This window comes from Nomascus leucogenys, chromosome 19, assembly GCF_006542625.1.
Source record: "Nomascus leucogenys isolate Asia chromosome 19, Asia_NLE_v1, whole genome shotgun sequence".
NCBI classification, from domain to species: domain Eukaryota; kingdom Metazoa; phylum Chordata; class Mammalia; order Primates; family Hylobatidae; genus Nomascus; species Nomascus leucogenys.
In genome coordinates, this window is record NC_044399.1 from 8,722,910 (window position 1) to 8,940,366 (window position 217,457).

At 46.5% G+C, this 217,457-nt stretch overlaps 1 protein-coding gene and 1 pseudogene across 2 annotated transcripts; one reads left to right on the forward strand and one right to left on the reverse strand.

Annotated features, from left to right (window-relative positions):
* Nucleotides 1-16,091: 16,091 nt before the first annotated feature.
* Nucleotides 16,092-215,816, forward strand: ASAP2 (ArfGAP with SH3 domain, ankyrin repeat and PH domain 2). Of its 2 annotated transcripts, XM_030799578.1 has the most exons (29): nt 16,118-16,557; nt 88,439-88,511; nt 106,435-106,580; nt 126,716-126,790; nt 128,601-128,650; nt 131,442-131,571; nt 136,424-136,509; nt 143,366-143,441; nt 143,721-143,807; nt 144,666-144,674; nt 153,422-153,525; nt 153,623-153,692; nt 159,687-159,774; nt 164,713-164,761; nt 164,845-165,011; nt 167,409-167,542; nt 177,030-177,124; nt 183,360-183,549; nt 185,483-185,568; nt 187,516-187,631; nt 189,389-189,456; nt 194,291-194,404; nt 197,380-197,632; nt 200,166-200,300; nt 202,587-202,752; nt 209,345-209,394; nt 210,884-210,972; nt 211,416-211,538; nt 213,377-215,816. In XM_030799578.1, exons 1-29 carry the CDS (start codon nt 16,432-16,434, stop codon nt 213,449-213,451), a joined length of 3,030 nt encoding a protein of 1,009 aa, XP_030655438.1. In that variant the 5' UTR covers nt 16,118-16,431; the 3' UTR covers nt 213,452-215,816. The 2 variants fall into 2 exon arrangements, with proteins under 2 accessions (XP_030655439.1, XP_030655438.1); XM_030799579.1 differs by lacking the exon at nt 144,666-144,674 and having other exon boundaries at nt 16,092-16,557.
* Nucleotides 80,469-80,818, reverse strand: LOC115831465 (annotated as a pseudogene).
* Nucleotides 215,817-217,457: the final 1,641 nt, after the last annotated feature.

Consider the following 217,457-nt stretch of genomic DNA (forward strand, 5'->3'; position numbering starts at 1 on the left):
AGAATGCACAAAATATGGGAAGCTACACGTGGTTCGACCTGTTCCCCAAACTGCAGCCAGAGAGATTTTGAGAAGGCGAATCTGCCTGAAATGGTTCTGTGGCTCTCCACTAGCTTGGGTAAAGTCTAGCTTAGGTGAAGCTCTCTCTCCCCTTTGACTCTGCACCACCAACTTCCAGCTCATAGTCATCAGGGCTCCCTTGTTCATCTGGATCAGAGACCTCCCTGGACTCAGGCAAGGCAATAGCCCCGGCATGTTCACCCACTGAACTTGAACTTAATTGTACCTTCTTGGTAGAGTCTGCTCTCACTCTGGATTGCTGGCTCTAGGGGCTCAGGGACTGTGGCTCTCTTGCTCATCCCTGGATTCTCAGAGCTAGCACAGGATTTGATGCATAACAGGAATTGAGAATGAATGAATGAGTTAGGCATGACTGTGTCTGTGGATATATTCGACATTTGTTGAGAAATTAGGCTGAACCATTAAGCAGTCTAGACTGCAAAGCACCTTATATAGCACACTGAGGAATTGGGATTTTATTCACAGACTGTGGGGAGCCATTGAAAGATTTTTAAGCGAGTGCCATACTAAATTTGCATTTTTGAATAATCACTTTTTGAAAGATAATTATGGCACCCACGTAAACAGGATGGATTGGAGAGTTGTCTAGGCTGGAGATAAGACTTGTTATGCCGCTGTATTCACAAAAAAAAGAGTGAGGGCCTGAATTGATGAGGGATGAGGGGAGAATCAAGGGTAGGGAGCAACTCTGTAGGTACTACGTAAGTAGAATCATCAGGACCTGGTGACTGACTAGATTTGCAGGATGAGGGAGGAGAAGGACTTTAGGATGTTGCCAAGGTTTCTGGTTGGACAACTAGATGAGGAAGAAGGGCAAATTAAATCACAGACGCATGCAGCAAATGATCAGTTGACTTTGGGTTGGCATTCACTGGGGTCTCAATCAAAGAAAACCATGTTTTCTACTTCTGGTTAGCCTTTTTGAGCAAAGAAGCTGGAGTATCTGTGGGGTCTTGTGCCCTGCGGAGGGAGTCTTAGACTCAGGAAGTATAGAACCCCTGGTAGTCCAGCTTGCGAGTCAGGTGGGCTGAGACCCACTCAGCCAAGGGCCCAATCCCACCCTATTAGGGTATCAGCAGCTTTCTATCTGATGCGCAGTGGTGGGGATGCATGTGGAAGGCATGCTGTTTGCTTCTGCCAGCCCCAGGCTGGATTGCTGTGTCATATTATGGAGTGGGGCACAAAGGGGGCACTGATTTGCTGGCAATCCTGCCATGGAATCCCTTGGTCATGGTTTTTCCATGCCCTGTCTTCAGCATACTCAGACTGATCCAGTGTGCCCAACCGGCCGTTTCCACAGGTCTGGCCCGGCCAGGGACCTTCTTGCCACATTCTGGGCTTTGCCCACTGGAGGGTTCAGGACAGGACCCGGGTGCAGACCGGAGGCCCAGGCACAGAGTTGTTGTGCTCAGAACCATATGGAAAATGTGAACAGGGCCTGAACAAACTGCACAGCTCACTTCTTGGCATTTGCAAGTGGGACTCACCAAGATGCAATGCAGAGGCGGCCAGTGAGGTCAACTTTGGCTGAGAACCCCGAACAGACTGGGAGAGTCCAGGAGAGAAAGGAAGGGACACTGGAGCAAACATAACGGGGTGTAGCCCTGTTTTAAAAACACCAACAGAGAAAGAAACCTCTGGAGGAAAAGTGCATGGCTCCAAATCCCAGGGGGTCCCACTCTTGTCGGGGGTCTGATATCTGACCCCTGGGCTGCCTGGAAGCATTCACTAAATGCTGCTCTCCAACCAAGTTACAAGAAAACAACTCCCAAACTCTTTGCAAAGAGAGTCACACACATGGCCTTGCAGACTTTGGGAATTCCACAGAACTGAGAAAATGAAGTCTCTGTTTCGAGCCATGACTAGGTCTCTTATATGACTAAGGGTTATTACTTCTGCATAGACGCAGGAAACATCCACAGCTCCAAATCCTACAGGCCAACCAACCACTCCCTGTGTGGCGGTTAGGCAAGCACTTTCAGAGTGAATGTTGGGCATTTTCAGATCCCTTGGGAAATTTTCGCTCTCTTATTGCGACTCTGCAAGTGGTTCCCCAGAGGCATGAAAGACCAAGTGCTCTAAGGAAGGGGGCTGCTCGATTCAAAGTCCTTTTTGTTTTTTGAGACAGGGTCTCACTCTGTCACCCAAGCTGGAGTGCAGTGGTGCCATCACAGCTCACTGTAGTCTCCACCTCCCAGGCTCAAGTGATCCTCCCACTTCTTAGCCTCCCAAGTAGCTGGGACCACAGGTGGGCACCACCATGCCTGGCTAATTTTTGTATTCTTTGTAGGAATGGGGTTTCACCATGTTGCCCAGGCTGGTCTTGAACTCCTGGGTTCAAGCGATTTGCCCACCTCCCAAAGTGCTAGGATTACAGGTGTGAGCCACTGTGCCTGGCCTAATCGTTGGTTTTGAGTTTCTCCTCTAAAATGCTAGATAAAGCTGTGTAAAGTTGCTTTCTCAAATCTCCCAAGCACATATTAAAAATACAGATTTCCAATCCCCTCCCCTAAAGACAGCTCTGTGCCGGGGCCTTCTGGAACCTGGACTTTACCAGGGGTCCCGGAGATCCTTACAATTGGGCGAGTGTCAGCAATGCTTTTGAGCCTAGGAATGATGGTAGAGGGGTTGGGCCTAACCCATGGTCATTCTCACCATACCCCCAACAGGTGAGCAAACACCACAGTGGGGAGGAGATGATGCTGACCTGTGTGACTGCAGGGACCTGGAACTAGGAGAGACCTGTGTTCAGCATGAGGACAGCAGCGAGGAGGGCTCTAGGGAAAGAAAGCAGCTCCCAGAACAGGCTTGGGAGGTGGGGGATTCAAACTTCAGGAGATCATCCCTCAGTGATATGTTCTAAGTCAGGCTGTAGCTGCTCAGATTATGTCATCACGAGAGGTCTGTTGGGATAGATCCATTTGGGGACTTAGTGACCAGATGAAATAAATTAGACAGTCTAGAGAGTTGGGAGAAAAGCTAACCTGGAGGAAGCTTTAACAGCCCTGGATACCCAGATCACTATGGCACCAAGTGGCAGATAGTCCAGTTGGCTCAGGGCATCTGTCTCTGGGTTATGTTGGGCCCCTGTTCTATGGGATAGAGAAATGCCTCTCTGAAGGTCATTTATTTCTGTGTTCCCCTCTCTGTGAGGCGGCATGAAGGCCCAGCACCTCTGCAGACACCATTACACCCTCAGCCCCATGTTCCCAGAGTCTACTACAGTGCCTGGCATGTGCACACGGCATCGTCTCTGAATGACAGCTTTGAATTGGGTTCCTGTATATTATTCGACTGTAGGGCTCCAGGCTTTGTGATGGGGATGTCCAAATGGACCCTCCTAAGAGACCTGCGACCAGCACAATACTTCTTTCTAATTTCCTCCTTAAAGCACCAGAATATGCTTAGCCCCGTGGCAGGAATCTCCGTGTATCCTAACCTCATTTCAGCTATGTATTCTCCAGGCGGCCTTCTGTATTCACTCCACTCTTGAGGCACATGCTGACTCAGGCCAGCACCTCAAATGGATGGGCAGGAAAACCTTGCTGGACACAGAGTTAATCACCGAATGGGCTGGATACTCACATCCCACTGCCTCAGAGCGTGGGCTCGTTCCCAAAGGGCCTTCTCTCTCTCTCCAACTCAACAGCCCTCTTTAGTCCCAGCTGGAATTCATCAATGAAATACTGACCATCATGAGCCTTCTCTGACAGCTTCAATTACCAGCTCAAGGAATAAAAACAAAAGTCGGGAGAAGAGACGTCAGAGGCGAAAAAGCAGCAGAGCTGGGTCCTCCTGCGGCATGAATAATGCCAGGGAATATGTTTTTCCTCTATGGTTTAGCTCTATTTTGGGAGTTTGCTTTCTGAGAGGTATTAAAAGAGCCTTATTTTTTTTTTTAATTTAAGTTCTGGGATGCATATACAGGACATGCAGGTTTGTTACATAGGTAAATGTGTGTCATGGTGGTCTGCTGCACCTATCAACCCATCACCTAGGAATTAAGCCCCACATTCATTAGCTACTTATCCTGATGCTCTCCCTCCTCCCACGCCCACCCCACCCGACAGGCTCAAGTGTGTGTTGTTCCCCTCCCCGTGTCCATGTATTCTCATTGTTCAGCTCCCACTAGTAAGTGAGAACACACAGTATTTGGTTTTCTGTTCCTGCGTTAGTTTGCTAAGAATAATGGCTTCAAGCTCCATCCATGTCCCTGCAAAGGACATGATCTTGTTCCTTTTTATGGCTGCATAGTATTCTGTGGTGTATCTATACCACATTTTCTTTATCCAGTGGATCATTCATGGGCATTTGGGGTGATTCTATGTCTTTGCTGCTGTGAACAGTGCTGCAATGAACATACACATGCATCTTTATAACAGAATAATTTATATTTCTTTGGGTATATACCCAGTAATAGGATTGCTGGGTCAAATGATATTTCTGGTTCTAGGTCTATGAGGAATTGCCACACCGTCTTCCACAATGGTTGAGCTAATTTACATTCCCACCAGCAGTGTGAAAGTGTTCTTATTTCTCCACAGCCTCACCAGCATCTGCTATTTCTTGACTTTTTTTTTTTTTTTTGAGATGGAGTTTTGCTCTTGCTGCCCAGGCTGGAGTGCATTGGTGCAATCTCGGCTCACTGCAACCTCTGCCTCCCAGGTTCAAATGATTCTCCTGCCCTAGCCTCCCTAGCAGCTGGGGTTACAGACATGCACCATCATGCCCTGGTAATTTTGTATTTTTAGTAGAGACGGGGCTTCTCCATGTTGGTCAGACTGGTCTCCAACTCCTGACCTCAGGTGATCCGCCCGCCTTGGCCTCCCAAAGTGCTGGGATTACAGGTATGAGCCACCATGTCCAGCAGATCTTTTTTTTATGACCAAATAAAGATTTATCAGTTATAGAATCACACTATGTGTTGTGTTGTGTTGTTTTGTTTTGTTTTGTTTTGTTTGAGATGGAATTTCGCTCTCATTGCCCAGGCTGGAGTACAATGGCATGATCTCGGCTCACTACAACCTCCGCCTCCTGGGTTCAAGCAATTCTCCTGCCTCAGCCTCCCAAGTAGCTGGGATTACAGGCATGTGCCACCAAGCCAGGCTAATTTTGTGGTTTTTTTTAGTAGAGATGGAGTTTCACCATGTTGGTCAGGCTGGTCTCGAACTCCTGACCTCAAGTGATCCACCCGCCTCGGCCTCCCAAAGTGCCAAAGTGCTGAGATTACAGGTGTGAGCCACTGTGCCCAGCGAATCACACTATGTTTTCAAGAGTGGGATATAAAATGTATGATAATATTTTTTTGAGCAACAATTATGTGTCAGGTATTTTTACTTAGATAATCTCTAATTCTAAAATAAGTAACTCTTATCTTACTTAGATAATCTCTAATTCCTGTATGAACCCTGCTAGATATGTGATAGTACCTTTCTTCTCTCATTCCATCTTTCCAATGAAGAAGTAAAGCTTCCCAGAGCAACTCACTCAAGGTCAGAGAAGGTGGCAGGGCCATGATTTGAACTCAAGCTCCAAACTCTGAGTCCACACATTTGTTTTTTACTTTTTTAGTCCTTAACATTTTTTTAAACACTAATTTGTAGAGTTTTTTTTTCGTAACAGCTTTATTGAGATATAATTCATATACCATATAATTCCACCATTTAAAGTGCACAATTTGGCCGGGCACGGTGGCTCATGCCTGTAATCTCAGCACTCTGGGATGCTGAGGTGGGAGGATCTCTTGAGCCCAGGAGTTCAAGACTAGCCTGAGCGACACAGTGAGACCCTATCTCTACGAAAAGTTTTAAAAATTGTCCAAGTGTGGTGGCGTGCCCTTGTAGTCCAGCACTTTGGGAGACTCGGGGGGAAGGATCCCTTGTGCCCATGGGGGTGGAGGCTGCAGTGAGCCATGACTGTGCCACTGCACTCCTGCCTCAGTGAAGAGCAAGACCCTGTCTCAAAATAACATAAAATAAAAAAGTGTGCAACTTAAGGGATTTTAAAAATTCACAGAATTGTAAAACCATTACCACAATCAATTTTAGAAGATTTTCGTCACCCAAAAAACCCTTTATCTCTTACCCTGTTACTCCTCCATCCCCTTCCCTGCCCTAAGCAACCACTAATCTACTTTCTGTCTCTACAGATTTGCTTATTCTAGACACTTAATATAAATGGAGTCATATAATATGTGATCTTCTGTGACTGGCTTCTTTCACTGAATACAATGTTTTCAAAGTTCATCCTTGTATCAGTACTTCATTCCTTTTAATAGCCAGATAATATTCCATTATTTCATGGGTTGAATTATGCCCCCCAACTCATATGTTGAAATTCTAACGCCTAATGCCTCAGACTGTGACTTTATTTGGAAATAGTTGCAGATGTAATTAGTTAAGATGATGTCATACTGGAATAGAGTGAGTCCCTAATCCAACATGACTGGTGTCCTTATAAAAAGGGGAAATTTGGACACAGACATGCACACAGGGAGCATGCCAAGTGCAGATGAAGGCAGGACTCTGGGTGATAAGTCTACAAGCTGAAGAATGATAAAGATGGCCAGGAAAACACCAGAAGCTGGGACAGGGGCCTGGAACAGAGCCTCCTTCACAGCCTCTGGAGGAATCGACCCTGCCTACACCTTGGTCTCTCACTCTCAGCCTCCAGAACGGAGACAATAAATGCATGCCGTTTAAGCCCCCAGTTTCCAGTGGTTTGTTATGGTCCCCAGAAAACTATCCTACATTTTGTTCACCCATTCATCAGTTCGTGATCATTTGGGTTGTTTCCACTGTTGGGCTATTATGAATAATGCTGCTGTTGATATTCGTGAACAAGTTCATTTCTCTTGGTATATACCCAGCAGTGAAACTGCTAAGTCATACGATAACTCTATGTTTAAACGTTTGAGCAAGTCCCAGACTGTTTTCCAAAGTGGCTGCACCACTGTGCACTCCCACTGGCAGCGTGTGAGGACTCCAGTTTCTCTGCATCTTCACCAACACTTGTTACTGTCTGTTTTATTCTAGTCATCTGTATTAGTCTGTTTTCACGGTGCTGATAAAGACATACCCGAGACAGGGTAATTTATAAAGAAAAAGAGGTTTAATGGACTCACAGTTCCACGTAGCTGGGGAGGCCTCGCAATCATGGTGGAAGGCAAAAAAGCATGCCTTACATGGCAGCAGGCAAGAGAGAATGAGAGCCAAGCCAAGGCAGTTTCCCCATATAAAACCATCAGATCTCAGCCAGGGGCAGTGGCTCATGCCTATAATCCCAGCACTTTGGGAGGGTGAGGCAGGCCAGTCACCAGGTCAGGAGATCAAGACCATCCTGGCCAATGTGGTGAAACCTTGTCTCTACTAAAAATAGAAAAATTAGCTGGGCATGGTGGTGGGTGCCTGTAATCCCAGCTCCTCAGGAGGCTGAGGCAGGAGAATCGCTTGAACCAGAGAGTCAGAGGTTGCAGTGAACCAAGATCACGCCACTGCACTCCAAACTAGCAACAGAGTGAGACTCCATCCCAAAAACAAAAACAAAAACACAAAAAACCAAAAAAACCATTATTCACTACCATGAGAACAGTATGGGGGAACCTCCTCCCTGATTAAATTATCTCCCACTGGGCCCTCCCACAACACATGGGAATTATGGGAGCTACAATTCAAGATGAGATTTGGGTGGGGACACAGCCAAACCATATCACCATCCTAGTGGGTGTGACATGGTATCACACTGTGGTTTGGATTTGCCTTTCCCTGCTGACTAATGATGTTGGGCATCTTTTCGTGTGCCTAGCGATTTGTATATCGTCTTTGGATAAATGTCTATTCGAATTCTTTGCCCATTTTAAAATTGAGTAGCCTTTTATTATTGAGTTGTAAGAGTTCTTTATTCTAGATACAAGTACCTTATCAGATATCTTATTTACAAATATTTCATCATGGCCCGGCACAGTGGCTCATGCCTGTAATCCCAACACTTTGGGAGGTCGAGGCAGGAGGATCGCTTGAGCCCAGGAGTTTGAGACCAGCCTGGACAACATGGTATAACTCCTGTCTCTCTAAAAAGTACAAAACAAATTAGCCAGGCATGGTGGCGTATGCCTGTAGTCCCAGCTACTTGGGAGGCTGAGGTGGGAGGATCACCTGAGCCCAGGGAAGCCAAGGCAGCAGTGAGCCATGATTGCACCACTGCACTCCAGCCTGGGCATCAGGGCGAGACCCTGTCTCAAAAAAACAAAACAAACAAACAAAAAGAACCCAAAAACAAAAAAATTCAAAAAACATTTCCTTAAAATCCATGAGTTTTTTTTGTTTTTCCCACTTCCTTGTTGTGTCCTTTGTAGGACAAAAGTTTTATTTTTGAAGTCCAATTTATCTGTTGTGAATTAGTATTTTATTTTACTGCTTTGCCTTTACACTTGCCCCTCTATAATCATTTCTCCAGGCGCAGCCAACATGACCTTTTATAAAGTGTGAAACAAATCATGCCGGCCCTCTGCTTGTAAAAAACACATCCAAGGAGGAGATCGAGAAGGAGGTCGAGGCGGCAGTGAGCCGTGATCGCACCACTGCACTCCAGCCTGGGAGACAGAGCGAGACCCTGTCTTTAAAAACAGACAAACAAACCAACCAAACAACACACCCAAGAAGATTTTGAGATTCTGCCCCCTCTGGGTCCTGTCCACCTCTTCAGCATCAGCTCCTGGCCACAGCTATTGCTCCCTTGCTCCCAGAGCTCCAGCTGCTCTGACCTTCTTCTCACAAGGTCTGCTTAACTCCAGCTTCAGAGACTTTGCATTTGCTGTTGCTTTGTAACACTCTCCTCTCTGATTTGCACTTAGCTGCTTCTCCTCATTCTGGACTCAGCTCAAATGTCACTTCCTCCCAGAAGCCTTTTCTGATTGTCCTCTTGGATGTAGCTACTTTACCCTACCAGGATATTCTTTATTCCATCCCTCTGCTTCGTTTCCTTCAATAAGACTTATGTGACATTATTTTAGTTGTGTATTTACTTACTATCTGCCTTCCCCTGCTAGATCTAAGTTCTAAAGCACCTACCACCTTCTCTGGCTTGTTCATTACTACATCCTAGTTTTGAGGACAGTGCTTGGCATATACTAGGTATTTAGTAAATATTAGTTGAAATAATGAGAAATGCAGTACAGCAGCAGCTAGACAGAGTATATTACAGCATGGCACTTCAGAAATGAAAGGAACTTTCCTAAATCTTAGGACCGGAAAAAACCTTAACCCTTCAGGTTTTATTGAGTCCTATCAGTATAGTTTACCTAACTTGGAATACTGCTTCTGACAAGTGGGAATATCAACTCCTCGCTTATGCTGTATCCATACGTATGCTAGAACAATGCTTCTCAAATTATAAAGTGCAAACACATTGCCTGAGGATCTTGCTGAAGAGCAGGCTCTGATTCAGCAGGTCCAAGGTTCTGCACTTCTACCAGGCTCCCAGGTGATGCCAGGGCAGCTGATCTGGGGACCACACTTTGAGTAGCAAGGGTTGAGGCGACAGGAGTCCTTAGCTCATATGTGACGGTGTCACGCCACCACCATACTGAAACTGGAACCGAAATGAGGCTCCTGATGTAGAGGGAAAAAGACATTTCAGTCTGTAGTAGGGCAAGGGACCCAATCCAATCACCACTGCCCTCCCAACCACTGCTTGCATTCTGTCTATAAACATATTTTTACCAGAATACTTGAGTGGAGAGAAGACCCCCATCATGGGGGGAAAAGAAACCACTGTGCCTTCACATATCTCAAACCAATGGCTTTTCCTTATGCTGAATTAACATGCCTTCTCTCATTTAGTATGCTGAAGGATTAGCACCTCCGTGCAATTCAATTATATGAACGTTTATGGAGCACCTACTGTGTGCCTGCCTGCTCTGTTTTGGAGCTAGAGATACAAAGATAAATAAAACACCTCCCCTTCTCCCAGGAGCCGAGTGACTGCAGTGAGCTGAGAAAACAGATGTTCTAGTCATGATCTAATGTGAACATTTGTATAATGCAAGCATCCAGTGCTTTGGGGCAAGAGAAGCATTGTATTTCCAGAGTGAAGTTGAGACTTATCAGTTCAATGAAATGAGTGCTCCCATCTCTTCTGAATCATTAATTGGCTACAACAATTACTTCACATGCCAATGAGAATAGAGAGGACGCTGATGTGCACGGGCAGGGAGGAAGGGCAGCGGCGGCACTTCACAGGGTGCTCCTCACTCTATCCCCTCACAACAGCGCTAGGCTACGTGTACGGCACTGTGGAAGCAGGGGGAACTCAGATGGTTTTACCCAGAGACTTAAAAAATGATGTCTGGAGGGGAGATTTGGGTTTGATCCTGAAAGAGGACCAGAAGTTTGCCAGATGGACATGACGAAGAGTGCTCCAGGCAGAGGAGTCCCCACGCGGGGTCACGGACGAGGAAATCCATAATGTGCTCAGCGAATGGTGAGTTAACTTGCCCTCTGGGAAACGGATGAAAGGCAGGGAGACTGCATTCAACTTAATGTCACGCAAGGGCACTGTGAGCTGGGAAACATGGCAAGCTTGGTGTGGTGAAAGTGGGGCTGGCAAACTTTTTCTATGAAGAGCGAGACAGTATTGCAAATATTTTAGGTGTGGGGGCCATTTGATGTCAGTCGAAACTACTCAGCTCTGCCGCCGTGGGTAAGAAGTAAAAGAATGGTGTGGTGCTGCGGATAAAACTTTATAATCACTCAAATTTGAGTTCCATGTAATTTTCACACGTCATGAAATATTATTCTTCATTTTCTTCAACCATTAAACAGTGTCAAAACCATTCTCAGCTCACAAACACTACAAAAACAGGTTGTGAACTGTATTTGGCCCCTGGGCCACAGTTTGCAGATCCCTGGGTCAAAATATGGTGTGGGGAGGGCCAGAGTCAAGGAAGTTGGGGAAAAGCCTGGAACAAACTGTGACGAAGGAGTTTAAACCTTATCTAGGGGCCAAACGGAAACCACTGGACATTCTTTAGCCCAGGGAGAACATATTCAGATAAGACACAAGTGGACTTCTGTACCACCTAAGAGGGGGCCCTGCAAAATTAAGAATGGGTCTCCATGGAGGCAGAAGAGACTGAGTTGACTCAAGAAGATAAATTATTGCAAGCACACTTTAAAAGCTTTAGAGAAACTTACTTACATACAGAGTGCTTATTAAACTCTTTTTTGCTCTTTCATTAAAACAAACCACACCCTCTGTTGGTACTGGGTTGTGTTGTTCTGAGTACTTTGAAAACAACACATGGCATTTTCTTAATAACTCAAAGACAAATACTTTTTATTAACACAAGTTCCTTTGCTCATATAGTCCAATTTACTGAGATTTTATCCTGTATGTGTTTTAATTCCATAAGAGTGACTCAGAGCTGGAAGTTCCGATGCCCTGACTCTGAACAGGGATGATACAATTATACTCAGAAGTGGGCTGGTCAATGTTTAACAATCTACTCTCTGAAAAGTGTATGTGTGAACATAAGTAAATACGTTTAACTTTTACTGATTTAAAAGATGTGTAGCACACAATTTATGAGTAATTACAAATTACACACTACTCTTTACTGTAAATTCCATATAGCTAATTGATTCTCACAGAATGCTTTCATTGACTTTGGCCAAATGCTTTAATCCATAGCCAATCTGTGTCTGCAATTCAACCACAATTTGACAAAATAAGACTATAAATAAATGCTTGATTATTGTCCAGCTCAACAAAGAAGTTGCTCATGTCATTGACAAATGAGTGTAGTGCCAACCTGAGTATTAGTTGACTTTTTTGTTTATGTTAATAAGACAAAACTGAAACAGTGAAGATGCATGCTATAACTATTCATGTCAATGACATGAGTGACCTTTTTACTCAATCATGTACTAGTTTGCAAATATTAGAAGGGTATTTCCTCAAAAATTTCATTATTTACAATGTGATGGCTGTAGACCTGACACACCTTTAAGTCTAATCTGCATGAATGATACTTTCTCTATAACTGCATTAAGTTAGACAATCAACAAAACAATAAATCAGGCCTTGATTTTTATCATTTGCCAATTTTCCTGGTGTAAATACTCTACCATGGACAGTCTCAAACTACCAGAACATGGAGTTGGGAAGAGACGTTCGCTAGCACACCATGATATAATATTTCTACCATAGAGAAGAGATACAACCAACAACTTGCAAAATTCCTGACAATTGAAGAATCAGGTCTCTGGAGCCAGCACAAGTGACTACAGTATATGACTGATCATATTTAATTTACCTATTACTATCTTTCCAGTTCAGCAATGAGTGTGTCAGCTATTGAAACTGCTTTGTTGGCCAGGCGTGGTGGCTCATGCCTGTAATCTCAGCACTTTGGGAGGCCGAGGCGGGCGGATCACTAGGTCAGGAGATCGAGACCATCCTGGCTAACATGGTGAAACCCCGTCTCTACTAAAAATACAAAAAATTAGCCGGGCGAGGTGGCGGGCGCCTGTAGTCCCAGCTACGCAGGAGGCTGAGGCAGGAGAATGGCATGAACCCCGGGGGGCGGAGCCTGCAGTGAGCCAAGATCACGCCACTGCACTCCAGCCTGGGCGACAGCGAGACTCCATTTCAAAAAAAAAAAAAAAAAAGAAAAAAAGAAACTGCTTTGATAAAATAAAAAAATGAACAGGTCTCAATTTATCTGTAAAGTTAGCAATGAATAAATCTGCTTGTTATCTAAATCTACCATCTTAACAAAATGACCACGTTCTCAGAAATTTAGCTCCCAATGGCATCTAAAACATACCTCATTCTCAAAAGTCTAGGACAATAATTAGAGTCTCAGTACTAATGTTTAGCAATGCTTTGTGGCATTTTTCTCTCTTGTGTCTAAACTAACATAAAACACAGAAAATGGCAGCACGAACACTAGGGCGGGGAGGCACCTTAGAAATTAGCTAGTCTAAGCTACACTCTTTAGGGAGGCTAGCTTACTTATCACAGAGAAGCAATTTATTACCAAAACCCAAGTTTTCATTTGTAAAATAGTTTCTGGGTGCTAAAGTGAGATAACTGTGGTAAATGTATTCAATTTTCTCTCACTTTGGGGATAAATGGCAACACAATTTTGGGGAGAGTATTATTAAGTTACAAAAATAAACTTTCAGTTATACTTCCATGTTCACATCACCAGGGTTTTTAGGTTGTTGTTTCTATTTCTTACCATCGTTCTTTCAAAGCACATATTTGCCCATTCCAAGAGTAATCATTTACAAGTTAGCAGCAAGTGAACTGGACAAGTCTTGTGTAAACCAGCCAACCCTCAAGCAAATTTCAGAGTCAAGAACATATTTTACACCTTGATCTGAGTGTGATAAATCCCAGGTTCTTGTGAACTACTAGAGGCAGAAGATTCCTTTGGGAAATGGGCTGTTGGCCAATCTCACTGGGCTGCTAAAATTTCATTTTTGAGAGGAGAGTCTCTTCTCTGGAAACGATGTCTTTAACATCGCGTTTTCATTCTCTCCTTTTCCTCTTTTTCTTCTTTTCCTTCTCCTTCCTTCTTCTTCTCCTTCTCTTTTTTTTTTTAAAATAATACAGGCCTACAATCTCTTACTGAAACCCCAAGGGCCAGATATGTGTGGATTCAGAAATTTTCGGATTTTAGAAAGGTAACACATCGCATATAATATATATTCCTAATTACACCCAGTAGGGTCTGGGGCAATACTTCATAATCAACCATGTTTATATTTCGCAGCAAAACATACATATTCACATGAAGTAGGATAAACAAGCCCACACATAGCCTCACGTCAGTTCATTTCAGATGAATTTTACTATTAAGAACTATTTGTAAAGCTACATTTTCAGGGCTTTTTAGATTTAATAATTCTGGATAAGGGAGTATAGGCCTGTAATGTCATTATCAGCATACTCTTCTTCTCTTGATACATTTAAAAAAAATGAGTATGTGTAGAGTGTTTGCTTGATCCATGTTGAACTTTAATTTTATTATTTATTGGAAGCTACTCATTCTTTTATTAATCTCAGAAAGGCATTAGCTATGTTTTGCTCTGGTCTTGCTTTAATTCTAGGCTTATGCAGTAGGCAAATTAGATTTCTAAGGGGTGATGGAGGACTAAATGGCTCTAGCATTCTACCAATTTGGTATCCTCTTTAGGCCACCAATGAACTTGGTAACTAATTGTTGTTTTCCACCAGCCTTGCAATGCAACACAGCTTTGCAATTTTTTTTTTTTGAGGCTACTAAAGGTTCCTGTACCTGCAAAACTAAACTAAAATAAACAAGAACTGGAGTTGTATATAAAGAGAGAACAGAGAATACCAAGCTTAACTTTGTCCTTGTAGAAGTATTGATTAGTCTGGTTAATGCTGTACTAGACATCAAGGAAAAACCCGACTTTCTTTCTTAGATCCCTCATAGCCTCATAGAGACCAGCTCTCTACAAATCAAGACTTGAAAACTTATTCAGGATATTCCCTCATGTCAAAAACTGTAGCTGAGAAACTAGGTAGGAGGGAACAGAATCTGCCTGGTGTTGGAGAGGATGTATTAATATAAATAATAAACACAAAACATGAATTGTAGAAGGCTGCAAATAGAGGAAACCTTCAGACACCAAAAGGATCAAAAAACAGAAGAAACAGACACAATTTTTAAATTGTAACTTGTTGTCTAGTGCAATGATAAAAGCTATCCACGAATACAGCGATTTTAGAAAGTTAAATTTTACATGTGGTGCTACTAAAATACCAAAGGCCATACATAATGTCTGACCTAAGCTGCCACCTCATATAGCAACTTCTTACATGGGAGCTTTAAAAAGATTGTTTGACTGGTCCACTGTCCTGCAGTGTCAGGAGACGGCTTTGTCTGACATACTGAATTTCCAATGTCTCTCACACTTCCTCCTTTTCAGATGCACAAAAGGTTTTTGTAAAGTTTCTCTTGGTTTTACTGCTGGCAGCTACAGAAACCATGCCACAAGTCTGGTGTAGAGTTATAGGGTGTGATTTTATTTGACTGGTATCTTCAGAGCTTCTGGATTTTTCAATATAACCGAGAATTTCCTTAAGAGCTGTAAATGAAAATCGGTACCAGTTCGAACCCTTTACTGGCCCGGTTTTGTGTGAGGTTGGCTGGCTGCTGTAGCACGTTCTCCCCCTCCTCCTCTTCCTGCATCCCCTCGGTTCCCTCCTCTGCCTGCAGGAATACCACTTCAGGGCGTTCAGTAGCCTTCCCAGGGTGGGTCCTGGCCTAGTACCCTAAAACTATAACCGAGAATACCTATCATTGAGCAGCTTAGGAAACGCGACTGGGACTTTTAGTATGGGCCCCTCACTGCTCTGAAGCACTCACACTTGAGTCAGGGAACATGGGTTTATCTTGTGCTCTTGGGCACACTGTGTTCCCTATATAAAATAAGCACCCATCTCTTCATCTGTCTCCTAGGGCTGCGAGGATGCAATGACTGCACGCAAAGCGTACATTCACAGTCAGGTCACTTCTGACGCCCGGCTGTGGTCCCCGCAGGGTGCCCGCGGGCGGAGCGCATCGTCCGGCAGGGGGCGAGCTCTGCACCCCGCTTTCCTCATGGGCCGGCGCGGCCCGCCGTTCAAGTGGGGAGCCCAGAGGTGCTCCGCGCCGTGGGCAGGGGGCGGTTGGCGCGCACGGGGCCGGACTCCGGCCGGGCGCACCTTCACACGCACCCTCGCCGGCCGCGGGTCGGAGTCCGGGCCTCGGGCGGCTGGGGGCGGGGTATGGGCGCGGCGCGCGGGGCCCGGAACGCCGAGACAATGCGGCGCGCGGCGGCCAGGAACGGCTCGGCGGGCCGGGGCGCGCGCCGCCTTCCTTCCTGCGGGCTCCGCTTCCCGGCGGCGCGGCAGCGGCGAGCGCGCCGATTGGCGGCCGGGTCCTCCCGCCGCCCCGCCCCACGCCCGGCCGGCCACCGCCCCCGGCCCGGACCCGCCCCTCTCCGCGGGAGGCGTCGGGGCCCGCTGCTGGGTGGCGGGTAGTTCCCGCCGGCTGTGCGCGCCCGCCTCGGGGCTCGCTCTGAGAGGACGCGGCGGCGGCGGACGCGGAGCCCTCGGCGGGCAGGCGGGCAGACCGGCTGAGCTGCGCGGGGCTGCGCGCCGCCCCTGCTCCGCCGCCAGGCCCCGCGCGGCTCCCGCGCCCGGCGCTCCCCTTTGTCCGCGGGCCGGAGCGGCGGCGGCAGCGGCGGTGTCCGAGCGGCGGTCGGAGCCCGCGGCGGCAGTTGAGGCGGCGGCGCCCCCGCGGCCGTGCGCCAGCGCCCTCGCGCCGAGGCGATGCCGGACCAGATCTCAGTGTCGGAATTCGTGACCGAGACCCATGAGGACTACAAGGCGCCCACGGCCTCCAGCTTCACCACCCGCACGGCGCAGTGCCGGAACACCGTGGCGGCCATCGAGGAGGTGAGGCGGCCTGCGCGGCGGCTCCGGCCGCAGGTATCCCGCGCCCCAGCCCCGCCCGCCGCTCCCGCATCCGCATCCCGGGAAAACTTTCTTTGCTCCGAAGCCGGACGCGGCTGGGCCAACCCTGCCCGAGACAGAAGCCCTTTGTTCCCGCCTAGGTGGCTCGGAGGAGATGGGTGATGGCCACCTAGGGCCTCTTTAAGACCTCCCTTCTCTCGGTCTCGTGGCCCTCACGGGGTTCCCCGGCCTGGTCCTTTCCACGCAGCGCGGCCAACTTTGGCCAGAGTCGGGGTCGGCGGCGAGCGGGGGATCCCGCTGCCCGCCGCCGCCCGGGGTCTTTGGTCCGCGGCGCGAACCTTACCAACTTGTTATTGAAGTGGACCGGCGGGCGCAGCTCCGCGCTCCGAGCTCCCCGCTGCAGCCCCCGAGCCCAGCGGGGCCCCCACCCGCGGGTCCGGGGCATCCCGGGCTGCCCGGGAAGGCGTGCCCGCCTCAGCCAGGGCGGCCTGGCTGCCCTCCACCCGTGCCCGGAGAAGGAACTGCGGGCAAGGTGTGTGAGAGTCGGCGCTTCTGGGTCTAAGAGGCCTCCAGGAGCCGCTCCCCAGTTACCTGGGTCTCACCTGCTTGAACCCGGAATGCCGCCCTTCCCCCTCAACCTGGAAAAGGCCTGGTTTTAGTAAAGTGCTTTCAAGGTGCAAAGTCATCACGCCCAGCTGCTAACCAGCACGCTCTCCAGGTCCTGGGGAGAGGAACACGTAGGAACGAAGAAGCTTGGTTGAAAATTAAAGCCGTGGGGAGAGGGGCAGAGTCTGTGAGTCCAGGGGCCACCGTTGGCTGTGGTTTGAGGCACATCCTCACCTCCAGTCCTCCTTTTCCTTACCCACCAAACGGGATTAGTAATGCATCCTTTCCAGGATCAGAGACTGTGAAGTGCTTAGCACTCTGCTGGGCTCAGAATAGGTTTACAAGCCACACGTGTGACCATAGTGAATCCATGATTAAATGTCTCTTGGCCAGGATGTCAGGTTACAGTTTTAAAATTGGATATTGCAGGTGTTTTAGCAGAAGACGCCTGGGCTAGCAGGAGTGAGGGGAGGTCACTTTAAAGAGCTTTAAATGAGGCAATGGCATTTTTTTTTTCTTTTTTCTTTTTTTGCGCATTTGAACAAAGCATCTGTTATTAGGAATTGCTTGAAAAAAAAATCCAGAATGTTTTCCCTTAATGGAAAAATTTTTTCTTTGTAGCTGTAAACAGTCAATAAAAGGGAATCAAAAGTAACAGATTCAGCATTCTAAATGCTGTTAATATAGCTTGGGTAGCCTTCCTTCTCTCCATTTAATTTGGCGAAAGAGAGCTGCATGTAAACCTTTCCTATGAATTCGGTGATTCCCCAGATCACTTAATTCTACTTTTAGCAGCAAGGCTTACAAATGATGCCTTCAAATGAGGCAGACGGGGATGGGTGAATGAAATTTTTTCCTAAGTGCCAGTTAAAAAGCACAGTGTTTTGAGAATACACCATTAATAATGTTTATGGAATGACTGCAACCAAAAAGGTAGCTGAATATTTCTTAAGGGAAGGAAGCATTGTGCATGATGTCTTTCTTTAGGAAGCTTGATTATGTTTAAAGTTCTGTTGCTTTTCCCCACTGCAGTTTGTCAGTTAAATATTATTAACACTGGCAGATGTTGGAAAGCCAAGCAAATAGGAATTGCTATTAAAATTGGCATACCCTTTCTCTGATTAATTTTAGTTTACAGTGTATAATTCCAAAGCTCTTTTTGTATGCTGTGCAGGAGATTACCCTAGAGCTCAGTTACTGAGCAGATTACAAAGAGACTGGATTTGGTCATTTCATTAAATTGCAAGCTTGCTTCATGTTGCCGTCTAAGCCCAAGAATTGGTTCAAGTCTCAAAATGGAAAAATTAAAATCATTTCAGGTTTATTTCACTTTAAGCAAATCTACATACATGCTATGATGATGGTATGTGTGAGCTTGGTTTTAGAACCAAATTTGAAAGTTGTTCACTTTCTGAGGTAAATCAATGTGGATTTCTTTAAATAATGATATTTCCCAGGTGTCTAATGTTCGTTTCTATTACCAAAACTTGTTCTATGTATGGTTTAATAGCAATTGATGTGTATGGTATTTTGGTTTTAAACAAAAGTCCCATACTGAGACGAAACATGAGAGGGTATCGTGACATAAAGTTACTCATTTAACAAATAAATAAAATTTGCAAGCTCTTGGTCTTATGTTTAAACAAATGAATCACGGAACTAGCAAACTAATTTTATATTTATTTACTTATTTATTTATTTATTTGAGACGGAGTTTCGCTCTTGTTGTCCAGGCTGGAATGCAATGGCACTATCTTGGCTCACTGCAACCTCTGCCTCCCAGGTTCAAGCGATTCTCCTGCCTCAGCCTCCCAAGTAGCTGGGATTACAGGCATGCACCACCATGCCCAGCTAATTTTTTGTATTTAGTAGAGATGGGGGTTTCACCCTGTTGGTCAGGCTGGTCTCGAACTCCTGACCTCAGGTGATCCACGTGCCTCGGCCCCCCACAGTGCTGGGATTACAGGCGTGAGCCACCACACTGGCCAGCAAACTAATTTTAAACTGATTAACCTTTTTGAATCTGTTATTTCCAATGTAGGTTATATCTGCCAAAGAATCATTTTACAATTAAAACGTGCTGTTTCGATTTGCGTACTTGTTGCTGGAATATCATTATAGTAACTGTTGGGTCCCTATCCTGTACTATGAAACTCACAGGTATTGAATTCAGTCCTTATCTCTGCTTTATAGGTGAGGAAATTGAGGCTCAGAGAGGTTAAGTAATTTGCCAAAGGTTATAGAGCTCTGAAGTGGACTTTGAACTTGGCTCCTGCTGTTTTCAGAAACCATGCTGCTTCCTGTTACTTTTCATAAATTACTCCTTTGTCAGATTGACCTGGGTTCAAGTTCAGACTCCACCACTTGCCAGCTGAGTGAACTTGAGTGAGATGCCTAACATTTTCTCATTTTCCTCAGCTTTAAAGTCTGGGTAATAATACCTGTCAACTTCAGAGGATTGTGGCGAGGGTTTAGTAAGATAATACACAGCACAGAAGCTGCCAGACAATTGGTTACCAGATTATATAGTGAGTCCACAGGCCCCAGTGAGGGCTTTTGGAGTGAGGATGGGATTTACATGGGTGGAAGTGTCAGGGAAGTGGATGAATGGCTGAATGGGTGAGTGCATGAAACACTACCGTGTATCTGTTAACCCATGTGTTTTTGTTTTTTTTTTTGAAACGGAGTCTCGCTCTGTCGCCCAGGCTGGAGTGCAGTGGCTCGATCGCCGCTCACTGCAAGCCCCGCCTCCCAGGTTCACGCCATTCTCCTGCCTCAGCCTCCTCAGTAGCTGCGACTACAGGCGCCCACCACCATGCCCGGCTAATTTTTTTGTATTTTTAGTAGAGATGGGGTTTCACCGTGTTAGCCAGGATGGTCTAGATCTCCTGATCTTGTGATCCGCCCACCTCGGCCTCCCAGAGTGCTGGGATTACAGGTGACCCATGTGTATTTTTTGAAAGTTTGTTGTCAGGCCAGGTGCGGTGGCTCACGCCTGTAATCCCAGCAGTTTGGGAGGCCAAGGCGGGCGGATCACCTGAGGTCGGGAGTTTGAAACCAGCCTGACCAACATGGAGAAAGCCTGTCTCTACTAAAAATACAAAATTAGTTGGGTGTGGTGGCGCATGCCTGTAATCCCAGCTACTTGGGAGGCTGAGGCAGGAGAATCACTTGAACCCAGGAGGTGGAGGTTGCAGTAAATTGAGATCGTGCCATTGCACTCCAGCCTGGGCAACAAGAGTGAAACTCCGTCTCAAAAAAAAAAAAAAGTTTGTTGTCCTGGCAGCTGGTGAGAGCATACCTGTATTTTATAATTTTTCACTTGACCACCTTCTCTGGTTCAAGTCATCATTTTGTACAATTTTAGCAAACTTAGCAAAGTCTGGTGCTGCAACCAGAGTCTGCCCTGTGCTTTTGGAAATAATGGAAAAAATAAGCAGTTGTGGCAGAAATTTGAAAAGTAAGGGTTTTTTGTTCCTTTTTTTTCTTCTTTTTTTTTGGTTTCTTCGAGCCTCTGGGCACTTTGAAATGTTCTCAAAATAGGGAAAAGTTGTATACATATTTGGAATATTCGTGTTTTTTAGTTAGACCCTCCTTTATAGCACCATCCATTCTGCCTTGCTTATTTGGCATTGATGTAGTTTTAAAAATAAATTTGATGTTGACGTGTAAGTATTAAAATTTAATCTACTTCCTTCCGGGGCCATAATTCTCTACTTTGTTGTCCTTGGTTACCTTGGCAATCCCATTGCTGTCATAAGCACAGGGTTCTAACTGCAGGGGTGGGGTGAGCATCTGGGCCTGCAGGCTCCCAGGGGCCGTGCCGTCCATGGGACCAGACCCCTCCTAGCAGCAACAGTGGGAACTAGGGCTACGTGCTTTTTGGCAAGAATGTGATTCTGAATGTTAGCCCTTTGTGACTTGTTTGAAAAACAGTTCCTCCAAGTCCCCAGATGAACAGATTATTGCTGTCTTCAGAAGTACATCACCTTCTTGCCCAGAGCATTCATGTTTTTGGAAGTAAGCCTTGATGGGTCAAACAGGGCCACCTTTTAAACTGTGTTCTGAAATTTGAATTTCAGAAAATTTTGAATCACTTAAGGAAGCAGCCATTTTCTCTTCATATGTGAGCCTTCCTCCCTGCCCCCTGGTGAATGCTGAATTCAGTTTCTTTCTTAGGCTTAATAGTAGAAGTACTGATGCCACTCCTCGTGGGTTCCAGGTCCTGCCATGCACTCAGGATTCCTGAGTCCTTCAGTATGCTAGGCTGTGTGTGAGGTAGCAGGAATAGAACACCAAGAAGAATATGTTCTCTCTTTGAAGGGACCTACAGTCCAGCGAGAGGAACAGAATCCTGTAAACAAATCAGTGCAATAAAATCTGAGGACCACATCTGTAGGAATGCCTGGAGTCTTGTGGATGTGCAAGGGTGCAGGTGGTCCCAGGGCGTGGGGATGTGGTGAGGGAGGGCCTTATATGATGTCGTATCATTGAGTCTTGAAGTCCAGGCAGTTACCTGTGGGTTACCAAATGCTAAGGCACTAAGCTGATTCATTATGGTCTTCTGTACCTGCCTCCCTGCCTTAGGTAAATATTGATCTACTCCTGAGGTGGTGGCCAACTCAGTGTCTGCCGTGGGATTTTCACAGTCACCTGGTCTCCAGAGGGCTGCTCAGACCAAGAATTTGGAGTGATCCTCAATTCTTCCTGTGCACCCCACGTTTCCAGGTGCCAGTGCCTTCCTTTGTGGAGCATATACATGCATTCTAGGCCCGCACTGTCTGATGAGGTGGCCTAAGACAAATCCAGCTTTCACCCGCCATATTGCAAGTGCTCAGTAGCCACACGTGGCTGGTGGCTACCATGTTGGCTCAGCAACCAGTGGGAGAGGCATCACCTGGAAGCTTGCTGAAATGCAGAGCCCTGGGTTCCACCCAGGACCTCAATTTTTACAGCATCTCCATGTACACCACAGGCACCTGAGAGCTTGCGAAGCACTGTTCTAGACGGAACCCTGGCTGCACACTGGAGTTGCTTGGGCATTTGTGAAGCAGAGCTGCCTGGCTCCACTCCCTAAAATTCTGACTTAAATTGGTCTGGGTGGGGCCTGGAGCCTTGGCATTTTTTAAAGCCTCCTCCCAAATAGGGTTGATAATCACTGATAGACAGTTATGTAACAACCTTAGGCAGTTGATAAGTGCTGTAAAGGAAAATCATGCATAACATGGGGATAGAAAGTGGTTCTGGAGATCAGGAAACCGAAATCAGGAAAAGCCTCTCTGCAGAGGTGACATTTGAGCAGGCTGGAATGCAGAGAGGAAGCCAGCCACAGAAGATGTGGGAATAGAACAGCTTGGGAAAAGGCCCTGAAATGCCAATGGGCGGGATCATGGAAGGACTGAAGGAAGGTCAGGGTGTGTGGGGAGGAGTGGGCGAGGGAGAGAAGGATGAGAGACGGGCAGAGGGGTAGGCAGCGCCAGGTCACACAGGGCCTTGTCCATCTTGGGGAAGGAATTTGGATTTTGTTCTGGTGTGATGGGAAGCTGTTGAAGGTTTTTGAGCAGGGAATAACATGGTCCGATTTCCATTTTAAAGACTTCACTGTGGTTGTTCTAGGGAAAATATGCTAGTAGGGCATGAAAGGAAAGAGGGAGACCAGTTGTGGGGTGGGGGGCTATTTCAGTCATCCAGGTGAGAGGGTCTTGGATGAGGAGGTAGCAGGGGGGATGGTGGTAAGTGGCCTGATTGAGGTCCATTGTACAAGAAGAGGAGTCCAAAACTACTGATGGATTATCATTATTGTGTGCTATTGGCATAGAGGTAGACCCAACAGAGCTCCTGCCCCAAACAGGGCAACAGTCAAGCTCAGTTCATCCAAGCCCCCTGAACAGACCTTCCAGCATCCCCATGGTGAAGCTGGTGCTGTCTAGAGCTACTTAGTGTCAGAATCCAGGCCAGCTCTTTGCTGCTTGATGTGACTGGTTATGGGACTTGTGTTGGGACCAGTTCCAAGGTCAATCAAGGAAAGATTGAAGCATAGCTGCATAGACTGGGGCCCAGGGAAAGAGAGAAGCATGGCTGCATAGACTGGGACTGAGGGGTCTGCTCATGCGACCCTCTGTTGTTTCTATGCAGACTACAGCAGGTGATACTTCTGGGCATTCAGTTGCCTGGGATGCTGTCCCCATTTCAGCTCCCCAAACACTCCTCTTTCTTTCCCTACTAAAGAGAGGTGACGTTCCGTGATATGAACCTACCTCCTTTGCTTATGCCTTTTCTGTGTAATGTGGCCTCCAAGTGGATTGCTAGGGCCCTTCCAGGTACTTTTTTTCTTTTCTTTTCTTTTTTTTGTTTGAGATGGAGTCTTGCTCTGTTACCCAGGCTGGAGTGCAGTGGCGCGATCTCGGCTCATTGCAACCTCTGCCTCTCGGGTTCAAGGGGGATTCTCCTGCCTCAGCCTCTGAGTAACTGGGATTACAGGTGCCTGCCACCATGCCTGGCTAATTTTTGTATTACTAGTAGAGATGGGGTTTCACCATGTTGGCCATGCTGGTCTTGAACTCCTGACCTCAGGTGATCTGCCCACCTTGGCCTCACAAAGTGCTGGGATTATAGGCGTGAACCGCTGCGCCTGGCTGCCCTTCCAGGTGTTTTTATACCATTATCGTTTTTATCATGTCAACAATGTCTTGGAATAAACAGACTACCAACCCGAGCTGGAATACGTGGGCTGTATTTTTATGATGATGGTCATTTCTATGAAGGGATTTGACTGATTGAGTTTCTTCACTCATAAATGTATATTGGGCCCCTACCATGTGTTATCACTGCTAGGTGCCAGGGATGTAAAAGTGGACAGGATGGCCTGGGCGTCTAAAAAAAAAAGTGAACAGGACTAGCTCCTTCCTTAGAAAGCACTTAATAGTCTCATGTTTTATGTGCAGTTCTGTTTCATCCTTTTAACCTTTTTTGTGCCATGGCTTCCTTTGACACTCTGGTGAAAATGCCTCTTCAGAAAAATGTTTTTTTTTGTTTGTTTTTTTTGAGATGGAGTCTCGCTGTCGCCCAGGCTGGAGTACAGTGGTGCAATCTCGGCTCACTGCAGGCTCTGCCCCCCGGGGTTCACGCCATTCTCCTGCCTCAGCCTCCCAAGTAGCTGGGACTACAGGCGCCCGCCACCTCGCCTGGCTAATTTTTTGTATTTTTAGTAGAGACAGGGTTTCACTGTGTTAGCCAGGATGGTCTCGATCTCCTGACCTCGTGATCTGCCCGCCTCGGCCCCCCAAAGTGCTGGGATTACAGGCGTGAGCCACCGCGCCTGGCCAGAAAAATGTTTTAATGCAGAGAACAAAATAAGATTTTGAAGGAAACTAATTACAGTCATGCGTTGCTTAATGACGAACATGCATTTTTAAAAGATTTCTTCGTTGTGCGAACATCCTAGAGTGCACTTACACACACCCAGATGGCATGTAGACACCTAGGCTATATGGTAACAGCCTATTGCTCCTAGGCTGCAAACCTTACAGCATGCCACCGTGTTGAATACTGTGGTAACTGCGACACAGTTACAGTCTTTGTGTATGGTAAGTGTTTTTGTATCTAAACATAGAAAAGACAGTAAAAATCCCTCTTATAATCTTATGAGAGGTTGTATGTGTGGTTCATTGTTGACTGAAATGTCGTTATGTGGAGCACGACTGTATATTGAAATTTAGTTAGCAGAATATTTTAAAAATTTTTGCCATGCTTATAATGCTTCTTTACTAAAGCATTTAATAAGATTTAGTGGTGGGTCTAATAAATACCTTAATTTTGAGGTTTTGATGAATATAAACAATATGAGATATTTCTAATAAACATAATGTAATATTTATATATCTTTTATTGAAGTTGCAGGTATTGATAACATTACCATGTGTTGCTTACATTTGTAATTGAAAGATATGATAAATTTCAGTTAGACCCTAATGAAAATAGAGATAAATTTTTTTTTTTCCAATCCAAGTTTATGGACCCCCTGAATTCAGACAGAGAATTCCAGGCTTGATGGTAAGATTTGTTTAGCTAGTTTTTTTTTTTTTGAGTGATGGATTCTTTAACAACTCTGTTTGTTAAATATAATTATTATATTTCGTAATTATTATACTGTCATTGCCATGAATTGGTTCTAAGAGTCTAGCTGAGAAGAGTTGCACCCTAGGCCAGTATTAGAATTACGAGGCACTAAAGGTGTTTAGAAGTGATCTTGGCAGGGAGCCATCCACTGTGGTTTTACATCCGTGGGGTGCCCTCTGTTCTTTCAGGGTTATGGCTTGGCAGCTTCTCATCTGATCCCACAGGTTAGTTCATATACTTGTGCATGCCTCAAGAGTTTAGCAGAGCTGCAAATTGGACCTTCTGAGTCTTGTAATTAGGATTCTGAGCTGGGTGGGTCCTACAACCCAGCTCTCCTATTTGTGCCTTTCTTGTTTGTCTCACATGGCATGTACTGCCCTTGACTCTGCAGGGCAAGTTCCATTGTGAAGCACCAGAAGATTCATGGGCACCACCTACCCAGAATTTTAAGGGAGACTTTGCAGTGTGTGTTGTTTTCAGTGAGGGTATGGATTTGAAATGCTGCTGCTGTTGCAAGAGTGTGTTGGGGATATCCAGAGTGTGGGTGAAGTCAATGTCAGTTGATATATTTTTTTTTTTTCTGAGACAGGGTCTGGCTCTGTTGCCCAGGCTGGAGTGCAGTGGTGCAATCTTGGCTCACTGCAGCCTTGACCTCCTGGGCTCAAGCGATCCTCCTGCCTCAGCCTCTTGTGTAGCTGGGACTACAGGTGTGCCCCACCATGCCTGCTTAATTTTTATTTTTTTTGAGACGGTGTCTCGCTCTGTCACCCAGGCTGGACTGCAGTGGTGCCATCTTGGCTCACTGCACTCTCCGCCTCCCAGGTTCAAGTGATTCTTGTGCCTCAGCCTCCTGAGTAGCTGGGATTACAGGTGCCCACCACCACACTCAGCTAATTTTTGTATTTTTAGTAGAGACGGGGTTTTGCCATGTTGGGCAGGCTGGTCTTGAACTCCTGACCTCAAGTGATTCGCCCACCTTGGCCTCCCAAAGTGCTGGGATTGCAAGTGTGAGCCACCATGCCCAGCCCCTGATTAATTTTTATATTTTTTGTAGAGAGGGTTTCACCATGTCATGGCTGGTCTTGAACTCCTGGACTCAAGCGATCCTCCTGCCTGGCCCTCCCAAAGTGCTGGTATTATAGGTGTGAACCACCGTGCCCAGCCTCCCCCTTGTCTTTTCTAACATTTATGGGGCACTTATTGTGTGCCAGACATGCTTTAAATTCTCTACATATATCAATTATTAACTCATTTAGTTATTACCAAAATGCTGTAGGGTCCAGCGAAATTAGGCCACGTTACCAAGTTCATGGAGCTTGGAAGTGATGAAGCCAGGATTCATTCGAATCAAACATTTTGACACCAGAATCTGCTATTTCTTTTAGCAGCCAACAGCCTCAGTAGAGCCCGTGCCCACCAAGGCCCTTGGTGTTGTAGCCTCTGTGGCCAGCACGCCCTCCCTTCCTGTTAGTGTTAGAAAGTTGCAGCTATTGCATTGCTTGAGTGGGTGCTTCTGGCAAATCCTTGTTGCTTCTCGTTTCCTGTTGGCCTCATCTGTCCTCCTTGCTGCAGAAATTGTGCTTCTTTCCCCTCCTCACTGCTCTGTTGACATGCCCAGCCCCACAGAGCAGAGTGGCCAGGGGCATTGCTCACACCGTGGCAGGAGGCCTTCCCTGCTAACGGTGTTATTAATGATGTCATTTTTCCACTCCATGCTGAAGATGGCTTTGTCAATAAAATCAGGTGGTTGATGAAGACAGTTTCCTCTCATGATGAATTCCCTTGTCTTTTAGGATTCTAGCCAGGCAGTCAGGATTGTTGGGACCTGTTTCCCCAGCTTCTCAGAAGGAATCATGTTCTTAGAGGTTTGTTTGTTTTTTTTTTTTTTTTTTTTGAGACGGAGTCTTGCTCTGGAGTGCGGTGGCATGATCTCGGCTCGCTGCAAGCTCCACCTCCCGGGTTCATGCCATTCTCCTGCCTCAGCCTCCCAAGTAGCTGGGACTACAGGCGCCTGCCACCACGCCCGGCTAATTTTTGGTATTTTTATTAGAGACGGGGTTTTACCGTGTTAGCCAGGATGGTCTCGATCTCCTGACCTCGTGATCCGCCCCCCTCGGCCTCCCAAAGTGCTGGAATTACAGGTGTGAGCCACCGCGCCCGGCTTTTTTTTTTTTTTTAAATGAAAAAATAATGATGACAATGCTAACATTTCTCTGAGCTTTAATTCTGTATTAAGGACCGTGCTGTGTTTTAAACTGATGATTTGATCCCCTCAACAGTCCTGAGGTTGGTCCTATAGTGACTTGCCTCCAGGTTCCACATCCCACAACCAGCAATTGACAGAGTAAGAATCCCAGTGCTGTGGAGGAGGTCCCACTCCTCTTCATCTTTTAATGCCCCACCTGCCAGTCTCCTGCTGGGCTCTCTGTTGCCTGGGAAGATTTCTCTGTAGGTGTTTCTGTGGGTTTCCTTAGTGCAGGTTAATGATGGTTGTTGATCACCTGCAGTCCCCATTGTTGCTGAATGTGATTGCCTGGAGGTCATCAGACACCAACCCCTGGGGATGCACTTAACATCAGAGGTGTTTATTAACTTGACCTTGACTGATTGGCCCCCTTAGAGCTGAGGGACCAAGAACACTGTCACTGTGTGAAAAGGACTAGGAGCCACCCAGACCCATAGAGTATTCCCTTCGTTTCAGCAAATCTGTATTTTGAGGCTGCCACTGAAGGGTGAATTGTGGATGTGGCATGTCTAGGCAGACTCAGGTGGAGAGAAGTCAGCTCCCTGTTAACAGAGGACTTTGGAGAGGTTTTGAAAGGAAGGGAGAATGTTAAGGCTTTGTACTGTATTCCCCTGATAGCCTGAATCTGTTACCAGCTGTTGGACCTTGGAGCAGGTGACTTCACTGGTCCTGCCTCAGTTGCGTCATTTGTAACATGGAGGGTTGGACGCAACGAATCCAGTTTTTCCAGCTCTTGACCTTCCGTGTCTACTGCTGTCTGCAACACTTCCCCTGCCTCTTGCCACCCTTGCTTTTTTTGGCCATCGTCTCTGCTTTTTCCTTTATCTTGACTGTTTATATTTATACTTTCCAAGAAGTTAGAGCTCAGAGTGAACGTTACCTCTTTCATCCCCTTCTTTAAAGATTCCCTCCTTGGGGATATCACTGGAGTTGATGTGGTGGCTGGTACTTGAGCTGGAATCCCAATGGGTGCCTTGCCGGTTTAAGTTTGGGCCAAATGAGGCCGTGGTGTTTACCATCCGTCTTACCTTAGAGCAGTATTTTTTGCAGTCTTTGCTGCTTTTGTTTGTCTCTTAATTAAAACTTTGTTGTGCTTTGCTTCTCTGGTGAAAAGCAGGTTGTGTTAGTGATGATCACGGGATTTTGTGGTCATTGAGTAATGTGGACTGTTGAACTTTAAGAAAATACTGATTTTCTTATATCCAGTGAGCTTCCTAGATTTTGGGGGGAGCCAGTGTTCTCATTGGAAGATGTGCTCTCTAGTGTGCAGCAGTGATTTTCACATTTGCCCTGTGATTTGGTTGTGTTTATGTTGTGGAGCAGAAAGACCTAGCCAGGGAGTTAGGAGAGTGGGATTGGAGTTGTAAGGTCACCTTATTGTCACCTTGAGCCAGTTAACTGTGTATCTGGTCTCTAACATGAGAGATTTGGACTAGATGTTCTCTGACCATCCTCCCTGACCTAAAAATTCCATAGTTCTTTGTATTCATATATACTGGATGTGAAAAGTCCCTGGAATAAATTATAGGAACAAAAATCAGCCAGGAATGGCTAGTTGATAGTCCTGAAAAGACAACATCGTTGCTGAATCATATCCTCAAGTTGAATTATTTATTTTTGAAAAAACCTTTCTGTAGCATCCTGAGAAACTTATTTTTTATTGTTGTTGCTTTTTTAAAAAAAAATTGAGATAGAATTCACATACCATAAAATTCACCATTTTAAAGTGTCCAACTAAGAGGTTTTTAGTGTATTCACAAAGTTGTGTAGCCATCACCACTATTTAATTCCAGATCATTTTCATCACCAAAAAGAAACCCCATACCCATTAGGAGTCATTCCCTAGTCACCTGTACCCGAGTCATTGGCAGTCACTCATCTACTTTCTGTCTTTATGGATTTGCCTATTCTGGTCATTTCATATATGGAAACATACAATATGTGGCCTTTTGTGTCTGGCTTCCTTTATGTAGCCTAATGTTTTTAAGATTCATCCAAATCATAGCATGGATTTGTACTTTATTTCTTTTTATGGCTGAATAATATTCTATCAAATGTGTATGACACATTTTGTTTATTCATTCATCAGTTGATGGACATTTGGGTTGCCTCCACTTTTAGGCTATTATGAATAATCTTGTGAATATTCTTGTATAAGTTTTTGTGTAGACATATGTTTTCACTTCTCTTGGGTATATACCTAGGAGTGGAATTGCTAAGTCACTTTAACTTTTTAAACTTAAACTTTTTAAAGTCAGTTTAACTTTTTGAGGAGCTGCCAAACTGTTTGCCAAAGAGGCTGCACCACTTGACATTCTTACCAGCCATAGGTAAGGGTTCTGATTTCTCCACATCCTTGACAACACTTGTTATTGTTTGTCTTTTTTATTACACCCATCTTAGTGGGTGTGAAGTGGTGGGTTTGATTTGTGTTTCTCTGATGGATGACTAATGATTTTGAGCGTTGTTTTATATGCCCGTGGCTGTGTGTATCTTCTTTGGAGAACTATCTATTCAAATCCTTTGCCATGTTTATATTGGATTATTTGTCTTTTTATTGTTGAGTTGTAATCTGGACATTAGACCCAGATCAGATATATAATTTGCAATTAATAATTTCCATTTTGTAGATTGTTTTTTCACTCACTTGGTGGTGTCCTTCAAAGGACAAATGTTTTTAATTTTGATGACATCCAGAATAGTCATATTTCCTTTGGTTGCATAATACAGTCACAAAGATTTACACCTATATTTTCTTCTGTTTTATGGTTTCAGTTCTTACATTTAGGTCTTTGATCCATTTTGAGTTAATATTTGAATATGATGTGAGGTAGGGGTCCAACTTCATTCTTTTGCATGTGGTTATATCCAGTTGTCCCGGCACCATTTCTTGGGAAGACTTTAGTTTTCTTCTTGAATTCTCTTGGCATCCTTTTTAAAAGTTGATTTACTTTTGATATATGGGTTTATTTCTGTACCCTAAGTTCTGTTCCATTGATCTTTATGCCTATCCTTTATGCTAGTACCATAAAGCCTTGATTAACTGTAGGCCTTATGGTATGTTTGGAAATCAGGAAGTGTGAGTCTTCCACCTTTGTTTTTCTTTTCCAAGATTATTTTGGCTATTGAGGGTCCCTTGCATTTCCGTATGAATTTTAGAATCAACTTTTCAATTTCTGCAAAAAAGCCAGCTGAGATTTTCATCGAGGTTATGTTGACACTGTAGTTCAATTTGGGGAGTATAGACATCTTAACAATCTATCATAACATCTTCTATCTATGAACCTGGGAGTTTTTTTCATTTTCTTTTCTTTTCTTTTCTTTTTTTTTTTTTTGAGACGGAATTTTCCTCTGTTGCCCAGGCTGGAGTGCAATGGCACAATCTGGGCTCACTGCAACCTCTGCCTCCTGTGTTCAAGCAATTCTCCCTGCCTCAGCCTCCCGAGTAGCTGGGATTACAGGTGCCCACCACCACACCCGGCTAATTTTTGTATTGTTAGTAGAGACAGGGTTTCACCCTATTGGCCAGGCTGGCCTTGAACCCCTGACCTCAGGTGATCCGCCCACCTCGGCCTCCCAAAGTGCTGGGATTACAGACATGAGCCACTGCACCCAGCCTCATTTTCTTGTTTTTAATTTCTTTCAGTAATGTTTTGTAGTTTTCAATGTACAAATCTTAGACTTCTTCTGTTAAATTTATTCTTAAGTACTTTATTCTTTTTGATGTGAGTGAAATTGTTTTCTTAATTTCATTTCTGGATTATTCATTGCTAGTGTATAGAAATACAGTTACTTTTTGTATATTGATCTTATGGCCTACAATTTGCTGAATTTGTTTATTGGCTTTTATAGTTTTGTGTATATGTATGTGTATTCCTTAGGATTTTTAATATGTAAAATATCATCTGCAAATAGAGACAGTTTTGTTTATTCTTTAATAAGCTGAGCACCTTTTATTTCTGTTTTTTTTGAGACGGAGTCTCACTCTGTCGCCCAGGCTGGAGTGCATGGCGCCATCTCGGCTAACTGCAAGCTCTGCCTCCCAGGTTCACGCCATTCTCCTGCCTCAGCCTCCCGAGTAGCTGGGACTACAGGTGCCCGCCACCGTGCCTGGCTAATTTTTTTTTGTATTTTTAGTAGAGACGGGGTTTCACCGTGGTCTTGATCTCCTGACCTCATGATCCACCCGCCTCGGCCTCCCAAAGTGCTGAGATTAGAGGCATGAGCCACCGCGCTGGCCTATTTCTTTTTGTTATCTGATTGCTGGATCAGTTCTTAATCATCTTTAAATTCCCAATGATTTGCACAGAATAGGTGCTCAGTAACTTTACTGATTAACCTCGGTATTAAAAATCAGTTTTTATGTAAGCTGCAGTTTCTTGTATTTAATTTGTTTTATTCTTTATTTGGCCTCTGCGCATGTTCAGAAAATAGGAAGATTTGCTTGGTTGGTCTTTAGTTGCAAAGGAAGTTAGTGGAAATGGTTTTGCATTTGTAAATGGGTTTTAGATATTTGCCTTGTCTGGCCACGGTGCTTGGTAGTCACTCAGGAGGCGTAGAGCCAGGCCTCGTGTGTTCTCTGCAACAGCAAACCCTTTCCAAGCTGTTGTTTCTGCTGGTGAGTGTGGCTGGTGTTTTGGTTGCTTTCTATCAACATTGCCTTGATTTGGTCCCCACAGGAGACTGCTCACTTCTTGACAAAAGGAAATTATTGAGATTCCTGGTTTTCTTCTCACCTTGTAAATTCTCTTGCTTTTGTTTTTTGGCAAATAGGAATGAGGTGTGTTTACTACTGGAGCATTGGGCTGTCAGAACCCGTAGCTTTGGTTTGCCTTGGTCGCAGCCTGCCAGGTTGCATACTTTTGATTTGGAAGAGGTGCTGGTAGGTGTGTTCGCTAGCAGGAATCACCCACAGTAAAAATCATGGGTAGGAGAAATGGCCCTTCACCTTTTCCCATCTTCCTTCCTTCCATTGTCTACCTCCTGGTCCCACCTTTTCCTTGGGGACCGGGATGCTTATGCTGGAATCTAATCAGTGTCCAAAGCTTAAAATTCTCCTCTCCTCCTCACTTTTTTCCTCTTCGTTTTCTCTTGACTTTCATTGCCATGGTCTATTTCCAGACCCTCCAAGGCCTGTGTTTTCTTTTTAAAAGATCCTGTTCCATCCAGAGGAAACTCAAGAGTCCCGCTTTAATTTGGGATTTTAGCCAGAGGCCTTCCTGTGTCTCTCAAGTCACACTTGCAAGCGACCGCTTTGGTGATGATATTTAAAGTTGGCCTCCTTTCCTACCACTCTGACTCCCCTCAATTTTCTAGAACCGGATTTATTGTTCTATATTTTAAAAATGATTTATCATCTTCTATAGCAATGTTGGAAGGAGCTTAATTTTCGAAGTGCACAGTTCTCTTTGTGGTCAAAGCGAAGTAAAGGAGATTTGATTTATCTTATGACAAAATTGCTTTAGTCGTAGCTGATAGGAAATCTCTTAAGGGCCCTGTTTTATTTGCTCTTTTAATTTATGAACCTTCTTAGATCCTTCAAGCATCTGTATACGAAGCCAGTGAGGCCTTATCTGGAGCATTCAGGCTTCATTTTTGCCCCTAATATGCCATGAAATGCTATAGGGTTCTGATGCTTTGTTAGATTTTGGTGTGAATTAGGGAGTAACAGTGTCAGCAAATGTGTGTTTCAGAAATTTGTTAATTGTTTTTTCCAAAGGAAAATGTACTATTAGCTGGAATAAGCTGGCAGCGTAGGGCGTGCATTAGACCTGGAAGTAAACAAAAAAAGACCCCCAATGAAGTAGAAAGTAACTACTATAAATTATAGCCCATATTGTTTCCCTGTAGGTCAGGGCCATGTCATCCTCAGGCTTCCGGAAAAGACCATGTAGTGAAATAGGAACAGCAGAGACCCAGTGCCCTACAGCTGAGGCCAGTGGGAGGGAGGGGAAGAGAGGAGTTAGACCAGCTCAGAAGGGTGGGGCCCCCTTCTACTCTGGAATCCCTGCAGGTCTAACTAAGCCATAGCAGAGCATGTTTATTGATGTTAGGTTGGTCATTAAGAATAGTTAAAATCAGCGTCCTCTGATTTGGTGCGCTGGGATGCACGTAATCCACTGAGGATAGTATCCGTGGAAATAGTTTTTGAACTTTGCTTTGTAAATTTTGATGAGCTTGAGTTCACTGAGAAAATTAATTTCTGTAGAACAATTCCTTCATTTAATGTTGGCCCAAATGAGGCATTTAGTATGGAATTTGGGGCTTGGTGGAATTTTCTGGGACACGTAGCCTAATGTGAGGACAACCATTGCTGAGCAGTGCGAGGGAAGGGAGGATTGCCTAGTGAAATGACTGGTGCCGAGCAAGAGGCTTCCTGCTTGACCTCCAGATACTCTGGTGCTTCCTTTTTGGGGTCAGGAAGCTTCCAAATCCAGAGATCCCCCTGTTTGCAGTTCTTAGTTTTCCTGTGGAACCCCCATACCAGACTGAGTGTGCCTAGGGTTGGGACTAGGTATTACTTCTCTTTGAATCCCAACATGACGCCTAGCATACATAATTCTCAGAACATGTTTGTTGATTGTCAGGGTCCAGCTAATCTTGTTGATTTTGTGATTTCATACCTTTCTCTTTCAAAGGATTGCTGTATGCCTGAAATAAATCCGTTTTGGTTTGCAAAATCAAGGTTGTTGTGTCATCCTTTGAAACAATTAGAGAAGCAGGAAAATATTTTAAGGATGATCGAAATCTCCACTCTATAAACCATCCCAATTAATATCTGATTTCTTCTTTGAAAAACATAATCATATCTTTTCTTCTGTAGAACCTTCCCTAACGCTCCTCATTTATCAGAACAAATTTCTTTTCTGAATTCTTGAAGCAATGAGTTTGTGACTCATGTTGTGTGTCCTTTTTTATCCATCCATCCATCCGTCTATTTATCCATCTCTGACCATCCATTGATCCATCTTTGGGACAGACCTGGGATGTCTGTGCTCAGAAGCAGAGTGCTCTACATCTGGGAAGCACGGTGGTCATGCCCACAGCTGTCAGGCTCCTTGCATGCTGGGCTGTGGTCCTGGCTTCTCTTGTCTTCTGTAGAGCGGGAGTCTCACCAAAGGAGGGCATGGGAGGGCTAACTTGAGTCAAGGTGCGTAAGTTGGAACATTGCAAATGGGGTTCAGGGTACCCAGGGTTGTCCCTGTTTGGTCAGGGCAGGGTCAGCAAAGCTCCAGCCTGTTTTTGTATGCAAAAAGTATAAGCTAAAAATGGTGTTTATGGTTTTTAGGGGTTGTAAACAGAATACCAGAAGAAGATACAACAGAGACCGTGTATATGCAACCTGCAAAGTCTAAAATATTTATCATCTGCTCCTTTATAGAAAAAGTTGTCCCCACCCTGGTTAGAGCTCTGAGTGTGGGTAGATCTGTTTCACAGATCTACTCTGTCTCAGAGTCTGTCTCAGCTGGGCCAGAATATTGAGTTGTGAGGAACCTTAAAGACACTTGTCTGGTGGTCTGTAGGACGCATGGCCCTGTTTAGACATTCTGCTTGGTATGGTGACCCAGGGACCTGCTGCTGGTAAAAGTAGCCTTTTCTTCCCCAGGAAATGTATATTAAATGAAAGCAAGTACTTTCACCTTTTCCTCTGTGGTCTCGATTTTACCTCTGAGGTCATGAGTAAGTCCAGGTGACAGGTGGGTCAGAGCTGGATTATGGAGGTCTGAACATGTCAGTTGGAAATCGATTCAGAAGGTTGTGGGGAAATATTTAGGGCTTTTGCGTAGGGGAGTGACATGAGCATAGCTGGGCTTAGGAAGTCTGGCCTGGCATGGTTTGGGATCCTGGGGGAGATGGAGCAGGCTGGAAAGGTTAGGGGCAGGGAGACCAATAGGAAGCATTGGCCACTGCCATGGGAAGTGGTTGTAGGGGTCTGGATTAGGGCATTGGGAATACAAAGGAAGGGACGTATTCCAGGGAAGTTAAGTGGCAACTCCTCATCTTCTAGTTTGTGCTGTCACCAGGGTTGGTTGGTGTGTGGTTGGCTCGCTCAGGCCGGCCTTCCCACTTCCCATCCTCCTTTCATAGAGCAGCTGCTCCATACCAGGCCGTGGGTTCTGCGGAGTTCCTGCCTGGAAGGCGCCCATGAGCTGGAGGAAAGGAGAAACAATGGTTCTGCCAGGGAGGAGATGACATTGGATAAGCTCCTTGAAGGCGTAGATTGTGTCCTATGTGCTGCCTCATGCGAGCTAGTCTCACCCTGGGGCACGTAAGAGGGGCTCAGAAGGTCGGCTGTTTGAAGTCCCACAGCTGGCTGGCCACATAGACGATAATGCTGTACACCAGAAATCAACGTTATAATAAAACTCTTAAAAATCCAGTCTTATCTCTACTTTTAAGGAACCTACCATTTACAAATAAAAAATCAACCACTTATTTATTTATTCAGTGTCTGTTTTCTGTAAAGCACACTGTATGGCTGTATACCCTTATGCATAGTAATTGCCAAAATGCCTATTGCAGGGAGCGGGGTCACCTCCCTGAGGCCATGCAGAACTCGGCATGGGTCTACTTTCTGCCCCTCTTGAGCTTTTATTTCCCCAAATACCTTTGCGTCATTTCTTGATCTAAGGATGTTCCTTAATGACTTCAAGGGCAGCTTCCAGCTTGGGGATTCTGTAATTTTAAAGTCCAGCTTGCTGAAGGGCTTTGTGGTAAAGGGGGAGTTGGGAGGAAGCCGCACTGAGGTTGTCCTGCTCTGGATGCTGGCCTCTGCACAAAGGTCCTTTCAGCCTGCTGTGGGGAGGACTGTCCTGTGTCATTTCTTCTTCCCTCTTAAGCCCTGGAAGGGAGAACTTGGGGAACAGGTCACAGGGAACCTGGAAAAACAAAGAACATGCCGTCCATCCACTCAAAACATCGGCAGTCTAGCAAACGGTGTGCTCTTCCCTGGCCTAACATCACCAGTGTGTGATCTCTCTCCCAGCACTCACCCAGGGACCAGAAAGGCGGGAGGTCTGGAGAGAGACTGCAGGTGGCTCCTTTGGTCAGTCAGGAGGCATTCCCTTCTCCTGCGTGCTGGAGGGGTACACCATGGGCCTGGGATAGGCTGTTGTCAGTGGAGCAGAGGTGTTGCCCAGCCAGAAGGGTAAGGGAGCTCAGACCCAGTCCAGGTGTTCGGGTCCTGCTCCCTGGTGAGAGGGAAGTATGTGTGAGAGGATATTTCAGATCCTCCTCTCCTGTGGATCTGGAATCCTGCTCATCTGCCATCCAGCGTCTCCAGCCCTGCTGTGCTTGAGAAGTCTTCATTTCTTACTAGCAGCCTCCATTATCTCCACTTCCTCCATTATCCCCACTTCCTACATTTTCAGGGCACTTGGCCTCTGCTGTACCCTCAGTTCCTAATCCTAAGGGCATGTGCTCTGTGAAGAGGGGGACTTGGGGTTGTGCGCCCCTGTGCCCTGCAGTGCCTGATGCATGAGTGGTGTGCCGACCCTCCCTCAGTGTCGTTCAGCAGTGAGCCTCCTCTAAAGCAAGTTCACCATTTGCACGGTGGACTTGTTTCCTGTGTTTGTGTTCTTATTTCCTAAAACCAAACTGCAGACTCCTGAGGGCAGGATCTCTTTTTTCTTTTTTTAAAATAAGCTGTCATTTGTATTTATACTTGGCTATTTTCAAATGCTATTTGGGTGGGACAGGGCTTATGCACATTTTATGCTGAGAAACAGCATCACAGAGGTTTAATGGCTCTGTAAAATAAGATAATTGGTAAGTGGTAGCCCTGAGACTTTAACCAGGATCTTACAGCTCTTGTTCAATGAATGATCTTTCTGTAACCCAGAACCAGCTGAGTATTTGGGAGGTCCTCAGTAACTGTTTTATTGAGTTAAAAAAATATGTGGGTAAGGTATTTGTGAGTACACGTGCATATACAAAGATTCTATATGCTTAGAAACTTCTTTGACCAGCCTCTTCATTTGAAAAGGGATTTCCAGGTTTGTATTGCATTGTTTGTTGCATGTTACTGTCTTTGGAAATGACTAGTGAGGACAGATAACTTAGAAATATTTGCATGTTACATCAGAAGAGAGTTAATAGTACTGGTTACTGTTAATACTGGTGGTATTAGCTGTTCCAGCAAAAGGTACTGCTTATTCATAATAACCAGATAATAGCAGCGAGATTGGAGAGTATAGTCTAGATAACTTTATGAGTGTATATATAATTATAATTTAAATGGAATGGAGGTGAATCTTTTAATATGAGGTTTTAAGAGTTCTGGAATTTTAGTGTGAGACATAATTCATGGTGTATGGTTGATAAGGACATACTCTTTGGCCATATAACCTTGGAGAAGTAATAATCTTGAATTATTTATCATTGGAATGAATCATCCTTTTGAGAGAATCATATCTTCCTTCAGTGTTAAAAATATACTTATGTCATCTGTCATGGTGAGTATTCCAGTTACAATGCATATTTCTTTTTTTCACATCCTGCCCACTCACTTGGTGTTATCCTTGAGAAGAGAAAGATTTGAGATGATGGCTAAGTGGTTCCCAGTCTTTGAGTCTATAATCACATTCCCTGTTTTTTCTCATTCCTTTTGGTTGCTATGTTTTGATATTTGGTCTTTGGTCTCTTTCTTTGGGGAAGAGTGATTGGGTGGCCACAGGAGGAGTAAACCCATTTGAGAGCTGATAGTTGATGTATTTTTGTTATGCTTGGCAGAGTGAGCGGCTCCCATCTTCCTGAGCAGAGTTCATGTGTGATATACAAATGAATGGTCTCTTTCCGTCTGGCCATCACAGAGGCAAGAAACTATGGTGCTTCTGGATCATTGAATTTCTCAGACTCTCAAGGGACAGCAGAATATGTATGTGAACTGGCATACCCAAATGCAAATTATTTCTGGTGATACCTAATATATGTAAATGTATGCTGCTCAGTTGGCCAAGAAATTATGAACGGCACTCTTCTTAAATAATGCTATATAACTGAAATTTTAGTTTTATCATCACAGTAGTGAAGTGTGTTGATAGTCCTATTTCCTGCCAAATTTCTGTGACATTTCCAGCAGCTTCAAGCACCCCTCACGGGCCAACTCCCCAGAGGTGGAAGATCAGGCATCTCAGGAGGGAGTGCTGCCGAGCTCTATTCCGAAAGCCGCACCTGCCTTGTTACCACGTAGGGATCTGGCAGTTGAAGGCTAGGGATGGAAAGTGGACAATCAGGATAGAGACAAGACTCGGCGGAGAAGCGGAGTTTTAGTACAGATGTACTAAACATCTGTACAGATGTGGGTCCCCCCCGCATCATCACACTTAACTTCGGGAACAAAGAAACCCAACAGATCTAAAGACAGTAGGGCATACCTGTAGAACCGGTGGCGGGGCAGGTGGCCGGTGCTGCTTCCGTGGTGGACTTTGCAGTTGCCCTGGGGATGCTGACCCCTGGGCTGGACTTTGCTCAGTGGTGCCCGCCATAGTGAGCCTCAGCCCCATCTCTGTTGTCTTCACCCTTTGACCTCACTTGAGCCTAGACTGAGGGATTTCCTCTGTCGATGAACCAACCTGAGTACTGTGCATCCAGCCTATCGTTGAGCTGGGCACCGGGGGCAGCTACAAAGGAGACAGGAGAAATGGCTGTCCCCCTTGGGCACTGCTGGCCTGGCAGGAGAGGCCCAGCTTGTGTCTAGGGAGGAGCGGGGCGGATGTGGCCAGCATTGAGCTGGCTGCTTTTCTGTAGGAGCCTGAATCTCAGTCGAGCCTGGAAGGACATGCAGGTGTTAGGCAGCTGGGATTGCCTGTGTTAGGCACAGGGCTGGGCACACAGAGCACTGGAGGGAATTGGTTGAGTAAGTGATGGAGTAGTTGATAGCAAAAGGAGACTGGAGAGAGCATTCTACATGGGGACAAAGTGCCTGAGCCTAAGAGGGGGAGACAGGCTGTCTGGAGAACATGAAGGAAGTGCCTGGCCCTGGAGGTGTGTGCCCCTCCTGTTCCCTGTAAATTGTGGGTGGGCCGGGGTGTTGGGGTCATTTGTGGGCCTGGAGTGATTGCTGATTTCTGCAGCCCTGACGGTTGTCAGTGTGGGCTGGGATAGAGATGTGTGTTTGTGTATGGAGCAAGGAAGGTCCTAGCCTTGCTCAAGAGGTAAAGAAGCTGCTGGTTGAGAACAGCTTCATGATTTCTGCAAGAAGAGATGATGATGTTTGCTTCTTTTACATTCTGCATTAAAGGTCCCAGACACTGGGGCATTCACTAATGTGAGTAAAGAGGGAGTCCTGGATTTTTAGGCACTCACAGTTTCAGAATAAACAGATATGTAAACAGCTGATTACCATATGGTGTGATAAATGTGTCAGGATACAGAGGCAGTTGCTATTGGCAACACCAAATCAGTCATAACCTTCGGGAGTGAACAGGGCTTGTTTGCTCAGGGTCTGGCCAGGGACCCAGAGGACCAGTGATGGGGACCCAGAGGGGCTGCGTGGGCCTGCCACCACTGTGAGCCTGGGTTACAAAACTGAGCAGTGCAGCCCTGACTCTGGCAGGTGAGTTTCCCAAGCCGAAGTTTCTGGAAGCCACAGCCTGAGCCCAGGGCCTGGAACCTGCAGGAGAAAACTGTGCTGAGACTGATTCCACAGTGGGCAGCCCCACAGCTGGACTGCAAGCTGCTTTCCCTGGGCAGACTCAGCCTCCTGCAGGAGGGGCGTGGGAGGGAAGGAGCAGTGTCTGTGTGCAGACCTGGGTTCCCCCAGAACTGAGATGCCGGGTGAGGTGCCTGCATCCCCTGAGCTGCTTGGCGAGGAGGACGGTCCATGTTTTCCATCACAGCTGGGAGTGAGAGCAGATAGGTGGAAGGCAAGGATGTTTTTTCACCTTTTGAAGGAAGGTTGTTAGGAAAACGCCTGCATTTTCTAATCACTGGAGAAGCCCTTTTAAGCAGACCAGATTTGTAAGGGTTTTGATGAGAACAGTGGTTTGGGAGCGGCAATGTCTTTAATAGCAACAAAGCCCAGAGGTGGGGTCTGCCTGCACAGGAGCATGGGCCAGGGGGTCCTGTGTGACCTGGGAGGTGTGTGAGGGAGGCCCTGGGCTGGTTCCATGGCAGGGCACAGTCCAGCTTCTTGCTTCCTGGCACCACAAACCCCTGCCAGTTTCTGGAGGGGAGATGCTGCCCAGGCTCGGCTGCTTTGCGGTTCTATGTCGGTCACTTTCCCCAGGCCACTTCCTTCCTTTTTCTTCTTATGCCAGCCTGGGCAAGAGGAATTTGTGCTTCCTGCCAGCAGGATGGATGGGGGAAAGGCAGTGGCTGGGTGTTTCTCTCTGCTGGAAGGGTTTGCTGGGGTGAATCCTTTCCCTTCACTCCCTCCTGTAGCCAGGACCTTGTCACCTCCAGGGAGCAGGTGACAGTTTCCTTGACTCCTCACCAGGTTTTCAGGCTCTGCCCTCTTCTCTCCCCAGCCAAGCTCTCCTCTGACCTCAGCCAGGAGGGACTTGCTCTAGGGCTTAAATCAGGTCACATCTAACCTTAAGCCCCAGTTTTAGCATCTGATATGGTGGCAACAGCCTGGGCTTTGACAGACTTCAGTTTGCGTCATGACTTGGTACCTGCTACCCGTGCGCTGAGATGCCAGTGAGCAGTCGCTGGTCATGTTACATAGCTGCCACCTCCCGGAGGCCAGCTCTGTTGTGTGTGCGTGCCCACTGAGATGCCTGGGTGCTGCCACACCCCTGGCCTGCGCCTGCCTGTTCTTCCTCCTGTCAGAGGGCCCTGTTCTTGCTCATAGACTCCTGCACAGCAGCAGGCCTGCCTGTCTGCCCGGCCCTTGGGTGTTCCTGACGTCTGCATGCTGTGTTCCCATGCTCCATCTGCTAGTTGGAGCCCTTGTGCCATGCCTTTCTTTGGAGACTCTCCTCTCTGTGCCATCTTGCATGCCACCCTTGAGGTTTTAGCTCTGTCACCTGGCAGCCTGGCCCTTCCCTGCAGCAGGTGAGGACTGAGAGCTGGGCTGTGCCCCTCCCACCCACTTGACCCAGCGGACCCTTTGGGAAGTGGCAACTGTGAGTGTGCCTGGCTTGCTCCAGTTGCCCATCTTGTCCTGTGAGTGAAGCTCCTGCTTCCATCTCTCTTGATCTGGCCCCTTCTCTCCATTCCTCCAGCTGCAGTGGGTGCCCCTGTCATTTGTCAGCCAGAGCATTCAACAGCCTCTGCTCCCACTGAGGTCATGGTGATTGTCTTAAAGATTTGCTCTTTAGCTTTTCAGCTGAAGACACATTGGTGGCTTCCCTGACCTTTTGGAAAGTAACCAGACTCTGGGTCCTTGTCCTTTGTTGACCTGGCCCCTGCCTCTCTCCCACGCCATCTCGTCCACGCCTGTCCTCTGTGTCAACATGCCTCACTGCCCTGCGCCCAATCCTTTTACACAGGTGGTCCCTCTGTTTGTAGAGTCACCCTGATGTTCGTCTCTCCCTGCCTGTTCTATGAAGTTCATCCCAGCGCCCCTTGGAGGCCACATTAGAGGGCCCCCCTCTGCTGGCTTTGTGCCCCTATACCCCTTCCGCAGCTGACCGTCCACATTATACTGTCTGTATCTGTCATTTACTGTCTCTCTTTGACAAACTATAATCTTGGAAGTGCAGAGAACTTGTCTGATTTGTTTAACCACCTCACTTAGCACATAACTTGTCATATTTTTAATTTATTTTCTATCTCCCCTTCTCCCCGTTAGATCATAAGCTTCCTGGGGGCAGGGATTTTTGACTCTTATTTAGTGATGCATCCTCCCAGAATTGCACTGGACACATCATATATGTTTAATATGTGTTTGTTGAATGAATAAAACTGACAAGCAACTACAGCTTAGATTGCAGGGAGTGAGACGCACTGTTGCTGGAGCTCTGGTGTCATTGGTTCATAGAAAGCTTGTTTCTCTGGCCATGGGGACTTGATTCTTAGAGGGTAATGGTTCGAAAGTTGAATTAGTGAGTGTAAATCCTTAAAAAAGTAAAAATATGTTTGTGCCCTTGTACAGAAGGGCTGTGTTGCCCTTCTGGAGGAGGGAATTCCAGGTTAGACGTGTTCCCAGCTGCAGTTTTGTTCTGTATCTATTGCCAGCAGGAATCCAAGGATTTCCTTTATTATTTCCAAATTGCTGCCTCTTAGGAATGGAGAATGCTGCCAGTCTGTGCTCTGTATTTTTTTTGCTCAGTGGGACCAAAGTAGTTTTGTGGTAGAGAGATACAGAGATAACGGCTTTGAAACAGTTCGAGTCATCTAATTACTGTCCAGGAAGGCTGGGAGGTTAACCCTGGTGGTTGCTTTGGTGATAGTGATCGATGTCTGTGTGACAATTATAATGAAGGCTGGTATTATGCCGGGACTTTGAAGAGTCTATCAGATAGTGAAGGAATTGCGAAGCCAGAGTATGTTGAGGTCTCCAGAATAAACATCCTCAGAATGGAAGTTCCAGATGAGAAGGTTACGTTGATGAGAGGCTTTTATGCTTTTTGTGCTTTTTTCCTTTATGAGCTCTGGTAGTTCTTTAGTGTTTTATAATCTCTTTTCAGAGAAAGCTTTTTGTAAATTCTTCAGATTTTACTTTTTAAGTAACACTTATAAAAGTTGTATGGTGGCCTGGGACCAATACACTTTGCTGGAAATGCAGAGATGGATAAGAAATGGTTCATTCCCTTCAGGACCTCTTGTTATAGTTTAGCCTGTGTAGTGATTAGAGCATCTGCTTTGAAGCCAGCTGGACCTGGACTCAGATATTGGTTTTGCTAATTGATACCTGTGTGGCCATGGGCAAATATGCTCATTTACTCATTTGTGTTTAACAAACACTTATATTGCACTTACTGTGTGCCAGGCAGTAAGTGCTTAACACATGTTAAATGGATTTAATCCTTACAACAACCCTGTGGCTAGGTACTGTCATCATCCCCATGTTTAAAGAAGAGGGGAGTGGGCCGGGCATGATGGCTCACGCCTGTAATCCCAGCACTTTGGGAGGCTGGGGTGGGTGGATCACCTGAGGTCAGGAGTTTGAGACCAGCTTGGCCAACATGGTGAAACCCCATCTCTACTAAAAATACAAAAATTAGCTCGTCGTGGTGGTGGGCACCTGTAATCCCAGCTACTCGGGAGGCTGAGGCATGAGAATTGCTTGAACCTGGGAGGCGGAGGTTGCAGTGAGTCGAGGTCGCACCACTGCACTCCAGCCTGGGCGACAGAGTGAGACTTTGTCTCAAAAAAAAAAAAGAAGAGGGGAGTAGTTCCCTGGGTCACTGAGCAGAGAAGTCACAAGCCCAGGCACTCTGGCTGGAGTTCATTTTTCTTCTTGATGCTATTTGTGCTGCCTCTCAGCTTCCTAAGTTTGAGCTTCCTAAACTGTAAAATGGGAGGCAGCAATAACCAGACTGCCTAGAGACAGGGCTGGTGTGAGAATTCAGTGAGAAAACCCGGGGAGAATATTTAGCCAGAGCCTGTCGCATGGCCGGGGCTCGGGCTAGTGGAGGGAGAGGAGACTGCACACAGATTGCACCAGAACAAGATAATGGCGGTGTGTGGCCTTGCAGGGGCCTTGATAATAGGAGGAGCTCAGAAGCAGGGAGAGATCACTTCCTGCTGGGGCAGCTGGGACATTGTCATGAAAGACCGAGGAGGGGACAGATGGGACATCTGGGACTTGACAGCCACCTGGGAAGTGGGCACTATCCCCATTGTGTGGATTCAGAAGCTGGGCTGTTTCTAATCAGTTAAAATGAGTAGGTAGAGCCAAGGTGCAGGAAGATGGATTTACTCGGGGTTCAGTTGGTTGGACTGTTGAATTGAGCTGGGGGCAGGTAGAATAAAGTCTGGTCAGCCACTCTGGGGCCCATGGACAGGGGCCCAGCCTGGAGCCCACTTCCAGCCTTGCGAATGCTTCAGTGGCTTTGCATATTGTGTTTTTGTTCTCTCTCTTTAGAAATGTTCTCCCACACCTTCCTTCCAGTGGATTTCTAGAAATACCCTATTTTTCATGACTCACCGATTGAACACATCCTGTTTGGGGAAGTGATAAGAGAGGAATTTGAGAATGGCATGGAGTTGATTCCTAATGATGACTGGTGCAAGGAGTAGACGGCCCAGCCTTCTGCTTGCTCTGCCTCTCACCTGTGTCTCCAGACGAGCTGAATTTCTCCAATTGCCATGTTTCACTGTCCCCACCCGACATATGCCAACTGGAGTTTTTCCTGTCCTGTTGTAGGCGGGGATCTGGGTGTGGCTACAGAGTGACTAATGGTAGAATTAGACATGGGGCCTGTAGTTTTGAACCTGATGAGTTAGATGACCTTTTGGACCACACAGATGGCCGGTCGTCGTGTGCACCAGTGTGGCAGGGATGGAGCTTGTGCCAGCTGCCCCGGGCAGAGTTGTTTTTTTTTTTAAGAGGTAGCCAAGGCGGCCTTGCCTCTCAGGAACCAGCCCTGGTGGGTGGCACCCCGGCCCTTCCCTTTCCAGGGCTCTGATTTTCCCCATGGCTTGCTGTTATTTCACTCGCACGTTCGGATGTTGCTCATTCCAGCAGAGGCCGGATGTGTAAATCATCCTGCAGCAGTTCTGTCTTGTGTGGCCCGAGGCTCCTTGGTGGGCTGATCGGAAAGCCCAATACATTAGGGAGTGAAGGGAGTGAAGTAAAGAGAAATGGAGGAGGGAGAACTGGAGCTCGGGCACGTGAGCTGCTGCGGTAGCGTGCGGGAGGCAGGGGAGTTTAGACCAGGGCTCGGGGCCAGGAGTGGCTGACAGCCGAGGTGTCGGGCTGGGTAGGGCAGAGTGAGCCGCGTGGCCTGGCAGCTGTGATGGGAACATGTAAGAAGCGGTCAGGCTGCTGTGTTTTAGACGTCTGAACCCTGAGGGTAGAACTAGGAGAACTTGGTTGGTGGATGCAGCCGGCAATGCCTTCCCGTGAATGGCAAGGGCAGTGGGCTTAGGCAAATAGAGCTGCTCCACCTGGCAGTTTAGCCTCCCAGGGGACTTCTGGCAAGGTCATGTTTGATCTGCCAGGACTGGGGACTGGGGTGCTGGTAGCATCTAGTGGGTGGAGGCCAGGATGCTACTACACATCCCACAGTGCCCAGGACTGTACCCACCACAAAGAAGTACCTTGCCCCAAGTGTGTCCGGGCCCGAGGTTGAGAAACGCTGGGTCAGAAGGCTTCAGGGGATGGTGGACTTGGAGGGCGGGTCAGGGAGGGACAAAGTGGTGTCCTTGGCACCTGGACTGCTTTGGGGCTCCTGTTTCCTGCTCTTGGTGGGCCTGAGTCTCTCTGTAAGTTGTGCAGGATGAAGTTGACCTGGACGTTTCGTAAGCAGAGGCTTGTAGGTAATCAAGTGCCACGAAGTAAAGATCATGATTTCGGGCCACTTGGATATATTAAGTCCATCGACATCTTCAAAGAGTTAGATTGCAATGCTGATCCTCTTATACTCCTGACATATTCTCATCCTTGCCTGTATTTATTTTTTTCTGTTTTTTAACCTGTGTTGTGCAGAATGCCAGATGAACTTTTTAGGGCATATATTTTGATATCTTACTTTTATGAAGATTAATAAAATTAAAATTGTCTTAGTACTGATGTAAAGAGCTTGAACTTAATTTAGTTTTATAATTGTCTGTATAAACATTCTTAATGTCTAAAGAGGATTTTTTTTACTGGAGAGGCAAAGGGAAATTAAAACTTGATAAAATTTAAAAAATTAAAAGCAACTATTATCTTATTGTATGTATGTATGTGTAGGTGGTTGTGTGTGTGTATGAGAGACACAGACAGTGCATTTTACTTTTTTGTTTTTTAAAGATCCTGCCTTTAAATTTGGAACTATAATTATTTGCCAGCACAGTTAAATTTTCTTTTCTTGCTTTTCTTTCCCTTTCTCCTTTCCTGTGTTGGAGAAAAGGTGCTGTGTGTTGTCTACTTCAGGTTTCTTTTTTGAGTGAATGGGACAAGGACAGGGCAAGATCTGAGTGTCAGAAAAATCCCCCCAAGGCTGATGTGGGTACCAGGCAGGGCTGGGGTAGGGAGACGGGCAAGCGGACCAGGCAGGGGCTAGTGAAAGCAGGCTGAGGTCCAAGTTGAGGCCAAGGCCAAGGCCAAGGCCAAGGGGAGGGGAAGGCAGGAACAGCTTGGAGAAATAGGCAAGAGGGACAAGTCTCTGACCTCTTGGCTGTGGGGGCTGGGAATCCAGGAAAACACTGGTTTCTGGCTTGAGTGAGTGGAAGCTTTTTTAAAAAAAGAGTAAAAAAAAAAGCCTTGTTTTGTACACGTTTTGATGGTTAACGTTGCTTTCTGACTTTTGCTTTTCAAAAAGTGAAAATGGAAAAGTTTAACAGGGCCTCAACTCCTGAGGCTGGATTAGGACATTTCTCATTTACATTGTGACTTTTAGATAAAAGCATACTTGATACCTTTGAAAAGATTAAGATGATTCTGCCTGTTTTCTGAAATTTAGGAAGCACCCACTTGGTCTTTTTGTCTTTTTTTTTTTTTTTTTTTTTTAAGACAGATTCTTGCTCTGTTGCCTAGGCTGGAAGGCAGTGGCATGATCTCAACTTGCTGCAGCCTCGACCTCCTAGGCTCCAGCAATCTTCCCATCTTAGCCTCCTAAGTAGCTGGGACTACAGGTACATGCCACCATGCCTGGCTAATTATTTTTATTTTTATTTTTATTTTTTGTAGAGATGGGGGTCTCACTATGTTGCCCAGGCTGGTCTCAAACTCCTGGGCTCAAGAGATCCTCCTGCCTCGGCTGCACAAAGTGCTGGGATTACAGGTATGAGCCACCGTGCCTGGCGTGCTCTGGTTGAAGGCTAGATTCTGAGCGACGAGGAGACTGAGTCTTTTCTTGCTCACCTGGTGGAGTACATTGTATACAGTAGGTGCCCAGGTTTCTTCTTTTGATTTGGAGAGCAGTTGTCTTGAGGAAAACCAGTGAGATGATCCCATCTCTTCCCATGATTTTGAGAGTATGATCTCTGTCCCAATTCAGAAGAGCCCAGAGGTGAGGTAAAGATGTTAGAGGTGAGTGGCATTCTGTGTCTGACCTGTGGCTCCAGTATGTGGATCCGTGGGCTGGCGTGTCTCACGTGTGTGGACTGGGGTTTCCTTTTTCCACAGTGGGAGGTGGTCAGTGTGTGGGAGAAGCCATGGCTCTGGCCTCCGACTGCTGGGGTTTGAATTTAGGGTGAGCACTTACTAACACTGTTAGCTGACAGGCTACTTACTGATCTTCACACGGATGAGCTTATTGATGATGCACACAGATGACAAGTTCAGATTGTATGCTGCTTCCTCGTATTTGTTCTGTTTTTAAAACCTCAGCTCCTCTAGTCTTTGGTAGACACTCTTATGTTATATCTTGGGCAACTTAGTTCCTCTTTCTGGAGCCTCAGTTTCCCCATCTGTAACACCAGAGAGCTGGACTTAGGGGAACCCCTTGATATTTAACAATACTCCAGGCTTTTGTAAACAAATTGTCCACAGCTTTGCTGAGCTACAGCCACATCCGCTTGAAAAAGCATTGTCTTACCAGCCTGCGCAGAATCCAGATCACTTTCATCCACTTTCCCATGAGGGCTGCTCCATCCCTTGTATTACTGGAAAGGTCTTTCTCAAGGGTCTTTTCTGGTGTACAGGTCTCCCTGGAGATGGAAAACCATAGCACCTGGTTTAAGTACAGTGTTTTGTTTGCATGGGGAGAAGAGGCCGAGGCTACAGCCTGTGAGTTCAGGAGTAATAAGGTGTTTGTTTCCCTTTTTGGCCAGTTTTTTCTGTGGCATAATTTACATACAATGAAATTTACCCTAAGAGTACACTTCGATGAATCTTACAAATGTACAGTTGTGTAATCCCCACCATTATGACCTAAAACACCCTGAAAGCTTCCCTCTTGCTAACCTGACTGACTTGGTGGTTCTGGTGGCTTTTTTGTAGATTGCCTGGCATTTCTACATAGATGATTTTGTCTTCTGTGAACGCTGTTTGCCTCCTTCCTTCCTGATCTGTTTGCCTGCTCCCGCTTTCTCTTGCTGTACTGTGTTTGGGCCTCCCGCAGCCTGGAGGGGCAGAGGAAGAGTGGCCTCCTGCCCATCCCTCCCAGCCCCTCTCTGTCCCATGGCGTTAGCAGCAAGGGCTTTGTAGCTGCCTGTTAGTGGGTTGCCTTCTGTTCCTAGTTTGCTGGTTTTTTGTCATGAATGGGTGTTTAATTTCATCAGATGCTTTTTCCGCACTGACTGAGATGACCATATGGTTTCCCTTTTTTAGCTTGTTAGTGTGGTGAATTACATTTTTAACACTGCAACTACTCTTTGGTGTGGAAGCCTTATGTGTGGGGAAAGCACAGATTTGGTGTCATCATGTTGGGATTTGAGGATTAGCTGTTCTGCACTTCATAAGGATTTAGTACATTCAGTTATTGACAGCAGCTAGGCCGCATAGTCATTCCTGTGGGGCTGATCTGTTTAATTGTTGACCTTTTTACTCTTTCATTATATTTTGGGTAGAATGAAATCGTGTGTGTGGTGATGGGGTTGGGGTGGGGGGAGATAATAACAAACACTTCTGTAGCCTGAACTCGTTAGTTCTTACAACCCATAGGTGTAGGTACCATTTTCTTTATTTTATGAATGAGGAAATTGAGGTCCAGCTTCTTGGAAGGTAAGAGAAGTGAGTCCCATTTCCCCTAACATTAACTGAGCACCATTTATGTGCTGGCCATTTGGACCCATCTAAGGGGCACAAAACCATTGTTTTTTGTTGTTGTCGTTGTTGTTAAAAGCACTGTAATGGCAGCATCTTTTTTTTGTTTGTTTTTTTAGACGAGGCCCTACTCTGTGGCCCAGGCTGGTCAGTGGCGTGATCACGGCTCACTGAAGCCTTGATCTTTGTGGGCTCAAGTGATCCTCCCACCCCAGCCTCTTGAGTAGCTCGGACTACAGGTGCACACCACCATGCCCTGGTAATTTTTTTGTAGAGATGAGGTTTTGTCATGTTTAAGTGACTTTCCCAAGGCCTTGTAGCTGGTAAGAAGGAGGTCTTCCGTTTCTAAGTTGAATTCTTTTCCCTGTCCTACTACTTTTGGGGTGGTTTATGGAAAGAAATTAAGTCAGGATGAAAAAACTAGTCAACTTCTTAGAGCAGTGTAGACAAGATTTTCACAGTTGATCTTCACAGACTTATCTAAATACTGTAGCCCCATTATCCTTGGTGGGTATGTTCCAAGACCCTCGGTGGATGCCTGCAGCCAGTGAATATTGAACTAGTTTGCCTTCAATCATGACATGTCTCTGTTCATGTCATGTCTTCCTCCCACAATTTTTTTTTTTTTTTTTTTTTTTTTTTTTTAAATTTGAGACAGGGTCTCACTCTGTCACCCAGGCTGGAGTGCAGTGGCGCCATCACGGCTCACTGCAGCCTCCATTTCCTGGGCCCAGGTGATCCTTGCGCCTTAATCTCCCTGGTAGCTGGGATCACAGGCATGCACCACCATGCCAAGCTAATTTTTTGTAGAGATGGGGTTTCTCCATGTTTCCTAGGCTGGTCTCAAACTCCTGGACTCGAGCGATTCACCTGCCTTGGCCTCCCAAAGTGCTGAGGTTTCAGGTGTGAGCCACTGTGCCTGGCCCCTCCCACAAATTAATGAATTTTCCATCATAATTAAGCACTTGCCGTGCACCACGGCCATAGCTTTTGCATTTTGAGGTGCGAAGGCAAAGCTAGCATGAATTTATTTTTTTCTTTACCATTTCATGAATAGGAGACCCACTTTTACCTTAGATCTTAGCAACCTCAGCATAGGAATTTTTCTTTAAGTCAAAGAGTTTCATCTTTTTACTTAAAGGAAGTGCTGTATGACTTCTCCTTGGCATATCTGCATTGCCAGCATCTAGGGTTCTTGTGCTCTGGGACCATTATTATGTAAAAAATAAGGGTTACTTGAACACAGGCTCTGCAGTACTGGGACAATCATCTCATAACCTAGGCAGCTACTAGGTGACTCATGAGCGGGTACCACGGACCTTGTGGTTCTGCCGGACAAAGGGAGGAGTCACGTCCCGCGTGGGAGGCAGGACGGTGTGAGATTTCATCTCTTGAGACAGAACAGCGAGCAATTTAAAACTTATGAGTTGCTTATTTCTGGACTTTTCCGTGGAATATTTTTGGACTGTGGTTAGTGGAAACTGTGGAAAATGAAACTTTGGAGAAGAGGGGACTACTGTATCTGGAAGAGTCCAAAAACACATTCTAAGATGAAATATTATTAGCTCACATATTTATCTTTTAGGATACAATCTTTCTTAATTTAGCGTGTGTCCTGGAAGATATTTTGTCAGTACTAAGTAATGCTGCAGAATTTTGGTTGAACTGTTGTGCATGCAGAACATTAATTCTTTGTTTTCCTGATAGTTTTTGATGAGAGGTTTTCTGGGAAGTCATTGTCCTGTTACCACTTTGCATGCTAAACTGGTGCGATTATGAGTTCCTTATCCATATCAGGGTTGGAGATGTACATACATCAAACTGGCTGAGTGTGGCGGCTCATGCCTATAATCCCAGCACACTGGGAGGCCAAAGAAGAGGAGGATCGCTTGAGCCCAGGAGTGCGAGACCAGCCTGGGAAACATGGCGAAACCCCATCTTTTGCCCCGCTGTGATCACACCACTGCACTCCAACCTGGAGTCTCAAACCAGTCTCAAACAACAACAAAAAAACTAATTGCTTTAAGTAAATGTTCATGCCTCACCAAAGATATGTACTGTAATTTCCCTATTGTGGATATGTATATTTTCAACTCCTCCAACATTAATGAGTATATGCCAGACACTGTGCTAACTCAAGGAAAGAGAGGAGAAGGAAAGGGATGGCATTTTGATCCGGACCTCAAAGGTCGAATCTCATAAGTGAGAAGAGAACTCAGCACTTGGCAGGTAGGGGATTTCTTGGTTGCACATGTTAGGGTCCCAGTAAGTTTAGGGGAGCACGTTAAAAGATTAAGAACTTTGTTATCAGGCGGACACATGTGAATTTCAAACCTGGTTTTACTACTTGGTAACTGTACTTCTGGGCAAGTTGGTTAGCTTCTTTGAGCACTAGTTTCTTCATATGAAGCAAGGAGGAGAAGGCATAACATGTACCTCACAGGCGTTCGTTGTGTTTGCTATCTTGGAAGTGAGGGCGGATGTCTGTGCTCTGTGCTGAAATGAAACTTTTTTTTTTTATTTGGCCAGACAATGGTGGTAGGCATTCTTTGGACCGTGATCTTAGGGGCGCATGCTTTGGTGGTTTACCGATAGAGATCTGACCTGGTCCATGGGAAGTGCAGATTCAGTTCCTTGCTGAGACTGTCAGGAGCTCTTCCATCACCTAGCCCTGTGCCAGCACATTGGTGGTGCTTGGTAAATGTTTGTTGAATAAGTGCGCTAAGGTTTCACTGTAACCTCTGGTGATCTGCTTCTAGAAGCCTTTTCTTCTAGTAGGGTCACACCTAGAGGAATTGGATGCTACAAACTGTGATAGACCCAGTACCGTACTCTAGCCGCTGTGTCTAGCTTGACAGGGATGGGCACTTGTGGTGCCCTCAGCCTGGCTTGGAGTTGACATCTTGTGTTGGGCAGTGTATGGGTTCTGTTCCCTGAGTCTTCATTCTGAAGCTGCTGGGGCTGATAGCTGGTCGCCGGATCACCTTTCAAAGGAATGCAGTCCAGAGTCCTTTGGTTCCTCAGGATGGATTCAAGGAGAGAATCTTCAGCTGATCATCATTTTATCCCATTTTTTTCTGTTTCCTTTACTGCTCCAACTTTTCTTTCTTTTCTCACCTCCTTTATGGAGGAAAATTGCCCTCTGGGGAAGCATGATGCTGAGGAAGTAGGTTTTGATTGTCCGATGATTGTCAGGTGAGACTATTACATGTGTTCAGACCATTGGGTGTAAGACATTGGTGCACATTAGCTCCTGCTTTGATATAACTGAGGCCCGGTAACAACAAACAGATTTTTGCTCAAAAAAAGAGGCATAATCAGCGTTGTGTGCTTTCTTTATTTTGGCCTACCCTGCATGATGGCTTTAAGTATTATCGGGAGAAGAAGCATACGGATTAACAAAGATGTGTACTTCACTTTCCAAGAACAGGAATGTTTTGCCCTAGTGAGCCTTGAAGATTTTTCGTTTGGTTTTGTTTTTTGAGACGGAGTCTTGCTGTGTCGCCCAGGCTGGAGTGCAATGGCACGATCTCGGCTCACTGCAAGCTCCGCCTCCCGGGTTCACACCATTCTCCTGCCTCAGCCTCTGGAGTAGCTGGGACTACAGGCACCTGCCACCACGCCCAGCTAATTTTTTGTATTTTTAGTAGAGATGGGGTTTCATTGTGTTAGCCAGGATGGTCTCGATCTCCTGACCTCATGATCCACCCACCTCGGCCTCCCAAAGTGCTGGGATTACAGGCATGAGCCACCGTGCCTGGCCTGAAGATTTTTTTTATAATGTGCATTTTTGTCCATAGATTACAATCACTGTTGTTTAGGAACTCAGATGGAAAGTGTGACTGAGTCAGAGAAGTAACTGTTAAAATACAACTTTGCTTACAATATCTGCTTTCTGTATGTCAGGCAGATGAATTGTATTAAAATACTTCCTAGGTCTAGTTTGGTGGAAACCAAAGATATAACTGTATTTGTAGGGAGATTGGAGAATGAGATAGCGTTTCCACTTACAGAAGCTTGTTTTGTTCTTACCTAGATTAAGTTGAGGCAGAATGCATGTATAACCAGGGCATTCTGGTACGTAGTCACTCATTCATCTGCTCATTTGTTCAGTAGCACTTTGCTTGTTTACTATGCTAGTTGCTGGGGATTCTAAATATGGGCCTTCAGGACTCACAGTTTAGTAGTGAGGGACAGATATAAGTAATTAGGAAATAGTATAGTAAAAATAGCCAGCAATTTTTGTTCTCTCCCCAGAATAAGTGTGCTGTGTGTATGTTAGTTTTTATGAAATATGTATATGAAGTTTTCTTTTGGGAATTAGTGGGAACATGATATGTATATAAACTCATCATTAAAATAATTTGAATATCAGCTGGGCACGTTGGCTCATAACTATTATCCCAGCACTTTGGGAGGCCGAGGTGGGCAGCCTGTAATCCTAGCACTTTGGGAGACCAGTCTGGGCAACATGGTGAAACCCCTTCTCTACCAAAAAAAAACCCACAAAAATTTGGTGGCACGCACCTGTGGTCTGAGCTACTGTGGAGGCTGAGGTGGAATAATTGCTTGAACCCGGGAGGTGGAGGTTGCAGTGAGCTGAGATCACACCACTGCACTCCAGCCTGTGTCACAGAGTGAGACCCTGTCTCAAAACAACAACAACAAAAAGAATTTGAATATGTTCAGACTTTCAAATCTAGAGTACCTTAGCAAGGTACACCGAGATTAGGAATAAGTTAAAACGCTTGTCTTTGGAAGATTAAGTGGCTGTTAATCTAAGCAAAGTGGATTCTGTAAAACCCTGAAAGAAGTTTTTGAGTTGCACGGTGTGAACAGAACAGAGAACCCTTGATGAGAACGCATGCGTAGCTCCTAGCACAGTGTGCGACACAGTTAACGTCCACGGGAAGAGCTTGACACAAACTTAAATACCAAACTTAGTTGAGAAGCGTTTCGCGTTAAGCTCCTGTGCCTCAGTGGCCTGGCACTTACTGGGTTGAAGGGCAGAATCACTAACCTGGGCTCTTACTACCATTGCAGCCCAGTGCCAGTGACACTTAGGGACTGTTCCCTGAGCACCTTCCCAGGTACCCACAAGTGTTTATAGGAAGAACAGGAGATGGATTTAATGTGGATTTATTTATAGTATATGAGAATACGTGATGTGAAGGCAAACCCTTTTTACTAGATCCTTTCTGAGGTGTCATAAAAATCATGGTTTTATGGTTTTTATGGTTTGAGTCTAAGAAAACTTGGTTACTTAGCCTTTCTGCAGAGAAGAATTGCTTATTTGACAGGGTGACACGATGGTGTGTGAGCTCAGTTGCTTTTAGCCAGCATTACTTGAAGTCCTTCCGTCATACAAAAGGTAAAAGCCTGAATCATGCAGGCCTAGGTTTGGATGTGAACTTTTACCTCTTATTGGTAATGTGGCCTTGGGCAAGTCACTTTGATACCCACTTTGTAGGACTGTGGTAATAATAATATTGTTATTAATAGAGATTCCAGGAACTCGTAGCTTGATTTTGGATGCAGAGAGCTGGGCTTCTCCCACACAGGAGCTTCTGGTCTGAGAACCACCGGTAGCGATGGCTTTGTTGAGGAGGGTGTTGGTGTGACTATCGAGCTGTCAATGCCAGTGTGTTGCTGCCGTGGCTGTTGCATTTGAATGGGCTCTGGAGACACCTGGGGTGGGTGGGGGCTGCCTGACACGGAGCCAGCCTGCCTGGCCACTTCATCGGCTCTGTGCTTACTTGGGGGCATTCACTGTGCTAGGTGTGGAGGGTTCTATAAAACCAAACCCTAAAAGACTAGTCACACATTTACTGTTGGTCATTTCTCAAAGTGATGACAGTTACCTTCTGTAACCTACACTTAGTTTCTGAGTCTTTTTGGTGTGTGTTGCTCGAATATCACTTTACATCTTCCTGATTTCTGAATCTAAAAGAGCACCACTCTCTCTTTGTTTCTTCTGTCAGAAAATAACTACTGGATGCTGGTGCTGCGTTTGTGAACAGAGCACATAGAAATCTGGGCCTGGGGGCGCCTGCAGGATTCTGCTTGCTTTTTCCTTCCTCCTGTCTCTTCAGTCTGACGCTGTATGCCATGCATTAGCCGGTTCATCGTCTGCCTCCACTAGAGTGTCATGGATGCTCCTTGGGGACAGAGCCTTTGTTTTCTTCGCCACCAGATCTCCAGTGCCCAGAGCAGTGCCTGGGACAGAACTTGTTCTCAATTAATAGGTTGTTATTGTTGTTGCGGGGCTTGGATGCAAGAGGAGTGAGCCCTACATTTGATTATATAATAATTAAAACCTTAAAAACAAGCATACGGTGGGGATGGCTATCTAAGTTTAGAAGGTTCTGTGAAAAGGACAGGAGGGTGGTGAGACCTCGCTGGGGGAAGGAGCTCTGTGTTGGCTGGCAGGAGGCCTGGTTTGGGGGTGTTGGCTTTATCCCTGATCAGCTGCTTGACTTCAGGCAACTCTTTACATTTGAGTGAAAAAATGGATGGGATTCTCTGTATGGTTTCTCCAAACCTGTACTCCTTAGACATTTAAAACAGGTGGACGGAACCGGACGGAACCAACTTTTCGTTTCACCTGACTTCTCAGTAACCACTTATTACACTGAGCAGGTAAACTAGTGTGAAAATTTTATTTTATTTTTAAATTTTTTACAGACAGGGTCTTGCTTTGTTACCTAGGCTGGAGTGCAGATCATGGCCCACTGCAGCCTCGACCTCCTGGACTCAGTGATCCTCCTGCCTTGGTCTCCCAAGTAGCTGAAGCTACAGGTGTGCACCACCATGCCTGGCTAATTTTTTAAAACAATTTTTTGTAGAGACGGAGTATCTCCATATTGCCCAGACTGGTCTTGAACTCCTGGGCTCAAGCCATGAGCCTTGGCCTCCCATGCCAGGATTACAGGCATGAGCCACCATGTCCAGCCCAACCTGTGTGAAAATTGTAATCATTCACCTGTACATAAAGTTTCATCCTGCGTTCAGAATAAAGAGAACTGTGAGAGGTCTTCAATTTAGTCATCTTTACTACAATTTTCTTTCCTTTTTTCCTTAATGCCCTTGATCTTTCTTGTCACATCTAAATGGTTTAATCCATTGTGGCTCGATGTGGGAGAGGCTCATTCCTGGGATACTACTGGCTTCTACACAAGCCTGTGTACGGCTGCATGTGGAGAAATTGTCCAGGTTTTTTGTTTTGTTTGAGACAGAGTCTTGCTCCATCATCAGGCTGGAGTGCAGTGGCATGATCTTGGCTCACTGCAGCCTTGACCTCCTGGGCTCAAGCTATCCTCCTACTTCAGCCTCCCATGTAGCTGGGGCCACAGTATATACTAGCAAACCCAGCTGATTTTTTAATGTCTTGTGGAGATGGGGTCTGTGTTGCCCAGGATGACCTTGAACTCCTGGGCTCATGCAGTCTGCCTGCCTCAGCCTCCAAAGTGCTGTGATTATAGGTGTGAGCCACTGTGGCCACCCTGTGCAGTAATATTTTTAATTGAGGAGAAAGGTCTTCTTCCTGACAGCAGTCTATCTGCTCGTGAGTTTTGACGGCACAAGCTGCATGGATCTGGTATTGGGGTGGCAGCAGCTGGAAATCCTAATGAGGTTGAACTCTTCGCTCCTCAATTAAGGAGACTGACTTGCCCTTCACCAGAGGCTGCTGTCTTGGAACCGCTCCCAGTCCCCAGATGCCCAGGGAGTCCCGGACAGTCCCCGGTCCTCATTTGCATGAGGCGAATCAGTTTAGCAATTTGCCTGCCTAATAGGATATTGCCCTCATGGACCTTATTACCTCATGCACTGCTTTTGGTCCATCGTCTAGCTTTTTGATTTGAGTGCTTCTGTGGATTTGCTGGCTGCGTCTGTTATTATAGAAGGGTTTTTAAGACAGCCATGTGTAGTGGAAGGACCATGGATGGGCAGTGGGTTCCAGGATTCAGATCCTACCTCTGCTGCTTACTAGCTCAGATGTCTTTGGTCCTCACATTCCTCATTCTGAAATTTGGGAATGATATTCAGTCATTAATTAAGTGAAACAGCGTTTAGAAAGCGCCTAGGCTGGTGCCAGACGCGGAGTAGGTGTTCAGTGAATGCAGAAGCTATTTCTGTTATTTTTTTGCACTTGCTAACAGTTCCTATCCTTAGATAGTCTCTGTCTTTAAACTTCATGTGCCTCGGGTTTAAAATCTGCTGCTAAACTCAGCTGATCCAGGAAACTGCCACTTTTTGGCCCTATTTCCCTCTCTCCTCTGCCCCCCACACTGATAACCTCTTTATGATGTATCCTCCCAGCTCTCAGGCATAATTATGCCCCACTTATCCAGAGGTCAGACTTTTAGCAACCTCTGCCATCTGGAACATGTCCAGGAACTGGAAGTCAACAGAAAAGGCCTCGGAGCTCAGCTGTCCTCGAGTCTGGGACAGACGCTAGGTGGAGAAGGGGTGGCTGATGGAAGGGGGGCGGCTGACAGCAGCAAGAGATGGCAGGTGGCCCAGAAGACGAACTCAGCAGAGCAGGGCCGTCAGCATGGTGGCCAGCAGTTCTGCATCCCACACTAACCACGGAGGCCACGCCGGCCCGTGTTCTGATTGGGAATCTTTGGTGCTCCCAACAATACTGAGTATTAAAGCCAAATTATATTCAGCATTTGTTAATAAAAGAGGAAAATATAAAATCTGTTTTATAACCAAGATGGTTTTTAGAAAACCCTTTGGTATCTTGGTGTCATTTTTTTTTTTTTCTGGATAATTAGTGTATGTGCAGCTCTTCATTTTTCAAGCATGGGTAAAATGCCAGTGTAGAGACGATAGAACACGGGCTTTGGAGTCGCAGTCCAGGGTGTGCCTCTTGTTTATTCTGCCACCTCCTTGCTAGTTGACCCCAGTGAGAGTCAGCGTTTTGGGTCTCGGTTTCTTCCTCTGTAAAATCTCAGAGGTGTGTTCAGCATAAACACACCTAGAACTAGGCAAGACGCTGACGGTGAGGTCTTAGATACCCAGGCCCTGGCTGGGCGTGGGAATTCATTGCTTCCACTGTTTACTCTGCTTGTAACTTCCACTCCTATCTACCAGCCACTTGGTAAATTTCCTTACACCATTTGACATGTAGGTTGTATATTTCAATTAGATTGCAGTTCTTTATGGCCAGGGACCCTGTCCCTGAACCTAGTTTTTTAGTGTCTCTGAATTCTTCCTGATGTCGACTCTGATGTGAGCTCAGTGTTAGGTGGCAACGAGGCTGGCCCTGTGTCCACCTGTCATGGAAGCTCTCCATGTCCCCAAATCCAGAAGGAGGTAATTTGTGTAAAATAATGCTGTCCTTTAACTTGAGTAAATTCCCCCCAACCCGAATACATAGGATGCTAGAATTTTAGGTCTAGAGGAGATTTAATTTAGCATTCTCATGGACAGATTGCATGTTTTGTGGCTGGGCTGGGCATGTAGGGGCTGAGAGGCTGTCTTGTGGCTGAGGCCACACAGCCAGTCTGTGGTGGAGCCAGGCTGGCCCTCTTGGGGCCTTCTTAGCTCCAGTTTCTTTCCTCTGTCTGACAGCAATGGCCTTATGCCTTGTTCTTCCTGCCGCGAGCTTTAGCCTCAAACTCCACCTTGAATGTGGAGTGAACTTGGAGTGAACTTGGTCTGTGGCTCAGCCTGCTCGTGGCCTGTCTGTCTGCCCCATCCTGCCCTCATGTCTCTAGAGAGGACGGCAATGCCTTCCCCATATATGTTCATTTCTCTGATGATTGTGGTGTCTAATGGGTTTCATTCTGATAAACTTGAGCCACTCACTTGGGCTTGTTCTTTGCTCTGATGGAGAGTAATTTGAGGGACTGTCATGATGCCATGCCTGCTCCAGACAACCCCTAGGAGCTTGCAAAGATTGCCCAGTAGGAAGAATTGCTGACGTCCTGTGAATAATTCCTGGGAAGGAAATGCCAGGCTGACCCATCACATAGACTGCATAGCCATGACTTAGCAGGGTGGAGCACCGACACTGTCGTGTGGACAGAAAGTTCACAGCCTGAGTGAGGCTGGGCGCTGGGCTGAGGTTGCTGGCACGGGCCTCCTGGAACTGCAGACAGGCATGCCCAGGCTGGCGGGGGAGCCGCATGCACTGCCACCCCCAGAGGAGGGCAGGGCCACGTGGGGACACTGCAGAGGATGACCGAGGGGCATGATCAGAGAGAGGCTACCCTGAAAACACTCTGTTAGGCTTCCAGATTTTTGTTTTGGGCTGGTCCTGCTCAGGATCTGTGAGAAGTATGTAGGAACACTGGGCCACCCTCTTCTGCCCGTCAAAAGGCTACATGCCACGTGGAAGGAGGGCAGGGTTTGGGGTCAAATCTGGGTGTACAACTCTTCCCTTCTTTCCATTTTCTTACTTGGAATATTTGCTTACTCACTTGAGTTTCAATTTTATCATCTGTAACATGAGGAAAATAATATCTACCTCAATTGCTTTGTAGGGTTTCATAAAGCTAAAATAATACCTATAATCTCCTTGGGGGCAGAAACTGTCAGGATAATTTTTAGCATTTAACACGCTGCCTGACACAAAGTGGTCATGTAACGTTTGTTGTATAAAACTCCAGAAACTGTAAGGAATGTTACACACATGGTAATTATTACTAATAATTCAGCAAATGGTATTTGACCAGACTTCCTGCCTAAGCACCAGGGAAAGAGGGGAAAGAACACGACATGTGAATACACAGTTGTCCCTAGGGCTCCTGGAGTTCTCGCGGTACCCCAGGTGCCATGCATGACTTTAAAGATGGGAGTAGGGATGCAGGATGCCAGACATGCGACCCTTGGGTGGGAATTGGGGCCCCAGATCTTTAATCACTTAGCCTTGGGAGGTGTAAAGTGTTTTCCCATTCCACAGAGGGTACAAAAGGATACACAGGGCACATTGCACGGCCCCTAAGGCAAATACAGCATGGTGCTCTTTCATTTAAGCTGAGGCCACAAATAACTATCGAACAAGGTAACTGTCGAACAAGGTTGGAAGCAGAAAGCAGTGAGCACCCAGAGTGGAACAGGAGTAGGTTCTGGAGCTCGGGAGCTCCGAATCAGAGCCAGGGTGGAGCGGAGGTGTCTCAGCCCCTGAGATGTTGCAGTCTTCCTGTTAATCTGCCTTGTGGAATTAAGCTATAACTGCGGGGTCCTAGGGATGTGATTCAGCACAGCCACCATGGGCCATCTGTGAGCAAAGGGCTGAGACCACCATGGTGGAAATACAGAAATAGACAAGACTCGGGGCTTGCTCCCAGGGAGCTTAAAACAGTGACCTATGAAATGAGGCGGGGTGAAAGTCAATTTCTTATAGAGATAAGATGGGAACCCGGAGTGGGCAGGCTCACCAAGGAGGTGGCATTTGGGTGGATCTTGAAGGATCTGTAGTTTGAATTGGAGACAGATTAGAGGTGAGAAAACACACTGAGGTGTGGAAACCCACAGGTTCTTCAGGGAATAAGTGGATGGGAGTGGAGCGTGGAGGGCTGGTAAACAGATCGCGAAGGAGATTTTGAAAGGAGGAACGCGGCCAGAGCGTTGTCACATCAGGAGTTTATTCCGCAAGTAGAGGTGGGCCCTGTGGCTTTCCCTCTAGTCACTCATTTTACAGAGAAGGGGACTGAGGTTGTGAGGGTGGGGCTGGCGTTTGACTTTGTCCCACTCCCTCCTACCTTCTGGGCTCCATCTGCTCGGTGCTCATGTGTAACAGGCTTGGGGGACCTGCCTTCCCCGTGGGGGCCCAGACCTAGGGAATCTGGCTGAGTCTGGCTGCTCAGTGGGTCTGGGCGCAAAGCATGTGGAGAAATTGAGAAGCTCGAAGCAGAACAGCTAATCCTTGATGTCCATTGGGTGGGTTTTGTGTGCTTAATAAGTAAAGATAACATGTGCATTTTACACTTTACTAAAACGCATGACCTCATCTGACTTTCCTTTTCCCTCCGTCCCAGCTGTTGAGTTGGGGACTCACTGACCCTTGGCAGAAGGGGAAGGGAGCAGCTGGGAGGCGAGGGGCGCACCTTGTTGAATTCATGGGGTCTTTCCTGGGGACCTTCGGTTTTGTGATGAGGAAGTGGAGTGGCTGGAGGACATCAGCGTGGCAAATGGAACGCCTTCAGGAATGACGCAAGGGGAAGGTGGCTGTGGCTGAGGGTGAGGAACAGCTGCCAGGAAGGAAGACTGAATATGAGTTTCCTGGCAGTGATGGACGGAGCAGAGATGGGCCTGAGGCCACTGACAGGGAGCTTTAGGAATGAGAAGCCTGTGCCCACATTGCTTATTTTTTTCTTTCCTTAGTTTTTTTTTTTTAAATTATCATCTGTAGCTCATTGAATTTCGTTCATCAGTTATTTGAAATAAATCAGATGTACTTGGGAAGTACTCCAGTAGATGTTAGAGTGTTAGCCTGTACAAAACCTTCCCTCTGGGAAATGCTGGAAGGAGAGCCTTCGTGTCACAAAAGCCGTTAACACACTGTGAGGCGCCTTGGAGAGAGGTCACTCAGGCCAGGGAGGGCAGGCATGCCTGACACCAGCTGCTAGGACTGCTTTGGAGTGAGGCCACTCATCCTTGAAGGTCAAAGAGCAGATGACAACTGAGAGTAATTGATGAACCAGGGACTATAGGAAGAGTCATTTTAAATAAGGCCTTTGGGGCTGTGCACAGTGGCTCTTGCCTGTAATCCCAGCACTTTGAGAGGTCGAGATGGGTGGATCACTTGAGGCCAGGAGTTCAAGACCAGGCTGGGCAACATAGCAAAACCCCGTCTTTACTAAAAATACAGAAAATTAGCTGGGCATGGTGGCACACGCCCAGCTACTCAGGAGGCTAAGGCACGAGAATCACTTAAACCCAGGAGGTGGAGGTTGCAGTGAGCCGAGATCACACCACTGCACTCCAGCCTGGGTGACAAAGTGAGACCCTGTCCCCCCAATCCCCCCCCGCCCAGAAAAAAAGCCTTTGGAAGACAGTTAAAGAATTTAGGAACACGGCTGGGCGCAGTGGCTCACACCTGTAATCCCAGCACTTAGGGAGGCTGAGGCGGGCAGATCACGAGGTCAGGAGATCGAGACCATCCTGGCTAACACGGTGAAACCCCATCTCTACTAAAAATACAAAAAAAAAAATTAGCCAGGCGTGGTGGTGGGCGCCTGTAGTCCCAGCTACTTGGGAGGCTGAGGCCGGAGAATGGCTTGAACCCGGGAGGCGGAGCTTGCAGTGAGCTGAGATCGCGCCACAGAACTCCAGTCCGGGCGACAAAGCAAGACTCTGTCTCAAAAAAAAAAAAGAATTTAGGAACACAAGCAGATAGTGCGTGGGCCTGATCACTGGTTCTACACCAAGCATTTTGACTTTTTAGTTGTTCACTGCAGCCCTCAAAAGCTGCCCGTGCATCCCTGAGCCCCAGCCAATCCTGAAGCAACAAAGAAACAAAAGTCATTTTTTGTTGTTTTTTAAAAAGTTTTTAAAGTCAGCTGAATTGAGGTCTACTCTGCATACAATAAAATTCACCAGTTTTTGTTTTTGGTTTTTGAAACAGTTTCACTCTTGTCATCCAGGCTGGAGTGCAATGGCGTGATCTTGGCTCACCGCAATGTCTGCTTCCCGGGTTCAAGCAATTCTCGTGTGTCAGCCTCCCGAATAGCTGGGATTACAGGCGCCCGCCACCACACCTGGCTAATTTTTGTATTTTTAGTAGAGACAGATTCACCATGTTGGCCAGGCTGGTCTCTAACTCCTGACCTCAGGTGATCTGCCCGCCTTGGCTTCCCAAAATGCTGGGATTACAGGCATGAACCACCGCGCCCGGCCAAAATTCACCAGTTTTATGTGTGCAGTTTAGTGGGTTTTGTGAAATCCTGTAAGCACCCTACAGTTGTAACATAGCAGAGTGCCATCACGCAGAACTCCCCTCTTCAGCTGGTTCCTCCATTCCTGCCTCCTGGCATCTCTGTGCTGCTTTCTGTCCCTACAGTTTTTGCCTTTCTTAGAATTCCGTATAAATGGAATGATAGGGTATGTAACCTTTTGTGTGTGATTGCTTTTGCTTGACCTAGTGCCCTGGAGATTACAATGTTGCATATGTCCTTAAACCACTCCTTTGCATTGCTGAATAATGTTCTGTTATATGGATACAGAGTAAGTTCCCCCTTACCTGCATTTTACTCTGCAAGGTTTCAGTTACCTGAAGTCAACCCAGGTCCGAAAATAGTACATACAACGAGATATTTTGAGAAAGAGACCACATTCACGTAACTTTTGTTACAGTATATTGTTGGCCGGGTACGGTGGCTCATGTCTGTAATCCCAGCACTTTGGGAGGCCGAGGTGGGTGGATCACAAGGTCGGGAGTTCGAGACCAGCCTGGCCAATATAGTGAAACCCCGTCTCTATTAAAAATACAAAAATTAGCCGGGTGTGGTGGTGCGTTCCTGTAGTCCCACTTACTCAGGAGGCTGAGGCAGGAGAATTGCTTGAAGCCAGGAGGCAGAGGTTGCAGTGAGCAGAGATCGTACCACTGCACTCCAGCCTGAGGAACAGAGGGAGACAGAGTCTCGTTCTGTTGCCCAGGCTGGAGTGCAGTGCCATCATCCCAGCTCACTGCAACCTCTGCCTCCCGGGTTCAAGCAATTCTCCTGCCTCAGCCTCCCAAGTAGTTGGGATTACAGGCGTGTGCCACTACCCCCAGCTAATTTTTGTATTTTTTTTTTTTTTTTTTTAGTAGAGACAGGGTTTTACCATGTTGGCCAGGCTGGTCTCGAACTTCTGACCTCAAGTGATCTGCCGACCTCAGCCTCCCAAAGTGCTGGGATTACAGGTTTCAGCCACCGTCCCTGGCCTATAAACTAAACTTTATCATAGGTATGTATGTATAGAAAAAAAAAACACAGTATATATAGGATTTGGTACCATCTGGTTTCAGGCATCCACTGGGAGTCTTGGAATGTATTCCCTGAAGATAAGGGGTACTACTTGTTATCAGTTCACCAAGTGATGGGCATTTGGGTTCTTTCCAGTTTTTGGCTATTATGGATAAAGCGTCCATGAACATTTGACTACAAGTCTTTGTGTAGGTAGACACGTTTTATATTTTGACTTCGGGAAATACCTGGGAGTGCGATTGCCATGTTGTGTGCTAAGTGTATGTTTAACTTTATAAAATTCTGCCATCCTATTTTCCAAAGTGGCTGCATCATTTTTCATTTCCACTAACCATGTATGAGAGTTCCAGTTCCTTCACTTCCTCATCAGTGCTTGCCATTATCAGCCATTTTACTGGGTGTGTAATGGAATCTTATTGTAGTTTAATTTACATTTCCCTGGTAACTAATGAAACCAGAATCTTGGCCATTGTATATCTCCTTTAATGTATGTGTCTATACTTGTACCATGTAAGTTGGCTTTTAGGTCATAAAATGCATCATGAGAGTAGAGATTCTCATGAGTATTGAATGTCTCTTACCTGAAGGGCTGTTCAGGAGAAATGGACTATTTAAGTAACAATAATCTGAAACAAGATTCTGAAAGATGTGCTCTATGGAATAATATTGCACATATTCCTAGAAGCTGGGATAAATCATTCACACAGAAAAAACTGGAAGGATCTAACAATTTACTTAAATTCTCCTATGGAATTTTAAAAAGATGGCCTCATATCGCCTTGTTACTATGTAATGATTGATTTGATGTAAATGCACACTGCAGCTTAATGAAGTAGCCTCTCTGGTTCTGTGTGTCCTTGCCGTGGATTCGGCAGATGGTGTCGTCAGAGATTATGGAGTTCAAGCCACCTAGCTTTACAGAAGTGAAGGGAGGTGCCTGAGTTGATGAAGGGAGTCAGGGGCAGAGCTGATGCCGGCACCGTGTGGTGCTCCAGAGGTTCTTCAGGGGTCTGCTTGACCTGTATTGCTTTTATCTTTAAAATTTCCAACAGTTGTTAAAAAGTTTTCTGAAAAGATTTATACTCTAATGTTTGCATCTTGTAGCAGGGAGGTGATCTCACCAAGACACTTTGAAGTCTTGGTAAACATTGGGCTGGGGGCACAAGATCATCTGATTTATTTGTATGCCTATTGGTAGGTAGCATGCTAGGCATTGAGGGACTTAAGAACTGGGGTTTATAAGCAGGTTATAAACTACAGTTGCTCCAGTGATCTGGCTTTGTAGCTTAGTTGTTTTTAATGCCCTGTTTTGATGAAGGAACCTTTGTAGATGTAAAGTCATAGAATGACCAGTGCATCACTATAGTTTCCCTAGTCATTGACATATTTGCGGGTTCAGACATTCATAGAAATGGCAGGAGAAAAACTATTCTGGGGTCTCCTGCAAAAAAAAAAGCAAGTAATTCTGGCAGCCCAATTAATTCATTTAATGAATATTTATTGAGTGCCAACCATGTGCCAGCTCTGGGGTGATGAAGATAAAAAATTAGCATGTCAGTGGGCGCCAGGATGTTAAAAGTTGGAATTTAGCACGAGGGTGTATATGCGTGTGCTGCCTTCAGTTAAATGTCAGGCAAAGCAGCAGTGTCAACCGTACACAAAGAAATTAGCGTTTAACGTGCTGTGCCATGATGATGCTGTCCATGGGCTGAGCAGTCAATCTATGTTTCAGATGCTTCTTGTCTAACATGTCTGAGATAAGGACTGCAAGGAGATATTAGATGTTGTTAGTGGTAGAGAGTTGAAACAAATTTCTTACTATTCCAAAGCTTTTGGATTTTGTTTTTAAAAAAGAATGTGGCCATCTGTTTCTATTTACATGTGCAAATCAGAATTGTCTCTGTCTTGTGTAACTGGAAGAGTATTGAAATGAAAATGCAGGCCACTGGCATCCAACTGCCAATTTCAAATGAATGAAAACAGCCTCAGTGTTCTCATTGATTCCGTTCTGGGGATGTGATGGTATGCATTTGAGCAATTTGTATTCCAGCAAGAGACCTTTTTAATCCATTTCCTCTGTGTGACAGAGGAGTTGGGTTTTAAAAAAGCACTGACCGAGTGTCAGCATGACTGTCTCTTAGCTGCTTGTCCTGTCCATTCTCAGTCCTTGTTCCTCTCCATCCTCATCCTCCTGCTGCAGCCAAGGGCTGGGAAGGGCCAGCATAGCTGATGGACTCATTCCAAGTCCTTGGCTGGAGTGCCTCCTGCCTGCTAACAGCCTGTCACTTTCTTCAGGATGTGCCTGTGTTACCTGCTTCAGGGTGTCTTTCCCTAACAGCCTGTCACAGGGCGTTTGGTAGAAACTAAAGAGCAGCAGAGGATGGTTTCATTCATTCAGTGTTCATGGAGCATTTACATGTGTCGGGCATTCCAGTGGTGCTGGAGATTCAGAGATCAGAAGGCGTGGGCCCCCATCCTGAAGGAGTGACAGTTTATCCTTGTTCCTTAGGGTTCAGCTAATGAAAAGTCTCAATTGCCTTGGGAAATTTTAAGTCTGAAAGCAGAGACTGTTTTATAGTAGTCTCAAACAGTGGTAGGAAGGATATACCTACTTAGTAAGCATTATGGAATGACCATAGGTGCTTAAAACTTTACCCTGCAAAATTAAAATAGCTTTATTTTCTTGGTTTATTGTTTCTTAACTTTTTAACAGGAGATTACCTTGAACAAACTAATGAACCAGTACATGATGTCGGAAGGAACAGGCTAGGAGAATGTGAAAGTGTGGTTGTTTTGTTTTGTTTCTGAGACAGGGTTTCTCTCTGTCACTCAGGCTGGAGTGCAGTGGCACAATATCCGTTCACAGCAACCTCCGTCTCCCAGGTTCAAGCGATTCTCCTGCCTCAGCCTCCCGAGTAGCTGGGAGTACAGACTCACGCCACCACGCCCGGCTTATTTTTTTGTATTTTTGGTAGAGATGGGATTTCACCACACTGGCCAGGCTGATCTTGAACTCCTCCTGACCTCAAGTGATCCACCCGCCTCGGCCTCCCAAAGTGCTGGGATTACAGATGTGAGCCACGGTGCCTGGCCTGAAAGTGGTTTTTAAGCAAAAAAAGAGAATACAAAGGTGACATCTTGGTTTATCCTTACCTATGCGGCCTTGGAAAAATACCTTTGTGAGTGTTACTTTCTCTGTTGTTGCGATAAGATTGCCTGTGTTACCCACTGCCCAGGTTGGAGAGTCATGTGCCATAATCTGTGTGAAAGCACTTTCAGAGGTGCTATGCAGTTGGAAGCCTGTTATTACTGCTACCCCGACAACCAGTGCTGGTATCATCACATTTGTACCCTGACTTTTGGGTAGGATATACTGATATACACATTTCATTTCTTTCCATCTACTTTGAGAAATCTAAGCCAGGGAAATGCAGTGGAGTTCTTCATTAAAAATTACTTTTGGCCAGGTGTGGGGGCTCACGCCTGGTTGGGTGACAGAGCGATACTTCGTTTCAAAAAAAATTTTTTTTCTATGATTACCAGCTATTTATTTGTAAAGTTGAAATAAATGCTATTCACAGTATTGATAGGAATCAGTAGTTTTTTTTATTTTTATTTTTTGTTTTTTCTGAGACTTTTGGTCAGGAGTCTTACTTTCCTTTAAAAAATTAATCCATTACCTCACATATGTTTGGATGTAATTGTAAGATTTCCTTCTTGGAAAGATAACTAAAATGCAAGCTATTTTAAAGGTGGTACTTTCATAGAATTTTGTATCTAGAAGCTCAGAGGAGAAGTGGCTCATCTAAGGCCCCAATCCGAGTAGGTGACAGTCTCCATGGTGCCCCTGCCGCCACACTCATCTTCTCATTTTGCACAACGCATGATTTTCAGTCCCTACGACAAATGCAAACCTTCCTGGGTCCTGGGGCGGTGTGGCTTGAGCAGGCGGAACCCCGGGAAGTTGCTGAGTCTCTTGTGGCTGTTGCAACTTCTTTAGGTTTCTTGAGGAACAGTAAATATTCCACAGATCAGCTTCAGAGCAGACAGCATTCTGGCTGAGAAACAGACGATCTTCACTTTTACTTATTTATGTCTCTCTCTTTCTCTCCCCTTCACTTCTGAAACTAAACATAGCAGCATTACATGCAGTCTTTGCTTTTAGGACTCAGCATTTTGGAGTGTGTAGGTCCATGCTCCTGATTACAGACTGGGGTCTGCAGCCCTCCAGTGGTATTCCTGGGGTTGCAGCCAGTTTCGCGGGGCCAGACCGGGACCCTGGGCCTGCTCTTCGGCCTTTTCTCTGTGGTGTCTGCAGGCCTGACTGTCCCCTTAGCAGGGAAGGGAATTGCTCTGGGCGGTGGTCCAGTCCGTGGGACGGAGGTTCAGCCTCTTCCCCTTACTTGTTGCTGCCCAGGGAGCCCTTCCCCTCGCTTCCCCTCTTGTTCTGTTAGCTGGGGTTTCAAATTTTCTTTTCTTTGGATGGAAAACAAACAAAGAAAGTAAAACTAATAGGCTGAAGCCCTTCCTTGGGGAGAAACATTCATCCCTCAACGCTGAAAATAAATGGCCCTTGCTGACCTTAGCAGCATAGCCAAGGGCCATCCCTGCCTGTTGCTGTACTTCCTGTCCCTTCCGCGCCATCCTGCAGTGGCAGGGACCCTGCCCTTCCTTGCCTCTGCCCCTGCTTCCTGTGCCCTGCTCTCCTGCCAGGCTGCCCAGGCTGGGGTGCTGCTCTCTCCAGGCTCCCACCCCTCAGCCTGGCTTGTACCTCTCAAGTCCTCCTCTTGTACTCCTGCTCCCTGGTAGGTGGATGCTGTCAGAGGGCACAGTTTTCAGCCCAAAACCTTAAGGAACAAAAATGAACAGCACCATCTGCGTCTCTTTGGCCCTTGCCTCTGTCTCCACCTTGCTCCTTGGGGCTCTCGGGCCCCCTGCCCCGAGGCTGGACCGCTGTTGGGAGTGTGGCACCAGTGGGCGGACTGCTTTCCACTGAGGGCAGCAGAACCCAGCCTTGTGTGTGTGTTTTAGCGCAGAGATCTTCAGATGAACTCATCTGAGGCCGACAGGCAAAGTAGCCCTGCACATTTGGGGCCAGGGATGGGGGCCGATGCTAAATGTCCCCCATGCCTTCTCAGCTCCCTTGCACCCTGATGAGCCCCTGGAGGGTCCTGCATAGTCCTTGGGCTAAGTGGAGCAGAGTATGGAACCCAGGTCTAAAATTGGGAATGGCTGTCCAGTGTCTGCCCATCGCCTCCTCCCCTACCTGGGAAACTCTGTGGTTGAGGAACCCCACTTACAAGGCCCCAGGCAGGCTGGCCTCTCCCCCAGAATCAGGCACCAATCCGATGACCTGATGGCTCTGCTATGGAGGTGGGAGGGGAAGGGTCCACCACCAACCCGGGGACTCTCCAACTGTCAAGGCAACAATCACTGTATTGAGTAGGTATTACTGCCTGCATTTTAAGAATATGAACACTGAGGCCCAGGTGATCAAGTAATGCGTGTGTGGAGATGTGGGAATGAAAGCTCATGGTCTTCATCTGTAGCAGTGACTCCCGCAATAAGCCTGGGTCATGAGGATGAAGCAGAATCCAGAATCTGCTGCCGGGGGCAGGAAGGATGCCTGGCTGGCCCCTGTGCACCTTCGGGCCCTCCCCCAGCTCATTCCTCCTCTCCCATCACCTCACTGCTTGGATTGTAGAAAAATGAAAGGTTCATGCCTAGAGATGACCAATTTTGGGGTAGGAGTTGCAGGTGGAGCGGGGCCCATGACCTCTGTGTGGGAGAAGCTGGAGAGGGCCACGGGGCTGGCCAGGCTCTAAAAGGCACGTGGCCTTGTTTGTATCGTCACACTCCTTTTTTAGAAAACAATCTCTGCTGCATACAGAGGTTGGCTTTGTGCAGGGCCCCAGCAAGCCTGGTGGTTCCTTCCTGCCTTTCTTCTCCCTTCTCCATTCTGGGCTTTTCTCCTCCCTGCTTCCCATTCTACCATAGGGGAATGGGGTCAAGTCTTTTGGGTGGGAAACAGGAACTGAGAAGTGGAAGATGGAGCAATGAAAGACTAAAGATAGCAGGGTTTTAATTTTCCCTCTGAAAAGCCCAGGAAGAGCCCCGGATTCTGTAACCTGGACACATGCAAATGATGACGCTGCCCCTACTCTATCTGCTTCTTCGCCACCCTGGCCCTTCAGAAGATTCTGAAAGAAGGAATTGGTTACCCAGGGTGGTCAGGGGGGTTGTGCTTGTGCCCCTGGTGAACTTTAGATTCTCGTGCCCCTGGTGAACTTTAAATGCTAGTGTGCTGGGAGCCGTATGACAGCCCCTTGGGGTGGCAGGAGCCAGCATGGGTGGAGGAGAGCCGCTGGCAGCTTTCTTGGTGAAGGGGTGGACAGCACTCTTGGTGTGGAAGTAGCAGCCCCCTTGCCTGTAGCTGGGCTGGGGTTAGTGGAACAGGGTTTAGAGAAAGCAGGGGTAATGCCCAAATGTTAGAGAAAGCCAGCACTTCTGGCTCTGGAAGTGAGGCTGTTGGGAAGTGGGAGTGGGAGCACAGCCTGGAAGCTGGCTTTTGTCCTCCCTCCATTGGCTGGAGCTCTCCCAGCCTTTCATCGGTTCAAAGCCAAACACATGATTTTGGGCAAGTCACTTAAACTCTTTGAGTCAGTTTCTTCTCCTTTAAGCTGGGGAAAGAGGTGGTGATTTCACAAGTGGTTGTACATATTGCAGTAAAGATAATGGAAGTAAAAGTGCTCTGTGGAGTGTAAATTGCTGTATGGTAGTTGGAGTTGGGCCCTAGGTGTGATTTTAGAGTACACACCTACTGCTGCCTTGGTAACTTAAAAGTATTTCTCTCAAATGCTAGTGAGCTGAGCTGAGTGGCACAGTAGGCCTTTCTTTCCCTGGGAGCACTTTGGGAGTTTGGAGGTTGTCCAGTGCGGCCCCCAACCTTTAACCGTGTGGCTGAGTGTAGGGGGAGGGGGCAGATTTCCGCCTGGCTGGACTGCCACATGCAGGGGAGAGGCCCTGCTGGTGGTGTCCCAGGTGGGAGAGGGGCAGACCTGGGGTTACCTCAGTCAGGGTAGGCGAGGAGGGGATGGGTGGACACCCCGGTGGCCACTCCTACTCACCCCTGCACTTAAGACCTGGGGTTTCATGCCCTGCTTCCTTAACCCTCAGTGTTCAAGAGAGAGGCCAGTTGGACCAGAGCGCCTCACCCCACCATTTGCCATGTGCCCCTCCCCGTGGGGAGTCAGAGAGAAACACACGAGCACACCAGGAAAAGTTTTGAAAAACAATGTTTTTAGAGACAGGGTGTTGCTACGTTGCCCAGGCTGGACTCAAACTCCTGGGCTCAAGCGATCCTCCTGCCTCAGCCTCCTCAGTAGCTAGGAATTATAGGCACCTGCCATCATGCCTGGATGAAGTTTTGAAAAATTTAAATGTTGATGAAAAAAAAACGTATTAGTGGAAATGAAAGGCTGGTATGAGCTGTAAAGTCTTTTTGTTCTTAGAGATTTTTTTCTCATTCTAAACATTATCAGACCTGAAAAGTATTTGTCATAATGATTGAGATGGTCCTGGGGTAACAGCGTCTTCTTAACAGCCACTTTAATTGGCATAGTTTACACCTAGCCTCTCTCTGAGAACCGGAGGACACTGGTAATCACTATTAGATGTTGAGTGCCGACTGTATGGCAGACACATAAGCATTGGTGATCTTCTCCTGTGAGGCAGGTATTGTTATTCCCAATTTATAGATGAAGAAACAGAAGTCAGTGAGGTGGAGTCCGTTTTTGGAGGTCACGTGGCTAGTAATTGGAGCCTGGTTTAGAAGCAAGTCAGTCTCATTCCAGAATCCAGAACCAGTGATTTGTAACTGATGCACTTGTCTCCAAAGGGATCCAGCACTGGGTTTTCTCATTTTTAATGCATCCATTCCTTAAAGCTTCTGTTAACAGTCACAAGCTGTACTTTTTAAAGGAACACAGCACACAAATGTGACCACTAGTGGACAGCAGTGGGGGCTCAGTTGGATGGCAGAGCCTGGCATGCCGACTGGGACAGAAGCCCCAGCACACGGTGTGATGATGGCGTCTCCAGGCTGACCGCCGTGGCCTCAGGAATCAAAGTCCTCGGTCTCTTTCACGCGGGGTTCAAAAAGAAAACTCGGCTATCTCACGTCTCCCCTGTTTATTTGACTAAAGTGAAGTTCATGTGGCTTGAGCCTCGTTTCCTGGGGAAATCAGCCTGGCTTAGGATTCCATTGTCTTCTGGGACTGGGAAGATGTGGAAGGCTGACCTCACGCCCAGCTGAAGGTCACCTTCCCAGACTCTGAGCTCAGCTGCCTTCTGCATCTCCAAGGCTGGAGGGCCTGGCCCAGGCGGTGGCTGCATGCTGGCTTTCCACTGTCTCGGTGTCCCCGCTGCCCGTCAGTAATGTGCCCAGCACCTTCTGGTGTCATGTCCCCTCTGGTTTGTGATTCTTCTCCTGAGCTAGCCCATTTTCTACCTTGGGTCTGCTTTCCTGCCATTCCCAGGGTCCACAGCTCAGTAATGTGGGTGTCAGGGGACCCCAGGCCAGGCCCCCTTGTGCCACTGTGGCTCTCCCTAGAGCAGGGCACCAGGATGGCTGGGGGGCTCTGCCCAGAGCTGCCCCGTGCTGCTGTGTTTCTGCTGCTGCTGTGCAGTGGTGATCTTGCCAAAATGTGGCTTTTCCTTTCTCACTCCCCCAGAGCTCCCAGAGACTTTTCTTCCCCCTAAATAAAAGTCAGGATGTGAAGCCTTTTGACAGAATTGGAGTTCACTGTCATCTGTTTCCATTTCTCTAAGATAGGGATCCTGGCGAAGCCCATGAAAGCCATGGGGCGCTCCCACCGAAGCCTCCGAGGCACAGACCTCCCGGGAGTGCCTCCGGGCGCTGCTTCCTTAAACTTCAGGAGGCTGCAGCCTCTCCTTGTTCATGTGTCGTTTTTTCATAGTATGTGTGGGTTTAGAGCTACGCGGGTTTTCTCACTTACCTGTTCCTACCGCATGACACCGTCCACTTCAGGCACAGTCGACGGCCGTCTGGAGGTTATCAGCTGAGGGCACAGTTTGCCTGGTTCTTCTATAATAGGTTAGGCATTTTTTTTTCCATTTTTTTCCCTTTTAAAAGTACTGCTGGAAGGCCAGGTGCAGTGTCTCACACCTGTAATCCCAGCACTTTAGGAGGCCAAGGCAGGCAGATCAGTTGAGGTCAGGAGTTCAAGACCAGCCTGGCCAACCTGAGGAAACTTTATCTTTACTAAAAATACAAAAATTAACCAGGTATGGTGGTGTGCACCTGTAGTCCCAGCTACTCAGGAGGCTGAGGTGGGAGGATCACTTGAGCCTTGGAGAGAGAGGTCGCAGTGAGCCAAGATCACACCACTGCACTCCAGCCTGGGCAGTGAGTAAGACCCTGTCTCAAAAAATAATAATAATAACTAAACACAAGTACTGCTGGAACTTCTTTGCAGAAACAACTTGTGGGGAAAGGAGGGAGGCATATTTTGGTGTTTGGCCTTGGGAAAAGGTTTTGCTTCCACGGGCATGTCTTCCAGAGACTGGGGGGGCCCGTGCTGGCGTCACCACTGTCCCCTTCCCCATCAGGAACCTTCCTTCCTTGGATGGTATTTCCAGTGTGTCCGGGCCTCTGCTGTTCTCATTATGAGTCCCCAGCTCTGACGGCCACTGTGGCCGATGCACAGGGCGTTGGAGACAGTGATTCAGCCCAGCAGGCTGCATTCATGTGCTGCTCCTCTGTACACCCAGAGCTGTCTTCTCGCTCATCATTTGTTAATCTTTCCCATGCAAGTCATACGTGAATATATCCTTGTGGTAAAGTTTTCAGGTGATAGCAAAAACTCAGTCTCCTGTCACCATCTTCTCTCCTCGTCTAGGTGCGCTCTGTGACTGAGTCCTTTGCCTCTTCCAGAGTTTTTTTCTCCCTGTGCACCATTGGCCCTCTGCACCTGTGGGTTTTGCATCCTCGTGTTCAGTCACATAGGGTCTAAAGGGGAAAATATTCAAGAAAAAATATCCAATAAAAACTAATACAACAATTTAAAAAATACAAATTTTGGCCAGACACAGTGCCTTATGCCTCTAATCCTAGCACTTTGGGAGGCTGAGACAGAAGGATCAGTTGAGCCCAGGAGTTTGAGACCAGCCTGGGCAACATAGGGAGACGTCTCTACAAAAAATTTGAAAATTAGCCGGGTGTGGTGGCATGTGCCTGTGCTCCCAGCTACTCAGGAGGCTGAGGCAAGAGAATTACTTGAGCCTGGGAGGTGGGGGCTGCAGTGAGCTGTGATCACACCACTGCACTCCAGCCTGGGGGACAGAGTGAGAGACAGAGTGAGATCCTATCTCAAAAAAATAAATAAATAATGAAAAATACAATTTTTAAAAAATACAGTATAACAACTGTTTACATAGCATTTACGTTGCATTAGATATAAGTAATCTAGAGATGATTTAAAGCATGTGGGAGGATGTGTGTAAGTTACATGCAAATATGACAACATTCTACGTTACGGAATGGAGCATCCTTGGATTTTGGAATTCAAGGGAATCCTGGAATTAATCCCCCATGGAGACCGAGGGACTACAGTTTTGAGTATTTTTGTTTTCTTTATTGTTTAATCTGTCCCTTTGACACATTTTTGTGCTCAGAGTTAAAGCACTCCTCAATACCCTGCTTGATGGGAGGAGAAGAGAAAAAGGTAACAAAGTGTAGGATATTGAAGTACTTTTCATTTTCTTTAATTAGAAAAAATTACCAAATAATGTATTCATGTGAATGATAGTTTAAAAGTGGGGAAACAAAAAATTCCTCCAACTTTTCCTAAGACAACAACGATTATTTTCTTTCTGTATCTTTATATAAACAGAGTTTAAGTGTTTGATATATCGCTTGTCTATCCTCTTTTATAACAGTTTATTTTTTTCTTTGCTTTTACAATTTGTGTGTGTGTGTATGTAATGGATTTAATAAGCTCGTGATTTTCATTTATTTTTTTTTTTTGAGACAGAGTTTCACTCTTTTTGTCCAAGCTGGAGTACAATGGCGCGATCTTGGCTTACTGCAAGCTCCACCTCCCCGGTTCAAGTGATTCTCCTGCCTTTGCCTCCCGAGTAGCTGGGATTACAGGCGCGTGCCACCACGCCCAGCTAATTTTTTGTATTTTTAGTAGAAACAGGGTTTCACCATGTTAGCCAGGCTGGTCTCGAACTCCTGACCTCAAGTGATCTGCACCCACCCCCTCCAGCCTTGGCCTCCCAAAGTGTTGGGATTACAGGTGTGAGCCACCACGCCCAGCCCATAAGCTTGTAATTTTCTATTTCTGAAATTGGAATTTTTATAAAAACGATTGCCTTTTTATCTTTTTTTTTTTTTTTTTTTTTTTTTTTTTTTTTTTTTTTTTGTTGACACACAGGGTCTCACTCTGTTGCCCAGGCTAGAGTTCAGTGGCACAATCATAGCTCACTGCAGCCTCGACTTCCCAGCCTCAGGTGATCCTCCTGCTTCAGCCTCACCAGTAACTGGGACCACAGGCACCTACCACCACACCCGGCTAATTTTTGTACTTTTTGTAGAAATGGGGTCTCACTGTGTTGCCTAGGCCTGTCTCAAATGCTTAGGCTCAAGTGGTCTGCCCACCTCAGCCTTCCAAAGTGTTGGGGTTACAGGCATGAGCCACCATGCCAGGTGCCTTTTCATCTTCTGCAGAGCTGCCTTACTTGTGTTTTGTCCTCAGTGCTGTTCCTATGTGGATGGTGGGCAGCTGCATGTACACAGGCCAGCTTCCCTCACTGCTGGGGGGCCTGCTGGTCTGGGTGCACCTTGTTACCCAGGCTAGCCTTCCTCTGCAGAGGTGTGAACTCTGCCACCACCCGGTTCTAGTCAAGATGGGAATGGAATCTCAGAAAGGAAGCCATCTAGGAGAAAAATGAAAGAAGTGTTTCTTTTCTGTTTTCCTGCCCTCAAAATTGCTACTTTAGGAGCTCAGAAAAAGTTATTTGTAAGACTGGATTAAGTAGTTGAGTAAGATTGCCCAAAACCACCTCCCAGAGTAACTGGGAAGCGCCTGATGCTGGGGAGAAAAGCCTGAGGCCTGAGCTGGCCGACCTGCATTCAGTTTCCTCTGTCTCTAGCTTCTCTCTGATGGTTTAGAAATGGGACTAAGGGATTCCTAAGTCCCTTTTGCTTCCTGTGGTCAACCAACATGCTAGGCTAATAAATTACTCCTGAAGTTCACTTTCATTTTGGCAACATTTTCTGGTTCTTTTGCCAACTCTAATTTCTTTTCTTTAAAAGACGCTTTAACTTTACTTGTCTTCTTAATAATATATCTTATATATACACACACGTAGCATTAAAAATTTTTTTCAATGAGATCTTTTTTAAAAATTCAACTTTTATTTTAGATCGGGGGGGTACATGTGTAGGTTTGCTACATGGGATATATTGCATGATGCTGAGTTTTGGGGCATGATTGATCCCATCACCCAGGTACTGAGCATAGTACCCAACAGTTAGTTTTTCAGCCCGTCTCCACATCTCTCCCCTCTCTAGTAGTCCTCATTTTCTATTGTTTGCTTCTTTATGTCGTGAGTACTCAACATTTAGCTCCCACTTATAAGTGAGAACATGCAGTGTTTGTTTTTTTGTTCCTGTGTTAATTTGCTTAGGATTATGGCCTGCAGCTGCATCCATGTTGCTGCAAAGGACATGATTTGGTTCTTTTTTATGGCTGCAGCATATTCCATGGTGTATATGTACCACATTTTCTTTATCCAGTCCACCGTTGATGGGTACCTAGGTTGATTCCATGTCTTTGCTATTGATACAAATGGCATTTAAAGAATGATTATGAAGGCCATGTGCAGTTTCTCATGCCTGTAATCCCAGCACTTTGGGAGGTCGAGGTGGGTGGATCACTTGAGGCTGGGAGTTCGAGACCAACCTGTCCAACATGGTGAAACCCCCGTCTCTACTAAAAATACAAAAGTTAGCTGGGCGTAGTAGTGCAGACATGTAGTTCCAGCTACTCAGGAGGCTGAGGCACGAGAATCGCTTGAACCCAAGAGGCGGAGGTTGCAGTGAGTTGAGAATGCACCACTGTACTCCAGCCTGAGCAACAGAGCAAGACTCTGTCTCAAAAAACAAAAAGAATGATTATGAAGCTTGGTTTTGGCCAGCACTCCAAGTGCGCCCCACAGGCCTGTCCCATCGTAACGCCCTCAGAGGCTGCACCTGCCCTGACTGCGACCCTCAGCTTGCCTCAGTTTGTAGTTTGCCAACAAGGTGTACATCCCTAAACATAAAACAATTTAGTTTTGCCTATTTTTGAACTTTTTATACTGCATGTATTCTTTTGCTCAACATTTTTGTCAAATTCACTTGTGTTCTGGGGTAAGTTTGTTCCCTTCCGTTGCTGTGTAGCATTCTGTTGTATGAATGTCCATCATCAGTTTATTCATTTTACCATCGACATTTCGGTTTATCCAGTTGGGGGCTGTTTTGAGGAGTGTTAGGACAGCTTGTCCATGTCTTCTGTTGCGGATGTATATTTACTCTGAGTAATTTTAATTTTTTAAGATAATACCAAAACACACCCTTCTCATTTGTCCTTAGGCACACACTTTCCTCAGCTGTGACTTAGCTCAGACGTCTATTTGATCCTAATTCTTAGCGACACCTGCTATTCTTCAGGCCTGGCTTTATTCCCAGAAGGAGGGAGGTTCGTTACTGCTCTGGCTTTAAACAGAGCCCACAGGCCACAGTGCAAGTCTATGCTTCCCAAAAGGCTTCTGGAAATATTTGACACTGTCATTAATGCTCCCTGTTACTTTCTGAAGAGTCGAACGTGTGGTGAGACAAAGCTGCCATCTGAATGTCTGTCTGACTCTTCTTGGCAAAGCCACCCTTGGGGCACAGACCTGGATGTGTTTTGTTTTGTGTTTTGTCTACTGTCTTTCAGAAATGTCCCTTCCTCTCAGGCTGGCCTTTCGTCTGTGGAACGAGGGGAGAGGAGATAGGACAGGAGAGCGGAGCGTACCGGGGCTGCCTGAGTGCTGCAGGCCTCTGCTCTCCCCAGGGCAGCATCTTTGGGTTCCAAGAAGGAAGCCAGCCTCTTCCCACCTCTGCTGGTTCGCATTGAGAACTCAGGGTGCTGGGAACAAACCAGTGCTGTGTTGCCTGCAGTGTGGGCTCCCTGTCAGGGCTGGGAGGAGCGGGGTGCAGGGGCCTCTGGTGCTGTGGGAGAGGCATTTTGCACGGATCCTTGAGGCCAGGGGTCAGCAAACCTTTTCTGTGAGGGGCCAGATATAGTAAATATTTTAGGTTTGGTGGGCCTCAAGGCCGTATGTAGGTACTTACATAAGAGAGGTGATAAATATCTACAAATTTTTTATTAATGAAATTCAAAATATAAAAATAATAATGGAGTACAATTTTTTGGTAATGCAGGTCTCCTAAGGGGAAGAGAGGAATTATTTTGGGGGGGCATAACATTTATCTTAATTAATTGGGATTCAGTTGGTCTTTCCTGTCACCCTGTCCTTTCGTTCATTGGAAATGTTTGTCTGGAAACACCCTTAGCTCACAGTTGGATAAAAGCTGGCCTGCAGGCCGCGTGTGCCCACCCTGAGCCAGGTCATCTCCTCAGATAGTGGGCTTGGCCCGCACCATTCAGCCTGTGGTGACACAGGATGGAGGCCCCGTAGGGTTCTGTGGGGACCAAGAAGAGGTAGAGGAGCCCCCACATGGAGGATGGTGGCCATGGAGTGATGTTGATGCTGAGCCAATGGGGGAACCATGGCCAGGGCCTCCGGGTGGCACCTCCTTCATGTGGTACAGTGGGGCCCATAAATGGAGGAAGAGAAGCGTGGGGTTGGGGACATTCAGAGGCCACTGTGCTGCGTGGGTGGCTGTAGCTCTTGCAGAAGGTAGCAAGTCCCGAGGAACTGAATTTGAAATTTGAATGAATCTTGATTGAAACATTCCTCTGTGGCTACCCTGTTGGACAGCACAGGTGTGGAAAATGAGTGAACAGCTTTGTGGTGGTCTCTCCTGTGGTGGACTTCCCTTACCCGCACTGGGCACCGTCCCCACTGTCCCCACACACTGTCCCTGTCCCCTGTTCTGGCTCCAGCTCAGCTGAGCAGCAGAGATTGGAAGAGGCTCCTCGGTAACTTGAGAGGAACCTATAGAAGAGTTTGGAAACTCCAAACAGATGCTTTTAAAGTGGTTTGAAACAGTGGTTTTCCTCAGAAATATTTGGGACACATCCCCACCTCTGGTTTTTGTGATAAATTCACTCTGTAAAACTTGTTTGACAAACTGAAGGTCAGCTTCCACCTGGCCCCTGAGAATTAATGAGGTCTGGCCAGCTGGCAGCTGCAGTGCAGGCCCTGCTCCTGCCTTGGGGTCTCTTCGGTTCTTGCCTTTGTTCGTGGTTTTTACACATAAGTTCCCGTGAAAGTTGCTTTTCCTCCGCTCTGAGCTGGAGTGGAGTTTTCGTTTGGGGAGCATGGTAGTTGAGTGCCTGGGTCTGGTTAGAATTCTCATGATGGGTAGACATCTTTGCTTCCTGGAGACTCAAGCTTTGTTATTTTTTGTTGCTCTATGATTTCAGTATTTTTTTTTAAATTTTTAATTATTGTGAGTACATGGTATTTATTTTTATGGGGTACATGAGATATTTTGATACAGGCATGTAGTGCATAATAATCACATTAGGGTAAATGGAGCTTCCATCACCTCAAAGCATTTAGCCTTCTTTTGTGTTACATCTCAATTATACTCTTTTACTTATTTTTAAATGTACAATAAATTATTGTTGACCTTTGTCACCTTGTTTCTATCAAATACTAGATCTTATTCATTCTATCCACCTATATTTTTGTACCCATTTACCATCCCCACTCCCACCCCAACCACCCTTCCCAGCCTCTGGTAACCGTCGTTCTACTGTCAGTCTCCATAAGTTCAATTGTTTTCATTTCTTTTTATGGCTCTTTTCAGTTTATTGCATGAAGGAGTTACACTAGTCCAAGTTAAAAGCGGACCCCAAATGGTTACATTATACAAGCTGTGAGGTTTTTAAACTTGTGACAAGGGACAGAAGGGAAATGCTACTCATTGCAAGGAAATCCTCACTTAAGCTACAGTGAGCCACAAGCATTTAAACCCCATGAACCTTCAGCTGATCATTCTTAGCCAGTCCAAGCTCTACAAGGAACTGGCATAATATATGTTCTTGCGATGGTCACCCTGTAGCTGAATTACTTCTCCATATTCTGGATGCTCAATTACAGTACCATTGCAGGCAAACTTCTTCTTAAATGCCTTCACTGGTTTATTTTTGGTATAATCATCAGCGATTCCTTGGACAGTAGTAAGGGCCTTCCCGCCGTTTCTCTTTTGAATTCTTATATGGATATAATCCTCAGTGCCAGCAGGAAGCAGGTCATCACCCATACTTGCATTAGCAAAGTAGCTGAAAGAGTGGAGGTTCTGGATAGTGGACATACAATCTGATTTCTTTTTCTTGGTGGAAACGGTCTGCGGAAGGCGGCGGGCAGGGGGTACGGAAAGTAGGGAAGCGAGGGGACCCAAGGGGGAGGCTGCTGAGTCCTCGGCAGTGGCTCAGTGACTGGGGTGATTTTAATTTTTTTTTTTTTAGCTCCCACAAATAAGTGAAAACATGGAGTGTTTGTCTTTCTGTATGTGGCTTATTTCCCTTAACATAATAACCTCTATTTCCATCCACGTTATTGCAGGTGACAGGATCTCATTCTTTTTTTATGGCTGAATAGTACTCCACTGTGTATATGTACCACATTTTCTTTATTCATTCATCTATTAATGGACACTTAGATAGCTTCCAAATCTTGGCCATTGTGAACAGTGCTGCAGTAAACACGGGAGAGAAGGTATCTCTTTAGTATACTGATTTCCTTTCTTTTGGGTATGTACACAGCAGTGGAATTGCTGGATCATGTCATAGCTCTATTTTTAGTTTTTTGAGGAACCTCCATACTGTTCTCCATAGTGGTTGTACTAATTTACATTCCCACCAATAGTGTACGGGGATTCCCTTTTCTCCACATCTCCACAAGCATTTGTTACTGCCTGCCTTTTGCATATAAACCATTTTAACTGGGGTGAGATTATATCGTTGTAGTTTTGATTTGCATTTCTCGGATGATCAATGATGTTGAACACCTTTTTGTATGCTTGTTTGCCATTTGTATGTCTTCTTTGGAGATATTTCTGTTTAGATCTTTTGCCCATTTTAAAATTGGATCATTAGATTTTTTTCCTGTAGAGTTGTTTGAGCTTCTTACATATTTTGGTTATTAATTCCTTGTCAGATGGATAGTTTGCAAATATTTTCTCCCATTTTGTAGGTTGTCTCTTCACTTTGTTTCCTTTGCTGTGCAGAAGCTTTTTAACTTGATATGATCCCATTTATCCATTTTTGATTTGGTTGCCTGTGCTTGTGGGGCATTACTCAAGAAGTCTTTGCCCAGACCAGTGTCCTGCAGTTTCTCCATTTCTTACAGGAGTTTCATAGTTTGAGGTCATAGATTTAAGTCTTTAATACATTTTGGTTTGATTTTTGTGTATGGTGAAAGATAGAGGTCTAGTTTTATTCTTCTGAACGTGGATATCCAGTCTTCCCAGCACAATTTATTGAAAAAATTGCCCTTTCCCCAGTGTATGTTCTTGGCACATTTGTAAAAAATGAATTCACTGTAAATATATGGATTTATTTCTGGGTTCTCTATTCCATTCGTCTATGTGTCTGTTTTTATGCTAGTACCATACTGTTTTGGCTACTATAGCTCTATAATATAATTTGAGGTCAGGTAATGTGATTCCTCCAGTTTTGTTCTTTTTGCTTAGGATAGCTTTGGCTATTCTGGGTCTTGTGGTTCTATATAAATCTTAGGGTTATTTTTTCTATTTCTGTGAAGAACAGCATTGGCATTTTGATAGAGATTGCCTTGAATCTGTAAATTGTTCTGGGTAGTATGGACATTTTAACAATATTGATTCTTCCAATCCACGAATATGGAATATCTTTTCATTTTTTTGGTGTCCTTTTCAATTTCTTACATCATCGTTTTATAGTTTTCACTGTAGAGATCCTTCACTTCTTTGGTTAATTCCTAGGTATTTAATTTTATTTGTAGTTATTGTAAATGGGATTGTTTTCTTGATTGCTTTTTCAGATTGTTTGCTGTTGGCATATAGAAATGCTACTAATTTTTGTATGTTGATTTTGTATCCTGCAACTTTACTGAATTTATTTATCAGTGTAACCACCCAATGGGTTCACCTTGCCCACTGCTGCCTAGACCAAGCTGATTTATCAAGACAGGGGAATTGCAGTAGAGAAAGAGTAATTCATGCAGAGCGAGCTGTGCAGGAGACTGGAATTTTATTATTTTTAGAATCAGTATCCTGGAGAATTCGGGGATCAGAGTTTTTAAGGATAATTTGGTGGGTCAGGGCCAGTGAGTTGGGAGTGCTGATTGGTTGGGTCGGAGATGAACTCATAGGGAGTCAAAACTGCCCTTTTGTTTCGAGTCGGTTCCTGGGTGGGGGCCACAGGACCAGATGAGCCAGTTTATCGATCTGGGTGGTGTCAGCTGATCCACTGAATACAGGGTCTGCAAAATATCTCAAGCGCTGATCTTACGTTTTACAATAGTGATGTTATGCAACCTCCAGCTGCATGACTCCTAAACCATAATTTCTAAACTTGTGGCTAATTTATTAGTCCTGCAAAGGCTGTCTAGTCTCCAGGCAGGAAGAGGGGTTTATTTTGGGAAAGGGCCATTGTCATCTTTGTTTCAAAGCTAAACTATAAATTCCTCCCAAAGTTAGTTCAGCCTAGGCCCAGGAATGAGCAAGGACAGCTTGGAGGTTAGAAACAGGATGGAGTCAGTTATGTCAGATCTCTTTCACTGTAATAATTATCTCAGTTATAACTTTTGCAAAGGTAGTTTAATCAGTTCTGGTAGATTTTATGGTGGCATCTTTAGGTTTTTCCTAATATAAGATCACATCATCTGCAAACAAGGCTAATTCAACTTCATCCTTTGCAATTTGGAGGCCCTTTATTTCTTTCTCTTGTCTAATCTCTAGCTAGGACTTCCAGTGCTGTTTTTATATATAGTTGGCATAAGACTGTTTCTAGCACTCAATCTTTTTTTTTTTTTTTTTGAGACAGAGTCTCATTTTGTCACCCAAGCTGGAGTACAGTGGTGTGATCTCCGCTTACTGCAACCTTTGTCCCCCAAATTCAAGCGATTCTCCTGCCTCAGCCTCCTGAGTAGCTGGGATTATGGGCATGCACCACCATGCCCAGCTAATTTTTGTATTTTTAGTAGAGCCGGAGTTTTACCATGTTGTCCAGGCTGGTCTGGAACTTCTGACTTCAAGTAATCCGGCCACCTCGGCCTCCCAAAGTGCTGGGATTACAGGCATGAGCCACCACATCTGGCCTAACACTCAGTCTTAAACAATCATTCTAGCTTCTCGTCCTGACCAAGTTTAATTTTAATTGTCTATAAATATGCACCATAATGAAGGGTGTGTTTCTGATTAGGGAGGTAATTGCTTTTCCCATTTGCAATTTTAATTAAAAATTACCTCTTCCCCTACCTCACCTTTATTTCTAATCTGTTTAACAGATTGTAGAAAAGCAAGTTTATGCACTCGTCCCTGAGTTCAGGAAGCACTACTTCCTCTTTGGTAACAAAGGTAGAAGATTCCATATGGTGACCTATTTTTTCAAGAGTTTTATGCAGTAAATGATCAGGGAGGGGTGTGTCCCATGACATAATATGGGAGGAAATTTGTCAGAGTTCAACTGTGTTATTAAGGTATGTTGTCTGTGAGCAGCCTTTTACATTGAAGTTTACCACCGCTTCCAGTCTCATGTTTTGTTTGTCTTTTTTTTTTTTTTTTTTTTTTTTTTAGGAGACAGGGTCTGTCTGTCACCCAGGCTAGAGGGCAGTGGCGCATCCATGGTTCACTGCAGCCTCCAACTTCTGAATTTAAGTGATCCTCCCTCCTCAGCCTGGGATTACAGGTGCATGTTCCCATGCCCGGCTAACTTTTATTTTTATTTTTTTAGAGACAGTGTGTCACTGTTGCCAGGCTGGTGTCAAGCTCCTGGCCTCAAACATTCTTCCCACCTTGGCCTCCCAAAGCGCTGGTATTGTAGTAGGTGTGAGCTACCGCATCCAGCCTAGTCCTTGTGTTCTTAGCACGGTTGACCCAAACTTCTGTAGACACAAGATCACTCTATCATCTATGGGAGTATCAGAGGCAGGAGGGCTGAAATCTGGTTGAGAGAGGCAGCACAGATCTCCCTGGCTGGCTTTTCCAGAACGGCTACTGCCCAGCTTTAGCCCCAAATGGCTTTTGAACCATGGATTCCAGCCAGTTCCCTCTTCTTTGCATAGCCTCTTCCTGAATGCACTTCCTGCCTGCCCTGATCCATTACCCTCCCTGTGGCCTGAGTGACCTTCAAGCACAGCTCTCCCCTTTCCCCTCTGGGAAGCACTGTTGCCTGGCACTTGAGCCCCTGCCTTTTGGGCTCATCGTCCTTTCCTGAGCTGCTTCTTGAGTCCTGTTCTGTGGCAAGCTCTCTGGTAGGCACTGAGGATACAGTGAACAAATATCAGTGACTGACCTTAGAGGAAAGCATTAAAAAACCTAAAAAGAAGTGGTACGATTAATTTTGTTGATATTTTCTATAACCTAAGATGTCCACAATATTGTTTTAACGTGGCACTTAGCCACATTTCAAGTGCTCCATAGGTACGTGCTGGTAGCTGCTGTAGTGGACAGCTGTGGCCTAGAGGCAGAGCTGGACAAGTTAAAAAAGCAGTTCTGTGCACGTAGTAAGTCCTGGGCTCCTGTTTTCATCGTTAATTTGTGTTTCTCTAGGTGATTATCTTTTGTAAGATTGTTAATTCCAAGAATGCACAGGCGTTGCCTTGTTCTGTTTTCCTCACCATTGTGTCAGTGATACCTTGCAGGTAGAAGGTGCTCACGCCATTTTATCCGATGAAATGCTAAGCGCAGGGTGTTATGGGAAAAGCTGAGATGAGTACCTGTCACCCTGTCGTGGAGGTGGGGAGGCATCAGAGGCCTTCTCAGGAGGAGTAGACCCCTCTGAACCAACGAGTCGGGTCAAGGAGGATATTCTCAGGAGAGAGGAGTGTGTGCACGTGCTGGGAAGACAGCAGGTGGAGGGGGAGCCACAGGTAGCTCGTTATGATGGAAGTTTGGGGTACACGTGAAAGTGGGGGAGAAGATCAGGATCTGACGCTGGAGAAGCAGGCGGAGCTCAGATGATCAGGTTTTTAAAGCTTGCTAAAGATGTTATTCTGAGAACACCAGGAAGCCTTATAGTGCCTGGGCTGGGACCTGCCTCTCAAGCCTTCCTGTGTCGTCTTTTTTTTTTTTTTTTTGAGACAGAGTCTCACTCTGTTGCCCAGGCTGGAGCGCCGTGGCACGATCTTGGCTCACTGCAACCTCCACCTCCCAGGTTCAAGCGATTCTTTTGCCTCAGTCTCCTGAGTAGCTGGGATTACAGGCACCCACCACCACGCCCGGCTAATTTTTATATTTTTATTAGAGACAGGTTTCACTATGTTGGCTAGGCTGGTCTCGAACTCCTGACCTCAAGTGATCCGCCCGCCTCGACCTCTCAAAGTGTTGGGATTACAGGCGTGAGCCACCGCGCATGGCCTCTTCTTTATTCGTGAGGTGTTTTCTCCCTTTACACTTCCTGCCCATGGAAGGTGCTTAGTAAGAATGGTGGCTGACTTCTAATGCTTCCAGAGAGCCTGACAGGCTGGCATTGGTGTCTTCCACTGTCTGTAGGGAGACTTAGAAAGAGGAGCAGCTTTTATTAATATTGTGAGTGTGCATCAGATCCTGCTGTAGCCAACGGCAAAGCCTGGGCAGGCCCAGATTCTGTGAGAGTGCTAGGCTGCACGGTCCCAGATCAAATGTGCTTTTCAAGAATGGCCCCTCACCTGGGATGGGGAACTTAGATCTCTGAGGAGCACAGTGAACTGGCACCTCTATGTGTGAGAGCTGTGCTGTCTGACATGTGATCTAAGCTTCGCGAACTGGTGTTTCTGGCACAGCCCTGAGCACAACCTCAGTCTGCCCACTGGTGCTGGCTGAGCCTGGCCTAGGCCCCGTGAGTCTGTGGCTGGAAGACTGGGGAGGAAAGTGATGAGGCTGCATGAGAAAGAGAATTTAATTATGATTTTCCTGAGTTATTTACTGTTTCCAAGTCCCCTTTTGTATCTTGAAGGAAGGTAGGAATGGATCAGAGATAACCACTTGGGAAAATAGGAGTTAACTCCATATAAGAAATCTTGATTATCTTGTATCAGTAACTCTTTACTCTTTAGTATGGCAGGAAAGACTGCCTTTTTTATTTAAATAAACATTTTTAGTTTTAGGTTCACAGCAAAATTGAATGGAAAATACAGAAACTTTCCAAATACCCCTTCCCCTTGACATGTGTAGCCTTCTCCTTTATTAACATCCCGCACTACAAGTGGTACGCTGGTGACCCTCAGTGAACTGACAGGGACACATCACTGTCACCTATATCTTTACTTCACCTTAGGGCTCACTCTTGTACATTCCATGGGCTTGGACAAATGTGTAATGACATGATTATAACTTCTCTTTGTATTGCAGCCACTCTGTCAAATGTCTGGTGCCTTGTGATCATTTTTCCATTTAAAATTGCCAGCACTAATCACGTCTGTTTTTAGCATCCAGTAAAATTATCGTTGTGGCATTAGAACTAGGGCTTATGATTCTGCTATTGAAAACTGGTTCAAAAGGTGATTTCAGGAGGGCTGGAAGTCCAGAATCCATTGCTCTGAGGAGCTGTGCTGTGTTTCTGATGATAGGTCGTTGCAGGTTTTTATGATCTAAACTCACTATGGGGTAATAATGGACACTCAATAGCAATAGTTATTATGTGCCAGTAGCTGTAGGGCAGGGTGCTTCATTTAGTTTTTATAGGATAGCCTGTGATTGGCATCACTATCCCAGTTCACAAGTGTTCTCTCCCTCCAGTCACAAGTCACCCTTTGCTTTTCTATGTTGTTTAAGTGGGTTAAAAGGACTTTTTACCCAGCATGTTGTGAGGCTGAGGCAGGTGGATCACCTGAGGTCAGGAGTTTGAGACCAGCCTGTCTAACATGGTGAAACCCCATCTCTACTAAAAATGCAAAAATTGGCTGGGCGTGGTGGTCTTACCCCTGTAATCCCAGCTACTTGGGAGGCTGAGGCAGGAGAATTGCCTGAACCCAGGAGGCAGAGGCTGCAGTGAGCCAAGATCGTGCCACTCCACTCCAGCCTGGGCGACAGAGCGAGACCCCTTCTCAAAAAAAAAAAAAAGAAAAACAACAAAGGACTCTTTACCTTTGTATCTGTTGTGAAATTCAAGGTGTAATTAAATTTCCAGGTGTGATTAGTCGTTGAACAAATACTGTTTGAGCGCCTCCTGTGTGCTGGACATTGTGAGTGCCGTAGACAACTGCCGTGTAGTAGTTGGTCTATAAATATTTGCTGAATATTATGTATGTCAGTGCCTCTATCTAATTATTCAACCCTGCAAAGTGGGCATTGTTCCTGCTGGTTTCTGGAGAAGAAATCTAAGGCTTGGGAAGCAATAGGACCCGTCTTCTAATACAACTTACAAGCTAATGATATTTGGGTTTTTCCAAATCCAGAGTGGGGTTGCCTCCACCTTGTTAGGGCTCTGTAGGGGGAAGGGGCGCAGGCACGATGGGAGTCCCTGGCAGGCAGGTGCATCCCGGAGCCTTGCTGGTAGCCAGGGAGAACTGAGGGTTCGTCTGGGTAACTCACTTCACTGCAGAGGGCTCACGTCCAGCAGGTGCTGTGGGCAGGAGACAGCTTGCATGCTGCAGGAGGAGGGGTTGGTTTTCAGTAATTGCCAACAAACTTCTGCTTAGTGCCATTTGGAAACCAGTCTTCCACACCACACTGAGGGCTTGTCTCCCAGAAACAGGTGCCGAGGGACCTGGCAGAGGCAAGCAGGGCGCTCAACGTGGTGCTCGCTGCTAGCGTGGTCTCAGCACAAACACGGTTTAATGACTGTATTCTCTACATTTTAGGCTTTGGACGTGGACCGGATGGTTCTTTACAAAATGAAGAAATCTGTGAAAGCAATCAACAGCTCTGGGCTGGGTGAGTATACATCCTTCCGTAGGGGTTTCTGTGTGGAAAACGTCCCATTTGAAGTCCTGGTACCATAATATTGATGACTATTAACAAATGAGCCAGCCAGACTCCTTTTTCGGGGCATGCAGATCACAGAGGTGAGCTTGGATGTTTCTTTTTCAGGAGTACGTTTCGTTTTGCCAGTCGTCTGATTCAGGTGTGGGATTTCATCACCCGTCATCCCCTGTGCTATCTGTCCCATGTTGTGCTTCCTGTTTTCTGGACCACGGTCCTGCGCATACCCACTTTGTCAGCCTGGCTGATGGGGACCTGGATTCATTCCTGCCTCTGTCATTTGGTTTTTGCTGTTAATTGTGTCACAGTGCCCTTTCCGTTTCTCTCTTATGCAGTCTTGCCTTTTCTAGTATAGGACGAAAATGAATAAATAGACAAATATAAAGTAATATTTGATCTAGATTTATACATATATATATTTTAAACCCATGCAACTTTTGGCTTAAAGGTGACAGGTAGGTCACCTGTAGCATATCTTCCCTTGTACAAATCCTACGACTGATACAAAATATTTTTTTAAAGTCATTAAGTGACTATACAGTTTCATTCAGCAACAAAAAGGTGGCAGCCTTGCAGGACTAGGAACTGTGAGGAGTCCCTGAGAGACTGAAACAAGGCTGATGGGTTGCTCAGGGGAGCTTGCCCCTGCTCAGGTGCAGATAGAGTTTGGGTGACAAGGTGGGAGGAGGAGGGGCCTGGGGTCTGCTCCCGCTGAAGTAGTCTAGGTCCCTTCATCTATACTGTCTGTGTCCCCTCACCCTCGTGGTGTCTTTCTTTAGTGAAAGGGTGATTGGAGCAGGAGGACAGGGAGTGCCTTAGATGGTCGTGGTGTCAGGAGGGAAGGGGAAGAGCCTGGAAGTACACATTCCACCTGCTCCCCCCTCCCCCCTCCCACCAGTTACAATAGGGCGGGCACAAGCTCCAATTGCGCTCTGGATTCTCCCCCCATGAGAACTGTCCAAGCCACAATCGGGAAGAATCTAGCAGGAAATCCCAAGTGCAGGATGATGTTACAGTTGAGCATTGCCAAGTGTCTTTAGGAACAAATTTAACAGAAGATGCACAGGAATCCTACATCAACAAGTACAAAACACTGCTGGCCAAAATGAAAGAAGACCTAAGTGAGAAATATGTGATGCACAGGGGTTAGGAGAGTCACCACTGTTAGTGTCAGGCCTCCCCAAACTGATCTGAAGATTCATCCCAACCCCAGTCAGAATTACAGCAGGGGAAATTGACAGGCCTTTTCTGAAACTGATACGGAAGGTGGCCATCCGTCTCTAGCTTTTTTACCTGGAGTAAGTGTGGGGCAGGGAGCAATAATGATAGTTTTGATTTTTTTGAACACTTATTGTGTATCTTGTGCTTTCTGTACATTGTGCTAATCTTGTCAACAACTGATTCTCCTTATACAAATGAGGAACCTGCAGATCAGAGAGTTCAGGGTGTTCCCAAGATGTCGGTGCAGCTGGAGCTCAGACCCTGATGGTCTTACTGCTGTGTCAGGGTTGTGTGCAGTGAGTGGCCCACTCACTCTGTTTCAAAGCCACCACGCCCTCAGTGTGTCTGTCACATGGGTGACATCTTGAAGACTTCAGTGAGTCACTAAGAAGTGGTATGCCCAGTTTCGTTGACAAGCACCAGATTTCAAAAAGCATCTCGGAAGATTTTTTTTTTTTTTTACTGCGTTCACTTGGACTTTTTGAGTTTATAACTTGACGGATATTTGATATTCTGGTCAGACTCAAAAATGATTTTATAGTTATATGTTGAAAAGGCTGCTCTTATCAGAAATAAAAATGAAATAATCTGTGTCTTATGCAAACACTGGCTGTGTAGCTGCTGCTCGTCTGGAGGAGAGAGTTGCGTGACTCCCAAGGCTGGCCCAGTGGCTGGCGGTGCAGCTTATAAACAGACCTGCATTTGAAGGGAGAAGGCGCTAGTGCTTCGGTGTCAGGAAGCTGGCCTACAGGAATTTAACAGCACCTCTGTCTAATTTGCCTTGCTGACCTATATTGCTGAGCGTGTGCCACAAACCTCATTCCTATTTCTGCCCACCCCCCAGCGTCGTTTCATAAAATGCAACCCCACTGGTGTTACTTCTCTGCCTAAAACTCTATAGCATTTTTTCTTCACCCTCTTTGAAGTTCGTGGAAGTCAGTTCCAGAGCATGGGAGAGAGAAGGAAGGCCTCTGTGGGCTTTAGGATTTTAGGGCAATTGGGATAAAGATGGTTCTCTTACTACAGAACCATCCAAAGATTTTTATGTGCTAGTAATGTGGATTGTGAGTGGTTATCGGTCTTAACCCTTTCTCAATTCATTTGTCGATGAAACTGTCACTGCCTCCCTTGATCACCCCACTGTGAGCCTCAGGTGAGTAAATACTGCAGAACACCAGATGAGTTCCAAGCTCTTGTGCATTGCCTGGACTCAGGCCACCTGTCCCGACCCTCCCCACCTGGACTCCTCTGTGCCCTTCTTTGAAATAACTTGCAGTTTTCCCCAGCGAGCCACGTTTTGTGCCTTCTTCCTTCTGCTCATGCTCTGCTGTTTGCTTAAAATAGCATTTGCCACTCTATGAAAGAAAACTGAGGTCCAAGGAAGTTGAGAAGTTTGTTCAAAGTCACAAAGCTCTACAGTGACAGGGCTGAGATTTTAACGTAGCTCCTTGGGCTCATGTCCTTTTCGAGGCCCCGCACATAACACCCTGGCATGTGACCTTGGAGGGGGTCTCCTATTTTTGTCATCCTTTAGCCATCTATTATGTCATGCCAAGTTTGAGTTATTCTAAGGTCATGAGTCTTGAGTCCTGAAAAGTCCTAAGTCCTAAAACCAGAGCCTGATCCTGAAATCTTTATTTCAGAACAAGCGTTGTCTACTGCAAAGAAGTCACCTGAGGAAACATGATACTTTCTCCTGTCATGTTGCTGACATCATTCACAGTGTCTTTAGAACTCTTTAGAACTGCTTTTAGTAGCACGTTCTTTTGCATATATTTAGTAGAGAAGTCTAAGGATAGATTAAATTTTTTTTAGAACTAGATGTCAGAAATAAGTCAGGCATATTCAAGAAGGGACTGAGTGCTGGCGACCACAGTTGGCTTCAGTGTTCTGTAACTACCGTCATGGGCTCTGAAGGCAGCTGGTTCCAAAGGAGAAGTCCCCATAGTGTTTTGATCATGAGAATAAAGACCCAAGGCAATTCCTGTATAGGAAGAGCACTCATTTTATGTATGATTGAAAGAACAGTGAGAATAAATTAGCATTATGCTTCATACTGCCATATTCCTTTTCTTGTCTCATGTTTCTTAACTTCTTTGGGACCAGGATTTGCTGCCTGCTTTCCTGATTTGTCACAGATTGGCCCCCATTTGACCCATCTCTGCCCCAGTGTCCCTCACTGCAGGCCGCTGGCCTGTCACTGCTTCCTGAGTGTGTGCCAGCTGTACTTCTGTGTCTTTGCACAGCCCCACCCGGTCTGTAAACGGGCTCCCCCATCCCAGTCACCTGCAGGGGATCTACCCTTGCTTCCCCACCCATCTTCATCAAGCCTTAGCTCTCTTTGACTTCAGCATAGCCCTCTTTGACTCTCTTGTAATAGATTCTTTTTTTTTTTTTCTTTTTTTGAGATGGCGCTTCACTCAGGCTGGAGTGCAGTGGCACGATCTCGGCTCACTGCAGCCTCCGCCTCCTGGGTTCAAGTGATTCTCCTGCCTCAGCCTCCCAAGTAGCTGGGGTTACAGGCATCTACCACCACACCCCGACTAATTTTTGTAATTTTAGTGGAGATGGGGTTTCACCATGCTGGCTAGGTTGATCTCGAACTTCTGACCTCAAGTGATCCACCAGCCTCAGCCTCCCTGTAATAGTTTCTTATTGCTGTTGTAACAAATTACCATAAAATGAGTTGGCTTAAAATGGCACAAAGTTACATGGGTCTCACTGGGCTAAAATGAAGATGTTAACAGGGCTCCTTCCCTGAGGCTCCAGGGGAAATCAATTTCCTTTTCCTGCTCCTAGAGGCCACCTGCATTCCTTAGCTCGAGCTCACGGCTCCCTTCCATCTTCAAAGCTGGTCATGGCCAGTGGTGTCTTTCTCACACTGCATTGCTCTGACACCTAGTTGGCTTGGGCTGCTATAACAAAATACCATAGACTGGTGGGTTAAACAACAGAAATTTATTTTCTCACAGGCCTGGGGTCTGGGAAGTCCAAGATCAGAGTGCCAGTGTGATTGGGTTCTGGTGAGGGCTCTCCTCTCCTTCCTGGCTTGCAGACAGCCGCCTTCTCCCTGTACCCTCACATGGCAGCGAGAGAAAGCAAGCTGTCCACTTTCTCCTCTTATAAGGACCCTAATGCCATCTGGAGGGCCTCACCCACGTGGCCTCATCTAAACCTAATTATTATGCTTCCCAATGGCCCCATCTCCAGACACCATTACCTTGGGGATTAGGGCTTTAATATATGAATCTGGGAGAAGGGACGCAATTCAGTCCCATAGCAAACACTGGCTCTTCTGCCTCCCTCTTCTCCATGTAAGGACGCTTGTGATGACATTGGCCTCACCCAGATAATCCAGGTAATCTCCCCATCTCAAGTTCAGCTGATTAGCAACTTTATTCCATCCACAATTTCAGTTCCTCTTTGCCAAGTAGCATAACGTACTCACAAGTTCCAGGGATTAGGAGGTGGGCATCTGGTGGCGGAGGAAATGTTGTTCTGTCTACCACACCTCTCCTGAATTCTTAGGATTTGGAGGTTGAATCAGTTTCCACTGTTTTGTTCAGCTACAAATTAAAGGGTACCTAACATGCAGGCACTGTTAACACTTAAATACTGCTCCTGACTGTTCTCTAGTAGTTTTGTATCTATTGATTTTTTCTCAATTAATTAGAAGCCCTTGAGGTGAAAGACCAATTCTGGGAGATGGTGTCGTTTAGGATAAAGAAGACATATGTATTAGAATCCAAGAATCCTTGATTAAAAGCTAGCAATGCCACTGAAAAAGCCTGTGACATTAGGACGATTATTTTACCTTTCTGAGCCTCAATTTCCTCATGTGTAAAATGGGAATTTAATAGGTCATAGGATTGCTAGTGAAGATTAAGTGAGATAACATGAAAAAGTGCCATGCGTGGTTCTGGACATACACGTGGTAAGTGTGACAGCTGTGACATACCTCCTGTGTGTTCCTTGCAGTGGCTGCCATGGGCATGGGCGGATAATAGGTGCCCAGTAAATACTGAGTGTTTATACATTATCAGGTTCCTGCTGTATGTACTTCACACTGCCTTCTTAGTGTAGGAGAGGTGAACTTACAATTTTAGATATAAGTGGTGTGTGTTATGACAGGCCCTGTATTCTCTTCTTTGAGGATTTATATGGATTTATGTAGAAGGAAGATTTAAGATGCCTTAAAATGGAGGTTGGAAAACTGTGGCCAGACACCTGTGTTTTCACAGCCTGAAAGCTAACAATGGTTTCTCACCATTGTTACCTGCACAATAACCTCAGTACTGCCTCAACAACCCACAGTGTGATGGTGTCTGGAGATGGGGCCTTTGGGAAGTAATTAGCTTTAGATGAGGGCATGAGAGCGGGGCCCTCATGATGGGGTTAGTGCCCTGCTTAAATATTTACTCTCTGACTTTCTAGGAAAAAGTCTTTGAATCCCTGCATTAGAGCAGTGGTTATAAACTTGAGAGAGTATCAGAATACCCCCGGGGTCTTGTTAAAATAGGGATTGAGTTTCTGGTTCAGGTCGGAGATGGAGCCTGAGTATTTTATTTGCTAATTGAAAAAGCTCCCAGCTGACGGCACTGGACTTTGAGAATGCTACCTTAGAACCCCCCATCCCCACTTTAAACACTGAACTGGGACAAAAGGGTATCCGCATGTCCCACATGTTTGCAAAACAGTAGTCTTCTTCCACAATAGTCAGTGTATTATGTTTGCTCCCAGTCTTCAAAATGATGGCAACCCGACCAGCTATATTTTCTGGAGAGTCTTAGCTTAGGTTTGCAAAAGCAGTTGTCATAATGATTTATGAGAAACTGTTTGCCACTCAGTGATGGATTGCTATCTGACCTCTTAAAAAAAGTTCATATTTATTTTAAAACTCTTGTCTAAAATTTCCCAAGCTCTGGCTCAGCCCAAAGGTGTTCCCTCCACACCCCAGGAAGTTGAAGCTAACATTTTTCAGCTGTTTGACATGTCAGTGGGTGGAAAAATTCATCTCTATCAAGAAGAAGCAACAAAAGATTTTCATTTTCACTTCTCTAGAATTACTCTGTCATAAGTGCTTGTTAGAACATTCTTATCGAGAGTGATATTCCTACCCTCAATCAGAATATCCTAGAAAATTATCACATTCTTGAAAGTACAAAGAAAGAAATGCTGATTTTCCCTCAAATCCATACCATCTCCCACGTACAAAAGAAAATGAGAATACAACTTTGTGTGTGTGTTCCTGCCTGTTGTTTGCAGTGTTAATTAGAATATGATATTAAAGTACACTTCAAATTCATACAGAAAACTATTTCTATTATAGATATTATCAATTAGAACAGGGCAGTTCAGAATATATATATAATAGTTGAGGAAATGAAGTTTCACTGTACATTAAGAAGATACTGGCTGGGCAAGGTGACTCACGCCTGTAATCCTAGCACTTTGGGAGGCTGAGGCAGATGGATCACTTGAGCTTAGGAGTTAAAGACCAGCCTAGGCAACATGGTGAAACCCTGTCTTTACAAAAAAATACAAAAATTAGCTGGGCATGGTGGTGTACGCCTGTAGTCCCAGCTATTTGGGAGGCTGAGGCAGGAAGATTACATGAACCTGGGAGGCTGAGGCTGCAGCGAGCTGAAACTGCACCACTGCACTTCAGACAGAAGGATGACAGAGTGAGACCCTGTCTCCAAAACAGAAAAAAGGAAAATGATTTGTTTAAAAAAAAAAGAAAAAATATTTACATATGTGTATATATATATATATATATATATATATATATAGTATCTGATTTCTACGTGTTACATGAGAAAATAACAAAATCAGAATAATCCTTACTGTTTGGCAAGTTTACAGTAACTAGTACTGTGCTCCATTGTTGTGGCACTGAAAACATGCACGCAGAGTTTTTGGAAAGCAGTTTGGTGGTACACATCAAGAAAAATAAAAATCTTTTTGTGGAAGGAGATCCATGCACAAAGATGTTCACTGTGTTGTTGCACTGCTTATCAAAGTGAGAAATTGGATGCCTCCTATGTATAGCTGAATTAGGATTTAGCTGCTTGCTGGAATTATGTTTATATAGCAACAGGAAGAAAAATGCTTATGATGAAATCTTCAGCAAATAAAATTCAGGATACAAAATTTATGTACACTGTGTGTGATTAAAAAGGAATAGATGATAAATGATGATAAAGAATATTTTTATTGATATTCACAAACTTGGGGGTAGAAGCGTAGTGGTAATAAATACTCATGAGGTATTTGTTAGAATATTTGTATTATAAAGCTAAATAAAAACTTGATGTGAATTCCATCCTTACAGCCTTGCGAGTTAGGTCCTGTCCATTGACAGATGAGCTCACAGAGGCACTGAGTAGCAATCTGCCAGTGTCATCTAGCCAACAGCTGGAGGAGCTCAGATTCAAAACCAGGTGAGCGTCCCCGTCTCTGCTTCTGACTGCTGCGGCACGCTGCCTGGTGCTGACGCAGGAAGTTGCTGGGGGCACACAGTGGAGAAAACAAGCGGCAACGTGGGGAGCACCCTATGTGCCACCTGGCTGAGCCATTGTAGTCCTTCTGAAAAATTCCAGGTGGTTTAGGTTGATTACAAGGTCAGTGTGAGCCAGTACGTGGCACATGCCCCAAAGGTGAGCCACACATGACCTCAGTGAAGTCTTTGGTGCTTATAAAGAAGGTTGTTGTTTCATTATTTAGTTGTAAGAGCAGCATTTAAAGAAGAACCTGAAAACCTTAGGGATGGAGAAACCTCCTTGTAGGATGGATTATCTGAAGGACGTGGGGCTCCTAGTTTCGGAAGGGGTGGGAGAGGGCATATGAAGGGCTTTCTCTGGCTGAAGAAGGTAGGCATAGTATTTGCTTCTCTCTAGAGGAGGCTTTCACAAGAGCAAGCCTTGACTCAGATATGAGGGAGAGGATAACTGGGTGAGCAGACTGAGCGGCGAGCTGGTGGTTGGAAGGTTCCTGCAGCAGGGTGGATGGCCCCTGTCTCTGAGGAAGTTGTAGAGGGAGGTGAGGACGCGGGCTCGAAGGCCCTGGAGATGTCTTCCAGTTGTGAGGCTCTGGAGTCCAGCGCTCTCCCCGCTGCTGGCTAACAACAATGATTGGAATTTAGATGGTGACTTGTGGAATCCTGTCCGCAGTGACCACTGCATTAGTCATGGAAGGAGGGGTACCTCTGAAGGAACGCAAAGGTCTGTGACTTAACTAACGTCCAAGTGTTGGCATGAATCATACTTCAGTTCAGAAGTATCTGCTATTTAATTTGGCTGGCGTTTATAGTCAGCCAGTCTGTGGGTCAACCTGGTGGCCGCGTGCATCTGTAAGACATGGGGCTGTGGTTTCATCAGTGGTTCTCTAATCTTTTGGTTATCATAGACATCAGTAAAAATAAGAAGGCTGTTTTGGATGATCCCTCCAGGAAAAGGTACCTTTACATAATTTTACGATTCACATACCCCCATAAACCTGTCCACAAACCCAACACACCAGTCGAAAAAGCTTGGACCTTGAGCTTAAATCTTCTACCAAATCAACACGATGACTTCATCTGTTTCCTCATCTGTAAAATCCTGCAGAGTTGTAAGGATGAAAGATGTTTTTACATGTATGTCATCTCCACAGTGTTCATGGTAGCTACTATCTGAGGCTTTAGAGACCATGTACTTTCCAAGGGCTGCTTGTCCCTGAGGGTGAGGCTCCAGGATCTCGTGAAACCACAGGAGTCAGCTTGCTTCCCAGGGGCTGTGCCCTCCATGGAGTTGGGTGGGGGCAGCGATGTGTTCTTAAGTCATCACTGTGGTCAGCATGGGGTCGAGGGCTGTGACCCGGCAAAAATGAAGGGCTGAAAGCTGCTTACCCTGGCAAAATGCACATTCTGTAATGTAGCGAATCAGATTGCTTTGCCAACATGAACTCTTCCTCCATTAAAGGGTGTGAATATAATTGGGAGTAAAATTTCTAATAGCTTGTACTCCGCATTCAACAAATGTTGAATTCCCCTCTTGGCTTCGAACCCCAGACACCTTGGGGTAGTCTGTCTCCAGGCTAAAGGAGAGCCCTGCCAGTTTTTTAGTGAGACTCCCTCCCCACCACCTCCAGCCCCCTTCTCCTTCCCTGATTTGGTCTCAGAGCACCCCTAGGATGGAAGCAGCTCTCTGGTTAAGGAGAGTCTAGGGTGAGTCAAGCAGCTGGTAGCTCAGTTTTAATCTCATGCCATACTACATTTTCAATGAGGAAATTCCTTTAAACGTCGTCTGCTCCAAGAAGCCTTTTCTGTTACCAGCCCCCAGAAAATGTACTCCTTTCCCCATAGAGTGCTGTGTTTCCACCTCGTGTAATTTACATCACAGTGGATTGTTTTCGCATGTTTATCTTTGTCTTGCTAAGTTGTGTGTTGGGAGGTACCAAGGTTTATTATCTTTCTTGAATGCAGATCTCTTAGAAGCCTTTTGGCTGCTCTCCATTACCTGGGATGAAGTTCCTCATCTCTGGCCCCTGCCTGACTCTCCAGCCCTTCCCCATGCTCTGGCCACACCAAGCACCTTGAATTCCCCAGAGCTCATTCTGTTTCTTGCCTTTGTGTCGCTGCACTGAACTGATGGGCTGAGTCTTTCTCACTTATTGGATGCTTGCTTCTTGAGGGTAGGGGCTCTGTTTGATGAATCTTTGTGTTCATTAGTGCTTGCTGCATAATAGACTTTCAGTGTGATTGGATTTTATTCTTTAGTAACCAGAAATATTCTTGACCCATAATGGAAGCACACAATGAATGAATAAAAGTAAATGTTGATATATTCTGTACTCTAAAGCCTAAAGGGACAGAAAGCATCAACATAAAAAAAAAAAAAGTGCAGTAGCCCAGTCTCCACTCTTCACCCCTGTCACCTGCCTTCCAAGTGTACTCCTGCAAGCAGTAGGAGCTTCACAGGGAGGTCATTGGGGTGACGTTTAGTTATTCACACAGACTTTGAACTCATTTGAACATCATTGGAAGGACGGGATCATTAATATAAGGCAGGATCAAAGAGGATGGGGTGATCATAGACAACAGGTTTTGTATCTTAATAGCTCACACCTTGGCCTTATTAGTGAACTCCATTGCTAGCTGCCTGTGCTGAACACAACCAGACTAGATACATCCTGGGGTACCATCCACAAAGACTGGCTGTTTCTTGAGGAATCACATTCCAAGGGACTTCCTAGGAAAGATGATGGAAATGGGTATTGAAAGTGGAAGAAGCCCGGGGTGTTAGAGAAGGCAGAGGAAGTGGCAGGAAGAAGCCGGTGAGAGGCATCCTTCCAGGTGCCCATCCTGTGCGGGAGCTCTCAGGGGTTATGAACAGGGAGGACATTCTTGTTCAACCCCTTCTGGTTGTGGCTGCTTCTGTCTTGTCAAAGATGATACAGGTATACTCAGTTCCGAAGGCTGTCTCCCTCACGCCACCTTGTCCAGGGAAAGCTTTGGGAGAGAAAGACAGATTCTAATATTATTTATGTATTTATTTATGTATTTATTTATTTATTTTCTTTTGAGATGGAGTCTCGCTCTGTCACTTATTCATTTATTTATTTTGAGATGGAGTCTCGCTCTGTCACTCAGGCTGGAGTGCACAGTGGCGTGATCCTGGCTCACTGCAACCTCTGCCTCCTAGGTTGAAGTGATTCTCATGCCTCAGCCTCCTGAGGAGCTGGGATTACAGACACCTGCCACCACTCCTGGCTGATTTTTGTATTTTTAGTAAAGATCGGGTTTCGCCCTGTTGGCCAGGCTGGTCTTGAACTCCTGACCTCAAGAGATCTGCCCATCTTGGACCCCAAAGTGCTGGGATTACAGGCATGAGCCACTGCACCCAGCCTAATGTTCTTAATAGGCACAGACAGGCACAGAGCACCGAAACAATCTAGCCATTAGAGCTGATGCTTCAGATTTCTTTTTAAATTTTTATTTATTCTTTACATTGTTATTATAAGATAAGCTTAGTTTAGAAAATTTAGAAAGTTCAGAAAAGCACTAAACCAAGCAAGTCTTGAGCCTGGCAGGATCTCAGTATCTTTATAACAAGCAGAGGCTCAGGTGAGCGCTGGGTCTGAGGCCCACCCCTGACTTGGAACACAGCTCTGCCTCTTAGAAGTTGCATGATCCTGGGCTGGTTCACACTCCCGACAGTCTGTTTCCTCGTCCACTCAGAGGAGAATAAAATAACATCTAGAAAGCACTTGGCCTGGGACCTAGCATATAGCGGCCTTGCATAACAGTTTATTGATTGTTCGCAAGTGCTCAGTTTTCCCCACCACTGTTGCATTATCTTTTCAACCTCTTCTCTACATTTTACTTTTTGCAAAATTGAGACTAAATATCTAATTTTGTGTCCTGCCTTTTTTAAACTTGGCTTTCTGCTCCTACTGTATTCCTATATCATGATTTTAAAAGCCAACAAAATATTCCATTTTGTAGAAATACTGTTAATTTAACCATTTTCATATTGTTGGAACTTAACACATTTTAAATTTTCACTCTTTATAAATGTTCTGTACACACATCTCTGATCACCTTGATGATTTCCTTAGGATAGATTTCTGGAAGTGGGATTATCCAGAAGAATGATACACATTAGTAAATTGGAAATGAAAATATGTTTTCAGCCGTTTAGTTGGGATGATTCTAGAAATAAAGTTCTGAAAATGGTTCTCTCTCCCAAGATGTCCACTAAGTAGAGACCCTGTTAAGAAACAGGGATGATCTTTGATTTGAAGAAATTGCATTCCCATGAGATCATGCGCCACAAGTGAGGTGGGAAACAGGTGGCATGTACAGCCGACAGCCGGAGGAAACGGTCTCCGCTGTGCAGAGTTGTGCACAGCATCAGAACATTCATGTCATGACACACGTTTGAGTATTAATCGTCATGTCATCCATCTAGAGAGAGTCTCCACCAGGCTGCTGCCATAGAGAACATATGTCTCTCCTTAAACGCTCCCTTCACCGAGCTATCTGCGTGGAAGGTTGGAATGTCAGCAGGTGCTTTTTCCTCTGCCTGACTCCCAAGTGGCCTGTGGTCTGGCCTGTAGCAGGGGTTTGGAGGGTCTTTGTTGGGTCAGCAAGGAGGCTGGGGCTGGGCAGCCATGAGGCTGGTGCACCCTGCCTTCTTTCTGTTATGCTGGTTACAGCACTTGGTGTTCAGGTTTACGGTACATGCACTTGACTGGAAGGTTGTACATTGTTCCTGTCTTCAGCTCTTAGAAGAGCTGAAGACAGCGACAATGTCATGAGCAAATGAAGAAACGGTTTTTGCTGCGGGAGGAAGAGCACTGGACTCAGAGTCAGGAAACCCGAGTTCTTGTTCCAGCTCTGCTGCAAACTCACTATGTGACCTTGAGCAAGTCATCACCCTCTCTGAGCTTTGGTTTCCGTGTTTAGACTAGGTCGTCTTTCAGGATCCATGGAATGAAAGGACTCAGCAGTGAGTATAGGAGCCCTGAGGAGGTGGGGACAATGAGACCTGTGTTGCCCTGTGGCGATTTTGAGAGTTGAGAGCTGGATGCAGACAGGGGCTTTAAAACAGAGAGTAGGCCAGGTGCCGTGGCTCACGCCTGTAATCCCAGCACTTTGGGAGGCTGAGGCGGGCAGATCACGAGATCAGGAGTTCAAGACCAGCCTGGCCAACATGGTGAAACCCCGTCTCTACTAAAAATACAAAAGGTAGCCAGGCGTGGTGGTGTGCGCCTGTAGTCTCAGCTACTCGGGAGGCTGAGGCAAGAGAATCACTTGAATCCGGGAGGTGGAGGTTGCAGTGAGCCAAGATTGCACCACTGCACTCTAGCCTGGGCGACAGAATGAGATTCTATCTAAAACAAAAACAAAAACAGAACAAGACAAAAAACAGAGAAAGTGTTAACAGTGGGAACACATAGGACTCCCTGGTGTTCCCCTGGAGCTAATGCCTGTCTGTTTCTGTGATCTGCTCCTTCTCTACTCGACAAGTCTTAGCTGTCCTTGGAGCCCCAGTTCAGTGTATCCTTGCCATCTGAGTCCTCAGAGCCTAGCACATTGCCTGATGCATTATAAGTGATCAGTGCATGGACTGACATGTCTTTCCCCAGGCATTCATCCCAGCCATGAGCATATGTGTCCTTGTATCTCACCCCAGCATACTGTCACATCCCTCTTGCAGGGCTGGAAATAGTGAGTGTTATGTTTGAGATGAAAGAGGAGGTGGTTGAAGGTGAGTTGGCTGGAGGATGCCCATCCTCTGGCAGTGCTGTGTTGGTGGCTTGCCTCCTCACTGTGCTGTGGGCCACACTGACCTGTCAAGAGCCGTATCTGCATGTGTGGCCTGTAGAGGAGGCGCAGAGGAGCCATTCTTTGTCCTTTTTGGATCCAGCAATTTTTGCTGAAACCATTTGCACTGGGCCTTCTCCTTGATACCAGTTTTTTAAATAACAGAATCCAGTAAACTAAAAAAGCACACAACAAAACCTAGTCTTTGCCTCTAAACTCTGTATGTACACATGCACTCTGGCTTCATGATCGATTTCTCTGCAAGAGTCCCTCAGTTCATCCTTTTGCAGGGATTGGTGGGTTTCGTGCAGTGAGGTGGGAGAGATAAAGGGGTGATGGCTTAGAATTGAGAAGAAACAAAGTCTTGTCCTAGCATGGTCTCTGTGACTCAGATTCTTATTTTCCAAAGTCCCTCCCAGGTCAGTGATTATTGGATCTGGATCATTAATGAGAATTAGAGTTTAAGATACATTTGAACAAGGGGGAGGTGAGAGTGTGAGCTCTTTTTAGAAGAACAGCTTTCACAATTCTGTAAATAAAAGCTGATAGACCCAGTTTGAGATCTTTCCAGAAACTTTATTCCCAAGCTGTTTATTTTAGGTTCCTGTTTTAAGGTTGTTTTTGGCAAAAGAAAAACAAAGGCATTCAATGATTTTCTGTTCTCTAGTAGGAAAATCTTCACCTTGGGGTGATCTGGAGCAGTGGGTCAGTCAGTGCCATGTTATTCATGGAGGGATGGCTGTTGTTATGGTGGGCACCGTGCTAGGCGTTAGAGGAAGACACGGGGCTTATAGGCTTCAGCAGGAAGCTTCAAGTTCATTTGCAGGATGAAAAATACATCTAAAAATCCCCAACTAGACCAGTACAAAAAGATTCCCACTGACCTAAACTGGTACAGTGTGAGCATCAGAAGATAGTGCTGATTGCAGTGGATGAAAGCACTGTAAATGTAAATCTGTGAGATGATGGTGGTGATGACAAGCCAAAGAACTAATTGATCACCTTGGGGTTGCTGGGGATCAGTGCATCATTTAGAAGATGTATAAGGACAAGAATTCTTTTTTTTTTTTTGAGATAGTGTCTTGATGTTTTGCCCAGGCTAGAGTGCAGTGGTGCGATCTCTGCTCACTGCAACCTCCACCTTCTAGGTTCAAGTGATTCTCCTGCCTCAGCCTCCTGAGTAGCTGGGATTACAGGCATGTGCCACCACGCCTGGCTAATTTTTGTATTTTTAGTAGAGACAGGGTTTCACCCTGTTGGCCAGGCTGGTCTCAAACTCCTGACCTCAGGTGATTCACCTGTCTCAGCCTCCCAAAGTGCTGGGATTACAGGTGTGAGCCACCATGTCCGGCCAATAATTTTTTTAAAAAGAAAAAAACTTAACTTACACTAGGTAGTCAGTTGAGGAGCCCAGGAGGGATGGTAAGGAGTACTTTTGTATTTCTTGGTGCTGGAACATAAAGCCTACTATCTGTGAGAAGGCCGGCTCCTCTCTCCTACCAAGGGCTGGAGGACCAAGGGTTGGAGGCAGCCTGCGTGGTCCACAAAGTGCATTGATCCTCCTACCAACTCTATGGTCTGGGGCAGGTGACATGACTCTCTGAACTGCACTTGATTCAGAAGAAAATAGGGATAATCATAGCCAACTCTTAGTGCTCAGGTTAAACTGAACAAAAGACTTAACAAGCCACATAGTAGGCGTTAACCATATGCGAAGTCCCTTCCCTTTGGGTGTTCACTTAGATCAACACTGAGGTCCAGTCCTCCTCGTGTTTTGAAGGACACCGTGAGGCTGCGTAGTCTTCAGCTTCTCTCCTGCCAGGCTTTGCATTCATTGCCCAGCACCGTGGAGGAGGACACCACAGCCCAGCTCCCCTCCGTTGGCGTCTCTTGAAAGACCCATGGCTCAGAAACCAGCAAGCGAGGGAGTAAGCAGGAGCAGGAGGTTGCATTCCTGTTTCTGTCATCCAGTGGACAGTGTGTAGTGACAGATGCCTGCCTGTGGCCACCAGCTCCCTTCCTGAACCCAATGAAACTGCCCATGTCTTGACCACTAATTTTGAGATAGTTTAAAAATAGTGTGTGGTTTGAAAGGACCTACCCTTCACTGTTAACCACACTCTAGAATTATAAATAGAGTAAAACAGAAGGAATTATTGATCCATCTGTGAAACTGGATTTTAAAAATCTAAAAATTAGATACTTTTGTTTGACAAGGTAAACTTTTTAACGATGAAACAAACATCGTGTAGTAGAGTAGGAAAGTGGACTTTGGAATCAGAAGATTTGGGTTTGAATCCCAGCTCTGCCACTTTCTGTGTTTCCTTGGATGAATTATTTGATCTCTTTGAGCCCTAATTGCCTAATAGTGTTATGAGAAATAATACATGTCTTATGAAGTTTAGAAAAAATATATGTGAAGTTTGTGCTTTGAAAAAGTGACACCTGTTGCTGCTGTTACTTTTGTTAGTGTTGTTGGTTATGCACCAAGTGTGGTAAACTGGGTCTCTTTACCTGATTCTTTCATTCTTCCTCTGACCTTGAGAGCATCTCCCAGCAGGTCTTTATCCTTTATGTAGCTGATGCCTCAGGCCCAGCGTCACTGTGACTTACCAAGGTCGTACAGATGTTTACTGGTGGACATAGGACTGGAACCTAGATCTTCTGAGGGCTCCTGAGGAGCTGTGTTTGCAGGTGTGTGTGCACATGCATGTTTCTGTCTGAATTTGTTTGCTGAATCTGGTCTCAGAAATTCATTTAATTTATCTAGAACTCTCAGGCTCTTTTCTGGAATGTTAAAAAAAAAAAAAAAAGGAAACGACTCAGACAGTGAAATGAGTTTTCTCTTGTGTCTGCTAGATCCCCATTAGAACCCTCTAGTCCCCCAAATGCCACTGGAGGTCAAGGACATGGTGCTTCCCCCGTAGGATGGGTGAACAGACCATTCATAGGTCATAGGGATTGGCTCAGGGTCCAGGACTGCCCTCCAGGAACAAATGTTCCCTCATTTCCCCTCATTGTCAGGCCCAGCCTGGGCATTGGCGTTAGCTGACAGTGGTCTCATTTCCCTGAGAAGGAATTTGGGAGCTACAGAGGGGCTTTCAGGATCTGTCACTTGGTGGAGGAGCTGCAGCACTAAGGCTGTCTCTGGTGGAGTTCACATCCAAGTTCACACCGAAGGTCTGGCTGCCCTGTTGTGCCTGTAAATAGTTGTGTTATATTTCCAGTTGAACTGATGAAAACAGGAATTAGGTAGCCATGCAGATAGAAGTTGTTTTATTATAGACTGGCTGGTTTCATTTGAAAGTACCTGACCTAGTAGTGAGGGAATTATATTCAACCACATTAATTTACCAGAATCACCTGCGTCCCCTCCCCCATTCCTACCCACGGTTTAAATCAGAGGTCTGAGATGGGAAGGTGGTGTCTAGAATTTGGTGAAAATCCATGCATGCTTTTGGTGTCCAGCAGGGATTGAGAACCACTGTGCCAGAGACCCAGAGTCCAGATTTTCACTCTTTCACGTGCTACTTTGAGGCCTAATGGTAGTAAAATGCCATGAGATGTAGCATCTGGTTTGCTTTTTCTGCTCAAACAACATGTGTGTTGTCTAATATTTCAGGCACATGACTTGGTCAAAGATGAATAAAACTTAGTCTGTAAACTCTAAGCACGTCCAGTGTATGGGGAACACATTTACCAGACCATTTCAATATAACATGCTGAGTGCAAGGATAGGAGAGGTGCCAGTGAAATACCCAGGGTGTAGGGCAGAGTCATGGAAGCCTTCCTGGAGGAAGCATGAATCTGTAGGATGCAGAGGAGTTTGGGAGGGAAGGGCCCCTGGGTAGAGGCTGCATCCTGAGCAGAGGCACTGGAGCTGCAAAGACCACTGCTCTTCCCGTGTTAAAAGGAGAAGGAGCTGCGGTATGTGGCTCTGAATTAGAGTCCTGGGCTTCAGGCTAGAAAGGAATGGGGCATCAGTGGTTGAGTTTCTGGGAGGGGGCTGAGTCTGGTGACTTCTGCCATCATTTGGTGAAGGAAGAGTCCTCAGAGGGGTGGAAATGTTGTGTGTCCTTGGCCATCTCATCTGATATGCTGAGGACCACTGGACGTGGGCAAGGGCTTCCCCTCTTGCACACCACACTTGTTCTTTGGGATCTGTTGCCAGCACCACGGGTTGTTGTCGGGATAACGAAGCTATTTCTGTTCCTGGTGCAGCTTGACTTTTCTCAGATTTTTCTTCTGCTGATGTGTTCAGTGTTATTCACAACCGAGAAGAACCTGGTGTGGAGTGAGAGTGGCATGCCTGAGACTCACAGCACCTCCCTCATTCTGTTGCAGCTCACGTGGAAAATGAAGAGCAGTACACCCAGGCTCTGGAGAAGTTTGGCGGCAACTGCGTATGCAGAGATGACCCAGATTTAGGAAGTGCATTCCTGAAGTTCTCAGTGTTTACAAAGGAGTTGACAGCACTTTTCAAAAACCTGGTAAGCAGCTCTGTGTATGAAATGCTACGGTTACTTTATTTTGGAAAGTGGCTCAGTAGAGGATAGTTATGGTTTGTTTGATAAACTAGGAATGCATTTCAGAGTTCCTTGGGTACCTAAAAGAATTATGTTTTTATACACATTGGGTCAATTTGGAATAAAGTTTAAAATTGTAATTTTTACTTTAACAAGACTTAAAATTCAGCTCTGCAATTTAAATGTACACAGCTATGGGACAAAACGGGTAAATGCATTCGTCTTCTTAAGGGCCTCTGACTTGAATTTTTAATAGTTTCTAAACTGTGTAGAATACTCTCCTTCTGGTAATTATAGTAGGCATTTAAACTTATAATATTTAATAAATATGTTTCAGGCCCGTCTTACACAGCAAGGTAACCTGTAATCAAACCACAGAAATTACCATGAATATTTAAAGGCCTTTTGTGCTCCCAAGTGTAGAACCTAAAAAAAAGCAGGACTGAGAGCAATGCCTCAGTTTTCAGCCGTGGGAATGCGGCGCTGGTGCCTGCTGCCTGTGGCTGCTGCTTCGTACTGTGGGTGAATCGCGCCTTTCTTGTGCCTGGCAGCTCTGTGCTGTCCTCGTGATGGGGACGTTTTGAAGAAGTGGGCAGCCCAAGAGGGCTGTTTGGGACCCTGCCCGGGTGGAATGGAGCCTGGGATCGCCCCAGCTTTTCTTTCCTGTTTTTCTTCTCCAGTTTCTCCTAAAGGTCATGGAAGGCCAGGTTGAGAACTCAGTAATGCTTTCTCTGTAGGCCACAAACAACAGTATCTTTTTTGTGTTTCTGTTAGGAAGCTCATAACAAGTGAAAAACATCACTCATTCCTGAGATGGGGATGACAGTGGTTTTGTGAGACCGGCCTTAGAAGGGGAGAAATGAGTGAGCATCATGTGTGAGTTCCTAATGGGAAAGGGGAAGAGCAGGAGCGCTCGGGCCCTTGCTCTTTCTCCCCATCTTCACTTACGAACATTTCTGTAAGACATGGTAAAAGTAAAAAGCTGTCGCTCTTCTCGAGCTTTTCACTTGGAGGAATTTGAAATCCCTTGGGGCTTTGGTCGAGCTTATCCGCCTTCATCCCTATCCTAGAGTGGCGGCCCACCTGCTCAGCAGTGGAGCCCTCGCCCTGCCTCAGCCCCATGTCCTAGACGCTGGCAGGTCTGCATGGTAGGGTCTCACCACCGGGTCGGGAAAGAGTGGAGATTTTTTTTAAACTGGATAAATTGCATGGGCCCAGGGTAAAGATGCGTAGATGCTGCCATGGAGGGCGTCTCCTGGTGGAAAAGTCAGTTGACTGCCTGCTCTCCCCACACCTGGGTGGATAAGCCCTTTTCATGCACACAGAGCTGCCTGTGAGCTTCCTGGTGCCTCACACTTCAGTACAGATGAGCAGCCTCCAGCATGAGGGAGACCAGAATTAGCAGAAAAATGAACGTACAGGAAGATTGGGATGCAGCATGCTATAAAAGAAGGCCAGGGACAAAACTAAGGTAAGAAAATATAACATTAAAAATCCAACAGGAAGGGCTGGAGTAGAGGAAATCTCTCAGAAAATAGATCAAAAAGACCAAAAAGTGGGAAATAGATAAAAGACAAGGATTAATTCTCAAGGCCCAGCATGCAACTGGCAGATGTTTTAGAAAGAGAGAAGAATGTCATCAATGCAACAAATCTAAAGGCATTTTCTAAAAATGGAACGGAAGAGTCTCCAGGTTGAGAGGCTCACAAGTGCCCAGCACAATAAGGGAAAAGACCTGCCCTGAGGCATCCGTGTGTGAACTTGCAAAAGATCTTAAAAGCTTCCAGACAGCACCCAGAGGATTCAGAATCAGAATGGCGGTGAACCTCTTAGCAGCAGCACTGGAAACGTTACGGCATGGAGCAATGCCATTAAAATCGTGAGGAAACTAACTCAGCCTGGAATGATGCCCAGCCAATCAAATATGAGAGTAGAATTAAAGATATTTTCAGACATGAAGGCTTAAAAACTTTGGCTCCCATGTGTCATTTCTCTGAAACTCCTAAAGGATGTGTTTTAGTAAAATGAAGGGAAAAGCCAAGAAAGAGGAAATTGAGAGTCAGGAAACAGGACCCAACACAGGAAAGCAAGCAGTGGAAGGGAATTCCAAGAGGATGATGGCGAAGGGAAGTCCCAGCGGGGCTGCCAAGCAGGGGGCCTAGAAAGCCGCCAGCCCAGGACGACTGACGATGTAGGAGACGGGTGGAGTCCTGGGTTCTGCTTCTCACTCCCAGACAGCCCTTTACCTTTATTCAGCTGATGTCTAGACCTGGATTGTCTCAGCTCTAACATGGAGATGATAATACCATACCTGATTCTGTGGATAGATTATAGCCAGCCGGTGACTCTTACACAGGATAGCTTACTTAATTCTTACGACAATCCCATAAGGTCAGTCAATGTCATCCCCACTTTACAGATTAGATAACTGAGGCCCTGAATGGTTTGAAGAGCTAATATCTGGCCCAGCACAGTGGCTCACGTGTGTCATCCCAGCACTTTGGGAGGCCAAGGTGGGCGGATTGCTTTGAACCCAGGAGTTCAAGACCAGCCCGGGCAACATGTTTCTACAAAAAATACAAAACTTAGCCAGGCATGGTGGCTCACGGCTGTAGTCCCTGCTACTCGGGAGGCTGAGGCTGAAGAATTGCTTAAGCCCAGGAAGCGGAGATTGCAGTGAGCTGACATCACACCCCTGTACTCCACTTGGGCGACAGAGAGTGAGACCCTGTCTCAAAAAAAAAGAAGCAGCAGCTAATATCTCTCTTGGGAGGCTCAGAGTCCTTGCCTAGGCAGGCCCACTTGGAGCACTCCACACCATGGAATCCGGACGAAACTAACTTGTCTCAGTTAACAAAAGGGCAGCTGCATAGTTAAAAAGCAATCCCTCCTTCTCCTTTATAAAATTTCCTGCAAAAGCAGAAAGCAGAGCAGGGCCTGCATGTTACAGCTGGTACATTGCTCACCACCCTGTGGCTTTGCCAGTTTTTAATACTTCACACATCACTGCAGGTCCTAGTTGCTGTCCAGCTTTCTATAGAGAGTAAAGGTATCAATAAAGGTATCTGTGGCAGTGATTTGATGAGCACCCACCGGTGTAGCAATCACTGGGCTATGCATGAAGGATACTCTGTTTCATTTATTCCTCTTGGCAGCTGTGCAGGATAGTTTGTATCACCATCCTCTTAAGGCACACAGTCACTTACAGGGCCCTTAGCTAGTGAGGGACAGTTGGGATTCAAACCCAGGTATTAACACTCCAAACCCATGTTGTTGTCATTGTGACATTTAAAGGAACCATAGCCTCTTGTTGCCTTCTTGACTGATCATAAGGGTTCAAGTTTCAACTTGCACTTAATGGAAGTCGGATTGTTGATCCTATTTCCTGGCAAAGGTCAAAGAGAGAGAAAATTTCTTATTTGAGCCAAAATTAGCACTCACCACGCCTGATTTTCCAGGCGAGTGCCGGTGTGGAAGCTGCACAGCCAGAGGAAGGCCAAGTGGCAGCTCCTGCAAAGCTGGGCAGACAGGGAGCGGATTATAGGAGAAGTCTCCTTTTTTGGAATTTTGTATACCATTCTTCTTCCTATTTTTGGTCACATCTGTCTTATCTCATACTTTCCAAGCCTTGCTTTTGCTTTCCCTCGGGCATTTAAAAACATTTCAGTTCTGTCTGGCTAAGACTCACAGTGCTACCTCTTGTCCAGAAAGAATAACAATTACCACCTACCTGCTTGGAGGCATGAAAGAATGTTTATAAAGCAGTTGGAAGATCTCCAGAAAAATGCCAGCTTAATATAAAGCAAGATTTTCTTACTAATGGGTGAGATTCTCACCTGCAGAAGTCTGTGAGTTTTCTCTGCGGTGATGCAGGATGAAAGGGAAAACCAGACGGCTCCAGAAATGTGACATGTGTGAAATTCAAGTGCTTATGAAGTCAGCCTAGTTTCAGGGGTTCTTTTCCTCTTCCCCAATGGATGTGAGAATCCTGGGAAGACTCCAAGGGCCACCTCTGTGCTGAGAAGTGGCTTTCTAATGAAAGGCTGCATTTCAGGGCAGGTTTCTGAAAGCTTTGTTACAGATATGTAGTCTCTGTGTCCAATGTTAGAGGATTGTTAGTGAAAGATGTCCTCACGGTCTGCAGAACCCGCTGTACATGAAGATCAGCATCCATTGAAAGCAGGGGCCAGTGGATGCTGAGGAGAGGACAGAGTTGCAGCATGAGATCTGAGGTGACCCTGGGCTAAGGAGTTTTCCCTCACCCACATTGATAGAGGAAATGGAAAGCTCTACCAAGCAACATGCGTATCAATCATCTTTTTTTTTTTTTGAGTTGGAGTCTCGCTCTGTTGCCCAGGCTGGAGTGCAGTGGCACAATCTCGGCTCACTGCAAGCTCCGCCTCCCAGGTTCATGCCATTCTCCTGCCTCAGCCTCCCATGTAGCTGGGACTACAGGTGCCCGCCACCACGCCTGCTAGTTTTTGGTATTTTTAGTAGAGATGGGGTTTCACCGTGTTAGCCAGGATGGTCTCGATCTCCTGACCTCATGATCTGCCTGCCTTGGCCTCCCAAAGTGCAGGGATTACAGGCTTGAGCCACCGCGCCCGGCCTTTTTTTTTTTTTTTTTTTTTCCAAACACAGATGATGTGAGTTAGAAGACTTTTTTTTTTTTTTTTTTTTGAGACGGAGTCTTGCTTTGTCACCCAGGCTGGAGCACAGTGGTGCAGTCTTGGCTCACTGCAGCCTCTGCCTCTTGGGTTCAAGCGATCCTTCTGCCTCAGCCTCCCGAGTAGCTGGGACTACAGGCGCGTGCCACCATGCCCAGCTAATTTTTATATTTTTAGCAGAGACAGAGTTTCACTATATTGGCCAGGCTGGTCTTGAATTCCTGACCTCATGATCCGCCCACCTCGGCCTCCCAAAGTGCTAGGATTACAGGCATGAGCCACCACGTCTGGCCAAATTTTTTGTTTGTTTGTTTTGTTTGAGACAGAGTCTTACTGTGTCGCCCAAGCTAGAGTGCAGTGGCGTGATCTTGGCTCACTGCAGCCTCCGCCTCCCAGGTTCCAGCTATTCTTGTGCCTCAGCCTCCCAAGTAGCTGGGATTACAGGCACAAGCCACCACACCCAGCTAAGTTTTATATTTTTAGTACAGATGGGGTTTCTCCATGTTGGCCAAGCTGGTCTCGAACTCCTGACCTCAAGTGATCCACCCGCCTGGGCCTCCCAAAGTACTGGGATTACAGGTGTGAGCCACCATGCCTGGCCAGAAGACATTATAGCTAACCTTACTAGGGAGGTAGTAAGGTTCTGTTGGGACAAGCGGTAGTTTGTGGCTTTGTCATATGTGCTGCACCTGGCAGAGGGGCATCCTGGCTTGGCTGCATTGGCTAGTACAGCAGGACTGTGCCCAGTGCTGTCGGGTTTAGGTTAAGTGTGAGCTGATTGTCCATATTAGTAAGGCTTGTCTCATCACTCAACATAGACATCTTGCTACCAGAGGTCCTCACCCTCAGTACTTCCACAGACTTTCTCCTAACTTCTTGTATTGCAAATGTCTTAGATTCTTCAATGTCTTACTTTATTTTTTAATTAAACAAGAGCAATGACCATAGTATCATCTTTTTGGGAGGAGGATTTAAGTCACTGTTTTAGACATAAACTAATGAACTGTGCTGAAATCTAGAGACATCCCCAGTGGCTTGGGGTACGTGGGAATATCCGCCCTTGGATTAGGCCTGGACTATTATTAGGTGTCCATTTCTGACATTTGCTTTTTAATATTCTGACACTTTTTCTATTGGTTGCCCTTTTTCCTGCTGTCAGTGCTTGGGTGCCTCTAAGGTCTCTGTTTCACGGTACTGCGAACTGAAGAGCAAGATGACGTGGCTTGTTAGACTTGGGTGCGAATTAGGAGTCCATAGGCTTTGAGTGAGGAGGGCTTGAGGGCTAGGGCTTCGAGTGAGGAGGGGAGAGAGAGTACCTTGATGGACTTGCGGACAGTCGCTTTGGGCCCCTAGGAACCTCTGCCATTTAGATTTTAGTATGGCCTCATTTATAGTTGGAAATTCCTTATCTAAGACCCAAAAGACTTCAACGCTAAGCTATGTTCTATACTCACAAATCTCTAACCAAAAACAAAAGCACATTGTTTGATTGAGACGATGAACAAATAAGGCTGGCATCAGATATCTACATTTTGGTTGTGGCATAGCCATGTAATAGGTTTCCATTGGACTTGGATACTGTTTCTTTGGGGTTGGGAGGGAATGCTGCGATACGGTAACCCCCATACAGAGAAAGTGGGAGAAGCCATATTGGGCAAAGATAGGGTGCTGAGGCCTTGGGCGCGGGAGGGATAACTCACAGAGACGAGGACTGGGCACCTGCTGGGTGCTATCCATGTGCTGGTGCTGTATGGGGCAGTGACCTCTGGCAACTCCTGCCTGGGCAGGGGACACAGATGCTTTTATTAGAAGACATGCTGGGACAGCCACTGGCAGCCCGCGGAGCCCTGAGGGTACAGCATTGGAAGCAGGGAGCAGTGACTCCCCGCCCTGAGCCCTGGGTCCCTGCTTCCCTGGATCCCTGCAGGTGGAGGGGCACTGCAGTATGGCACTTGTCCATCTGCACACAAGCCTGCTTGCAAGGCTTAGAAATCAGTTTCTTCACAATTCTCAAGTGTGTATAGGACATGCTGTTTCTGTTTGAAAGTATTAATGAACCTAAAACAGGGTTTGTTTTTGTTTTTGTCATTGTGTGTTTTCTTAATTGCTGGCTATTAAAGGGACAACTGCCATGAAGTAGGTGACCTCAAACTTAAAAAAAATTGTTTGCCAAATCTACAAGGTACTGTGTGGAATGGCTATAGTGGGGATGTAGATAGGGGGTGGAAGGGCTGTAGGGGGTGTAGATATGTGGTGGAGGGGCTGTAGGGGGGTGTAGATACAGGTGGGAGGGCTGTAGGGGGATGTATACAGATGGGAGGGCTGTAGTCGTGGGGGTGTAGATACAGGGTGGAGAGGCTGTAGTCTTGGGGGTATAGATACTGGTGGAGAGGCTGGAGTAGTGGAGTATAGATATTGGTGGAGGGGTTGTAGTAGTGAGGTATAGATATTGGTGGAGGGGCTATAATAGTGGGGTATAGATATTGGTGGACAGGCTGGACTAGTGGGGTATAGATATTGGTGAGGGGCTGTAATAGTGGGGTATAGATATTGGTGGAGGGGGTTATATTAGTGGGGTATAGCAATTGGTAGAGGGGGTTGTATTAGTGGGGTATAGATATTGGTTGACAGGCTGGAGTAGTGAGGTATAGATATTGGTGGAGGGGGTTGTAATTGTGGGATATAGATATTGGTGAACAGGCTGGAGTAGTGGGGTATAGATATTGGAGGGTCTGGAGTAGTGAGGTATAGATATTGGTGGAGGGGCTGTAATAGTGGGATATAGATATTGGTGGACAGGCTGGAGTAGTGGGATATATATATTGGTGGAGGGGCTGTAATAGTGGGGTACAGATATTGGTGGAGGGGCTGTAGTAGTAGGGTGGTAGATATGGGATGGAGGGGCTGTGGGAGGGTATCGATATGAGGTAGAGGCTGTAGGGGGTGGGGTTATGGGGGGTAGGGCCTGTGAGGGGTGTATATATTGGTGGAGGGGCTGGTGTAGTGGGGGTGGAGACATGGGGTGGAGGGGCTCTAGGGGTGTAGAGAGGGAGTGGGAGCGCTGCAGGAGGGTGTATGTACCAAGTGAAGGGTTGTAGTACTGGGGGTGGAGATACAGCCTGGTGGGGCTGTAGGGGATAGAGATACCTGGTGGGAGGGCTGTAGTAGTGGGGGTGTGAGTGAAGGAGGTCGGGGAGCCACATCCGCAGCAGGGGTGCAGAAGAGCAGCCGTGTTGGCTTGGGTGCCTGCAAGGGGCCTCAGGGACGTTTCCCAGACTTTCTTAATGGCAGAAGAGCAGCTGCTGCAGGTGGAGGCGTAGGGACCACAGGTGTTCACTGTTCTAAGAAAGGTTGATAACGGAAGAGGAAAGCAGGTGGGAAGGGTTCCTAGGGTGAGAGGGGCTTGAGCCTATTTCTGGGCCCCAGGGAAGGAGCTGGAAGCTCAAGGTTGATGTGAAGGAAAATAGGGGGCTGTGAGCTGTGGAGACCCTGTGCTCCTTTGTCGTCGGGTTGATGAGTCCAGCCAGGAGTCAAGCCTCTGCCCCTGGCTCGCTGAGGGAATTGTCAGCGAATTGCTAGAAATTCAGCATGTGCTTGTTTGCATTCCCCTTTCTTTGGGAACTTTCAGCTATTTGGTAACTTTCAGCTATTTGGTAATCATTGCTTAAAATCTGAAGCCTGGCACCCCATATCAGTGCCCATATACTCCAGGTTTCAGCTTAGAAGGCGTGTGGGCAGGGTTTGTACCATTGGTGCCCCAGGGGCACTGGCCGGGCATCCACAGAGCATCACTGGAATTGCCTGGGGCTTCTTAGAATTCCAGCCTCCCGGAGGCCTGCGAAGCCAGAATCTTAGTGTGTAGGAGCCCCAGGCAATAGCAGGCAGTCAAGCTTGAGCAGCACTGCCCTGGAGCAGAGGTCCTCCAAGTGTGGCCCCTGGTCCAGCTGCACCAGCAGCGTTAGAAATGCGCAGCCCCAGCCTCCACACCTCACCTGCAGGATTGTGGCTCTCCAGCTGGGGTGCATCAGCATCGCCTGCGTGGCTTGTTAGACCACACCTGTTGGACTCCCCCGAGAGTTTCTGATTCCACAGGTCTGGCATAGGGCCCAGGGTTTTGCATTTCCTGTTCCTAGTCATGCTGGCCTTGCTGGTCAGGAGCCACATTGAGAACCACTGCCCCGAGGACAGCCTGGGTCCAGTGCTTCCGACTCTCACCCTTGGCGAGATGGAGACTTCAGGTGCCCCAGGTCCTGCGGAGGTCAGAGCTACTTTCTAAACCTGGATTCTTGGAGGTAATACATTTGAAAAAATACTTTCATTTCTGGTTGATGGCTTCAGCAAATGTTTTACCATCACCTGGTTTTAGAAGTAGTTTTGGGTGCCTGAGTCCTGGGTTCTCCAGTGCTGCCCTCCGGCTCCCAGAACCAGCCTTCAGCTGGTGTCAGTGCGGTTGTTGGTGGCCGACTGACATGTCCAAGCTTATCCTTTATTCTAGTGGAGAAGGGGGCAGAGGGCCCAGTTTTCTCTCCACTTATAGCCTGAAAGATCAGAGCTGTTGACTGCCAGAGAAGCGGCATTAAGAGCAGAAACCAGGTCAGCGATTTTCCTCCTTGTTCTGGTGTGAAAGTTGCCAGTGTGTTTTTGGCAGCTGGCTGGTTTTGATCTTTCAGTTTGTGTTAAACACTTAGGATCAGCATGGCTCCCCCTTCTCCTTTTTAATTAAACAGCGACTGTGCTGCCAGGGACGGGCTGGGCGCATCTGTTCAGGAAGGCCCTCTGTGAGTGTGAGAGTGCATAGATGGGAGTGTGTGCATACATGTGCTTGTCTGTGTGCATGCATATGTGTACATGTGCATGCATGCGTGTATGATAGACTTCAAGGCAATACTGTGGCCCAGGGGATCTGTTCACTTACACCAAAAACGAAAGTGGCCTAGATGATTGTATTAGTCTGTTCTTGCTCTGCTATAAAGAAATATCTGAGACTGGGTAACATATATATAACATATATAACACATATATATAACATATAACACGCACATATATAACATGTTTAATTGGCTCACAGTTCCACAGGCTGTAGAGGAAGCATGGCAGCATCTGCTCTGCTCGGCTCCTGGGGAGGCCTCAGGAAACTTACAGTCATGGTGGAAGGTGAAGGAGGAGCCAGCACTTCACATGGCCGCGGGCAGTGGCAAGAATGAGGTGGGAGGTGCCACACACTTTTAAACTCACTTGCTACACAGTACCAAGGGACATGGTACTAAACCAGTCATGAGAACCTCACCCCTGTGATCGAGTCACCTCCCACCAGGCCCCAGCTCCAACACTGGGGATTACAATTCGACATGAGGTTTGAGTGGGGACACAGACCCAAACCACATCAGTGATTTTCCTGTTTAGAGTTTCCTTATATGTACCTGACGGGCTGCTCTGTGTAAAAGGGAACAGGAGGGCTTTTTGATGGAGACAGCACCTAGGATGGCAGCATGTGCCCAACCTCAGCTTAGCTTAGCCTGGCCTGGCAGGTGTAAACCATCTTGCCCTGTGACAGCAGGAGTTTAAGTCCAGCTGTCTTTAATAGTGAGCTGATAGGAAGAGCTCTGGCTTCACAGTTCTAGCCAACTCTGCTGCTAATAGTTGTGTGATTTGGAGGCAACGTGGATGACTCAAGCCTCTGTTGCCACACCTGCAAAATGGGGGTCACGGCACTTATTTCTCAGAGTAATTGCAAGGGTTGAATGGGATTAAAGGGCCCTGTGTCATCTGGTGGTTTATTCAGGCCATTTTACTCAGTACCTTGTGCTTCTCAAAAATACTTTCTGCTTGGATACCCGTTCTTTCAGATAAGCGGCCTTTAGAAAGAACAGAGAGCTGTCCTTTGAACCTGCCAGGCATACTCCTACCCCAGGACCTTTGTGTTAGAGTCCCCTTGGCCCAGAGCACACTTCCCCCAGGTCCTCACGTGGCACTCTGCCCTGCCTCCTTTGCAATCTGCTCCAAGGCCACCTTATGAAAAGGCCTTTCTGACACTATTTGAAAGAGTCTCCATCCCACAAATGATCATGGCATCTTTATTTGTGGTATCCGTAGTATCCCCCAAACTGGAAACAACTCAAACGTCCATCAACAGGTGTCTGGCTAGACGGCAGTGTAGCCATATGATGGAACAGTGCTGGCCAAGAAAAAGAAGTGAACTACTGGTACACGCAACTACATGAATGAATCACACAGTCATTATGCTCAGTCCCAAAATCATTATGCAAGAAGCCAGATGAAAAGGCATACATGCTGGATGATTCCAGATACCGTATATAAAATTCCAGAAAATGCAGTGTTCTCTGGCAAAGAAGCAGATCAGGGGTTGCCAGAGACTTGGGGGTAAGGAGCTGGGGTTGCAAAAGGGGCACAAGGAAACATCCTCTTGGGGTGAGAGGGTACTTTCCCAGTCTGGATTTTGGTGATAAGCTTCATAGGAATATCCATGTGTCATAGCATATCAAGTCATACTTTAAATGTGTGTGGTTTATTGTCTGTCCATGACACTTCAATAAAGCTGCTTAAAACTTTTCAAAAGCCATTTGTTCAAAGTGTTGGTGCCCAATAGAACTGTTTGCATTGATGGGAATGGTGTATATTTGCCTTACTGAGTCTAACAAGCCTCTAGCCACATGTGACTATTGCATTTGAAATGTGGCTAGTGCAACTGAGGAACTCAGTTTTTAACTTCATTTAAGTTTAATCAATTTAAATGTGAAGAGGGGCATGTAGCTATCGTCTGTCCTGTGGGACATCACAGGTCCAAAGCCCACTTTCTGCTCTTTAATGCCTGCCTCACAAACATGTCATAGGCCGTGGGCTCTGGCTCCTGGAGGTGGCTGGAAGCTTCCAGCACTGGAAGGCTGTTTCACACTCGGATATCCTGGTTAATGCTGCAGCCTCTGCCAAGAATGCCCTTAATTGATACAATAGGTGTGAGTTCTTTCTTCAGCTGCCCACCCTCAGACAGGGTGTTGCCTGCCCTGTACAGAAGGTGAATAGGTGGTTTGCTTTCTTTGAAGCCGTGCTTTTTCCTATTTAACTCTATGACTGAGCAGCATTTGCTCGAATTAAAAACTCCCCACATCTCAAAGCGTCTTTCCTACCTCTCAAGTTTCTCATAAATTGGGCGTATTCAAGTAAGTGACATGATGCAGGCAAGCCTCAGGTAAGATCCTTTAGCCATGTTGTATATTACATGGTGACAAAATGGCTTTTTAAAGGAAAAGCTCTCCTCGAAGAGAGTTGGACTCTGTTAAGGGTTTTGGAGGTGAGCCCTGGGAAGACCTGCTATTTTCTAGACCTGTGAGGCTAGAGCTGGAAAGATTCTGCCCAGTGACCTTTGGCTGCTCCTTAAAAATAGCTATGATGTAAGAATCCTGTCTAGCTTCAGGCTTCTAGATGGATCCCTTTGGGCAAGATCATTTGGCAAAGCAGAATTATTCACTGCCTAAGTCAGAAGGCAGCACTGCAGCTCCCTGGGGTGGGGCTGCACCTCCACACTTTGGCTGGATCAGCAGCTGTTGATCAGTGGCCAGAGAACAGAGAGGGTGACCTGTGAACTGCAGGGTGGGGAAAGTAGGAAGTCACAGAGCTAGAGGCAAGGAATTTTAAGATCCCCACCACCACCATCCACCCCCACCAAAAAAAAAAAAAATATTAGGAAGGACATTGTGAAGAGATGGCTGTTTGGCTGGCTCTGTTCCCCCACTCTGTGCCTTCTGGCCTATCTTTGTTTGCTCATCAGCTGTGACATTAGCATAATGATTTTGTTCTTTATATCTAATAGCTCTCTGTGTGCTGCCTGTCCCACTGACTGAATCATTTTATTTCTACTTGTGAGATCACAGACCTTTGACTACTTACTCACCTTGTCAGACATATCCAAGTGAACTCGGGGGAAAAGCTAAGACAGGAAGTGGGGGTGGGGAAAGGGAGGATTGTTATTTTGAAAGATTGCCTGGGCTGGGTGTGGTGGCTCATGCCTATAGTCCCAGCATTTCAGGAGGCTGAGGTGGGTAGGTTGCTTGAGCCCAGAAGTTTGAGACCAGCGTTGGCAACATGGCGAGACGCTGTCTCTACAAAAAATAAAAATAAAAAAATTAGCCAGGCATGGTGGCTCATGCCTGTGGTCCCAGCTACTCGGGAGACAGAGGTGGGAGGATCACTGGAGTCCCACTGTGCTCCATCCTGGATGAGAGACACTGTCTCAAAAAAAAAAAAAAAAAGAAAAAATAAGATTGCCTGCTTGTTGGTCCAAAGTTAATAGCAGTGATTAAGATTAATAATTTGTATTCAGGTTGCACTCGATGTTTTAAAAAGCCATTTTACATAATATATTTGTTAAAAGTGAGTCAGAACATAAGAGAAAGCCGTATGCTTTCTTGGTGCTAAGGAAAATATTCTGGTTGGGTTACCCAGGGATAATGTAATTCTTCCCATAGAGCATGAAAATGTCATTACTCATTAATTGAGACTGGAGCTGCCTGAGCACAAGGGACGTGTAATCATCTTCTGGCTGTGGTTTTTGTCTCTCTCGGCCAGAATTTGAGGATGGCTCGTTCGGCTGCGGGCCTGAGGCTGCCGGACACACGGAGGAAGCCCAGAGCCTGCCCGCCACCCAGGCTGCAGGGCACACCTGCCGAGAAGGGTGTCTGGCTCCCACGCACTTGTTCTCTGGCCCAGACAGAGACCAGAGTGGCCATGTCCTGGGAAATTCTCCCTGAGTCACAAGGCGTGTGTGCTGTGTGGGTTGCATACACCAAGCATGGAAAGGCAGAGGCAAGCAGGCTGATGTCCAGGAGTCTGGAAGCTTTATTAGTGAAGCCATTGATGGGGATTCTATTTATATTTGTGAGATTTTCTTTAAAAAGTAAACACCTTTGTTGAAGCATATTTTACATATTATAAAAATCACCCATTTCAAGTGTACACATCAGTGATTTCCAGTAACTTTACCAAGTGGTACAACCATCACCTCAAATCCGTTTTAGGACATTTTCTTTTCCCCTTAAGGGCCCTCATGTTCTTTTACAGTTAATCCCATCTTCCCCTCTGCTCCAGGCAACTACTGATCTACTTTTCTGCCTCTATTATAATAATTTATTTTCTGATTAGAAAAGTAATAGTTTCCTATTTTGGATAATTTAAATAATTCCAAAGAGAAAAACTGTGAATGAAGCCAGAATCCCCATCATTGACCTAGCACCAGGCTTCTCTCTCTCCAGCTGCTGCCTTCTGCTGACTCCTTGACTGCCATGGCTGGCAGGGTCCACACCAGCACCGCGACCACCCTCCACGCCATTCCTTTTGCCCAGCCTACCCCTGCCCCCACCTCACGATGCCCCATCTTTTGAAGGTCTGTCTCACATCCGCTGCTTAACAGAGATGTCCCTGGTATCCAGGCTAGAAATAATGTTCTCTTTGTGGAAGTTCCATGATGTCTCAGTCCTGGCTCCTCTGGTATCTAGGCTAGAAATAATGCGTTTTCCTTGAAGTTCCATGGTGGCTCATTCCTGGCTCTCAAGAGTTTCCACTTGGTAGTTTACTTACCTAAACGTGTGGTGAGTCTCCCCTGTTCACCCGCGGGGAGGGGCTGTCTGAGGACTGAGGTGCTCACTAGCTTGTTTTTGTTTCCTAACTCATCCGTACACCCCCCTCTCCTGCCACTACTCTGGCCACATGTGGCTCCTTTACAGTGGTCATCAGAACTGTCCTTGGAGCCTGGCCAATATGGTGAAACCCCGTCTCTACTAATAATACAAGAATTAACCGGGCATGGTGGCGTGTGCCTGTAATCCCAGCTACCTGGGAGGCTGAGGCAGGGGAATCACTTGAACCTGGGAGGTGGAGGTTGCAGTGAGCCAAGATCCGCACCACTGCACTCCAGCCTGGGCAACAGAGTGAAACTGTGTCTTAACAAATAAAAAAAAAGCTGCAATTGGTCGTTGAGTGTCTCATTGCCCACTAGGCTGTGGGCCCCGTCCCCAGCATCCAGAGGTCACACTCACTGCTGAAATGAACGAAGAACGAAAGCAAGCCGACCAAGTGGGTCTGCATGTCCGTGGAGTGTTCACTCTTCTCCACCTGAATGTTTTTGCTGTAGGTCCCAAAGCATAGTTGACCTCTTCTCACCCTAATCTATTATTAACAGTACCTAAGTTCTTATTGGAATTAACGAATAATCTCAAAATAGATGGATAAACCAAATTGTGATGAATTTCTTTTTCTCTGCTGCAGAGAATCTTGTTTTTCCCACTCACTCATGTGTACATTCATGTGTATACTCCCCCTTCATGAAAAATCTAAGATTCTCTTTAGAAATACGCATTTTAACTTGTGGGCACTTTAACTTTCTTCCCCCCCAGCCCACCTTATCACTGGATGGTTCTGGTGCCTTTGGCTCAGGCTCCCCCCACCAGCCGCCCGCCAGCAACTCAAATCCTCCCCATAGGCTGCCTTCTTTCTTGCACGTGCCTTGTTCTAGACCGCACGGCGTTGGCTCCCAGCCAGGCAGGGTTCAGGGCCAAATTGACCTGTGCCGGTAACTGTGATCGTGGTTTTGTATGATCGTGTAGATGAGTGGGCAGTGAGCATCTCAGGGGTCAGTAACTGGGACAGTTACCCTTCCTTCTTCCCAAGCCCAGGCCAGCTGGCCTGACCACCTAAAACCTAAGTCGCTGTTTTCTCACCTTTCATCAATGAGGAGCCATTGGTATCTGTGCAGTGTAAAATATGCTACTATGCAATGTTCTTAGAATTTTACATTCTTGGTGTGTATGTACGTAATTCTTCCTCTGAAAGGGCAGGCATTGTGTTTCATTTACCTTTGTAATTTTTTTTTTTTTTTTTGAGACAGTCTCGCTCTGTTGCCTAGGCTGGAGTGCAGTGGGGTCATCTCGGCTCATTGCAACCTCTGCCTCCTGGGTTCAAGTGATTCTCCTGCCTCAGCGTCCAGAGTAGCTAGGATTACAGGCGTGCACCACCTCGCCTGGCTCATTTTTGTATTTTTAGCAGAGATGGGGTTTTGCTGTGTTGGTCAGCCTGGTCTCGAACTCCTGACCTCAGGTGATCTGCCTGCCTCGGCCTCCCAAAGTGCTGGAATTACAGGCATGAGCCACCACACCCAGCCTCCTTTGTAAATTTACCTACTGTTGCTGTCTGCAAAATAGGTATTCAATAAATGCACTTGAATGAATGAATTCACACATGCATTTGCTATATTATGTTTGGTTTAAGGTGTTAATAGAACTAACATTTTATCTGAAACCCCTGTAGATTCTGTCTTTCATGTATTCAATGCTCAGAAAAATATTTTAGTATACTGATTTCTTCCATCAATATTTTTCAAGCCTCTATTCTAGGCCAAGCCCTATGCTAAGAGCTCTGGGAAACATAAAATATAATAAAGGTGGATGCTACCCTTTAGAACTTAGGGTGTGAGATAACTAAGGTGAATGCAGGGAAGAGCCTGCCAAGTGCCTTAAAACATTTAGAAAAGGGGCTGGGCGCAGTGGCTCATACCTGTAATCCCAGCTCATTGGGAGACTGAGGCAGGTGGATCACCCTGAGGTCAGGAGTTTGAGAACAGCCTGACCAACATGGTGAAACCCCGTCTCTACTAAAAATACAACAAGTAGCCAGGCATGGTGGTGGGTGCTTGTAATCCCAGCAACTCGGGAGGCTGAGGCGGGAGGATCACTTGAACCTGGGAAGCGGAGGTTGCGGTGAGCCGAGATCACGCCACTGCACTCCAGCTTGGGTGAGACTCCATCTAAAAAAAAAAAATAGAAAAGAAAATATTGGAGGATTTGGGGGAGGGAGGGATCACGTTCTGCTGGGGTTGCTTAGTAGAGAAGGTGGCATTTGAGTAACTCCTGATGGATGAGAAGGCTTTGAACAGCAGGGATAGGGAAGACGTTTCCGTCGAATAGAACAAATTGAGCACATGCATACAATCAGGGAAGGAGAGAGTTCACTTTGGAGAAACAGAAGATGAAACATCGTAAATAAGGATGGATTGTGGAGAGTGTGAAATGTGGGAATAAGTAGTTTAGTCTTTATTAGGGACACAACCCCAGACAAGCCTGCCATAGCCCTGAAGGAGGGATTGGGGCAGGCAGAGACTAGGAGGCAGTGGCAGGGAGCAGGGGAAGCCATAGCCTTAGTCCCAAGAAGGAGCAGTGAGGCCCAGCTGAGGCAGTGGACGTGAGAATGGCATGGAGGGAATGTTGGAGGACCGGTCTGCGTATGTAGGGTTAAGACCTGGAATTTGTTGAGAAGCGTGCCGCACAGCTGGGTGGCAGCAGCGGGGTCAGAGATGACTCTTGGGTGTCGAGCAAGTGAGGAGGGTGGGAGGGAGGGCTTTGTAGGAAGGAAGAGCATTGGAGGAAGCAGAGCTGGCTGCATACTCGGGTACTTGGGGCTGCCTGCAAGTGAAGGGAAATGTGGCCCTGGAGGTGGGAACTGTGACGGGAGTTGCATTCCTCACTCACCTGTCTGGCTGCCAAGACTGACAATGACAGTGGAAATCTAGGCGTGCTTGCTGTTGTAGGTTACCCATCAGCATGGCCTTCTGTTTGTCCTTGTTCCTTCCAGTCGTCCCTAAGACCTCGCCTTAAACTGCGCTTTTCAACATTTAAAAATTTAATGCTTAAGGCTGATCTTAGCAAGACATAGCTGATGACATTCTACCTTGGAGGAAGGCCAGGTACATGAGAAATGTTGAGTTGTTTAATCCTAGGGCAGAAGTTCCCCAAAAAGTTATTTCTGAAATGACAGTCATTAATTGATCATTTATTTGGCAGAATTGGCTGTGGATGCAGACGTTATTATACATCTTACCAGTGTTTTCCAAGTACATTTCTGTTTCTAATGGAAAATTTAGGCCAGGCGTGGTGGTTCATGCCTGTAATCCCAGCACTTTGGGAGGCCAAAGCGGGTGGATCGCTTAAGTCTAGGAGATCAAGACTAGCCTGAGCAACACAGTGAAACCCTATCTACAAAAACTACAAAAAAAAATTAGCCAAGCATGGTGGCCCGTGCCTACAGTCCCAGCTACTCGGGAGGCTAAGGTGGGAGGATCGCCTGAGCTCAGGAAGTTGAGGCTGAAGTGCCCTCCAACCTGGGCGACACAGTGAGACCCTGTTTCAAAAAAAAAAAAGAAAAAAAATGTAGTACACTGAATGGTGTATAGAAATCGGATCCCATACTGCCTTAAAAGTGGTGCCGTTTTATCTTCCTGTTTAAGATAATTATACTAAAAATAAAACTTTCCTTTGCATGATGGTGTGAGTGAATACATAAGGTCCCAAGTCCCTCCTCTTGTCCTCCTTCTCTGGGCCTGTAATCTAGGAGCCCAGAGTGTCACAGAAGCCACAGGGGCCCAGCAGTGGGAACTGGCCCTTGGGTTGATTCAGGGGAGTGGTCCAAGCCTGGGAAGTGTGAAAGTGGGTTTCCAGCTTGTTTGCCACTTGAGGGAGGGAATCTTTTCAGGCTCAGGGCTCTGGGTCTGTACCTGAAGGCTCTTCCTGACTGAAGCTTCGCATCTTGAGTTGACTCGCATTTGAACTGCTGTCACAGAGACTTGCTTGCTCCTCATGTGCCTGTTGGTTAGGAGGCTTCCATTTCACCCGATTTAATCCATGTGGACAGTGTGTGTCCCCACTCTCGTGCCTTCTTGCTTCAGGGAGAAGAATGGGGGCACCAAGGCTCTTGGCTTTCCTGTTCCCTTTTATCTCCTTTCCCTAGCAACACCCCCCACAACACACACCCTCACACACACCCACACTGCGCCCCCCCACAATCACACCCCCCCCACAATCACACCCTCACTCTCACACACCCCCCACACAATCACACCCTCTCATATCCACCCTCATACACTCTCACAACCACACACACAACATGCAATCACTCACATCCACACTCCACACAACCACACCCCACACACACAAAATCACATCCACACTCACACACTTACAACCACACTCATATCCCATGCACTCACATCCACACTCACACACTCTCACAACCACACAACACACACCCCACTCAATCACACCCACTCACATCCACACTCACAACCACACAACACACACCCCATGCAATCACACCCACTCACATCCACAATCACACTCACAACCACACTCATACACACCCGTGCATCACAATCACTCATATCCACACCCTCACTCACACCCTCACAATCACACCCCCCCACATCCACACTCAGTCACATCTTCAATCACACACACTCTCACACAATCACATTCACAATCATTCACCCCCAACTCACATCCACACACACACTCACACCCTCACACACTCACATGTTCTCTCACACACCTACACATACATTCACTCACACACACCCTCACTCGTGCATTCACTCTTATACTCAAGCAGTCACTTACACCCTTACACACCCACTTACACCCCCACAATCACACCCCCACACTCACATCCACACAATCTGTCACATCCACAATCACACTCACCCACACACCCGTACACAATCACATTCACACACTCACATCCACACTCACATCCTCACACAATCACACCCACACACACCCATACACACATTCACACACACTCACATCCACAATTACACCCTGACACCCTCACACACCCATACACAATCACATTCACACACATCCACACTCACACAATCACATCTTCACACAATCACACCCTCACAGTCACTTAACATGCTCCCTCACACACCTACACGATCACTCATACCCACATTCACTCACACATACCCTCATGTGCATTCACTCTTATACTCAAGCACACAGTCACACCCACACACACCCTCATTTAGTTGTACACACTCATTGACACACACTCTTCCTCCCCAACACACACACATTTCTTTTCTCATTCACACCCAGCATTTGCTCGTATGCCTTTGCAGCAGACAGAAGACTCTGCCTTTGTTTCCCCTGCTTGGAGCTTGCTGTGAAGACTGGGGCCTGGGGCCCAGAGCACCAACCCCAGTACAGCCCAGCTTATGGGTGGAGCCGTGATTGAGAGTCAGAAGTGGGGGTTTCCTTTTATTCCAGGCTTTTGACGTAATTCTGTCATTGACTGTTTTGAAATATTTTTTCTTCACTGCAATGATTGTCTCTTTACAAACTTTATAGCATAACAATATAAGATTGTTAGTGTGAAAAATATACAGACCTAGACTTTTCATTTGTCCTTTATTCATTTGTAAGATGAAATTTTTACAAAGAATGTATGACTGAATAAGGCACAGTACGTGCACCGGCCAGGTTTTAGGTGGAGGTGAATCATTATCAAATGTTTTCTGTAATGTCCTTGCTGTCCTTACTTTAGATTCACAAGGAAGCTGAATAAGAATCTCCTTTTGTTTTTGTTTTTTAGATTCAGAATATGAACAACATAATCTCCTTCCCTTTGGACAGTTTGCTGAAGGGGGACCTGAAAGGAGTGAAAGGGGTATGACATTGACACTGTGACACCGGGGGCAGCTTTTAGACCATTTAATGTAGAGTCACAGTAACTTGGCCTGCCGGGCAGCAGCCACGCCAGTACGTTCTCATTGGGATGACTGGATGGCTCTTTTGTCTCCGCTTCCTCTGATTTGCCATCTTGGGACCACCTTTCAGCCAGAAAGGTGGTGACTTTTGGCCTTTCTGGCCGTCCTGTTGGCACAACAAACTTGGTGAGGGGAGGAGGCTGGGAAAGAAAAAAACTGCTATTTTGGAAACAGTAAAGAGTTTCGGTCTCTCCAGGAAGCAGGGAAACCTATGGGAGAAGTCGTGCTTTCTAGCTGGCACATTGCCCATTTACCACTGGGAAAGGATCCTAGCAAGGTTGTATTTTCCTGCTGGGAAGGTCGCAGTCGTCAGGCACGAGCTGGCTTTGTCTCTCTGTCCTTCAGAGGACGTTGGCTGTTTAGGACATGCCTAGCCACCATAAGCACGCAGGCCAGGAGCTGTTTAAGGGGGCAGCAGACAGGGCTGGAGGGGCGTTTGCTCATGAGCACGCAGGCCAGGAGCTGTTTCGGGGGCAGTTGACAAGCCTAGAGGGGCGTTTGCTCATGAGCACACAGGCCAGGAGCTGTTTAAGGGGGCAGTGGACAAGCCTAGAGGGGCGTTTGCTCATGAGCACGCAGGCCAGGAGCTGTTTTGGGGGCAGTGGACAAGCCTAGAGGGGCGTTTGCTGGGCAGCACGCTGCTCCTGCGCGTCGCCAGCCCTGACAGACTTGCACCACGCAAGGGACATGATTGTGGCTGCCTTCTCGGGAGACTCAAATTCTTTGGATCTGCACATGATTCCTGGGTCCCATCGGGGATGACCGGAAACCCAGTCTGACCCATCTCCAGGACCTCTACAGAGGCCTCTCAGGGTCTCCTTCACAGAGTGTGCCCGGAGAGAGCTGTTCAGACACATTCCCCATCGAGCCTTCAGGGGCTTGGAGAACAGGTCAGCGGAGTTAGCCCAGCTCACGGGCGGGAAGGCATCCCAGGCAGAGGAAAGGCGCTGGTGCGCACGGGGTGCAGGGCTCAGTGCTGCATGTCAGGCTGCCAGGGCGCAGGAGGAGCCAGTTCGTGTAGGGACTTGTATGCTAGGCTGTGGCACTTGGGCCTTACCTGAGGCCATTGAAAAGCCAAGAAGTAGTCAACAACAACAAGATTTCTATCTCCCTGAAGAACCCCTTTGAAGGGAGTATAAATAGGTGGGGACCATTGGATAGAATTTCCAGTGGCTCAGTAGTTTTTGAGGCAGGCTTTACCAGAGTGTATGAAGTCCTGAATTGCACACGGAAGAGCAGTAGGAGACCCCAGGAGGATGTGGCGGCCTTTCTCTTCCTGCCGTTGGGCTTAAAGCAGGGTTAGATGTGATGAGATTCATCTATCAATTAGAGTTCCTTTCTTTTAGAGAGGCATCCTGAAATATTTGCAGATTAAAGGTTGTCTTTCAGGGTTTACTTTCAGATTAGGCCGAGGGCAGGGAGTAGGGCACAGGTGACAAAAGGTGGCCCAGGAGTGTCATAACTGGGTGGCAGCACCTTGCTTTTGTGTGCATTTAGTATATTGTATATTATTTTAAGAGAAAGAAGGGAAATGCCACCGCTAGTCTACTTAAAAGCATGTGCTTTTGGTTCTTTATTTTTCATGGGATTACATACGTCATTTATTGCAGAAATTAATGATCCTTTCAGGGCTAGTACAGGGATAAGTAAGTTTATCTTGCACAGAAGTGAATGATTAGTCTTGCCTAATTTATTACTCTTTGTTTGCAGGATCTGAAAAAGCCTTTTGATAAAGCTTGGAAGGACTATGAAACAAAAATGTGAGTGTTCTCGTTTTTAAAATTACGTATAGGTAATTTGAGATTTCAAATTTAAACCAGCCTCTTATTGCTTAAAGGGATTGTCTAAACCTTAATCGAGAGAAGAATTTTTATCAGCTGTGTTGCTGTGGTTCGTTTTGATGACAGATGTGTTTGGTGATGCTATCTTCTTCTTTTCATCTGTTTTCCCCTGTTCCTTTGTCTAAGATGTCATAGTGGTTATAGGATGTTATTTTCAGGAAAGTTCATTGAGGGAATTTAAGACCAATTTTTCTCAGGAGGTTTTTCTTTCTATTTTTGTTTTTAAACACTTTGTCCATTCCGTTACCATTTTTGATAGCAGGGCAGTTTTCAGACTTCATCTTCCTGCTGATTTGTGAAAACTGCTTAGCTTTGTATCTGTGTTTCTCTGAAATACCAGTTCCCTTGGTTTTAGAAAGAGGGTTCAATACCTGTCTCCTTCAGATTCATCTGCCAAAAAATAACCTGAAGAATGGAGAATTGATTCTTGGATGTGAACTACGGTTTCTACAAGAAGTAGAATTGGTTTCCTGACCCGAAGTCAACCAACAGACAAGACTGTTGGTTGACTTCAGGCAGTTGTAACTTCCCCAATCACAGTTTCTCATCCCTAGAGTAGAGAGAGTCGAGCTACAGGGAATTGATCAAGCAAGTAATTGTGGGGGGAATAATGGCTTCAATTATTTTAAATACTGGAAAGATATGAAATGTGGTGTTTACTTTATAATCTCTATGCCTTGGGTAATGTTGAGTGCTCTGATTGGAAATAGAAACTTTCATATGAAGCTATCTGTTAAAGTAAAAGGTGTTATGAGGAAGTCATTTCAAATCTAAGTACAAATATTTCATTAGATTGTTGTTGTTGTTGTTTTTTAAAAAAAAAACTAGCTCGGGATATATCTTTCCAGTGGTGAAGGATCACAAAGCTCAAGTCAGTGAGCCCCACACCTTTGATTCTCCTTCTATCCATGGGAATCTTACATTTCCATACCCGAGGTTGTTCGGCCCCAAGTTCTGGAGTTTCACTGATGGTGTACATTCATTCAGAAGCACAGGCAGAGTGTTGACTAGAGAACCCTGCGGTCCCTTCAGCCCAGGGAGGCCCCCACCCAGGATCCCTGGTCTGTCAGCATCCTTTATCTGTGTGCCAGTTGTGTGAAATAAATGGGAAGGGACCAGCGGATTCCTGCTTTGCAGAGGGAAAACCAAGAGTCAGTGGTTTCTGCTGGTCAGCCAGTAAGAGTAATTGAGCCAGGCCAGGAAGCAGCTTTCCCACTTCACTCAGCCGCACTTGCTGCCCCTCTCTGTGGCTGATAGGAAATGATGCTGTGTGTGACTAGGCCAAGGGCAGAAAGGGCTTTCTGAAGAAGAGTGCCTGAGAGAGTTGTCTGGTTCTGAAAAGAAAAGGTTTCGAAGAAGGATAACATCAAATTCTGTAAAATCGAGACACACATGGGTAGGATGGGGACAGAATTCCTCACAAAACCCTAGAATTTAGGAGGAGGGAGCAGCACCCTTTAAACTTGAAGTAATTGTAGGATAAATAAAGGAAGTAATTATTAATGTGAGAGATTCATTTATCCCAAGAGGTTTTGTGATATGTAACAACCATAATAGGTTTTAGATGTCTTTAAAATACCAGGGCAATAGTCCCATACCTGATTATTAAGAGAAATGACCAGTGCTGGATGGTCTCTTGCTTGTGAAGGAGTGTCAGGGACACCTTGGAGTTGTATAATTCTAGTCCCAGGGACCCTCCGGTCACACTCCGTCCCAGATGCATAAACTCATTAAACAACAACATCCCTCCCAAAGGGTCTCCTGTGTGTTTATTTTTCACTCATTCACTCCTTCAAATTATTGAGAACCTACACAGTTCAGGACACACAGAGAAATTACATTTCTTGCCTCTTCTTAAACACTGTAGTCCTCCTTGCCCTAATGACAGGGAGCCCTCTGGAAGCCCGAGTAGCCCATTTCATCACTGGATACCTTTGAAAGAACATGCTACTTGGGTCTTCTGGTGTCTACTTGAGGCTCTACAGAAAGAGCTGCTTCCCTTGCCTTCATGGCGGCCCTTTCTGTTTTTTGAGTGCTCCTTTTCTCCAGAATAAAAACTCACGGCTATTTCAAGCCCACCTTAGCAGACATGATTTTGTGGCTCTTTTTTACCCTGGTGGCTCTTCTTTGGATGTGATCATTGGTCAGTTTTTACCCTGAACTGCACACTCGACGTTTAGGTAATACAGGTTAGGCACGAGATGAGTGTAGAAAGGATAATTAAGCCGACAGCATGGAAAGGTGGTTGGTCGTCTTCTACAGTGATGAGCAGTGTTGTAGGTCAAGGCAGAGAGCTGGCCTGGCTTCACTGAGTGAGGAGGTGATGACAGAGACTAGGGAGGAAGTCCAGGAAGAGAAACAGTGGGTAGGGAAGAGTCAGACGGTGCCCTTGGGTTACTAGAGGGGCAGGCAGGCTCTGAATGCTGATGCCAAAGGAACCCTCCAAGCCCTGTGCAGACTTCCCACCTCCTCTGACCCATACCTGACTCAAAGCAGGTGCTTAGGAAATACTTGTTGAGTAAGTGGGAAGACCGATTTGACATCTTCATGAGGACACCCATTTTCCTTTTGAGGGATTTGAGAGGCTGCCTGTGCTGAAACATGTGGTGAGCGTTGGTCTCGCCAGGCTGGGTACTGGGGCAGCTTCAAGGCTGTCCCTTTGAGTTCTGTGCCAACAGGCATCTTGATTTATCCTTGCTTTCACACGTAGAACCAAGATAGAAAAGGAGAAAAAGGAACACGCCAAGCTCCATGGGATGATTCGGACTGAAATAAGCGGAGCGGAAATTGCTGAAGAGATGGAAAAGGAGAGGCGCTTCTTCCAGCTACAGATGTGCGAGGTAAGGCGGTGGTGAAGGCAGGTCCTACAGCCCAGGCTGTGCTGGCTCTGCCCTCACCCGTGAGAGCTTCTCACCGACACCAGTGGCTTCAGAGAAAACGCCACATGCATTATTGGACTCCTTTTGCCCCTGTGTTGACATTTCTTTTACTAGGGAAGTGTTAGCCTCCTGGAGGGTAGAATTAGGTTTCTTTAACACCAGTATTTTCTTAAAAGTAGAGAAAAACCACTAAATGTATAGAATGTTCTTTCTGGCCTCACATACATACTCTTGCTAAAATATTTATTCCTTGGGTGTATTTAAATGAGATCTCTGAGTTCCCTTGTACCAATGGAGTCAGTGGCTGGCTTGTGGGAGGGTGAGAAGTCAGCTGAAAACAACATACAGCGATGACAGACCATGTCCTGTGTCAGTGTCTGTGAGTGGATGGGAAGCCACGTCACCTGTTTGACTTCCTCCTAGACCTCACCTGCTCAGGCAGGGGCACTCATCCAGCCCGAAGCCCCAGGTGGCCTGGGGAGTGCCTCTCAGCTCCACTCCATCCCGCCCGCAGCCTCAGCCCTTCCCTTAGTGAGGGGGAGACAGCAGGATGGACATTCTCAGAGTATTTCTCTGAGACCAGAGACCATGGGCCATGAAGGCCTTTACAACTTTTTTTATTTTTATGCCTTGATTGTCAGGTACGTGTATACAAATGGCACGTGGAAACAGCTGCCACCTCTGCCTGGGGTTGGTTCCTCCTGGCAGCGCCCGCGAAGCTCCCTCGCGCTGGATGGCATTTGTTTCCCTCTCATAGCAGTGCAAACTTAGGTTTCAAATGTACAAAACACATGGGTGTGTTTGTGACAGGCATTGAAGCTGGCATTGGCCAGCTCTTAATTCCCTCTAAGCAATCAACAACAAAGCTGATCCAGAAGGCACTTTCTGATTTTGGAATGTATGTTTGTTAATTGTAGCAGGAGCTTAACCTTTATAAATACGTATATCTTAGAAATGTATTTAAATGAGTTTTTATTCCCAGAGCAGACTCTTAAGTGGTCAGCGGAGGGGAATCAGCCCCAGGAATCAGGGTGGCAGTTGAAAGTTAAGTCCATTTTGTCTAATGTTAGAATATCTACTTATCTTAGTCTGTTTTCTGTTGCTATAACTGAATACCTGAGACTGGGTAATTTATAAAGAAAAGAAATTTCCCAGTTCTGGAGGCTGCCAAGTCCAAGGTTGAGGGGCTGCATCTGGTGAGGACCTTCTTGCTGGTGGGGACTCTGCAGAACCCTAAATCAGTGCAGGACATCACATGGTGGGGGCCTCACAAGAGACAGCCAAACTGGCTTTTTAATAACAGACCCACTCTTCTCATAACTGTCCCACTCCTTCAATAATCCATGAATGGATTAATCCACTCATGAGGGCAAAGCCCTCATGACCCAGTCACCCCCCAAAGGTTCTACCACTCAACACTGCTACATTGGGGACCAAGTTTCCAACAGGTAAACTTTTAGGGGACACATTGAAACCATATCAACACTCCAGCTCTTTTGGTTACTATTTGCACCCTTTTACATTCAACCTGTGTACATCCTTGACTCGGAAGTGTATCACTTATAGGTAATATATGTAGCTGGATCATGTTTTTCTTCTCAGTTTGACAATCTCTGCCTTTCGATTGGATTGTTTAATCCATTAACATTGAATGTTACTATTGATATGATTGGATTTACTTCTGTTCTTTTTTTTTATGTCTGTCTCGTGTCTTTTGCTCCTTGATTCCTCCTTTACTGCCTTGTTTTTCATTGAGAGAATGTTTAGAGATATTCACTAGATGAAAAACAAGCAAATATTTTTAAATATTCACTTGATGAAATGAATTCTCAAAGCCTTTAATTAAACTTAAAGGGTTCTTGTAGATAGGAGAATGGATGTTTTTATACACATTTTTTTGTAAACACATATCATGTATAGTATAAGAGGTTGCATTCTCAAAAGAAAAACACGTGTAATCCCAGCACTTTGGGAGGCCGAGGCAGGCGGATCACAAGGTCAGGAGATCGAGACCATCCTGGCTAACACAGTGAAACCCCGTCTCTACTAAAAATACAAAAACTTAGCCGGGCGAGGTGGCGGGCGCCTGTAGTCCCAGCTACTCAGGAGGCTGAGGCAGGAGAATGGCGTGAACCCCGGGGGGCGGAGCCTGCAGTGAGCCGAGATCGCACCACTGCACTCCAGCCTGGGCGACAGTGAGACTCTGTCTCAAAAAAAAAAAAAAAAAAAGAAAAACACGTATCATGTATAGTACTACCTTCCTGGCCTACCTCATAGAGTGGCAGAGAAATCAGCGAGACAGCATGAGACAGGGACTAGGAAACTGCTGTGTGTTATACAAGCACAAAGTATTGTTGTTGTTTTTTTTCTCAATCCTCCTTCTGTAAGGATATTGTTTCTAATTAAGTACTGTAGTAGCGTTTTACAAACAATTAGGGTGAAATTAAGTAGTAGTGTTTTACAAAGAACGAATTTGGAAAGGGGTGTTTGTGTTCAGGTCATGCTCTTTTTGGTTAGTAAAGTAGAAATCTATTTACCTAAACACCTTAAGACTACTTAAAATGCTCACTGAATTTTGAAATTCAAGTAGTATGTGAAGGTCATAGCCATGACTTGAGGAGTAATTGGTTCCCCACTTGGCTCTGTTGTTGCTTCTTGTGGTATGCACCTTGCACTGGTTACTTCTTCTCTTCTGTGTCCAGGTGAATTGATCCTGTGAACTGACTAAGTCATGTAATTTAATGGAAATACACTGTGTAGATGATGCCTCTAAGTCATAGACTTGAGCCATCTTTTGAGCAGTCCTCAGGTAGTGCTGGGTCCTGGCTCTGCAGAGCTGGCACTTGGAGGGGTCAGGCACTAATGTTTCACAGTTGAGTGAGAGCTGTACTATATGCATGCATAAAAGCAGAGGTGGGCTTATCCAACAGTAAACTCACAGTTTTCACAGGAGAAGACATCTGATGAAGAGTGTAGAAGTTGGCCAGATAGTCATGGGCCATGAAGGCCTTTCTTTCCATGGGTGAGAAAGATCATTTGAAAAACAGTTCCTTGAGAATCCAACTCTGAAGTGAATTAGATTGCCTCCATTGAAATCATGTTAAAAGGCTGGGCAGGGTGGCTCACACCTGCAATCCCAGCACTTTGGGAGGCTGAGGTGGGAGGATTCCTTGAGGTTCAAGACCAGCCTAGGCAACATGGTGAGACCTTGTCTCTACAAAAAACAAAAACAAACAAACATGACTTTAAAAATTATTTGACTGTTTCCTCAAACTGAAGTTCTCAAGCTTTAAGTGCCTGCTGTTGTTTAGGTGTTTAAAATTTTAGTTGTCCGGGATCTAATCCAGAAGAGTGGCTTTCGGGCTTTTATTTTAAAGCTGTGGAGCCCTTTCTTCAAAATTCATTTGATAAAGAAATTCAGTATGTCAAATAGGTAATACAGACCTTCTGTGAGTGGAGAAGGCGTGAGAGATCCTCTGTTGCTGATTGTAAAAATAGTATATACTTTTTAAGAAAATTGGTTAATATAAGAAAATACATATAAAAGGAATTAAAAATTGCCCCCAAATTTTACTTATCCAAAGATAACCACTTTGACATTAAACATCTTTATATGTCGCTATGTATACATTCAAAAAAAATCATACAAGTAGATCTTTCTCTGCTGATGCTTTATCACCTATTTTCACTCTCTAGTATGTTGATGTCCATGTCAGAAATGTCGGGTTTTATTGGCTTAGTGGCTGCACAGTGTTTTCTGTATGGATGCACCGTATGTTCATTTCCCACTCATTAGGTTTGGGCTGCTGCCATTGTTTACTTTTATAAACAAGATAGCAGTATATCTTCTTTTCTGTTCATCTTTGTAAACCTTTCTGGTTATCTTCTTAGAATAAATTCCTGGGAGTAGAATTTCTAGGTCAAAATGTACATACGTTTAAAAATTTGATACATTACCAAATATTTAATATCAAAAAGAAAGAGGGAAAGAATATAGGTAGATGTTACAGGCAGAAGGACAATTTGTAGCTTACAGTTTCACAGCAGCTTTCTCCCTCCTTCTTGGGCTGCAGAGAGACCTCAGCAAGCATCTGAACTTGGGTACCCCTACCCCACCCCTGCCCATCCTCAGCTGTAAAGCTGAGAGCCAGGGCATGAATCAGCAGCTTTTCCAGGGGACATTCCATTTCAGAGATCATCTCCTGACAGCAGAGGGGATGGGGACTCATGAAGTCCTTCTATTTCCTGACACTGGTTTTGTAGCTCCCTGAGGCTTTCTGATGTCTTCGTGGTCACTAATGAATTCTCCAAGTTAAAAATAGCTTTAAGTCATTTCAGTTAAACTTTGTTTTTTTCCAACAATCACATCATTTTACTTGTAAGGGAAATGTCTCAGGACCAGAGACGTGATGCCAAGCATCTCAGCTACAATACGTTAGCAGTTATTGTTCCCAAAGAAAGGGACCTTGGGCAAAAGTATGTTTGAGATGGTTAGAAATCCCATTTATTTGAACCATCCATAGTCTTCCATGCAGCTAGAGTGAAGATTTCTCCTAGCAGGCTAAGATAAGACTGTCTTATTACTAGGAGTTTTTGGCACTTCAATATTTAATTATCTGACCATCAGATAATTCATGTGGCCCCAAAATAAAGAAACGGTTATGGAATCCAGGAGATACTACGTGTCAATCATGCGCTCTACGCATTGTAAAAGATGCCAGAGAAGTAGAAGGAATCATCTCAGTCCTCAGAAGCTCCTTTTAAACTCATATTCTGCTTACTTCTGTGACATTTCCTTTTCATTTTTCAACAGTATCTGCTGAAGGTCAACGAAATCAAGATTAAAAAGGGAGTAGATTTACTTCAGAATCTGATCAAATATTTTCATGCCCAATGCAAGTAAGTTCTTCTCTGTTGTGTTATCTTAAATGTTTCTTCATGTGTGGCAAATTCTGGTAGATCTATAGATAGCTCATAGGAAATAAACACTCACGTAGGAGTCTACAGTAAAGGGAATGAGGTGCTGACTCATGCTACAACACGGGTAAACATTGAGAACACGTTCAGTGAAGGAAGCCAGACACAAGAGGCCATGTACTGTATGATCCCATTTATTTGGAAGGTCAGGAATAGGTACGTCCACAGAGACAGAAAGCAGGTGAGTGATTGCCGCAGCTTGGAGGAAAAAGGAAATGGGAAATGGCTGCTAACGGGTATAGGGTTTCTTTGTGAGATATTGAAAATATTCTGGAAGTGAGTGCTAATGATTGCACAACTTTGTGAATTTACTAAAAATCACTTTAAAAGGATGAATTTTATGGCTTTATGGCTTAGGGATTATATCTTAATTAAAAATAAAAGCATATATACAATATAAAAAATCTGTAGTAATTGCCAAATATATTTATTTTTTTTGCCCTTTTTGTAGAGGGACAAACTAGTTTGACCTATTCCACAACTCTTAGATGTTTGTTAAAAGATAAATGATACGATGTTAATGCAGTGTTTTAAAATAAGAAAACACTTTTATATATTATCCTGTAGAGCCAGTGACTGCGATGAGCAAAGGAAGATGTTAGTAGAGGAGAAGGAGAGAATTCCACGCGCAGGGGCTGCTCAAGTACTCAGCTTTGCCATCTATGTCAGTACTTCAGTCTGACCCACGTCTCTGACCTGGCTTCTGCTCCTCGACCCCCAGTCACTGATAGAGACAGGCCTCTGGCTCCTTCACTGACCCACCCAACACACTTTTATTGAGCACATGCTATATGTCAGGCGCTGGACCAGAGGCGAGAGACACAGTGATGTGCAGTGCTGGCATAGTTCCTGCTCAAAGAGTCAAGTAGGGAAGTTAGACTGAAAGAGACAAATTTCTAATTAGATGCTTACAAAATTGTTTTAAAGTATAGGAATCTAACAAAGAATATAATAGAGGGACCTGATTTAGATAAAGATTTAGGGTAGGGTTTTTTGTTTTTTTTGTTTTTCTATTTCGTTCCCTGATACAGTCTGCAACAGCCAGCACACAGTGCCCGGAACACAGTAGGTACTTGGCTGTTTCTTGAATGAGCTGCAGGCCTCCCTGAGGAGACATGGATCTGAGATCTAAAGTATGAGTAGGAGCCGGCAGATAAGGAGTGGGGGAAGAACATTCCAGGCAGGGTCTAGGTCTTAAGGCAGGAAAAAGGCCAAGGTGACATAAGCTCAGTGAAAAAGGAGAGTGGCGTGAAACGAAACTGCATGGAAAAGCCTTAGGGATGTGGATGGCCCCAGACGTCTTGCAAAAGTTTTTAGATTTTATCCCAAATATGTTGGGAAGCTCTTGAAGAGATTGAAGCAGAGGATCATTTGTATGTGCTCCTGTGATATGCCAGGCGCTATTAGGGGTTTTGGTGATGCAGTAAGGAGGAAAACAAAGTTCTTGCCTTCACAGACCCTGGAGTCTCATGGGGGAGGCAAGTAGGAAACACGAGCCAATGTTTAACTGAGTTTATGAAAAGGCAAAACAGTGATGGGGAGAGAGACAGTGGTGTTGGTTAGAAGCAGCTTCAGGAAGCTTCTCGGCTGTAACAAGATTACTCTGCATGTTGTGGAGAAGGAACCAGACAGGACAAGGGTGGATGTGGGCAATTGCTTGGGTACACAGCTTCTATCCCTGTGCAGCCCAGAGATGACGATGGCCCAGCTGGCTTCGTGACAGCGGGAGTGGAAGGTGTGGACTGACAGGAAATCTTTTCCTTGTGGAATTGCAACGCCTGTCTGCTTACCTTCCCAGAGCAGGCTGTGCCACCAGCGACCTCCCTTTGTACACAATTGTTTCTTTTCCTAGAAGGCCTCTTTCCTTTGTTCCCTCCTTGTCTTCTGTTCCTCCTAGGACCCAGCTTATGGATCATTCCTGCTTTGCGATGCTTCTTCATTTTGGAATTCCTTTCCTTCCTTTTGGAATTCCTTTCCTTCCTCCTGTGTTGCTGCCACACCATCTGCTTGTCTCCGTGGTGACATCTTCCTTGTGTCTCTGTGCCGCTGAACTATGCACTCTTAAGGGGCCATGCCATTTATTTGTTTTATATCTACAGTGTGTGGCACATATTTGCAGCAGTGAATTGCGCTGTGGAATTGAACTGAGCTCTGCTTTGGAATTCTTAATACAGCTTTGATGATGTTGCATTTCTAAAGCACTTGAGGTCAGGCAGCAAAGGCGGATGTGCTGAGTGGTTCATCCAAAGTTAAAAGAGAGCTTCAGCCATTTAACCAAAAAAAAAAAAAAATGAAATCATGTCTTTTGCAGCAATAGGGATAGAACTGAAAGTCATTATCTTAAGTGAAACAAGCCAGCCGCAGAAAGACAAATATCGCATGTTCTCACTCTTAAGTGGGTGCTAAAAAAGGCATACCCATGGATGTAGAGAGTAGAGTGACAACGGAGTCTCAGGAGGGTGAGGGGAGTGGGGATGATGAGAAATTATTAATACTTAATAGGTACAATGTATGTTATTCTGGTGATGGATACCCTAAAAGCCCTAAGTTGACCACCAGGCCTATAACAAAACTGCATTTCTACCCCATGAATTTATATTAAAAATTTTAAAAAGAGCTCATCTCTACTTGGTGGAAAAGACCTTGCAATTGTATAGTTTTCAAGATGAATTATTTTATGGAGACTCAAAATTCTTACTTTGTGATGAGCATGCAAATTACTTCTTCAGTTCTTATGTCAGGCAATTTAGGAAGTGGGTCGCTTCCTTGCTGATATTTTATTTTTAAGAAGAAGCTATTCTGGGATTTCCTCCCCCCGCCCCTTTATTTTGCCCAAACCAATCAGTTGGGTAGCAACAGACCACTTGTGGAAAAGTGAAGTAGTTGGCCTTTTATGGACATGAGCTCAGTAACCTTTAAAAATATGAATCTTCCATTACTTCCTTTTTGGATATGAGAGAGAGTGTGTACGCTGCCTGCTCTTCAAATCAGTCAAGCAGCTTTGACTTTCTTAATTCACATTCTGGAGGCTACAACGTGGAGCCGGAGCGACTCAGCTGCAGAGTGAGAAGAGCTCGCAGCCGTGTGTGTTTCCACATGTGGGAGCTCCTCTCATTCCCCCATCACACACGCCCAGTTTCCGCTTCTCGCCCCCAAGGGCACAGCTTTGCCTGGTGGGTGCTGTGCCCTGCTGGGCAGACGCCGGCCTCTGCACACTGCTGTGCTCCGCCAGGGTGAAGATGCCACTGTGTAAACCAGATTCCAGGGCTCAGGTTTGGCTGTTGACCCTTGGAACTACTTAGATATGCGTTATTTTGCTTTTTCTTCATTTTTCTTTTTCACTTTAAGTGTTCTTAAAGAATACTTCATGTTCTTTTATTTTTATTTTATTTAAGGAAGGAATTTTCATCTCTACCTCGTTCCTGGAATATCTTGAAAACTTGTCTTATTAGCCTTTGCTCCTGAACGGTGAAGATCCTGTACTCTGGCGGAATCTAGAAGTAGGGCATTATAACATTATAAAACAAAGACAGCCATGGTTTGGCAAGGCACGGTGGCTCATGCCTGAAATCCCAGCACTTCGGGAGGCCAAGGGGGCGGATCACCTGAGGTCAGGAGTTCGAGACCAGCCTGGCCAACATGGTGAAACCTGGTCTCTACTAAAAATACAAAAATTAGCCGGATGCGGTAGTGCACACCTGTAGTCCTGGCTACTCGGGAGACTGAGGCTGGAGAATCACTTGAACCCAGGAGGCGGAGGTTGCAGTGAGCTGAGATCATGTTGCTGCACCCCAGCCTGGGCGACAGAGCGAGACTCTGTCTCAAAAAAAATACAGCCATCGTTTGAAAGGTGGTGATGAGTGTTGATTTGACTTGTTCTTTGAGCCAATACCTGCTGGAAGCCACTGTGACCAGCTGTTGCTCAGTAAACTTGGAATGCATGGTCAAGATGAGGCTCAGCCCCGGATGCTGCAGAAGCTTGCAGAGGAGGGAAGGGCGGGTGTCACAGGCAGACCCCATCAGCAGACACCGCATTGGAATGTGGTGGCATGAAGGCTGCAGGAGGGGCCCTGGCACGGTGTGTGGGGCCCAAAGAAGAAGGGAGCTGCTCTGCTTGGTGGTTTGATAATTGCCTCTAAGTGGGCGTATTTTAAAGGATAGAAATACACCCCTTCTAGCCTGGTGAGGCAGGCTAGAAAATGTTTAATAGACAACAAAATTTGATTGGGTAATGTTGATGGTAAAAGTTCTGTGAAGCTTGGAAAAGTGTTAATGGGCTCAACTTAAGAAAATGTTCTGGGGCTGTGTAGTTAGGACTGTCATAGGGATAGCAGCCAGCGGAGAAGGAATAGTCTTCCTTTTCTTGAAGTTTCTCCTGACACCAGGGCTGACTGCACTTTGAAGGGGTGTCTGGGTGCCAAGACACGCCTCAAGGAGGGTACGGGAAGGTCAGCACTTTGAAAAATCAGAGGGAGGAAATTTTCCAGGTAGGTGGATGGTGAAGATTGGCTGGGCTATTACAAAGATGAAATCTAAATCTAAATCCAAATTCATATTGTTATTCCAAGTACACCATTCATTGTCATGCTGGAAACAGCGTCCTGACGAGAAGTCATCTGAGCACTTGATTCCACTACAGGGCTCATGCTCACGTGCTCTCGCTCTTGCTCTCGCTCTCTGTCTCACCGTAGGGAGAACTGCCAGGTTGCAAAGGTTCTTGGAGCTGTACACCTGCTCCCTCTTCCTGGGTTGTTTTGCATTTATCACCTGTAATATTTTTCCTACTCCTTATCTTAGATCTTAGAGATCTCTGTCCTCCTACCTATTTCACAAGAATTTGAAGTGATTAAGAAAATAGTTACGTAAAGAAAAACATGTAAATAAAATACAAGAATTAGATGAGTTCAGAAGCATTCTGTATTCAGAAAAAAACCTATTAAAATACAGGAACAAGAGTATAAAATAAAGAATTGTGTGTCTATCTAAAGATGAATGAAAACATTCTAGCATCCTGACCTCTGTGACTCCTAATAAACACCAGTCAGAGTTCATGCCCCACGGCCTGTGTGTCCCTCTCCTTCCTCCTTGGAGCTGCTGCGTCAAACGCCATGCTGCAGTGCTTTCACAGCGCCTTCTGTGTGTGACGCACTTGGTCTGGGAAACACCCACAGAGCTACTGCTGAGTTTAAAAGAAGTAAACATCACTTCACATGACACATGTGAAACCCAGATCACTTTTTAAAGATAGTCTCCTTGGTATCCAATGAACTGGCTAAAGTTGGTGACAGTCTATCCTTCATTAAGTTATTTATTCATTCAATAAATGGCATGTGCATGAAATACACCAAACTTTGCGGGTACTTTGTGCCTCCTAGAACTTCAGATCTAATGAGGGAATTCTATTTTAAACAATCACACTAATGAATACATAATTGCAGTTGCAGCAAGTGTTTTGAAGCAAAATACAAAATGCTCTGAGAAAGTATAAGAAGTCCTCTTATAGGTGAATAACTTGTAGGGGATTATGGAAGGCCTCACTAACTGGGGATGTTTAACCTTAAACTTGAAGAATGAGTGGAAATCAGCCAGGTGAAGCAGACACACCTTAGGAGAAGCATTTAGAGAGAAGAAACAGAATGCAGAGGGCCTGGGGCAGGAGAACTTGGTGGTCGTGGAGGAAGGGAGAAAAGGCCGGAGTGTCTGGAACCGAGTGAATGAAGCGGGGGTGGAATGGTGTGGGTTGAGGCTGGAGCTGCAGGCTGGGGCCGCATCAGGCCTCATTACAAGTTAGAACTTTCTCCTTAGCTCATGGAAATGCCCTTTCTTCCTTCCTCTCAAAAGAGTTACACACAGCACCCTCCAGAGGCAGCGCTGAACACCAGCCCATGGCTGCAGCAGAAAAACTTGTCCAGCCTCTGTTGTATTTTGTGAATCACTTGTTATAGGTGACCTCACAGCATTGAGTTCTCAGCCTTAAAATAAAAAATTCCTCTTGATATTTGATCTCAAGTTCTCCATCCATGGTTTCCTACCCTGCAGATACAGTGTGGCCATCAAAGCTGCTTGGTTCTTTTCTGCATTATTTCTCTCTCTCTCTCTCTTTTTTTTTTTTTTTGAGAGACAGTCTCACTCTGTCGCCAGGCCAGAATGCAGTGGCGTGATCTCGGCTCACTGCAACCTCCACCTCCCGGGTTCAAGCAATTCTTGTGCCTCAGCCTCCCGAGCAGTAGCTTTTTGTATTTTTGTATTTTTTGTATTTTTAGTAGAGTATTTTTAGGGGTTTTGCTACGTTGGTCAGCTGGTCTTGAACTCCTAGTCTCTAGTGATCCTCCCACCTTGGCCTCCCCAAATCCTTCACCCTGGGATTATAGGCATGAGCCACTGCACCCGGCCTCTGCATTCCTTCTCTTTTCCATGTAGCAGTCGCCTGTTGCGGCACATTCTTTAGTGTCTTCCACTTGTGCCCCATGGCCTTTCTGGCTTCAGATGCAGAACCCTCTCCTGTTATAAACTGAAAATCAAGGCCTCATTTTATATGGGTCGAGGAAAATCTCAAATACTTAAGCTTATTCCAATTCCTTTTCTATTCACTCCTGCTAATTTTGAGTGTCATTTTATTCTTGGATTGCCTGATATTTTAAGGTTCTGTTCATACAGTCTTTTCCCCCAGGAGTTACATAATGACTTCAGTCACTTTAAAGAAGTTTTTTAGTCCGTCTGACAAAATTATTTTTTCCTTTGTGAAGTGTCATCTCTGTTTTCTTCTTTTTCCTGCTAGTTTTTTTCAGGATGGACTCAAAGCCGTGGAAAGCCTGAAACCTTCCATTGAAACGCTGTCTACAGATCTTCACACAGTGAGTAGCTTCCCTCCCACCGTGGTTTAAAACCGTCTTAATGCAACAGACATTTTCATCTAAATGTCGCTTCTGTGTAATCCTGTGTTTTCATGCTGTGCCGCCCACGTGGAGTGTGGCGTTCCCACGCCTGTCCTCTGTCTTGGTGGGAGGGAAGGTTTGACCAGCGAGGGAGGCAGTTGTCACACTGTGTGGAAATGGCCCCATGAGCACCAGTGTTTCACTGTACCTCAGTCTTAATTTTCTGATTCATTCTGTTGTGTGTGTGTGTTTTTAAAGATCAAACAGGCCCAGGATGAAGAAAGAAGGCAGTTGATACAGCTTCGAGATATTTTGAAATCCGCATTGCAGGTTGAACAGAAAGAGGTGAGGGGATTTAATTTTGAAAGATTGCAGTTTTCGCCCCATTCTTGGAGGCTTTGGGCCTGAAGAACATGAAGTTCATGTCTTCTAGGAGCTCACAGTTCACTCGGGCTGTGTCAGGCAGCAGTAAAACATTTAATGTATTCTTGCAGTTTTGTTCTATAAAACCATCTTTTAAAATACGTTTATTTCAGGAGGAAGCATTTACTACATGCGTGGCCTTAATGGTGGTGTATAAACCCTGTTCTCTGTCAGTTGCTAGATAAGGGGCTCTCGGTGGCTTCATCACAGAGACCATGTGTCATTTGTGCTATTTATCCTGTACCTGGCCCTCTGTCATTTCCCTACCCTGACATATGTGGACTCTGCCCCTTTGGGCCTAGGCACGTAGCAGATGACCAGCTGGGGCTCTGCCAGCCCTGAGGTTGTGTTCTATAAAATATGAGGCATGAGCTTTTCTTACAGCTGCCTCCATGATAACAGGCAGAAATCCTTAATTCTCTTACTTCCCGTCTTTCTGTAATGACGTCTCTGTGTGCTAACACGTCACCAGGGACAATTTGTGTTGTGGGGACTTGTTTTTAAAAAGCCATTAAAAAGTAAGTTTTAAATATAATTTTACTATATTTTCACTACAACGTGGGTATCATAATGTGAATTTAGTATAAATCCATTTCCTTGTCAATAAAAGGAATGTGTCTAAACGTATACCTAGTGATTTTAGAGAAATTGCTAAACTACTTGACAGAGCATAAAGTTCCCTGTTGGCAGTTTGGTGAGCTCTGTTTTATTGTAAGTTCTTGTACTATAACTGAATATTGTTGTTTTTCTCCCAAATGCATTTACCTTTTGTGACCGAAGTCTAGGAGAGTAAGTAGTTCAGTATTTTAATAAATTGCAGAATTTTGCATGTTTTATTCATGAACATATATATATATAGGTATTCCTTTTATATATTAATGGCTAGTAACATTTTTTATTTTAACCCCTCACCTTTCATTGTTGTAGATTTTATTAAAGGCTGAAGAGTTTGCACAAATATTAGGGAAGTGGACATTTTCTGGGTTTACAGTTTACACTTTTGCTGCTGTTCCTTTGTGATGATGAAGCAGGTCCCTCCCTCGCTCCCTCCTTTTCTCTCCCCTGACTGGCTGAATTCTACACATCTTTCTTTCTTTTTTTTTGAGATTTAGTCTTGCTCTGTCGCCAGGCTGGAGTGCAATGGCATGATCTTGGCTCACTGCAACCTCTGCCTCCCTGGTTCAAGCAATTCTCCTGCCTCAGCCTCCTGAGAAGCTGGGACTACAGGCACACGCCACCACGCCCGGCTAATTTTTTGTATTTTAGTAGAGACGGGGTTTCACCATGTTGGCCAGGATGGTCTCGATCTCCTGACCTAGTGATCCGCCCACCTTGGCCTCCCAAAGTGCTGGGATTACAGGCGTGAGCCAGTGCGCCTGGCCTGAATTCTACACATCTTTCTAGTCCATCTGAAGCCCCACCTCTGGAGCGCTGCCTCTGATCACCCTAGCCCACAGTGATCTGAGTTCACAGAGCACGTCCTGTTTGAAAGCCCCGTTTGAATCACAGCCTATTCCTCTTTTTGAGTGTTGGCTGTGCCTTAAAGTGCACAGATGCCTTTTCTCCAGCCGGACCTCGAGCAGCCTGAGGATGCCACCCTGCCTTCTGAGCCATTCTTCCATTGCACAGTAGTGCCACAGTGCTCATTTAGTAGAATTTTGATAAAGATGGGTCAACTAAGTGAGACATTGGCAGAGTAAGGTTCTATTTAGCGCTAGAAATGACATACAACGTGGTGACTTCCTCCTAGTCTAGAGAATGTAGGCCCTGACGCTTTGATATTCCCAAACATGGGATATAAGCACAAAAAGAAAAAAGAACTTGGCATAAGGAGAAAAGAGTGGCCTAGTGGTAACGAGGAGGAGGTAGTGCGAGGGCGGGAGCCAAAATGCCGTCCAAGGTGGCTGCTCCCCAGCGCGCCGTTGGAAATGATTGAGAACTGCCTTTGTCTGAGAAGGAGGATCCAACCCATGAAGCGAAGCTCAGGTTTAAAATAAGGCAGAGCAGCTGCTGGGGCCAAATGGCCCTCTGGGCACAGTGCAAAGGCTGTGTTTGCTTTGGCTGTGCAGAATTAGGTTTGGGAAAATGGGCTGTTGTGAGAGAGCTGGTTATTTACAGCTTTGCAGGAAAGTAATAACAAATTTACCAGCACAGACCAGAAGTTCTTTATAGTTTGTTGTTTTTTGTTGACCAGCCCATCTGCCCCTGATTGCACAGAGGGATCAAATGAACCTCCTTTACTATTCCTCTTTGGCTGTCTGCCCAGTTGGCTCCTTATCAAGACCTAATTCAACAGTCTCCTAGTTGTGGGCGTGTTGTGTTTTCTGTGTATCATGCTCTGCGTTGCTTTTAGGTGATGGCATTCAGCAAGTTGGACAATCTTTGAACACAGTTGCAAGTAATAAGCAGATGTGAATATGCTAGATTTTCTGTTTTAAAATGATTTTTATTATGGGGTTCCATCTTGTATACCTCAAATTTGCAATAAGAATTGATCATTTGGTCATTATTGTTTAGGCTGTCATTCCCTTTGGTTGGATTTTCTTCTGTGACTTAGACAACTGAAGGTGTTAGAGGATTTTTATTCAGTGTTATAAAAATTCTAACCCTACCTGTGTAATAACAGTTCATAGAAATTAAGTAACGTGCCCCAAAGAAACTGCCTTGGTGGTTGGTAGAAGCCAGTGCTCCTCTTTCTCTTCCTGTAAATCCCAAGCATCAGTTATTGAAGGAATGAAGAGTGGCCATTGCAGTGTGGTAGCTTCGGGCTGCTGTTTCTTTGTGACTCTGCAGCTTTGTTTTAGTGTGGAGCCTGTGCCGTTCTGGTCCTGGTGACCTCACACTTCCCAATCACTGGCCATTCATGTTTTGTTCTTGATATTTTCTGCTCTCTGTAAGGAGAATACTACTCTTTGGTATTTCCATTATTTTTCTTTGTGAAGGTTTTCATACTTGGAGAAAAGTTGAAAAATTGTGCAGTGACCACCCATAGTGCAATATTATACAATGAGGACCGACCTATGTACCATAGTGTTTGATTTTTGGAGAAGATCCTATCTACAGAGTTAAACTCGTTGGCACTGCTCATCTTTGGGTGAGCTCTCTCCCCGTCAGCCTCACCTCCTGCCTTCCCCATCCCACGTCGTCCATCCGATGGCATTCTGCCAGGATGGACCCTGTTGGGGTGCTGGCGGAGTCCCAAAGCCTCATCACTGGTGTGCAGGCTCTCTCTGCTGTTTGATGTGAAGCACCCAGACTTGTGCGCTTCTACGGGGAGGATCAGGCTCTGGGGCACGGTCTCACAGGTCTAGTGCTGAAACCACCATGGTTTTCCACTCTGCAGATCTCAAGTATGGTTGATCTTTCTCTGTGTCTGTGTGTGTCTGTCTCTCTCTGTCTGTCTCTGTCTCTCTCTCTCTTTCTCTTGCTCCCTCTTTTTTGAGCATCCTGTGTAGTAGGATGTGATAGAACAGTTTGTGCCATCCAGGCAGCCAAGGTCCACCACAGCCATAATTTTCTTCTGCCTCTGGGTTCGTGTATCTTACATGCCCAGATCTGGCCTTCATCACAGAGATCTCTGCCAGGGGTCACCTGCCTGCCTCTCCTGCCAAGCTGCTAGGTAGCCTGGCTCTGGCCTCCATGTCAGCCTCAGTGGAGGACGCGTTTGTTGATTCACACATCCAGCTAACCTTTCTTCCACTGTTACTCTAAGCCAGCACTCCACAAACACAACAGAACAAGATGGATCCGGTTATCACCCCTTCAGGGGCTCCTGCTCCAGGGGTGGGGACAGAGAAGCAACTGTGGCACAGTGTGATGAGAGCACTCATGGACATCAGCTCCAGGAGGCAGTGTCTGCCGAGTGCGGGCTGGACAGGTGCCATCAGGGATGACTTCCCAGAGGCTGTGATACCTGGGATGGGGCTTAGAAGGATGATTAGGAGTTAGCAGACCAGGCATGGTGGCTCACAGCTGTAGTCCCAGCACTTTGGGAGGCCAAGGCAGGTGGATTGCTTGAGTCCAGGAGTTCAAGACCATCCTGGCCAACATAGTGAGATTCCATCTCTACAAAAAGTCAAAAAATTGGCCAGTTGTGGTGACATGCACCTGTAGTCCCAGCTACTCAGGAGGCTGAGGTGAGAGGACCCCTTGAGCCTGGGAGGTGGAGGTTGCAGTGAGCCAAGATCGCACCACTGCACTCCAGCCTGGGCAACAGAGCACGACCCCGTCTCCAAAACAAAAACAAAAAACTGAGGATTGCTGGAGTTAGCAGAGTCCCAGCAGGTGGGGCTGGTGGAGAGGACAGCTTCTAACTAGGATGGGGTTGCTAGGGTAGCTGTCTAACAGAGCAGAAGAGCATGGATCTTGGCATTTGAATCCTGGGTCTCCCACTTCCTACCCTGCCCTGTCCTGGACCTCTCCATCTCGTGGTCTCCCCGTCCATCAAATAGGAATAACACAGCCAACCTCAGAGTTTTCAGGAGATCTAAGAGATCATTTCTGTAGAGCACTTACCATATTATCTTAATAATAAAATTATTTATTAATAATCTTAATAAATAATAAATTATCTTAATAGTTCATTCAACAAATACTGAGCCCCTAGGTGGTAAAGATACCATAGTGACCAAATTCCCTTCCCTCATGGTGTCGCGCTCTTAGAGGTTCAACAGGAATGGATGCTGCTGCTGTTGTGTGTGACATATCCCTTAGCCTCCTTGTTGGTCCATCCTCTGGCCCCATGTCTTCATGGCTCTTGCCCCTCTTCCCTCCTCCCTATCTGACTCAAGGTGCTGTCATACCCAGCTCTAGGCTCCTCCCCTTACTCGTGACCCAGGCCTTCCAGCCTCACCTGCCTCTCACCCACCTCTCTGTGTCCAGCCTGCATCACATTCCATGGTCCCCTCACTCTAGGGGAGGAGGGACCTGCTCCTGTCCATTGCAGGGCATTTCCTGTTTACCTCACTTTTCAGGCCTCACTTTACAAGTGTGGCCAACGATCCTTACAAGCCACTTTACAGGGTAGGCAGTGTTTGCCCATGTCTGCAACTTTTTGTTTGTTTGTTTGAGACAGAGTCTCCCTCTGTCATCTAGGCTGGAGTGCAGTGGTGCGATCTTGGCTCATTGTAACCTCTGTCTCCCAGGTTCAAGCAATTCATCTGCCTCAGCCTCCCAATTAGCTGGGATTACAGGCACGCACCACCACGCCCGGCTAATTTTTGTAGTTTTAGTAGAGATGGGGTTTCACCATGTTGGCCAGGCTAGTCTCGAACTCCTCACCTCGTGATCTGCCCGCCTCAGCCTCCCAAAGTGCTGGGGTTACAGGCGTGAGCCACTGCGCCCGGCCAGCCATGTCGGCAACTTTATTCTGTGAGAGACTGAGGATAAGTGCCCTTGCTGGGCTCACACAGTGGCATCAGAGCCAGGATTTGACCCTGATCTATTCCACGTCAAACTGGTTCTCTGGAGTCTTTTAAGAGTTCCCCTTAAATAATGGAGAATAGGTGGTAATGATATTTGAAAGCACTGTTCTTAGACCACGACTCAGTGCTTGGCTCTGCAAGGCCTCCAGCTCCCAGTTGCGCCCATGTGGGTGGACACACCTGTCGTATCTTCAGAAGATGGGGAATGAATTGGACATCACAGCCCTCCTGGGCAGAGAAATTTTAAGCTTCCAGAAATGACTCCTCGACAAGCTTGTCAATCACAGGAATTGTCTGGACACTGACTTTCTGAGAAGTGGGCAAAATGTCAGTTTTTGAGCTATCCTAGAGTCTTAGACAGCCCAAGGATTCTACTGGTCATCTGGGCAGATTCTATGTTGGCCAGACCCAATGGCTAACACTTCATGGGCCACAGAAAAGTTAAGATCAAGGATGATGCCTGAGCTCTGAGGACTTGTCTGGGTGTCACAGGACAGAGGATGTTGGACACTGGTAGAATTTCATGAAAGCCTTTTGAAGTTCCACCAAGCGCCCACTTACCCTGCATACTCAGGCACACAAACAGTCCCTGCACGTTGAGGCTTTTTCAGTCGAGTTTAGGTTGTCTTCGTCTCTCTTAGGAAAGTGAAGAGTACATTGGAGTCTCCAGGAATTGGGGCAACATGGACCGCCCTGGCCTCTCTTACTTCTTATGTTATTCTTCTCTCCAGAAGGAGAGATTCTTTTCCCTTGAATAGTATTCTAAAAATCAAAACCTTGGTCATGTGAAAGGGCCAGTTTTCTCTGTCAGGCCTTCACCTGGTCAGGCGTTTTGTACAGGCTAACAAAGGCTATTGTTACTGGGTCGCCTGGGAGTCACCTAGAGGATGCTGAAGTAATTCGCACTAAAACAGTTTCAATTTTATGTTAAACAGATTATATTCCTGTTTTTTACAAATTCAGATTTGCCTGCATGCTTTAATTGGTCTAAAGAAAAGAATAAAACAGGGTGATTTCTTTGTCACCTTCTGGCATAGGGTCTGATTCTGTTGAGAAGAATGTCCCTTATCCTGTTCGTGAGACCTGAAAATCGCTCTGATTAATATGTGTGGCACGAACAGTGTTAGCGGTGTTGTCACATGATTTCACCACTTTGTGCAGGGCTTTTTTTCTCCCCAAATCAATAGACGTATTTCTTGGTTGTGCAGTCGAGTCTCCTGACAGGTTTATTTTTAGTCTTTCACAGAGACGCTGTACAGGTGAGCAGTATTTCTCCACATTCCTTCCACAGTGTTGTTCTCAGCAATGTTGAAAGCTGGATTTGCTCTAAATTTTGGTGCCGATGTTCCGCCCTTCTGAGAAAATGTGGAAGCTAGGACCATCCTCATCCCATGAATGTGCGTGTGCCCTAGTTTATCCAGAGGCTTGAGTGCTGTGTGAACTTTCTGTGGAAATGAGTTCGTTTCTCCCCTCCTGGGCTCTGCTTGTTTCAGGGTTGGTTGTCAGTTCAGTAATGGAGAGGGCCTCAGCACGTTACTGATTGCTCACGTGGAGTTTTTTGGTTTTTCTTTTTTGGCAGAGTTTAAAAAATCAGTGCTAGACACTCATGTGCATGGGTTGGAAGACTTATTGTGAAGATAACAGTACTCCCCTAATTGATCTACACATTCAGTGCAGTCCCCTCCAGAAATCCCAGCTGCCTTCGTGCAGAAATTGACAAGCTGATCCTGAAGTTCATGTGGAAACGCAAGGCACCCAGAATCGCCAAAACAATCTAGAAAAAGAAGAACAAAATTGGAGGATTCACATTTCCCGATTTCAGAACTTACCACAAAACTGTAATATTCAAGACAGTGTGGTACTGGCATAAGGAGAGACATATAGACCAATGAAATAGAGCTGAGAGTCCAGAAATAAATCCTTACATTTAGAGACGATTTACTTTCAACAAGGGTGCCAAGACAATGGAGAAAGAGTAGTCTTTTCAACAAATTGTGCTGGGGCAGCTGGATAGCCACAAGCAAAGAAGGAACTTGGTCCCTTACCTCATACCATAATCAAAATTAACTCAAAATGAGTCAAAGAGCTAAATGAGAGCTGAGACTATAAACCTCTTGGAAGAGATTTATAAGTATAAATCTTCATGACCTTGGATTAGGCAATAGTTCCTTAGATAGCACCCTTACAGTACAAGTGAAAAATGAAACAGTAGGTAAATGGGACTTCGTTAAAATTAAAAAGTTTTGTGCTTCAGAATCCTTTTTCAAACTGTCAGAAATCCAAGAGGCTGCCTGTGCCTTGAGATGCAGTCAAAACTCTTGACTCCAGCGTGTCTTGTCCACCCCCGGGCCTTACTGCCTCAGATGCAGTATTTGTCCAGCTTCCCTGGGTGCTGACCACGTGGCCTCCCCATGTCTTTTGTGTACTATCCACTTTGCCTTGAAGATCCTACCCTGATTCTCTGCTAGTTCTTGCCTTCATGTTTAAAACTCGCTTTTTCCTGTGCTTTTTTCCCTTTGACGCTTCAGTTCTTGAGTGCACTTGCTCTCAGCTTCCATCACACTGATTTTCCTGTGTTAGTTCTTTCATCGTTTGGGGATGTGCTTCGTTCTCCAAGGTTGGTGAGCTGCTCAGTGGCAATGATGAGAGTGGCCCTAGACTCTGAGGATGTTCTCTGGGGAGAGAAGATGGTGTAATGGAAGGAGCCTCAGAGTGGAAGGCAGGATTCCATTCCACTCTCTGCTCTTGCTTTAAGGAGCTCTGCACCTGGAGCAAACCACTTACTTTCATTGTGTCCCTGTTTCTCCCATTATGGAATGAACTGGATAGGGGTTCTCATTAAACACCTATGAGCAGACCTCGGCCCTCTCCTGGTTGACCTGTGAACACTTTGTTCACATCTTGCTCCCCTCTCGTTCCCTTTAAGTCTCAGGGAAATAGAATTTCCTGCACTGGCACTGGTGGCCTCTCCTACTCTCAGCTCAGAGTGTCTGATACTGTTTGTTTTGTTTGGTTTTTGTTTTTTTGAGACAAGGTCTCGCTTTGTCACTGAGGTTGGAGTGCAGTGGTGCTGTCATGACTCATTGCAACCTCGACCTCCCAGGCTCAAGCAGTCCTCCTGCTTCAGCCTCCCACGTACCTGGGACTACCAGCGCCTGCCACCACGCCTAGCTAATTTTTGTATTTTTTGTAGAAACGAGGGCTTGCTATGTTGCCTAAGCTGGTCTTGAACTCCTGGGCTCAAGCCATCCACCCACCTTGGTCTCCCCAAATGTTGGGATTACAGGCATGAGCCTCTGCGCCCAGCCTGATATCATTTGTTAAACACCAGTTGAGCACCTGTTGGATGCCAGACACTGGACTTGGGCCCTGGGTGTTCATTGCTAGTCCTCGCTTACCCTAAGAAGCTGATAGGCTGGAATTTCCCAATTGTGGTAGATTCAATCAGATTCTCAGCTGACCATGTGGATGGTTTACCTGTAATTAGGCTCCCCTTGGTCAGAGTCAGACCCCCCTTACTCGAGATTGATGGGGTGAGGAAGTGAAGATTTGTGCAGTACTTGTTGATGTTCACATGTGTGATCCTACTGAGTCCTTACTGTTTATTGACCTTACCGGGTATTCTTTTCTTATTGCCCAAGAAGGAAACTGAGGCTGAGAGCTTATGTGGTGGTTCTGTAGTAAGGGACAGAAAGCTGGTTTTGTTGTTTTGCTTGGAAACCCCTGTCTTTCTACTCACTGCATCACCTCCCTCCTTATGAGCTACTCTGGCCATAGTGGGAGCCTCATGTCATTGTCAGGGGGTTAAGGCTCATGATGAAATAAAACCTGGAAACTTCCAGGGCTCATTCCTTCAGCCAGTTTGGGAATATTGGTTTCCTGACATTTCCTTCTGTAGCCTGATAGATGGCATTTATCAGTTCCTAGAGCAGAATCTGATGTCCTTTTTTGCTGTGTTGAGAAGGGGAAATTTCTTCAATTTTTGTTGTTGTTGTTGTTGTTGTTAAAAAAAAAAAAAAAACCACTTATTAGGCATAAGTTTCCTTTGTGTACTGCTTTTCTAAAAATTGGAACCTGGACAAGATTAAAAACACACTCTTCACCATTTTTTAGGACTCCCAAATTCGTCAGAGCACAGCTTATAGCTTACATCAGCCTCAGGGAAACAAGGAACATGGGACCGAGCGGAACGGCAGCCTCTACAAGAAGAGCGACGGGTACGTAAGGGGGTGTTGCTAGAGTTTAAATGTACGTTCGTTATCTCATGTGTCCAAAATGTCTAAACTCTTATTGTTTCTCCCACTTATCCACAAGGATCCGAAAAGTGTGGCAGAAAAGGAAATGTTCAGTTAAAAATGGTTTTCTGACCATATCCCATGGTACCGTAAGTATTCTCTTTTAATCCATGGTGTCTGCTGTATTAGATGAGGTTGGTGTTGGAGGACTTTCTGAAGTTAGAGGGCAGGAGTTGTTCTCCGTGTGTTATGGTATTAAGGTTGTGTCTTAAAGAATTTCCCTGTCAGAAACGCTTGTTGGCCTCCGTCTTGATTTGGTGCACCTGCAGCCTGTTTATGCTTTTTTTTAAATTTTTTTATTTTATTTTAGCCAAATGGCGCCTTGTCCTTGTTATCTTCCACTCCCTAGCAGAGTCAGGAGTAACTGATAAGCCAGGTTGTCTTTATTTAGAAGCCTGTGACTCCAGAAAGCACACAACAGCAAACTGCTCCCCCAGCTCTCTTTGTCTCTGGAAATCGAACCTCTCACTTGTGAAGATTTCTACTTTTCCATTAAGAGAAAAACATTTAAATGGGCAGGACTCTGGGGACCAGAAATCCATGAGAAAAGAGATTTCAGTAATTTTATTATTGAAATCTTAGCATATGGTGCCCAACTTTAAGGCCTCTTTCCATCATCCTGTTTATCAGAGTCTATGCAAGAAAAAACGGAGCCCTCTATGTTGAGCTTATGAAAAGCCGGTCAGGATAAAGTTCCTTGCCAATCTAGCTTTCAGAGACCAGGAACTTGGATCACAGACAGAGCTCTGCACACCACACTGTTCTTTCCATGGCAGCATTATACATACCATTGCCTCATCTGGCATGACCAGAGCTGGTGAAAACCACATGGGCTGGTAGACAGCTTTGGTAATGTCTCAAGGCCGAGGTCGTTGCCTTTTTGTTGCTAGAGAGATGCTGAGAGTTGTTTGCATTCCCATTCCCCAAGCAGAGGCCTCGTAGTGCATGCAAGCCAGTAGCCTTGGGCATGTGAGTGGATGACAGTAACCGTCTTTCCTGTCCCTTGTTCCTCCAGTCCCCTGGTGAAGGCAGAGCTGGGCAGGAGCTCAGAGGGGCTTTTCTGGCCCCTGTAGAAATGTCATCACTCAACATGGGGTCCAGAGAAACGGCCCTGAGGTTCTTATGAATAAGGGAATAGAGTAAAACCCCAGCTGAAGCATGTCACAGCAGCAAGGATTGTATTCCTCTGGGGGTGCCTTCGTTTTTGCCGACTTCGATTTAGAAAGGGAGAGAGGAGCCAGAATAGCATATACACAGTGTAGGGATTCTCGGTGACCTCTGGTCTAGGTGATTGAATGTGTTTCTGAACTTGGAAATGAAGGTCATTTTCTATTTTCAAAACCTGGCTTTCATTGGTCGTGTGATCACCACCGTACCACCCCCACCCCCAGGGCCATGCAGTTTGGATCTTAATGGGACGTTGTGGGCAGGTGTGGTGGCTCAAGCCTGTAATCCTAGCACTTTGGGAGGCCGAGGTGGGCAGAAAACCTGAGGTCAGGAGTTCCAGACTGGCCTGGCCAACATGGCGAAATCCTGTCTTTACTAAAAATACAAAAATTAGCCAGGCATGGTGGTGCATGCCTGTAATCCCAGCAACTCGGGAGGCTGAGGCAGGAGAATTGCTTGAACCCAGGAGGCAGAGTTTGCGGTGAGCCGATATCACGCCACTGCACTCCAGCCTGGGAGACAGAGCAAGACTCCATCTCAAAAAAAAAAAAAAAAAAAAAAAAGACATTCTTTCCATGCGTGGATGTGAGGGTATGAGTTCTGTAGACCAAGGGAAGCAAATTTATCCAGCCATCACTGTCTTTAATATTAGGAATGTTAGATTAGATGAGACTAGGCTCTCTTCTAAATACCTTCCGGATCTCAACACCTATGGTTCTGTGGTTTGCTTTTGAATTGGTGTCCACTCGCTGTTTGAACTCCGATTGACTGCCTCAGTGCAGAAACTGTCATAAAACTAAGTTCTAGTTCATGCTTTCACAGCTCTGAAGTCAAGGGGCATATTTGTTTCATTGAGAGTTCCCCTGGATCCAGGCCTCAGCTTAAGCCAGTGAGTGGCTCTTTCCATGGCAGGTGGAAAACAGGTCTGGTAATCCTTTGCTGACAGCATAAACTTCACTTTGAGTCACTTCCATAGCTTGAGCTTCCTCTCAAAAGACGTGGAGGCTTAGTTGTCTTTAAATTTGGATGGGTTGCCCCAGTTTTTGGCAGATAGTACGGTTATAACCGGCATCACTGGGATGCTGAGAACTCAGCTTGTCACACAGCGTGTGCATATTTAATAAGTGCTTTGTGTTTGGAGGGGAAAACCTTCTCCAGGGAATCTCCACTTCCAGAGGTCTCCTCCTGCCTTTAGCAGCCATCGCCGCCTACATCCTGCAGGGGTGGCAGGTGGGGCTGTCTTGATTCACTGCCTCGCTGCCATGCAGAAAAATAAGTAGTTTTCCAGCCCTCCGTTCAGTGGCTGAGTGTTCCTTTTCTCACCTTTTCCCTATTTCCCTGCATGCTCTGGAAGTCAGAATCCAGAGGACCCCTCTGTATGACTGCATCTACAGAGGGGTTACATGTGGGGAAGTGAGTTCACCCATACCGAGAAAGAGAATTGAGAGATGCCCTTTTGGTTTGGTTTGGTTTTGACTTGATTTCTTATGCAGCTCACCTGTTTGGCCAGCAGCTCCTGAGTGTGCTCGTTTACAGTCAGGAAAAAAAGGCACATTTCCAAAGATTTGATTAAGTGGAAGTCTAAGAGCAGAGCCTGGCACACAGCTGCGAAGCAGTTCTTTAAGAAATGGAAGCACACAGGGTGTATTTACACTGGTAGGAAAACCCTTCCCAGGAAGCTGGCAGCCTTCGGGAAATGAAGTTGTTGTATTCTCATTGGAGCAGAGGAGTGAGGATAACATCCGGGAGATTCGGTCGAAGCCTGAGTTGAATTTCCCTCTTAGCCAAGTCTGTTTTCTGGCCCTAGGAAGAAGTGGTCCTTGGGACAAAATAACTCTAATTAGGTATCCTCTTTGCCAGATTCACAGCATTGCCACACCACTGAGGGCTGGGGACTGTGTTACACTGGAAGGAATGTCCACTGGCTCTTACACAATCTGAAATTTTAAAACATGATCAGTCATGAAGAAAGAAGAAAACACCTTCCTTCTAAAAGCCTGACAAATTGGGAAAAAACAGAACGGCATGATTAAAATGGAGAATCACTGATAATCTCTGCCTGCATGGCAAACTCTAAGGCTGTTGCATCTTTTTTTTACCGTTCCTTCATAAGTTTTCTACTAAACTAGGGCTTCTCAAATTAAATTATTAAGAAAACACTGGTATTTTGTGAATGAGATGAAACTGTTCTATATCTCAATTAACTGATGACAGGTTTTTTTTGTTTGTTTATTTTGTTTGTTTTTTTCTTTTTGAGACGGGGTCTCACTATGTCGCCCAGGCTGGAGTGCAATGGCCAATCTTGGCTCACTGTGACCTCTGCCTCCTGGGTTCAAGCAGTTCTCCTGCCTCAGCCTCCCAAGTAGCTGGGACTACAGGTGCACACCACCATGCCCAGCTAATTTTTGTATTTTTAGTAGAGACAGGGTTTCACCATATTGGTCAGGCTGATCTCGAACTCCTGATCTCAGGTGATCTACCTGCCTCAGCTTCCCAAAGTGCTGGGATTACAGGCGTGAGCTGCCATGCCCAGGTGACACTGTATTTTTCCAAATTGCAACAAGGAAGGATTTTAATGGACAGAATTTTCTCCCATAAATTTTTCTAATAGCTTTACTGTTAGCTAATACTTAATCTGTATACTTAATATTTAACCTGAATCACAAAGTTATTAATGTAAAACAGAACTGCTGGTGATACTGCTTAAGATCAACTTATGTGTTTTGTGGACCCATTATTATGGTTGTCATTTTTTAATATGTAGGCACATTTAGGTCTTTATAAATTATTCCTACTTCCAATAAAGGCGCTGAATATTTTTCTCTATTTTGTGGTATGCTGTGAAGTGAGAAATCTGATTTTGATGGTAGTTAAGAACGAACACCTTTCCCCATATTACAGGGAAGAGGAAAGACTGCAAGGTGGAGGTGGGGAAGGAGAATGAGTAGTAGCAATTTAAGTGTGGTTCTTTGCTGCTCTTAAAGATAAGTCCAGGCAAGCGACCGCCTTCCATGGATACACACGTCGAGGACAGGGAGGGTGGCAGTTGAGCCCCGAGCCCTGGAGCCAGCCTGACTTGTTGGAATCCTAGCTTCCCCGCTCCCTAGCTGTATATCCTCAACCAAATTATTTGGTCTGTCCAGGCCAGTGTTTTTAGCTACAAAATTGGAGTCGTTCCTACCTCAAAGGGCAGTTAGGAAAATTAAATGAATTATTTCATGAAAAATGTTTAGAACAGTGCCTGCCTTGTATAGGTATATAATAAAAATAGCTGAGTAAATGTAGCTATTGTTATTCAAAGTCATTATTTTGTCCATGAAGGTGCTTGTGTATTTATCAAAGCGCACAAACCTCGTTTATTATTCCTATATCTAAGACCCCACAATTTGGAAGTAGCCCTGAAATTTGCACATGTATAGTTGTGTCATCACAGGGAGGTAACAGAATAGACACAGGCTACGTATGGGTGGCTGTACACCCGTGTTAAAGTACTTGGTTGCATACATGGTTTGTAACCGTGTTTCTAGAAATAGATCATTTGGTGTATTGGTTCCTGGATAAGTTAGGTAATCCAATTGGTAACAATCCACAATCAGTGGTGCTTTCACTTGAAAGTGTCCAGATTTACAAGATTAGGCAGAGCTTGGTGTCTTCTAATACTGATTTCTGACGATCCAGGAATTCTCTGAGATATCTACAGATTATGGAGAATATCTGACTAACCTGTAGAGGATAAGACCAACACAGCCACGAACCAGGAGAGTCTAGTACAACCCTGTTTATCTGACCTTATCTGACTTTCACTAGTCCAAACTTACATTTATTAAACCCAAATCCTTCACGCTGCAAGGATGGGTTCAACTCTCTCACCCTAACTCTGTAGACTTACTGGAAGGAAGCTGCTGGGCCTCTAAGTGCATGAGGGTTTCACAGGTCTGTCCAGGTGTAGATGCATATGTGTATGTATCTGGATTATTCCCAAATCCAGGTTTTTTTCCTCTTTAAGCGACCGGTGGCCAAGGGAAGTGGGGCCCAAGAACAATGGAAGTTTAAGACGTTCTTATTTGATCTTTCCTTTAGCAGCTTGGTAGGTGGGTAAGATAAGCCCACTCCTATTTGGATATTCCTCCAAGGTTTCTAAGAGGTATTCTGCCGTTCAAAATTTGTGTTTCTGAAATTATCTTCTTACCCTCAGTCCTTTGCTTTCTTGGACTAAGTATGATCTTTTTTTTGAAACTGTAATAAAATAGCCATTTTTGTACACCTCTGATGAAAGTATGTTGTGATCACTTGGTGTCGTGTGTGGGGGAGAGGGTTTGGGGGTTACAGATATGAATGAAGTATGTTTTGTTGAAACTTAAGTGACAGCGATGGTTGGCATTTAGGAATGTGAATCTATTATCTGTCATCACTTCAAACAGTAGGAAAATAACTTCTCTGCCGTTTTTGTACTGTGAAATTACCTTCACTGGAAGTGAGGTTTATGCTAAGAAAAAACGCTTTTAAGATCACCAGAAATTGAGCTGGGTGCCCAAGTTACCTGGCAAATCATCTGTGTTGTCGGTAGGAATCAGAACCGAATGTTTTGGGCTTAGCCATGCAGTATCTGGATCTGAAGGCATCCACTGCCAGCAGCCTCAAAGCTGGCATCGCTTGTCCCCTTGTCCAGGTGGGTTTGTATAGACCACCAAGGTGCCCTTGCAGGGAGGCAGTCGCCTTCTGTGGAGAAGAAGTTCAAAGGCCTCTGTAACTTGTCTCAGTCATGCCTTCCTCTGCCAAGTCTGCCTTCTGAAGGCCACCTTTGCAAACTAGTGAAGAGTTTGCTCTTGCTGTATCTCATGAGGATTGATACTGTATGATTTTCCATTCCTTCCACCCAACCCCAACCTTTTTTTTTGTTCTTTGCTTTTAAACAGGCTAACCGGCCTCCTGCAAAGCTCAACCTGCTAACCTGCCAGGTGAAGACCAACCCTGAGGAGAAGAAGTGCTTTGACCTTATTTCACGTAAGGCTCCCTCTGAGATGCTGCGCCATAGAAACATTGTCTTATGCTCTCTTCTGGGGTGTCCTTCACATTTCAAACACTGCATTCTGAAGAACTGGTTTTTGAAGAGACATACCCTTTTTTCTAGTGACAGGCATGTTTTGTGTTCCATTAGTAACTGCTGGCTTGCCAGCCTTTCTAGTTGAGGGTTTGACTTTGAGGACTGGCCCTGCTCCTTGGGGGCGCTGTAGACCTGAGACATTACCTGGCTCTCTGAGCCTCAGCATTCCTGTTCCTAAATAAGGAGATCTTACAAGAGAACCCCGCAAGCCTAAAACTCCTTCACTTAAAAAAAGAGAAAAGAAGGACAATTCTGTTTTCAAGAACTTACATAATTTAGGTGACGTTAGAAATGCTATAAAACTAAAATGAGGGTCTTCAGCAGGGCCCTTGAAACTTCAGTGTTTGAAATTGTTTTTCTTCCTCACCATAGGAATAGTCTTTCTGCTTCTCTATGCTTTTCCTTTTTGTGGTGTTCACAAAAGAATCCCCACAGAACCATCCATTGTGGTGAATGTTTACTCAGCACCCCCTAAATTAAAGGGCTCATGATGTCTAAAAGAAAATAAGATAAACCTTTTTTCCTTGGTAGTTCCGTGTGGCAGGGTTACAGTCTAGGGGAAGAAAGGGCCAGTCTCCCCTTTGAAGAGGCACTCACTAGGGATTTGGGCACAAGAGTTACATTTGCAGAGGACCACACCGGACTGTGTACTGTAGGAAGGCAGTGCTATTCTCTGTGCCTCAGTACCCCTGAGCGGGAGATGGCTACCTTTTCAAATGTCTGTTGACCTATATTATTGAGGGCTAGGAAGTCACTTATGTGATTTAGCGCTCCCAGCAAACTGCGGGTAATTATCACTCCACCTCACCCACAATGGTTTGCTCTCACCCTCCCTTTTCCCCTTCTCATACGCTCTGTGTGAATCTCTGGGGAGGCTTCAGCACTATGATGTGTGCAGAAGGTTCCAGTACCATTTGTTCTGTTCTTCAGACTCTAGATTGATTTGTAAAATAAAATGGACTTTATCCTGCATCAAACACCCATCCTGACTCAGTCTAGTAAGGTCCACAGATTCTCATCAAAGCTTGCCTTTCATTCATACAAGATGTTATAAAATGCTGAGTACTGACCAGATCACACACACACACACACACACACACACACACACACACCCAGCACTGCTGGGATACCTGCGTCCAGCTAGCAAAAAAGGCTTGAATTGAAGGGTTTCAGAAAACCTGATGGTGTAATCTGATGTCTGCCAGTGGCTGGGGCTGACTCAGAGAGTTTTAGGCCTTTCCATTTTCTGAACTAGTAACACACAAGAAGCCATGCATTAAAATGCCCATCATTAACTCATAAGCAATAATAGTGAACCGATCACCTGGAGGTGGGTGTAGGGACTTCTTCCCTCAGCTGCCCCAGGCCCCTCCAGCATGCCCCACAGGGAGACCCTGCTAGATGCCATATGTGCAGAAGCACTTGCTCCAATGTATTCCCAGCTTGCACCTTTTTACAAGACAGCAGGCAGCAGGGAGGAATGGTAGATGGCAAGTGTGCATGCCTCCCTTCTGGGTGTGAGTTACTGCAGCCCTTACACGTGTGGGAACGCGGTCCTCTGTGAATCTGGCCACACACAAGCACTGTGGCCAACTGATATTTACCAAGATCCTGCCAGTGTCTTTGCTGCAGCGTGATGCATTTAAACATCTTCAGGAGGGGCTTCTAGCCTGTGATGCCCAGAAAGGCTTGCTGAGCCCAGTTGGGGGCAGTGTCATGAGTTTGCTAGAGTCCATTGTCGTCTTTGAAAAGAGCTCTCATTCCTCCTCCTTCCCTGCTTGTCTTCCAGTGGGTAATGTGAATTCCAGTCCTGCAAATTCTTCATCCTCAGTGAGTTTTCAAAAGGTGCCTTCCCTATGAGTATCTGTAGTGAAAATGCTTTGTGCAGGGGTGTGTGGGTTTGGGTTGAAAACTGGCCAGACACCCCAGAGAGTCATCACGGGAAACCTGGCTGCAGTGTAAGCCGTGATTTGATTGAACATCCTGAGAAGGTGAGGGACATGGGGTCAGGGCCGGGTTCTGGCTGATTGAGGAGCATCTGTCATCACCCCTCTCAGATTCCTCCTCTACTTCCTGACCAGCCTCATGGGATGAGCATCACCAAGATGCTTTTGAACTCTCAAGACATTTGAGTGGGCCAGGCAGTGGCTCACGCCTGTAATGCAAGCACTTTGGGAGGCCAAGGTGGGAGGATTGCTTGAGGCCAGGAGTTCGAGACCAGACTGGGCAACATAGCAAGACCTCCTACAGAAAATTTAAAAATAGCCGAGTACGGTGGCATGCGCCTTTGGGCCCAGCTACTCGGGGGGCTGAGATGGGAGGATCGCTTGAGCCCAGGAGGTTGAGGTTGCAGTGAGTTGTGATTGTGCCTTTGCACTCCAGCTTGGACAACACAGCAAGACTGTCTAAAAAAAAAGACATTTGGGCAGTTGGGGAAGTCAAGTGGAGGCACATGCATTGAGGCAGTGAGGGTGATATTTTCTGTGTGCGTCTGCCAGGCACCCCATGGTCACCCATTCTTCCTCTTCCTCATCTGGTCAGTTCATCTTGGAATCTGCCCAGAGAACTCAGAAGAGCAATAGACTGGCTGGCTGGTTGCAGTTACTTCCTACAAGATGCTCCTTTACCATCCTTGCCCCTAAACAGGGGCTTCCCATTCTCATGAAGGTGGAATTGGGGCCGGGGGCAGTGGCTCACACCTATAGTCCGAGCTACTTGGGAGGCTGAGGTGGGGGGATCACTTGAGTCCAGGAGTTTGAGGCTGCAGTGAGCTGTGATTGTGCCACTGCACTCTAGTATGGGTAACAGAGGGAGACCTTGTCTCTTTAAAAAAAGAAAAAGATGTAAATGAGCGTGGGCTCTTCTAGGAGGATGGTTCTGTGGCAAGGCCAGCCCTTCTGGGAGCTCATCCAATCTGTTGCCCGCAGACTGACCCCACTCATAGCAAATTCAAGTCCTGAGCCATTATCCGCGAACCCCATAGGCACCCTAGGTGGGATGGAAGGAACAGGAGAATTGTGAGGTGACCCAAGTGAGTCCCCTGAGTAGGGTGGAGCCAGAGGGAGTCAGTGACCTTCCAGATCCACATGGCAGGTTAGCGGCCAGTAGAGCCAGAGCCCCGGCTGGCCACCAGCACCTGAGTGCTCCGATTGCCCCCTCTGTCTCCTGCTCTTCTCCCTCACGGCTGAAGCTGCTGGAAGCTGTCCGCTTATTTGTAGCATCTTTAAAGAGAGTGTAGTGGAGGGGATTCTTGCTTGAAGTTTTTCGTCAGAGGTTTGCCTCCTGCTTGTGCAGTTTTTACACGTCAGAATGCAGAAATTGGCCAGGTGCAGTGGCCCACGCCTGTAATCTCAGTACTTTGGGAGGCTGAGGTGGGAAGATCGCTTGACCCTGGGAGATTGAGGCTGCAGCAAGCCGTGCACTGCACATTTGCACCACTCCACTCCAACCTGGGCAGCAGAGTGAGACTCCGTCTCAAAAAAAAAAAAAAGAAAAAGATGCCATGGTGTTGTAGAAAGTGGTCAGGCCAGAAGTCCAGGAACCAAGTTCTGCTGCTGGCTAGGCTTCAGCCCTCACCCAGTCACTTACCAAGAGTTGTTCTAAGAACCAACGTGCTTTCAGGAGTAAACACCACTACAGAGAGGTGGCGTGTCCACTCACTTTTACGAGCACAGATGTTTGTTGTGTTTCCCTAAGAAGAGAATCGGTACTTGTCATCATTCTGCCATCTGCAAAAGCTGGATTCCCCTGCCCCCGCTTTTTTTAATTAAATCTAATTTTATCTTTTGCTTTGGTTTTAGACTGCTTTTAGACAGAGAATATCCATATATCCCTCCCCCAGCTTTCCCTTCTGTTAACATCTTAATACAGTTATCTAGTAGTCCATGGTACATGTTATCCAATCATATTTATGTAGTTATCAAAACCAGGTAACATTGGTTTGATGCTACTAACTAAAAATCTTACCCAGATTTTACCAGTTTTCCCCCAAGTGTCCTTTTTCTGTTCCAGAATTCCATCCAGAACCCCATGTTACATTTAGTTGTGACTTTATCCTGGTCTCTTGCAGTCTGTATCGGTTCTGTAGTCTCACTTGTTTTTCATGATGCTTTCTTAAAGAGTATTGACCTGTTTTTTGATCAGACTCACCTTAATTTGGATTTCTCTAGTGTTTTCTCATGAGTGGATTGAGGTTATATGTTTTTGGCAAGAGCAGCACAGACTGATGCTGCCACATCCCACACAGCCGCCTCCCTGCTGCACACACACAGAGGTCCACAGCCTGGCAAAACACTTGTAAAACGGTGCTGACGCCAGCAGTATGTGAGTAGGATTTTATATTCGACCATTATTTAACACACTCCTCTTGATTTAGCTACATTTCTAGTACTCGATTCTCAAAGCATATTATTCTTAGAATTTCTCATACTAATATTTTTCTAAGAAAGCCAGAAAACTTCTAAGATATTCTTTTTAAAAAAAGGTTTTTATTATTCAAAGGGCTTTAACAATTACTTTTTGGGGGCCAACTCTGTAGTGAGTTAAAATGAAGCTATTGAGAGGATAGTGATGGTTTTCATTGAATAGCTTCAGTTTTTAGAAGCGGCATCTTTTAAAACGTGAATGTGGGAAAGGGCAGGTTTATTTTGCATTACAATGCCACTGTTGGTGAACGCAGACATTTGGAGGATATGAGGGAGTGCCTGATTTTATACAAATCAGTAATTTCCTAACAGAGAGCTAAGATTATTCCAGAGGCTAATTAGAAACTATTTTCTTTTGGAATTGTGTATGGATTGCTGTCTGGGCTCACAGTTGAAATTCCTCTTGTTATGCAGATGACAGAACTTACCACTTTCAAGCTGAAGATGAACAGGAATGTCAAATGTAAGTTTCATGGTGGTGGGACTTTGGGCTGGACTTACCCGTTGTTTGTGAAATTTAACACAACGTCGCTCTTGTTTTTCTAGATGGATGTCTGTGCTGCAAAATAGCAAAGAAGAAGCTTTAAACAATGCATTTAAGGGGGATGACAATACTGGAGAAAATAACATCGTCCAAGAACTGACAAAGGAGATCATCTCAGAAGTGCAGAGGATGACGGGCAATGACGTTTGCTGTGACTGTGGGGCGCCAGGTGACCCAGGGACCCCACCCGACCCTGGGCTCAGGACATTTAAATCCCATTCTGATTCACAGAATCCATTCATTGATATTCACTTTCATTTCAAACACGAAATTAAGTGCAGCTCAGCCTGAGTTCATCCCATTACACAAATGCTTAATGAACTGTGCAGACCACGGCAGGGGAGAGGGGCGGGAAGACGTTTGCCTGCCGGGCCCCAGAGTGGGACTGAGTAAAGAGGGTTTGACAGAGCTGCAAAGATTGAAATGCATTTTGAGAAATGAAAACTGAAGGGTACAGTGAGGGTGAACTCAAGGTCATGTGGGCTGAGAGGCTGCATGTGGATGGGCTTCCTTGCTTGGAATCTGCTCTCTTCTCCCTTTATGCTACTTTGCAGAGCTTCTGAAGTAGCTTTAAGCTGCTGTCTGGCTCTGTGACCCTGGGAGAGCCACTTGCTTTGTTAAACATCGATTTTCCTGTCTGTAAAGCGAAGGGAGAGGTCCGTTTCAGCTGACACCTTCTGTGAAATAAGATTTTATTTTTACATTTTGATAAAGCATATTAGGGGCTTTATAGTAGGATGTGATTTAAGGAATTTGCTTATTCTAATTGAGACAGAATGATGGGGAGTGGGGGTCAGGGACTACACAGGTGCATTTTCTGAATGTTTATAAAATGAAAAAAATGGAGGCTTGGCTAGAATGGTTAATCCCCTTTTCATTCCTCTAATTCTATGACAGTTTTTCTTAAAAAACCAAACACAACCAAAATAGAGTGGACAGTTGAGAATTACCTTTAGGTTCCCATGACCCTGAAGACTGTATTTGGCTTTAGATCCATTTAAAAAAAAATACCGATTGGGTGCAGTGACTCATACCTGTAATCCCAGCACTTTGGAAAACTGAGGCGGGCGGATCACTTGAGGTCAGGAGTTCGAGACCAGCCTGGCCAACATGGTGAAAACTCGTCTCTATTAAAAATAGAGCATGGTAGTGCGCACGTGTAGTCCCAGCTACTTAGGAGGCTGAGGCAGGAGAATCACTTGAATCCAGGAGGCAGAGGTTGCAGTGAGCTGAGATCACGCCATTGCACTCCAGCCTAGGCAACAGAATGAGACTGTATTTAAAAAAAAAAAAAAAAAAAAAAAAACCGAAAATACCTTTTTGGCAGGAGATGAGGTAGGGGGTGATAAGTAGTGAATCGTGGTCTTTCTTGAGAAAGGGTAAAGACAGTCTACGATTTAGGTTTTTCATACGCTTTGATAAAGAACTCAAAGGTATGTACTCATTATTTTAAAATGCCAACACAATGTGGGTAATATAAAAATGATGTAGAGTCACCTAAATGGATGCTTGTACCTCCCCAAAGCACGTAGATACAGTGGAGTCGTCCTACACAAGTGCAGACACAGATGCCAAGAAGGTTTTCCAACGTGGGTAACATTTTTAATAACTTGAACATTTAAAAAATAACTTCATGATTTCCTGCTGACTAAAGTTGCGATATTTACCTGCCGTGAGTCTCTCAGGGCAAGAAACAATTCTGAAGAGAATTTTATTTATGGGTTGTGATGATGTACTCAAGGACATCTTATTTTTAATTTCCCATTTTTAGCAAATTCCACATTCACCTGTCAAGCATTTTGTCGGTCCATATCATGTGCTAAACGTATGGTAGGGCATGTTAGTGAGTAGCCGAGCTGTGAGGGGAAAGCATAGCTTTGAACTCAGATAGAGGCAGGGCCACAGTCTGCTCTGCACTCCCTGGCAACCTCGAGCCTGAGCATTGCGAAGCTGTCTCTGTCATATAGTGAGATAAAAATCCCTGACCTGGTCATCTCATGGGGCTCTTAGATTTGATACAAAAGTGCTGTGTGATTTCTGAATCTCTTAACAACACAAACTATTATTGCTACTACCAGCATGCTGAACATAGCATGTCATATGTACATAGTATGTTCGCTGTTATTATCAGCATCTATAGATGCATATGTTTTAAGCCTATTCCCCTTTTACTAGTAGACTTTGGCTGGTCTCATTGTTTTCCTCTTGCTCCATTCTGCTAGTGTGACCAAGTTGGTAATGGGCATGGTGTGTTTTCACCACCAGCCATTGAGGAACCCTTGGTCACTGGAGTGTGTCCTATTTATTTTTGCACACACAGCACCTGTCACATGAATTGAAGGATGGGGAGATGGAGAGAGAGGGAAGAAGAGGGAGAGTAGATGTGTGCATATGTGGGTATTGCATGTAAATTGATGGTAATTATGGACAAAGTTTCCAGCTGTGTTAAGGATCAGAAAATGCTCATGCTCAGAACTCCTTGTTCAGTAACTATGCAGGAACAAAGTTGTGACTCCTGACCCTCTTTTTTACTGGAAGCTCAAATCTGCCCTGTTCTCTTTGGCAGATCCTACATGGCTTTCCACCAACCTGGGCATCCTGACCTGCATCGAGTGTTCCGGAATCCACCGAGAGCTGGGGGTTCATTATTCCAGGATGCAGTCCCTGACCTTAGATGTACTGGGAACGTCTGAGCTGCTGGTAATTTTTAAATCCTTGATTTCAGATTGGAAACAAATGAACTGTAAGCTAAATTTTACTTTTGGCATTCTAATCCATTTTGGTAAGCTAGTGGTTGTTGATATGTTGCCAGATGGGTTTGGATAATTAGAAACTCATTGATAATTCTTCATTTTTAGCTACTGTTGGTTGAGGGCACTTCTTGTTGAAAAACTTTATTCTTAAATGAATAAAGGGGAGTGAAACCAAAACAGGAGCATTGAGAGTGGTATGAGATTCTACAGAAATGGAGTAAGATGGTGACATAGGCCAGCTCACCCCATCCATTAGACAGATGTGGAATCCAACGTCTAAAGACAGGAAAATACTTATTTTCCCTCATCACCAGTGATTTCTGACAAGGCTGTGGTGACAACTTGCCTCAAGCCTCCGACTTTTCCCTACCCCAGATTGTCCCCCGTCGGGAGAGATATTGGTCTTCATTTTTACTGCCTTTGTTTCTTAAGTCTTTCATTCTTGGTTCAGTGATAACACTTAAACCATGTGATAGAGAGAGGAGGAGACTGAAGCATTTTCTGTGAAGTGGCTTTCAGAGTATCGAGACTGTAGTCCCACAAGGTCCATCAGACAGGGTGCTTCTGGCCACCTAATACATGAGCTTTCGTGACTGTCTTCCCTAGAAAGCAGTTCTTGAATTCTCTCCTGGGATAGCTGGGTGTTGACAGTAAACAGTAAGTAGATATTGATTGCCATTGATTTTAATGTTGAATTTAAAAGTTTACATGTAGGGAATTTAATGTCAAGTGCAATAGTCTTGACAGAAAATCAATAGTTGTGGACCATGTTCCTCTCAAGGGGCCATCAGTCTTATTGATGACTTCGAATCCAGTGTGTCTGAACTTCGAATGCATTTTGAACTCTCTTGTCTAAACCTTTCCAGTCTTTCTAGGAATTCCTTTATGGTCTCGGAAGACAGAGTTGGGAGAAACTACAGTGGATCCTGGCAGCCTAGTTAGTAACATCCTTAGTTACTTAAAGTTTAAAGCTAAGCTAGACTCACTTAAAGTTTAAAACTAAGGAACTCCAAGCAGTGCCTTCCTGGTTACATACAGCAATTATTGTTCATGTAATAATGCACATAACCTACATCTTAGAGAGGTGCACAGGTGTACATGTGGTATCTCTTGGATAACTGATAATGGCATAGATTGGAGATTGTCATGGTACATTTTCAAAGAAGCACAAAGTACTTTTCAGTAAACACTGGTGAACTATGGCAGTTGTTTCTTTTACTGATTTTCTTAAAACAATGGGAAGTGTTAAGTGATTTAAGATGAAGTAATAATTGTTTATTTTGTACTGTGTATTTTGCAGACCACTTTATATATATACTAGGCTCATTTGATCTCCACTAACAACCTGATGACCTTGGTATATTATCCCCATTTTACAGAGGAGGAAACTGAGGCTTATGAAGTTTTTAAGGTGACAGATCTGGGGTGTGGGCCTCTTTAATCTGATTCCAGACCTCACACTTAACCTTTGAGGAGCCTGGGACACAAATTGGCATTTTAGTGGGTTGTCTTGCCAGATGATAAACATTTAAACATCTCTACTGTCCTTCCCTATCACCATCCCCAACAAATGTTTAACAGTCAACTCTGGAGAAAAAAGAACCCTGGTTTGCAACCTGCCTGTTCTCATGGTGTAAATACTCCCACAATGGCCAGTTTCAAGCTACCCATGTGAATTACTGAATGTGAAGTTGGAAAAAGATGTTCATTATATAGTACATTCACTATGCAAATACAGGGGATGTAAATAACTTCATGAACATGGACATTAGTAAAATGCAGTATAATTAGGAAGTGATGAGTTTTGAGTGTATACTTTAGTTATTAATATAACATAATTATGAGTTTATATAGCATAATTTTTAATACCAGCAGTGCTTAACAGTTGGCTTGCAAAATTCCTGAAATTTTAACAGTTGACTCTTATGAGCTGGTAGGAGCCTGACCCCACCATCTGTTATAATTTTTTAAATGTGTCGCAGAAAGTTCATGTTCTTCATGAGACTGAATTGCCTACTAAAGAAGAAAACGCCAAAGAAAGGTGAAAGGAATATGTTGTTCTGTCTTGATGAAACAATGAGGTGACTTCTAATGCCTGGTTAAATTCACCATTTCTGTCTCCCAGAGCCTCCATCTGCATTCTTAGAGGAGTTTAAAGTTTGGTTGGCTGTCACCCACAATGAGAAATCAGCCAGTGCCTGCTTAATCAATGTCTGCAGATATTTTCAAAATCTAATTGCTGCCAGAGTTTTAAACTCTCTCTTACCCAAGCCTTTTTTCCTCAGTGGTTATCAGGAAAAGGAGAGAGAGCGGTGAATTGTGTAGGATTTACTCCCTTCAACCCTGCTTGCCTTGTGCTCTGGCTGGTCCTCTGTGGTTCACAGGAGGTGGACATCTCCCCATGGCTCCCCCGATCCATTTGTTGTGTGCTAGGAGTGTGGTCATGATGTCGTGGCTCTAAATCTTATTCCTTAGCCCTTCAGTTAAGCAGTACGTAGGGTGTCAGGTGTTAGTATTCATTGGCAAAGCTTGGAAATTTCAAGGCTTCTTTCTTTCCTTTGTTTCTTTCCTTTTCCTTTTCTTTTCTTTTTTTGACAGAGTCTCACTCCATGACCTAGGCTGGAGTCCAGTAGTGCAATCTTAGCTCACTGCAACCTCTGCCTCCTGGGTTCAAGCAATCCTCCCACCTCAGCCTCCTCAGTAGCTGAGACTACAGGCAAGTGTTACCACGCCTGGCTAATTTTTGTATTTTTGGTAGAGATGGGCTTTCGCCATGTCCAGGCTAGTCTCGAACTCCTGGGCTCAAGCAATCCTCCTGCCTTGGCCTCCCAAAACGCCAGGATTACAGGTGTGAGCCACTGCGCTTGGCCTCAAGCCTTTTAAAAGTACCCAGATTGTCTGTTTTATTTTGCTTAGACAATCAGGTACTGGGATGAAGGATTTCCTGAAGTCTTTTTACCTCTTTATCTCTTTCTCTGTGTGTGTGTGTGAGTGTGTGTATATTTAGAATTACGTCTGACACAACGTTAAGAACCATTAAGTATTAGCTATCATTGTTATCGCCTTTAACAAAATCCTTTCAGAAAAATGGTCCCCATGTGCTAACATGTGAACCGCCAGGGAGGCTATGCATGGTCTCTGCTGGTTGTCTGTTCTTACCAACCTTTTCAATTCAGAGTTGCATGGCATGCAGGGCCTCGGCTGACATGCTTATTGAAGTATGTTTTCTTGTGTAGCGAGTGTTCATTAGGCCCCTTGGTGCCTTATGAAAGGAGAGTGGTGGGTGCAACCTGGACAGGTTGTCTCACAGGAGTAGCATCTCTCCTTTTTTGGGTAAATAGAACAGCCTCTGTTTCAGGGTGACATGCTGCGACAGCAAAGGATTTTATTTTTTTAATTAATTAATTTTTTATTGTATGTATTTATGGTGTACAAACATGATGTTTTAGTATGTCGTAAACATTGTGTGTGACTAAATCAAGCTAGTTAACACATCTGTCACCTTACATGCTTATGTTTTGTGGTGAGAACACTTAAAATCTACTCTCTTGAGCCTGGTGTGGTGGCTGGTGCCTGTAATCCCAGTACTTTGGGAGGCTGAGGTGAGAAGATTGCTTGAGTCCGGGAGTTCGAGACCAGCCTGACCAACATAGGGAGACCTCCATCTCTACAAATAATTTTTTAAAACTAGCCGGGAGTGGTGGCAAGCACCTGTGGTCCCAGCTACTTGGGAGACTGAGGCAGGAGGATCACCTGAGCACCCAGGAAGTTGAGGCTACAGTGAACTGTGATCTTGCCATTGCACTCCAGCCTGGGCAACAGAGTGAGGCTGTCTCAAAACAAAATTTTTAAGTATACGGTACATCATTATTAACTAGAGTCACTGTGTTGTACACTAGATCCCTAGACTTTATTCATCCTAACTGGAATTTTGCATGCTTTCTACTTCTATGAGTTCAACTTTTTTAGATTTTGCATATAAATGAGATCTTGCATATAAATGAGATCTTGCAGGATTTGTTTCTTTGCCTGGCTTATTTCACTTAGTATAATGTCCTTCAGGTACATCCATGTTGTCACAAATGACAGAATGTCCTTCTTTTTTTCAGGTTGAATAGTATTCCATTATGTATATATACCACATTTTTAAAATCCATTCGTCCATTGGTGGCATTTGGGTTGATTCCCTATCACGACTATTGTGAATAGTGCTGCAATAAACAAGATGGTGAAGACATGTCTTCACCAAACTGATTTCAGATCTTTTGGGTAAATACCCAGAAGTGGGTTATATGGTTGTTCTAGTTTTTCGGGGAACCTCCATACCATTTTCTGTAATGGTTGTATTATAATAATTTACATTCCCACCGGATGTGCAAGGCTTCCCTTTTCTCCACATCCTTGCCAACACTCATTATCTTTTGTCTTTTTGATAAAAGCCATTCTAACAGGTGTGAGATGATTGTGGTTTTAATTTGCATTTCCCTGATGATTTGTATGATTAATGATGTGTACTTTTTCATACATATACCTGTTGGTCATTTGTAGGTCTTCTCTTTCTCTTTTTTTTGACAGGTTCTTGCTCTGTAGCCCATGCTGGAGTGCAATGGTGCCATCTCGGTTCACTACAGCCTCTACCTCCCAGTCTCATGCGATCCTCCTGGGTAGCTGGGACTATAGGCATGTGCCACCATGCCCAGCTAACTTTTTTTTATTTTTCCATAGAGACAGGGTCTCACTATATTGGCCAGGCTAATCTGGAATTCCTGGGCTTAAGTGGTCTTCCAGCCTCGGCTTCCCAAAGTGCTGGGATTATAGGCATGAACCGCGTGCAGCTTAGCATTACTTCTTTTCCAATGGAATGGAAATTGCATAATTGAAGTATTAATTAGTTCTGGGGAATCATGTCATCTTAACTACTTTAGCACACACCAGCTTAGTATCTTTAGATTCTAAAGCAAACCTACTTTGGGAAAAACTTTCTGGTAAACACAGATTTTAAAAAGGTAAGTTTCCTTCTTAATGTAGAAGATCATGATTTCAGCTTTGATTTTTCAGGTCATATGACAAATAGTATCATTGGTACTAGGGTACTGCCATCATGATCAACTTCACTATCATACATGAAGTTAATAAAGGAATTCTTGATATTCTGAAATTGAATTTGAGTCAGTCATTTAAAAATCTTACGAGACCAGGCGCAGTCATTCACACCTATAGTTCCAGCACTTTGGGAGGCTGAGGCAGGCAGATCGCTTGAGCCCATGAGTTCAAGACCAACCTGGGCCACATGGCGAAATCCCATATCTACAAAAAAAAAAAAAAAAAAACCCAAAATTAGCTGAGCATGGTGGTACATGCCTGTGGTCCTAGCTATTAGGGAGGCTGAGGTGGGAGAATCACCTGAGCCCAGGAGGTTGGCTATAGTGAACTGAGATTGTGCTACCGCTCTCCAGCCTGGGTGACAGAGTGAGACCCTGTCTCAAAATAAAACAAAAAAACATCAAATTAAAAAACAGGCATCAAGAACCTTACCAAATATTTACTGACTCAGGTTTCTATTTCTTGACTTTCTTCTATTTCTGTTCTCATACGGTTGTTAATAATGTGTCAAATGTTAAAGCAGGTCAACACACAGTCTGATCTGAAAGAGAGCATGTGGAGAGGAAAGCTCCTCAAAGACCAAGAACTCACGACTTACAACTGTTGTTATAAGTTCCCCTAGGACTGAAATGTGCCACCCAGATACTAAAAGCAATTGCTCAGGGCAATAAGAAATTGACTATCAATGGTCATTTACGGAGGAACTGTTAATGCTCCAGGCATTGTTGTAGGTGTTCTCTGTACACTGTATCATCTAACCTAAATGGAGAGCTCCATTTTTAAAAAAAGACCAGAGACGTTAAGAAACTTACCCAGTGCAGGATTTACATTCCAACTATCAGACTCCAGAGCCTGTGTTTTAGCCTCTTTTTTTAAAGCCAAGATTCTGAACATTTTTTAAACCACAAAGTCTATCAGAAAAAATTGAGCACCAAAGCATATACTTACTTACATATGATGTACCTACACTTACTAAGAAATATATACTTTGTAAACTACATCAAAAATAGAACTTTTAAAGGGTCAGGTAAAGACACATATGTAAACTTTTTCCCTGCACACCAGAGTGTCCTTTTGTGCTCTTTGCTTTGGAGGCAGCAGTTTGGTCAAGCCCCTTCCCTTGTCTGGGCCTTTACCCTCTGTACTTTAGAGCTGGACTGCACTCTCCAGGCCCTCCCCCTTCGGGGATCCGAGGGGCCCAGTTAACATCAGGGAGGAGCTGACCTTGGGGTCTCCTGAGCTCAGCGGTCAGGAAAGTCTGGTTTCTCTCACTTGCCTGTTCTCTCCTGGGGTGAGTCAGAGAAGAATGTCACAGCAATTGTTGTCCTTCCCTATGGAGACATGAAAACAGGACAGGAGGTTTCCCTGCCCCACCCCAAACTCTCAAAACAATGTCCAGATAAAACCTAAAGCCTCATTTTGGCTCAGTGGGCCCTGCTCAGGTAGGTGCTAAGGAGGTACTGGTGGCGTGTGTTTCTGTGTCCCTGTCCTGGGCGTTGCCATCAGGGAGGGAGACGCCCACAAACAGACGACACTCCCGCATGGTGAGTGCCAAGGAAAGGGGCCTCCTGGCCAAGGGACTGCTCTGCTTATCTGGGCCTGGTGCCGCTGTCCTCATAGTGCTCAGGATGAACTTCTTTTCCAGGGCATCTTATTAACTCATCACTGCCTTGTTCGAGTGAGCTGCCGTAGAGCAGGAAGGTGCCTCATGCCTCACGCCCAGCACAGACGAGGGGCTCAGAGTGTGCTCCTGAGGCCATAGGAAGGGCGAGGGACTGGGCTGAGCTGCCCTGGGTGATACAGAACTTAAACACTGCCTCCTCTCTTCCATCCAGTCTGGCTCAATTTCTGCCTCAGTGCAGCCCACAAATTCCTTCTGGGTGCCAGTGAGAAGCAGGAGATGCCAGGGCTCAGGTCGACTCCCATCTTCCTGCCCCCTTGGCTTCTGCCCGCCTGTCTTGCTGGCACCTGCAGCCTCCATTTGCAAATGCTTTGCTTTTGTTGATGGGTCCGGAGGGGTTCTCTGTGGGCTGAAACGTAAACTGGAACTTGGCAGAACTGCAAGGTAGGACGTTTCTCTAGCATTGGATGAGTGCGACACATGGATGCGGTAGCTCCCTGGACCAGCTGTCTCTCAGTTAACCAGCCAAGTCCAAGCAGAAGGGAAGCAGCTCTTCAATTCCTGGGGAATTCTCCTCCTCCCATCTCCCCACCCCCATCTGCTTAACACGAACTAGGAGGCGTCAGGATGGTTGGCCCCTGGCTCACAGAGGGGGCCACAGTGATTTCTGTCACTCAACTTGGGAAAACCATTGTGCTCACCTGGAGACAGTGTCCTCCTTGGATTATATGATGCCTGGCTATGAACCAGGGGCTCTGACATTGGGGTTCAGTCCTGGATCTGACACCAGCTGCCTGAGAAACCCTTCAGAGGGCATTAGCTTCCTGCCGCATAGGTACCGGTCACCTTAAGTGGTGTGCCACCTGACCATTCTGTTGTCCCTGGGAAAATTGCAACACAGCCCCTAGGCTTTTGCCTCCTAACTGATGGCTTGAGGTCGCAGAGCCAGGACTGAGCAAGGAGGTGGAGTTGGTTAATGTTTTATGCTTTGGGCTGCCTAGAAAAAGCTTTCTCCACTTGTCAAGGGCCAGGTTGAATTAGGAAAGCTCATCATCCAACTATGAGGCTACCCCACATAATTCTTCTGTTTTTAAAAAATTGCGTCTGCATCCTCCACTAGCCCACTAGCCCATTTCACTGTTTGATGTTATTTGCCGCCAGGAAGTTCCAGTGTATCTAACCCAGACCTCTTGGGCTGCTCCTTCAGTCAGTTCCCCCCAAGAGATAGAACCGATTTCAGGCTGCAGCAGCCTCTCCCAAAGCATCTCTTTTAACTCCTTTGCCTGCATAATTTTTATTATTTTTATTTTATTTTATTTTATTTTTGTAGAGACGGAGTCTCGCTCTGTCGCCCAGGCTGGAGTCCAGTGGTGTGATCTCGGCTCACTGCAACCTCCGCCTCCTGGATTCAAGCAATTCTCCTGTCTCAGCCTCCCGAGTGGCTGGGACTACAGGCGCACGCAGCCATGCCTGGCTAATTTCTTTTGTATTTTAGTAGAGACGGGGTTTCACCATGTTGCTCAGGCTAGTCTGGAACTCCTGAGCTCAGGCAATCCACCCGCCTCAGCCTCCCAAAGTGGTAGGAATACAGGTGTGAGCCACCGTGCCTGGCCTGCCTGCATAATCAATAGAAAGCAGAAATATCACAAGTGTCACTGACTCCCCAGCAGAACATGGAAATGAAAATATATTTTCTCAAAGCACTGAGCTTGGTGCTCTCTGTTAGTATTGTTTCATTAAACGTTTAAGAATCTGACCTGGCCAGGCGCAGTGGCTCACGCCTGTAATCCCAGCACTTTGGGAGGCTGAGGTGGCCGGATTGTGTGAGCCCAGGAGTTCAAGACCAGCCTGGGCAACATGGTGAAACCCCATCTCTACAAAAAATACAAAAATCAGCTGGGTGTGGTGGCGTGTGCCTATAGTCCTAGCTGCTTGGGAACCTGAGGTAGGAGGGTCACCTGAGCCTGGGGAGGTCAAGGTTGCATTAAGCCATGATCATGCCACTGCACTTCGGCCTGGGCAACAGAGCGAGACACTGTCTCAATAAAAAGAATGTGTTAATTTAATTTTTAACACGTCAGAAGATTGATTGGCAAGTAAAGACCTTACATCTGGAGCTAATACATTACATTTTTAGTGTTTCAGTTTACTGTTTTCACCTCAATTTTATCAACCCAGAAGTATAGGTATCATCCCATTTTACTGATGAAAACTCTGCCGCTCAGGGAAACTGACTTGCCTGTGGTCACACAGACGGTAATGGAGCTGTGATTTGAACCTGAGTCTTGGCTTTCCTGGCTTTACTTTTCCCTCCGCTTTACTCTACCAGAACTACCTCATAGGTGGCATAAGTAAAGGTTGTTTGAGGATGTGAAATAGATTCACTTTGGTTGAGGCACAGGTCTTTGGGAGGAGTAGGTAAGGATGGAAATTCACATTGGACCAAGTTACTGGTTCTCCCTGTCTATCTGTACTCTATCCAGGGCGCGTTTTATGACAATGCGTCTCTGTAATTGGCATGCCGCTTCTTATCTTTAATTTTATGGGTACCTTTGGGCTTTGGGTTTTGTCCATCTTCATTAAAGGCAAACCACTTTATTGCTGTATTTCTTAGTGGCCATTAAATAAATCATCAGATGGGGATGGGTAATGTGTAGCAGTAGAATGTATTAATAATTGAGTATCCTGAATTAGACTTTCATTTTTGCAGCTCGCCAAGAATATTGGGAATGCAGGCTTTAATGAGATCATGGAATGTTGCTTACCAGCTGAGGACTCTATCAAACCCAACCCAGGCAGCGACATGTAAGTATGGGACTGGCTATTCTCATTTGCTGAGTAGAGGTTTGCCTTTGCCCGAGCCCCGGGAGGCAGAGGAATAAGAAGTTTTGGGTGCATCCATCATTGCTTCTTTAGGGAATAAATCAGCCTATGTTGGGTTTTCTTAGTCACTTTAACCTTTTGGGTGACCAAATAGAAATTTTTTTAGGAAGAAGCCAAAAGCAGGCAGGTTTCGCAGATGCTGTGCGTGTGTGCAGGGGGTGTGTAGAGAGCCTCACTTGCCACTGGTGGGTGGAACACCCTGGACTTTTCACCTGTGCTGTTTGTTCCGTTGAGTCACTTCCCCATCTTGGTCTCTCTGCATAATCCTGAGCCACCGAGATGGCTGGTTGTGGTAGATATGTGATTATGTAGCGTCCTTCTTGCCAACATCCTTGCATGCTTGCAAATGTGGAATGTGTTACTTCCTTCAAAAAATGTTTGTCTTTGTGTTATTGTTGATACAAAACTTGATGGAGAAGCTTTTTTTTTTTGGAGACGGAGTTTCACTCTTGTTACCCAAGCTGGAGTGCAGTGGTGCAATCTCAGCTCACTGCAACCTCCGCCTCCCAGGTTCAAGTGATTCTCCTGTCTCAGCCTCCCAAGTAGCTGGGATTACAGGCACATGCCACCACGCCTGGCTAATTTTTATATTTTTAGTAGAGACAGAGTTTCACTATGTTGGCCAGGCTGGACTCGAACTCCTGACCTCAGGTGATCCACTTGCCGCAGCCTCCCAAAGTGCCGGGATTACAGGCGAGGCACCGTGCCTGGCCAGTGGAGAAGCTTTTGTGTCTCCTGGTGCAGAGCTGACAACAGGGAATGTTCTTGCCCATCTTATCAGAGTGTCAGTGGCCATGTCACACTAGTCTTCAAGAACAGGTGGACAGGGAGACCAATGGGTTTGGGCAGTGGGTGTCCTGCTCGCCTTAGACTTCAGTTCTGTTTAGTATTACGGCTCTTATGTCTACAGGGGGACATGGGTGGTTTACCTGTTTTGTTGTGATGCAAAGTGAAACAGACAGAAGGAAGGAGAGATGCTACTGGGTCAGTTAACAGAGCACCTGCATTTGAGTGGTGAGGCTAGGTCAGCGTGTCCTGGCAGGACAGAGAAAAATGAAAAATATGTGATAAGAAAAAGTATTTAAAAATTCATTTACAGAAACAGCATTTTCTGTGGAATAAGCCTGAAATAGAATTAATGACACGAGTCTTCCCAAAGGACAGTGAGCAACAGTGAACAATGTCTTTAAGGGTGGTTTCCCAAATAGGTGGTAGTGTATGGACCCTTTGTAAAGGCAGAGAATTTAGATTTTTTTTTTCCCCCTTCAAGATGGAGTCTCGCCCTCTTGCCCAGGCTGGAGTGCAATGATGTGATCTTGGCTTACTGCAGCCTTTGCCTCCTGGGTTCAAGCGATTCTCCTGCCTCAGCCTCCTGAGTAGCTGGGACAGGCGCGTGCCACCACACCCAGCTAATTTTTTGTATCTTTAGTAGAGACGGGGTTTCACCATGTTGGTCAGGCTGGTCTCGAACTCCTGACCTCGTGATCTGCTTGTCTCGGCCTCCCAAAGTGCTGGGATTACAGGCGTGAGCCACTGTACCTGGCCTAGATTTTTTTTAACCATTTTGTGTGGCATGTCTTTGAGAAACGGAGATTGCAGGACCTGTATTCTTTTTGCGTTTTGCTGATGTAACTTGATACAGTGAAAGAGCCAGAACATTGCAAGGGAGTGAACAGGGACCATGTCCATTACAGACTTTCAGGTATCAGGTATCTCAGGTGAGCGATTTGGCTGTTGTTGGATTAAAGTCAGTTTATGTTTGAATCCTGTAACAAGTGTTTGTGGTGTAGCATTTCCTTGAGAATCGGATAACGTGGTTTTAGATACCAGGCATGAGGCTGACAATGTGATCATCCTCTCTTGATGAGGATCTAAGTTTCAAATCTGTATTTTTACCCAAACCTAGAAAGGCAGTAGGGACATAGATATCCCAGTCCTTATCTGAGCCATGGGACACAGGCAGATTATTTAACTTCTCTGAGCCTAAGCTCTGTAATATAAAAAGGGAGATAACGTTCCCCCTCACAGAGGCATTGGGGGCATGAGCGGGATGATGGGGTCAGACGTGGCGCTTAGTTTTAGTGCCTAGTTGGCATTAGCTGCTCTGCTCGCTCTTCTTCCTGTGGGTGACAGAGGTCACATCTGTACCCTGCATTGATTCCATACACCCTGAAAATGAGGGTCCTCTCCAGTTAAGTTTCAATGGAGAGTTACTCAAGGTGAAGGAGCTCTTCCTGGGCGAGCCTGAGGGTCCCACTTGGTGAAGGAAACATCATGAATCCAGCATGGCGAGGTCAGCTCCTGCTGTGCGGTTGACACCTGCTCTTTTCGGCTGCTTCATCTCGCACTGACGGTACCAGCACCCTGTAATGCTGTCATATTGGTCAGTTCTGAACAAAGTGTGTGTCATTTCTTCCAAGCACCAGGGATACCTTATAAAAGCAGGACATTTGGTTGTTCTGGGGATAGGCAATTCTAAAAAATGAACACTGTCAACGTGGAACCCTTTAGTATGAATGTTCTGTCTGCACTGTAGCCCTCCTCCAGCCTTGGCACTGTTGAAAAGGAAATTTAAATCCCCCAACCCCGGGCTTTTTTCAAAATGAAGGCGGATGACCCGTGTAATGGCGAAACATCAGCTACTTCCATTCCTCCTCAACTGAAATTACTTTCTTGGCTCTGTGCTCCTATAGCATTTGGCTCTATTTTAAAACATTTCATCCCACTTCGTAGTATACTCAGGCATTTACATATATTTTTCTGATGAATTACTTCTTACTCATTTTGGTTTTTCCTGCCATGATATGTTGCTTATGGTGAACCAGTGAATATTTAATGAATCAACAAGTCAAACAAGTACTCCCAGCTCTGTGCCTGCTTAAATAAGCTAATATTTTACTTCCAGATGAAAAGGAATACACTGCTTCTAGCTTTATCTCAGAACAGCACACCATCTGCAGATAAATCTGTTGAAGGGGAAACCAAGGACACCCTCTAGTGGCCTGTGAATCCCAAGATGGATCTTGGGGGTGTCAGGAACGTGTAACTGGGGGAGGTGGAGCAGCAAGCTAGGCTTGTATTTGCTCACAGGAGCCAGAACTGTTTCTCCCTGTGACTTGGGACCATTATACATACCCTGTCCTTGAGAAGTGTAAGGAAAGCCCCTCCTTGGAACACCAAATGTATCATTATGTTAATTGTTTTTCTGCAAAAGCCTGTCATTAAAAAAAAGAGGGAGGGCCGGGCGCGGTGGTTCACACCTGTAATCCCAGCACTTTGGGAGGCCGAGGCGGGCGGATCACGAGGTCAGGAGATCGAGACCATCCTGGCTAACACGGTGAAACCCCGTCTGAGGGATCACATTAGCAAAGCAAACCTCCTTCACAAAACCAGGGGGCATGTGTGGAGTTAAACAGACCTGTGCCCACGTTTGTGTAGGAACTGCCTTCGGGGCCTCCAAGCCCTGGGCAGATGAGTAAATACATTAAAAAACAAGTAAAGGAAGTCCACTTTCTCTCTATCCCCTTCCTGTGGAGGTCGCAGTAATGATTGTCCCACAGTGATGATTGAAAGTGCATGAAACTGGACAACTGTCCAGTCTAACTGCCTGTCAGAAGAGGCATTTATATCATTAAACGGGCTGCCCACCATGACACTCACCAGGCTAGGAATGGAGCATCTCCCTGGGTGTCACACTGTGCTGGAGGCCCTGAGAGGAGAACCTCCAGGAATAAAATGTGTCTTCCCTTGTAGGCCCACCAGCTGCCTGAGGAAACAGAATCCAGTTTCCCTCTATGGACTTCAGTGTACAGTAAATCATCAATGTTCCAGAAACTCGAAGGTTTCTGGAAACCTGTGACTTTAAGCAAAATGATGTATAGGAAACCAGTTTTACCCTATGCCGATTGATGTAAACCAGAGTTCAGTTCCTACCACGTATTTCTGATCATGAGAACATCACCAAACTTCTGAATAAAGGCCCAGAACACTTCTAATATTAAACATTGAAATATGAGCTATGCATACATTTAGGAAAGATTCTGGCTACTAAGTGGGATAAAGAAAGATCATAAAAACCAGTAAGATAATGATTCACCCACTTATTCCAGTTCAGGGTCACAGGTGGCCGGAGCATGTCCTGGCAGCTGAGGTCCAGGGTGGGAACAAGCCCTGAACAGGACCCCGTCCCACTGTGGGACGCAGTCACACCCATATCCACACTCACTCACAGTGGGGCCTTTGAGACCCAGCAGTTAGCCGAGTGCACACAGCTTCGGGATGTAGGGGAAACCTGAGTGCCCAGAGAAAACCCAGGTAGACGCAACACAGACAGGGACCCTGCCTGGGAATTGATTTTTTTCTTAACGTTATAACGAAATGATGTTATTTGAGGGCCTGTTGTGCCTACAGATAGAGATGAAAACTCATGGCACTATGGAGGGAATCCATTGAGACCATGTATCTCACACACAAGTCAGCCAGCACCACAGTGAGCTCAGTGCACAGGTTAGCGCTATGTGGACGGGGAGCACGTGCCGGGGGAACTTGAGGCACCCACCTTAACCTAGGCCCTGTAGAGTGGGCAGAACTGGAGCCGGAGCAGGAGGGAGGCAGTGTGATGGAAAGTGCCAGAGCACAAGTTCACCAGGTGCCCCTGGAAGTCCTTCCTGGGCTGTGAAGCATGCTGCCTGCTCAGGTGGAACGGGCACCCTGGGGTGTGATTTCCTCTCCAGCTGCACCAGCCAGCCTCACGCTGCGGTGTGTCCAGGAGCCACATGCACCCAAGGGCAAGCAGACTTGAGGCCTGGCAGACATTGGCAAGAGACCTCTGCCTGCTCGGTTCCATCTGGGTGCTGTGGGAGTAATGGCTTCTCATCTTAGGCTGGCCCATCTTCAAGGGACCCCAGGGTAGACAGGATCCACTCCCTGCCTCCAGTTGCATGTCCAGGGGGCTCAGGCTCCCCTTCTAGGGGGCCAGTTGTTCCACAGGGATTTAGGGCAGGTACAGAAAAGTCAACAACTGCTCCAGCAGCCATGGCCCCTTGCCATAGTCAGCTGAGTGAGAGAGAGGAGGTCAGGAGGGAACCGTGCGGGTACTCCAGCTCGAAGGGGAGCAGCTGCGTGCGTCCTCGGCTTGTAGGCAGTGCTGTGTTACAAACAGATGCAACTGATCTGCCCCTGCCTGGCTCTTGCCTGATTCTCAAGATTCAAGGAGTCCCTGGGCAGTGACTCTCAACCTTCAGAATTGGGATTGTAAAATGCATGTACTCTGTGACCAGTGAGCTGCTGTTTCTCTTGCTCTCCCTCTTGTAAGTTCATTGGGTCTTTCCAAGGCCCGGGACCCACTGTGTGTGCTACAGGTGTCTTGATGCATGTATGTCTCATGGTGCTACTGTGAGGATGTATTGTGTGCGTTTTCGCAAGTCAAACTTACAAGTCTAGAGAGATGAAATACTTATTCAAGTTCAAAGCAGCAGTGTGTGGTGGGAATGGAATTTGAATTCAGGCGTCTTTGGCCTGCTTTTGTTCCTGCTTCTCTAGGCTCTTTGGATGGGGTGGAGTCTGAGCATGTTGCCACATAAAGGCCAGAAAGTAGAACACAAAGAGGGCTGTCATTTCATTTTGGTTCATCTGATAGTGCCTTTCATACCAGGCACGGTGCCTACAAAAGAGAGGTCATAGTCCATCCCCAAGGAGCTCATGGGCCTGTCGGGCAGTCAGGCAGGCAGGCCTTCATGGAGAGAATGTTGGAACAGAGGTTGGCCAGGGCTGCCTGGATGGCAGGGGCAGGGCCTTCCTGGAGGAGGAGGCACAGGGCATGCCGAGTGGAGGGATCTGGGTAAGAAGGGCGTGGAGGTGACGAGGGCGACAGGGAGATCAGATACGGAACTTAGGAGTGAGGGGAGGGAGACAAGGCAGAGAGGCAGTTGGGCCAAGAGAACATGGGGGAGTTGTCCCCCTGGCCAGCTCCCATGAGATCGCAGTGAGGACCAGTGCAGCCATAGAACCACATGGCGGCCGCTCCTTTGTGTTTCGGGGCCAGCGCTGCTTACCAGGGAGGTGGCGCAGGAACCATTAACGTGGCCTTAGACAAAGGGATGCCGGACGGCAGGTAGAGGCCCTTCATGATTTGCAAGGCAATTATGTTTGGCTTCAGGAATGCAAGAAAGGACTACATCACAGCTAAGTACATCGAGAGGAGATACTCAAGGAAGAAGCACACAGATAACGCGGCGAAGCTTCACAGCCTTTGCGAGGCCGTCAAAACGAGAGATATTTTTGGATTGCTCCAAGCTTATGCTGACGGTGTGGATCTTACGGAAAAAATCCCACTGGCCAACGGACATGTAAGAGTGTGGGTTGTTGCTACTTTAAAAAAAAAAAAAAAGCCGGGCACAGTGGCTCATGCCTGGGATCCAGCACTTTAGGAGGCCAAGGCGGGAGGATCATTTGAGCTCAGGAGTTTGAGACCAGCCTGGGCAACATAGGGAGGCCCCATCTGTACAAAAAAAAAAAAAGTAAGCCAGGCATGGTGTGTACATTTGTAGTCCCAGCTACGCAGGAGGCTGTGGGGTGAGAGGGTCGGTTGAGCCCAGAAATTTGAAGCTCCAGTGAGCCGTGGTTGTGCCACTGGACTCCAGCCTGGACGACAGAGTGAGACCTTGTCTCAATTAAAAAAAAAAAAGAAAAACTGGGGCACCATGGCGGGTCAGTGGAATCAGCAATACTGACCAAAGCTGGGTAATTCTCCAGGGGAAGACGGCACGGATAGGGGTACTGGGGTAGAATAAACTAGGGTTTTTTCTTTTCAGTAGACAAATAATTTTATCTATGTTCATGTGGTACGGTGTGATGTTTTTGATGTATGTTTACATCATGGAATGATGAAATCAAGCTAGCTAACATATCCATTACCTCACATACTCATCCATTTTTAATGGAGAGCACATTTAAAATTGACTCAGTTTTGAAATAGACACTATGTAGTTCTTCCCTGGAGTCACCAGGCTGTGCAGTAGATCTGCAGGACTCATTCTGCTTGTCTAAAACTTTGTACCCACCTAGTCTTACACCAAACATGTAATGCCAGCTCTGGAAAGAAAGCCCATCCCCAGGTGGAGGAGAAGACATCTCAGAAGCTAGACAGACTGAGAGGGACCCCTCATCTGCGAGCAGGTTAAACCTGAGCTTCATGCTAATGAGAGAAGCTCTCTGAGAGGGGCGGTTCCCTGGAACCCACACCACACTGTGCTCCCCATCAGAGGGAATAGAGTAGGAATAAGACCCCTCCTTTCCTGGGGGATCTCTCTTGAGAGGGTGGGCATCCAGCCGGAGTGGGTTTGCAGTAACATACCAGCACCCAAGTGGGGGTGGCATGTGTCCAGATTCGGGTCCACAAATGCCCTGTAGACGCACATTTGGTCCCCTGGAACCTCCTGACCTCAGGACCGGGCTGGCTGCCTATCAGCAAGGATGCCTCACGGCTGCAGCATCTTTCTCTTGGTGACAGGCATGTCCATGCAGGCTCTGGGCTGGTCCCACTCTCTTCCCATCCCCAGAAAGAACTCATGCCCACCCATGCAGTGTGGAGGGTGCCCAGCACTGAGCTGTGCTACAGCCAGAGGGCCGAGCAGGCAGGGCAGGCAGCCTGGGAAGCACCTCCCCTTGCCCTCACCTCCTGTCCTCTGGATCTCTGGTTCTCTCGCCCACCCACCTGCTGAAACAATCCTTGTTCATCTCTTCTCCGCCACCTGCCAGGTGTACTTTCAGAAAAGGCAGTGGAGTTGGGGAATCCCCAGTATGAGTTGGTGACAGCACAGTTATTAGCATTCGTAGCCTTGTCTGTAAGTGTAGAATTCAAAACTTTAAGCCTGCTTAAGAAACATAAGTTTCTACTCAAGGAGCAGGTAAAGGGATTGGATTGTAGGTGGCCTGGGGGACCTTCCTGGATCCTTTGAACAAGATTCTTGCTTGCAGGCAGGGATCTGCCTTGTGGTGCTGATGCAGGGATGGGGACAGGTTGATTGAGAGGACTTAGAAATGAAACTCCTGAACTTCTCATTTATTTCCCATGGAGTCAGGAGAAACAGGACCAATCTCCAAATTGCACATTCCCAAGGGCAAAGAGCTTGTGTAGAGATTAAAGAGACTCTAAGAGACAAGTTTCTCGAAGGGAAAGATAAAAGACTTTTGGAAGAGTTATACACGTTTTCACCGGTGTCGGACACAGAATTGAATGCTCCCGTTAGAATTCCGGAATGCCTTTGTTTGGTTTTCCAGGAGCCGGATGAAACGGCCCTCCACCTTGCAGTCAGATCCGTGGATCGAACCTCTCTTCACATTGTAGACTTTTTAGTTCAGAACAGGTAGGTGTTCTGAAATTAAGGGAGGCACTTGTTTTCTCCTTGGTATTTCTGGGGAAGGAATCAGACGCTGCGTCATCCCTTCTGATGTGTTGTCAAGAGAACCTACCCAGTTCTAAACATGAATTAAAGACAGAAAAAGGACTGCCAAGTGTGAGGTACTCCATGGCAATCCTTTAAAAAAGCACTAGAAACTCTTTTGTGGTAATAGCAGGGTCCAACTTCTAGTGTCTGGTACTCAGGGAGACACCTAGTAGATATGGCTGCTGAACTTGGGGACCCCATGACCACCCTCTGTGCACAGGGGCAGTCCTCGCTCATCCTGTGAGCCAGGTCATCACACTGCACAAGCAGAGTGTCCTGAGCAGTAGGGAGGTAGCAGGCAAGGAGCGATCCACACATTAGCCATGGTCTGAGCCAGAGATTAGAAACCAGAGCACTGGATTATGGGTGTTTTGTTTGGGTCGAGAAGTTGTTTTTATGCTTTGCTTAGAAATGGCCATTAGAGATGTGCACAGGCAGTTTACCACAGATTGGGAGTCCCCGTGATTTGGTGCATATTGCTTCAGTCATGTGTTACCTGCCTGGCAGCTGAAGGCTGGACTTCAAGACCCCTCAACGTGTATTTTGACTCCCCGATCATGGTTTGAGCCATGTGTGTACTGGAGGAGGAGGAGGTGCTGTTAAAAGCCACAGAAATTGCTCCAAAGGAAATGGAAAATTCCAAAATGCAAAAGCCATGGGATAGTTTGCATTTTGTGTCCTCTGCTTTTTCCTCCCATTTCTGAGCAGAGGAGTGAAGAAATGGCCAGAAAGTAGGGGAGTATGGGGCGGTCAGCCCCAAGACCTGCAGCTTCTTCCTGAGGAGCCAGAGTTCACTGGACTCGTGGTGGAAGTTGCCTTGATGCCCCATCTCTGAGTGCCAGCCCGGCTCCTAGAACGCAGCAGGGGTTCCATAAACATTTGGTTGATAGCTGCGTGATGCCTCTCCCTCCATGCACATTTTCAGGGGGCAGGAGAGGGAAAGTCCCAGTTTCTTTTTTTCCAGAGTGGAAGGAGGACAAAAGTGGGGGAGAATTCTGAAAATGAAGCCCCCCCGCCATGCCCACAATTTGGTGAAAAAAAGAAGCTCCTTTTTTTACATTGAAAATGTAACTGGTTTCCTTCTTATGGAAGCAGCAGGTGCCACTTCCTGAGGTCGCCCTTCTGTCTCCACTTTGTGCAGGGGCACAGAGCTCACTGCCCCTCCTCAGAATGTGACAGTGGCCATGCTTGCTAGGGTTGAGGGCCTGTGCCATGTCTGCCGAGCCTGAGCACCTTTTGTGGATGACCTGGTCACGTGATATGTTGGAAGAACTTTTGAAAATCTCAAGATTCCCCTTTAGCCTGTTTTCAGAGGGTATTGCCAGGGCAAACAGGCTGAGGAGCCTGGGGACTCTGGGCTTTGGGAAAGTGACTTTTCCTTTTCCTGGAGGGAATATCAAATAATGATAGAGAAAAGCTCAGCCTCCGTCCTCCCATGGGACAGGATGGATGTGTCACACAGGCATCTAGAGGCCCTGCATCCAGCACAGCTGGCCAGCCTAGCACGGCAGCCTCTGGGCGCAGCCGTGGGACGTGAGAAGGACGCTGGGCTCTAGGTTCACCCAGGTAGTGCACTGCCCCTGCCTTGGCCCCACATGCTCAGCAACAGCAGGGATGCCCCCCTCCCCTTTTGACCTCTTATGCCATCATCGTGTTATTTCCCTGATGACCTTCTTCTAAGGCTTCCCCAGCCATGTAGACAGGGATGGTGTCAGGTCCCACCACCTTGGGGATGATTTACAGAAACCGTTCACTCGGGGACTGTCTGCCTCTCCTGTGCACGTACCCCAGGCTCCCTGCCAGGCAGTCCCTGGTCGTCCAGCCTGTGACACACTATGCTCTCTCTCTGATCCTGTTCTCGGGCAGTGGGAACCTGGATAAACAGACAGGGAAAGGCAGCACAGCCCTGCACTACTGCTGCCTGACCGACAATGCCGAGTGCCTCAAGTTGCTCCTGCGGGGGAAGGCCTCCATCGAGATAGGTGAGTGGGCCCGGGCCCCGGGGGTGGGCTCGGCTGCACCCTGGCCTCTGCCTTCTGTCTGCCATCCAAGCGCTGCTCTTGGAAACAGGGCCGACCCTGTGGGCTCCTGTTAGTGCCAAAGAGAAGGAGAACCTACCACTAATGAGAAAGAGCCTCTCCCTGCCTGTTGCACGAGGCTGCATTCACCATCTGTTACTTAGACTTTGGGCACATTTACAGGCGTTTTACAGATCGTAAAACAAGCAAAGGGTGGGTCTTGCAGCTCTCACGGATGCCAGGTGAATTTGGACAAGGTTGGGGAATTTTGACCTGTTCACACACCCTGAGCCTACTCACCCCCACCTGAGGCCACACTTGGCCCCTTTCTTGGCCCTGGGTTTAGACGGATTACAGGGGGAGATGCTGTTTACTGCCCTCTCCTTTCATTTGCACCACTGCTTCCTCCACGAAGGGCCCTGGTTGTTACTTGGCCCGGTCCCTCCCTCCCTCTCTCGAGGACCCCGATGTGCCAACAGCCAAGGCACAGTTGTGCCTTGAGGGCATGCAGCTGTTATCCCCTCAGGAGGAAGTATTTTTGAAGGACTATTAAATAAAGAGGAAAGAATAGAAAAAAGACACACATCTGCCTGATAGCCGTGCTTATCATTAAAAAGCTAATATCAGACCTCATTGACTGAGGCTTATTTAGAAGAAAGTATAGGCCAGGCGCAGTGGCTCACGCCTCTAATCCCAGCACTTTGGGAGTCCAAAGTGGGTGGCTCATGAGGTCAAGAGATCGAGACCGTCTGCCCAACATGGTGAAACCCTGTCTCTACTAAAAATACAAAAATTAGCTGGGCATGGTGGCGGCCGCCTGTAGGCCCAGCTGCTTGGGAGGCTGAGGCAGGAGAATCACTTGAACCCGGGAGGCGGAGGTTGCAGTGAACTGAGATTGCACCATTGCACTCCAGCCTGGCGACACAGCAAGACTCCATCTCAAAAAATAAAAATAAAAAAATAAAGTATATACTGTCAAGGTTATAGACTGCTTGAGAGAAGGTATAAAAGTTTGTTATATTCCAGTACATGGAACTAGGTTAGCAGCGCTTTTCATTAGAGGTTTATGATGAATCTCTTTATTCAACGAGTTACAGTTCGGTTGTGGATTTTAATTACGTGGCTGCTTCAACGGTTTTAGTTTTTGTTTTGGTGTTTTTTTTTTGTTTTTTTTTGTTTGTTTGTTTGTTTGTTTTGAGGCAGAGTCTCGCTCTGTCACCAAGGCTAGAGTGCAGTGGTGCGATCTTGGGTCACTGCAACCTCCACCTCCCAGGTTCAAGCGATTCTCCTGCCTCAGCCACCTGAGTAGCTGGGACCACAGGCGTGTGCCACCGTGCCTGGCTAATCTTTATATTTTTAGTAGAGATGGGGTTTCACCATGTTAGCCAGGCTGGTCTCGAACTCCTGACCTCAAATGATCCGCCCACCTCTGCCTCCCAAAGTGCTGGGATTACAGGCGTGAGCCACTGTGCCTGGCCAATTTTAGTTTCTTGATTAGTTCAAACTTTGTCTTTTAAAGTTTTACCTTCTGTATTTAGCTGCAGTTCTATACAACTACAAGATACATTCAGCCTCGACTAGGTCAAACTCACTATGGATTTCATTAACCAGGCCCAATTTAATTTAGTGCTGCCTTTCTGTTCCTTTTAAAAATTGTCCTGGATGTCAGGCCTTTGCTGGGTTTTGCTTTAACACCTCCTTTGCTCGCCCTTGACTTTTAGCAAACGAGTCAGGAGAGACTCCGCTGGACATTGCCAAGCGCCTCAAGCACGAGCACTGTGAGGAGCTGGTGAGTCTCCCGCCACAAGGACGGGGTGGGGCACCTGTCACGGGACAGGGAGCCAAGCCTGTCCTCCTTGGGCAGGGTTTGCTGTGAACCAGTGGCCTGAGCAGAGCTCAGTGTTGCGGATGGGATGAGCCCAGAATCAGCCTGCCTTGGAGAAAGCGTGCTAGGGAGTCTATAGGGAAACCTAGGGGGACCCACCCCTCGTAGTGAGACTTGGGGTGTGAGTCAGTGTTTGCTGGTTGGCCATGTTGATAACATCACTGGTGTGGTGGGACAACTAGAGCAGAGGCCCGAGGCCACCACAGGGGCCTGTTCTGTGGCCTCCATAAGCTATTTACTTGCTACTTTGCAGGACATCAAGGCCAACCTCCTTTCTTTGTTCCTCAGCCCCAGATCATGTGGGTTGCTCAACACCATCTTTTCCTGTTCTGGAAGAAAAGACCACGTAGGCAGTAGAAAGAGCCCACCAGGCCAGGCAGCCCTGGCCTTGCCGTGGACTCCCCAATTTGGCTTGGGAAGGAAACTCTCTTAGGCTGTTTCCTTATTTCTAAAGTGCAGTCAGTTATACCAGTATATAAGGTTGTTGTGAGAATTATTCTCAAATGCTGTAAAGCAGTTGACACACAGTGCTCAGTAAATAGATTAAGGCCAGGCACAGTGACTCACGCCTTGTAATCTCAAAGCTTTGGGAGGCTGAGGTGGGGGATGATGGCCTGAGGCCAGGAATTCGAGACCAGCCTGGCAACATAGTGAGACTCTGTCTCTGCAAATGATTTAAAAATTAGCAACGCATGGTGGAGCATGCCTGTAGCCCCAGTTACCCAGGAGGCTAAGGTAGGGGGATCACTTTGAGACCAGGAGTTCAAAGCTACAATGAGCCATAATGGTGTCACTGCACTCCAGCCTGGGCAACAGAGCAACACGCCATCTCCACAAAAAAAGTTTCAAATTAGCTGGGTGTGGTGGCACGCACCTGCAGTCCCAGCTATTGGGGAAGCTGAGGTGGGAGAATCGACTTGACCTTAGGAGTTCAAGACTACAGTGAGCCATGATTATGCCAATGCGCACCAGCCTGGGGGAGAAAAAAAAGAACTATTAATAAATGCTATACAAGTGTAAGATAAGTAACAGGTCCTCTTTCTAAGCACTGTACATCCACTAGCTCATTTAATCTTTTTTTTTTTTTTTTTTTTTGAGATGGAGTCTTACTCTGTCGCCCAGGCTGGAGTGCTGTGACATGATCTCGGTTCACTGCAACCTCCGCCTCCCAGGTTTAAGCAATTCTCCTGCCGCAGCCTCCTGAGTAACTGGGATTACAGGCACCTGCCACCACGCCCAGCTAATTTTTGTATTTTTAATAGAGCCGGGGTTTCCCCATGTTGGTCAGGCTGGTCTCGAACTCCTGACCTCAAGCAATCCACCCGCCTTGGCCTCCCAAAGTGCTGGGATTACAGGCGTGAGCCACCGCACCTGACCTAGCTCATTTAATCTTCATAACTACCTTACAACATAGTTTCTGCTGTTGTCCTCATTTTACAGATGAGGAAACAGTCACAGGAAAGTTAAGTGACTTGCCCAGGGTCATGTAGCTACTATCTGGTTATGGGGGAAATTAAGCCCTGAGGTCCTAAGACACCCATAGTGTGTAATGAATTAACTTCTTTTCTGCACATGTAGAACGGAACTAGCTATCTACCTTCCTTGAGAGAACAGAGAAAATAGCCACTCAGATCATTTTCTACAGCGTTTAATTCTCTCATCCTGGTTGAAAAGGCTGGGTTCACAGTGAATGAGCACATTCATTCTCCTGGGGTTGAGCTTTCTCCCATGTGGAGTATGGATACTTGCAGGCTGATCAGCATCCTTTAGATCTGAAATATCCTTTGCCTGTTGTTTTGGGGAAAACTCTCTAGCCCTGTTTTTTCTCTACGGTTACGCTGTTGTCACAACAAGCAATACAGAAGCAGGCTGCTGTGACCAAAGGTATGGGGTTCCCCCCACCCCGTACACCAAGTGTTGTCGCCTGACAGGTTCTTCTTGCCTGCTGCGTAGATTAAATCCAATTTGTGAGACAGTGTGATTGCAGTAGAGAAAGAGTTTAATTATGGCAAGCTGGCTGAGCGGTGGGAGGACAGGAATTATTACTCAACTGTGTGCCCGCAAAGGCTCAGAGGTTAGGGTTTTTCAAGGATAGTTGGATGGGCAAGAGGGCTAGGAAATGGGTGCTGCTGATTGGTTGGGAGTGAAATCATAAGAGTGTGAGAAACAGCCCTTGTCCACTGCATATCATCTCAGTGGGGGCCACGGGACTGGTTGAGTCATGAGTCAGGTTCAGTGGAGTCAGCTGGTCACCAGGATGCAAAAGTCTGAAAAAATATCTCAAAAGATCAGTCTTAGGATATGTTATCTATAGGATCAGTTGGGGAAGTCACAAATATCATGGCCTCTGGTGCAGTAAACAGTTTTTTTTTTTTGTAAAGACAGTGTCTCTGTGTTGCCCAGGTTGGAGTGCAATGGCACGCCCGTAGACAGCCTCAAACTCCTGAGCTCAAGTGATCCTTTCACCTCAGCCTCCCGAGTAGCTGAGACTACAAATGCATGCCACCACGCCTGGCTAAATAAGTTTTTAAATTTTTTGTAGTGATGGGGTCTCGCTATGTTGCCTGAGATGGTCTCAAACTCCTGGCTCAAGCAGTCCTCCTGCTTCAGCCTCCCAAAATGCTGGGATTACAGGTGTGAACTACTCCACTGGATGGTAAACAATTACATTAATAGAGAGGCAAGCTGCACCTAGGTTTTAGCAGAATTCAGACCCCTCCCATAATCCTAATCTTGAGGCTTGTCATTAGTCTTCCAAAGGCACTTTCAAGTTCCCTGACAAGAACAGAGGTCAGTTTTCACATGCACATGTATGTTTATTGCGGCACTATTCACAATAGCAGAGACTTGGAACCAACCCAAATGTCCATCGATGATAGACTGGATTAAGAAAATGTGGCACATAGTATTAATCTTGTGTAGTCCTAAACTGGTTAGCGTGAAATAGTTCTGCCACCTCTGATGCACCACTGCCAATGCTGTACATGCTGCATTTGCCCCTTGAGCCAGGTGGATGTTTACCGTGTGTTATATAACTTCCTGGCTCCTTCACTGAACATGCCTAGTCCAACATTTTTTCCCAATCAGTCACATCCTGGGATCCAGTGTATAAATCCAATATCATATGTCTTGTGCATAATTGTTCCAAAGGATCTTATTTTGTGAACTATATATATATCAGTAGTGTACATTACCATATAACATAAAAAGATGTACATATAAACAGTGCAACCAACTATCCAAGTGTTACACCAACTAAAACCCCCAATAAACCTTGAACAGTGGAAAAAGAAAAAAAAGAAAAAAGAAAATGTGGCACATATACACCATGCAATACTCTGCAGCCATAAAAAAGGATAAGTTCATGTCCTTTGTAGGGACATGAATGAAACTGGAAACTATCACTCTGAGCAAATTATTGCAAGGACAAAACCAAACACTGCATGTTCTCACTCATAGGTGGGAATTGAACGGTGAGAACACTTGGACACAGGGCGGGGAGCATCACACACTGGGGCCTGTCGGGGTGGGGGAGGGGGGAGGAATAGCATTAGGAGATATACTTAATGTAAATGATGAGTTAATGGGTGCAGCACACCAATATGGTACATGTATACATATGTAACAAACCTGCACGTTGTGCACATGTACCCTAGAACTTAAAGTATAATTTAAAAAAATTAAAAAGAACAGAGTCAGTTTTAGGGAGGGACTGTTACCATCCTTGATTCAAACTTACACCACAAGCTAAATTCTTCCCATGGTTAGCTTGGTCTGTGCCCAGGAATAAAGGAGGACAGCCAGTCTGTGAGACCAGAAGCAAGATGGAGTCAGCCATGCTAGACTTTTATCACTACCATGTTCTTGCAAAGGCAGTTTCACAAGCAGCAGACACCAGCTGGCTGTCCTGCAGTTCAATGAGACACTATCTACCTGGAGGTAGTGTCAGATCCCGCAGACTGGGGGCTCAGTCCCCAAGACTGTCTCCCACCCCAGACACCAGTCACAAGTCAACCTCCAGAACTTCTGACCAACCGGCTTCAAGCTGGGGTTCCCACAGCCCCCACTTTGGGTTTGAATAATTTGCTGGAGTGGCTCCTAGAACTCAGGGAGACTTGTGTTTACTGGTTTATTATAAAGGATATTGCAAAGCATGCAGAGAGAGAGGTGCACAGGGCAAGGTGTGGGGGAAGGGACGTGGAGGTTCCATGCCCTCCCTGGGCGGCACCCTCCAGGACCCTCTTGTGGTTCACCATCTTGAAGCTGGAGAACCAGTCCTCTTGGATTTTTTGGAAGCTTCATGATGTCAGCATCCCTTCCCCCAGGGTATAGGGCGAGACCCTCTCTGGGGAGGGTCTTAAGACCCACAGTCAGAAAAGCGGGGGAAGATAAGAGTCCTGCCTTGGGGCAGGAGAAGTTCAGAGAGATTCTGTCTCCTGAGGCCTTAACACCCCGTGTTATAACCGAAGACTGTAACAAGGGATTTGAGAGTTACCAGCTGGGAACTGTGGATGAAAACTAATACAGTTTACAAAGCCTTTGCTGGGACATACCAGCTTTGAGTTTCAAGGTTACCCTGTGAATTAGGCAGAGGGGTGGGGGCTTCACCTGAGACCCAGAGATTTCCATGAATTTGCCTTGGACTAGAAGGCAGGCCTCCTGCCTGCACACCTCAGTGGGTCCAAATGCATGGCCGAGTGTATAAGCAGCAGCACTGACCATCCCTGTGTTCTCTCAGCTGACCCAAGCCTTATCTGGAAGATTTAATTCTCACGTTCACGTTGAATATGAATGGCGACTACTCCACGAAGACCTGGATGAAAGTGACGACGACATGGATGAGAAATTACAGGTCTGTGCCAGGTTGCTAACCATTAAGAGTTTTGATCAGCTTCATCTAGAACAGTGCGGGTCCTAATCTATAATTAAGGCAGAAAGCTGTTTTATAGAAATGAAAATGTAGCTTACTTTTTGCTTTCATTGATCTCAGTAGGCTCTTGGTTTTACCCTTCCCACTACCATCTCCTGTCTCCCAGCTCCTGCACCCATTAATTTAAAGGAATGGCTAATTATGTACTTATAGGCAGCCTTTTGCTACAAAGGAAAGGTGTGTGTGGCAGGGGGGTTGATTGCAGTGGATTTAGAGGAAGCTCTCTTGCTATGGAGTCACATCGTAAAGAGCCAGATTTCTCCCAGCCTAGGTGATCACATTCTCCTGGTTGATCTTAAAAAAACATCAACTGAAATCATCAGACGACCTTTAGAGCTCATTGGGTCCAACCCCTTCCTTCATGAGTTTGGGATATTGAAGCTTCAAGAGAAAAGTTGACTTGGCCAAAGTGAAGCACCTATTTAGAGGCAACCTTGGGACTGCACGAAGGCTCTTGCCTCCTCCTCCAGCTCCCTTCTTACCATACTCACTGCCTCACACATGGGGGTGATCCCCAGGAAGGTTGCTGCCTTCACGCAGGACTCGGAGCTGAGAGTCAGACTTAGGCGTGTGACCCAAAGCCCTGACTCCTAGCTGTGACCCACTTCCATCTGTCCTTCAGCAGGGTGCTTCGAGGCATGCCTGGAATGTGCTCTGTGCTGTATTAGTGGCAAATGCCACATTAAACACATTTTCATGGTTTGGCTTTTTTTTTTTTTTTCTGTAATGCATTAATGTTCTGATGTGTATTGAGGATATCTAATTAGATAGACAGATGGATAGGTTAGTAGGTAACCAAACGGCATTTCTGAAATCTGTTGGACTGTCTTTGCTCATGGAATTAACATCCATACTTACTGCTTCTTAGAATACAGAATAAGAAATTACTTCACTGAGTTAGCTACAAAACAGTGTCAAAGTGAGAAGAGTTGACTGATTTCATACTTAACCTGCCTTAAAAAAAAGTTGGAAGCAATCTGCCCCAGCGTGCCTTTTCATTCAAGCGGTCAGGTGCCACATTCCCATTTTATGAGCAGTGATGAAGCAGGTTGCATAGTCCAAGGAAAAGCGCAAGAGCAGGGGCTGGTTTGGAGTCCTAAGACTTATCCACGCTGCTCACCTGATTCTCAGCAGACAGCAGCCGTGGGCTTTGCAATTTACAAAGATGTATGAAGACCCACTGGGTGCTTAGTTCTGCACTCCTGAGCTGAGTTTGAACCACTGGTTTGTCCAGAACCTAGAAAGTGTTGGTCCCGTGAGGGGGAGGCAGGGCTGCCACAGTTCATACGGAGCACCTGCTAAGCACCTGGCATTGTGCTAGAAAGGCACTCATCATATCCAGTGAACAGATAAGAATGTGGTCAGCAAGGTTGAGTCATTTGCTCACAATCATATCTAGTTTAACGAAGCTGGCATTTGAAATAGAAGTTAGATCTAAGTTACCTGAGTCATCATTCCATGCATTCACATCCAAGAAAGCACATGACCGGCCAGGCGCAGGGGCTCACACCTGTAATCCCAGCACTTTGGGAGGCCACGGCGGGCGGATCACGAGGTCAGGAGATTGAGACCATCTTGGCTAACACGGCGAAACCCCGTCTCTACTAAAAAATACAAAAAAAGTAGCCAGGCGTGGTGGCAGGCGCCTGTATTCCAGCTACTCGGGAGGCTGAGGCAGGAGAATGGCGTGAGGCAGGAGAATGGCGTGAGCCCGGGAGGTGGAGCTTGCAGTGAGCTGGGATTGCATCACTGCACTCCAGCCTGGGCGACAGAGCGAGACTCTGTCTCAAAAACAAAAACAAAACAAAACAAAAACAAACATGACCTTCAGGGGGAGCAGGGGTGGCCAGACTCTTAAAGGGCCAGATAGTAAATATTTTAGGCTCTTTGGGCCTAAGGTGTCACAGTCCGTGTTACAATTACTCAGCTCTGCCAGGATGGCTCAAAAGCAGCCTTAGACAGTATCTAAATGACAGGACATGGCTATGTTCCAGTGAAACTCTACTGATGAAAAACAGGTGGCAGCCCATAGGCCACTGTTTGCTAACCCTGATTTGGAGGAATCTCAGGAGCTCCTGTTCATATGGGAAGAAAACATTGATCTCTACTAAATGAGCCATATAGCTGTTGGAGATTGAGTGCAGCGGGCTGGCCAGAGCTGGCCACCCTGTGGGGTAACATAAGAAGGCATGTTTAGGAAGGGGAACTTCAGGGAAAATGCTGACTTAGGTTGAGATAACTTCGGCTAATAAGATAAATAGCTTATATTTTAAATCCATCACAGAATGGAGAATTTTAACTTGTAATTAACAGCTTTTTTGGTATGTGTATGTGTACTAGTCTGTTCTTACACTGCTATAAAGAAATACCTAATACCCAAGACTGAGTAATTTATAAAAGAAAGAGGTTTAATTCACTCACACTTCCACATGGCTAGGAGGCCTCAGGAAACATACAATCATGGCAGAAGGGGAAGCAGGCACCTCTTCACAGGGTGGCAGAAGAGAGAGCAAGCGAGAGCAGGGAAAACTGCCTTATAAAACCATTAGGTCTTGTGAGAACTCACTATCCCAAGAACAGCAGGGGGGAACCGCTGCCATGATCCAGTCACCTCCTTCCCTCGACAAGTGAAGATTACAATTTGAGATAAGATTTGGGTGGGGACACAAAGCCAAACCATATCAGTGTGTGTTTCCTTCACAAGACACAAGGAGGAATGAATTTTCACTTTTGCAGCTCTCACGCAACTTGTAGCTCTCAGGCAACAGTTGAGAGCTCAAATGGTACCAGGCCTGGCAGAGTTGGTGTCAGTGAGGTTTTCACCCCTATGTTGAATGTTATCGCCAGGAGCAGTTCATATCTGTCTCACACGCCTCTGCCCCGATGTTCTCCTGCAGCCCAGTCCCAACCGGCGGGAAGACCGGCCCATCAGCTTCTACCAGCTGGGCTCCAACCAGCTTCAGTCTAACGCTGTATCTTTGGCCAGAGATGCTGCAAACCTTGCCAAAGACAAGCAGAGGGCTTTCATGCCCAGCATCTTGCAGAATGAGACTTATGGAGCCCTCCTAAGTGGCAGCCCACCTCCCGCCCAGCCTGCAGCCCCCAGCACCGCCAGCGCCCCGCCCCTTCCTCCACGGAATGTTGGCAAAGGTATGAAGCTGTCAGTCATCCCTGTGAATATATAGAGGGTATTGTTTTGTGGTTTGGGAGGTTTGTGGCTGCCCTGCCTCCAACTCAGTGACCTTTGGGCTCTTTTGTTTTGTAGTTATTTTATGTTTGCTTCCTAAAGGGATTCCATCATTCTTATCAGGCCAGACAGTGGTAGAGTCTCTTGATTTGACTCTTATTCTGGGCAGAGTTGTGGCATCTGCCTGGCTTGGGTAACATGGGAACTCCCCCAGGGCAGCCTGGGGTGGCCACCTGGGCTCCCGGGGCTGGGCCGAAAGACACACTCCTGCAGGTCTCCCCTCCGCGCCCTTCTGTTTGCCTTTCTCCACTCTCATTCCCAGGCCTTCGTTCTTTCCTTTTTATTTCTCTTCTGCCTTCATCTGGTCCAGCTCATGGCCCCTGCTGTTACTTTTTACCAGTGATCCCCATAAAATGAAGGATAAAATGATACTAATTTGGGGAACAATGCTTGGCCTAATTGTAAAATACAAAACCAGCCCTGTGGGCCTACCAGTGTCTTAGGGCAAAAAGCATGCTTTTCTTACCTCAGCTGTAACCTGGAGGGTTTGACTCAACAGGTGACACTTTCTGTTTTTAGAAATACGCAAACCAAAGCTCCCAAAAGTTAAGTGATTGGTTCATTCCTGAAGAGCAGCTGGCTGCGGTGCTCCTTGAAGGCAGGTCTGGCGAGTGACCCACTCAGCTCTGGGCTGAGCTGCAGTCGTGGCGGCGGCCTTCAGAGGTTTCCCACATGAAGGGGGCTGCTGAGACTTTGATGCAGGGAGGGCGGCCCAGGAGGGACAAGAGTCTGCACAGAGCATGCATCCAGGTCCTGTGGCCGCTGTGAGCCGCTGATAGACTGGACCCCACGTCCCCAAATACATCCCAAACTGTCCTTATGCAGTAGCTGCTAGCTGGGCAGGCTGGGTCGGTAGGTGAGGGTGGCTGAGGCCGGGAGACCTGGCCCAGGGCTGAGCAGACAGCTGCAGCTTTGTGCTGCATGTACACTCTGCTGCGTGGCTGGGCCCGTCTTCCCTGCCGTCCTGGGTGTCTCACAGACCCTCACACGGCTCTGCCCCTATCACTCAGGGAGGCCCAGAGAAGTGACAGTGAACCTGTCGTGTGAGTCACTGAGTCATACCCCCAAGAACAAACCTGCTGAGAGCAGTCCTTCCCCCAGGCAGGCCCAGAAGCCAGCTGCTTGCTGTCCCCACACACCCCACATCCCAGACCATGTCCATCCCTGGCTTGATGAGGACGTCCCTGAGCACAGAAGGCAGCTACAAGATGAAGCCACACAGTCGCATCTCCTCCTTGTCAAACCCCCAGGCTGGCTGGTGAGGGCCCAGGGTGGGTACAGCTTTCTCCCTGCCTCTCCCAGATCCTGCGGGCAGGCATCAATTTTCTACAGCTCATAATCAAGATGATTTTGATCATCCTCCCTCCCAGCAGTGGCTTTTGCTGGCTGTGTGTGTCACAGGAGGAAAGATTTTATTTTGTTCCGCTGGGTCATGGAGGGGTAAACTCTTAATCTCCTGGTTTCCCGAAGTCTTGGAATTCGAGGATTTTGATTTTTTCCCTTTTCTTTTTGCCGTTCCTGTCCCTAGCTTCATTTCTTCTTCCAGTGATACAGGTCATACCCCTTACCTGCCGTCTCCCCCATTCTGTGTAGCCCACGTGTGGTCTTGGATGGAATTCTCACATGCAAATAAATAGCAAATGGAGTTGACAGTGTCAGCCTTGCACTTGGGGCAGACCTGGCTCTCCATGGGAGGAGCTCGAAGGCTTTCTCTGGACCCAGTGACCTGGCCCATTTCTAGGCCTAGCCTTTGCCCTACAGGCCGTGCACAGCCTCCAGCATGGGGTCACACCTGGCACCTGGGCCCTGTGCACCTGAGCTTGGAGGTTTGTGAGGCAGAAGAAGGGCTTGTTACCTGGGAAATACCATCTCTTTTGTGAGTCACCTGAACCTGATTGGTGTCATCTGTGTCTGCTTCCAGCCAGAAATATGTTTGCTGGAGGGAGGGAGAGAGAGCCCCTCCTCTAGTGTCTGATTTGCACTCTGCCCTCCACCTGTGCCAGCTGGGCACATGGTGCTCCTCTTCACATGGTGGTGACTCCCGTGGCCCATGGGAAGGACTCGGTGGGAGGGTGGAGAGGAGCAGAAGTTCCAGAAGCTCCAAGTGCAGTGTTTGCAAGAGAACATTGTGGCTGTTTATTTCCTTCTTCAAATGATATTGATATTTCAGAAATAAACTCAGGAATTTTAATTTCATGGATTGAGAAAACCAGCTGAGAATAGTCCTTGAAGCCTCTTTGGTTTAGCAGGTATCAGTGTCTATCTTCCACATGCCGGAGACAGGAGTAAAAGCATTGAGGGTTCTAGGTAGAAGGGTCATACTGACCGTTTCATAAGGGGGAGGATCAATAACGCAGTGTTCTGTTTCTGTTTTTGTTCTGTGTGTGCACGTGTATGTGTGCGTGCATGCGTCTGTGTGCATGCATGTGGGTTCAGTTCAGACAGCCTCCTCTGCTAACACCCTGTGGAAGACAAACTCTGTAAGTGTGGACGGTGGAAGCCGGCAGCGATCTTCGTCAGATCCGCCAGCTGTCCATCCACCGCTGCCCCCTCTTCGCGTGACATCTACCAGTACGTTTTTTTCCTTTTTCCTTTCTTGCCCATGGGCTTTGTAGATCTGGATGGCGGGGGGTGCTCTCTGGAGCCACACAGCTGCCGGCACAGACACGTGCCAAGTGTCCCGTGTTGTATGGCTCCCTGTGGCTCCTGTGCAGGGCTCCCAGCTCCCCCAGCCTCCTTTGTCACAGCTGCAAACCCTTGCCTGTCCCCGTACTGCACCACCAGGTAGCTTCCTCACTCCCTTCCTCTGTCTTCCAAAGCATTTCAGCAACATTTCCTCCTTTACACAGTACCCCAGGGTGTCTTTTTCCTTTGGCCATTTGGTGACTTTCAATATTTTGGGACGGTCACTTGGATTAGAATCTGGCTTTTTGTTTTTCTTTTTCTTTCTTTTTTTTTTTTTTTTTTTGAGATAAGAGTCTCACTGCATTGCCCAGGCTGGAGTGCAATGGCGCAATCTTGGCTTGCTGCAACCTCCGCCTCCCGGGTTCAAGAGATTCTCCTGCCTCAGCCTCCCAAGTAGCTGGGATTACAGGAGCCTGCCACCCTGCCCAGCTAATTTTTTTTTTTTTTTTTTTGTATTTTTAGTAGAGATGGGGTTTCGCCATGTTGGCCAGTCTGGTCTCGAACTCCTGACCTCAGGTGATCCACCTGCCTCAGCCTTCCAGAGTGCTGGGATTACAGGCATGATCCATCGTGCCCAGCCTTGTTTTTCTTTTTAAGACAGAGTCTCTCTTTGTCCCCCAGGTTGGAATGCAGTGGCACAATCATGGCTCACTTTAGCCTCCAACTCCTGGGCTCAAGCGATCCTCCTGCCTTAGCCTCCTGAGTAGCTGGGATTATTGGTGCAAGCCACCACGCCCAGCTAATTTTTGTATTTTTTGTAGAGACAGGGTTTTGCTATGTTGCCCAGGCTCGAATTCTTGGGCTCCAGTGATCCACCCGCCTCATCCTCCCAAAATGCTGGGATTACAGGTGTGGGCCACCACACCCAGCCTGGCCTGTTTTCTTTAATGTCAACATGTGGTTGAAAGTCCTGAAAACCTTGGGGAGAGAAGCAGGAGGAGGTTTTTAGGAAGAAGTTTTTCTCCAGTGTGCAGAGCTGGATCAGAGAAGCGAGCCCTGGACGCTGCCCCGTCTCCTGCTGCAGCAGCCCTGGAGCGGGGAGTCCAGCATCTCTGGGCTTCATTGCTTCCAGAGCATGAGAATTCCTGAGCCGAGGTGCTTGTGACTTCCTTAGAATAAGTTAAAATTAAAAGCAGCCCAGCCCCAGCTAGTCGGTGCCATGTGTGCACATGTTGGCGGCAGAGCTGGGAGCAGTGGGTCTGGGAGGGTGTTCAGAGGTTTCCAAGGCGAACACACAGAAGGCCGGAACCACTTTCCTGCCTCTCCGTCTGGTGGCCCTGGGGCTGCATTTGTGTGCTAGAGTCAGCCTTTTGAGTTTTCCTTTAAATTGGAAAAAGGAAACAATAATGATAAAAAGAAAGATCATAAGCTGGATCCCTTCATTTTCCCCACGCCAGGTTCCTCTTTGTTTAGCTGAAGGCCTCATTCTTCCTGGCTTTTCCTGGCAGAGGGAAATCCAGCGCCTTATGTGTTACCCATCCTGAGGCCCAGTATGATAAGCCCGACACTTAGAGAGGGCTCAACGCCCATCACGGGAGGAGAGACGGAGGAAGGAGACTTGGGCTCACAGCCTCCCTGCAGGTCTTACCAGCTCTGCCACCCTTGAAGAGAGCTCTTCCCCTCCGTGGGCCTCAGCCGCCTCGTCTGTAAAACGTAAACACTAATAAAGCTCTTCACCCACCCACTCCAGAGACTGAGGAGCCGTTACTGTTAGTAGCTCCCATCTCTCCTCAGGTCCACCCTGCCTAGCAGCCCGATGAAGTGGGCAGGGCCTCATCCCTTTGGCCACAGGTCAGTCAATGTGCAAAGCAGGCCCTGCTTCCTCAGGCAGAGCTGAGGGCCCTGGCCTCCTGCTGTTGGGTCTTAGAGTCAAGAGCAGGAACTGCTGGCTTTCCCCCAGGGAGTTCTAGCTGAGAGAATACTCACTCACGGGCTGATAGAAAAATTGTCATCCTAACTTAAGGCTCGCAGCTTCCTTATTAGTTTGGAAAGGACTCCCTGCTTCCTCCCTGCGAATAGTTTTCTGAAAACTGGCAAGGAAATAGCAGCAGGTTTTTCCTTAGGAAATAGCAATAGAAAACTGAAGTCTTTCTCAGAAAAGCCTCCAGTGAGGAGGCCTGAGTGGGAAGCCTCGTGGCTGACCCTCTGCATGTCTCTCCCGTTCCTCCGCAGATCCCCTGACCCCCACGCCGCCCCCTCCCGTTGCCAAGACGCCCAGCGTGATGGAAGCCTTGAGCCAGCCGAGCAAGCCTGCCCCGCCTGGGATCTCACAGAGCAGGCCCCCACCTCTGCCCCCACAGCCGCCCAGCCGCCTCCCGCAGAAGAAGCCTGCGCCGGGGTAAGCCGCTCCCGGCCAGCTCAGCCACCCGTGCTCCTGCCCTCTGACCTCACCTGCCAAGGGCTCTGGAGGAACGTTTGCAATCCCCAGGGCTCCTACTTCAGCGTGGGTGCCACATAACTAATTCTTCGGGTCTGAAGGGTCTTAAAAATAACTGGAGGATTTTTAGACTGTAAAAATGTCTTACAGATGTACATTTTAAGTCCACAGAATGAATTCAGATGAAGTGTGCTCAACACATAAGGCCTCTGGGTTCTATTTGCTGCTCACCCCCCAGGTGGTCTCTGTTCCTGTTTTCTTTCTATTTTCCCAAGGTTGTTTTGAACACATAGACCCTCTGTGGTGTGAGGCATGGATTTCCCACAAACAAGGACATTGTCCTACATAACACAATACCACCTGCAAAATCAGGAAATTAACACGGATGTAGAAACACCACCCCATCCTTAGAGCCAGGTCAAGCTTAGCTGTTTGTCCAAATAATGCCCTTTGTTGCAGATGGGTCCAGTTTGTGGCTCTTTTTTTTTTTTTTTTTGAGACAGAGTCTAGCTCTGTCGCCCAGGCTGGAGTGCAGTGGCGTGATCTCGGCTCACTGCAAGCTCTGCCTCCAGGGTTCTCGCCATTCTCCTGCCTGAGCCTCCCGAGTAGCTGGGACCACAGGTGCCTCCCACCACGCCTGGCTAATTTTTTGTATTTTTAGTAGAGACGGGGTTTCACCATGTTAGCCAGGATGGTCTCGATTTCCTGACCTCGTGATCCACCTGCCTCGGCCTCCCAAAGTGCTGGGATTACAGGCATGAGCCACCGCACCCGGCCCCAGTTCGTGGCTCTTAATCTGAATCTTTATGGTGGGAAATGGTTCCTTTTAGTGGAAGTGATATTTAGAGGCCAAGTTCTGGGAGCTAGGTGGAGAGTCACTGCTCGCACACAGGCCCTCTGAGCTGTTAGAACTTGGAAATATACACACATGTACCTGGATACATACATACACCACTTATCTCTCTATTCCGTATATTTCTGTATTGAAATCCATGAGTTCACATTGACATCTCTAATTTCAGTTGTTCTAGTAACAAACCACACCAAACTGACAGACATGAGGCACAGCCAGTTTATTCTGCTGGCAGATTGTCAGGAATTTGGATGGTACTTTGGGGTCTTTGTCTTTGCCCCACAGTATCTGGAGCCTTCACTGAAAGGACTTGAAGCCTGGGGGTGGTTGGACATGGGAGGTGACTCGTTGGCTGGGGGGCACGGTCAGAGCCTCTTCACCCACGCTGTGGTAGCTGATGCTGCCTCTCAGCCAGATTCTCAGCTGGGCTGTGACCAGAATACCTACATGTCCCTGGCATGGGCTTCCTCACATCACGGTGGCTAGGTCCAAGAACAGGTGCCCAGAGAGAGGCCTGGCCCTGGAAGCTGGCACGGAATGACTTCCGCCATACATTACTGCTCATTTACAAGCTCAGACACAGTCGGGGCAGAGAGGACTGTGGAGTGGCACAAGGAAGTCATCAATTCCACCTCTCAATAAAGAATTTGGGGCCGGGCGCCTTGGCTCACTCCTGTAATCCCAGCACTTTGGGAGGCCAAGGCGGGCGGATCACCTGAGGTCCGGAGTTCGAGACCAGCCTGGCCAACGTGGCAAAACCCCATCTCTACTAAAAATACAAAAAAATTAGCTGGGCTTGGTGGCGGGCACCTGTAATCCCAGCTATTCAGGAGGCTGAGGCAGGAGAATCTCTTGAACCCAGGAGGCGGAGGTTGCAGGGAGCCGAGATTGCGCCATTGCACTCCAGCCTGGGCAACAAGAGCGAAACTCCATCTCAAAAATAAAAAAATAAAGAATTTGGAGACTAGGCACCATGGCCCACATCTGTAATCCCTGCACTACCCTTTTTTTTTTTTTTTTGAGATGGAGTCTCACTCTGTCGTCTAGGCTGGAGTGCAGTGGCACGATCTTGGCTCACTGCAAGCTCCGCTTCCCGGGTTCACACCATTCTCCTGCCTCAGACTCCCAAGTAGCTGGGACTACAGTTGCCTGCCACCACACCTGGCTAATTTTTTTTAATGTTTTTAGTAGAGATTGGATTTCACCGGGTTAGCCAGGATGGTCTCGATCTCCTGACCTCATGATCTGCCCTCCTCGGCCTCCCAAAGTGCTGGGATTACAGGTGTGAGCCACTGTGCCCAGCCCATCCCTGAAGTTTTTTAGGAGTAGAGAAATAAAGTTAAACTTTTACTCAGTCCCTCTGTTTTTCAAGATATTCCCAATAGCCGCACCTGGTATCCCCCGTCCAGACACCATCCGTTGTGCCCTCTCCAAGAATAGAAGCTTCCTGTCCTTAGTAGGTTGGGCAGGACAGCGGCTAAGGCTACTCAGATTCCAGGGATTCAGGAGCACCTCAAACAGATTTTTGGCTAATTCTTTTTCTTACTACCTTGCCTTTCTCCCTTTCCAGAGGGTCCTGAGCCTTCTGAGGACACTTCAGGGCTACAGATAGGAGCATTTCAGGGCCTTCCTCACTGCTGGAGTGGGATTCCATTCCTGAGATCAACTAGGTTGACTGTGATTTATCTTTCACTGTGTTGCCCAGGCTGGAGTACAGTGGTGCAATCATGGTTCACTGCAGCCTCGACCTCCTGGGCTCAGGTGATCCTCCCGCCTCAGCCTCCGCATAGCTGGGACTACAGGCACGCACCACCATGCACCATGCCCAGTTAATTTATTTTTATATTTTGTAGAGGTGGGGGGTCTCCTTATGTTGCCCAGGCTGGTCTCGAACTCCTGGGCTCAAGCAGTCCTCTCACCTTGGCCTTTCAAAGTGCTGGGATTACAGGCATGAGGCACTGTGCCTCACCTCTTTTAGGTTTAATTTTTTTTTTTTTTTTTTTGGAGACAGAGTCTGGCTCTGTCCCCCAGGCTGGAGTGCAGTGGCACCATCTCGGCTGACTGCAAGCTCCGCCTCCCGGGTTCACACCATTCTCCTGCCTCAGCCTCCCGAGTAGCTGGGACTACAGGCGCCCGCCACCACACCCTGCTAATTTTTTTTTGTATTTTTAGTAGAGACAGGGTTTCACTATGTTGGCCAGGATGGTCTCGAACTCCTGACCTCGTGATCCGCCCACCTCAGCCTCCCAAAGTGCTAGGATTACAGGCTTGAGCCACCGCGCCCGGCCTTTTAGGTTTAATTTTTAAAAATCCTTTTCCTTGGGAAGAAGTGGAAGTAAATATACTTAAATCTGCCATTTCAACCAGAAGACTCCCAAAACTTTTTAAATGCTACTTTGCAAGATAACTTTCTAAAATATAATATGCAGGGCTGGGCGCAGTGGCTCACACCTACAATCCCAGCACTTTGGGAGGCCAAGGTGGGTGGATCACTTGAAGCCAAGAGTTCAAGACCTGCATGGCCAACATGGCAAAACCCTGTCTCTACTAAAAATACAAAAATTAGCCGGGCGTGGTGGCACACACCTGTAATCCCAGCTATTTGGGAGGCAGAGGCCAGAGAATCACTTGAACCCAGGAGGCGGAGGTTGCAGTGAGCCGAGATCACACCACTGCACTCCAGCCTGGGCAACAGAGCCAGATTCCGTCTCAAAAAAAGAAAAATAAAATATGCATATCTGTGCCTTCCTAGTCTTAAACAGCTACTGAATTATGCTGTAATGAATGGGCTTTCCAGTGCTAATTATTTCTGCCTCTACACCAAAGTGGCCACAGGCCATGCTTCCCTTGGCTTCTGGGCTCTCTTCTGCCTTCCCTTATGACTCCCTGGGATTTACGCTTTCCATGCTGCTGTTTTTCAAGACAAACAAATCATGTGTTGAAGTCCTGGCTAAGGAGCCATCAGCTCCCAGCAGTTATTGGGACTCTGAGAACTCTGGATGTCAGTTGTGAGGTGCAGGTTCCTTGTTCTCAGAAGCGTTCTAGCTCGGGGGAGCTGGGCAGGTTTCCTCTCGAACACAATTTTACCTGGTTTCAGACCTGACAGGCAGGAAAAAGGGAAGCAGGGCAAATGAGGTTAGAGTTACCCAGGACAGACGAGGATGGGCGGAATCATGTCGTCAGTGCCCAGTGGAGTTCTGACTCTAAAGGAATCCACCGGCACATTCTCTTTGTAAAGGATGCTATCCCTCCCCCACCACCAGTGATTTTGTCTCTGGTATAAATGGGAATTTCACACCCATTCTCTCAGGGTAGGGGTCAGCAAACTATGGCTCACAGGCCACATCCAGCCTGCTGCCTGTTTTTTAGGGCCATGAACTAAGAACTAAGAATGGCTTTTATGCTTGTAATTGGTTGGGAAAAAAATCAAAAGGATTTTTTTTTTGAGACGGTGTCTCGCTCTCTCGCCCAGGCTGGAGTGCAGTGGCTCGATCTCTGCTCACTGCAAGCTCTGCCTCCTGGGTTCACACCATTCTCCTGCCTCAGCCTCCCGAGTAGCTGGGATGACAGGCGCCTGCCACCACGCCCAGCTAATTTTTTATATTTTTAGTAGAGACGAGGTTTCACCATGTTAGCTAGGATGGTCTCGATCTCCTGACCTCATGATCTGCCCTCCTCAGCCTCCCAAAGTGCTGGGATTACAGGCGTGAGCCACCGCGCCCGGCCTCAAAAGGGTATTTTATGGCGCATGAAAATTGTGTGAGATTCATTTCAGTGCTCATAAAATATTATTGGAACATCAGCCACACTTGTTTGTCTATGCAGTCTGGGGCTGCTTTCACACCACAGTGGCAGAGTTGAATACTTGAAACAGATGCTAGAATCCACAAAGCCAGCTGGGTGCAGTGGCTCACACCTGTAATCCCAGAGCTTTGGGAGGCCGAGGCAGGAGGATTGCTTGAGACTAGGAGTTCGAGAGCAGCCTGGAAAACATAGTGAGACCATGTCTTTACAAAAAATTTTGAAAGTTAGCCAAGCATGGTGGCGTGCACCTGTAGTCCCAACTACTCAGGAGGCTGAAGCGGGAGGATCCCTTGACCCCAGGAGTTCGAGGCTGCAGTCAACTGATTGCTTCACTGCACTCGAGCTTGGGTAATAGGGCAGGACCCTGACTCAAAAAACAAACACAAAGTCCAGACGCAGTGCCTCACGCCTGTAATCCCAGCACTTTGGGAGGCCGAGGTGGGCGGATCACCTGAGGTCAGGAGTTTGAGACCAGCCTGGCCAACATGGTGAAATCTCGTCTCTACTGAAAATACAAAAAAATTAGCTGTGTGTGGTGGTGCACACCTGTAATTCCAGCTACTCGGGAGGCTGAGGCAGGAGAATTGCTTGAACCCGGGTGGCAGAGGTTGCAGTGAGCCGAGATTGTGCCACTGCACTCTAACCCAGGTGACAGTGAGAGACTCCATATCAAAAAAAAAAAAAAAAGAAAAAAAAAATTCACAAAGCCTAAAAAGTTTACTATTTGCCTCTTCAAAGAAAAAGTCTGCTCACTGCTGTCCCAGAGGATCAGGCCTTCCCTGCGAGTGTTCTGTAGTTAGGGATGACTGCAGGCTAAGGGGTCAGCCAGGTCAGTGTAATGATGTCTGCAGAGACATTTACACCCAGAGACATTGATGGAAAACAAATGGCTAGACGGGTCAAATGGGAGGGGTCTTTGTTTTATGGAATAAAACAGAGTTCCTTTTCAGTTCATTCAGAGTATGAGCAAAACCCGTGTGGATGTTTTCTCTCCCTTCATTCTGGGACTGCAAGCATCAAAGTCAGACAAGGTTCATTCCGAGCAGCAAAGGGAGTGTCACAGATGGGAGTGTACAGTGGAAAGAATCCCATCCTTTCCTTCCCCTTCCTTTCCGCCCTGTTCTTCCTCTTCTGCTTCTCCAGCCCCAGTCCTGTGCCTGGCTTTATGCTAGGTCCAGGAGACCCACCGGGGAGCTGAAGCCAGTGGCACTGGTCCTTAGCTCTGGAGTTGACGGATCTTGTGTCACACCTTTTGCAGATGAAAGTGCTGACCCTCCACAACCCATTTATCCAGGGCTGCCAGGTGGCAGGTTCAAGCTGAGGGACCCCTCTCTGCCAACCCTGAGAACTACTTCCTCAGTCGTGCATTTCTACCTTGTGGCTTTGGGGTGTGCTGGCCCAGAGGCTCATGAATGGGGCTTGAGCCCGTGGTCAGCCACATTGGTTCCCAGAAGCAGGGACCGCAGAGGCATGGACAGCGCTGACCCCCAGAGTGCTCGGACCCGTCCTGGCAGAGCCATCTGGGCCTGAGGTTAAGGTTCAGCCCTGCCCTTTCATGTGATGGGACCAAGGCAGGGAAGGGGCTGAGCAGACTTGGGGCGGGGCCAGTGGCCAGTGCCCAGCATCGCTCCAGACCCTGGCCATCGGCAGCAGGCTCACGTGGACAGAGTGCTCTGGAAAAGCCCTGGCTTTAGGATCAGAAACGTTGAATCTAGCAATTTCCTCAGGGCCTCTCATTCTTCCTTTTCCCATAAAAAAGAGACAGCTAAGTGACAGTGGAGGAAACCACCTCACACACTCTGAGCTTGAACTCAGAAGATTCTCTGATAAAAGGGCATGAGAAAGGGGCAGGTACCCTCAGGTGGCAGTAAATCTACTTTTTCCCTGTCTTTGTAGGGCTGACAAGTCCACCCCACTGACCAACAAAGGCCAACCAAGAGGACCTGGTAATTATTTAATTTGGGACTGAGTTTGTTTCTGCTTGGTCCATGGGGGCAATGTGGGGGACATTCTCTGCCAGGTGGTCAGGCCTGAGGGAGGGCCCAGCTGTCTGCCATTCCACAGCCCTCCACCCCTCCTGCCCCCTCCCCTCCTCCCCTCCTGCCCCCCTCCCTTCCTCCCCTCCTCCCCCCTCCTGCCCCCTCCCCTCCTCCCCTCCTCCCCTCCTGCCCCTCCCTCCCCTCCTCCCCTCCTGCCCCCTCCCCTCCTCCCCTCCTCCCCTCCTGCCCCCTCCCCTCCTCCCCTCCTGTCCCCTCCCTCCTCCCCTCCTGTCCCCCTCCCCTCCTGTCCCCCTCCCCTCCTGTCCCCCTCCCTCCTGCCCCCTCCCCTCCTCCCCCTCCCCTCCTCCCCTCCTGCCCCCTCCCCTCCTCCCCTCCTGCCCCCTCCCCTCCTCCCCTCCTGCCCCCTCCCCTCCTCCCCTCCTGCCCCCCCCCTCCCCTCCTGCCCCCCCTCCTCCCTCCTCCCCCTCCCTCCTGCCCCCTCCCCTCCTCCCCTCCTGCCCCCCTCCCATCCTCCCCTCCTGCCCCCTCCCATCCTGCCCCCCTCTCCTCCTCCCTCCTGCCCCCTCCCTCCTCCCCCCTCCCCTCCTCCCCCTCCCCTCCTCCCCCTCCCCTCCTCCCCTCCTCCCCCCTGCCCCCTCCCTGCCTGCCCCCTCCCTCCTTCCCCCTGCCCCTCCCCTCCTGCCCCCCTGCCCCCCTCCCTTCCTTCCCCCTCTCCTTCCCGCCTCCCCCCTCCTTCCCCCCTCCCCCTACCTCCTGCCCCCTCCCCTCTTGCCCCTCCCTCCTGCCCCCTCCCCCTTCCTCTCCTTCCCCCTCCCCCTCCCCTCCTTCCCCCTCCCCTCCTCCCCCTCCCCCTCCCCTCCCCTCCCTCCCCCTCCCCTCCTCCCCCTCCCCTCCTTCCCCCTCCCCTATTCCTGCCTTCCTCCTCTGCTCCCTTCCCCTCCTCTCCCCTTCCCTCCCCCCATCTCATGCCTTCCTCCGCTGCCACCTGCCTTCCTCCACCCCTCTCCTCCTCCCCCTACCTCCCTCCTCCCTCCTGCCCCCCCACCTCCCTCCTCCCTCATGCCCCCCCCACCTCCCTCCTCCCTCCTGCCTTCCTCCCTCTTCCTTCCCTCTCTCCTCCCTCCTGCCATCCTCCCTCCTCCCTCCTGCCATCCTCCCCCCCTCCCTCGGCCTCTGAGACCCCTGCTCCTGAGCAGCTCACTCCTGGGGCCCCTCACCCTGTCCCCTCCTGCTGACATGGTGGGCTCACTGGGGACACTTGCTGCCACACAGGCTCTGCAAGGGCTGCATCCAAGTCAGAAGGTTCCCTTTTCCCTCAACAGATGGGAACACCTGGGGAAACCTGCTTCACACACACCCTGTGGCTTGTACATTGTTTACATCTCATGGTTATGATTGATGGGATGTCTTAAGTTGCTTCATTTTTGCCCTACAGTGGATCTCTCTGCAACAGAAGCTCTGGGTCCTCTGCCCAATGCTATGGTCCTGCAGCCCCCTGCACCCATGCCTAGGAAGTCGCAGGCAGTAAGTGATGAGCCCCCTTTCCTGCCTCTCTGCTCTAGCCAGGGGGGTGCAGGTGGTTTCACAAGGGCTCAGGGGAAGCAAGCCTTCCCCTCTTCCCTTGGTTGGGGCAGGGCAGGGGTCTTCTTGGTACCTGATTGCTTGGATCTGGGCAGCTGGTGGGTTTGTCCCTCCCGCCGCAGCTCCAGGATGGGCCCACTCAGAGTACCCTGCCCCGGCCGCTTCGTTTCCCAGCTCTTGGCCCCTTCTTTCTGCTTGGTGGGGAGCTCTTCCGTTTTCTCTCCCTGGCTCCTGAGCTGCATTGACCTGCCTCACCTTGGCATCTGCAGGCTTCTCAGGCCTGGGTACGGGACTCCTGAGACCAGGGGAGGCAGGGTGCTTGAGCTCTCTGCCCTGAGAGCTGAGGCCTGTAGCCACACTAACCTTCGTTCCCACTCCTGACACAGACCAGGTTGAAGCCTAAGCGGGTGAAAGCGCTCTATAACTGCGTGGCTGACAACCCCGACGAGCTGACCTTCTCCGAGGGGGATGTGATCATCGTGGACGGGGAGGAGGACCAGGAGTGGTGGGTGAGTCAAGGGTGGGCCTGGGAGGTTCCTGGCGGCTGAGCCGCATCCACCTGGCTGGAGAAACCGGCTCGCAGGTGAGGTTTTCTCAGCCTGAGCAGTCCAGACGTGGTTCCTGGTGCCTCTGCCTCTTAGCATCCTCAGGAGTTGCTTCCTCCATGGACACCCCCTTCTGAGCAGGCCTGATTATTCCCCAGGGTGGCTTCCTTCCCTGTTAGGGTGCAGTTTCCACAGCAGCCATGAGGGCCTGAAATGAGACTCCTTCATTTTGAGGTCTTGAGTTTCTAGGTCATCACCCCCCATTGCTGGATTAGTGGAATCGGGTGTCTGGAAAGAGCTGACCTAGAGCGCAGAGCCCCAGGCCCGAGTCTGGTCCTGAAACAAGCTGTGGCCGCCCAGGCGTCCAGCAGGATGTGGGAGCAAGATGAGTGCCGGCCACCTAAGAATTCAGACTTGGCCACTCAGGGGCTGGTGGCTTGGGGCAGGTTGCTTTTATCTTTAAGCATTAGTGGGATCATCTGTGAAAGGGAGGTCACACACACAGTCTGGTGCAGATGATCTGTGAGCACCCACTAAGCGGCAGCCGCATACAGCGAGGGCGGTGGATGAACCGGCTTGAATGGGACAGAAAGCCCCAGGCTGCGCCCACCACACAGCAGACGCAAGCGGCACAGCTCCACAGCTGAGCCCAGAGCACACAGTTCAGCCGGGAGCTCACAGGATTTAGGGGGACTGCTGTGTCAAGTGCAAGGAGTGTGGACACTGTCTTTAGTCACTGTTCCTCAGAGCTCCCACTGGCGTTTAAACTGCATGTCTCCAGCCTCCAGAGGCGCTATGAGCTCAGGGCCAGGCAGCACTGCCTTTTGGCAGAGCTGGGTTCACTGGTCTTTCCTGTGGCCTCGTTTGCCCTTAATGGATTAAAAGTGTCTGTGGACTGGGTGCGGTGGCTCACGCCCATAATCCCAGCACTTTGGGAGGCCGAGGCAGGTGGAACACTTGAGGTCAGGAGTTCGAGACCAGCCTGGCCAACATGATTCTCTACTAAAAATACAAAAAATTAGCTAGGTGTGGTGGCAGGCACCTGTAATCCCAGCTACTCGGGAGCCAGCCGGCTCCCACAGTTGCCTACAACCGACCATCCGGACGGGGCGCCAACCTGACCACGGGCTTAGCCATGTGGAAAATACCTGCTCATTTCCAAAACTGGAAAATAGAGGGCATAAAGGAGAAAACAGAAGTTGCCCATAACCACAGCGCCCCCCCACCCACTCCACAAAAAGCCCGTCAGTCATATTTTGGCTGTTTTTAGCCTTGTATTTGCCTACATCATTTACACTCTTGAGATCATATTTGGATATAATTTATGTATCTACCCAAGAGGGAACATAAGTGGATAGAGTGAAGCCTTCCACAAGTGCTTGACTCATTGAAATGGGGCCAACTTTTACACCTTTGCCACTTTCGGTGACGTTGCAGCTCACAGGCTTGTGACACTCAGTTCATTCATTCATTCAAAAAAGGCAAGCGGGAAGTAGTGGTCAGACAGCTGACCTGTGTGCCTCCCAAGAACAGGTGGGGGTGGCCATCCCCACGAGTGAACATCTGAGACATGGCTGGGAAGAGCTCCTCACACAGGAGAGCCCTGCACTGTTTGAAATGTGGTGAGGAAAAAAGGACAAAAATCGTTTGGATATTTTACCTAAGTAGTTCCTTGTCAGAAGAGAGTCTTCTGAACCAATCTTGCTTTTTTCCACCAAACGCTCTATGTAATTGTAATGCTCTTCAAAGTTTCCACCAATATTTGGAATTTTAATAACAACCTACACTTTTCTCCGTTTCAGATTGGCCACATTGATGGAGATCCTGGTCGCAAAGGCGCATTCCCGGTGTCATTTGTGCACTTTATCGCTGACTGAATTGCTACTGAACAAAAGCATTAACAGTTGTGTTCCTGTTTCGTTATTGGTACCAAAACTCTTGCCAGATAACCAGTTTCATGAACTGTTTGTACGGTAGCCCACGTTCTCTAATGCCACTGCTCTGTTTTAAAAACTCAGACGCAATTTTTACATATCAATAATTGTTTTTATAATTTGTGGTTTTCATGAAACATTGCTATGCATTTATTAGGAAAAGCTGAATTTCCCAACAGGTGAACTGAAAAGTTCTTTTAACTATTATACATTATCAAGATCCTGCCTCTATGGAATTAGCTAACCCTAAAAATGTTTGCATTAAGGGTATTGGAAATAAATTCTTCCTGCATTCCTTGGCCCAGTTCTGGAGTTGGTGACCTTTAGCACAATTATTTAGGCGGCCAGTCAACTGCTGCTTCAGAAGTCCATAGCCCAGCTCTGAACTTTCTCGATAAAATGCCATCAGTTCACCTTTAAAGACACATATTCCTTTGAAATCCACCCAGTGTTTAAAAAGCAACTTGGAAATTTACACATTAGCATTGTACTTTCTAGCCCTAATTTGTGAGGTTGCAGCTATCATTATATTCTGCATGTATGTATAACCTGTTGTGAACAATTCATACTTAACAAAACTACTGATGGTTTATGACAACGTAGGGTAACTACAGTTCATTCCGTTCCAGGTTATATAAAACTGCATTTCCTGAATTTGGTTAAAAACTAAGGATGATGGATTGCAAAACAGTTCTTTTAAATTAGTTTATATGCTTTAGGTGTTTTGGAATTCGCCTTCTTGAACTTCCTGAATCACACAGAAAGCAACTGTACACAGTAGAATTCTGTGGCACAGACCACGCTGTATTAATGCATCACTTGCTGTTTCCTACTGAGTGTACCACTGCCTTCCCTTCTAGCCCATGAGAATGTTTACTCAGTTTAGTGTCTTGTATTTATATAATACTCCAACAGGAATGGTAGTCACACTGTCTTGAAATTGAATCTGTCCATCTGTTTATAATCAAGAACATACCAGAAATATATAGGTCCCAGATAATACTCCCAAACATCCCAGTTTTTACTATTTAAGGCCATCATATGATTCTTAAGCTACTTGGGGTGGTAGTAGGGGGATTAGGTTGTCTATTATAAAACCAAAACTCATTAGTTTGATGAACTTGACTGTCATACCTCTATTTAGTAATTGTGAGGGTAAGATTCATAGTAGGAATATTGGAAATTTTGACACTTTGAGAATAAATAGGCATATGATACCCACTTGGACTTTTAACAAAAGTAAAGGAATAAATTTGAGTATAGGCTTGGAAAGTGAGGCAGCAATGCTGTTAACTGCATTTGTTGTGTTGGTGCATTTGATTGAAGCAGCTTGTCTTTATTATGCAAGACTGTGTAGAGTTTTTTTTTTTTTGGCATTGTACTTTTTGTTGTTGTTATAAAGGAAGACAGAACAAACTGGAATGTTTTATGATGTTGTATAGCAATCGCTTTTTGCCTTTCAAAGTTCCGGGTAAAAATGTGTTAGATCTGTAGTTTTTTTTGTTGTTGTTGTTGTTTTTTAAAGCACTACATCTGTTTTCACTAATTGTTAATTTCTGTTGTTTGAACCCTTCATTTAATTTTCTCATAGATTTAAGTAAACAGATGTATTTTGCACAGTGCACTTATGTCTATTTTAACAATCCTCCTGCATCTGTATTTTATAGTCAGCCTTTTGACCACCTGGTGCCAGCTATATAAGGAATAAAGTTGATTCATATCAACATTAGAACTCCAGTCCCAAACTAATCTGTCAGGTTCACTGGTACATAAATACCTAGGAAATATTTTTCCAGTCTACAATTTGGTGCTATTGTGCAGTAACTAATAGTACTCTTACCAGAGGAGAAATTATATTAACGACCCTGCTAATATCCTTTCTTAGTTATTTGCTCTTTGCAAATTAAAAAAAGCAACTGAGAGAAAGAAAAACATTGTAGATATCTATTTATATTTAAAGTTTATGTTTCATGAACTGCAGCTGCAGGATTCTGGCATTTTGCATGCCAGTCTCCATCAGATCTGGGATGATGGCTCAGAATATGTACACAGACTAAGAGTAACTGTGTGATCTGTTAAGGGGTGGATAACATGATATGCAGCTTAGGATGCTATTTTGAGATGTATGATATTCAGTTCATTCACCTGATTACTTTGGTTGCAGCACAACTGTATATATTGTATAACCGAAATTGATTATTTTCATTGTCCTCAATGCAGTGATTTATAATTAGAGCATGTTTAATAAGTTTACTCTTCTTGTTAACTAGTCATTTGACTGGAAAAAAATAAAATACTTTTAAATGGACATGGTTTTAATGTTTTTAATCTTTAAAGTTTTGTATATTGACAGTCCTTTAAAAAAAAGTACACTATCATACTGTACATGGGATCCTTACATACTACTTTTAGCATGAGCGGTAATCTTTTAAGGTTCTCTTAACTCTAGGAATTGTGGTTGGCCAGCATGTTATCTTGACCAGACACTTCTGAAAATCTGCTTTGTGTGTCTTAAGTTGGCAATGTCACTGTGCCAAACCAGCATGAATCCTGGTCTCCAGTCCACACCTCTGCCGGACAGAGGTCCACGCCAGTGATACCACGACTGGGAAGCCACTACTGAGCCCATGTCCTCAGTCTTCCTCAGGCCTTCAGTGTGTGTGTGTCACTGAGTGGACCTCTGTGACACCTAGTCTTCCTCAGGCCTTCAGTGTGTGTTTGTCACTGAGTGGACCTCTGTGACACGACACCTAATCTTCCTCAGGCCTTCAGTGTGTGTTTGTCACTGAGTGGACCTCTGTGACACCTGTCTTCCTCAGGCCTTCAGTGTGTGTGTGTCACTGAGTGGACCTCTGTGACACCTATTCTTCCTCAGGCCTTCAGTGTGTGTGTGTCACTGAGTGGACCTCTGTGACACCTAGTCTTCCTCAGGCCTTCAGTGTGTGTGTGTCACTGAGTGGACCTCTGTGACACCTAATCTTCCTCAGGCCTTCAGTGTGTGTTTGTCACTGAGTGGACCTCTGTGACACCTGATCTTCCTCAGGCCTTCAGTGTGTGTGTGTCACTGAGTGGACCTCTGTGACACCTAGTCTTCCTCAGGCCTTCAGTGTGTGTGTCACTGAGTGGACCTCTGTGACACCTAATCTTCCTCAGGCCTTCAGTGTGTGTGTGTCACTGAGTGGACCTCTGTGACACCTAGGCTTCCTCAGGCTTTCAGTGTGTGTTTGTCACTGAGTGGACCTCTGTGACACCTAGGCTTCCTCAGGCCTTCAGTGTGTGTGTCACTGAGTGGACCTCTGTGACACCTAGGCTTCCTCAGGCCTTCAGTGTGTGTGTGTCACTGAGTGGACCTCTGTGACACCTAGCTTCCTCAGGCCTTCAGTGTGTGTTTGTCACTGAGTGGACCTCTGTGACACCTAGGCTTCCTCAGGCCTTCAGTGTGTGTGTGTCACTGAGTGGACCTCTGTGACACCTAGGCTTCCTCAGGCCTTCAGTGTGTGTTTGTCACTGAGTGGACCTCTGTGACACCTAATCTTCCTCAGGCCTTCCGTGTGTGTGTGTGTGTCACTGAGTGGACCTCTGACACCTAATCTTCCTCAGGCCTTCAGTGTGTGTTTGTCACTGAGTGGACCGACCTCTTCTCAGCCTTCAGTGTGTTTGTCACTGATGACCTGTGACATCTTCCTCAGGCCTTCAGTGTGTGTGTGTCACTGAGTGGACCTCTGTGACACCTGGTCTTCCTCAGGCCTTCAGTGTGTGTGTGTCACTGAGTGGACCTCTGTGACACCTGGTCTTCCTCAGGCCTTCAGTGTGTGTGTGTCACTGAGTGGACCTCTGTGACACCTGGTCTTCCTCAGGCCTTCAGTGTGTGTGTGTCACTGAGTGGACCTCTGTGACACCTAATCTTCCTCAGGCCTTCAGTGTGTGTGTGTCACTGAGTGGACCTCTG

Bases quoted from the DNA above. Each gene is read 5' to 3' on its own strand.
- ASAP2 (XM_030799578.1), top strand. From the start codon at position 16,432: ATGCCGGACCAGATCTCAGTGTCGGAATTCGTGACCGAGACCCATGAG. The intron at 177,125-183,359 runs GTAAGTATGGGA...GTTTGGCTTCAG, and splicing joins CCCAACCCAGGCAGCGACAT to GAATGCAAGAAAGGACTACA. The intron at 209,395-210,883 runs GTAATTATTTAA...TTTGCCCTACAG, and splicing joins AGGCCAACCAAGAGGACCTG to TGGATCTCTCTGCAACAGAA.